Here is a 288,358-nt window from a genome sequence, read left to right on the forward strand (position 1 = left end):
CAATGGATCCGGGGCGCATTGACTTTCATTATGCACCATGCCGCACAGTGCCGCACCCATCGATGTACGTTTTTTTGCCTCAGGAAAAAAACGTTCCTCTCTGCGTCCTGTGCGGCCGCTGGAGTGCCGATTTTTTCCGAATCTGGCAAAAACCGGATTAAACGCAAGTACATGCGGCACAATCCGGCGTTAATAAAAGTCTATGAGGAAAAACCGCACCCGGCGGCAAAAAAAACGGTTGCATTTTTCCCGCAAATTGCCGGATTGTGCCACAGAGCAAAAACCTGATGTGTGAACATACCCTAAGGAGTCAAATACTAAGGAAATCCTGAAAACATGCACTGTTGGTGGCTTGAGGACTGGCGTTGGGGAGCCCTGCTGTAGGGTGAGTCATGTTATGCCACATAAGAAACAATAAGTAAAAAAAAATCAATCTAAGATCAATCTATAGTATAAATTAGTCCTTCTTAAACTATGTGACTGTCCTCACCAGCAAGATGTTGGTGATGAGTAGCTGGGAAAGCAAGTTTGGTAAAAGTATCACATTCTGCAAAGTCCTTTGTTTGACTGCAGCCAGGGGCGGGCATATCATTAGTGCAATCTGTACAGCCACACAGGAGCCCAAGAGTTAAAGGGAACCTGTCATGTACAATATGCACCAAGAACCACAGGCAGTTCTGGGTGCATATTGCTAATCCCTGCCGAACCGTCCCTGCATCTAGTAGCATAAATAAACAGATCTTTAGAAAAAGTATTTCTAAAGATCGTTTATTATATCCTAATGAGTCCAGCGACTAGTTACAAGGGCATTATTTCCCTTGGCTAGTCGGCCCCTTTAGCATGTTAGCACGCCCCTGTGGGCGTACTAACATGCTAATGAATGCGCAGTGACGCAGCACATACAGTTAGGTCCAGAAATATTTGGACAGTGACACAAGTTTTGTTATTTTAGCTGTTTACAAAAACATGTTCAGAAATACAATTATATATATAATATGGGCTGAAAGTGCACACTCCCAGCTGCAATATGAGAGTGTTCACATCCAAATCGGAAAAAGGGTTTAGGAATCATAGCTCTGTAATGCATAGCCTCCTCTTTTTCAAGGGAACAAAAGTAATTGGACAAGGGACTCTAAGGGCTGCAATTAACTCTGAAGGCATCTCCCTCGTTAACCTGTTATCAATGAAGTAGTTAAAAGGTCTGGGATTGATTACAGGTGTGTGGTTTTGAATTTGGAAGCTGTTGCTGTGACCAGACAACATGCGGTCTAAGGAACTCTCAATTGAGGTGAAGCAGAACATCCTGAGGCTGAAAAAAAAGAAAAAATCCATCAGAGAGATAGCAGACATGCTTGGAGTAGCAAAATCAACAGTCGGGTACATTCTGAGAAAAAAGGAATTGACTGGTGAGCTTGGGAACTCAAAAAGGCCTGGGCGTCCACGGATGACAACAGTGGTGGATGATCGCCGCATACTTTCTTTGGTGAAGAAGAACCCGTTCACAACATCAACTGAAGTCCAGAACACTCTCAGTGAAGTAGGTGTATCTGTCTCTAAGTCAACAGTAAAGAGAAGACTCCATGAAAGTAAATACAAAGGGTTCACATCTAGATACAAACCATTCATCAATTCCAAAAATAGACAGGCCAGAGTTAAATTTGCTGAAAAACACCTCATGAAGCCAGCTCAGTTCTGGAAAAGTATTCTATGGACAGATGAGACAAAGATCAACCTGTACCAGAATGATGGGAAGAAAAAAGTTTGGAGAAGAAAGGGAACGGCACATGATCCAAGGCACACCACATCCTCTGTAAAACATGGTGGAGGCAACGTGATGGCATGGGCATGCATGGCTTTCAATGGCACAGGGTCACTTGTGTTAATTGATGACATAACAGCAGACAAGAGTAGCCGGATGAATTCTGAAGTGTACCGGGATATACTTTCAGCCCAGATTCAGCCAAATGCCGCAAAGTTGATCGGACGGAGCTTCATAGTACAGAGGGACAATGACCCCAAGCATACAGCCAAAGCTACCCAGGAGTTCATGAGTGCAAAAAAGTGGAACATTCTGCAATGGCCAAGTCAATCACCAGATCTTAACCCAATTGAGCATGCATTTCACTTGCTCAAATCCAGACTTAAGACGGAAAGACCCACAAACAAGCAAGACCTGAAGGCTGCGGCTGTAAAGGCCTGGCAAAGCATTAAGAAGGAGGAAACCCAGCGTTTGGTGATGTCCATGGGTTCCAGACTTAAGGCAGTGATTGCCTCCAAAGGATTCGCAACAAAATATTGAAAATAAAAATATTTTGTTTGGGTTTGGTTTATTTGTCCAATTACTTTTGACCTCCTAAAATGTGGAGTGTTTGTAAAGAAATGTGTACAATTCCTACAATTTCTATCAGATATTTTTGTTCAAACCTTCAAATTAAACGTTACAATCTGCACTTGAATTCTGTTGTAGAGGTTTCATTTCAAATCCAATGTGGTGGCATGCATAGCCCAACTCGCGAAAATTGTGTCACTGTCCAAATATTTCTGGACCTAACTGTATTTCAGTTTTGATGGCAGCCAGCAGAGGATGGATGCACACTGTGCATGATCCGGACACCCCGGGACTTCCGGTCATGCATACTATACCTAATTGAAGCCGGGAAGCTTACACGGCATTTAGTGAGCATGATCGAAAGTCCAGGGGACTCCGGATAATACACAGTGCTCATCCATCCTCCGCCGGCCGCCATGAAGAGTGAGGTATGTGCAGCAAAGCTGCACATTCATTACCATGTTAGTATGCCCACAGAGACGTGCTACCATGCTATGTCGGCAGATTAGCCAAGGGGAGTAACGCCTTTGAGATTAGTTCCTGGCCTCATTAGCATATAAGAAACGATCTTTAGAAATACTTTTTCCAAAGATCTGTTTATCTATGCTAGTGTATACAGTGACTGCTAAGCAGGGATTAGCAATATGCACCCAGAACTGCTTGTGGTTCTGGGTGCATATTGCACCTGACAGGTTCCCTTTAAGGGGATCCTCCTCTGTCTCCATCATTTATACATTTTGATGACTTATTAGCCTGAAAAGGGCCCTTATAATGTTCTTGCAATGGGGCCCTTTTCCATTTGTGTCCACCAATGGCTGCACCAATATAATTGACTAATTTTGCACTTATTGTGATATTAAATTTAGTTCACAAACAAAAAAGAAGACTTGAGTAGTATTTTTTAGTATGGAAATCCACTAAAGATAGTGAGGCCCAAACATGAATCAGGGTCTGTTTGATGAGGCCTAAGGTAAAAAAGGTTTCAGAAACACTGTTATAAATACTCAACAAAGGCTACTAAATTAGGAAAAACTCATACATTCAGATGACAATATCTTTGTGCAAACGTTCTATATGCGTCCTGCACTTCAGTCCTTTTTATAGGTGTCTTATTCAGTGGTTGTAAAGTAGTCCATTCCCATTTCCACCATTCACCTCTGACAGATGATACCTGTTAGTATATGAAGGACAATGTGCAAATTCACCGTCTTAGGGTAAAAGTAAAATCTTTAAAAGGGAACCTGTCAGGTGCAATATATACCCACAATCACGAGCAATTCTGGGTGCATATATCTAATCCCTGCCTAACCGCCCTGTATCTAGTAGCATAGATAAAGAGATCTTTAGAAAAAGTATTTCTAAAGATCTTTTATCGTATGCTAATGAGTGAGGGGACTAGTTCCCTGGGCGTTATATCCCACCGACTAGCCACCCTCTTAGCATGTTAGCACGCCCATAGGGGTGTTCTAACATGCTATTCAATTCAGCATCACTAGCGGTGCCGCGTGTACCTGTGTTTGCTGTGATCGCACTTCTGAATGCCGGGCACTTCCAGTCATGCGCAGTAGACCTCTCTGAAGCCGGGACGCGCACACCCAGTTTCATGCTGCACATGACCGGAAGTGCCGGGTATTCAGAAGCGCGGTCACAGCAAACACAGGTACGTTCATCACCACTGGTGATGCTGAATTGAATAGCATGTTTGCACGACCCTGTGGGTGTGCTAACATGCTAAGAGAGCGGCTAATCGGTGAATATAACGCCCTTGGGACTAGTCCCCGCACTCAGTAGCATAAGATAAAAGGTCTTTAGAAATACTTTTTCTTAAGATCTCTTTATCTATGCTAGTGTATACAGGGACAGTTAGGCAGAGATTAGCAATATGCACTCAGAACCGCTCGTGGTTCTGGGTGCATATTGCACCTCATAGGTTCCCTTTAATTGTACTGAAACCATATACACACTGATCAGTAAAGCTTGACTCAGGGTTTCCCCCATATACTCATGCTCCTGAAGAAATCTGAGTGGGTGAAGCCATAGATCAGGATTCTTGATCAACATGCCATGCAGTTGTTTTACATTGATGACTGCTCCTTTATTACACAATTTATGAGCATGTGGAATAAAGGTTGTGAACATTTGGTGGATTTACACTATGTCCTTCTTTGGAGGTGTGTAGAGAACATGAGACCTGACTGCTTCACAGCGATTGATCAAGAGAACTATAGAAAAGATTGAACTGCAGAAAACTGGTTATTTTACACTGAATATCTCTCTTGGTCTTTAGAGGGAGGTGAGTAATGATGGGCGAATAGTAACTTCGTATTCGGATAATGCGTACCGAATACGGAGTACTATGCTAGTATTTGCTCGAGTTTCCCATTGACTTGCATTAGGTTTGTTATTTGTGATGAATACTGGAAAAGTACTTTGGGACTTGTTACGAATAATCCGAACACGAATAGTTGCTATTCACCAATCACTAGTGGTGTGTCATGTATGGTTCTTGCAAGATAGGATTATAAGGATGTCTGAGTTTTTAGAATCTAAAAGTATAGACTTAAAGTCTAAGCATACTGTCTTAAATAGGGACTTGTGCTACCGATGAACATTGGCTCCATTGAATTTACAGATCTATTCAACATATGTGAGAAGTTTGTTTCTAAAACTAATGCGGAAATAGTATGACCTGTAGTTGTTTTTCCTACTAAGTAGAAAGTAAAATAAATACATAAAAGAAGAGCTGAAACTAAATGACTGGGATACACCGTAAAATCTAAAAGCATGAATATGTGAACGAATACCACCTTGAATTGGGATATTTCTGGTATAAAAATGTTTCTTAGCGTCCAAGGACTTGGATCATTAGTACACATACATTGAGCTTAAAGTGAAACTCCACATAATCACAAATGAACTTCAGCAACATTAATGGGTTAATATTGTCAAAGAAGTCCACAAGTTAAGTCCCACCATAGAGGGAATCGATCTGGATGAAAGGTTACACAGAGTACATAGAGTGTGCGTAATATTATCACCAGAAAGATTGGGCTGTGATGGCCTTTACCATACTAGGCTTCTGTCATATTAAAACATGAGACAAGGGATAAAATGGAGAAAACAGTCAGCCATAGTATGTATAAAGCTTATATACAGCCACAAAAGTGCTTTACAGAGGAATGGCAGAGGGCTAAACCACTACCATATGTGGTGAGGATGAAGTGCTGGCAACAAGGTGGTGGTAGGAGGCTTGATTTATCATCCTCTAGGGGATCTGAAAGACGTTAAGCTTACTGGTGTTTTTCAGAGTCTGGCGCCTGTTACAAAACCACACCCTCACCACCTCACGGTCATAGTTTAATTCCTTAGCAATATCTGTGATCTCCTGGCCTGTTGGCAGCGCATTCTTCTCAAAGTAAATGTTAAGAGCCTCCACAGCTTGTGGAGTAAAAGATGTGCGCCTTTTTCTCTTCTTTGATGGCTCTCCACCTACAAATTCCATCAAATTTTGTTGTCCTTCCAGGTTTCTCATTTCGGCCTCATTTAACCATTTCTCCAAGACTGGCTTCAGCTTCTGTGCACTCTTCGGTGTTATGTCTAGCTTCTCAAACCTGTGGAAGGAATACAATGAATGAATAAATAAATAAATATGCAAACTACAGTGCAAATGTTTTAGGCAGGTGTTTAAAAAAATGCTACAAAAAATAAAAAATAGAAATAAACTATTTTCACTTCTATCAATTAGTAAAATGCAAACTGAATGAACCAAAGAAACATCTAAATTAAATCAGTATTTGTTGTGACCGCCTTTTTGCCTTACAAACAACATCAATTATTCCAGGCAGACTTGCATAAAAGGGTATTTTGTAGGACAAAAGTCAGGTGTATGAGTAACCAAACACATGATAATGAGCAATATTTTCATGTGTAGGCTGAAACAGTCATTAACTGGAACAGTTGAGTAGGAGGGTCAAAACTGTGTGAGGAGCCGCAAAATTTTGCTACAAAAGGTGAAATTGTGGAACTAACTTCATGTCATGGCATACACCATAGCAAGACTGAACTGAGCATCAATACACAAGGCAGTTATGCTGCATGGGCAATGTCTCACCCAAGCAAAGACTAAAACCCAATGTGAGGTTTCACAAGACAAGATGTGCTGTTCAAACTCTTTTGAAGAAGCACCAAGATATGGGCAATGTTGAGGACCATAGACGCAGTGCTCAGGCAGGGAAATTTTGTGTAGCTGATGAAAGACACATCACACTTATCACTTCAAATCAGAAGATGTCTAGCAGCACCATGACCATTAGCAGCAACCAGTGAGACCCAGTTCCCATCGACTGAAGGCTGGTCAAAAGTTGTCTTCGTCTTATATTGGGACATACTACACCTAGTGCTTCTGAACTACCCAGTAAACTCAAAGGAAAAATGGGAACGAGTTATAGGACCTATAAAGGACAATCAATGGGCAGAAATATTAGAAAGAATTCCTAGTCTATCATTGGTGGAGGCTCAGACTGTCACACCTGTATGTTATTCATCAAGTATATCGCATTCCCAGGTTTTTGTTTGACATTAGCGTTAGAACTGATCCTTTTTGTCCGCGATGCAAAACATGCTCAGCTGACCTATTACATATGATGTGGACGTATCCTAATCTTGAAACATTTTGAAGAGAGGTAACAGGGACAGGCAACAGAGTATATTCGATAGCGACGAGCCTAACCCCCTTTGTGTGTATTTTGGGATACGTAGAAGATTTACCCTTGGAAGAGGAGGGGAAAGTGGCCATATCTAGAATGTTATACATTGCTAGGAAATTAATTGCTCAGCACTGGATCTCAGATCAGACCTCTACGATTCCTAAATATGTCAATAAAGTCAACTGGTTGATAAATGCAGAGAAAAGTGTATGCTGGAAAAAGGAACGGCGTCAAGCTCTAAAAAATTTGGGCCCAGTGGATCGACGGGTCAGGGTTAGCTTCAAGGGAATTGGCTAGGTTCCAGTTGGGTCTATCTTAATATGACACCAGGGGGGAAAGCGTGAATCACCTACAGAACATATCAATAATATTGGTAGAGGTGCGGAGAGGTGCGAACAGCATGGGAAAAGGTTGTATTTATCCTTAAAAGTGGCTTATAATTGCGAACTTCATTACAACCTAATAGAGTAAACTGTTATTTGTATTTCTGTTATTCATGACCATGTGATTCCTAATGTACGAAGCTGCAAATATGGTATTCTCTTGTTATAAGACTGTTTGTTCAAGGTATGTTGGGAAGGGGTGGGTCGGGTGGGGGGGGGGGGTAGAGGCCTGGTTGCCTCCAATGTTTATATGGATGTAAACTGAAAATCTTAATAAAAATATTTAATTAAAAAAAGTTGTCTTCATAGAGGAATTGCAGCCAAAGTCATAATTTCGCCATGAAAACAAAGCTAAATACTCAACAATACATGAAATATAGGAACTTGGTTGCTGAAAAAAAGCGCAACACTTACTCTGGACGAATTAGTTAAAATATGAAATATTTGGCTGCAACAAAATGCAGCATGTTCACCAAAAGACTGGATAGCGGTACAATAATGCAAACAACAACGAAGCATGATGGAGGTTCCTTGCAAGTTTGGAATAAAGAAAATCCCGGCATTCACATAGATTTTGCTTGCTTGATCCTTTATTCACCAGTCTGAACATTTCAGCTCAATCCAAGATTTCAACAGCAGTCTGCTGAAAGCTCGGGATGAGCTGAAACATTTAGAATGGTGAATAAAGGATCAAGCAAACAAAAATCTATGTGAGTGCCGGGATTTTCTTTATTCTGAATTAGTTCTCCCATGTGCACCACGATTAGCAGTGTGGAGTGCTGATCACTCTGGACTACAGTTTTACAAGTTTGCGGCTGCATTTCAGAACATGGATTTGGGGATTCGGTCAAGAACAATTATGTCCTAAATACTGAGAAATAAATGCAGATACTTATCCTTCATGCATCACTATAAGGGTCTCATTGGCTCTAAATTTATACTGTAAAAGGAAAACTATAATGTCATGACCGTCTCCCTGTTGTTGGAGACTAGTGACAGCCTTTGGACTGGACCCTCTCATCCCCACCTGGGTCTCCACATTTAAATGTGTTTTGTTTCTTTTAGTACTGAAATGGTTAATGTCAGTTTGCTGCTGGCAGCTTCTCCTGCAGTTCCTAGCTAATAGTGTTTCAGCTGCAATTACTTGTGAACCTCACCTGCCTCTCACTAGTCAGGGCATCTATCCGGTCTTCCCAGGGTGCTGCTCGGCGACAGTTGCAGAGACTGTATAGAGACTGGCTAGGAGAGTAGTGACAGCTACAGGTGAGGAGGTGTCCCATCTACCCTCTCACTAGCACCAGGGTTCTCCGTTGTTATTGTGTTCCCGAGGTAACCCCTTGTTTGTGGTGTTGTTTTGGTGATTTTTATTCATTGTCCGTCAGACTTTTTTTGGTCTGAATGCGTTCGCCACGCTTATTGCATGACATATAACAAACATACAGACAATATATCATTAAAAATGATCTTCAGCATAAAAAAGAACAAGGAGTCCTGGGAACGATGACATGGCCCCACAGAGCAATGACCTCAATATTATTCAGCCTGTTTGCGATTATATGATGAAAGCGAAGGATTGCGAAAGTCTACAACCATAGATGTATCTGCAAGATGTTTGCAATGACCTCCCTGCCGAGTTCTTTCAAAAAACTGTGTGCCAGTGTACCTAGAAGAAGTGATGCTGTTCTGAAGGCAAAGGCTGGTCACGCCATATATTGGCAAGATTTAGATTTCTCTTTTGTTCATTCACTTTGCATTTTGTTTATTGATCAAATTAAACTAATCTGAAAACATTCTTATTTTATTGCATTTTTACACACCTGCATAAATCTTTTGCACAGTATTGTACTGAATATCTAGTGATCAAAACTGTACGTATACAATTCAAACAAAAAAGTGTAGGAAGGTACTATATACAAAGTATACAAGAGATATTAACAGCAATAGTGTAATATAATGTATTATGATTAGCTCCTTCACTTTAGTTCAGAAACTGTCAGAAGCCTAAATTCCATTTTGAACAACACTATCATATATTATATCAAATCATAATGTTTTCATTTTTCACTCAACATATGGAGGAGTCAATTTTTGAGGGACAAGTTGTAGTGATACCAAGCAGCATGATGTCCAGGTCAGTATGATCATGGTGATACCAAATATATATTTTCTTTTTATTTAAGTGGTGAAATAAAATAAGAAATAAAAAAAATAAAAAGAATTTGTGTCAACATTTTGTGAGACCTGTAGAGTTTTTATTTTTCTGTCAATTAAGCTTTGTGAGGGCCTATGTTGATTGGATTGCAAGCTGAACAGGAGGACAAAGATGGCACCCATGGAGACCTTCAATAGTAGCATGACTGCCATGAGAAGCCATCGGCTCCCTGCATTGGCGTTTATTAAATATTAATGTCAGTAATTAACAGCAACATATAAATGGTTAAACTCCAGAGAATGAAGCAAGCTCCGATCGCTGCAGTTAACCTGCAGATACTGACTGTGTGAATTAGCCTGTATGGTGTGGACTCAACTTTGACATAAATGTGGACACGATAAATAGTGGATATAAAAAGTCTACAAATCCCTGTTAAAATGTCAGGTTTTGGTCATGGAAAAAAAATCATACCAAGAAGAATCATTACTGACCTTTTATGTCACCCAAAAATCTGTACAAATCCATTGAGAAAAAACTGAAATCACTGAGGGCGAAAATCAAAATAACAAAACTAAAATAGTGTGTTTGCATAAGTGTGAACAGTCTCTCACAGTTAGGCGGGCATTGCACGTTGCGACATCGCAATCCGATGCTGCGATGTCGCACGTGATAGTCCCCGCCCCCGTCGCAGGAACGATATCTTGTGATAGCTGGCGTAGCGAAAATTATCACTACGCCAGCTTCACATGCACTCACCTGCCCTGCGACCGTCGCTCTGGCTGGCAACCTGCCTCCTTCCTAAGGGGGCGGGTCGTGCGGCATCATAGCGACGTCACACAGGAGGCGGCCAATAGCGGTGGAGGGGCAGAGATGAGCAGGATGTAAACATCCCGCCCACCTCCTTCCTTCCGTAGAGCCACCGGCGGCAGGTAAGGTGAAGTTCCTCGCTCCTGCGGCGTAACACACAGCGATGTGCGCTGCCGCAGGAACGAGGAACAGCATCGTACCTGTCGCGGCAGCATAATTATGGAAAAGTCGGAGCCTGCAGCGATGATACGATAACGACGCTTTTGCGCTCGTTCATCGTATCATCTAGAATCTACACACAACGATGTCGAAAGTGACGCCGGATGTGCGTCACTTTCGATTTGACCCCACCGACATCGCACGTGCGATGTTGCAACGTACAAAGCCGCCCTTAGGATGTGTTTGTAATTTTTGTACTTAGAATTTGCTAATCACATTTCAACTCATGTTAAGTAGGAGTCAGTACACAGCTGCCATTATTTACATTAATTCTGATTAACCCCGTATAACGTTTTGCTGTTCTAATAGGATTTTCCTGACATCATCTTAGTTGAATTTTCCAGTATCGGAGATCTAGGGAAAAGAATCTCCTTAATTGCCGATTTTCCTGATTTGCAAATAAAGGGGGCTTTATACGCTGCGACATTGCTAGTGATAGCTTGCGATGTTGTGCGCGATAGCATCCACCCCCGTCGTTCGTGCGACATTTGGTAATCGCTGCCGTAGCGAACATTATCGCTACGGCAGCGTCACACGCACATACCTTTTCAGCGACGTCGCTGTGACCGCCGAACAATCCCTTCTTCAAGGGGGATGTGCGTTCGGCGTAATAGTGACGTCACTGCGGCGTCACTAAGCTGCCGCCCAATAGCAGAGGAGGGGAGGAGATGAGCGGCCGGAACATGCCGCCCACCTTCTTCCTTCCTTATTGCCGGTGGACGCAGGTAAGGCTGCTTTCACACTACGTTTTTTAACATGCGTCATGAACTTTTTTTAACGCAAAAACGGATCCAGTGAAAATGCGTTTTCATTTCAATGCATTTGCAATGGACTTGCGTCAAAATGCGTTCACATACGTTTGCGTGCGTTATAGTGAGGAACCAGCGACTTTTTAACTTTTTTCAAAACTTGTAGCGTTTTTGAGCTGCATCCAAATACTGTTTTTCACTGGATCCTGATTATACTGCATGCAAACGCATGTGAACGTTGGCATGCTGATAGACAGGATCCTGTTTGCTCTACTGAGCATGCCCAGAAACCAGCCTGGCGTGATCAGTCTCTCTCTCCCCCTCCCTCTCTCTCTCCCCCCCGCCATAGAGCGGCGGACGCTCGTAACCAAGGTAAATATCGGGTAACCAAGTAAAGCACTTCGCTTAGTTACCCGATGTTTACCTTGGTTACGTGTGCAGGGAGCAGGCAGGCCGGCTCCTAGCAGCTGCGGGCGCTCATAACCAAGGTAAATATCAGGTATCCAAGCAAAGCACTTCACTTAGTTACCCTATGTTTACCTTGGTTACCAGCGTCCGCAGCTGTCAGATGCCGGCTCCCAGTCTATCACGTTCAGTTCCCCTCACTCCCGATCACATGACTTCAATGCCCGCCCATAAACTTCAAGTGACAGGATCCTGCAAAATAACACATGCGTTTGCATGCGTTTTTCTTTGTAAAAACAGGATCCACTTTTACAGCAAAAAAACGTTCATGACGCATCTTAAAAAAACGTAGTGTGAAAGCAGCCTTAGGAGATGTTCGTCGTTCCTGCGGTGTCACACATAGCGATGTGTGATGCCGCAGGAACGACGAACAACATCGTACCTGCAGCAGCAACGATATTATGAAAAAGAGCGACGTGTCAACGATCAACGATTTTTGACGCGTTTGCGATCGTTGATCGTCGCTCCTTGGTGTCACATGCTGCGATGTCGCTAACAGCGCTGGATGTGCGTCACTAATGACGTGACCCCGACGATATATCGTTAGCGATGTCGCAGTGTGTAAAGCACCCTTACGTCTATTTCTGGTTCCCCCAACCCAGACAGATTTGTTTGAACACCTCCCAGTTTAAAGTCCACTCGGTTTGTTGTAAGGTATGGCGACTGAGATAGTCGGCTATGATGTTGTCTGAGCCCTTCAGGTGGCGCCCCGTAAATTAACGCAATCTTTTTTCCGCTATACTGAAGATTTTTTCTGTCTCTTCCATCAGAGCTTTTGATCTGGTGCCTCCTTGGTGACTTAAGTAAGCTACTACCATACTGTTGTCTGAGAAGAGGACTAAGTTCTCCCCGGCGATCTTCTCTGCTAGTATCTGTAATGCCTCTGTCACTGCTGCTAGTTCTTTGACGTTCGACAAGTTGCTTTTGAAGGCTGGGACCCATTCCCCTTTAAACTACTGGTCCCCTAGGTGGGCTCCCCACCCCACTGGGCTGGCATTCGTAGTGATAACCACCAGATCCTCTGTGTTCCAGAGAACCCCACTTCTGAGGTTTTCTTCTTACTGTCACCAATCCAGTGATTTCAGGACCTCTCCTAATAGTTGGAGCATGTGTTTGAGATTTGTTCTAGCTGTCTGAAAACACAACCTTAGTTTAGGTTGATCCCCAAAAATATCTGATTTTGAACTTGGTATTTGCTTAATTTTTTCTTGTTCACCAACCATCCCAACTCTGAGATGACTGAGATGACCTGGCTGACAGCTGCTGAACAATCCCTTCTTGATTTTCCCACTATCAAAAGGTCATCCAGATAAGGGACTATCAAGAGGTCTTTCTTTCTTATATAAAGGTGGCTTTACACACTGCAACATCGCAAACGACATCGCTGTAACGTCACCGGTTTTGTGACCTTATAGCGACCTCCCCAGCGACATTGCAGTGTGTGAAACACATCAGCGACCTGGCCCCTGCTGTGAAGTTGTGATCGCTACAAATCATTCAGGACCATTCTTTGGTCCTTTGTTTCCCGCTGTGCAGCAAAGTTTTAGTGTGTAAAGGGGACTTTACAGCGACTTCGTTAGAGACTTCCCTTTCAAAAAGCTGCTTTACAACATCCCCAATAACTAGCTAGGTCGTTCTGCAGGTCCGGATCGCTGTTGCGTCGTTGGCCAGGTTTGCCTGTTTGACAGCTCACCAGAGACTTTGTAGCGATCCCGGCCAGGTTGGGATCGCTGGTGGGATCGCTAGAAAGTTTCAGTGTGTAAAGGGGCCTTAAGATACCATGTCTGCCACTATTTTGGTGAACACCCTCGGGGCTGCTGCGATGCCTAATGGAAGACACTGATACTGAAGGTGAATCAGCTCTCCTTTGATCATTACCACCAGCCTGAGGAATTTTCTATGGTCTTTGTGGATAGGGATGTGGTAATAAGCATCCGCAGGTCTATTACCGCCATGTAGCAGAAGGGGAATAGTAAGTGTACTGTTGATTTCAGGGTCTCCATCTTGAATCCCTCTACATTCAGGTAGCGATTCAGAGATCTCACATTGAAAATGGTCCTCAAGGCCAGGAGGGCGTCAACTGTTGGCAAAATTGTTTCAGCCTTCTCCCCACTCGAGGCCTGGTGTCAATGCTTTCTAGGGGCTCCTCTTTGGGAGAGTCTATTGAATAAAAATCCCTTAGACATTGCTCTCTCTTTTTCCCCACGAGCGCCCCCTGAAACTGGTTTCTTTCTGACCCTTTCTCCCCCCCTTCCTCCTGAGGTCCAAAAGGAACCTCTAAACCTTGATCCAGAGGGTGGAGGAAAACTTTTCTTTTTATTTGCCGCTTTCTCCAGGATGTTGTCTAGAGTAGACTCGAATAGATAGTCCCCCTGTCATGTAAGTGCGCATAACCTCTTTGATTGAAAATCTGAGCTCTAGTTTTTTTAGCCATAATGCTCTTCTGCTGGAATTGGAAAGGGCACAGGTGTGGTTGGCTAACCTACCCTATCTACTAAGGCATTGGCCAGAACGTTAGCTGCATTCTGAATGGTTGGTAGAGCTTCTTGCAACCGTTCCTTTGGACATTTGTCTCTAATCTGGACCTCCAGTTCTTGGAGCCATTTTGCCAGGGATCTTGCAGTGCAAGTAGCAGCAATGTTGGGCTTGAAGGTTCCGGTCGCTGCTTCCTAGGCTCCCTTAAAGAACGTGTCCACCTTCTTATCCAATGGGTCTTTGAGAGACCCTAGGTCTTCAAAGGGCAGGGCCACGCTGCGTCTATCTTGGGCACTTTCTCCGAAGATTGGCACAATTCTTCCGGAAAAGAATACTTCCTTTTTAGAAGTTGGGGGACAGACACCTTCCTGACTGGTTTCTTCCATTCCTTCATAATTAGATTCAGCAGGTTTTTATCCACCGGGAAGAACCTATGCCTGTCTTCTAGATGATGTGGATGAGCCCACACACAGTACAGTATATGTATGTGCATCTTTTTTTTTATGGAAAAACCATCTGGTCCGGCTATTACCTCGTCCTTGATTAAGGACCTAAGTTGTTGGAACATTGACGGGGACTCCTCTGCCGTCTTCTCTATACACGGGTGGCGGAGCTTTTTGTCGTATCCTGTGGGTAGGGTTTTTTGCATAGCACACATTCCCTATTTTTTGTTTTCACAGTTGCCTTTTTGGCATGCGCCGTCAATTCCGCTCCACTGAGCCTCTTTGGCCCTCACTTACTCTGGAAGTGGTAGCAGAGCTCGAGCTTGTGCACACAGCTGTGTGCAATTTAAAGCACCTGGCGTCACATATGGCACCGCCTTCCAAGGTCCGGAAGCGGCCGCGATGTCACTGCCCTAGCTGCAGCCTGTGGAGGAGCAAGCCTCGGCTGGCACCCAAGTCCCATAAGACAACCCATGAACCCGCCACCCGATGGTTGCCTTGAGAACCTCCAAACTCGTAAAATGCAGTGCATGGGGGAAAGGGACTGCGTCATGCGACCAGCGAGGCCCCTGTAACACCTGGATCCCGGAGACCTGATGTCCCGACCAGATCATCTGTTGAAATTTCCCCATGTAACCTTCGGTATCCTCTTCCAGGAACAAGAAACCACACTGGGGCTTTGGAGAGGTGCCGCCCCTTTTATTTTCAGAAAGGTTTCCTGTTCCTGGGGGCGGATACACCCTTTCATGTACAGTGCTGTCATGGGAAGGGAAAAATGGCAAAATGGATTTACCTCTATACTGCACGTTACTGGTATGATATAAGGGTATATTCTAAACATATCATAAGAGAAAAACATTGTCATCAGTCCTACTCCTGTAACAAAGCAATATTGAGCTTTATTGTATGGAGGGAAGTGTAGACACAAACTCATCTATGTGGGAGTAATTATACATAATCACATCTAGGAATGAGAAGGCAAATGAGTCAACAAATTATTATAGTGAAACCATAGTAACTGCTGACATTAGTGCTCACTGTACATTGTTCGATTTATGTGACATTTCAATTAATTGGCTGCTGTGAATTTCAGAACTGTGGCGCATAGTAAAGGGGTAACTTTACATTCAAGGATAAGTGCGCTTCATTTATCAAAACAGTTTTAAAGACGATCCATGTTGCCAATACTGAGCAGTCAATGTATTACTGTAGTTTTTTTTTTTTAAATTGTTAGAAAAAGAAAAAAGTTAAATAAAGATGAATGTCCTAACTATTTACATTATACAACTGCAGCCATGCCATATTCAATATACAACCCCTGGCAAACATCATGGAATCACCTGGCTCTGAGGATGTTAATTCAATTGTTTACTTTTGTGCCATGTCTGTGATCTGCTTTTTTGAAACAAAAGTAAAGTCATTTCAAATGTCAACTTTCTGGCTTTAACACTAAAAAAACTATCATGAAAACATAATGTGCTAGCCAGTAATGGATACTTTTCAAGACCAAACATTGGGAAATAATTATGGAATCACTCAATTATGAGGAAAAAATTATGGAATCATGAAAAACAAACAAACAAAAGAACCCTCCAATACATCACTAGTATTTTGTTGCACCACCTCTGACTTTTATAACAGCTTGCAGTCTTTTAGGCATGGACTTAATGAGTGCCAAACAGTACTCTTCATCAATCTGGCTCCAACTTTCTCTGATTGCTGTTGCCAGGTCAGCTTTGCAGGTTGGAGCCTTGTCATGGACCATTTTCTTCAACTTCCACCAAAGATTTTCAATTGGATTGAGATCCGGACTAGATGCAGGCCATGTCATTGACCTTATGTGTCTTCTTTCAAGGAATGTTTTCACAGTTTTTGCTCTATGGCAGGATGCATTATCATCTTGATAAATGATTTCATCATCCCCAAACATCCTTTGAATTGATGAAATAAGAACAGTGTCCAAAATTTCAATGTAAACTTGGGCATTTATTGAAGATGTAATGGCAGCCATCTCCCCAGTGCCTTTACCTGATATGCAGCCCTATATCATTAATGACTGTGGAAATTTACATGTTCTCTTCAAGGAGTCATCTTTTTATTGTTTAGCGTGTCTGTATGTAAATCCCATTTCCTTTAGGCGGTTTCTTACAGTTCAGTCACAGACATTGACTCCAGCTTTCTCCCATTCGTTTCTCATTTGTTTTGTTGTGCATTTCCTGTTTTGGAGACATATTGCTTTAAGTTTCCTGTCTTGACGCTTTGATGTCTTACTTGGTCTACCAATATGTTTGCCTTTAACAACCTTCCCATGTTGTTTGTATTTGGTCCATATTTTAGACACAGCTAACTGTGAACAACCAACATCTTTTGCAAGATTGCTTGATGATTTACCCTCTTTTAAGAGTTTGATAATCCTCTCCTTTGTTTCAATTGACATCTCTCGTGTTGGAGCCATGATTCATGTCAGTCCACTTGGTGCAACAGCTCTCCAAGGTGTGATCACTCCTTTTTAGATGCAGACTAATGAGCAGATCTTATTTGATGCAGATGTTAGTTTTTGAAATGAAAATTTACAGGGTGATTCCATAGTTTTTTCCTCATAATTGAGTGATTCCATAATTTTTTCCTCTGTTTGGTCTTGAAAAGTAACCATTACTGGCTAGCACATTATGTTTTCATGATTTTTTTTTGCGTTTGTTAAAGCCAGAAAGTTGCCATTTGAAATTTAGTTTTGTGCCATGTCTGTGATCTGCTTTTTTTTTAAACAAAAGTAAACAACTGAATGAACATCCTCAGAGCCAGGTGATTACATAATGTTTGTCATGGGTTGTATAAGCTGACCGCTTGTCAATTAATAACTTGTTTATCGTTATGTGCAAATGAAACAGACTGTCTAGTTAAACGGTTTTGACCGACTTTATACAAAAAGTCTGCAGCCACTATACAATAATGACCTAAAGTGTTGGAATCTTTTAAATTGTCCTGAAAATTAAGTATTTTTTCCGGAAAATTATTGCAATTACACATGTTTTGGTATGTTGATGTTTCTTTCCTTTATTATGTGTATTGGAACAACACACACACACACACACACACACAAAAACCCTGACGAAAAAGGCATATTGGACATAATTTCACACTACTCAAAAATGGGCCAGACATAATTGTTCACACCTTTGCAAAATTGTGACTAAACAAGTTTGTTTCAAGCATCTGATGCTTATTCAAACTCATCTGTGGCAAGTAACAGGTGTGGGCAATGAAAATCATACCTGAAACAAAATAAATAAAGATGTTAACTCAATCTTTGCATTGTGTGTGACACTTAACATGGAGAATAGAAAGAGAAGAGTCTGAAAACGTGAGAACCAAAATTGTTGAAAAATATCAATAATCACAAGATTACAAAACCAACTGCAGAGATCTTGATGTTCCTTTGTCCACGGTATGCAACAAAATCAAGGAGTTTACAACCCATGTCAATGTAGCTTATCTCCCTGAACATGGATGGCATAAAAAAATTAAATAAATATTCTAGCTAAATATAAGCAACCCTATAAGCCAATTATCAATATACAAAATCCTATAACGGGCTCCTTTATGACTGACCGTCCGGAGATTGCACAAGTCTTTAGCGACTACTACGAGGATATTTATATAGCCTTTCCCTCTAACCACTCGGCGATTAAGTCTTTCCTGACCTCAATTAATTTCCCATCCCTGACTAGTGAGCAACAGGAGATGCTAGACTGAAGGATAACAGAGGATGAAGTAAGACAAGCCATAGCAGGCGTGTAGAATGGCAAATCCAGGGTGCACTGATGGTTATACCAATGAATATTATAAGATTTTATCCCTTTACCTGATATCCATTCTGACTAATCTTTTTAATGTAGTTTTCCTCCAAGAGATCCCCATAGACCAGTATAATGATTGATGCACCATAGTTATCCCTAAACCAAATAAAGACCCACAACTGCCACAATCTTACAGCCCTATCTCACTTCTCAACCACGATTATAAACTGTTAGCGAAAATTTTGGCAAGCCGCTTACAGGTCCTACTGCTGGGCCTTCTCTGCGAAGCTCATACGGGTTTTACCCAAGGGCGAAGCGGCTACTGTCTTTGCCCAAGATCTATTCAAACCGGCGACGATGGTGACGAGTCTGGATGCCGAAAAGGCCTTTGGTATGAGGTTTTAGGTAGGGGAAAATTCGGCACGAAATTCCAACAATATATTCAATACCTACACACAAATGCAACCACCTGTATGACAGTAAAGAGTTATACCACACAACCAATAGACCTCTGCCGAGGAGTCCACTAGGGTTGCCCCTTGTTGCCTCTTATTTAACGTCTCTATTGACCCTTTACTGGTATCTGCTGCAGACACCTACCTTTAGGGGACTCAAGACTGGCTCTAGGGAGTTAAAAATTGCCGCATGACGTCTTACTGATCGTAGCCAACCCCAAACAAGTCCTAGGTTCACTTTTACAAGACATAGAAACAACGGGTGATTTATTGGGTTATACTATTAACTGGGAGAAAACAGGTAATGATGTTACGAGGCCCCCCCAAGCCATTATGGGCATCGAGTTCTCCCTGCCAGTGGACTACCTCATCTTTAAAATATCTGAGAGTGAAGGTGATGAGACACCCGGCTAGATTATATAAAACGAATATCAAACTATATATTGACAATTTAGAATCCACTCTGGTTAAATGGACAAAATTCAGCTTATCATATCTGGGTAGAGCTAACCTAATTAAAATGACAGAATTTCCACGTCTTCTCTATCTTTTTCACACTCTCCCAATCCATTTAGCTCCTAAGGAGGAAAAGCAAATCAACTACCTATATCCCTCATTTATTTGGGAGGGTAAAAAACCCCATATAGCTTTTAAATTACTCCAGCAGCTGAAGGGAAAGGGAGGGATAAACTTCCTCGATATTAAACATTACAATCTAGCATCTCTACTCCGGGTGGCGATGGATTGGTTGAGGGGGACGTCTTGCTACACCCAGTGCTGCCTTACACCAGGGCTAGCTCTCCTCACTCTCTTACACCTCCCATAGGCTGAGCTGTCAGTTGAAGGGAGAGCAAACCCTCTTCTGATTTCCACATGGAGGGCATGGCAGAAACTATGCCGACATTTTCAGCTCTCTCTTCAGATGTCACTCTTTATCCCACTCACTGGTAATCTGCATTTCCAACATGGTCACTCTCACCCTGTCTTCTATTGTTGGCATTCTCAGGGTATAACTTCTGTCAGACACTTGATCCATCTAGAACACTGTATGTACTGAATAGAAAAGCTGCAGTCTAAATATCCTACTGTCTCTTTTCCGTTGTTTCACTACCTACAGGCTAGAAGTTACGTAACAAAAGTACTGGCGCTCTCCCTGAATGGCAGTGGAGTCCTCAGTCCTCACCTGCTCAGATAGTTTCCTAAATCTAACTCCACATCTGGCCAAATAGCCACTAATTATACATGTATCCATGTTGCTCTGGATTATGAGCAGTCTCAGTTCTCGCTGACAAAATGGCAAACTGACGGCCCTGCCTTGTCCTTTGAGACTATCCTGAAAGCGCTAGATCAGGCTCACACATTTCTCCCATTTTTCTTGAAATGATATTGAAATTTGCTCACAGATCTTATTTAACCCCTCAGAAGGCACATAGAATGGGATTATACGCAACTTCCAAATGTTTCAAGTGCCGCTCCCCTGAAGCTAATTTTACCACTGCTTGTGGTCATGCCCAGTTATCCGACCCTTCTGGGCTAGAATACAGCAATATACTATCACATATTTGACAAATTTTACCCCTGAGGAACCTCTATGGACCATCTTTGGATACTTAGACCCGGAAAAATACAAATGCACTTTAGGGACATGTAAGTTATTGCATTTTATTGCGGCAGCTGGCATTAAGGCCATTTTGCAGGTGTGGATCCACGACCAAACTCCTCCATTCAAGATCTTCCTAGATAAACTGGCGTTTCTACATCAAATGGACTGGGCCGAGGCATCCTTACATGGGGAGGGAAACGTACAATCCTTTTTTTTTTTAAACCTGGGAAAGCTTTATCTCCCTGCTATCACAACGTGTCAGGTAAAGTATCAAAACTTGCTTTCAACCAACGGTGTGGTACCTGGAGCAACTGTTATTGGGAGAAGTGCCCATATAGAACTACCTTGACGTGAACCACTGTAGAGGGAGATCTCACTAAAATGTTGGAGGTCTATTTTGGTGTCGGTGGGTCCTGTACAACCCATAAACGGTGAAAACAGGGATTGTGCACCCATGTTAGGTGCTCGAAATATGAATCGTACCTACTGTCAATATGTTACCCCCCCCGGCTTTTTCCCTGATCCCAGTTCTCAATTTCCTTCTCCTTCAGAGTTGGGTTTCTCTACCTGGAACATATATCTTATTTAACCGTCCCTGTTAAAAAAGTGTACTGCTATCTCTCATTTATATATGTATGCTTCAAGTATAATCTGTATGTTTGTTTGGAAAAATTAATAAAAACAGTGTTTAAAAAAAGAAATGAAAAATTGAATAAAGACAAACAGAAAAAGGTTGAGTTCACCACGCCAGTTGAATGAAAATTTTCACAGCATCCTGCATTCACAGGGAGGGTGCCAAGTCCAGCTGTCCATGCACAGGAATAACTGGGGTGAGAGGAATCAGCGGCACATACATCTGAGTAAAAATATCAATTATTCAAAAGTCCACAAAAGGTAAAGGCCCCGTTACACGCAACGACGTTGTTGCGTGTGACACTTACGAGCGACCGCTAACTATCCCAAATATTCACCAAATCGTTGGTTGTTGACACGTCGTTCATTTTCAAAATATCGTTGCTCGTTTGGGACGCAGGTTGTTCGTCATTCCTGAGGCAGCACACATCGCTATGTGTGACACCCCGGGAACGACGAACAACAGCGTTCCTGCGTCCTCCGGCAACGAGGTGGGAGTGACCTTCATGCGGCGGCTCTCCGCCCCTCCGCTTTTATTGGTGGCCTGCTGTGTGACGTTGCTGTGACGCCGCACGCACCGCCCCCTTAAAAAAGAGGTTGCTCGCCGGCAACAGCGACGTTGTTAGGAAGGTAAGTTCGTGTGACGCGTACCTACGATATTGTTGGCCACGGGCAGCAATTTGCCCGTGACGCACAAACGACGGGGGCGGGTGTTGCAGCGTGTAAAGCGACCTTAACTCAATGTGGAGTAAAATTACAAAGCTTTGTAATTTTATTCCACATGGACTTACATTTTATGGACTTTTGAACAAATTATATTTTTACTTGGATGGATGTGCCGCTGATTGCTCTCATCCCTGTTCTTCCATAGAAAAATTGATTAATGGGGCAAGGCAGGATACTCTAGAGGGTTGATAAGCAGCCAAACCAAGTTCCAAAGAGATTTAAGCTGTCCTGCAGGCTCAGGGTGCATCAGTCAGCGCAAACTATCTATTGACATTTGAATTAAATGAGACAAAAAAGTTAGTGCAGTTTGTCAAAATGTACTTGAGGGAACTAAAATCTTTCTGTGAAAGAATCATGTAGATAGATGAGAATAAGACAGAGCTTTTTGATAAAGCACATAATTCTATGGTTTCTGAAAATGGAATGAGGCCTACAAAGAGGCCTACAGTCAAATATGGTAAAAGTTCATAAATGTTTTAAAGGGAACCTGTCACCAGTTTTTTTCCCTATAAGTTGTGACCACCACCAGTGGGCTCTTATAAACAGCATGTTAGAATGCTGTATATAAGAGCCCAGGCTGCTGTTTAGAACATAAAAAACACTTTATAATACTCACCTAAACTAGTTGCTGCGGTGGATGTGGCTCACATGGGCGTCCTCGTCCTCCAGTGCAAGCGCCTCCTCTTTCGGTCATCTTTGTCCTCCTTCAGAAGCCTGAGTGCATGACGTGTCTACGTCATACACACTTACTGATCCCGCACTTGCGCACTACAATACTTTAAACTGCCCTGCTCAGGGCAGATCAAAGTGCGCCTGCTCAGGACCTGAATGCCAGCGAGTGTGTATGACGTCGGATGTGTCATGCACCCCGGATACAGAAGATGGAGGATAAAGATGGCCAAAACAGGAGGCGCCGGCACCGAAGGACGAAGACGCCCATTTGAGCCACATCCACTGCAGCGACCGGTTTAGGTGAGTATTAGAAAGTGTTTTTTATCTTATGCACAGCAGCCTGGGCTCTTATATACAGCATGTTAGAATGTTGTATATAAGAGCCCACTGGTGGTGACCGCAGCTTATAGGGCAAAAAACTGGTGACAGGTTGGTGAGTCTGCCAACAATTTTGTCCTGCCTATTTTTGGGGTTTAGTGTGCCTATTTTTCTCAGATTTTTAGTGTTGTTCCAATACACACTATATACACACACTATAATACTATTTAATATATTTATTAATGATCTGGTGGATGGTTTACAGAGTAAAATATCAGTATTTGCAGATGATACAAAACTATGTAAGGTAGTTAACACAAAGGAGGACAGTTTGCAACTACAGATAAATTTGAGTAAATTGGAGAATTGGGCTGAAAAATGGCAAATGAGGTTTAACACAGATAAGTGTAAGGTTATGCACATGGGAAGGAGAAACAGATGCTAAGATTACTTACTAAATGGGAAACTGCTGGGGAAATCAGACATGGAAAAAGACTTAGGCATCTTAGTCAATAAGAAGCTAAATTGGAGTGCCCAGTGTCAGGCAGCAGCCACCAAAGCAAATAGGGTGATGGGATGCATAAGAAGAGGTCTGGGGGCACGAGATGAAAACATCATTCTCCCGCTGTACAAATCACTCGTCAGACCACACTTGGAGTATTGTGTGCAATTTTGGGCGCCGGTGCTTAAGAAAGACATTACTGAACTTGAAAGGGTTCAGAGGCGGGCTACTAAAATAATAAATGGAGTGGGTGCATTACAATACACGGAAAGGTTATCAAAATTAGGTCTATTTACTCTAGAAAAGAGAAGACTTAGGGGAGACCTAATAAATATGTACAAATATATCAGAGGGCCATATAGAGATCTCTCCCATGATCTGTTTGTACAAAGGTCTATGACAAGAACAAGGGGGCATTCTCTTCAATTGGAGGAAAGAAAATTCCTACATCAGCATAGAAGAGGGTTCTTCACAGTAAGAGCAGTGAGGCTCTGAAACTCTCTTCCTGAGGAAGTGGTGATGGCCAACTCACTGAATGAATTTAAGAGAGGAATGGATGCTTTTCTTGATGCAAAAGCATAGAAGGTTATAAATAGCATAATCTTACAGGTAGATAGAAGAGCAACCTAGATTATTAGAGGAATGGGTGGGTTGCAACACCAAGACAGGTTATTAAACTTGGGGTTATTTAGCTTGGAAAAACAAAGGCTTAGGGGGGATCAAATCACAATGTATAAACATATGAGGGGACAGTACAGAGACCTTTCCAAAGATCTCTTTACACCTAGGCCTGCGACTGGAACACGGGGGCATCCGCTACGTCTTGAGGGAAAAAAGGTTTAATCATAATCACAGACGAGGATTCTTTACTGTACGAGCAGTGAGACTATGGAACTCTCTGCCGCATGGTGTTGTAATGAGTGATTCACTACAAACATTTAAGCAGAGCCTGGATGCCTTTCTTGAAAAATATAATATTACCAGTTATGTATATTAGATTTTATGACAGGGTGTTGATCCAGGGAACTAGTCTGATTGCCGAATGTGGAGTCAGGAAGGAATTTTTTTCCCCATTGGAGCTGTTTGACACATTGGGGTTTTTTTGCCTTCCTCTGGATCAACATGTTAGGCTACGGGTTGAACTAGATGGACTTAGAGTCTCCCTTCAACCTTAAAAACTATGAAACTATGAAACACAAAAAGGAAATAAACGTGTAGAACAAAAGGTGTAATTGCAATACATTTCTCTAAGAAATACTTCATTTTCTGAAACAAATTTCAAGAGTGCCAACACTCCATGACTATGTGCATCTGCAAACTTTGGAATCCTTACAGCACACAAATCTCATGCGGTCAGGATTCTCAGTGAGAATCTCGGGGGTGATAGTGGGCGATCAGGTGACTGCAATTATGCAATATGCATACTTCTGGCTACATTCTCAGTAGATATACTTAGGCTACTTTTACACATCAGTTTTTTGGCCTCATCAACAATCCGGCGTGTGCCTAATGCAACGGATCCGGCGCAGAACAAGCAAAAATGGATGTGCCGGATCCTTTTTTCTTTTTTGACGGATCCGGTATACCGGATCCGTCAAAAAAGGACCCGGAGCATCCGTTTTTGCATCAGTTTTGTCCGTTTTTTTGCTGGATCCTTTTTTTTCAATACACTGGAGCATGCGCAGTTGAAAAAAACGGATTCGGCGGCCGCATCCGTTGTTTGCTGCATTACAGCGGATCCGGCGTCCATAGACCTCCATTGTAAATTACGCCGTATCGCATCAGAGACAAAAACGTTACAAGAGAGTTCCATCCGGCTGCCGCATTAGCCAATTACGACGGATCCGGCAAAAGCCGGATGCAACACAAGGCCATCAAGCATACTCCGGCGCTAATACAAATCAATGGGGATAAAACAGATCCGGCGCCAGATCCGTTTTATCGTTTTTTTTCCGGATTGTGCCTGATGGAAAAAAAACTGATGTGTGAAAGTAGTCTTAGGGGTACTTTGCACGCTGCGACATCGCAAGCCGATGCTGCGATGCCGAGCGCGATAGTTCCCGCCCCCGTCGCAGCTGCGATATCATTGTGATAGCTGCCGTAGCGAATATTATCGCTACGGCTGCTTCACATGCACTCACCTGCCGTGCGAGGTTGCTCTGGCCGGCGAACCGCCTCCTTATTAAGGGGGCGGGTCATGCGGCTTCACTGCGACGTCACACAGCAGGCAGCCAATAGGAGCGGAGGGGCGGAGATGAGCGGGATGTAAATATCCTGCCCACCTCCTTCATTCCGCGTAGCCGACGGGAGCCGCGGTGACGCAGGTAGAAGATGTTCCTCGCTCCTGCGACTTCACACACAGCGATGTGTGCTGCCGCAGGAGCAAGGAAAAACATCGGACCGTAATTATTACGTAATAATTATGGAATTCACCGACGCTACACCGATGATACGATTAATGAGCGCAAAAGCGTCGTAATCGTATCATCTAGGATTTACACACTACGATGTCGAGAGCGACGCAGGAAGTGCGTCACTTTCGACATGACCCCACATACATAGCACCTGCGATGTCGTAGTGTGTAAAGCCCGCCCTAGCCTCACTAAATTCATTTGTACTGAGAAATGCAAAACACGTCTAGTGGCATGTGACCTCATGTATGCAAATCACATACTTTGTGGTCACGTGAACACCCACTCTCATCAGCAATAAATGGAGAATCCTGGCAGTGTGGGGTGTACACGCTGTAAGAATTTCAAAGTCTACAGTCACATACAGCGACTGCACACTTGTTAGAAGACCAGATATTACCTTTAATACAATTGTTCTGTGAGGACGGAATATCTTGTTCTTTACAGCACATCCACTATTTACACAGGACAATGTGCTGCTGATAATTATGATTTTTAAAAGGTAGCTTAAAAGGGACTCTATCAGCACAGAATGACTGTTCAATCCAAGTACAGCTGCTTGGTGCTTCATGGAGTGTTCAATCATTTAAATACACCTTCCCACCTGCTTGTTTTCCGTCTAAAGGGGGCTTTACACGCTACGATATCGTTAATGTTTCATCGTCGGGGTCACGTTGTTAGTGACGCACATCCGGCATCATTAACGATATCGCAGCGTGTGACACTTACCAGCAACCTTAAGCGACCTCAAAAATGGTGAAAATCGGTCACCATGGAGAGGTCGTCCCAAAACCAAAAATCGGTAATGGTTGATTATCGATGTTGTTCGTCGCTCCTGCGGCAGCACACATCGCTGTGTGTGACACCGCAGGAACGAGGAACATCTCCTTACCTGCCGACGGCCGCAATGCGGAAGGAAGGAAGTGGGCGGGATGTTACGTCCCGCTCATCTCCGCCCCTCCGCTTTGATTGGCCGGCCGCTTAGTGACGTCGTGGTGACGTCGCTGTGATGCCGAATGTCCCTCCCCCTTGAGGGAGGGATTGTTCGGCAGTCACAGCGACGCTGCTGACCAGGTAAGTGCGTGTGACGCTGCCGTAGCGATAATGTTCGCTACGGCAGCGAACACACGATATCGCATGCACGACTGGGGCGGGTGTTTACATGCTCGAGATCGCTAGCAATTGCTAATATCGTAGCGTGTAAAGCCCGCTTAAGTCCACACTCCCCTCTTCTTTGATTGACAGCTCCGGCTTCATCTAGCCAGAAAATGGCGGAGATAAAGTGCTGCTCACCATTATTAGCACCCCTTAATTTTTTTCATACACTGTACAATATCTTCATACATAAATGGAAATATACCAAAGTTATATCCTCAGGATTTTTTAATTAGTGGTCCAAAGTAAAACAACAATTAAACATAGTTTGTCAACTTACATGTTGCAATTTCAAAGAATAAACATAATAAACAGTATGTGCAGCAAAAGACACCCCTAATTAATACTTGGTTGCACATCCTTTGGCATTAATGACAACCTCCAAACATTTCTTGTAGCCATCTATAAGCTTCTTGCACTTCTCAGCTGGTATTTTCACCCACTCTCCCTTTGCAGTTTGTTCGAGCTCTTGAATATTTGCAGGGTTCTTTTTCCCAATTGCAGATTTCAGCTTACTCCAAAGATTTTCAATGGGGTTGAGGTAAGGATTCATTGCTGGCCATTTTAAAACAGTCCATTTTTTCTTTTTCAACCATTCCAGTGTACGATTGGATGTGTGCTTTGGGTCATTGTCTTGCTGTAGGATCCATGATCTTTAACTCAAACCAAGTTTTCTTAGGACATTTCAGTCTAAAACCTCTTGATAATTCTCTGATTTTATCATTCCTGAGATACGGTCAAGGCGTCCAGTATCAGATGCAGCAAAGCAACCCCACAGCATTATGGATCCGCCACTATGCTTAACTGTTGGAAGGGTGTTCTTTTCCTTATAAGCTTCATTGCGCCATCTGTAAACAAACTGTTGCTTTGCATTGCCAAAAAGGTCTATTTTTGTTTTATCTGTCCACAGAACATTTTGCCAAAAGGATTGTGGTTTGTCAAGGTACTCTTTGGCAATGATCAGTTGTTCCTTTTTAGGTCTTTTCTTCAGAAATGTTATCTTCCTTGGCCTTCACCCATAAAGCGCTGCTTGGGGTTGTGTGCGGTGTATGGAACTTGTTGAAACCATGACCCCAGACTGTTCAAGTTTGGCCTTCAGGTCTCTGGATGTTTGACATGGTGTTTTTTCCAACATTCGCACCAACCTTCGAAGACATCTCTTGTTAATTTTCCTCTTTTTGTATATAACATGAGTGATCTATACAAAAAAAGCTGTTTCACTAGATTATTTTTTTTTCAGGAGATATTCAACATTATGTACTTAAATGTCACATAGATGGAATGACTGTAGACAGAAAACAAGAAAGTGGGAAGGAATATTTAAATGATTGGCCACGCCATGATGCATGATCGGGCAGTATGTGGATTGAAGTCATTCTGTGCTGACAAAGTCCCTTTCAGTATCATCTTACCCAACGATTGAGCTTTTTACTTGTTTAGTCGGATGATTGCTGGCCTGTTTAGACATGATGATAATATGGAAGCCTAAGATTTGTGTGAATGGAAGCAGCTTTTTCTATGATTTACTCCTGTCAGCCACTTTTTGCTTGTATATGTGTGAGATCCAGGACGTGCTCTCACTATTAAAATCAACCAGTGATGTATTCAGGTTTACTTTAAACACTATTCATACAAGACACTGGCACTCCTGAAAAATGGAGGGGGGAGGGGATACTGTGGTTGAACTAAGCTGCTGGTAGAAAGCTGGTTCGGTGTGTTACCAGCTAAGGCAAATTGAGAAAATCTGCATTCCTTTGAAACGCATTGGTATTGGCAACATGAGGACACCAAAGCATTCTGACATTACACGCCGACTGTGTGGTCTCTCTTTTTCTCTCTATTGATGTGTGTGCCCAAGTCAGGTACACTGCCGGCCAAAGCGCCCTGTTCGCAATAGCGCACTGTCAGCTGGTACTCGGTGAAGGGGAGGGAGGAGATGAAAATTAAAGCAAGCAAAGAATAGAGCATGAGGCCATAGTATACAATCAGGTCACTAAGTACCAAAACAAAAAAAAATTATATATCAAAACCTTTTCCAATGAACATTGAATCTTACCGACAGATGGCTGATTGACTGTATGCGGGTCCTTCTGTGGCTGTCAGAGCTTGACCCACCTGCGTTTGTGTCAGACCAAGAGATAAACGCCGGATCTTAAAATCCTTGGCAAATTCACGTATTTCTTCTAAGTTTATTCCATCCTCATCATAGTTTCCAGAGTGCGGCTCTGAACATAGAGAATATTTGTTTTAACCCTTTCTCTCACAAGAATATTTTAAGTAATAACAATTTAATAATCATTTTTATTTCTATACTGCCATCATGTTCCGCAGCACTTCACAATTCAGAGCGGACATGTACAGACCCTAAAGTTATTAGATAGTAACACATAATTCTACAGATATCAATAGGGCCTGCTCGTAAGCTTACAATCTCTGAGATTGTAGGGGAGACACACTGTAAATGGTAAAAGTGCTTGTCATGTATGGGTCAGCCATCAATATAATAAATAGACGTGACGCAAGATTAGACATGTGTAACTGAGCTGTCAGTCAGCACACCAACAGCTCAGCACACCTGGAATGTATAGTACAGCAGTCACCTATTGTGTCCAAATATACACTAGTATAAACACTAGTATATACACTAGTATATACACTCGCCTAAAACTGTGGGTATAGTATATACACTCGCCTAAAACTGTGGGTATTAAGAATTCATCGAATTGTCCTTGGTAGGGCATTCCATAGAATTAGCGCAACTCCTGCGAAGTCTTGGAGACAGGAGTGGGAGGTTCGGATTATTGTGGATATTAGTCTTAGGTCATTAGCAGACCAGAAGGCTCAGGTAGAGTGATAGAGATGAGGGAGGAGATGTAGAGCTGTGGAGAGCTTTGTGTGTGAGAATGATAAGTTTATATTGGACTCGGTAGCACATGGGCAACGAGTGCAATGATTGGCACATTGTAGAGGTATCGGTGTAGAAATTGGACAGATATATGATCCTGACTGCTACATTCAGGATGGATTGGAGAGCAGAGAGTTTACTAAGAGGGAAACAAATTGGTGGAGAGTTGCAATATTCCAGACAATGAATAAGAGTAAAGGCCGCTTTACACACTACGATTTATCTGACAATATGTCGTCGGGGTCATGGTTTTCGTGACGCACTTCCGTCATCGTTAGCGATGTTGTTGTGTGTGTGACACCTACGTGCGACTCCGAACGATCGCAAATAGGGTAAAAATCGTTGATCGTTGACACGTCGTTCAGTTTCAAATTATTGTTTGTCGTTTGGAATGCAGCAGACATATTGCTACGTTTGACACCCTGCCAATGACGAACAACATCCACACGACCTCCTTGGTAAAACAATATATCGCTGAACGATGTAGCGTCGTTTTGTGAGATGTGTATGTGTAACCGCTACAAAACAACCTATCAGCGATCTCGGCAAATCGTAACAACGATCTGGGCGTGTCACATCGCTAACGAGATCGTTAGCGATATCGTTGTGTGTAAAGCAGCCTTAAAGCCATGTGCACACGTTGCGGTTTTTCTTGCATTTTGGTTGTGTTTTAAACTGCACCGTGTCAATGACAAACTGCATGCGTTTTGCTTCCCCAGCAAAGTCTATGAAAAGACACAATTCTATGAGCACTTTGATTTTTTTTTCGTCAGTGTTTTTTTTTTACAAATCTTTGTCAAAATCGCTGCATAAAAAAAGCAACATGTCACTTCTTCATTGCGTTTTGGTTGCATTTTCCACCCATTGAAATGAATGAGGTGTGCCAAGTGCAACCAAAATGTTTAGCTGTCCATTTTGGTTGCATTTTGGTGCGTTCTTGTCAACAAAAACGCAGGTCTTTCGGTCGCTCTTTCTCTCGCTGTCGGTGTCGGTCTCTCTCTCTGTCAGTCGGTCTCTCCCTCCTTCATACTCACCGATCATCGGCGTGGCACGGCTGTCAACACTGCTCCCGTGGCTTCTCCTGCTTCTGAAAGTGCTGGCTTCTCATTAGGCTCATTTCATATTCACTGCTTCCCCGGCTAACCGGCGCCTATGATTGGTTGCAGTCAGACGTGCCCCCATGCTGAGTGACAGCTGTCTGACTACAACTAATCATAGCCGCCGGTGGGCGGGTCTATATCATACAGTACAATAAATAAATAATTTAAAAAAAAACAAACCAGTGTGCGGTTCCATTTAATTTTGATACCCAGCCAAGATAAAGTCTCACAGCTGGGGGCTGGTATTTTCAGGCTTGGGAGACCCATCGTTTTTAGGCTGCCCTCACCCTAAAAATATCCGCCAGCAGCCGTCTGGCAATCAATCACAGCTGCCGGTGGGCGGGTCTATATAGTGCAGTAAAATAAATAATTAAAAAAAAAACAAAGTGCGGTGCCCCCCCAATTGATACGCAGCCAAGATAAATCCTCACAGCTTCTGGCTGGTATTGTCAGACTGGGGAGGCCTATCGTTTTTAGGCTGCCCCCCAGGCATTCGGGGATTAGGATAAAATTTCTTGTCGGATATGGTCAATTTTTTCTTTTAAATAACTGGCGAAATAATCAGCGCTGAGATTGGAGGCTGGGGCCTGCACTATTGGACTGAGGAGGGTATGAAAAGTGTCAAAGAGTTTTTTAGGATTGTTGTATGTTGAAGTGATGAGGGTGGTGAAGTAGGCTTGTTTGGAGAGGTGAAGGGAAAATTTGTATGTTTTAAGCATAAACTTATAATGGATAAAATCTTCATTCAAATAGGATTCTCTCCACAGACATTCAGCACACCTGGAGCACCGCTGTCGAAGACATGTCTGCAGTGTGTCTGTGCTGAGTTGTTTTATGTGTAGGAGGCAGAGGTGTATCTAAGGAGGGGCTGGCGGGACATCTGCCCTAGGCAGCGCAACTGTCAGGTGGCGGTGTCGGACTGCCTGATGCGACGCAGTGAAAGTCTCCCTGGCAGATGCGTTTGCCACCCTGTAGTGGAAGCCACCATTCTCTGAGCGCAGCTGTCATGCTGACAGCCTCACTCATAGAAACTGCAGCGTGCCAGCTCCCACTGATCAATTGTCCTTGTATCTTTCAGACGCGAGGACAATTGAAGCGGTGAGTGCCGGCGTTGACTTCCGGGTCAGAGAGACGGCTGTAGTATGATCAGGTCAGCTGATCACACTGCTGACCCGGAAGTCAGGGCCACAGCGTAGAGGCTGCAGAGAGCGCTGGTGATAACTGCTCCAGTGTGGAGCTGAAGACAGTGACACCAAAGAGGAAAATTATGGGGTGAAGGGGGAGGTATCTATGTACATAGAATGGGGAGACAGAGGAAGGGGAGAGGGAACTATCCATGGACACAGTATGAGGGTACAGAGGGTGGGGAGGGGGCAGTATCTATAGACACAGTATGAGGGGACAGAGGGTGGGAAGAGGGCAGTATCTATAGACACAATATTGAGGAGAGAGGATGGGGTGGGGTCAGTATCTATAAACACAGTATGAGGGAACAAAGGGTGGGGAGGGGGCAGTGTCTATTGACACAGTATGGAGGAGAGAGGATGGGGAGGGGGCAGTATATATAGACACAGTATGAGTGGACAGAAGATGTGGAGGGGGCAGTATCTATAGACACAATATGGAGGAGAGAGGATGGGGAGAGGAAACTATCTTTTGACACAGTATGGGGTGAGAGGATGAGGGGTGATGTATGGGGAGAGAGGATGAGTGTTTATGTATGTGGAGAGAGAGGATGAGTGGTCATGTATGGAGAGAGAGAGGATGAGGGGTGATGTATGGGGGAAAGAGAGGATGAGGGGTTATGTATGGGGGAGAGAGGATGAGGGGTCATGTATGGGGGAGAGCGAGAATGAGGGGTGATGTATGAAGAAGAGAGAGGATGAGGGGTGATGTATTGGGGGAGAGAGGATGAGGGGGATGTATGGGGAGAGAGGATGAGGGGTGATGTATGGGACGAGAGAGGATGAGGAGTGATGTATGGGGAGAGAGAGAGTGAGGGTTGATGTATGGGGACAGAGAGGGTGAAGGGTGATGTATACAGACATAGTATGTGGAGCGATTGGGGGAATGTATACGAACATGGTATGGGGAGCAAACGGGAAAGAAATTTTGAGGACACAGAATAAAGAGTGACATGGTATGAGGAGCAAGTGGGCAGGATGGGGAGTAAGGTGGAAAAGTATATGGACACGGAGAAGGTAGTGAGGAGACATTAAGGGATGATAAAAATGAGAGAGGGCACAGAATAGAGACTGGGTAGTGGAGAGGGGCGGTATGGAGAGCGGGCAGAATGGGAGGACAGTTTGAGGCCATAGTGAGGAGGGGTATGATGAGACAGCACAGTATAAAAACTGGGTAGTATAAGGGGACACAGTGTAAAGGACAGTGTGAAGAAGCTCAGTATGGAAAGGAGAGGGCAATGTGGTGGGCATGTACCATAAGAGGGACAGTGTGGGGTCATATTTCGTGCAGAGAACACAGTGAGGGGTCATTATTATTTATTCTGGGGCACAGTGTAGGGCAGATATTTTTAAATAGGAATATTCTAATCATTCTGCTATTTTTAAGGGCATCATGTCAGAATGTGCTGCTGAAAATCGGAGAAGATGAAAATCTGCAGAGACGAGATGTGAATGTGAAAAGTCATCATGGCGTCAGGACAAGGTGAAGAATAGAAAGAATCGACAATGAGACAACATCTATAAAAGGTACCTGAATGTAAATATTTATTCGTGATACTGACTATGTCCCATCATTAGGCCTCGCTCCCACTTGCGCATTTCTTTAGATGTGAGCAAAATGGGACCCCCACTGATCAGCTGTTCTTGGTGCAGGTGGCTGGAAATGCATATTTCTGGATCTGCTCCCTCCACTGATACAGTCTGTGGGTGGGTACTGCACATCCGCCTCATTGATTTTAATGGGAGGCTGCTGCCACTATCAGATGACGGAGCAGATCCAGAACTAAGCACTTCCGGCCACCTGTCCCCTCCGACACGGCACCTAGAACAGGCGATTGGCTGGGGTACCAGATGAGGGACCCTGACCAATCGGACATTGGTGATCTATCCTAAGGGACCCTTTGCACACTACGACATCGCAGGTGCGACGTCGGTGGGGTCAAATCGAAAGTGACGCACTTCCGGCGTCGCTCTCGACATCGTAGTGTGTAAAGCATTTTTGATACGATTAACGAGCACAAAAGCGTCGTAATCGTATCATCGGTGTAGCATCGGTCATTTCCATGAATTGGGGAAGACCGATGTTACGATGTTGTTCCTCGTTCCTGCGGCAGCACACATTGCTGTGTGTGAAGCCGCAGGAGCGAGGAATATCTCCAACGTGCGTCCCGGCCGGCTATGCGGAAGGAAGGAGGTGGGCGGGATGTTTACGTCCCGCTCATCTCCACCCCTCCGCTTCTATTGGCCGCCTGCCGTGTGACGTTGCTATGACGCCGCACGACCCGTCCCCTAAGGAAGGAGGCGGTTCGCCGGCCAGAGCGACGTCGCAGGGCAGGTGAGTGCATGTGAAGCTGCCGTAGCGATAATGTTCGCTATGGCAGCTATCACCATGATATCGCAGCTGCGACGGGGGCGGGGAATATCGCGCTCGGCATCACAGCATCGGCTTGCGATGTCGTAGTGTGCATAGGGCCCCTAAGGAAAGACCATCAATGTTAAAGTAGTGGACAATCTTTTTAATAAAGTATTGTGCCATCTGACAAGTTAAGGGTTACTATGTTTTTATTTATGTTGTTAGGAGCATTAAAGGGATTGTCCAAGTTTGTGATGAGCCTGCAGTCACTCTATGTGTCACTTTATGTGACTGCAGACTTCTGAATTCTCACAGTGCGCGCACTGCACACTGTCAAGATTATCTGGTGCTGGCGGTAACAGTGGGAAGTTACGAAGCTGCAAGTATGCGATATACATAGATGTGGTCACGTGCTGAACAGATATGCTTAATGAAAATTAATTGACTGAGGCTGGACTCATCAAATCAGAATGTATACAAATCTCATACTTGTGCTCACATGATCGTCCACTCTCGTCACTGACACCGGAGAATTGTAAAAGTGTGCAGAGCATGCATTTAAAGAATTAAGAAGCTTGAAGTCACGAATAGTAACTGCATTCTTTAATCTCAAACCTGGACAACCCCTTTAATTACAAAATTTAAGGGAACCTGTCACCATTTTTTTGCCCTATAAGCTGCGGCCACCACCACTGAGCTCTTATATACAGCATTCTAATATGCTGTATATAAGAGCCCAGGCCGCTGTGTATAACATAAAAATGACTTTGCAATACAATTCTGAAGCCGCGCTGCATGAGGCGTCTATGTCATACACACGTGCCGGCATTGAGGTCCTGCGCAGGTGCCCTACAATACTTTGATCAGCCTTGAGCAGGGCAGACCAAAGTGCGCATGCGCAGGACCTCAATGCTGGCACGTGTGTATGACTTAGACGTGTCATGCACCGCAGCTTCAGAATAAGGAAGACCAAGATGGCCGAAAGAGGAGGCGCCGGTCCCGGAGAACGAAAAAGCCCATCTGAACAGTCTGCACCGAAGCGACCTTCTAGGTGAGTATTACAAAGTGTTTTTTATGTTCTACACAGCGGTCTGGGCTCTTATGTACAGCATGTTAGAATGCTGTATATAAAAGAGGTCAGTGGTGGTGGCCGCAGCTTATAGGGCAAAAAACTGGTGAAAGGTTCGCTTTAAGCAGTATATTATCCTCAGTTCTAACAGCGTGTAATATACCCACTGTCACAATTCATCTCTGCTTGCTGGTTCTAGCAGTCACCACATGGCCTCTCCACTCATATGTGATTTTCATACTTGCATGTGAAAATTAGCTTTTCATCCCATTGAACATTGAGAGAATTATGAAGTGATTGGTCACATGACGACCACCCAAACTGCCTGGTGGGCGGGGTGGGGATTTGGGGGGAGGGCGTCAAACTGAGTTCTTGCCCCGGGTGCTGGAAAGCCTAGAAGCACTTCCGGTAGGAGGTATAGCTTCATTCAGGGTATTTTGCGCAAAAATGTTTAATGAAATACTACAGAGCCATGAGAGTGAGGCAATTAGGTAAAATGATGACTGCAAATTCTTCATAAATTTTCTGGGTATTAATGGCACGTATATTCCTAGCAGTGTGGTAAGTGGGGTGTCATGAGTGGGGTGACAGTCTTGTCATGGTCTTCAGATGGTAGCTGTCAATCAGTCACTCCATAAGCAGTTGATTGCATGATTACATTGTTGATTACATATTTACAGCATAGGACAGGAAAGGGTTTAATATATAAGGCTGACTAGTCATAAATATGTCGCATGCACATTGGTAGGGAACGTGGTTTACTTACTTGACACAAGCTGGCTTACAGTTGGAGGCTCAGGACAGCTGACATGGACTTGGTTAGAAGTAGATGTGATTGCTGGAGATGGATTCGTGACAACCACTGATGGTTGTGTTATGGTAGGAGCAGGTTGGATTTGCTGAACAGGCTAAAATTGAGAAAAAAATCCCAGAGGAAAACATGTTAAAGAACAATAGAATTTTGAGACATTCTTCATCTAGTAATTCAAGATGAGAAAATTTATTTGAAAGAGTTGAATTCTCCTCAAATTTTACAATGAAATTGTATACGCATTTATGGTAATATGCTTTGTGCAAATTCAGCAAATTGGCCACCATTTTGCTTTACTCTTGGGGGCCGGCAAACAATTAAAACAAAAAACACAACCACACCTTACAGCTCTTCACGACTCTAATTTTCCCCTGTCACACATTTTGCTTGGCCTCTAGGCCAGCTCTTCTGTCTTAACTGGGCCTCAGATGTCACAAGCCTAGTCGAGTTCATGGCTTAGGGTGAAGAGTAGAGATGAGCAAACCGATCGTGCTTCGGCTCGAGGTCGGTTCGCCGAACGGAGCTCCCGTTCGAGTTCGGTTCGTCGAACCGAACTCGAACCACATAGGAAACAATGGCAGGCATTCACAAACACATAAAAACACCGAGAAAACACCCTCAAAGGTGTCCAAAAGGTGACAAACAACTCACAACAGAACACAAACACATGGGAAAGTGACAAGAACAAATTCTCATGCGAAAACAAAAGAGCGTAACGAAGAAAAAGAGGACGAGACACAGATATAGGCATGGGACGCCCTTCTAAAATCATGTAAAACACCGCAAGGTGACTCCAAGCGGAGTCTCCCTTTTTTCCAAAAATTGGGCCACACAGACACCCCATCAGTGGCAGCACTTGTGCCCTAGTTGTACACTTCACAGCTAGATTTGCATCAAGCACATTCAAAAATACGCCATTCTTAACCGTCCCCAGGATGACACCGGGGTAGGTAGCAAAGTCTTTCCTGATCCCAGCTCTGTTCATCTTGGATCATTTTTAAAAAACACAGCAAGGAAGGGTTACTCCAAGCGGAGTCTCCCTTTTTTCCAAAAATTGGGCCACACAGACACCCCATCAGTGGCAGCACTTGTGCCCTAGTTGCAAACAGGATGTTTTGATTTGCATCAAGCACATTCCAAATCCACAAGCATTTACTCTCCCCAGGATGACACAGGGGTAGTAAATTCCTTGTGGATCCATGACTTGTTCATTTTAATGAACATTAGTCTGTCCACATTGTCACTGGACAGACGTGTGCGCTTATCTGTCAGCACACACCCAGCAGCACTGAAGACACGTTCAGAGACAACGCTGGCAGCTGGACACGACAAAATCTCCAAGGCGTAAGTGGAGAGCTCTGGCCATTTTTCAAGATTTGAAGCCCAAAATGAGCAAGGCTCCATTTACAAAGTCATGGCATCGATGTTCATTTGGAGATACTCCTGTATCATCCTCTCCAGCCGTTGACTATGTGTTAGACTTGTTGTCTCTGGCGGCCTTGCAAAGGAGGGTCTAAAAAAATTATGAAAAGATTCCATAAAATTGCTGTTACCAGCACCAGATACAGTCCTACTGGTACGTGTAGACTGTTGAAGATGACGAGACCGTCCCATGTTTGTCAAGTTACAACTGGGAGATTCACTCCCTGCACCTGCACGGTTGTTTGGTGGAAAAGCCGAGCTAAGATCGAGTAACAGCTTCTGCTGATACTCCTGCATACGTGCGTCCCTTTCTATTGCTGGAATTATGTCACAAAATTTGGACTTGTACCGGGGATCTAATAGTGTGGCAAGAGGGGCGTGGCCTGGCTATGGAGGAGTGAGGACACACTTCATCTCGGCTCCCTAACCTGCCCTGGATAACAACCGACTATACAGCACCCCAGGTCCCTGGCCCTGGAATATGAGCCACAGAAAGAGAAAGAGATTGGTCAGGCATCGGTCCTCTGAGGCTCAGACAGCTAGCAGTGGCATACAACGTTTTTCCCCCAGGGCCTCAGAAGCTTCCTCCAGACAAGCTCCACCAAATATGGCTGCCAGCCTTCACAGCCACGAGGCAGCATACAGCCTAGGTGAGGCTCCACAGACCCGCAGCAGGTCCAGTGATTTCCACCTGCGGTCCCACAGCGAGGGAATTTCCACTAGGGGATCAGCTCGGTCGGGAGACACAGTAGGAGGTTCAGGTATACCCCAGTCTCTGCCCTCCTTGGACACCCAGCACGGGAATGCAGCCCTTGGAGAAGGTATAAACCTGTCAGCTCCAGTGATCCTCCTTGCCCCTCCTCCCCCTTGCAGTGAGGATAAGATCAGTACTCCAGGAGGGGGCCTCAGAGATCCACAGCCCCAGCAGACATGTAACAGCTCCCTGGGGAGCCTTGATAATGGACCGGACATTGCACAGCCTCGGGACAAACAGCAAACACCAGCTCCTGCTGCTGTTCCCCTCCTCCACCTCTCTCCTGGCCCTTTACTGTGTACTGCTATCCAGGCTCAAAGCAGTTTAGCAGCGTCTAACCCACTTATCCTGGACTCAGAAGCACAAGGTACCAGTGGGGGATGGGAGGGTGAGAGTCTTGGGGAAATGATTCTGATAAATAGCCCTGCTGTGCCCCCTCCCCCTCCAGTGCAGAGTCTCGGGAATCAGCAGCAGGGGGCAACCACTTACACCAGGCCTGCAGCCCTAGCAACCACAGCAAGCTGTACTGATGCTGATAATTCATGTGCCTCACCTGTCTTGACTTCCCAGGGGATGGAAGTCCTGTCCGAATTAAAAGACCTCCGAGCCCGCATCAATACCATCCCCTCTAGGGAAGACATGGACATGATTGTAGCAAGGCTTGAAAAAGCGTACCGCGCAGAACTCTCTACTTTACGCGCCAATGTGCAGAAAATTGATAGCCAGGTCCAGTCTCAAGCCAATAAAATACAATCCATCCAGAGCGACGTTTTCTCTCACCAGCAAAGTCTAGATGCGCATGCTCAGCAAATACACTATCTCACAGAAGCATTAGATGATGCCGAGAATCGAGGCCGCCGCAATAATCTCAGAATCCGAGGCCTTCCTGAGGAGGTAGACTCCAGAGATCTCCCACGGGTTCTACAACGAGTGTTTAACAAAATTCTGGATGCTCCCCCTGCTAATGAGATAGAGCTGGATAGGGCTCACAGAGCTTTGGGGCCCAGATCGTCTGACCCTAACCGTCCCCGGGACGTCATTTGCAGGATCCATCACTACGTGCAAAAAGAGGCCATCCAGCAAAAGCTCAGAGACGGTGCCTCAGCTCTCTTCCAAAAGGTCAAGCTCCAGATCCTGCCGGACCTATCCCGCCTCACCCTTCAGAGGAGACGAGCCCTAAGACCACTTCTGGATCTGCTTAGGGCACACAACCTCACTTACAGCTGGGGATTCCCGTTCCGCCTGCAGGTACGATATGACGGCCAAATGCATATTCTTCGTTCACCTTGGGACATTGATTCCTTCACAGCGGCCCTCCGCATCCCGCGGATTGAGATCATGGACTGGCCGGGCATCCCTCTGGAGCCCGAGGGAGGCCCGCCGCGACATCGTTCCAGAGACCACCGTCAATGAGATAGATGCACTTTCTTGATAAGAATCCCTGCTTCTCGGTTCCATATAAATCTGGTTGTTTTCCTGAGTTATAGGGGGGGGGGGGTTCTATCTCAGGGACTTTTCATTTTACAGTTTTGCCAATTGAGGTTGTGGCGTTCTACATTTGCCTGATTTTCACTGATGTCGATTAACTTTTTCTTTTAGGCTGTATGCTCTGCTGGTGTGTGGAGACTCTTATGCAGTATGAGCCCGGGGAGTCCACCTTGAGGTCCCCCTGGCCCATAAACTTGGGGACCCAGATTCGAATCTTGACAAGATGTCTTTCTCCTGATTCTCCCTTTCTCTATGCTTTCTCGCTCAATTCTGCTTCTGGGCCATGGCTAGTGGGCTTTCAGTTCTGTATTGAACACCTTAATCCGGGGCAGCAAGGGGGGCCCCTCTCCCCTTGGTAGAAAGCCTAGTCCCCCACAGGGGTCCAACGGCTTTAGGACGTTTAACTTCTTTATCCCAGCTAGTGGACTGAGCCCATTAGTCCACATCTTTTTAGTTTTCTACTCTATCTCTACCTCCTCGATCCTCCTCTCATTTAACCTCTAATCCTTCCTTCTTTCCCTTTGTTTGTTTCCTGCTCTCTCCTCCTCCTTTGAATCCAATCTCCCTCCCTTTCCTCTCTCATCCCTCTTTTCTCTCTCCCACCCTCCTTGCCTCCCCCGTCCCTAGACTAAATACCTCATATCGTGGAGCAATGGCGCAGATTAATGTTGCCTCTTACAACACCAGGGGTCTCAACTCGCCTCGGAAGAGATTGCAAATTTTATTTGAAATGCACAAAAAACGGATCCACATACTTATGTTGCAGGAGACTCACTTCAAGGAAGGCCATCTCCCTGCACTGAAGGACAGGAACTACACCTCCTGGTTCCACAGCCCCAACCCGGCTTCCAGGTCTGGGGGGGGTCTCTATTACCCTTCACAGGTCTTTGACCCACACGATTGTGGATTCCTTGGCCGACCCCGGAGGTAGGTTTCTTTTTCTGAAATTATGCATTGGCTCCACCGTATATACAATTGCCAACTGGTATCTCCCCAACAGGGATCCCTCTCGGGCCTGCGCCTCTATTCTGTCCCGTCTGGCTGAATTTTCTGAGGGCGTGTTAGTAGCTGGTGGAGACTTTAACCTCACACTGGACCCAGACAGACACCTCGTCAGGGCGTCATTTTATACCACGCAGAAAACCTAAGGCCCTTAAACGTGACATTCAAAATATGCAGTTGGTGGATGTATGGCGTGCCCTATACCCCACCACAAAACATTACTCCTACTACTCCCCAGCCCATTCATCATATAGCCGCCTCGACATGATCCTCCTGAGCCAACATGTTCTGACGTGGCAGGTTGGAGCGTCTATTGGGAACATTTCTCTCTCCGATCACGCCCCGGTCTTTGCTCACTTCACTCCTCCAAATAGCTCACAGCGCCCATGGACTTGGCGCCTCAATGAAAATTTGCTTAATAATCAATTGTGCTGTAGTGAAATACGGAGCCACATATCTGAATTCTTGGAAAATCATGCCAGCGACCCGACTCCTCTTCCGACACAATGGGAGGCGCTAAAGTGTGTAGTTCGAGGTTTATTAATTAAACATGGCTCTAGATTGAAGAAGGATAGGTCTTCCCTTTTCACAGAGCTCCTACAGCAAATTGCCTCTTTGGAAGCCGCACACAAGCAATCCCTTTCCGCCACGGTTTATGCGGACCTCACAAAGGCTAGGGAGGGGCTGAGGGACCTTCTCGATCAAAGGTACAGGAGACAAAGGGCCAAGTTAAGTCGATATTTATATGAGCATTCAGACAAGTGTGGGAGAGCCTTGGCTCGTTTTCTGCACCCCAGAAATGCTATTGGCCATGTTCCAAAAATCCAGACCAGTTGGACACTAGAGTGTGGGAGGGCACCAAATGTAATTTACATATATAAGTCAAAGCAGAGGGATCAAAACACCACTAGCACATTTTAGAGAACAATATCAGTAGAAAGAGAAAGAAAACGTGCAAAAAGTGGGATCACCAATATAGCAAAAAAATATATCATTTATTAATTTAGACACAAAACAAAACCATGGACAACATTTAAAAACAATTAAAAAGCGTAAGCTCATATATTAACACATATTTGGTGCCAAGGTATAAGGCACCAAACACACCCCACACTCTCAGTAGGCCAAAAAACACCAATGAATGTTGCTGGTGAAAGCGTACACTTGCAAGATGGAACCAAAGGATACAAAACAGGGGATTGAGACAGAAAGTGCAAATGCCCAGATATAGAAACCAACTGTCAATGCATAACAATACGACACCTGAGTGGCCTAGGCCACAACAATCACCTGGAATAAATTTTGTCAAGCCAGAAAAGTAAGTGCGGACGCCAGTATGAATAAAGGTTAAAGGCCATAAAATAGAAGAGGGGGTGGGGTGGTGATCCCACGCGTATCGCTACAGCAAGGTGTAGCTTCCTCAGGGAAAAGTGAGGAAAGCCATGGTGAGCGTGTCTTAAATACATATCCTAATCAGAACAAAGATTGCTTACCAGCATGTAATTAGAAGCCAGAGGAGATTTTTGCATACATGCCAGAGTATATCTATGGACGCCGCCATATTCGCCACCTGATCTAGTCAGGTGGACTCATGACGTGAGGGTACCCTCTACCGCGCATGCGCCGGAGCCATAGTAATCCAGACCAGGGGGGGGGGCCCCGACCCAAGATCCCATCCAAATTGCAAACCTGTTCCGTTCGTTCTATGATGACCTCTATAATTTGAAGGGGCAGTTTAGAGATATGCCGCCACAATCTTTCCAGCGTAAAGTTAACGAATATGTGCAGCAAACTGCACTTCCTCGGATCTCTGAAAGGGATGCGGTAGCCTTGGAAGAGGACTTTTCCACAGAAGAGATCCTCGCCATAATTAAAGCCTCCCCGAATGGTAAGAGTCCGGGTCCGGACGGATTTACCTCCAAATTTTATAAGATATTTGGTGACCAAATTGTCCCTTTCCTCACGAGGGTTTTTGGCTCTGTATCTGGAGACTCCCCCTTTGTCGCCCAGTCCCTAGAAGCACATATTAGTGTTCTACCCAAACCGGGGAAGGATCATTCATCTGTCTCTAACTACAGACCCATCTCCCTCATCAATGCTGACATCAAATTTTTTGCCAAGGCTCTCGCCAATAGACTGGCTCCACTTCTTCCCGGTATTATTCACACTGATCAGGTTGGCTTTGTATTGGGTCGTGAGGCCAGGGACAATACCAACAAAACCCTTATTCTTATGGCACGGGCTAAGGCCAGAGGTCTCCCTACGTGCCTTCTCTCCATTGATGCAGAGAAGGCCTTTGATAGAGTCAGCTGGGAGTTTGTGATGTCCTCTCTGCGGCAGGTGGGACTGGGAGACAAATTCATTGAAAGGGTCTCTTCCCTTTATAGGAATCCATCTGCCAGGGTCAAAGTCAATGGGTTTCTCTCATCACCAATTGCAATACATAATGGTACACGTCAGGGGTGCCCCCTTTCCCCCCTACTTTATGTCCTGGTTATGGAACACCTTGCCGTGGCCATCAGAAACAATTCCAGTATCCACGGGATAGGGGTGGGGGGTGGGGAATGCAAGGCAGCTCTTTACGCAGATGATCTACTTCTGTTCATTTCACAGCCTCGCCTTTCCTTCCCCTCACTTATTCAAGAGTTTGAAAAATTCAGTCACCTCAGCAACTTTAAGGTCAATTACTCCAAATCCGAGGCATCTCTCCCTGATGCTGAGGTGGATCATATCAAGAGAAATTTCCTCTTCAAGTGGCAGGACTCCGCCATTACTTACTTAGGGATAACAGTCCCCATGGATCTCTCAAAACTATATCAGCTTAACTACCTTCCCCTTCTCAACAGAACAAGAAAGGATCTTACCTCATACAATAGTAAAAGACTATCCTGGTTTGGACGAATAAATGTTATCAAAATGGACATTTTGCCTCGCTTTTTGTACTTGTTCCAGACGGTCCCCTTGGTTCCTCCTGCGGCCTTTTCCTCCAGCCTGCAGTCAGTTATCACGCGCTTCGTGTGGGGAGGTAAGCGCCAGAGGATAGGCTTCACCACCCTTTGCAGACTTAAAAGCCAGGGGGGGGCTGGATTGCCCAACCTTAAATTCTATCATAAAGCGGCTCTACTGATGCGATTACTAGATTGGCAATATCATGGGGCCACAAAGCCCCTAGAAGAAATGGACCACGAGATCCCCTTGCGTTACCTCCCTTGGATTAGCTCGGGCTCCAGGGGCCAGCCTCTCTCTGAGGCTGATCTCTTGAGGGTGACATTGAGGACGTGGGATTTAGAAACCAAAAGGGGTCGTCTGTCCAGGGGGCGCGGTCCCCTCTCCCCTATCTTTTCAAACCCAGATTTTGCCCCGGCAGTTGGGGCCGATGTTTTCCTGTGCCGGAGGAGGAGCGGGGACGAGCGCTTCTTTCACATACTCCAGGGATCCCCATTGCCCACATACGACTTGCTCTCTGCCTTGGGAGGGGCCATACCCTGGTTTGAATACTTCCAGATCAGGTCTTTCTTGACCGGATCAGGCCGGGAGGCACTTTATGCTACCCCCCCCTCCTCGTTTGAAAAGCTCTTTCTTTTAGAAGAGGCTCCGGGACATACCCTGTCCCTTATCTATAACCTTTTGATCCAGAAGGGGGATGTGGATGAGCTCAAATTTGTAAGGGGATGGAGTAGAGACTTGGGCGTGACTATCCGGGTTGAGGAATGGAGGACTGCTTTTCTTTTCACTCACAAATTTTCTAGGGCTTGTTCGGTCCAGGAAAAGGGTTATAAAATTCTCACCCGCTGGTACCGCTGCCCTCATGCCCTACACGCAATCTTCCCTTCAGTGTCAGACAGATGTTGGCGGTGTAATCACGAGAGGGGGGATATGTTGCATATATGGTGGAGCTGTAGCCTCATTAAGCCTTTTTGGAGTGGTGTCTTCTCGGCATACAATAGCATTAGTGGGGAGGCCCTCTCTGGTTCTCCACAAATCGCTCTCTTATCTATCCTACCGGGGTCTGTGAAATCTCAGAAAATGGGACTATTGCGGTTTTGCCTAGCGGCTGCCAGAGCCGTAATCCCCAGACACTGGAGGTCAACCCGTGCCCCCGCCTTGGATGAGTGGCTTGAGGAGATGGCCTCCCTTTACAGAATGGAGAGTCTCACTGCTGAAATTCAGGACGCTACTGAAAAATGTATTAAGATCTGGAGTCCCTGGGTCATGTTTTTGGATTCTCCGGACTTCAGGTCCCTCTTTGGGGCGAGTTGAGACTCTACCTAGATTTTCCCTGCTAGTTATTCCCGGCCCTTTCTTGCCCTTCCCCATGATCCTTTTCCCCGTCATCATTCACTTTGTCTACTTCCCTCTTTCTTTCTCTCTTTATTTCTTTTCCTTCGACTGACCATTATGTGCCTCTATGGTATGAATGGTAAATCTTTGCTGTTTATGGTATAGTTTATGGATTTTATAATGCTTAAAGACAGAATGATATAAATGTTGTTAAATGTTCTTTATTGTAACAAACTGTATATGGCTGCAACCATAGAAAGCCTTTCATGTTTCATTGCATTCTTGTTTTTTTTTTTTGTTTTGTCTCTATTTGGGGGTTTGCCTTGGTCTGCAGCCCTGCTTATTGTAACCAACCTTAATTTTTCAATAAAAAAGAGATTAAACATAATAGTGTGGCAAGCCAATAGTCATCATCACTTCTAATTTTGACAATACGAGGGTCATGTTGGAGGTAGTGCAACAAGAAGGCACTCATGTGTCTTGCACAGCCATGCGGACCAAGTCCACGCTGTGTTTGTGGCACAGAGGTGCTAACCGTTCTTTCTTCCTCTGACATCTCCCCCCAACCTCTTTCAACTGAAATTTGACCAAGGTCTCCCTCATCCGCTGAGTCTTCCATGTCCATGGACAGTTCGTCCTCCATTTCTTCATGTTCTCCTGCACCTTCCTAAACATTTCGCCTGCTACCATGCGCCCTTGTTGATCCCTGTCCCCCATGGTCCCATGCCTGCCGCGTTGGTGATTATGAACGTCTGGACCTTGGTGATGTTGTTGTGTCTTGCGCATATGAATCCTCCTGTAGTTCCTCCCCTTCCTGTTGTCCCACCCCCTGACTCCGAATAGTGTTTAGCGTGTGCTCCAGCATGTAAATGACTGGAATTGTCATGCTGATAATGGCATTGTCAGCGCTAAACATATTCGTCGCCATGTTGAAACTGTGCAGAAGGGTGCATAGGTCCTTGATCTGAGACCACTCCATCAGGGTGATCTGCCCCACCTCTGCATCTCGTTGGCCCAGGCTCAGGGCCGGATTATAGGCGGGGCAGACGGGGCTCCAGCCCAGGGGCCCCCACCAAAAGAGCTTTTAAGGGGGCCCCCACCATACTTGGCACCTGTCAGCATTTTTTTTTCTTCACACCCTCTCCCCCTCCGTAAAGACAGTCTAATAAATCAGCTGTGTTTTCGGGGGGGGGGAGGCGCGGGGTGTTGAAGCACCGCTATTTATTTGTATCTGCGTCTTTAAGACGCAAAAACAAACTGCGGGCACAGGACGCTGATTGACACCGGAAGTACCAGCGGCCGCTTGTACTTCCGGGGTCAGGTGTGCTAATGCTCCCTGCTATGTGCTGCGGCCGTACCCAGCGAGGGGCGGGCAGCTGCCCCCCCTCCCTAGAAGCAGGGGCACGGTGTAGTGCGCCGCTGTATCTGCTGTCCCCGCTGCGCTCCTCTACACTGTGTGCATGCCAGGCACACTAGCAGGAGGCAGCGCGCTGTGCTCTGTCGGCTCTGCTGTGTGCTGTGCTCTGTCGGCTCTGCTGTGTGCTGTGCTCGGCATGCACCCAGTGCAGAGGAGCGCAGCAGAGCCGGGGCTCGCAGCTTCCTCCTTCTTCCTATTCAAATGTATTTGCATCTTTCAGACGTAAATACATTTGAACAGCGCGCCGGGACCCGGCCCCGCCCCCGACGTGCAGCAACGTGATGAGATCAGCACCTTGCTGACGTCATCACAGTGCTGCAGGCGCCGGCACAGGGGACAAGAGGAAGCGAGCGCTCCATGAAGGAGCCGAAGAGACAGGCGTAATTAATGGGGATGAGTGAGGAGGGGCTGAGGACACAGAACGGGGAACATCTGTGAAGGTCGGAACACAGCTCTGTGACAGGCAGAGGAGGAGCACTGTATTCCGAGGAAGGGGGGAGGAGTGTGTAGTGATGGGGTAGTGTAATTTGTGTGTGTAGGGGGTGATGAGGGTTGTATTGTGTGTGGGGGGAGGGGTAATGGAGGGTGCATTGTATCGTGTGTGTGGGGAAGGGTAATGGAGGGTGCATTGTATTCTGTGTGGGGAAGGGTAATGAGGGGTGCATTGTATTGTGTGTGGGGGAGGGTTAATGGGGGGGTGCATTGTATTGTGTGTGGGGGAGGGTTAATGGGGGGGTGCATTGTATTGTATGTGGGGGGAGGGGTAATGGGGGGGTGCATTGTATTCTGTGTGTGTGTTTGTGAGGTGATGTGGGGTGCATTGTGTGTGTGTGTGTGAGGTGATGTGGGGTGCATTGTGTGTGTGTGTGAGGTGATGTGGGGTGCATTGTGTGTGTGTGTGAGATGATGTGGGGTGCATTGTGTGTGTGTGTGTGTGTGAGGTGATGTGGGGTGCATTGTGTGTGTGTGTGTGTGTGTGTGTGTGTGGGAGGTGATGTGGGGTGCAGTGTGTGTGTGTGGGGGGCTGCATTGTAGTGTGTGGTGATGTGGGGTGCATTGTGTGTGTGTAGGAGGTGATGTGGGGTGCATTGTGTGTGTGTGTGTGTGTGTGTGTGTAGGGGGTGCATTGTAGTGTGTGTGTGTGTGTGTGTGTGTGTGTGTGTAGAGGGTGCATTGTAGTGTGTGTGTGTCAGAGCTGTGTGTGTAAGAAGCAGTACTGTGTGTGTGTATATATGAATTAGAGCAGTCTGTGTGGCCCCCCCCAGAACTATATGGGTCCCCCAGAGCGCTATGTCACCCATCGCAGTAATGAGTACACCACCAGAGCTGTTTGCCACTCCAGTAACGTCTATGCCCCCTGCCCCTCCTGTGATGTATATACAGCAGTGCTGTCAGTGTGCAGTCATGTCTGTTAGTGACAGCCATCGTGAAACACAGCCACATGTCCTGAAGGAGCTGGACGGAAACAAGCGGGAGAGGTGAGTGAGGCTGCTGGCGACTTCCCCATATTAATACCTGTAAAGGCTCATGCACACGTAACTGCTGAATATTCTGCAGCGATTTGACAGCACATGTGCGCGTCAAATCGCTGCAGAAACACTGCATAATGGATGCAGTTTTTCTGTACAGAAAATCCGATTTCATGCGCTCTGGCTGCTTCCCCCACCATAGACAGAGCGGGAGCTGCATCCATAGTGCACGGAATAATTGACATGCTCATTTTATGAACGCACAGATTTGGGTCAACATTTTAGCACCCAAATCGCTGCGTTCATAAAAGCAACGTGCGCACGTCTCATGCACAATCTACATAGCTTGTATAGGGGACGCAGAACGCATGCATTTACACTGCAGTGCTATACGTAGTGTAAATGCATGGAATTACACAACGTGCGCACGACCCCTAATGCGTCTGTGTCTGCATGTATGTCAGTGTATATGACTGTGCATATATTTGTCTGTTTATATGTATTTTTCTGAATTTGTCTTCAAATATGTATATGTATGCCTGTATGTGTATGTGCGTGTCTGTGTGTGGATGGGGTCCACTGAGACTCTTTCACCCGGAGGCCACAAAAACCTGGAGCCGGTCCTGGCTGCCTTAACATTGGGATCAGTAAAAAATGTGAGTAAAGCTTTACACGCTACAATATATCTAACGATGTGTCACGTCGTAAGTGACGCACATCCGGCATCGTTAGTGATATTGTAGTGTGTGACAGCTACGTGCGACCCTGATTGTGCGTTAAAACGTTGATCGCTGACACGTCGTTCATATTCTAAAAATTGAACGTCTGGTTGTTCATCGTTCTTGAGGCAGCACACATCGCTCCGTGTGATACCCCGGGAACAATGAACTGCAGCTTACCTGCGTACTGCCGGCAATGCGGAAGGAAGGAGGTGGGCGGGATGTTTACGCCCCGCTCATCTCCGCCCCTCCGCTTCTATTGGCCGGCCGCTGTGTGACGTTGCTGTGACGCCGAATGTCCCTCCCACTCCAGGAAGTGGATGTTCGCTGCCCACAGCGAGGTCGTTTGGAAGGTACGTGTGATGGGGGTAATCGTTTGTGCGACACGGGCAACAAATTGCCTGTTCCGCACATATGATGGGGGCGTGTGTGATCGCATACGAGATCGAAATGTGTAAAGCAGCCTTAACTCTACTTTCCGTGTATAAGTGACGGCTGTGAGTGATCCTGGACTGTGTCTGTATTGTAGTACTGTAAATCTGAATGTGGCAGAACAGGATAAATGTTCATTGGATTTCTATCTAAATGCTACAGTTCGCGCTCTACTGTTATGGCTAAAAATGTTAACGTTATGGGGCCCCCACCAGATTTTCTGCCCAGGGGCCCCCACCAACCTTAATCTGGCCCTGCCCAGGCTATACGTCATGACGTATTGCACCAGGGCTCGGCGGTGCTGCCACAGTCGCTGTAACATGTGGAGAGTCGAATTCCAGCGTGTCGCCACATCGCATTTCAGGCGATGAACCGGCAGGCCAAAAGACTTCTGGAGCGATGCAAGTCGCTCAGCTGCGGCGCTTGAACGGCGGAAGTGAGCAGACAGTTTTCGTGCCCTGGTCAGAAGGCCATCTAGGCTGGGATAGTGTGTTAAAAATTGCTGGACAACAAGGTTCAACACGTGAGCCATACAAGGTACGTGTGTCACCTTGCCCAGGCGAAGGGCCGCACCCAGGTTTGCAGCAGTCGCACACGGCCTTACCAGGCTGCAGGTTGAGTGGAGACAACCATTTATTAAACTCGGACCGCAGAGCTGACCACAACTCCTCAGCTGTGTGACTCTTATTCCCAAGACATGTCAAGCTAAAGACCGCCTGATGACGTTGCGCTCTGCTGCCAGCATAGTAATGAGGGGTGCGTGATTCCTTCTGCGCAGTGAGAACGCTGGTGGCCTGACCAGGCAGGCTTGGGGCGGAGCTGATCTGTCACTGAGGTTACCCGCGGCCACCGCTGCATCCACCGCTGGATCCAGTGACAGCGGGTAACCTCACTGACAGATCAGCTGATAGCGCGGCTGTCTTCATTAGCTGCGTGGAGGTGACCGGAGCGGCTGTGTCTGCTGCAGCTCCGGTCACCTCCATGCAGCAGCGCTGGATGCGACGCTGGAGCATCCTGGATTCCGCCGGACATGGAGGGCTTTTTGGGGCTGATTAAAGTGGTGAACCAGGGAATGTGTGTGTGTTTTTTATTTCCAATAAAGGATTTTTTCGGGCGTGTGTGTTTATTTACTGTAATTTACAGATTAATCATGGAGGGTGTCTCATAGACGCCTGACATGATTAATCTAGGACTTATTGGCAGCTATGGGCTGCCAATAACTCCTTATTACCCCGATTTGCCAACGCACCAGGGTAAATCGGGAAGAGCCGGGTACTGTCCCAGAACTGTCGCATATAATGTATGCGGCAATTCTGGGCGGCTGTTGGCTGATATTGTTAGGCTGGGGGGCTCCCCATAACGTGGAGCTCCCCATCCTGAGAATACCAGCCTTCAGCCGTATGGCTTTATCTGGCTGGTTTTAAAATTGGGGGGGACCGCACGCCGTTTTTTTTAATTATTTAATTATTTATTTCACTACACAGTATAGACACGCCCACCGGCTGCTGTGATTGGGTGCAGTGTGACACCTGTCACTCAGCGTGGGGGGCGTGTCTCACTGTAACCAATCATAGGCGCCGGTGGGCGGGGTAAGCAGGGAATACGAGATTGTTTAATGGGCGGCCGGCTTTTTCAAAACAGTAAAAGCCGCCGGAGCAGTGTGAATGCCGTGCAGCGCCGGGGATCGGTGAGTATATGAGAGAGGGGGTAAGAGGGATAGACTGACATGGACAGAGAGAGAGGGACAGAGATAGTGACGGACTGACAGAGATTAGTGCATGACAGACATTGTGAGGCGCTTCAGAACGCAGCTTTTCAGCTGCGCTCTGAAGCGGACCTTTTTTAAGCTGCGGTGCAGAGCGCACACCTGTACACATAGCCTCAGACACCAAAATCGTATGAGGGATGTCACACGTTACAATTGACTAGTTTCGTACTACCAAACGTCCAATGTATGAGGAATAAACGACGTGTATGCGATCACCGTATTTTCGTTCAATATCGATCGCATGTAGGTTTCACACCCAGATACCTCACAAACGATGCCGGATGTGCGTCACTTACAACTTGACCCCGACGACGGATTGAAAGATCTATTGAAGTGTGTAAAGCAGGCTTTAGCTTTGTCATGGGTCGCAGGAAATGGCCTTTTATTTGTCCACATCTGAGGGACAGAGATCTGGCTGCTGTGTGTAGACGGTGTTGAGTAGGGTGTCCCTGGAAAAATGCAGGTTTGTGAGGAAAGTGCAGGCGGAGACATGATGTTGCCTTCATCCAACGTTGGTGCTATCGATGTCTGAGAGAGCTGTACACACGCACTTGTTTCCCCTTCCAAACCAACTGACGACCTACCAAGCAAACTGCCTGTTGCGGTTACAGTGGTGGAAGTTGTGCGTGGAAAACCAGGTGTGACAGCTGTCCCCACAGTCCTAGAAGATGAAGAGCGCGTGGATGCACTGGAAGGGGCAGGCGGTGGATGGTTCGCTCCGCTAGGCCGCATTGCAGCACGGTGAGCTTCCCACTAGGACATATGATATTTATTCATTTGACGATTCATGGAAGAAGTTGTCAAACTGCTGAGGTTTTGCCCTCTACTAACAGAATCACGACAAATTTTACAGATCACATAATTTGTGCGATCTTTTGCTATGTCAAAAAAGGACCAGGCTAGGCAAGGCTTAGAGGGCATGTGACCTGCTGAGCCCCCCCGACTAGTGCTCAGAGGCAGAGTGGTGGCTGAGGTTGCAGTTGTAGACATGCTACCAGTGCTGGACTCTGTCCAGGAAGGCGCAAGGTAACTTCGTCGTCGGTTGCATCCTCCTCCACCGCCTCTGTTGACCTCCTCGAGTGCCTGACTGTGGGTTGACAGTAGGTGGGATCTAGAACTTCCTCATCAATTGTTGTGTTTGCACTCCCCTCACCCTCAGACCGAGCCTCTTCTTGCCCTGACCGACTATTTAAAGTTGTCATCCCAATCTGGTATCTGCGTCTCATCGTCATCAGTATGTTCCTCATTGTCTATAACCACAGGTGTTCCAGTTTGTGACAAAGGGTCAACATTATGCTCTGAAACTTGGTCCTCACGGCCTGAATCAGAGTCACAAAGGTTCTGGGCATCACTGCAGACCATTTCCTGGTCTGTACTCACTGTAGCTTGGGAGCAGACCTCTGATTCCCAAGCTATAGTGTGACTGAACAGCTCTGCAGACTCAGCCATCTCTGTTCCACCATACTGTGCAGGCCTGATGGAGACTTCAGAGCTGGGAGAAAGCAAGTTTGATTGGGATGACAACTCAGAGGACTGGTGTTTTTTGGATGCGGTAGTTGAGGTGGCTGAGAGGGCACTTGTTGGACCACTTGAGATCCATTCAAGCATTTTCCTTTTTTGGCCATCATCTACCTTTGTTCCTGTTGTTCGTGTCCGTAAAAAAGGGAGCACATCGGATTGTCCACGGTAAGTAGTAGGCATCTTACTTTTGCTGGTAGATGGTCTATCTTCAGCAGATGTTAATGGAGCTTTGCCACCTTCCCCACGGACAAACCTTTTTTTTCCTTTTCCAAGACGCCTCTTCCCCTTTCCAGCAGCATCTGTCATTTTGCCACTCATGTTGATTGCGACAAGATTGTGCACTTAAAATGTGGTAGTAAAAATTGAGAGGTGGTGTAGATTGCAGCGGTGGTCTAGCTTTATTAACAGCAGAATAATAAAGAATAATTATTCCTGACAATGCAACTACGGCCCTTAAACTGGCAGCATAAATTGCTAGTATAATGGCTTAGTAACAATGAGTTTGAGTGTGCAATGCAGGCAGACATGCTGCAAATATCTTTGCACTAGTGGGATGATACAGAAGTCCAACAGCCACGTTTAGGATGCCACTAAGTTCACTCAGTGTTTGCTAGTATAATGGCTTAGTAACAATGAGTTGGAGTGTGCAAAGGGCAGGAGGGTACAGTGGCAGGGTTGTGGGTCTCTGGGTAGAGGAAAGGAAGCCTGCCTTTCTATCCCTACTAATGGGGAAATGCAGCGAGGAAATCCCTGACCTTAGCTACACAGACGCTGAGCCCTTAAAAAAGGACTGATAGAAAGTGCTATCCCTAAGCTGTCCAGCGCTGTGTATGGAGCGTATACAGCGGTAACGGCGATAGGAGCTGCGCCAGTGATGACTGACACCAAGGACGCAGAAGGCAGATAATGGCGTGCTGGAGGAAAATGTCCGGTTTTATAATGCAGGGACATGTGACATGGACATCCTATCACACATGCCGTTGCTTCTCTGGCTAAAAGTCCACTTAGCTGTGTGTGTGTCTGGGATTGGCTGACATGCTGGCCCGCCCCACAACACGTGCGCGCTTAGGGAAGGAAGACAAGGAAAAAAAAAAAAATTGGCGATCGCCATTATACATACAGCAGTGATCTGAATGCGCTGTTCCCGCACACTATACACTGAAATGTCATAATAGTGTGAGTCACAGAGTGACTTATACTATTACAGCGGAAAGCCAGCTAGGAATTAGCTGGTTTTTTTTGCTGCTAGAACCGTTCTCGAACGTATCTAGAACTATCGAGCTTTAGCAAAAAGCTCGAGTTCTAGTTCGATCTAGAACAGCCCCCAAAATCACTCGAGCCGCGAACTGGAGAACCTCGAACCACGAACCGCGCTCAACTCTAGTGAAGAGGTCAAAGTGCATGTATGAGACAGGGATGGGAAAAGAAAAGATGCGGAGTACCAGACAGCGAGATGTGGGGATAACAGAATAGTATTGCATTTTTTTTCTACATCTTTGTTCATTATGCTCTGGGGTCTGAAACTCCGAGCATAATTAGAAACATTCAATTTGCAGAGAATAACTTTGTTGTGAATTGAATATTCTTGTAAAATGTGTCAAAATTGAGTTGTTGCAAAATCGCTCTCCTATTTGTAATCCTTCCAATGTCTTACAAGTAATTACATTCTTCACGCAGTGTTTAGACTGTGTCTATAAGATCACCTGCTGTGAGTGACTAGGAACACAGAGCTAAAAACTAGAAACAGGTGAATGTTTGTGTTACCAGTACTAGGCTGGAGTCACATTAGCGTATGGCATCCGATGCGAGAGCAACGAATGCGATATGCTAATGACCCCCGGTTCAGACTCTGCTGCGAGCATGAGCCGAGTGTCATGCAACTGTGACTCGATCTTGCAATCAGATCACAGCTGTGAAGCTGAGTGCGGGCGCTGCAGATTAGAGGGAGAGGTAAATCCCCCCATCTCCTCCATTGTCAGCCTGAGCGTACATCGCACTGCATTGGATTACATCCGAGTGCAGTCTGTTGTTTTTCTCGCACCCATACACTTGAATGGGTGCGAGTGACATGGCTCTCGCAGACAATCACAGCACGCTGCTATTTTTTTCCTCAGTCTGTTTAGGGCTGAGGAAAAACACGCAGATCTGAGCTGCAGCATTGTCTTACATGGGGCCAAGAGCAATGCAAGATTATCTCACATTGCACTTGTGCGAGTCATACACAAGTGTGATTCCAGCCTGACTCTACCTTCTGTGTGCTAGCAGTACAATTCTCTTTTGTCCTGAAATCCAACAAGTACTTTGAATATACAATGCAACACTCAGGTGTATGAGCAGCAATTGCTAAGCATGGATTTCAGCCTTCCAATATTACATAAAGGTTTCCATTTACTGATAGTAAGCAGACACCATCCAATTAAAGGAAATTTCTATTTTATGTACATGATTATAGGGGCAGCCATTTGATCTAAGTAGTTCTTAAAATCATTCAGAGACATGCTTTACCGCAGTTTTCCAGTCATGTGATTATAAATTTATGGAGTGGTACTGATGTCTAACAGAATTAGGTCTGGTTTCCTAATGTCAGACATTGATGAGGACATTGAGGAGGATACAGAAGTGGTATATTACCACTTCGGTCTTCTATTTCACCAGCTATAGGTTGCTCAATGAGCACTATTTAGTGAACAGAAGCAGTACCGCCTTAGCATCTTAAGCACTTGGCAATCACATGATCGCTGGATGTCTGCAGGCCTAGTAAACCTAGATTAGCTCTACCAGCCATATATGTCATAAAGGGGCTGCTTTTCACTACAACGGGGGCACCTAAGGATGTCGCATTTACAATGGATAAGTAATGAATATATGGACAAAAATGTTCCCCTGAGAGCTTTTATGAAAAACAAAATCTACACATACAGATGGTGAAATAAGTATTGAATACATCAATAGTTGTAGTGGCTATTATGGGTTTTCAGCTAACACCTGTTCACACTTGTTGGATGTGCAGGTCAGTCTTTTTGATACAGTGCCTTGCGAAAGTATTCAGCCCCTTTGAATTTTTCAACCTTTTCCCATATTTCAGGCTTCAAGCATAAAGATAAAAAAATTTAAATTTTATGGTGAAGAATCAACAACGAGTGGGATACAATTGTGAAGTTGAACGAAATTTATTGCTTATTTTAAACTTTATAAAAAAAAAAAATAACTGAAAAGTGGGGAGTGCAATAATATTCGTCCCCTTTAAGTTAATACTTTGTAGCGCCAACTTTTGCTACGTTTACAGCTGCAAGTCGCTTGGGGTATGTCTCTATTAGTTTGGCACATCGAGAGACTGAAATTCTTGCCCATTCTTCCTTTGCAAACAGCTTGAGCTGAGTGGGGTTGGATGGAGAGCGTTTGTGAACAGCAGTTTTCAGCTCTTTCCACAGATTCTCGATTGGATTCACAGGTTTTCTTCAAGAATGGTCCTGTATTTGGCTCCATCCATCTTCCCATCAATTTTCACCATCTTCCCTGTCCCTGCTGAAGAAAAGCAGGCCCAAACCATGATGTTGCCACCACCATGTTTGACAGTGGGGATGGTGTGTTCAGGGTGATGAGCTGTGTTGCTTTTACGCCAAAACATATTGTTTGGCATTGTTCCTAAAAAGTTTGATTTTGGTTTCATCTGACCAAAGCACCTTCTTCCACATGTTTGGTGTGTCTCCCAGGTGGCTTGTGGCAAACTTTAAATGACACTTTTTATGGATATCTTTCAGAAATGGCTTTCTTCTTGCCACTCTTTCATAAAGGCCAGATTTGTGCAGTGTACGACTGATTGTTGTCCTATGGACAGACTCTGCCACTTCAGCTATAGATCTCTGCAGTTCATCCAGAGTGATCATGGGCCTTTTGGCTGCATCTCTGATGAGCCTTTTCCTTGTTTGAGATGAAAGTTTGGATGGATGGCCGGATCATGGTAAATTTGCAGGGGTATGATACGCTTTCCATTTCAATATGATCGCTTGCACAGTGCTCCTTGGGATGTTTAAAGTTTTAAAAATCTTTGTGTAACCAAATCCGGCTTTAAACTTTACAACAACAGTATCACGGACCTGCCTGTTGTGTTCCTTGTTCTTCATGCTGCTCTCTGTGCTTTAAATAGAACACTGAGACTACCACAGAGCAGGTGCATTTATACGGAGACTTGATTACACACAGGTGGCTTATATTTATCATAATCAGTCATTTAGGACAACATTGGATCATTCAGAGATCCTCAATGAACTTCTGGAGTGAGTCTGCTGCACTGAAAGTAAAGGGGACGAATAATATTGCACGCCCCAATTTTCAGTTTATTCTTTTTTTACAAAAGTTTAAAATAAGCAATAAATATCGTTCAACTTCACAATTGTGTCCCACTTGTTGTTGATTCTTCACCAGAACATTAAAAATTTTATCTATGTTTGAAGCCAGAGATGTGGGAAAAGGTTGAAAAATTCAAGGGGGCCGAATACTTTCGCAAGGCACAGTATATTTGTGTGACTTTACTGAGGTCAGGTTTTCTGTGATCACAGGTGGAAGACTGTAGGAACTTCCAGCTGTGACTGCAAATAACCTGAATGACGTCACCGCTGATCACGCAACTCATTCATTCTCTGCCTGAAGCTCACAGTGGAGCCCAATAAGCATGGATCTCCGCAGCCTGAAAATACCAGCCCCCAGCTGTCGGCTTTATTATGGCTGGGTATCAAAACTGGGGGGGACCACATGCCGTTTTTTAACCCCTTCAGCCCCCGGGCACTTTCCGTTTTTGTTTTTTGCTCCCCTTCTTCAAAGAGGCGTAACTTTTTTATTTTTCCATCAATCTTGCCATATGAGGGCTTGTTTTTTGCGGGACGAGTTGTACTTTTAAATGAAACCATAAGTTGTACCATATAGTGTACTGGAAAACAGCAAAAAAATTCCAAGTGCGGAAAAATTGCAAAAAAAGTGTGATCGTACAATAGTTTTTGGGATATTTTATTCACTGTGTTCACTATATGGTAAAACTGAGGTATCTATGTGATGCCTCAGGTCGGTGCGAGTTTGTAGACACCAAACATGTATAGGTTTACTTGTATCTAAGGGGTTAAAAAAAATTCACAAGCTTGTCCAAAAAAGTGGCGCACGTTTTGCGCCATTTTCCAAATCCCGTAGCGTTCTCATTTTTCAGGATCTGAGGCTCAGTGATGGCTTATTTTTTGCGTCTCGACCTGACGTTTTTAACGGTACCATTTTTGCGCAGATGCTACGTTTTGATCGCCTATTATTGCATTTTGCGCAAAATTTGCGGCGACCAAAAAACGTAATTTTGCCGTTTGGAATTTTTTTGCCGCTTACTGATCAGATTCATTGATTTTATATTTTGATAGATCGGGCATTTCTGAACGTGGCGATACCAAATATGTGTGTATTTTTTATTTTTTTAACCCTTTAATTTTCAATGGGGTGAAAGGGGGGTGATTTGAACTTTTAGGTTTTTTTATTTTTTTTTAATTTTTTAAAACTTTTTTTTTTTATTTTACTAGTCCCCCTAGGGGGCTATAGCGATCAGCATTCCGTTCGCTTTGCACTATCTGCAGATCTCAGCTACAGAGCTGAAAACTGCAGATTTGCTGCTTCACTTTCAATGCCGGCTGTATTCCAGCATTGAGAGGAAGTGAGTCATGTTAGCTACAGGCGTCATCACATGACCCTGTGCTACCATGGCAACCGCCGAAAGTCACGTGATCATGTCACGTGACCATATCACGTGACTTCCGGTGGGGGTGGGGTAAGTGACTGTCATGGCGGCGCCCATATACATATCGCTGCCAAGATTTTGGCAGTGAAATGTAAGGGGTTAATGGCTGCGGGTGGAAGCGATTCCACCCACGGCTAGCAGGCACACATGTCAGCTGTTGATAACAGCTGATATGTGCACGGATCGCCGCCGCCTGCCGGCGGCAGGGGGCGGGGCTTACCGGCACACGATCCATGACGTACCCAGTACATCATGGGTCGTTAAGGGGTTAAATTTAAATAGTTAAATAATAATAATAAAAATAATAATAAAAAAAGCTGCATGCAGTTCCTCTTATTTTGATATATATAACCAGGCTGCAGCCAATGAGAACTTATTTTGATACACATCCAAGATAAGCGCTATGGGTTTCAACTTGTAACTGTATGCTTTACCTGTGCTGGGTATCATAATAATAAGACTCTATGACAATTTATTCATTTAATTTATTTTTATACCACGATAGTGACCTGCAGATAGGGTCTGTGATTGCAAGTAGGTTGCGGGCATGTCTGACGGCAACCAATCACAGACACCAGGACTGCCGGTGAGCGGGGGAAGCAGCTACTGCCGCACTGGAGACTTACTGTATTTTTCGGACCATAAGACGCACTTTTTTTCCTCCAAATTTGGGAGGAAAGTGTGGGGTGCGTCTTATGGTCTGAAGCTGCGGGGTAAGGAGCTGTGGGGAGTCAGTGCTATGCAGTGGGATTACAGGAGGCAGGGAGGGTCGCAGCTACAGGAAGCCGGCGCTGGAGAAACCACGTGTGCCCGCTGCTTAAAGTAAGTGAATATTCATTAGCTGCTTACCGCCCACCTCTCTCTGCAGTCAGCGGGGGTGAGGAGCAGCTAATCAATAGTTTAATGTAAACAGCGGTCACACGTGGGTTCTCCAGACACCGGCTTCCTGCAGCGGCTGCGGAGACTGTGTTTCTGCTGTTTAGTAGGCAGGAGCAGGGTGCCGCGGCAGTTATGTCTCGCCCGGAGGAAGTGCAGATCAAAGCAATGTCCGGGCCAGAGCACAGCATATCTTCACAGCACAGCCGCAGTCTCTGTGCTGAGGGCTCAAATTACTGTCACTTTGCTCCTGCTGCCTTTACACTAGAAACAGTCTCACGTAGCTGAGAAGGACCTACAGTGATGTAATGCAGAGGGGTGGCCAGAGCAGCACAGAACAGCACAGTGCCCCGCCTCTTCATTACATCACTGTAGGTCCTTGAGTTATGGGAGACTTTGTCTCTAGTGCCAGGACCAAACTGAAGCATGGTGAGAAGCACATCAGTAAAAGTAAGGCCATAAATAATATAGTATATAAAGACATTACTGCACACCTGGATGGGGTTGGATCATATATATATATTACACACACACACAGACACACACTATATAACTCTATATACACACACACACACACACACAGTATATAACTCTATATATGCACACACACACACACACACACACACACACACACACACACAATATAACTATATACACACACACAGACACACACTATATAACTCTATATATACACACACACACACACACAGTATATAACTCTATACAGTGCCTACAAGTAGTATTCAACCCCCTGCAGATTTAGCAGGTTTGATAAGATGCAAATAAGTTAGAGCCTGCAAACTTCAAACAAGAGCAGGATTTATTAACAGATGCATAAATCTTACAAACAAAGTTATGTTGCTCAGTTAAATTTTAATAAATTTTCAACATAAAAGTGTGGGTCAATTATTATTCAACCCCTAGGTTTAATATTTTGTGGAATAACCCTTGTTTGCAATTACAGCTAATAATCGTCTTTTATAAGACCTGATCAGGCCGGCACAGGTCTCTGGAGTTATCTTGGCCCACTCCTCCATGCAGATCTTCTCCAAGTTATCTAGGTTCTTTGGGTGTCTCATGTGGACTTTAATCTTGAGCTCCTTCCACAAGTTTTCAATTGGGTTAAGGTCAGGAGACTGACTAGGCCACTGCAACACCTTGATTTTTTCCCTCTTGAACCAGGCCTTGGTTTTCTTGGCTGTGTGCTTTGGGTCGTTGTCTTGTTGTAAGATGAAATGACGACCCATCTTAAGATCCTTGATGGAGGAGCGGAGGTTCTTGGCCAAAATCTCCAGGTAGGCCGTGCTATCCATCTTCCCATGGATGCGGACCAGATGGCCAGGCCCCTTGGCTGAGAAACAGCCCCACAGCATAATGCTGCCACCACCATGCTTGACTGTAGGGATGGTATTCTTGGGGTCGTATGCAGTGCCATCCAGTCTCCAAACGTCACGTGTGTGGTTGGCACCAAAGATCTTGATCTTGGACTCATCAGACCAGAGAACCTTGAACCAGTCTGTCTCAGAGTCCTCAAAGTGATCATGAGCAAACTGTAGACGAGCCTTGACATGACGCTTTGAAAGCAAAGGTACCTTACGGGCTCGTCTGGAACGGAGACCATTGCGGTGGAGTATGTTACTTATGGTATTGACTGAAACCAATGTCCCCACTGCCATGAGATCTTCCCGGAGCTCCTTCCTTGTTGTCCTTGGGTTAGCCTTGAGTCTTCGGACAAGCCTGGCCTCGGCACGGGTGGAAACTTTCAAAGGCTGTCCAGGCCGTGGAAGGCTAACAGTAGTTCCATAAGCCTTCCACTTCCGGATGATGCTCCCAACAGTGGAGACAGGTAGGCCCAACTCCTTGGAAAGGGTTTTGTACCCCTTGCCAGCCTTGTGACCCTCCACGATCTTGTATCTGATGGCCTTGGAATGCTCCTTTGTCTTTCCCATGTTGACCAAGTATGAGTGCTGTTCACAAGTTTGGGGAGGGTCTTAATTAGTCAGAAAAGGCTGGAAAAAGATAATTAATCCAAACATGTGAAGCTCATTGTTCTTTGTGCCTGAAATACTTCTTAATACTTTAGGGGAACCAAACAGAATTCTTGTGGTTTGAGGGGTTGAATAATAAATGACCCTCTGAATAAACTTTTCACAATTTAAAAAAAAAATAAAAAAAGAAATAACATTCTTTTTTGCTGCAGTGCATTTCACACTTCCAGGCTGATCTACAGTCCAAATGTCACAATGCCAAGTTAATTCCGAATGTGTAAACCTGCTAAATCTGCAGGGGGTTGAATACTACTTGTAGGCACTGTATATGCACACACACACACACACACACACACACACACACACAATATAACTATATACACACACACACCAGATTGGAGGATCACACATATAATGATGGGGAACATACATATTCCACGATGGGGGCCATATATACCTGGGAGGTACCCAGAATGGGGGATATGAGGACAGAATTTGGAGATATTATTACCTCAGTAACACTGTCAGCAGTAAAATAACAGTGTGTCATGACCACATTCTTTTACTTTAATTTTATTTTTTTTCTATTTTTTCCTCCTCTAAAACAAGGGTGCGTCTTATAGTCCGGTGCGTCTTATAGTCCGAAAAATACGGTAATAAGTATAGCGCGCCTGCTCTAATCCTGTAACCCCTTCTACAACTATTTTTAAGTGCCGTATTCTGGTCCCCATAGACTTATATGTGGATCAGCTTCCAGCCCGATATCCGGGATGAATTCCGGGCTGGAGACTATTTTTTTTTACATCTGGTTAGTCCCGTCAGTCCTGGATATCTCAGAGTTCGCCCATCACTTGTCACCTCCCATCGCACCCCCATCTTGCTGCATCTCTGCCTACTTGGCACTGTGCAAAACTTTTACAAGCTTTTCAAACATATCTGCACTAGATTTCTGGAGTAATTGCTTTGGTAATTCGAGGTCTAGTTGTACTCAAATAAACTAAATAACCACAAGCTTTGCAGGTGATGCCAGGCTCTCTTTACTTCTATCAGTACATATAATTTTACCTGCTGCTCCGTTTTAGCTGGTAGGTCTTGTGAGGCTTGTTTCCGTATTGGTGTTGGCTGGATGGCTTGACTAGCCAGAGTGGCAATTATCTGTCCTTGGGCATTTAATAGAAGCTGCGGAGTTACAGCTTGCACAACATTCGGTGCTGACACAGCAGCCGTTGCAGCACCCGCAGTGATCCCTGGCGAGTTCAACAACCACGGTAGAGCGCCAATAACCTGCAAGGAAAATCAAAATATATTTGTAGGGCTTTGTGATATCACATTGAATTAATGTAATTTTCTGGCATAGTAAACTATTTGTAGGAGAGTAGTAGTACTTCTACAGTAGTTGCCTGTAATAAAATTCCAAATCAGGCATTTAAAGTGTACTCCCAAGTAATGAGATACAAGTACCATATTTTTCAGACTATATTAGACACCCCAAGTTTAGACATCAAGAGAAAGAAAAACAATACATTTCCTTCTCATTAAAATTTCTCTAGTGGTGTAAATAAGCAAAGGGATCAATATCAATAAGCAGAGGGTCAGTATCACCAGGAGTCAATAAAGTACCCTAAGGAGCTCTATAGGGAGGGAATAAAACAGTTATGCAGGTAAACAGCTTCTGTAAGTACTTCTCTGCATGAATAGTTTAGTACCAGGTAGACATTTATGTTTTTCCCCATAGTTTCCTGGGCGTGTGACTGATGACAGAACTATCATGGTATCTGGGCAACGGGCGGCCCGCGGGCCACATCCGGCCCGCCTGCTCTCTGTGACCGGCCCGCCCGTCTTCAGCCGGTGCAGTGGAGCCGGGCTGCAGCATGCCGAGTAGGGAGAGATCCTGTGCAGGTCCGCACAGTCAGTGCAGGAGAAGGAGCAGCACAGCAGAGCAGACGGAATAATTCATCTTCCAGGACCTGCGATGATGTCACGCCCATGTGACTGTGTGGGAGGAGACAGGATTGCCGGGGAGAAAGCAAGACATGCTGAATGCTGAAGGAGATGTGGACACATGATGACTGGTAATAAGAAAAGAGGGGACATGAGGGGGAGGGGGGCTGCAGGGTGAGTGGCATATGAGGGCTGCAGACTGACAAAAGGATGTGAAGGGGTGCAGAGTGTTTGAGAGGGGTAAGTTGGGGGTACAGGCAGGGTGAGATATGTGGGCAGGGTGTGTGACATATGGGGGTGTAGTGTGTGTGATATGGGGGTGCAGGCTGTATGGGGTGTAGTGTGTGTGATATGGGGGTGCAGGTGTAGTATATTACAGGTGTGCTATATGGAGGTGTATATAGTGGTGTAGTATATGGGGGTATAGTGATGTAGTATATTACAGGTGTGCTATATGGAGGTGTAGTATATTACAGGTGTGCTATATGGAGGTGTAGTATATTACAGGTGTGCTATATGGAGGTGTAGTATATTACAGGTGTGCTATATAGGGGTGTAGTATATTACAGGTGTGCTATATAGGGGTGTAGTATATTACAGGTGTGCTATATAGGGGTGTAGTGATGTAGTATATTACAGGTGTGCTATATGGAGGTGTAGTATATTACAGGTGTGCTATATAGGGGTGTAGTGATGTAGTATATTACAGGTGTGCTATATGGAGGTGTAGTATATTACAGGTGTGCTATATAGGGGTGTAGTGATGTAGTATATTACAGGTGTGCTATATGGAGGTGTAGTATATTACAGGTGTGCTATATGGAGGTGTAGTATATTACAGGTGTGCTATATTGAGGTGTAGTATATTACAGGTGTGCTATATTGAGGTGTAGTATATTACAGGTGTGCTATATGGAGGTGTAGTATATTACAGGTGTGCTATATAGGGGTGTAGTGATGTAGTATATTACAGGTGTGCTATATGGAGGTGTAGTATATTACAGGTGTGCTATATTGAGGTGTAGTATATTACAGGTGTATATAGGGGTGTAGTGATGTAGTATATTACAGGTGTATATAGGGGTGTAGTGATGTAGTATATTACAGGTGTACTATATGGAGTTGTAGTATATTACAGGTGTGCTATATGGAGGTGTAGTATATTACAGGTGTGCTATATGGAGGTGTATATTACAGGTGTGCTATATGGAGGTGTAGTATATTACAGGTGTGCTATATAGGGGTGTAGTGATGTAGTATATTACAGGTGTGCTATATGGAGGTGTAGTATATTACAGGTGTGCTATATTGAGGTGTAGTATATTACAGGTGTACTATATGGAGGTGTAGTATATTACAGGTGTGCTATATTGAGGTGTAGTATATTACAGGTGTAGTATATGGGGTGTAATGATGTAGTATATCGGAGGTGTATTATATAGTGGTGTAGTATAATACAGGTGTATATGGGGGTGTAGTATATTACAGGTATATGGAGGGAGTGTAGTATAATACAGGTATAGTATATAGGGGTGTAGTGATGTAGTTTATTACAGGTGTAGTATATGGAGGGGGTGTAGTGATGTAGTATAATACAGGTGTAGTATATGGGGGGTGTAGTGATGTAGTTTATTACAGGTGTAGTATATGGAGGGGGTGTAGTGATGTAGTATATGGGGGGTGTAGTGGTGTAGTTTATTACAGGTGTAGTATATGGAGGGGGTGTAGTGATGTAGTATAATACAGGTCTAGTATATGGGGGGTGTAGTGATGTAGTTTATTACAGGTGTAGTATATGGAGGGGGTGTAGTGATGTAGTATAATACAGGTGTAGTATATGGAGGGGGTGTAGTGATGTAGTATAATACAGGTGTAGTATATGGGGGGTGTAGTGATGTAGTTTATTACAGGTGTAGTATATGGAGGGGGTGTAGTGATGTAGTATATTGGGTAGAACTGAGGTAATTATATTAGTCCGGCCCTCTAAACCAATCCCAATTTCTCATGCGGCCCCATGGGAAAATTAATTGCCCACCCCTGTACTAGAAGTTCCTTCTGCTGCAGTGATCATTGGTGCGCTCTGCTGCTTCAGGATGTGCAGCATAGTGAAGACTATGCACTGTTCTCACAGCGATCATGAAGGTCGCTAAAGAGCGCTCTTCTGAATCACAAGGGAAGCCGCCTCCAGATTATAAAATGCAAAAACTAGTCAAGAATTTTTCATGCTAAAAAGTGTGTTGTTTCATAGCCAAAAAATATAGTACCGTATATACTGGCGTATAAGACGACTTTTTACCCCCTTAAAATAATGGCTACAGTGGGGGGTCGTCTTATACGCCGGATATACACCTGGGTGCTGTAGTGCGCCGCTCCACTCCGTCCACGCTTGGATTCTGCCTCCATAGCGACGAGGGAGGAACTTCCTGTCACCGCTGCTGAATGGCAGAGCGCTGGCCAATCAGAGGCAAGCAGCTCTGCCTTGACGTCAGCGCTCTAGCAGGGAAGTTCCTGCCTCGTCGTTATGGAAACGCGATACACAGCCCGGCCCCGTACTGGTATATCATACAGCATATACAGCGGATATATAGCGTATATATAGCAGGGGGCCGCACTGTGTGAGGAGGTGTTTTTTTTTTCACTGTCCAGTATAACCAATAGGATTAGTGCAGTAACGCCAGATTCCCCTCGCATCCATGCAGGGACATTAATGAAGAGCTTACATGCTGGCCCCTGCACTAATCCTATTGGTTATACTGGACAGTAAAAAAAACACCTCCTCACACAGTGCGGCCCCCTGCTCTTAGCATACTGAAGCATACTGAACGGGGGTAGTCTTATACAGTGAGTATATCCCAAATTCTATATTTTTAGGGCAGAAGTTGGGGGTCGTCTTATACGCCCAGTCGTCTTATACGCCGGCATATACGGTAATAAAATGCCATTCACTGTATTAGGCTGGTGTCACACTTGCATATAGCATTGGATGCAAGAGCCAAAGATGCGATATATTAATGACCCTCGGCTTAGGCTCTGCTGTGATCTTGAGATCGGATCACAGCTGCAGAGAAGAGGGAGAGAGTAATCTCTCCATCTCCTCCATTGTCGGTCTGTGTGTATATTTCACTACACTTGGATGTTATCCAAGTGCAGTCCAATATTTCACATGCACCCATAGACTTGTATCAGTGCGAGTGAACCGAGACTCATTGACAATTGCAGCATGCTGCAATACTTTTCCTTAGTTCGATTAGGGCCGGGGAAAAACTCACAGATATGAGCTGCCTGACTGATTAACAATGGGCTGAGTACAATGTAAGATTTTTTCACATTGCACTTGTGCGAGTCAAACACCAGTGTGACGCCAGCCTTTAAAAGAATCGTCTTAAATGGAACCTGTCATTTTGAAAATCACTAATAACCTGCAGATATAGTGGGTTAATCTGCAGGATACTAGCATTTTGAGGCTGTACAGCTACAGCACTGCAATGCTGGCTACCAGGAGGACATTATCTTTATTCCACCCAGCAACTTCCAGCTTTCAGTCATAGAGGCATGGCAGACGCAGCTTCAGTCACCGCTCAGTACATAGTGAGCGGCAGCTGTAAGCACAGTCCCAGCACTGACTGACAGACGGCTCAGCTCTAATACATTGAAGCAGCTGTCAGTAAATACCGGGGCATGTTTACAACCGCCGCTCACTATGCACTGAGCGATGACTTAAGTCGTGCCTGCTGCGCCACTATAAAAGCCCTAGGCCAGGAGCAATAAAGTTAATTTCCTCTCAGACAGGGTCTCACTTTGGTGGCTGAGTAGCTTCAAAATGTTATTAACCTGCAGATTAAACACATATTTGCGGTTAAAGGTTTATATTTCATATGACATGTTCCCTGCAAAGTTTTACATGTAAATTCAAATACATGAATCTGAAAAGTAAAGTCACTGTAGTACTTGCCTGGCCTTGAGCATTGGTTATAATCTGGCTAGTGATGCCCTGTACACCAGGGATAGCATTAGCAATAATAGGAGCAGCAGCCAGGGAGTTCAGCAGCTGGGTTTGCCCTCCTATAGATGCAGCACTGATCTAGAAAAGTAAAAGAAGAAAAGACAACAAGATTTAAAAAAAAAAAAAAAAAAAAAGGACAAAATTAATAAATATTTCTTTAGTATGGGAAAGAAGACAAAGGTGGATGGAAAGTTATTGAATTGGTCATTTGGTTCTGCACAGTGTGATTTGTAATAATTTATGTGGTGCTACAAGTGTGCTCAAACAAACTGGCCAATTGCTTTGCGTGCTCTTGAAAACAGTATTTCAGTTTGCTAGATAAGATAAGCATTCCATGTGGGCAAGCGTCAAAAAGATCCTACATAAACTGGGAAATCTAGCATAGTGGCCAATTTTGTCACCACTGGTCACTGGGTCCATACCATCAGTTCTAACATGGTAACAGGGAATTGGGGGACCTCTAATCTAGATCTACGCGCTGTCTCTGAGGAGGGACCCACAGATATTTCATGAATGTCTGTCATGAGACCTCTTTAAGGACCACGGGATACTGGAGATAGGTTGTTGGTCCAGGGACAATATTCATACTTGGAACCAGGATAGTGATGGGCGAACCCGAACTGTAAAGTTTCGGGTCCATCACAAACCTCGAACACTGGCCCTATGTAGCTTTTTTAAAATTATATAAAATAAAATTATTTTAAGAAAACGGTGTGCGGTACCCCCGATTTTGATGCTTAGCTATGATCATGCCGACAGCTAGGAGCTGGTATTTTCAGACCGGGGAGGCGCATAGTTATTGGGCCATCCAGGCTAAAAATATCAACCCGAAGCTACGCATAATTGTCACATCCATTAGATGTGACAATTCCGTCACTTTACCTGCTTCATCCCGATTGCCCTGGTTCGGTGGCAATTGGGTAATATAAGGGGTTAACGACAGCTCACAGTTGCCACCAAGCCCTAGATTAGTAATGAGTAGGGTTCTATAATACCACCCCATTACTAATCCTGTAAGTGAAAAGAAATAAACACAAACACCGAAAAAATCCTTTATTTGAAATAAAATACAAAAAAAAAAACAAACACCCTCTTTCTCCAATTAATTAAACCACCAAACACCCAGGTCTGACGTAATCCACACAAAGTCTCACGACGTTCCCAGCTCTGCTGCATACTGAAGTTGCAGAGTGCAAGCACATTATAGAAAATGACCGCCCACTGCAGCTTACGGCAGACACTGACTGAGCCGCAGCTGTGAGCAGTGACCTCACTGAGTTTACCTGCAGCCACAGCTGGAGATTCCCATGCTACCGCACCTGTGATCACAGGTAAACTCCCCTCAGATGATCCCATTGAACTCAGTGACCTCACCTCAGCTGAACTCATTCAGTTCAATGAGACCTGCGTCTCTTGGCAGAAAATGGTTTTCTTTTTGTCAAGAGATGCAGATTCGGTGCGGGATTTACACATCAAATCTGCATCTTCTGGCAAAAAAATGCATCTAAACGCGATGCCGTTCTAATGCGATGTTTATGTGTTTTTTTGCCAGGAGATGCAGATTTGGTGCAGAAATTTGGTGCAGAAATTCCAGCACCAAATCTATATCTCCTGGCAGAAAATCACAATCAGTTTTAGTGCAGTTTTCTGCCAGAAGATGCAAATTTGGTGCAGAAAACAGGTGCAGACATTTCTGCTTCAAATCTGCATCTCCTGGCAGAAAACTGCACCTAAATTGTGTTTGTTTTTGCCAAGAGATGCAGAATTGGTGCTAAAATTTATACCTTAAATTACAGCACCAAATCTGCATCTTCTGGCAAAAAAATGCATCAAAAATGCATCATCCTCGTGTGGATTACGTCGGATCTGAGTATTTGGTGGGTTAATAAATTGGAGAAAGACGGAGGGTTTTTAGTATTTTATTTCAAATAAAGGATTTTTTCGGTGTTTATGTTTATTAAGAGCCATAGAATAAATGGCGCTTTAATAATAAATAATAATAATAATAATAATAATAATAATAATCCTGTCAGTGAAAAGAAATTAAGGGGGGGGTCTCATAGACCCTTAGGTATTACTAATCTAAGGCTTAGCGGCAGCTGTTAGCTGTCATTAACTCCTTATATTACTTCAATTGCACCGCACCAGGGCAAGCGAGATGAGCCGGGTAAAGTGCTGGAATTGTCACATCTAGTGGATGCGACAATTCTGGGAGGTTTCGGGATGATAATTTTAGCCTGGGTGGGCCAAATAACCATGGGCCTCCCAGCCTGAGAATACCCTCTTATTTTGATACATAGCCAAAATAAGCACATGGCTGAGATCTGCATTCCATAGCAATCTGCTTTATATGCACTGGGTATCACAATATGGGGGGACCTTACACCATATATTTTTTTTTTATTTTTACACCACTGTAGGGACGCACACAGTGTGTGTGATTCCAACCAGTCACAGACGGTGTCACATTGGGTTGGGAAGAAGTCTGACTGAAACCAATCACGGACACCGAGACTGATGGTGGGTGGGGGAAGCAGTGAATATGTATGAGAGTTAATGAGAGTCAGTAAGCAGTGTGACATCCATGAAGGAGACTCTGTAAGTATAACTGTTCTGCCCTAATCCCCTAGCCCTTTTTACCACCATTTTACAACCCAATGTTAGGGTCCCCATAGACTTATATAGAATTTGGCATCCGAGCAGATGTTGGAGTTCAAGTCCAGTCCCGAACCAAACTTTTTTTTTTTAACCCACCGAACCCAAACATCTGCAGGTTCGCCCGTCTCTAGTCAGGAAGTAATTTGTTTTAACACAAGGCCTTTCTCTCTATCGGCAATGAAGGTGGATCAGTAGAACTATAGGGACCAGTTTTTTCTTAATTTCCAATTATATGAATATAAAAAAAATCTATATGTTTTAATAAATTGTTTTTATCTCCTGCTTGAAAATTATTGCAATTATATTAGTTCATGGTGCATCTTTTAAATTAGGAAAGCAGGTGGCAGAGGTCTCATATTTAGAATTTCATAATTTACATACTTACAATAGCTGGATTGAAAGTGAAACTTGCAGGCTGGACAGTAAGATGTGTTGGAGGATCTGCTTTGGCTACATTGCTGGACATCATGGCTGTTTGGGCCTGTATTGTTGTTGGGACTTGCAGTGCAGCCTGTGGCTGTACAGTGGCTTGCAGCGCAGCTTGGGCCTGGACCGCTGGCTGAGCCTGATAAAGAGTCTGGAGGGCGGGGGCTGCCTGGATGGGGGTTTGTAGGGCAGTATTCAGGACTGAAGCTGCTGGAAAAACATATGAAATTAAAATCAGTAACAAAATTGCAAGTTTTATAGGAAGGAACTTGTTACTATAAAAGAAAAAGACTAAAAATCACATGTATCCAAGACAAACAAACAATTCTACTAAATGTTGCTTATAATTTGCTGTACAATGTTCACCATTATATACGGTGTCATGTACACTATCCCGATAACAACCAAGGGCCATTGTAAATGTACAGAGCAGGATTAAAGGGAACCTGACAGTATTTCCAGACTCCCAAACCACCAACATGTATTTATTGCATACCCTTGTATACCCTTCTTAATAAGACAAGACATTTTATTTTCTTACAAATTACTGCATATTAAAAAAAAAATAATAATTATTTTATATATTTATATATATATATATTTTTTATATATATATATATATATATATATATATATATATATATATATATATATATATATATATATATATATATATATATATATATATATATATAAAAATATAACTCCGCTGCCGATATCCTAATTAGTTGGCGACTAGTTGTGGGAATAAATAATAGAACATTCAGCTCACCCACTTCAGATCTCCTCGCCTCTTCACCGCGTCACGGACCAAAACCAAGGCAGCCTCAAACAATCAAAGAATGGTGTCTAGCACAGGAAGAAAGGCATTCTCTGGGTAAGATTTCCATGTGATTTTATTCCATGGACTTAAGTTGGCTTTACACGCTACGATATCGTTAATGAATTATCGTCGGGGTCACGTTGTTTGTGACGCACATCCGGCTTCATTAACGAGATCACAGTGTGTGACACCTATGAGCGACCTTAAACGATCGCAAAAGCGGTCAAAATAGTTTGCCGCGGAGAAGTCGTCCTGAAACAAAAAATCGTTTTCTGCTTATTAGCGATGTCGTTCCTCGTTCCTGCGGCAGCACACATCGCTGTGTGTGACACCGCAGGAGCAACGAACATCTCCTTACCTGCCTCCACCGGCAATGCGGAAGAAAGGAGGTGGGCGGGATGTTACGTCCCGCTTATCTCCGCCCCTCTGTTTCTATTGGACGCCTGCCGTGTGACGTCGCACGAACCGCCCCCTTAGAAAGGAGGCGGATCGCCGGCCAGAGTGACGTCGCAGAGCAGGTTTGTGCGCGTGACGCTGCCGTAGCGATAATGTTCGCTACGGCAGCGATCACCACATATCGGCTGTACGACGGGGGCGGGTGCTATCGCGCTCGATATCACCAGCAAATGCTAGCGATTGTCACAGCGTGTAAAGCCCGCTTAAGACCGAGTGATTCGGTTGAAATGCATCGCAAGACGTATTTTTTTCAGCTGCTGTCTGTTATGCACTTTGTATATACTAAGTACACATGGAATAAAATCACATGGAAATCTTACCCGCAGAATGCCTTTCTTCCTGTGCTGGACACCATTCTATGACTAGTTGTGGTGGCATTATTTTACCCAGTCGTTAGCGACGTCGTTGTGTGTAACAGCTCCGAGTGAGTGTTAGGCCCCTTTCACACGTCAGTGATTCTGGTACGTTTGTGCTTTTTTTTCTACGTACCAGAATCACTAACATATGCAGACCCATTATAATGAATGGGTCTGCTCACACATCAGTGATTTTTCACTGCACGTGACTCCGTGCGGCGTACCCGCGCGTCCGTGATTGCCGCACGGAGACATGTACATTTTTTTCTGGCATCACTGATGTCCCACGGACCACGCAGTGGTGTGGTCCGTGAAACACGTGCCAGAAAAAAACGTGCTTTTAAAATAAAAATCATTTTTACTCACCCGGCTCCAGCGATGTCCTCTGCAGCCCGTCCTCCCTGCTGCTTCTGAGCCGGCTCATTACTGTCGCGCATATTCATGATGCACGACACAGCCGACCCGGAAGCAGCTGCTGCGGAGGTCAGCGCCGGCCGGATGCTGCACTGCGGGAGCGATCAGCACCATGGAGAGCGGGAGCGCGCACAGGTGAGTTAATCTCCAAGTGCAATCACGGGCCACGGAGAACGGAGCCCGGATTGCACTTAGACAACCCACGTGTGCCGTGATTCACGGCACACGGAGGGACATGTGCGTGTTTAACACGCCAGTGAAAAACGTCAGTGTTTTTCACTGACGTGTGAAACGGGCCTTAACAATCAAAAATACTCATCCTATCGTTGACACGTCGTTCATTTTCATAAAATCGTTGCTGTTGCAGGACGCAGGTTGTTCGTCGGTCCTGAGGCAGCACACATCGCTACGTGTGACAATGCAGGAACGAGGAACCTCACCTTACCTGCGGCGGCCCAGAATGAGGAAGGAAGGAGGTCGGTGGGATGTTCCGCGCACTCATCTCCGGCCCTCCGCTTCTATTGGGCGGCCGCTTAGTGACGCCGCACAAACCGCCCCCTTAGAAAGGAGGCGGTTCACCGGCCACAACGACGTACCTAGGCAGGTAAGTCCCGTGTGACGGGTCCTAACGATGTTGTGCGCCACGGGCAGCGATTTGCCCATGACGCACAACCGACAGGGGTGGGTGCTTTCACCAGCGACATCACCAGCGATGTCGCTGCGTCTAAAGCCCCCTTAAGACTATGTGCACACTATAACGTTTTTGCACTTCTCAAAACGCTGCGTTTTTGGCAGCAAAAACCGCACAAAAACGCAGCGGAAAATCGCATGTGTTTTTAGCACATTTCGGTGCATTATTGGCTGCATTTTGCTGCGTTTTTGATCACTTCGTTTTGCTGCGTTTTTCTAATGCATTGCATGGGTAAAAAACGCAGTAAAACGCAGGAAAGAATTGACAAAATGCAGCTAAAAAAAAAAAAAAGTGGTGTTCATAGACTTTGCTGGGGAAGCAAAGTCATGCAATTTGGAGCCCAAAAGCGCACCCAAAAAACGTGCAAAAATGCCATGAAAAACGGTTAGTGCGCATATATCCTAATCGCCCAACTAGTCATGTTATCAAAGCCTCTGTGAGTGTAAAGGGTGCTTTACACGCTGCGACATCGCTAACAATATATCGTCGGGGTCACGTCGTTAGTGACGCTCATCCAGCGCCGTTAGCGACATTGCAGCGTGTGACACCAAGGAGCGACGATCAACAAGCACAAAAATGTGAAAAATCGTTGCTCGTTGACACGTCGCTCCTTTTCCAAATATCGTTGTTGCTGCAGGTACAATGTTGTTAGTCGTTCCTGCGGCAGCACACATCGCTATGTGTGACACCACAGGAACGACGAACATCTCCTTACCTGCGTCTACCAGCAATGAGGAAGGAAGGAGGTGGGCGGCATGTTCCAGCCGCTCATCTCCGCCCCTCCTCTGCTATTGGACAGCTGCCATGTGACGTCGCACGAACCGCCCCCTTAGAAAGGAGGCGGATCGCCGGACAGAGCGATTTCGTAGGGAAGGTAAGTCCGTGTGACGGGTTTTAGCGATGTTGTGCGCCACGGGCAGCGATTTGCCCGTGACGCACAACCGACGGGGGCGGGTACACTCGCTAGCGATATCAGTACCGATATCGCAGAGTGTAAAGTACCATTAAGGCCGAGGTCACATGAGCATATAAAAAAAATCTGACCGATTTTCATCCAGCAGTGTAGGACGATTAAATCCGTTTGGTATTGCATGTCATGCGACTGCAATATGAGTGTGCAATTTTTTTTTATTGCCTAGCATCTGTATGACATCCGTATCCCATCTGTATGCAATGCATTTTTTTTCTCAGCAGCTATTATTCTACAATAAATTGCAAGACCATTTACAGTGTTCTATGCTACAGAATAGAAATGAATTAATTACAAAAAAACAGACGGCATATGAATGGTCTATGTGCCATCCATTTTTTTTTTTGTAGACTTGCATTGGTGAGTCTTGTTTTTTCTCACATTGCAATCATCCGACTAATATGCTCCTGTGAGTGAGGTCTAAGTAATAAATAAGAGCAATTTTGCAAGACCGGATGTCTAGTGAGCAAGTGGCTAACACCGTCTCTCATGGCTGGCTGTCTCCAGTGGCATAACTTGAAGCTAATGGGCCCGATAGCAAACGCTCCAACGGAGACCCTAATTATTGTAAATCTTATCTTGGTCTTTTCTTATGGGCCAAAGGGAATTTTGGCGTCTCTAAAGCCTGCTTTACACGTTGCAATTTCGCATACGATATCGTATGCGATTTGCAACGCCCCCATCGTATGTGTGGCACGTTCAATTTGTTGAACGTGCCGCACATACGAGTAACCCCCGTCACATGTACTTACCCGTCCATACGACCTCGATGTGGGCGGCGAACTTCCACTTCCTGGAGTGGGAGTGACGGTCGGCGTCACAGCGACGTCACACGGCAGCCAGCCAATAGAAGCGGAGGGGTGGAGCTAAGCGGGACGTAAACATCCCGCCCACCTCCTTCCTTCTGCATTGTGGGCCGGGAGCCGCAGGACGCTGATAAGATCTGTTCATCGTTCCCGGAGTGTCGCACACTGCGATGTGTGATATCCCGGGTACGATGAACAATCTAACGTGCAATTCTAGAGACAGGTACAATGTGTATGCGATGAACGTTTTAACGTTCAATCGCACGTACCTGTCACACACTGCAATGTACTTACAATGGCGGATGTGCGTCACTTTCGACGTGACCCCGCCGACACATTGTAAGATACATTGCAGCGTGTAAAGCGGGTTTTAGATTCCAGTGGGATTGCAACCACTGCACTGATTGTAGTTACGCCCCTGGCTGTGCCATCTTGCCTCATTGTGAACTCTTATTTAGGCAGAGATCTGCACATACGTAGCAATGACAACGCTCTTGCAAATCATGTTACTAAAAGGATAAAGGATAAAAGGATTAGTAGGATGACTACTCCTGGGTAAATAACGCCCCACTAATAAGTCACCCACTAATTACTTGTGGAGCCTTCTTCAATGGCAGCTTTATGGTATAGGAAAAAGAGTCACCTCTCTGAACAGTGTCTGGGAGGTTTTGGTTGGTGCTGCCCAAAATGTTGATCCTCAAGAAAGTGACAGACTCCATGGATAGAAAGAAGGCTTATGACTGTTATTGAAAAGAAATGAGGCTATATTGGTCACTGTTATTCTCTTTGAAATGTCAGAAATTTATTTTTGTACATTTTGAGTTTGGGTATTATTCTCACTGTAAAAGATCAAAATAAAATTTAAGTGCTTTATTTAATTGCATAATAATTCTGCACACTATTGGTTGCCGAATAAATCTGCACACAGATATTCTCATAGAAAGACAGAACCTCACTTTTACTTTCTAAAATTTAGGTTTCAAGCATTGTAGTTGTTCAATAATAACATTAATCATCAAAGATACATAGTGCACTATAATGAGAAGAATAACTTTGCATGGTGCACAATTCTTCCCATCAAATATTATGGAATTTGTATTGGATGCTCCCAGAGCCGACATTGGGGGGGAGGAAATGGAGACTGAATAATTGCACAGAGCCCATATTCACAAAGGGAGCCCCCTACTCCTGCATCCCCTCCATGTAGTGTATAGAGGATGTACATTGGTGCAACGTACCAACGTACATCCTCTGTAGTGCCGGGGCACTTTTTCCCGACGGTGTCGGCTCAGAAGTTGAGAGGGAGGTGTGAGGGGCTGTCTGACAGCACAGCAGTGTACAGACACCGGGGACAGGAAGCAGCCAGTAGCCCATGTTCCCCTCGTTCTCATCATGACTGACACCTCCATGACACTTCCTGGGACCTTATCAAACGAGGAAACAGTACCTGGCAAGATTTTATATTATACACATACACACACACACACTATATGCTGCATATGTAGAGATATATATATATATATATATATATATATATATATATATATATATATATATATACACACATGTGTGTGTGTGTGTGTGTGTGTGTGTGTGTGTGTGTGAACATATTCAGTATATAGTGTGTGTGTATATATGTGTATATATTATGTATGTGTTTGTATGCGTGTACATATATACAGCATATAGTATCTGTGTATATCTGTGTGTATAATATAAATTAAATATACATACACACACACACAAGGGCGTAATGATTGTGATCGCAGAGATCGTGACCGCTACCCCAAATTCGTGCTGCAGGGGGGGCTACCGACCCCAGTTCCTACTTCCAAGGATGAAAATTCAGCTAAAGTGTATTGTGGCGCAGAGACCTGTTGAGTCACTGCACAGCAATACATTCCGGAAGCCAATCAGAGGCCGGCAGCTGACATATGCATACCTGTGACTGGGGGAGTGCACACTGATGTAAGCTCCTGCACAGGCTATAGAAGGGGACGCCGTGGGAGCAGAGTAAGCAAAGTAGGATGTTTGTTTTTTATGCTTTATTGAACAGCGGCAGAAAGGGGGCGATACAGGAAGGGGTCCAAAATGGGGGACATATGTATGTAGCATGATTTAGAACATAAATACCAGGATGGGTAACACATATGCCTGGATCGACGCAGGATAGAGAATATATATACAAGGATAGGAGACATACAGTATATACCAGAATGAACCCAGGATGAGGGACATATATACCTGGATGGGTCCAGGATAGGAGACATATATACCAGGATGGGCCCAGGAAGGTGGGACATATATACAAGATCGGGGGACATATATACCTGGATGGCACACAGGATGGGGAATATTAGTACAGGATGAGGAACATTACTGCATAATAGCGGGGAGGGCAACCCGTATTCCTTTATAGGATTTAGATAAAGGAGAAGTGCTCACTAACACAATTTTAGACAAACTAGTGATCAATATTTCAGAAAAAAAGGCCTTTTGCATACATAGAAAAAGTCCTGGATCTTTGAATTCGGCCCATAAAAAATGGGAGCAAAAACAAGTGTTGATTTTCTATTTTTGTGCCAATAATTATATATATTATATATATATATATATATATATATATATATATATATATATATATATATATATATATATACACACAGTTAGGTCCAGAAATATTTGGACAGTGACACAATTTTCGCGAGTTGGGCTCTGCATGCCACCACATTGGATTTGAAATGAAACCTCTACAACAGAATTCAAGTGCAGATTGTAACGTTTAGTTTGAAGGTTTGAACAAAAATATCTGATAGAAATTGTAGGAATTGTACACATTTCTTTACAAACACTCCACATTTTAGGAGGTCAAAAGTAATTGGACAAATAAACCAAACCCAAACAAAATATTTTTATTTTCAATATTTTGTTGCGAATCCTTTGGAGGCAATCACTGCCTTAAGTCTGGAACCCATGGACATCACCAAACGCTGGGTTTCCTCCTTCTTAATGCTTTGCCAGGCCTTTACAGCCGCAGCCTTCAGGTCTTGCTTGTTTGTGGGTCTTTCCGTCTTAAGTCTGGATTTGAGCAAGTGAAATGCATGCTCAATTGGGTTAAGATCTGGTGATTGACTTGGCCATTGCAGAATGTTCCACTTTTTTGCACTCATGAACTCCTGGGTAGCTTTGGCTGTATGCTTGGGGTCATTGTCCATCTGTACTATGAAGCGCCGTCCGATCAACTTTGCGGCATTTGGCTGAATCTGGGCTGAAAGTATATCCCGGTACACTTCAGAATTCATCCGGCTACTCTTGTCTGCTGTTATGTCATCAATAAACACAAGTGACCCAGTGCCATTGAAAGCCATGCATGCCCATGCCATCACGTTGCCTCCACCATGTTTTACAGAGGATGTGGTGTGCCTTGGATCATGTGCCGTTCCCTTTCTTCTCCAAACTTTTTTCTTCCCATCATTCTGGTACAGGTTGATCTTTGTCTCATCTGTCCATAGAATACTTTTCCAGAACTGAGCTGGCTTCATGAGGTGTTTTTCAGCAAATTTAACTCTGGCCTGTCTATTTTTGGAATTGATGAATGGTTTGCATCTAGATGTGAACCCTTTGTATTTACTTTCATGGAGTCTTCTCTTTACTGTTGACTTAGAGACAGATACACCTACTTCACTGAGAGTGTTCTGGACTTCAGTTGATGTTGTGAACGGGTTCTTCTTCACCAAAGAAAGTATGCGGCGATCATCCACCACTGTTGTCATCCGTGGACGCCCAGGCCGTTTTGAGTTCACAAGCTCACCAGTCAATTCCTTTTTTCTCAGAATGTACCCGACTGTTGATTTTGCTACTCCAAGCATGTCTGCTATCTCTCTGATGGATTTTTACTTTTTTTTCAGCCTCAGGATGTTCTGCTTCACCTCAATTGAGAGTTCCTTAGACCGCATGTTGTCTGGTCACAGCAACAGCTTCCAAATGCAAAACCACACACCTGTAATCAACCCCAGACCTTTTAACTACTTCATTGATTACAGGTTAACGAAGGAGTCGCCTTCAGAGTTAATTGCAGCCCTTAGAGTCCCTTGTCCAATTACTTTTGGTCCCTTGAAAAAGAGGAGGCTATGCATTACAGAGCTATGATTCCTAAACCCTTTCTCCGATTTGGATGTGAAAACTCTCATATTGCAGCTGGGAGTGTGCACTTTCAGCCCATATTATATATATAATTGTATTTCTGAACATGTTTTTGTAAACAGCTAAAATAACAAAACTTGTGTTACTGTCCAAATATTTCTGGCCCTGACTGTATATACATACACATATATACAGTGCCTACAAGTAGTATTCAACCCCCTGCAGATTTAGCAGGTTTGATAAGATGCAAATAAGTTAGAGCCTGCAAACTTCAAACAAGAGCAGGATTTATTAACAGATGCATAAATCTTACAAACCAACAAGTTATGTTGCTCAGTTAAATTTTAATACATTTTCAACATAAAAGTGTGGGTCAATTATTATTCAACCCCTAGGTTTAATATTTTGTGGAATAACCCTTGTTTGCAATTACAGCTAATAATCGTCTTTTATAAGACCTGATCAGGCCGGCACAGGTCTCTGGAGTTATCTTGGTCCACTCCTCCATGCAGATCTTCTCCAAGTTATCTAGGTTCTTTGGGTGTCTCATGTGGACTTTAATCTTGAGCTCCTTCCACAAGTTTTCAATTGGGTTAAGGTCAGGAGACTGACTAGGCCACTGCAACACCTTGATTTTTTCCCTCTTGAACCAGGCCTTGGTTTTCTTGGCTGTGTGCTTTGGGTCGCTGTCTTGTTGGAAGATGAAATGACGACCCATCTTAAGATCCTTGATGGAGGAGCGGAGGTTCTTGCCCAAAATCTCCAGGTAGGCTGTGCTATCCATCTTCCCATGGATGCGGACCAGATGGCCAGGCCCCTTGGCTGAGAAACAGCCCCACAGCATGATGCTGCCACCACCGTGCTTGACTGTAGGGATGGTATTCTTGGGGTCGTATGCAGTGCCATCCAGTCTCCAAACGTCATGTGTGTGGTTGGCACCAAAGATCTCGATCTTGTTCTCATCAGACCAGAGAACCTTGAACCAGTCTGTCTCAGAGTCCTCCAAGTGATCATGAGCAAACTGTAGATGAGCCTTGACATGACGCTTTGAAAGTAAAGGTACCTTACGGGCTCGTCTGGAACGGAGACCATTGCGGTGGAGTACGTTACTTATGGTATTGACTGAAACCAATGTCCCCACTGCCATGAGATCTTCCCGGAGCTCCTTCCTTGTTGTCCTTGGGTTAGCCTTGACTCTTCGGACAAGCCTGGCCTCGGCACGGGTGGAAACTTTCAAAGGCTGTCCAGGCCGTGGAAGGCTAACAGTAGTTCCATAAGCCTTCCACTTCCGGATGATGCTCCCAACAGTGGAGACAGGTAGGCCCAACTCCTTGGAAAGGGTTTTGTACCCCTTGCCAGCCTTGTGACCCTCCACGATCTTGTCTCTGATGGCCTTGGAATGCTCCTTTGTCTTTCCCATGTTGACCAAGTATGAGTGCTGTTCACAAGTTTGGGGAGGGTCTTAATTAGTCAGAAAAGGCTGGAAAAAGAGATAATTAATCCAAACATGTGAAGCTCATTGTTCTTTGTGTCTGAAATACTTCTTAATACTTTAGGGGAAACAAAACAGAATTCTTGTGGTTTGAGGGGTTGAATAATAAATGACCCTCTGAATAAACTTTTCACAATTTAAAAACATAAATAAAAAAAGAAATAACAACATTCTTTTTTGCTGCAGTGCATTTCACACTTCCAGGCTGATCTACAGTCCAAATGTCACAATGCCAAGTTAATGCCGAATGTGTAAACCTGCTAAATCTGCAGGGGGTTGAATACTATTTGTAGGCACTGTATATATTATATATATATATACACACACATATATATAATATATATGTGTATATTATATATGTATACAGTGCCTTGTGAAAGTATTCGGCCCCTTTGAATTTTTCAACATTTTTTCCCAGATTTCAGGCTTCAAATATAAAGATAAAAATTTTAATGTTATGGTGAAGAATCAACAACAAGTGGGACACAATTGTGAAGTTGAATGAAATTTATTGCTTATTTTAAAACTTTTATAAAAAATAATAAAGTGAAAAGTGGTGCGTGCAATATTATTCGGCCCCTTTAAATTAATACTTTGTAGCGCCACATTTTGCTGTGATTACAGCTGCAAATCACTTGGGGTATGTGTCTATCAGTTTTGCACATCGAGAGACTGAAATTCTTGCCCATTCTTCCTTTGCAAACAGCTGGAGCTGAGTGAGGTTGGATGCAGAACAATTGTGAATAGCAGTTTTCAGCTCTTTCCACAGATTCTCGATTAGATTTAGGTCTGGACTTTGATTTGGTCATTCTAACACCTGGATACGTTTATTTGTGAACCATTCCATTTTAGATTTTGCTTTATGTTTTGGAGCATTGTCTTGTTGAAAGACAGATCTCCGTCCCAGTCTCAGGTATTTTGCAGACACCAACAGGTTTTCTTCAAGAATGGTCCTATACTTGGCTCCATCCATCTTCCCATAAATTTTAACCATCTTCCCTGTACCTGCTGAAGAAAAGCAGGTCCAAACCATGATTCTGCCACCACCATGTTTGACAGTGGGGATGGTGTGTTCAGCGTGATGAGCTGTGTTGCTTTTACGCCAAACATATCGTTTGGCATTGTGCCCAAAAAGTTCGATTTTGGTTTCATCTGATCAGAGCACCTTCTTCCATATGTTTGGTGTGTCTCCCAGGTACAGTACAGACCAAAAGTTTGGACACACCTCATTCAAAGAGTTTTCTTTATTTTCAGGACTCTAAAAATTGTAGATTCACATTGAAAACATCAACACTATGAATGAAAATATGTGGAATGAAATACTTAAAAAAGTGTGAAACAACTGAAAATATGTCTTATATTTTAGGTTCTTCAAAGTAGCCACCTTTTGCTTTGATTTCTGCTTTGCACAGTCTTGGCATTCTCTTGATGAGCTTCAAGAGGTAGTCACTGGAAATGGTCTTCCAACAGTCTTGAAGGAGTTCCCAGAGATGCTTAGCACTTGTTGGCCCTTTTGCCTTCACTCTGCGGTCCAGCTCACCCCAAACCATCTCGATTGGGTTCAGGTCTGGTGACTGTGGAGGCCAGGTCATCTGGCGTAGCACCCAATCACTCTCCTTCTTAGTCAAATAGCCCTTACACAGCCTGGAGGTGGTTTTGGGGTCATTGTCCTGTTGAAAAATAAATGATGGTCCAACTAAACGCACACCGGATGGAATAGCATGCCGCTGCAAGATGCTGTGGTAGCCATGCTGGTTTAGTATGCCTTCAATTTTGAATAAATCCCCAACAGTGTCACCAGCAAAGCACCCCCACACCATCACACCTCCTCCTCCATGCTTCACGGTAGGAACCAGGCATGTAGAGGAGAAGGTGTGTCCAAACTTTTGGTCTGTACTGTAGCTTATGGCAAACTTTAAACAACACTTTTTATGGATATCTTTAAGAAAATGGCTTTCTTCTTGCCACTCTGCCATAAAGGCCAGATTTGTGCAGTGAGCGATCGATTGTTGTCCTATGGACAGACTCTCCCACCTTAGCTGTAGATCTCTGCAGTTCATCCAGAGTGATCATGGGCCTCTTGGCTGCATTTCTGATCAGTCTTCTCCTTGTTTGAGATGACATTTTTTAGGGACGGCAAGGTCTTGGTAGATTTGCAGTGGTGTGATACTCCTTCCATTTCAATATGATCCCTTGCACAGTGCTTCTTGGGATGTTTAAAGTTGTGGAAATCTTTTTGTAAACAAATCCGGCTTTAAACTTCTCTACAACAGTATCACGGACCTGCCTGTTGTGTTCCTAGGTCTTCATGATGCTCTCTGTGCTTTAAGCAGAACACTGAGACTATCACAGAGCAGGTGCATTTATACGGAGACTTGATTACACACAGGTGGCTTATATTTATCATCATCAGTCATTTAGGACAACATTGGATCATTCAGAGATCCTCAAAGAACTTCTGGAGTGAGTTTTCTGCACTGAAAGTAAAGGGGCCGAATAATATTGCACGCTCCAATTTTCAGTTTATTCTTTTTCACAAAAGTTTAAAATAAGCAATACATTTCGTTCAACTTCACAATTGTGTCCCACTTGTTGATTCTTCACCATAACAGTAAAATATTTATCTTTATGCTTGAAGCCTGAAACGTGGGAAAAGGTTGAAAAATTCAAGGGGGCAGAATACTTTCGCAAGGCACTGTATATATTATATATATAATATATATATATATATATATATATATATATATATATATATATATATATATATATATACACATACATACATACATATATATACATATATACACACATATACACACACATATACACACACACACACACTCACACTGGAGATCAAAATTAGAGCATAACACACAGTTTCTTAAAAGTTAAAGTTATTGTGCAGTCATATGCGATTATATCTTAACATGAGTAGCCTAGCAGTGTTTTAAGCTTATTTCATAAATTTAAGTTTTTTAAAAGCACATAATAAAAATTGAAATGAGATAAATGAAAAAGACCACTGATCAAAATTAGAGAACACTTTCGGATACCTGCACATTTTTGGTGTTAATCTGGCACCTGGTGCTAATTTCCTTAATTATTTGACAAACTATTTAACTGGCACCTAATTTCAAGTTTGCACTGACTTTGCAAACATGGTGTGCCGTTCCTGAAATCCTTCGGCAGCAGGTTGTCCACATGAAAGCCAAAGGGGCGACCCTATCAGCCAAAGCAAGAGAAGTTGGTCGTTCCAGGTCTGTGATTTCGAGAATATTGCATCCTTACAACAACATTATAAACTCTTTCAAGTCCCCCAAGAAGGCTGGTCGCCCTCGAAAAACAAATGCAAAAAAGGACAGGGTAATGCAGAGAATCTCCATGGATAATTGTTTTAACACTGCAGCTGGAATTGCTCACCAGTTCAGTACTTAACAGGGTAAGGATCTGTCTCATCATACGTTTAAGAGTATTTGGACTAAAAGTCCACTCTGCAGTGACCAAACCTCTCATTAGCAGAAAGAAAGAATCCAGAGGCTAGACTCCCCTTTGGTGATGAGAATGATGTGTGGACACAGGAGAAGTGGTCCATAGTTCATTTTAGTGATGAAAGCAAGTTTAATTTATATGGGTCTGATGGGAAACATTATATTCGTTGACAAACTGGGGAAAGACTGAACCCAAAGTGTGTTAAGAAGTCAGTGAAAAGGTGGTGGCGGAAATGTCATTTTTTGCGGAATGTTTTCTGCAGCTGGAGTTGGACCTCTTAAATAGCTAACAGTGCATCTCAAATTAGAATATCATCAAAAAGTTTATTTATTTCAGTCAAGTGTTTATTTCTGTTAATGTTGATAATTACCTATAGAATGTAAGCCCGCAAGGGTAGGGCCCTCTTCCCGCTGTACTAGTCTGTCTACCGTAACTTGTATATGTATTCTGTATGTAACCCCCTTCTCATGTACAGCACCATGGAATTAATGGTGCTCTATAAATAAATAATAATAATAATTATGGCTTACAGCCAATGAAAACCCAAACGTTATCTCAGAAAATTAGAATAATTACCATAAAACACCTGCAAAGGCTTCCTAAGCATTTAAAATGTTCCCTTAGACTGCTGACTTGACAGGAGTCCAGAAGGCAGTAATGACTCTACATAATATATGTACAATATGCCTTTCCCTTCTTGTATTGAATTACTGAAATAAATTAACTTTTTGATGATATTTTAATTTATTGAGATGCACCTGTACATGGCAGAGTGAATACAAGTATGTATCAGAACCTTCTCCAACAACACGTGGTTCCTTATTTGTGTTCATCACTTCAGCAATTTTCATGCAGGACAATGGCCTCTGTCACACAGCAAAACAGCAGTTCCTTGAAACAGAAAACAATGAAACATTTAAATGGCCAGCCAAGAGTCCTGATCTTAACCCAATAGAAAACCTCTGGAAAATCCTTGGTGACAAAGTTATGGCCAAGAAACCCACAACAGTCAAAGAACTGTGGAAGAGACTGGAAGAAGAGTGGACCAAACTCATACCAGAGCAGTGGGAGAGACTAGTGATGTCCTGTGGCCGCAAATGTGCTGAAGTCATTCAAAGCAAAGCCCTGTACACTTCCTACTGATTGGTGACTGTTGTTACCTTCAGAAAATGTAGTTATAATCATTCTCTGTGCTACAGTCATGTTCTCTAATTATGATCATCAAGTTTTGGGCAAAATAAACAGGTGGTTCACCCTTTTTCATTACTGGCCACATCTATATTATGTTGAGATACAAGGTTTCTCTCAAATACCTTGTGTTGCCAATAGTGCCTGTGAGTGGCGCTACTGGGGTCCGCTCACCCCCTTCACATGACCATCGGGCTCTGTAACCTCTGATGTCCGGTGATGTTACGTCAACTGAGGCCGGTCCCAGTCTTCCTGAGAGACTGGGCAGTGGACGGCGCTTCACCGCTCATCACAGCACAGCATCACGTCCCAGCATCTTGCGTATGCTCTGCGGTGAAGGAGGGAGCACAGGCCTGGGCTGTGATGAGCGGTGAAACGCCGCCATCAGTACAGTCACTCAGGCAGACTGTGGCCCACCTCAGTTGACGTAACATCACTGAACATCAGAGGTCACAGAGCCCGGGGGATCACGCAAAGGGGGTGATCGGACCGCAATAGCGCCACTCACAGGCACTATTAGCAACACAAAGTATTTGAGAGAAACTTTGTTTCTCAACAAAATATCGATGTGGCCAGAAATGAAAAGGGGTGAACCACCCCCTTCAACGTTGATAAACCTTGGATCTTTAGTAAAACACTATTCTAGTGGCATGGTGTACCCCTTACAAAAAACCTTCAAATGTTGATTAAGGTAGATTAGATTACTTCTGAAAAAGTAAGTGATCATACATTGTTCTCTAACTTTTGATCTCCAGTGTATATACTATCCCAAACTATCCCAGTACACCAGACAGACATTGGCCAGAAGACACTTTTTTTCTTTCTTTTTTTAATCAGCAGCTTGTCAATACTTTAAGTGTTTGTGCAGCGTTTTTATTCCTATTCAAATCAATGGGAAACAAAAACACAGTTGACAAAGCTGCAAAAACACTTGTAAAAACAAGTAAAAAACATGCATATCGTGCACAACATTTTTGTTTTTTGCTACAGAACAATTCACAGCAAAACGGTGCATGAGAACATGCCTTGATAGAGGTTTTCTGACAATGTCATAAGTTTAGCATGGAATGATAAATCCCTTGCGGCTCCAGCACTGATGCTCAGGGGGTCTCTGCCATTCTTCGCACTTGGCTGCCTTGATCTTGTGGCTGCATCTTCTGTTATAGATGCAAATAGTAAATAATGATCGGCAGGGCGAGGCACCGGGGATAACGCCAGAGGGGATTTAGCAGGACAATTAAGAGGACATATGACTTTTTTTTAATCACTATTTATTCTGCTCTTTGTAAGGTAAGCTGTACAAAAAGATTGCATATTTATTCAGTGTGGAAGTGCAAACAAGTGATTTTTTTTTCCCATTGATACTGCAATTCTGTAATATAGGAAACTGTAAATGGTCCTGTAAATAAATAATAATAAATAATAATAAATAATTAATAGCGGCTGCTGTAAAAAAATAAAATAAAATGGATTGTATATGGACTGCACATTGCATACTGATGGCAAGTGGGAAAAAAAATATGCTACTTTCCTAGATGACACTCAACGATTTTTATACGCTCGTGTGACCGTACCCCTAACAGTGTTGTCATAGTAATATTTCTGAATTGGGGGCCACAGTTTGAATTTCACCAAGGGCTACAATTTGTTAAAGGGAACCCGACAGGCACAATATGCACCCAGGACCACGAACAGTTTTGGGTGCATTTTGCTAATCTCTGCCTAACCGTCCCTGTATACACTAGCATAGATAAAGAGATCTTTAGAAAAAGTATTTCTAAAGATCCGTTATGATACGCTAATGAGATCAGGGACTAGTCGCAAGAGCGTTAGTTCCCTTGGCTAGTCAGCCCTTGTGGGCGTGCTAACATACTAATGAATACGCAGCTCAGAGGCATGGCTGCTCTCACCTCTGCTGCCACCGCTGGTTTTCAGCTCAGTACGCACGATCAGAACGTCCCTGGACTTCTGGTAATGCGCACTACACCAGTTTGAAGCCAGGACGTGTACACCCAGCTTCATAGTGCACATAGTAGTCTGGGACTTCTGATCATGAGCCGAAATCCAACGTTGGGCGCGGAGGCAGCAGAGCGCGGTGAGATTGACAATGCCTCGGACGCTGCGCATTCATAAGCATGTTAGCACGCCCACAGAGGAGTGCTTACAGGCAAAGGGGGCCGACTAGCCAAGGGACCTTTATCAAAATATTTGGACTGGCTGCTACACCCATTGCTGGTTTGCATTCCATCATACATAAAGGAAACGGCAGATTTAGTGCAACATCTTGATAATTTTGAATGGTAAACATCTTTTAAGTGGGTATCCCTTGACATTAAAAGTCTTTTTACCAGAATACCACAACATCTAGCAGTAGAAATTATAGTAGATAGACTGGTAAAAATAGGAGAAAATCCAGCTCAGGTCAAATTTATAGAGGAAGCGTTAGATTTTGTATTCACACATAATGCCTTCAAGTTTGGCAATACATGGTACTTGCAACAAAGTGGAGTAGCCATGGGGACCCCGGTTGCATGCACTTCAGCTAATTTGTTTTTGGCAACAGTTAAGGAGGATTTAATTTATGACATCAAAAACATTAAAAAATATCTGCGCTTTGTAGATGACGCTTTAATTATATGGGATGGGGATGACAGCAGCCTGGAATCATTTGTCTCTTACTTGAACTCCACAAATAAATACAATATGTATTTCACCTATTTATTTGGGGGTCAAAGCATTGAATTCCTTGATGTTAAACTGTCCGTGATCGATGGCAAAAATCACACGCGAGTTATATAGGAAACCCACAGCGGTTAACATGCTGTTGCACCACAATAGTGCACATCCAGCGCACGTTTTCAAATCCATACCATATAGCCAATTTCTAAGAGTGCATAGGATCAATAATGATCCAGCTAAGCTAACTGAACAAATAAATGAGCTAAAACAAAGATTTCAGGAACGGAGTTACCCCCCTTCTGAAATAAATAAAGTGCAAATACGAGATGAGGAAAAAATTCTCCAAAATAAATCTAGACAATCACTCTTGACAATGATAGTGTCCAAAAAATTGGCAAAAAACCCCAAGAGCGTTTTGTGTTCAGTTTTAAATACGGTCCGATGGATAAAACAATTAGGTCTATTATTAATAAAAACTGGCCCATCATAGAAAAAGAATTGTCTGATATAGCGAAAAATAGACCTTTGATCACATATAGACGCAGTAAAAACATAGGTGATTTGCTTGTTAAAAAACGCTATATTCCTCCTGGAACTTGGCTACACCATATGGGACCAGTGGGTAGTCATAAATGTGGTAGTTGCTCATTTTGCCAATATCATATCACGGACAAAGCTTTCAGGATAGGTGATGGACACTACCAAGCAGCTAATTATATCACGGACAAATATCACGGACAAAGCTTTCAGGATAGGTGATGCACACTACCAAGCAGCTAATTACTTGCAGAACGAAAATGGTGGTCTATGTTGTCTATTGTCCATGTGGATTTTTTTACATTGGAAAGACTATTAGACCACTATTCGTTCGCTTAAGAGAACATCGTAACTCGATCGCATCAGGGATAGGTGCCACTAAATTAATAAATCACATGAAAGAAATACATAATGCAGATTGCAATTTGCTTAGGTTTGCTGGTTTGGAGCTGGTTGAATCTCCAGCAAAGGGTGGAGACACCCATAAAATACTCCTCCAAAGGGAGGCACAATATATTATTAAGTATCACGCTATGGGCCCTTTGGGTTTAACGATAAAAATGATTTGATTGTTTTCTTGGGATGAATTTCATTGTGAAAATTGCTGTTCTGATAATACATGTTTATTTTTGTACATCATATGTTGATTTGTTTTTACAATTGTTTTTAATCATCACTGACATCTGATAGCGTGAACCGCTGATTTAAATATCTAGGATATGATGTCACAATTTGTCAGACCCGTCGAAGCACCAGTATAGGGTGCGAAACGGCCGTCGTCTGACGTGATGTTCCGTCTCACTCCCTACCTGCTTTGCCTACAGCATGTTAACCTGTACATGTGAATAAAATATCCACCTCTTGCACAGCAACTATCGGTGAGTGCTCTTCATTTTCTACTATTATATATCGTGGATTTTGTTGCTCTGTCATGAATAAGCACCCTGTAGCTGTTGAAGAATTTTTTCTAGTGGTTCTGTTGCCACTAGAGGTTGCTGCGAACAACCAGGGGTAAAAAGCTGTGTATGTACAAGGATTAAAATCTAAGCATCTCTATACATGGAGTAGTGCCCTGTCCTTCTTGCCTTCATTGTAGCCAAGGGAACTAATGCCCTTGCGACTAGTCGCAGGCCTCATTAGCATATTATAAAGGATCTTTAGAATGACTTTTTATAAAGATGTCTATCTATGCTAGTGTATACAGGGACGGTTAGGCAGGGATTAGCAATATGCACCTAGAACTGCTCGTGGTTCTGGGTGCATATTGCACTTGACAGGTTCACTTTAAAAACTGACCCTGGATGCTCCTATTGCAGAAGTGAGCATAGTTTTTGTAATTAAACCCTCCTTGCTTTTTTCCCCTGTAGATAGTTTTCTGTACCTGCACTAATCTTTGTTTACATCGCTGCACTGATGATGTGTCAGATGGGGCAACAGTAATGTATTTAGCTTACCGCTACAACCAGTGGAGTAAAAAGATCTTGCTGGATTAGGGAACCATTTACCGTATTTTTCGCTTTATAATACGCACTTTTGTTCCCCCAAATTTTGGGGGAAAGTAGGGGGTGCGTCTTATAAGCCGAATATAGGGGGGTGTATATTATATATATATATATTATAATATATATATATATATATATATATATATATATATATATATATATATATATATATATATATATATAATATATACACAACACACACACTGCAGGGTCCAGGGGAGGTGGGAGCGCTGTGCTGGGGGCAGGTGAACGCTGCGGCGGCAGCGTTTGATCTCTTGCTCCCGCTGATATAATATGCACAGCCGCTGTCCATCTCCGGTGGTGCTGAAATCGCACGCAGTGATGGGTTGGGGGAGCGGTGCATATTATTTGTCCCTGCGCCCCCCTGTGATGGCACATGCCCCCCCTGTGTTAGATTTGGCCCCCAGACTGCTGCTGTGGCCCATTTGCGGCAGATTGACTAAAACACTGCCGGGTGCAGGGACCACTCGCCGCCGTCCACGTTTTGACGGATGAGATAATCTGCCTCCCAGTTTTCCACGCCTGGGATGTGGACTGCGGATATGGTGGACTTGGAGTCCTCCGTCCACTGAAGGATGCGTTGCACCTCCAACATTGCCAGGCGGCTGCGTGTCCCGCCTTGGTGATTGATGTAGGCAACCGCTGTCGCGTTGTCTGACTGGACTCGAATGTGCTTGCCCGCCAACAGGTGGTGAAAAGCTAGAAGAGCTAGAAGCACGGCTCTGGTTTCCAGCACATTGATTGAAAGGGCTGACTCGGACGGAGTCCAAGTGCCCTGCGCTCTGTGGTGGAGACATACCGCTCCCCAGCCGGATAGACTGGCATCCGTGGTGAGGATCACCCAGGACTGGGCCAGGAAGGAGCGCCCCTGGGACAGAGAGAGGGGCCGAAGCCACCACTGAAGAGAGCTCCTGGTCTGTGGCAACAGAGCCACCAGCCTGTGTAAGGAGGAAGGCCGCTTGTCCCAACAGCGGAGAATGTCCAGCTGCAGGGGGCGCAGATGGAACCGGGCAAAGGGGACAGCTTCCATTGACGCCACCATTTGACCCAGCACCTGCATCAGACGCCTGAGGGTATAACGGCGGGGCCCTCAGCAGAGAGCGCACTGCCAGTTCGAGGGACTGCTGTTTGACTAAGGGCAACTTCACAAGTGCCGGCAAAGTCTCGAACTGCATCCCTAGGTACGCGAGACTCTGGGTCGGAGTCAGAGTGGATTTGGGAAGATTGACCAGCCACCCGAATTGGGCTATAATGGCGAGAGTGAGCGAGACACTCCGCTGACAGTCTGCGCTGGATGAAGCCTTGCTCATTCTAAAATAAAAAATAGAGAATTTTGTTTACTTACCGTAAATTCTTTTTCTTATAGTTCCGTATTGGGAGACCCAGACCATGGGTGTTTAGCTTCTGCCTCCGGAGGACACACAAAGTACTACACTTAAAAGTGTAGCTCCTCCCTCTGAGCTTATACACCCCCTGGTGAGCAGACCCAGCCAGATTAGTGCAAAAGCTGAAGGAGAATAGCCACCCACAAGTAGAACAGAGCAAGAGCCGGAACAACCGGAGACTCTGTCCACCACAACAGCCGGTGAGAACACGCGGAACAAGAAAAAATTGCCAACAGGCAACAGGTAGGGTGCTGGGTCTCCCAATACGGAACTATAAGAAAAAGAATTTATGGTAAGTAAACAAAATTCTCTTTTTCTTTATCGTTCCTTTGGGAGACCCAGACCATGGGACGTTCCAAAGCAGTCCCTGGGTGGGAAATAAACAGAATAAACTAAGAAGTAGGCAGAACCTAACTTCACAAATGGGCGACAGCCGCTTGAAGGATGCGTCTGCCCAAGCTCGCATCTGCCGAAGCATGAGCATGCACTTGGTAGTACTTCGAAAAGGTATGCAGGCTAGTCCAAGTGGCAGCCTGACAGACTTGTTGAGCCGTAGCCTGGTGCCTAAAAGCCCAAGAGGCACCGACAGCTCTGGTCGAATGTGCCTTGATCCCCGGCGGGGGAGGCACCTGAGTACTCAGGTAGGCGTCTGAAATGGTCGATCTAATCCAACGGGCTAAGGTCGGCTTAGAAGCAGAGAGACCCTTGCGCCGACCTGTGGTTAGCACAAAAAGAGAAGTGCACCGCCTAAGTGCAGCGGTGCGAGACACATAGATCCGGAGAGCACGCACCAGATCCAGAGTATGCAGCGCTTTTTCAAAGCGATGAACAGGAGCCGGACAAAAGGAAGGTAGGGTAATGTCCTGGTTAAGGTGGAAAGGAGAGACCACCTTAGGAAGAAAGTCCGGAGTCGGACGGAGAACCACCTTGTCTTGATGAAAAACCAAAAAAGGTGACTCCGAAGAGAGCGCAGCCAAATCAGAGACTCTCCTGAGGGAAGTAATGGCCACCAGAAAGGCCATTTTCTGTGAAAGACGATACAAGGAAACTTCCCTAAGAGGCTCAAAGGGGGGTTTCTGCAAAACCGTGAGGACCAAATTAAGGTCCCAGGGATCCAAGGGCCGCCGGTAAGGCGGAATGATGTGAGACGCGCCCTGCATGAAGGTGCGGACCTGAGCCAGCCAAGCGAGACGCCGCTGGAACAGAACAGACAGAGCTGAGACTTGTCCCTTGAGAGAGTTGAGGGACAGACCTAGCCGCAGACCGGACTGTAGAAAAGACAGAAGGGTCGGCAAGGAGAAAGGCCAAGGAGGATGGTCGGTAGAGCGACACCAGGATAGGAAAATTCTCCAAGTCCGGTGATAGATCTTAGCGGAGGAAGACTTACGGGCCCGAGTCATAGTGGAGATGACTTCAGGAGGAATACCAGAAGCCGTCAAAATCCAGGACTCAAGAGCCATGCCGTCAATTTTAGAGCCGCAGAATTTAGGCGGAAAAACGGACCTTGCGAGAGAAGGTCTGGACGGTCCGGGAGATGCCACGGCATCTCTACGGACAGATGGAGCAGGTCTGGATACCAAGCTCGCCTGGGCCAGTCCGGTGCAATGAGGATGACTCGACGGCCCTCCATTCTGATCTTGCGCAGGACTCTGGGCAAGAGAGCTAGAGGGGGAAACACGTAGGACAGACGAAACCTTGACTGATTCCTAGCCTGGGCAGGTTTCCTGGCTTTGGTTTGTGGCATGGAAGTACTCTTCCTGCCAGTAGCTTCCTTAATAATTTCATCCAGCTGTTCTCCGAACAGCCGGGACCCAGCAAAAGGGAGCCCAGCAAGGTACTTCTTAGAAGAAGCATCTTCCTTCCACTCTCGAAGCCACAAGATCCTGCGGATAGCGAGGGAATTAGCCAAAGCCACCGCAGTGCGGTGAGAAGCCTCCAGCATGGCAGACATGGCATAGGATGAAAAAGCTGAAGCTTGGGAAGTCAAGGCAACCATTTCGGGCATAGATTCCCTGGAGAGGGAATGCATCTCCTCTAGAGAAGCAGATATGGCTTTGAGAGTCCACACTGCTGCAAAAGTCGGGGAAAACGAGGCCCCTGCCGCTTCATATACGGATTTGGCCAGAAGGTCAATCTGGCGGTCAGTGGAATCCTTAACGGAGGTGCCATCAGCCACCGACACAACAGTCCGGGCTGAGAGCCTAGACACCGGGGGGTCTACCTTTGGGGACTGAGCCCACTCCTTGACCACCTCAGGTGGAAAGGGAAAACGGTCATCAGAACCACGCTTCGGGAAGCGTTTGTCAGGGCAGGCCCTGGGCTTGGACACAGCGGCCTGAAAACTGGAGTGGTTAAAGAACACACTCTTTGCCCTCTTAGGCAAGGTAAACTGGTGCTTTTCTGCCAGAGATGGTTGCTCCTTTGATACTGGCGGATTAAGATCCAGAACAGAATTAATGGAAGCAATCAAGTCACTAACATCTGAGTCACTTTCGGACAGATCAATGGGGTACATGGAGTTAGCCTCCGAGCCCCCTGTAAAGGCATCCTCCTCATCCTGCGAGTCCGCTCTTGAATCAGAGCCGCGGGAGGAGGAGGGAGAGGGATCCCTACGTCTCTTCTTAGGACGACGGGGTCTGGGGCCTGATGATGAATCCTCTGTGAGCTCCGGTCCTGAGAGAGCCCTAGCAGCAGAGGCACCCTGTGAGAGGGGCTGATGCATATTCAGCAAAGTCCTGGACAGAAGTCCCATGGACTCAGCAAAAGACTGGGAGATAGACCTAGAAAAGGATTCTACCCAGGCCGGGGGTTCAGCCACAGGAGCAGGAGCAGCCTGAGCGACCACTGGGGGTGAGACTCCAGGCTGTGGCACCGCCAAGGTAGAGCAGGCATCACAATGTGGATAGGTGCTCGGTTCAGGCAGCAGGAGCTTACATGCAGCGCATACAGAGTAAAGCTTTGGAGCCTTGCTCCTCGTGTGAGACATGCTGCTGGAGTGGGGGCTCTGCAAGAGAATGAACCCCAGAGAGTATATCAGAGGTCCACAACCAGAGCCGGTTGTGGCTTACCAGACCGCTGTGCTGTGCAGAGCGGTGTTGTGTGCCCTCCAGATCCCGAAGCCCGGACCCCCCAAACACAGCACCTCAGCAGGGATGCAGAACGCAGACCAACGCTGAGAGAACTCTGAGAAAATGGCCGCCGGAGCGAAGAGAGGGGGCGGGACTTGCATAAAGAGCGGGATCTGGAGAGCCATAGAGACCTACAGGGGAGGAGACACGCACAGCAGTGGGGAGTGTCCCTCCCCTGTGCAGAACGGCCGCCGGGAGGAGCCGCGCTGTCCCTCTGCATGAGTGACATGCTAGGGCAGTGAAACGAAACTAGGCCTCCGGCGAAGCCGGGACCTAAATTTGAGCGGCGAGGCCGACGCGCAGGCACCATCGGCGCGGTTCTCGGGCGACAGCTAGAGAACCCGCCGGAAATGTCAGAAAATACAATAAGCACACTCTCCCCCAACAATAAAGCACAGGGACCCCCAAATATAAACGTCTCAGGTACTTAGCTGCTGAGACGCAGGGCCATGTCCCTGGGGATGAGTGCTCCAGTCCAGCAGGGTCCTGAAGGGCTGTGGATGGAGACCGTCTCCTGCCAGGCATGGAGACTGTGCTGGCTCCCACTTCAAGCCAGAGCCCAGGAGGGATGGTGAAGGAGCACGGCATGTAAGGCTCCAGCCTAGGAAATCAACCTTACAACACCGCCGACACAGTGGGGTGAGAAGGGACATGCCGGGGGTCCCAGACGTGGACCCACAGTTCTTCAAACTCATTCCAAAAGGGAAAAATCATATGAGAATGCATGTGTGGATGTATGGCTCCTGAACACAAAGCGATAAACTGGCTGGGTCTGCTCACCAGGGGGTGTATAAGCTCAGAGGGAGGAGCTACACTTTTTAGTGTAGTACTTTGTGTGTCCTCCGGAGGCAGAAGCTAAACAACCATGGTCTGGGTCTCCCAAAGGAACGATAAAGAAATCTCTACTTTCCTCCTCCAGCGTTTCTCCCCGATGCCCTGCTTCCACTGTGATCAGGCAGGCAGAGATCTCAGGCTGCTGTGCCGATCACATGACCGCACTGAGAACCAGGAAGTAAGGAAGAGAAGCACGGAGGGATACAGGAGGGAGATAAACGCTGGAGGAGGTAAGAAAAGAGGGTTTTATTTTACTATGGGCAGCAGCCTGGGGGCGATATCTAACACAGGGGGACTTGTGCGATCTATAGGGGCCATGGGCAGCACCATGGGGGGCGATATCTAACACAGGGGGATTTGTGCGATCTATATAGGGGCCATGGGCAGCACTATGGGGGCGATATCTAACACAGGGGGACTTGTGCGATCTATATAGGGGCCATGGGCAGCACTATGGGGGCGATATCTAACACAGGGGGACTTGTGCGATCTATAGGGGCCATGGGCAGCATCATGGGGGCGATATCTAACACAGGGGGACTTGTGCGATCTATAGGGGCCATGGGCAGCACAGGGGAACATGTGCCATCACAAGGGGGCTATATTCAATATAAGGGGGCCATATCCAGATTAAGGGGGGCTAATTTTAGGATGGGGGGCTATGAGGGACATATACCCTATATGATATGTTAGAGGGACGACACTGGAATTATAAGATGGACCCCATTTAACATTAAAGAAGTTGTCCAGTTACCAAAACCGATTTTTTTTTTTCTGATAAATCTTGCTAATATGTGCCCCTCAACACATCGATTATGTTTTTTTAGCAAAATTACCTTTTATTGTGCACTAGCAGCACACGGTCATTGCTGGCTCCAGCTCTGATGGGGTTAATCTCTCCTCTGACTTCCTGTGTTCAGTTCCTACAAGTCCCAGAATTCTTTGTGGCTCTAGGGCGGAGTCTGGCTTATCTAACACACCCATTGTGTCTAATACACCCACTCTGCTCCCACCCAAACCCTCCTCCCTGCCTCTTCCCTGTGGATGCACTGAGATCAATCATACAGACAGCAGCAGCTCTACACAGCCAGGGGAAGAAAGTGTGTGTGCGCGTATATACAGTGTGTGTGCGTATATACAGTGTGTGTGTATATACAGTGTGTGTGCGTATATACAGTGTATGTGTGTATATATACAGTGTGAATGTGTGTGTATGTCATACTCACCTGTCTGCAGGGTCCGGGTGCCATGCCTGCTTCCAGCCCCTGTCTCGGTACCGCCGCTCTGGCTGTGTGCAGTCTCCCCGGGGCACGTACGAAGCTTGCAGGACCTGGCGGTGGATCACCTGATGCAGTCACCTGACGCATCAGCTGATCGATGGTGTCGCCGGCTTCTTCGCGCTCGGCCGGCTATCAGCTGATCCTGCCGTCAGGGGACTTCATCAGCTGATTACTGGCAGCTCCTGCAGTGATGGGCCAGGATCAGACTCCGCTGCAGGAGCTACCGGTAATCAGCACAGACGTGAGTATTTTTTTTTTTTTTTTTGCACTGATGCTTCAGCTGATTGTATAAAAGCCGATTATACAATCAGCTGATGTGTCATGTGATTCACGTAGTTTAACCTGACACATCATCTGATCGCTTTGCCTTCCAGCAAACCGATCAGATGATATTGGATCCTGATTGGACGGCGCGGGACCCTAACCCAGGATTACTGCTGAGGGGGGTTTATTTCAATAAAGATGGAGTCACTAATTGTGTTGTGTTTTATTTCTAATAAAAATATTTTTCTTTGTGTTGTTTTTTTTTTTTATCGTTACTAGAAATTCATGGTGGCCATGTCTAATATTGGCGTGACACCATGAATTTCGGGCTTAGGGCTAGCTGATAATATACAGCTAGGCCTAACTCCATTATTACCTAGCTAGCCACCCGGCATCAGGGCAGCTGGAAGAGTTGGATACAGCTCCAGAAGATGGCGCTTCTATGAAAGCGCCATTTTCTGGGGTGGCTGCGGACTGCAATTCGCAGTGGGGGTGCCCAGAAAGCTTGGGCACTCTTCACTGTGGATTCCAATCCCCAGCTGCCTAGTTGTACCCGGCTGGACACTAAAATTAGGCGAAGCTCACGTCATTTTTTTTTTAAGAGAGAGAGGGGTGAGAAGAGAGCGAGGGGGGGAGAAGAGAGCGAGGGGGGGGAGAAGAGAGCGAGAGGGGGGGAGAAGAGAGCGAGAGGGGGGGAGAAGAGAGAGAGGGGGGGGGAGAGAGAGAGAGGGGGGGGGAGAGAGAGAGAGGGGGGGGAGAAGAGAGAGAGAGGGGGGGAGAAGAGAGAGAGAGGGGGGGAGAAGAGAGAGAGGGGGGGAGAAGAGAGAGAGGGGGGGAGAAGAGAGAGAGAGGGGGGGAGAAGAGAGAGAGGGGGGGAGAAGAGAGAGAGAGGGGGGAGAAGAGAGAGCGAGGGGGGAGAAGAGAGAGCGAGGGGGGGAGAAGAGAGAGAGAGGGGGGAGAAGAGAGAGAGAGGGGGGGAGAAGAGAGAGAGAGGGGGGGAGAAGAGAGAGAGAGGGGGGGGAGAAGAGAGAGAGAGGGGGGAGAAGAGAGAGAGAGGGGGGAGAAGAGAGAGAGAGGGGGGAGGAGAGAGGGGGGGAGAAGAGAGAGAGGGGGGAGAAGAGAGAGAGGGGGGAGAAGAGAGAGAGGGGGGGAGAAGAGAGTGGGGAAAGAAGAGGGGGGGGCAGAGGTGCTCTGTCACCAACTGTCTCCACTCTGTGACTTGTGGTGAAGGTGACAGAGTGCAGACAGTTGGTCCCATGCAGCAGGACAGATGGCAGAGCACAGCGGTGACATGCCTGTCAGTGTCTTGCTGCTGGGAGGAGCAGATGATCACACTGCCCGACACCGGCCGCTCTCCTGACATCGCAGCAGAGCGGGCGGGTGGACAGTGTGATCACATACTTACGTGCAGGGGGGGATTCAGCTGAAGAACCCCCCCCTGTACTGCACACTGGCGCCCCGTTCCTCTCCATCTGCAGGACGCTTCCGGCTCCACACTGACTTCCTCCGGATCCTCCCCTCGATGCTGAGCTGTGACGTGCGGTAGTCACCGCCCACAGCCCTGTCACTCAATCTGAGTGGCGCCGGCATCCTGTGACGTACCCGTCTTGTTTGAGAGCCCGGAAATGCCGGGACGTCAGAGGATGCCGGCGGCCACAGCTCCAGGGGGTCATGTGACAGGCACTGAGCGTGCAGCATAGCGCCGCTCAGTGCCAGAAATGGAAATACAAGCCAATGGAGAAGACGCCTAGAAAGGTAAGTATAACTCCTACAGAAAATAAAAAAAATGGGTGAACCACCCCTTTAAAAAAAAAAAAAATTCTCTTTTCCTTCACCAAATTTGGGGGTGCGTCTTATAATCAGGTGCGTCTTATAAAGCGAAAAATACGGTACTTAGATTTGAGTATTTATCTTGAATACTTTTTACACCTCTTTAGCTTATTCAGACACCTGTAAAACCCCTTTAGGGTTTGTCCGCACTGGGAAAATGTGTTTCTTATTTAATATCCGCACCCTCTGGCAGAATTCCGCATCCATGGTAAAAAATCGCGCCAAAAACGATCCAAAATCCGCATGCGATTTTACCGCAGTTTGTTGCGGTGTTAGTGCATTTTTTCCATAGGTTGGTCTCTGCGGTTTTTAACCATTATCTATGGCAAAACCGCAGGTACCTGAGGAAAAGAAGTGACATGCTACTTCTTTTTGCTGCAGAAATTCTCCAGCAAAACCTGTAGGGAAAAAAAACGCAGTGTGCGCACAACATTTTGGATTTCTCATAGATTTTGCTGGGGAAGGACTGCAGAAAGGTTATGAACAAAAACTGCACCTTTTCTGCAGGAAAAACTGTGGCAAATCTGCAGCAAAAAACGCAGCGTGCACAGGGCCTTAAAGGGATGTTCTCATCCCAGCAGTTTGTGGCAGACAAAAGAATATAACGTCCAAGCGCCGGACGCAGAACGTGGGGTTGCAGAAACAGCTGACTGTCTATATTTGTCTATCATATACATATATGTATATACAAAAAAATATTATTTATCTATTTTTTTAAATATGTTCTACCCCATTACTCATCTTGCATATCAGTAAGGCATGGAGCCTGAGACCCCCATAATTTTTTCAACAGCCATATCTGAAGGTAGAATCACTCATCTTCTACATGAGTGAGTGCATATAGCAGAGTATGAGCTAGCTGACTTTCTACAGTGAAATTTACAAGGAATAAAAGTCAAAATGAGAAGCAATAGGCCTCCAAGTTGTTTTACCTTGCAAGTTTGCTAGAGGCAGTTTGAACAGTCCACCAGCAGGGGGAGCAGCTGCTAATCCAGGAATAGTGGCTAGAGTTGTAGTGGGGAAGTTCCATAGAGCGAGACCCTGCTGGCCGGTCATTTGACCAGGAATAGAGATAGGGATAAGAACTGGTTGACTGACCGCCCCGGTGGGAGCCATCACGCCTGTGAAAAGTGTTGCTAAGTTTTCCTGAGTCAAGACCTTGAAAGAGAAAAAATAGTTTAGTTTTACATTTTATTAAGAGATCTTTGCTGAATCTGACATTTATGCTAAACAAAACGGTCATTAAATTTCATGGTTTAAAGAAACGGATCCTCATAAAAATGTCGCCTATAAATATAAATAATGGCTCGAAAGTCTGTTGTCCTATTCATGTGAAGATAGTAAAAAGAAATCAGGATCCAAAATGAACCGAATCAATTTAAAGATGAAGTAGCACATAATGCATTGCTAAAGAATTCCCTCACTGACCACTACAACCTTTTATGCTTATATTTCCCTTGGGCATAAACAGTATATGGGAATCTTTAAGACCTCATTCACACATAGCATTTAGCATTTTTCCATCAGCGTTTGTATACCAAAGCCAGAAGAATTTACAGAGATACAGTATAATTAAAAGAGTGACCCCGTTTTTGTGTTTTGAAGACATCAAAAATACTGATGTGTGAATGAGGTCTTAAAAATGTGCATATACTGTGTATGGTCAAGGGACAAATAAGCATAAATAGGCTGTAGTGGCCAGTGACAGAATTAGTTAGAAATGCTAAAATGTTGGACATGACAATGTTTGAAAAAGGCTAAAGGCATAAAGCCCCCGTCACACATAGGGAGATTGCTGAAACGTCACAGGTTATGTGACGTATCAGCGACCTCACCAGCGATATCGCTGTGTGTGACAAACAGCAGCGAGTGGGCCCATGCTGTGAGGTCGCTGATCGTGACAAAACGATCAGGACCATTTTTTGCTCGTTAGACTCCCGCTGAGCAGCACGCATCGGCGTGTGTGATGGCGGGAGACGAACGAGCGCCAGTTCTGAGTCTGTAGGGAACCGTTGTTACACGGGTCGCTGGTGGCTGATCGCTGGTCGCTGTGCAGATCTGTCTGATTGACACCTCAACAGCGACCATGTAGCGACGTACCAGCGATCCCTGCCAGGTCGGATCGCTGGTGGGATCGCTGGTACGTCGCTATATGTAACGGGACCCTAAGGGATCCCATTTATACATGCTTACCAGTTACCACTGAGTTTTACAATGACGTTACTCAAAGGTCAAGGATGTTTTCTGATTTTAGTAAAAAAATAAAAATTCAATGCCTTATAAAGAAAGGAAAAAAAAAAACATACAAAAAAACCTGGCTAAACAAAATTGAAATGCTATTTAACAGTAAGATACCCAGGTAAATAACGTTTTTGGACATAACTAGAGATGAGCGAACCCGATGTTCGGTTTTCAGGTTAAACACCGACTTTTTTTTCTATTTAAAGAAACATAGTTCGGGTGCTTTACTTATGCTGATCTCACGCGTGAGCATCGCTGTGCTTAGGTACACTCGGTGCTCAGCCCAGTGCGAGCCGCTTTCAATTGTTTGATGGGCTCGCATTCGGGGTATCAAGAGTGTGATCGAATGTAGTGTGCACCAAAAGGAAAAACCCTGCCGACAACCCCCCCCCCCCCCCCGAAGTGTTCTGTTTATGGCTGGCTGTACGTGGGCAGAGACCCAAACTGCCAATCAGTGATTTCCATTGGGATTCGGGCTAAGTCCGAACACGTGCCGGTATCGTTCACGTGTTCGTTCATCTCTAGATGTGACAGGTTTTCTTTACATGGTTATTCCGATTATAGACATTCATGTCATATACACAAGATATCACAAAAAAGTATGATCAGTTACTTCTATAACTCTGGTACGATAAAAAGCCCCACAGATTATTGATGGGCTGCAGTAATGACAAGATTAGTTACAGGCCATCAAGTGTGTGGGAATATTTATACACATCAAAATATTTATAATGCATGGAAAGCTCCATACATCACATATAAATATGTCCTATTTACTCATAGAAAAATCCCCAATTGTGAAAATATTTAATTTTTATTCAAGTAGAAAAATAACACCAAAATGTGCACATAGATATACAATTCAATTGTCTTCTGCCAATTAAATGGCAACCCCTGATCTTGAATATCAAGACCAGGGTTTACAATAAACAAAAAAGACAAATTGATACAATTTAAAATACATAACCAAAATGCTGGTTCACAACAGGACAATAACTATGACCAAACTTAACTTGGTATCTCCTAATGAGACTATGCTGGCACAGCGTGCTTATCTGTAGTCCCAATCAAGGATAAACATCCAGGAGTATCCACATGACGTTTGGAAGATTAGTCCCTTTAGTCAGTATAGTGAACCGCCAACTATATCACAATCAAGACGTCTCCACCTCGACGCGTTTCCCCACGTTGGAACACGTGGTTCATCAGGAGGTTGTCAGATAGTATAGTTTAAGGTATGCAGGTCCATGGCGCCAGATAGCAGATCAGCAGCACTACAGTAAACACTGATGACGCCTGGAGGACGGGAGCATGCTATCAAGACAGTGTTTACTGTAGTGCTGCTGATTTTTTGTTTATTGTAAACCCTGGTCTTGATATTCAAGATCAGGGGTTGCCATTTAATTGGCAGAAGACAATTGAATTGTATATCTATGTGCACATTTTGGTGTTATTTTTCTACTTGAATAAAAATTAAATATTTTCACAATTGGGGATTTTTCTATGAGTAAATCAGAGTAATATCCCCTGGACCTTAGAGGTACTTAAAATTTGATATAAATATGTCCTACTATAAACTACGGGGGAAATATCAATATCTCACCTGGGGGGCAGTCTGTAAAGCAAAAGATGCAAGGGTCGCCTGAGGATGGTTTGCGGCATGAGTGAAAAACGTTGGTAGAGTAGGAGCAACCAGTCCAGCTGAAGATTTACCTTCACATCCAATGGAAAAAACATAATAGAAGCAAACATTAATAATCTAATGACAGATTTATGCTTAAAAAAAGTGGACAAGAAGTAAAAAGTAAAAGCAAGACAAAAACTGTTGAATCTGTCACCAGGTTTTTGCCACCTAATTCGAGAGCTTCATAATGTAGACACAGAGACCCTGATTCCAGCGATGTGTACACAGTGTAGTATTGATAAAATCACTGGTTAATCAGCAGTAGATTATCATTAGAGGACTACGTGGTGTGCTGCCAGGTAGCCCAGCATATTCATGAGCTCTACATAACCCCTCCCCACCACTGATTGGCAGCTTTCTCTGTACACTTGACATGGAAAAAAAGCTGCCAATCGTTGTGGGCAGGGATATAAAGCTCCACATTCAATAACTGCTAGACCTGCAGCAAAGAAAACAGTGTTTTTAGCAAAATGACAGCAAGCAGCCACACAAGTGACATCACTGAAATCAGGGTCTCTGTCTCTACATTATGCTGCTCTCAGATGGGGTAGCAAAAACCTGGTGATAGCTTCCCTTTAATTGAACAATGTCAGATCAGAAAACGTATAGAATCATTTGGAAATGTATATCCTGAAATGAAGAGGCTTACTGGAGCTAAAATCTTATCACAAACCTGAAAGAAGATTTGTGCTGCCCGAACCAAGAGCAACATGAATCAGACACTGAGTTATTGCAGCCATGTATATTTTACTTTGAAAAGCTGTGGGATTTCAGATAAAACATAGTTTGCAAAGCCGACCAGAGACTGTGTCTTGGTTGACTAGAGCAAGACTGGTCTCTGGGGGCTTCTCACCTCCCTGCTTCCTAACACTGACAGGTCTCTAACTATACACACACATCAAGAGAGGCCTGTCAGTCTACGTGAGCGGGTGCTGTAGAAACAATCAGGGACCGGCTTCTTGGACTAGTCATCAGAAATAAGCACCAGAGAAGAATATGCAGGCCATATTGTATAATGCAAAACACTTCATCTTTATTGACAAGGTAATATTAAAACACGTAACAATCATGGATCAGCCCAGGAAGGACGGATGGAATAATGGGGAACACCAGGCACTTATTGTTCTATCATTAATGGATAACCATATATGGGTAGTATGAAATGTTACTCTGTATCAAAAATCCTTCATAACTGCCAACCTTTCCCAATAGTAAACATTAAGTAATGTATAAATTGTAACAAGGATACAGTTTGCAGTATCAGTATATTACTCCATGTAACATAACATTACCAATAGTCCAAAAGCGTAATGCTGCCACGGCCTCCCACAGACACACTGACGCGCGTTTCGCACCTAAACGTGCTTCGTCCATGGAGCAATATACTGATACTGCAAACTGTATCCTTGTTACAATTTATCCATTACTTAATGTTTACTATTGGGAAAGGTTGGCAGTTATGAAGGATTTTTGATACAGAGTAACATTTCATACTACCCATATATGGTTATCCATTAATGATAGAACAATAAGTGTCTGGTGTTCCCCATTATTCCATCCGTCCCTCCTGGGCTGATCCATTATTGTTACGTGTTTTAATATTACCTTGTCAATAAAGATGAAGTGTTTTGCATTATACAATATGGCCTGCATATTCTTCTTTGGTGTTTATATTGATTTCATGCAATAGAGGCCTTATATGGTTGTTGTGGTTTTTGGTGTGTTTAGTCATCAGAAATGTATAGTCCCTGTATGGCAGCTTGACTGAGATTCATGCTGCCAATGGTTCAGGCAACATGAATCTCCTGACAGTTCTCCTTTAACATTCAAGTGAAACTACAGTTTCCTGCAATATTATATGGTTACAGTTAGTGACATATGTTTTAGCATTTTAGCTGTTTGCCAAAACATTCAAGATACAGTTATATAATCAATATGGACTTAAAGTTCAGACTCTCAGCTTTAATTTGAGGGTATTCACATCCTAATTAGAGTAAGGGTTTAGGAATTACAGCTGTATGGGCTGTTTTCTCTTTGATCCATCATTAGTTAAGCAGCTGCAAGGTCTGGAGCTGAATCTAGGTGTGGCATTTGCATTTAGAAGCTGATACTGTGGACCCACAACATGCGGTCAAAGGAAGAGAAACAGACCATCATTAGGATGAAAAAAAGAAGAAATCCATCAGAGAAATAGCAAAAAGGATAGGAGTGGCCAAATCAGTTTGGTAGATTCTGCAAAGAAAAAAAAAAAAAAAAAATAGAGCACTGATGAGCTTCTGAACTCAAGTCCTGGACGTCTATGTAAAACAAGAATGGTGGATGATAGCAGAATCCTTTTCATGGTGAAGAAAAATCCCTTCACTATATTCACTATCCACCCAAGTAAAGAACTGTTACGGTTCCCGTTTCTGGGGATCTGCGTGTCTCCTTATCCTTTGCTGTGGTCTGGCTATGTTATTTCTTGGTCCCAGGTCTGTGTGGCGCTGGAGACTGTTCTGATTCCATGCTACTGAGCATGTGCGAGCGCTGGAGACTAAGTCCTATCTTGGAGCCACTGCACATGTGCGGGTGACATCATCGCTGACACAAGGTCACATGTCCCTGACACATTCTAAGCAGATTGGCTGCTGGAATGTGATAGGCCAGCGTGACGTCATTGCTGACATTCTCGCAGCGGATTGGCTGGTGTCCTCCATCTTGGATGAGGCACAGAGTCTATATAAGACCCTGACGCACGCCGCCCGGCGCTCAGTCCTCTTGGTTCCTGCATAGGAGTAGACGCTCTGTGCATGTCCCTTGCGGCACCTATTATCTATCTAGGTGAGCATTAGGGTAACGCTCTTGTACCTTGCAGCTTATGCTGTGGTCCGTATCCTCGCACTTTAGTGGAGCGGACATAGGCAGGTGCTTGCTGCACATGGTCTGACTGGGCCTTGTGGTTCTACTCTGAGGTGAGCGCTATCGGTAGGGTAGCGCTCCTGTACCTTTCAGCCATACTGTTGTCCGTGTCCTCGCACCTTAGTGGAGCGGACATAGGTAGGTCAGGTGGTCGTTGCCTTCTAGGGTAACGCTCCACTACGCTGCCTCCTGCAGCAGTCCGTATCCTTGCACACTAGGGGAGCGGTCATAAGCAGAAGTTTCAAGCTAGCAGCATTGCTGCTGTCCATATCCTTACAGCACAAGTGGAGCGGACATAGGTAGGTGCCATATTGCACACACTACACCTAGTCTCTGTGACTGTTAACTGAGACAGGTGCTTTCACGCTCACAGATTGTGAGACTTCTTTGCACTTTTATGTTGTATTCATCACTCTTTTGCATTTCCACTCCTATGTTATGCTAAGAGGTAGTCGCTGTGACTTAAACAGTATACGCCGCTATTGGCCTTGGTGACACTGTGATGTAACAGTGTCAGTACCGCTTTGGTGGTACAGGTTTCCCCTATCCTCTGCAGCAGAGCTCTGCACGGTGGACCCTGACTGTCGGATAGCCTTCCATTCCCTTATTATCCGACAGCCCCCGTAACAAGAACACTCTCCAGGAAGTATGTTTTCAGTATGAAAGTCTACCATAAAGAGGAGACTTCATCATAGAAAATACAGAGAGTTCACCACAAAGTGAATTAAACCATTAATCAACCTTAAAAAAATAGAAAAAAACAGATTAGACTTTGCAAAAAAAAAGCCGCTCAGCTCTGGTAAAGCATTCTATAGACAGATGAAACTAAGATCAACCTCTACTAGATGATGAGAAGAAAAAAGTATGGAGTGGGCTTGGAACAGTTTATGATCCATAGCACACCACATCCTCTGTAACATATGGTAAAAAAGCAAAATTCTCAACATTGGATCCAATAAAAATTATGCTGGGAGATGGTCACAATGAACCATCTACTCAGACAGCACTACTCCTATGAACATATCAAAAATAGGAGACCAAAGAGTATATATGTGCAAAATAGACAAATTTTTATTTATGAAAAAACCACAATAGACAATTAAAAACACAAATAAGACATCACCACAATGAATCATCTGAGAGGAATATAAAGATTGTTACACTGACAGGGCTTTTTTTCCTCAGAAAAACACCAAGGTCATTCCAGATATCCAGGATCCAAATGGATCTTAGAAGTAGTTAAAAATTCAAAGTTCAAGGTATCACAAAAATATATTTGGAATTCAGTTGGGTAGATCTGAGACTCCCAGTTATATGTAAAAATTGCTTTACAAACTGAAGGATGGGAAAAAGTGTCAGGAAGCACCACCCAGGACCATAAGAAAAATGTATAGCTATAAACTATAGACTAAAAGGTCCATTGCAGAGGTGTACTATAAGGATTGTTACACTGACAGGGCTTTGTTAGGGAGCACCACCCAGGACCATAGGATAAATATAAAGCTATAAGATATAGACTAAAAGGTCCATGGCAGACGTGTACTAATCACATATAAGTTATATGTATACATCAACCATCCTCTGAAGCTCCCAAGCATGGACAAGATATTACCTAGGGATGCAGGTGCATAACAGGGTAAAGCCTTCAGTTTGGAAATCCCCCAGTGAGGAACCGGGACTTCGACGCACGTTTCGCATGGTGAGACAGCTTTTTCAAGATGGAGAGGCACTAGTGCAGGGTCTGTCACTCTCTCTCTTCCCTGTATGTCTAGTGCAGGGTCTGTCAGTTTCTCCCTACCCTTGATGTGCAGTGTAGGGTCTATCTCACTCTACCTGCCCTTTTAGTCAGCAAATTGCAAACAAAGTTCTGCGGCTATGACTTTTTCCCCTTTATTGTTATGATAGTGCTTTGGCCTTTGTTAGTAGTATTTTTTTTACTTTATTCTTTTTAACTCCTCAAGGGTAATGGCTATTTCTTACAGGGTCAGAAAGCGACACTGTTAAACCGGATGAGTAAACATCTATACTTGTGGTCTTTTACAAATTTAAAAAATGGTTATCTACTGGCTGGACCATCATTGTAAATCAGCACCTGTACTTTGTGCCACCTTCACCTTATTGTAGATTGTAAGCTCTTATGAGCAGGGTTGTCATTATATTATTGTACTTTCTATAACCATGTTACTTATGATTGTTTGCATATGAACCTCAGAACTGTAAAGCGCTGCGGAATATATTGCCGCTATATAAATAAAGATTATTATTATTATTTTGATTATTATTAATACTGTAGCAGTGATGTGCTTAGGATTGACAACATTTTATTGTGTTTCCCTAGATCCATACCCACAGCCTCCGCACTTGAATTCTCTGCTTGGCACAGCACCGTCTCCCTTGGCAAAATATTAGTTACTGAAGGTTCGGTTACTGGAGGGTCCAAGGCCTGTCCCGATTCTTCAGGTTGAGTTGAGGTATCCACGCCTACTTCTAACACCCGAATTGTTTCATGACCGGACATCACAATCACCTGCAAGTTAAAGAGAAGCTTGTGGACATATTTCCAGACATAACCAAAAGTAACCAACTATTAGGAATACTTCTCATACATCATGCAGGCAGCCTTCCTGACATCTAGTATCTTGTGCATTCATAAGCAATAAAAGTATTGTTCCAAGCTATCTTTAAATATATTGGATGATTAAAATTTGGATTTGAAATGTCGTAAACTGAAATGATATTGCTGTTGACTGCATTTGCTAGTTCTTAATAACAGACCAACAGGTATACAATGGTACTTGTGTGTGAATAACGAACGTATAATCATGGAGCTCAGGCTAAAGCTAGAATCACACGTAGCGACACAGCAGAAATCACGATGACGACCTGACCTTATCAGGATCGCTGCTGCGTCGTTACATGGTCGCTGGTGAGCTGTCAAACAGGCAGATTTCACCAGTGACCAGTGATCAGCCCCCAGCCAGCAGCGACGCGTGGAAGCGATGCTGCGCTTGGTAACTAAGGTAAATATCGGGTAACCAAGCAAAGCCCTTTGCTGGTTACCCGATATTTACCTTGGTTACCAGCGCAGACCGCTTAGCGCTAGCTCCCTGCACTCCTAGCCAGAGTACACATCGGGTTAATAAGCAAACCTTTGCTTATTTACCCGATGTGTACTCTGGCTACGCGTGCAGGGAGCCGGCACTGGCAGCCTGAGAGCGGCGGGCGCTAGTAACAAAGGTAAATATCGGGTAACCAGCGAAGCACTTCGCTTGGTTACTCGATGTTTACCTTGGTTACAGCTTACCGCAGGCTGCCAAAAGCCGTCTCCCTGCTCCCTGCTCGCTTCAGTTCGTCGCTTTCTCGCTGTCACACACACAGCGATGTGTGCTTCGCAGCGGGAGAGCAACGTCCAAAAAATGAAGCAGGACATTCAGCAACGACCGGCGACCTCACAGCAGGGGCCAGGTTGTTGCTGGATGTCACACACAGCGACAGCGATGGGACGTCGCTGCTACGTCACAGAAAATGGTGACTTAGCAGCGACGTCGTTGTCGCCGTCGCTGTGTGTGACACCACCTTTAGACTAGGCAGAGATTATATAAAGGCAGGGTACAACAAGGAGGAGTAGCGGTGTCTGTGTCAGATGCACTGTGTATGGTACTATTATGGTGGTTATGGCACTGTGGCATCACAGGAATAAAACGATGCAGTGATCCTCATGCAAATGGTTCATATAATACAAAATGAAATACATTGAAAACCTCAATAAAACAAATGTTTTTCATTTTTAGCTAGACAATACCTGACACTAGAATAAAGGGATCCTAGCAGCACCAGAATTGGTGGAAATCGATTCCACAGGCCATGACAGTGGTCTTTGGCTGCTTCTTGTTTTTATTAGCCACAGCCTGATGTGATGTATAGTGCCTTTGTGAAAGTATTCACCTCATGGCATTTTTCATGGTTTGCTACCTCATAAGTTGGAATTTCACTGGTTTTCTTTGGAGGATTTGCATTAATTCATGTAAAGAACATGTCTACAGCTGTGAACATTTGGTTTTCTTTTTATTGTTAAGCAAACAACAAATAGGACAAAATAACTGAAAACTTCAGTGTGCATAACTATTCACCCCCCTAAAGTCAGTCATTTGTAGAATATCTCTTTGCGGTAAGTACAACTGCAAGTCGCTTTTGTTAAGTCTCCATGAGCTTTCCACATCTTGCCACTGGGACTTTTGCCCATAACTTGAGGTAAAACTGTTCCAGCTCCTTCAAGTTAGATGGTTTTCTCTGCTGAACAGCAATCTTAAAGTCTGACCACAAATTCTCAATTGGATTAAGGTCTGGGCTTTGACTAGGCCACTGCAATACATTTACACTGTTCCCCTGAAACCCTTCACGACTAAGGATGTATACATACGTCCTTGGCCGTATTTGTTTGTATAATGTGGGCTTGCATGGCGAGCCCGCATTAGTCCCTGCACATGTCTGCTGATATGATCAGCAGACATGCAGGTAACAGGTGCAGGTGGATTGGGGATCCTTCCGCGCCTCTTAACCAATTAAATTGTGCTGTCAAAGTCCGAAAGGGCAATCTAAAGTCCTCCAGGGGTATCATGTGGTTCCGAGCTGCCATCGGTGGCCCCGTGACACCATCACGGGTCACCAAAAGGGTTGCCATGACAGCGTAAAGTCAGATGATGACCTCTGTCGCTGACATGACGTGTTTCCTGTGAATGACAGCAGAGTGGCGGCACTCACAGAAGAACAGAATTTCTCCAGATCAAAGCGATGCTGAAGCATTGCTCTGATTAGGGAGAAGCGATCGGAGTGTATAGATATAAAGTCCCCTAGGGAGACTATTAAAATCCTTAAAAAAGGTTTAAAAAAAAAAATATGAAAAAAACCAAAACCCTAAAATGTTCACCCCCCTATAAAATAAATAAAAATAAAAAAATGACACATATTTGTTATCACTGCATTCAGAAATGCCCGCTCTATTAAAATATATAATCAATTAATCTGATCGGTAAAAGGCGTAGTGAGAAAAAAACCCTCAAACAGCCAGAATACATTTTTTTTTTGGTTGCTGCAGCATTGCATTAAAATGCAATTACTAACAATGAAAACATCGCATTGACCCAAAAATGTTATAATTAAAAACGTTAGCTCAAGATACAAATAATAAGCCGTCACTGAGTCACAGATCCAAAAAAATTAGAACGCTACGGGCCTCAGAAAATGGCGACATAAGCGCAACTTTTTTTTTTTTTTTTTTTTACAGAACCTTTTTTTATCACTACTTTGATAAAAGCAAAACTATACATATTTGGTATCTACATACCCAAAAACAATCATTTGCACTTTTTTGCAGTTTCACCGCAATTGGAATTTTTTTCCCCCATTTTCCAATACAAGATGTGGCAGAATGAAAGCTGTCATTCAAAAGTGTAACTTGTCCCACAAAAAAACAAGCCTCCATATGGCTATAGTGATGGGAAAAAAAAAAGAAAAAGTTATGGTTCTTGATACAAGGGGAAAAAAAAAGTGAAAATGAAAAATTGTCCAGAGGTGAAAGGGTTAAAACCACTAGAGTGTTGCTTTGGCAGTATGCTTTGTCTCATTGGCTTCTTGGAAGGTAAACCTCCAAAATCAAGAACAGACTGAAACAGGTTTTGCTGAAGTCTATCCCTGCCTTTTACACCATTCAACTTCCCCTCAACTTGGATCATTTCCTTTGTCCCTGCTGCTGGAAAACATTCCACAGCATGATGCTGCCACCACCACCATGTTTCACTGTCAGGATAGTGTTCTTGGGGTGATGAGCTGTCTTGGTTTGGCGCCAGATATAATGTTTACCTTGGAGGACAAAAAATTATATTTTGGTACGCACAGTAAAATCTGTTTCTCGTAGTCTTCATTGGTGGACACAGAACTCTGGGATAGTCTGCTGCCATCTGGAGGCTGACACAGATATGAAATAGAACAAAAAGTTAGCTCCTCCCCAGCAGGCTATACCTCACCTGTTGGAACCTTACCTCAATTTAATGATAAAGCAATAGGAGAAGCAAAAAAGCAATATATAAAAAAACATAACTTAACTATACGCCCACCGAGCAAAAAAATGGGTTGGAGCTGTGTCCCCCAATGAAGACTACGAAAAACAGATTTTACGGTGATTACCAAAAATCTATTTTTCTTGGTTGCTTCATTGGGGAACACAGAACCCTGGAAGTTCAAAAGCTGTCCCTGGGGCAGCAAAGCACACACAAAAGTAACATCACAGAACTTAGTGTATTTCAAACTAAAGGTTAGTTAACTGCTACTTGTAAATATCTTCCTGCCCAAGCTAGCATCAGCCGAAGTAAAGGTAACCTGCAGAATTTAGAAAAAGTACATACGGCTGCCCAGGTAGCAGCCTTATAGAGCCTGATTATGAACCGCCCAGGAAGTGCCAACCGCCCTAGTGGAGTGTGCCCTTATGTTGAAAGGAGGAACCCTGTAGACCTGAATGATAATCACTTTAATTCAGCAAACTATAGTCTATTTGAAAGTGACCTGGCCCTTATGAGGTCCATTTGGTAGAACAAATAAGGAATCAGACCACCTAAAGGAGGCATTGGCTGACAAATAATATCGTACTGCCCTAATCACATCCAGATGGTGTAATCGCTTTTGCAAAGGATGAAGTGAAGAAAGACAAAAAGAAGGAAACACAATGTCCTCATTAAGCTAGAAAGCAGAAACCTTAGGAAGGAAAGTCGGAACCGGCCTCAACATCACCTTGTCATGATGAAAAATGAGATAAGGTGCGCGGCAAAAAAGCGCCACAGATTCAGACGCCCTTCTAATTGATCGCTATAAGAAATTCCACCTTCTGCGGTGGTAGAGCCGGAATTTCCCAGATAGGCTTGACATGTGAACCCTGAAAAGCCTCCTAAACTAGGTTAAGATTCCAGGACTCAACGGATGGCTAATAAATAGGCCTGATATGTGCTACTCCCTAGAAAAAGTTCATCTGTAGTTCCACAGCCAAATTCCTCTGGAAAAAAAAATAGCAAGGGCGGAGTCCTTGCCTTTGGCTGGAAACACATGTATGCGAGTAAAATCGGTCCAACTGGGCTGAAAAAAACTCGGCTGATTTTAGTTCACGTTAGGTGCGAGTGCAACGCAAGTGCGATGATATTTCTGAATAAATTAATGATTTTACTAGCGTGTGTAATGCGTGTGTAATGCGTGTGTAATGCGTATTTTTTACTATGTCATCTGCCATTCAGCGCTGCTACATGGCCGCTGACAGCAGACACAGACAGCCATGTAGCAGAGCTGAATGGCAGATGACAGCAGACACAGACAGAGCCGCACAATCAGAATGAACTCAGGTGAACTTAACCCGACTTCATTGTCATGCTGCGGCTCTGTCTGTGCCGCGTCCTGATTAGCGGTCACCAGTGAAGGGCTCACCGGTGACCACTAATCCCCCGAGTGACTGAAGTTAGCAGCCCTCTCTCATACTCACCGATCCCCGGCGCCGCGCTGCACGGCATTCACACTGCTCCGGCGGCTTTTACTATTTTGAAAAAGCCGGCCGCTCATTAAACAATATCGTATTCCCTGCTTTCCCCGCCCACAGGCGCCTATGATTGGTTGCAGTGAGACACGCCCCCACGCTGAGTGACAGGTGTCACACTGCACCCAATCACAGCAGCCGGTGGGCGGGTCTATACTGTGCAGTGAAATAAATAATTAAATAATTAAAAAAAATGCAGTGCGGTCCCCCCCCAATTTTAATACCAGCCAGATAAAGCCATACGGCTGAAGGCTGGTATTCTCAGGATGGGGAGCTCCACATTATGGGGAGCCCCCCAGCCTAACAATATCAGCCAGCAGCCGCCCAGAATTGCCGCATACATTATATGCGACAGTTCCGGGACTGTACCCGGCTCTTCCCGATTTGCCCTGGTGCGTTGGCAAATCGGGGTAATAAGGAGTTAATGGCAGCCCATAGCTGCCACTAAATCCTAGATTAATCATGTCAGGCGTCTATGAGACACCCTCCTTGATTTATTTGTAAGTGACAGTAAATAAACACACACACATGAAAAAATCCTTTATTAGAAATAAAAAACACAAACACATTCCCTCATTACCAATTTAATAAGCCCCAAAAAGCCCTCCATATCCGGCGTACTCCACGGACCTCCAGCGTCGCTTCCAGCATGAAGGTGACAGGAGCTGCAGAAGACACCGCCGCTCCGGTCACCTCCAAGCAGCAACTGAGGTGAGTAGCGCGATCAGCTGAGCTGTCACTGAGGTTAATCGCGGCCACCGCTGGATCCTCCAACAGTGACAGCTCAGCCGATCGCGCTACTCACCTCAGTTGCTGCTTGGAGGTGACCGGAGCGGCGGTGTCTTCTGCAGCTCCTGTCACCTTCATGCTGGAAGCGACGCTGGTGGTCCGTGGAGTACGCCGGATATGGAGGGCTTTTTGGGGCTTATTAAATTGGTAATGAGGGAATGTGTTTGTGTTTTTTATTTCTAATAAAGGATTTTTTCATGTGTGTGTGTTTATTTACTGTAACTTACAGATTAATCATGGAGGGTGTCTCATAGACGCCTGACATGATTAATCTAGGATTTAGTGGCAGCTATGGGCTGCCATTAACTCCTTATTACCCCGATTTGCCAACGCACCAGGGCAAATCGGGAAGAGCCGGGTACAGTCCCAGAACTGTCGCATATAATGTATGCGGCAATTCTGGGCGGCTGCTGACTGATATTGTTAGGCTGGGGGGCTCCCCATAACGTGGAGCTCCCCATCCTGAGAATACCAGCCTTCAGCCGTATGGCTTTATCTGGCTGGTATTAAAATTGGGGGGGACCGCACGCCATTTTTTTTAATTATTTATTTATTTATTTATTTCACTGCACAGTATAGACCCGCCCACCGGCTGCTGTGATTGGGTGTAGTGAGACACCTGTCACTCAGCGTGGGGGCGTGTCTCACTGCAACCAATCATAGGCGCCTGTGGGCGGAGAAAGCAGGGAATACGATATTGTTTAGTGAGCGGCCGGCTTTTTCAAAATAGTAAAAGCCGCGGCAGCAGTGAGAAAGCCGTGCAGCGCCGCGCCGGGGATCGGGGAACGGTGAGTATGAGAGAGGAGGGGAAAATGACCGACAGACTGTGAGAGAGGGACAGAGATAGTGACGGACCGACAGAGAGAGAATAGAGACCGAGAGGGAGAGACCGACTGACAGAGAATAGTGATTGACAGACATTGGGAGACATCGCTCGTTTCCAGTGTTTTAGGAAACATGCGAGAAATGTATTTAGAAAATCGGATGTCACTAGGATGGTGTGAGTGCCGTCCCGTGACATCCGATTTTTTACACGCTCCCATAGACTTGCATTGGAGAAACTCGCAGTAGAAACTCGCAAAAAAGCAGCATGCTGCGATTTTTTTCTCAGTCCGATTTGGACTGAGAAAAAAAAGAAAAAAAAAAAAAAAAAAAAAAAAAATCGCAGATGAGAGCTGAATCATTGACTAACATGTGGCCGATTCCAATGCGAGATTTTCTCGCATTGCTCTACTGCGAGAAACTCGCAAGTGAGAAGCAGCCCTTTAAGAGAATTAAGCACCAGGTCAGTCTCAAGTCCAGACTGCAAAAAAGAAAGCAGGGATGGTAAAGAAAGAGACATTGGGGAAATCAACTTGGATTTGTACCAGTGAAAAAAAGTCTTACAAATGCGATGGTAAATTTGCCGTGAAGAGGGCTTCCTTGCCTTGATCATGGTCTGGATAACGGTTTCAGAAAAGCTGAACTTCCTTAGAACAGAGGCTTCAAACAGCCATGCCATTAGGCAAGCGGCTGTAAATTCTGGTGATAAAATGGACCCTGAGACAATAGCTCCAAGCGGTTCGAAAGAGGCACAGGAAATCGCCTAATAGACAGATTATGTCTGAGAATCCTACCCTTTGGGCCAGTCCGGAGTTACCAGGATCGCCGAGAACCCCTTCTACCCTGATCTTGTTGAGATGTCTGGGAAGATGAGGAATAGTCAAAAAGAGATAAGACAGAAAAAAACGGGACCAAGAAAATGCCAGAGTGTGAACCCCAACAGCTTGGGGGTCCCGAGCTCTTGCGATAAACTTTTAACCTGGATGCCATCAGATCGACATCCGGAGTGGTCCAGCAAAGTGAAGGTTCTATTTACCCTGGGAATGTAAACCTTCTGCCCATCATAGAATTTTTGACACCTCCAACAAGGCAGAACGGCTTCTTGTTCCCCTCTACCGGTTGATATATGCTACCTGTGTAGAGCTGTCTGACTGAATTCTGACTTGCAGCCCCACAAGTAGGTGTCACCAATAAAGGGGAGCTAAATGGATTGCCCTGACCTCAAGAATATTGATTGGGAGAGGTTTCTCCTGATCGGCCCAAGTTCAATCTGAAGGTCTCATCTGAAAACCGTGAAAATACTGTCCCCCAACCGGAGAGGCTGGCATATGTGGACAATATCTGCCATGTTATAGGGTGGAATGAGCACCCCTGGGACAGAGGAAACTGGGTCAACCATCACCTCAGGAGCATGCAGCATAGGAGAGGAAAGTGAACAGGCCAATACAGGGACTGCAATGACCTGTCCCAAAGTGGTAAAGCATGCTCTGTAACTGCCTTGAATGGAAATGACCAAATGGAACCACTTCAAAAGCTACTACCGTCTAGTTCAACAATCTCATGCAAAACTGGAGAGGATATATCCCTGAACGTCTCAGAACCCGAATGGAGGCCTGTGGAATCTTGTTCTTTTTCTTTTCTTCTTTAAGAAAAAACGATCCCCGAGCTCTGTCGAAGATCATCGCCAGAAAGCAGAGAGGCTAAGTAGGAACTAACGTAGCTTTTGCCCATTTGACAAATCAACCAGAATTGGTTCATGGTGTATAAAACTATCTCCAGGCTCTCCAAATTTTGAGCCTGCTAAAAGCCTTGACTGGAATGTCATCTAGATTAGATATTACGACTATACCCCTGGAGCAGAGATGCCCCATAATTAGTACCAAGACCTTTGGAAACACTCTGGGTGCAGAGGCCAAACCGAAAGGTAGAGCCCTGAATTGACAATGATCCTGGCCTACGGCAAACCGTAGGTAACGCTGATGAGTAAACGTCCTAAATATCCATCGATGATAGAAACTCACTGACTATCATGGACGCGATTTAAGAAAGCAAGGACACCATTCTGAAATGCTTTATGTGCACCCACTTGTTTAAATCTCTCATATCCAGAATGGGTCGCACGGAGCTGCCCCTCTTTGGGATAATGAAAAGGTTAGAATAAAAACCCTGGAACTTCTCTGAAAGAGAAAGCTTCACAACTACCCCTGCACAAAGCAGGGAGGCGATAACCTGAAAACAAAAACTACAAAAAAAACCCTGAACTTAGGCTGGGAGAAGTTCGTGGAAGGGACTTGAAAAAAAAAACAGTCTGGAGGCACAGGCAAAAAAACCTCTATTTTGTAACTTGAGGAAACGACCTCCCTGACTCAAAGATCACTGATGGCCCCCAAAAATACTCCCAAAAAATGGAGGTGGTGGCCGCTCTCCCGTGGAAAATCTCATAGTGGGGGGAGGCCCATCATGCTTCAGACGCTCTACTGCGATGTCTGAGGACCAGAGTGCTTGCTGCCAGTCCCAGAAGTGACAGCGAAAGCCAGGCAAAGGGAAGACCCTGCGGCGCAAAATCAGACTTTGCTACTGACGCAATAAGCCTGCCTACAGCCACCTCACACAACGATAATGTGGTGGTTCTAAAAAGGCGTGAAGCAGAGAGGATCCCCCATAGGTGGCGAGGACCCATATGACAAAGTCTGTTGGAAAATGATACAATACTTCCATGCGACAGTGGAATACTTCTGACAGCATTTGTCCGGGTACTCCAAGGCCTTCTGTAATACCTCAGTGAACTACTCATGGTCCGCACAAGATCTCCGTGCCTGCTTACCTCTTCTGAAGACCCCAGCTTCATTAGGTGGACGGGTATCTGCCAGTCTGACTGTGTGGAAAGAATCAACACCAGTAATCAAACTTTCAACTATATCACTCATCCTTCCCACTTGAAACGGGTCTAAAGGCCCTGTCACACAGAGATAAATCTGCGGCAGATCTGTGGTTGGGCCTTAAGACAGTCTCCGCATTAGAGCTAGTGTCAGAGTGCTTGGAGACAGTAGTCTCTGCGGGAATGGAGAAGCCGCAGGTCACTCTCTCAGTGAAGGAAATCTGGAGGGAGAGGATACTCAAAGGCATTTAGAATGCAGCAGAGGTCTTGGATATTGATAGTCACAGAAGGGTCTGACTCGTTATGCGAGTCGGCCAGAGCTCCCCGGGAGGTAGAAATCACAGGCAGTCGATCCACAGCCATAGCGAGAATCCTGGACACCCTAGTTAGTTCAGTAACAACCATAGTGAGCAGTCAAGGCTAGGGTGGAGGAGGCACACTTTATGATACCACTGAGGTCCCCAAAGCAGGCATCTGCAAGATGGAGGAGTACAGGCAGAACAATAGGGTACAGATTGCACACAAAAGAAAACTTATTACTATAGACCGCACTCGTTCTGGTAGGCCCGCAGGACGACTGATCTTCCCTGGGCTCAGACATAGTGCAGAAAGAAAACAGAAAGAGAGGCGTGCAGGAGTGCTGCTGGGGACTGTAACAATATCATTCACTAATAACCAACAGTCCTACCCAAAAAGATGATCCACACAGACAAGAGCACGGAGGAGAGAGCATGTGGGGCAGGCATAGAGAGACAATGATCCAGTGACGTGCCTGCCGAAAAATGGCGTTGCTGCCAGAAAAGGAAGTGGTGGCGCAAGAAGGAGCAAACCATTAGCACAGAGCACCAGCCACAGCATTGCTGATTGGCCAGCCATTGCTGGATAATAGACAAGCCGAAACCATGCCCTCGGACAAGGGCACAATCTCAGGTACCAACCAGGGTTAACTCGAAACAGGGATGCCATGGCCCATGTGTCTGAAGCCACATGACCCCTGCTCCTGAGACACCCAGCATGCCACAGCAGCGAGCACAAGTACCCAAGCCACATGCCACCCGTCCATTCCTTTGCATGAACACCACAGTGAGGAAGAACAGCAATATACACTATTCAACATTGAAATTGACACATGAAGAAGAAAAGTCGTGGAAGTACGCAAATCCACAGGCAGCACAGTGGGTCAGTGGTTAGCACTGTTGTTTTGCAGCACTGGAATCCTGGCTTCAAGTCCCACCAAGGACAACATCTGCAAGGAGTTTGTATGTTCTCCCTGTCTTTCCGTTAATTTCCTCTGGGTTCTCTAGTTTCCTCCCACACTCCAAAGACTGATAGGGAATTTAGATTGTGAGTCCCAATGGGGACAGTGATTGTTATGTCTGTAAAGCGCTCTGGCATTAATGGTGCCATTTAAGTGATTAAATAAATAAATATATAAATAAATTACTGGATGGATAGATATGTTAATAATATGCAAATGATGAAAAAAATAGAAATAACATTTTCAAAACATTTTGATCTATGCGGTATGAAGTATGAGCAAGATATGTAAAAATACACAAATGTACACACCTTAGCTGTTATCAATGAGGTTAATGTTTTGCCATGCAGAATGCACTTGGGCACACAAATCATTAAGGTCCACAACTGGCAGCTCCTTTTGCAATTGATGACCAATGATGTCCCAGATGTGCTCAATAAGAAACAAGTCCAAAGATGCGGCAGCCATGGTAGTTTGTTTTAGTCACTCAGACTGCTCATAGTAGCACAAGCACACTGTAGACTAATGTGTTGAAAAATGGCTCCTGGGACATGGTGTTACGTATCAGTCCAGGAGTGGACCCACTGGGCCGTGCACCGGACTCCCCCAGGGAGGCCACCAGGAGCGAACCCCTATACAGAGACTGTCTGGTGACCACCCCAGAGGGCCTAGATGCACAGTGGCCGGAACACAGGCGGGCTACCGGGAGCATACTCGGAAAGTCCGGAGGGAATCGAAACGGATGACCGCAGGCGGGGTACGGGACCAGTGACGAGGGCACACTGGAGACTTCAGATGGAATCCAGAACCGGTGGTGAAGTGAAGCAGGGGGACGATGAAGAGATCCACTGCAAATGGACACCAGGGAATCTCCAGGGAGCCGGACCAGCTGAGGCAAACCGGGCGTCAGGTTCTGAGGATAGAGACAGGGTTAATGACCGAACACAAAGGGCTTGAACACTATCACAAGATACTAGCTGAGAGAACTTGTTGAACAAGCACCGCCCGTAAGTAACAGGAAGTCTTTTATACCCTACACCTGCAATCAGCCACATCCTGTTCCAGGGATGCTGGCCCTATAAGACAAGGTGACTAAGCGCCCGCGCCCTAATGCGCATGCGTGAAGCCCGGGAGTCAGAGGCAAGCACAGGAGGCCAGGGACAGGGCGCAGAGGAAACGGGGGCAAAGTCCCGAGTCGCAGTAAGCCGGAGGGTCCGCCGAGCAGGAAGCACAGGGGACGCAGGGGAGCAGGAGCGGGAGCAGCGGCTGCGATCGGTGAGCACGTGGACCGGATCAGTGGGTACGGAGCGGCGCCGTGACACAGAGACCGGATCAGTGGGTACGGAGCGGTGCCGGGACACCGAGACCGGATCAGTGGGTACGGAGCGGTGCCGGGACACCGGGAGCGTGACAGTACCCCCCCCCTCACGCCCCCCCCCTCCCCACAGCCTGGGCAGGAACCGGCGCAGCAGAGGAATAGCAACGTTCTCCCGCGGTACCCAGGATCGTACTTCAGAACTGAAGCCCTCCCAATCAATGAGAAAATACGACCTACCTCTCACCCTCTTCATGGCCAAGATGTCTCTTACCTCGCACACATTGGCATCATCTGCAAGAGGAGGAGGAGAACTACCGGTATCAGGGAAGTCGGGCGAGAAGACGACCGGTTTGAGCAAGGATACATGGAAGACGTTCGGGAGACGCATCGTGGACGGAAGTTGCAGTGTGTACGAGACTTCATCGATGCGTTTTAGAACCGGGAAGGGACCGATATTCCAGGGGCCCGACTTGCACGATGGAATCTTCAGCCGGACGACTTTGGAGGACAGCCACACCTCATCCCCCGGGGAGAAGTAAGGAGGATCAAGGCGTCGTTTGTCGGCATGTTTTTCCATCCGAAGAGAGGCACGTTCCAAGGATGTCTCGACGCCACTCCGTATGTTGGAAAAGCCTGTGGAGAGTGCATCGGCAGCAGGGACACCAGAACTAGAGGGTAGCTGCCGGGGTTTCTTGTTGTGGGCACAGGACGGACATGCTGACACAAAAGAGATGACGTCTTTATGGAGAGATGGCCACCAATAGTGACGAGCGATCAGGCACCGAGTCTTCTTCTGACCCACATGTCCGGCCTCCTTTGAGGAATGGCCCCGAAGAAGAACTCTCCGCCTGTCATTCGCTGCAACGAAGGTCCTCCCCGGGGGAAGTTGTGACAGGGTGACCGAAGATATCGATATGACCTTACAAGGACAGACGATGGGCTGGTCCTTCTCTTCCACCTGCTCTGCAGCTACAAAAGGACCAGGACAGGGCATCCGGTGACGGAGGCAGATGGAATGGACGAACTGGCTGCAGACAAGGCTCACGGCAGGCCTGGCCCCATTTGATGATCTCCCCAGAACGCCAACTGACGACGGGTTCATGTGCTTGCAGCCAGGGTAGGCCCAACAGAATTGGGTGAGCCAACTTCGGCAGCACGTAGAAGGCAATCTGTTCCGTGTGCCATGCGCCCATATGGAGTTCCACGGGAGTTGTGATGAAGAACACGGACTCAGAGGGGTTTCCCGTCCACGGAAGTGATTACCAGGGGATCCGAAAATGGCGTGATCAGTATGTGATATCTGTCCACTGTGGCCTGTTGAATAAAATTGCCCGCTGAGCCGGAATCCAAACATGCCTCCGCAGTGAACAGGTACTCCTCCACTGTCACTTGGACGGTCAGCATGACCGGGGGCGAGAGGGACTTGGTGCCTAGAGTGATCTCTTCTACCAACCCTAGGCCTTGGGGTTCCGGCCTCTCAGCGCAGAAACGGATCAGATGTGTGTTCTCTCCACAATATAGGCATAGACCCTTAGCGAGCTGCTCTGACCGGCACAATGCAGCTTGACCCATGTGGAAGCAACTTAAAATGCAGGGAGCATTGGTTCAGGAAGCCTCTGCAGGTCTTGGGATCCCCAGCATAGCAAGGCAGAGTTGCGACGCCGAGGAGAAACCAGGTGCGGACGCAGTCGCTGTTTGTTGCGTCGACGGGGACGTGGCTGCGGTCTGTAGCGTGTACAGACGGTGGTCCATGGACGACAGGAAATTCAGCATGCGGGTTAGGGTCTCACGCTGTCGCACCAGTTCCTGTTGCAGTACAGCCAGCTGAGACACCTGTGTCTCGGCGGGGTCCATGGCTTGTTCAATCTGTTACGTATCAGTCCAGGAGTGAACCCACTGGGCCGTGCACCGGACTCCCCCAGAGAGGCCACCAGGAGCGAACCCCTATACAGGGACTGTCTGGCGACCACCCCAGAGGGCCTAGATGCACAGTGGCCGGAACACAGGCGGGGTACCGGGAGCGTCCTCGGAAAGTCCGGAGGGAATCGGAACGGATGACCGGAGCCGGGTGAGGATGTGTGTGCACAAGTGCATTCAGCATGGCAGAATGTAAGACAACCATTAATAACCTCATTAATTGCAGCCAAGGCATATGGTGGATCCTCAAAGGTGTGAAATTAATATTTTTTTATGAATGTAATATTAATACCTGTTCATTGACTGTAGGTGGCGAATCATGTTTTTTGACAGTAGCAGTATCCATAGTGTTTATTGGTGTCCCTCACGCCTCCTGCATGCTGAGAAACAAAAGTGTGTATTAATCTGTGTACCAGGATATATTAACAAAGAACAGTAATTGTCAACAGCAAATAAAAAGACAAATATCCTACTGTTGGGGGAGACCTCCAGGTCTCTCAGGGTCTCGGAGGAGGATTCCAGATCAGAACTGCGCAGATGTATATGAATCAGGAATATGACCACACAGAGACGTATCTTTATTTGGGAATAGCACAGTAGAGGTGTTCTGACCCTTGTATTCAAAGCATAGCAGTCTTATACAGTTTTTCTGCATTGTCTCTTAACCAACCAATTAGCTTGGGTCTAGTAGCTCATTCCCTTATTTGGACAGTATTTTCTGTACAGCAACATTCCTTAGTAAAGCATTCAGGTGTGTCTGGGCATAGACGAGAGTCTATGGATAGAACAATGTCAGTTACTTATTCATGAAACTACAGATGAGTATCTGTTCTATTCAAGAATGTCACTTACTTATTCATGAAACTAAAAACGTATTCTACTTTGCCCTAAGCATAATTTGTTTTGGTTATTCATTCCGTTAATATTTCAATTAGGTATATGTGGAGAAGCAATACATAAAGCATTCAAAAGGACAGATTATCTTATTATATTACACTGGACAAATGATTCATAGGCTAGGCCTTCACACTACTTGTTTCCCACTACGGGATGTACATTCCTGTGTTAAACAGATTAAACTGCAATGATGGACTTATGAATTCTGTGAATTTCTACAAAATAAAAAAGAGCAAAACATTTCAGTAGCTGATATCAAACAACTAGGGTATGTGCACACGCTGAGTTTTTTTTGCTGAATTTTCAGAGCAGAATCTCCAACCAAGAATTGTGGTTTTTGAGCTCCACATGCTTTTTAGAGTTTCTGCTCCAAAAACTGGGTAAAAAAAAAAACAAACTTAGGGTGAACACATCCTTACTATTAAATGCATATAGAAAAACCCTGTAACTTGAGGTTTAGGCCCCATGCTTACTCTTTGGTTATGTTCCCTTACACTAGATTTTAAGAAGTATTGTGTGGATGCGCACTCAAGTCCTCATCAAATTACCTGACATTTCCTTTACAGAAGAAAAGAATCTGCGCACCGTGAATTTTATAATCTGCAGAATTCTCATGAAAGACTACGCTAATCTACAAGAGGATCCACCTTCACATATCTGGCACAGTGTCCTCTTTGCATTTCTACCACAGATTAATTGAAAAGTACGTGTTGGATTTTGTCACAGAAAAATCCTGAACACATAACCAAAGTCTGACAATGAGAAAAGTCTCACTTGCAGTGACGAGTATTTTAAAGATGGATACACAGTTATCCGCTTAGTATGGACTCATGTTATTTTGCATCACTTTTCGATTACTTTTTAAAGTGAATCTGTCATTTGGATTAGCCCTCCTAAGCCATCTATATGGGCATGTACTGTAGGTTATAGGAGGCTGAATAAATAATACTTTGATATCTGTGATCCGATGTCTTATTCCATAGAAATCCAAATTATTCTTACATGCAAATAAGCAGTTCCAGGTTATGGGCTGGACATTGATCTGCATGAGAATCTGTCTCCACTCTCCAGAGACCATTATTAATAAAAGGGGGGAGTTACTAGTGTGAGACATGTAGTATGACACAGAATATTTGCTGCAGCTCTCACAGCTGTGCTGTACTGCAATAATGGCTGAGATATAGAGACTGAAGCTGAGAAGCTCCTCTCTGTCTATCATCCCACCCGTTCTCTACGCTCTGCAAATGACTTTCGACTAACATCCACACTAATTCGAACCTCCCACTCCCGAATCCAAGACTTCTTCCGAGCTGCACCAAACCTCTGGAACGCTCTACCCCAAGAAGTTAGGACAAATCACAACTTACTCAGCTTCAGACGCTCCCTAAAAACGCATCTTTTTAGGGTGGCCTATCACACTCCCTAGCCAAACTAATTTCACCTAATCCCTCTACAACTTCTCAGAACATAACCCCACGTCAAACTCCATGGCACCCAAATGCGTCTCAAGGCTCTGGCCAACTTGTCCAGGAAGCCATTATCTATCCCCCATGAGCTGGCTGGATTGTCATTTTAAATAAACACTTGTACCTTGCCCCTCCCCCCATCTCATTGTAGATTGTAAGCTCTCACGAGCAGGGTTGCCATTTTTCCTTTTAAATATTGTATCCTCTATAATTGTTACTTGTTTGTATATGTTTATGTATATGATATGTATATGTTCCTCCTGAATTGTAAAGCGCTGCGGAATATGTTGGCGCTATAGAAATAAAGATTATTATTATTATTATTAGAGAAACCTGCAGATGTATCAGTTATAATCACAAACAGCTCTGCAGTGAGATCAGGACATCACACTGTTAACTTCCCCTCACATCTAAAATTAGCCCTGGAAGCAGAATTGTGATACAGATCAGTGTATGACCCATAGATCGTAACAGTTCATTTACATATAAGAAAAATGTGGACATCAGTATCATTTTATTCAGCTTCATATGACCTACATGCCCATATAGAAGGCTTAGGAGGGTTACTCCTACTGACAGATTCCCTTTAAAAGTTAGACTAATATAAAGTGCTGCACTCTTCTACCAGTAAAGAAAGGATCAGTAAAGGACACATTATAAGTCAATAGAAGTAAAAGAAACATTAGAATCTCTCAATAAGTCAGTAAAAAAGAAGATCTGACACCAATCTGAACCTGACTTAAAGGGGTTCTTTACTTCTACAATATCTGACTGCCAGAGCGTTCACCTATTAGCAGCTCAAGTGGCTGGATGTAAAAGATGGAGCAGCACAGCTCCATACAATATGTAGTAGCCGTTCTAAAGTCCTGCAACTCAGCTCCTTTTAACCCCTTCACGACCGGCCGATTTTTCGCTTTCCGTTTTTTTTTTTTTTGCCATTCTTCTTCTGAGACGTAAGTTTTTTATTTTTCAGTCAATATGGTCATGTGAGGGCTCATTTTTTGCGGAACGAGCTGTACTTTTAAATGAAACCATCAGTTTTACCATATAGTGTACTGGAAAACGGCAACAAAAAATTCCAAATGCAGAAAAATTGCAAAAAAAGTGCGATAGCACTATGGTTTTTGAGCTATTTTATTCACTGTGTTCACTATATGGTAAAACTGATGTGTGGGTGTGATGCCTCAGGTCAGTGCGAGTTCGTAGACACCAAACATGTATAGGTTTACTTTTATATAAAGGGTTAAAAAAAATCGGAAGTATGTCCGAAAAAAGTGGCGCACGTTTTACGCCATATTCCGTGACCCGTAGCGTTCTCATTTTTCGGGATGTATGGCTCAGTGACGGCTTATTTTTTGCGTCTCGAGCTGACGTTTTTAACGGTACCATTTTTGCACAGATGCTACGTTTTGATCGCCTCTTACTGCATTTTGCGCAAACGTTGTGGTGACAAAAAAAGTTGTTTTGGCGTTTGGAATTTTTTTGGCGCTACGCCGTATACTGATCAGATTAATTGATTTTATATTTTGATAGATCGGGCGTTTCTGAATGCGGCGATACCAAATGTGTGTAAATTTTTTATTTTTTTAACCCTTTTATTTTCAATGGGGCGAATGGGGGGTGATTTGAACTTTTAGGTTTTTTTGTTTTTTTTTTAATTTTTTAAAACTTAACTTTTTTTTTTTTATTTTACCAGTCCCCCTAGGGGGCTATTGCGATCAGCAATCCGATCGCTCTGCAGTATCTGCTGATCACAGCTACAAGGCTGTAAACAGCAGATACGCTCTCTTTCTCTTTTGCTGTGCCGCTGGCACAGCGAAAGTGAAAGCAAGTCAGGTGTAGTACAGGAGTCATCACATGACCCTGTGCCACAATGACAACTATCGGAAGTCACGTGATCGCGTCACGTGACTTCCGGTATCCGGCGGTAAGTAAAACTTTACCGCAATTGCGCTTATTATGGCGCCGTCACATATTGACAGAGCCATATAAGGGGTTAAACGGCACGATCAGATAACGATTCTGCTCGTGCCTAGCAGGCACACATCTCAGCTGTGAAAATTAGCTGAGATGTGTGCCGATCGCAGCATGATGCTGTCGGCAGACCGCGGGCAGTAACGTTATGACCGCAAGGACGTAATTTTACGGCCCGTGGTCGTTAAGGGGTTAAAGTGAATGGGATGGAGCTGCATTGCCTGGCAATTACATAGTGTGTGAAGCTGTACACTCCCTGACAGAAGTTCTGTCGCTTATCCATGTTATGTAAACTAAAGCTTATAACCTGACTTTAAATTCATCCATTGGTTTCATAAATTACTCTTTTGAAAGCTGAAAAACTCCCAAATTTGGTTTAGGTTATGAAAATAAAGTTGCTGCTAAGCTGAAATATTGATCATTTAGTGAACACAGATTCACTAAATCAGATTTTGGCAAGACAAAAGTTTTGTCGCCTTGTTATATAATGCACCCAATCTTCGTTTACATCCTCACCTGTGCTCACTAAATGATCAGTTAATTAGTGGGTGTGTATAAAAAGAAACCCAGCACCCCAGACCTTCACTTGAACTGCAACTTGACCTCCGACAACATGCCAAAAATCCACCCTGCGACCAAAGCCTTGATTATCAAGAGGCTGAAGACCAGATCCACTGCAGAGGTGGCTGGCACCTTTAATGTATCTCAGCGTCAAATACAAAGAATTAAAAAAGTTTTGAAGAGACTGGAGATATTTTTGACAAGCCCAGTTCCAGCAGACCCCGCAAGAGAACTGCTCAGGAGGAACGTTTGTTGGTTAGAAAATCCAAAGCCAGCCCCTCTTCCACTGCAGCAGAGCACCAACAGGTCTGGACACCTCAAGTCCCTGTGTCAACTAGATAAATTTGTAGGATTATGTCTCGAAATGGCCTCCATGGTCAAATCAATGCCCAGAAGCCAGCACTAAACAAAAGGAAATTAAAAAACCGTATGGCATTTGCCAAATCCCACAGCCTGCTAAACAGATGGACGCTGGAAAAGTGTCAGAATCTAGATTTCTCTGATGAATCTTCAATTGAATTACACCACAGCCGCCGCAAATACTGCAGGAGACCTACTGGAGCCCGTATGGATCCAGAGAACAGTTAAGTTTGGTGGTGGAAAGATCATGGTCTGCGATTACATTCAGTATGGGGGTGTGCGAAACATTTGCAAGGTGGAAGGCAATATCAATAGCCTAAAATATCAATAAGTATTAGCTACCTCTTACATTTCCCAATCATAAAAGGGATCAAAAATCTGCAGCAGGATGGTGCTCCATCTCATACATCCTTCTCTACAACAAAGTTCCTCCTGGCAAAGAATATCAAGGTGCTCAAGGACTGGCCCGCCCAGTCACCAGACATGAACATCATTGAGCATGTTTGGGGTAGGATGAAAGAGGAAGCTTGGAAAACAAAACTAAAGAATCTAGATGAACTCTGGTAGGCATGTAAGACTGCATTCTTTGCTATTTCTGATGACTTCATCAATAGATTGTATGAATCATTGTTGAACCGCATGGATGTAGTCCTTCAAGCGCATGGAAGTCACACAAAATATTAAATATGCCTCTAATAGCACCACAACTTCATTCACCAATGTTTTGCAACATATCTTTTTATTAGAAGTTAATTACTTGTTTGAATTTCACATTACTTTCTGTGGGCGATAAAACTTTTGTCTTGCCAAAATCAGACTTTTCTGTGTTCACTAAATGATCAATATTTCAGCTTTGCAGCGACTTTATTTTCATAACCTAAACCAAATTTGGGAGGGTTTCAGCTTTCAAAAAGGACATTTTTGTGTACTCACCGTAAAATGTCTTTCTTGGAGCCTTTCATTGGGGGACACAGACATTGGGTTATATGGTGTCTCCAGGGGAGGAGTGACACTAGGTTTGGAAAAAAAAAAAAAAGTGTTAGCTCCTCCTCCCACAGCATATAACCCCAGCTAGGCGGGAACTAGCTCAGTTTGTTGTAACAGCAGTAGGAGAAGGACAACCAAAACCACAAGGGCGGGAGCTGTGTCCCCCAATGAAAGGCTCCAAGAAAGACATTTTAAGTACACAAAAATGTCCTTTCCTTTCTCGCCTTTTCATTGGGGGACACAGACATTGGGACGTCCCAAAGCAGTCCCTGGGTGGGAACTGAACTATTAACAGTGTATAACATCAGACTAAAGAGCTGACTAACGACTGCAACTGCAGGGAACACATAACAAACACTGTCAAAAAAACGAGCAGTGGCCACTTATAAATGGGCCACTGCCACCTGAAGGACTTGTCTTCCAAGAGCAGCATCCGCGGAGGCATGCGTATGCACTCTGTAGAATTTTGTAAACGTGTTCACACTGGACTAGGTAGCGGCCTTGCAAAGTTGGGCCGCCGAAGCCTGATGGAGGATAGCCCAGGAGGCACCCACTTCTCGTGTAGAGTGGGCCTGCACAGATTGAGGGGGAACGACACCTCGTGCTTTGTAAGTTTTACAGATGGCAGTCCTGATCCATCGAAAAATCGTGGATTTGGAAGCCTGGTCACCCTTTGTGTCCTTCTGAGAGGACGAAAAGGGCATCGGACTTGCGCAACGGCGCTGTTCTGGAGATTTAGATCTGCAGAGCCCTGACAAGATCGAGAGTGTTAAGGGCTTTCTCAAAAGGAGTGGACTGGGGCCGGGCAGAATGACGTCAACACAATGTCCTCTTTCAGGTGAAAAGAGGATACGACCTTCGGAAGGAAGGCGGGGGAAAGCCGAAGGACCACCTTATGATGGAATATCAGGTAAGGTGAGCGACAGGAAAGGGCCGCCAGTTTGGACACTCGCCTGATACAGGTAATAGCGACTAAAAAGGCAACTTTCCAAGACAGCCGTTGAAGAGAGATTTCTCTCAAGGGTTCGAAAGGAGGAAGCTGAAGAGCTCCGAGAACCAAATTCAGATCCCAGGGATCTAAGAGGTGACGATAAGGGAGGACCAAATGCGCCACCCCTTGAAGAAAGGTACGGACCTGAGGGCGAGAAGCCAGCTGCTTCTGGAAAAAAATTGACAAGGCAGAAACTTGTCCTTTAAGGGTATTGAGAGCAAGACCCGAGTCCATACCGTCTTGCAAAAACATTAGGGATTGAAAAGGTAAGGGGCGACCGATTATGACGGTCACACCAGGACAGATAGGTCTTCCAGGTCCTGTGATAAATGCTGGCGGAGGAAGGCTTGCGAGCATTAAGCATGGTATGAACTACCCTGGAAGAAAGACGCGACTTGGCTAGAATCAAGGATTCAAGCACCACGCCGTCAAATGCAGCTGTGCTGTATTCTGGTGGAATATATTACCTTGCGACAGAAGATCCGGGCAGTCGGGAAGATGCCAGGGAGTGTCGCCGAGAAGGTGGAGGAGCTCTAGAAACCAGGCTCTTCTGGGCCAGTTCGGGGCCATGAGGATCACCGGGATTCCCTCCGTTTTGATTTTCTTGATTACTCTCGGAATGAGAGGGAACGGAAGGAAAACGTATGGCAGGCGAAACTGCGACCACGGGAGGACTAGAGCGTCGGAGCCGAGCGCTAGTGGGTCTCTCGACCGGGATACGAAGGGATGTACTTTGGCGTTTAGCCGAGACGCCATGAGGTCCACATCTGGGAGCCCCCAACGAAGAGTGATCTGATGGAACACCTCGTCGTGGAGGGACCATTCCCCTGCCGCTAGACCTTGCCTGGTGAGAAAGTCTGCGGCCCAGTTGTCTATCCCCGGAATATGGACAGCTGAAATAATGGGAATGTGCATCTCTGCCCAAAGAAGAATCCTGGAGACTTCTTTCATCGCTGCCCTGCTGCGAGTTCCTCCCTGACGGTTGACGTAAGCCACACCCATGGCATTGTCTGACTGGATCCGAACCGGGAGACCCAGAAGCAAGGGTTGAGAGGTCTGAAGGGACAGAAATATGGCCCTGATCTCCAGAACGTTGATATCTAATGATCGCTCGGTGTGAGACCAGCGTCAATGAGCAGTGTGGTGGAGAAACACCACCCCCCAGGCTAACATGCTGGCATCTGTCGTGACTACGTGCCAGTGGACAGGGCGGAAGGACTTCCCTGAGATAGGGATGAGACCTGAGTCCACCAGACGAGGGAGCTGAGGGCAGTCCGAGATAAGCGGACTGACCGGTCTTGAGAGGCTGGATTCTTGTCCCAAGAGGACAGAAGATCCAATTGCAGAGGGCGCAAATGGAATTGGGCAAACGACACGGCTTCCATGACTGCTACCATCTTGCCTAACACTCTCATCCCACTCCGGAGGGATGTGTAACGGCGGGAGCAGAGGGATTGGGCGGCTAGGATCAGGGAAGACCTCTTGTCTTCTGGAAGAAAAACCCCGAGCCTGAACCGTGTCTATCAGCATACCTAAAAAGGTGATGCACTGATGAGGAATGAGGGATGACTTGTTGAAGTTGAGAAGCCACCCTGGCCTTGAGAGCGTGTCTGGGCAAATTTGCACGCTTTCTGAGCAAACTTGAAGAGAGCTCCCTTTGATAAGTAGATCGTCCAAATAGGAAACAACCAGGACGCCTCTGTAAAATGGACAGGACAGCTGCCATGATCTTTGTGAAGACCCGAGGCGCAGTAGCCAGTCCAAAGGGAAGGGCCCTGAATTGGAAATGACGGTGTCCTACGGCACAACGAAGGAACCGTTGATGCGATACACATATAGGAATGTGTAAATAAGCATCTTGAATGTCTATGGAAGCTAGGAATTCTCCAGGTTCCATAGCAGCTAGTACGGCTTGCAATGATTCCATTCGGAAGGTCCGAATCCGTACGGACCTGTTTAGCCTTTTGAGGTCCAGGATAGGACGGACAGAGCCATCTTTTTTGGGGACGACAAAGAGGTTTGAATAGAAACCTTTGCCGCGCTGTTCCAGGGGCACTGGAATGATAACGTTTGCTTTTTGCACAGAGGCTATGGCCTGACATAAGGCCTGGCTTTGCGTTGTGGACTTTGGAAGCAGAGAACGGAGAAACCTCTTGGCCAGTAGGGAATGGAAATCGATCTTGTAACCTGAGGTGACGATTTCTCGAACCCAAGCATCGTGAGTATGGTCTAGCCAGATATCCCGAAAAAGCAGAAGCCGCCCTCCAACAGGAGTCAGCTCTGAGGGGTACCCGGCGTCATGCTGAAGGGGCCTTCGCGGGGCGAGGTTCCTTGGGTTTAGATTGCCTGGAGTGGGAACGCCAGGAAGAGTCCTTTGACGGACCGGATCCCCGATCTGAGCGTTGCGACGACCCCTGTGATGGTTTTTGGGGGGCGGGCCGAAAGGACTGCCTGCGCCAAGACTTTTTAAAATTTTTGGATACAGGCCGCTTTTATGGTAGAATGGTACTTTTACCACCAGTCGTCTCAGATATAACCTTGTCCAGGGATTCTCCAAACAGACGAAGACCCTGGAAGGGGAGTGTGGACAGAGACTTCTTGGAGGCACTGTCCGCGTTCCATATCTTTAGCCACAGGACTCTGTGGGCAAAAACAGCGTTGGCTGCCGTTAGGGCTGACAAACTAGCTGCATCTAGGGAGCCGTGAAGAAAATAATTAGAGGCTAGAGAGAACAAATCAAGGATCTCAAGAGCCTCTGAAGTAATATTGCAAGAGCGAAGCAACTTGCGCAAGTTCCTACTCCACACACTCATAGCTCTCGCCACCCATGTCAAGGCAAACAGGGGGCGGAGAGAGGAGCCCGAAGCCTGGAAAATAGATTTGACCGCAGCATCAACTGCGCGGTCGAACGAGTCCTTGAGAGACGCGGTGTTTGCGACATACATAACCGTGTGTTTAGCCAGCCTGGATACTGGCGGATCCACAACGGGGGGCACTGACCAGAGCTTAACCAGTTCCGATGGAAAGGGATAAGCGAATGAAGGAGGATTTCTTATTAAACCCCCTATCAGGGTGATCCCACCGTTTAGATATGATTTGATGAAAAATTGGATCCTGGGCAAAGGACTTAGGAGGCTTCTTGGCCTGCTTGATTGCCGACTGAGAAGTCGGGTCCGAAGGCTGATCAGAAATCGACAGAGTGATTGACAGCCGAAATTAATGTGTCTTCCATATGTCTAGACTCAGAAGGGACATCTGAACCAGAGTCAGAGTCTTGGGACTCGTGACTACTAAAGGTTACGGAGCCTGAGTCAGACGGATCATCGTCCGAGTCGGACGAGACGCAACGGTCGCAATGGCGCCTTTTGGAGACAGCCTTTTTACGTACTGGGAACGAGACACCAGACGAAGGTGGGCTCCCCTGGGGAAGCTGAGCCGGGGGGAGGCTGTGAGAGCCTGTGGAAGGCTGGGATATCTGAGCGGCCAGGTCATCTAACCTCTTAGACATTAGAAGAGCCCAGGTAGGAATAACGTCATCAGACTGGGGTACTGCCTGGATAGTGGCCGCAGCCAAATCCACAGACTGCACAACCTCTTGGTCCGGCAGCGGAGGCTGTTGTGACACGGTAGTAGGGGCATCGCAGCCCCGGCATAGTGGATAGCTTCGGCCATTAGTAAACGAGCGTCCACAGGTGGTATAAGCATAGTACAGGTCCGTAGAGGACGCCTGGGAGGCTTTATCACCCTTGCGGTTACGCATGTCAGCAACAGTTCCACAATAAGTACAGTGAGCCTCTAGCAGTATTATAAAGGGACTGCTGTGGGTGAGGAGCTGCTAGCAGTATTATAAATTACTGCTATGCAGAGCCGGTATATACCGAGTAAAGTAGCACACCCTGTCAAACAGTCGGTATATACCTACAGGCACAGTTAGTATATACTGCTAAAAGCGATAAAGCGATAGTGCTGCAGAATCGCAGAGCCAAGGAGTCGATCTCACTCGTGTCTGCTCCCCACATGTAATTGCGTCCAGTGTTCTCTGGGAGCATGGAGGGAAGAGACAGCCCACTTGAGGGAGCGGCTTCTAGAGCAGTGGAGGGGGCGTTGCTAGAATGCAGGCCGAAGCCAGGAGCTAAATTAATGATGCTTCCCCGAGATCACGGCCTGCATCGCCCCACCTGCGCCTTTTCAGGCGGCAGTTTGGATGCAGGGGACTGACTAGTCGTCTCCCTACCTGCTCCTGGCTCCGTCTGAAGACGCGTCAGTCCTGGGATGCGGGGATCTCGGGGACGCATCTTCGGCTCAAGGCTGAAGCAGGTCCTCGGCTCTGCTTAGCCCTCTGGAGCTACCTTGGTGTGAGGTGCTTCCAGGGAGCCTGGAGTGGTACGCAGACCCGACCACTTGGGCGCGAGGGAAGACTGACGCTTGTGCACGCCAGGTTTCCTCTGCCCGTACACGGGGGGGGAACGGGGGAGGCAAGGCACCCTGGTATTGCCCCTATCAAAAATAGAATGAATAAGAAAAGAAAAACAAAATAAAAAGTAAAAATAAGCTAGCCTGAGGCACCTCTGGTGGAGCTCAGTCCAGACATGTCAGCCTACCTGCTGACAGTAGGAAAAAACTGAGCTAGTTCCCGCCTAGCTGGGGTTATATGCTGTGGGAGGAGGAGTTAACACTTTTTTTCAAACCTAGTGTCACACCTCCCCTGGAGACACCATATAACCCAATGTCTGTGTCCCCCAATGAAAAGGCGAGAAAGGAAGAGTAATTAAATTCATCCATTGGTTTCATAAAAGTCAGGTTCTAAGCTTTTATTTACATAACATGGATAAGCGACAGAACTTCTGTCAGGGACTGTATACTCTTTTGCGTCCTCCCCTGTCCAGGAGCTGTGGTATGATCAGACCATGTCCCTGTACGGTCAGACACAGCCATTACACAGTACATAGCAGGGACACATATATACGATTATCTCAGCACAGTAACATATGTTTAAACACATCCAATTGTGGAACTTATTATTCCAAGATCTATTGATTAGAATGTACTTTAAAATTAACTTTGATTCTGTCAAATTTCTGGGTTGTTTAAAAGGAGTTTTCCCATGACCAATCAACAGAATCGGTTAGAAAATCACTACATCGAATCCATGGAATCCTTTGAAGATTACATTTGTGACCTATATAAGTGTGAACAAAGCACACGATGGAAGTCATAAAAGGATCATGGTATTTAAGGAAATTCGACATTAGCATGATCTTTCATGAGATGTGTATTTCTTGGCTAAAAAGAGAACACGACTTACCTAGTGATTTTCAGTGCTTGATGTAACATGTGCAGTTTCCTGTTGATGATAAGATTCTGTAATATCCATTTCACCACAATGAATCGAATTTCACTACTGCAAATATACAAATAAGTAAAAAAAGATAGTAAAATATCTCCAGAACCAATGGTTAGGGATCGCTGGGTATACTTTCAGTCAAGTTATAATTTGATGCTGAGAAAAGCCCTTCTATTTGACCCCATCACTCAATCCTGAAGCACTTTCCCACTGTTACAATGCTACTTAGTACTGTATTAAGTAATATGGTAATAAACATCTAGAGCTGCCTAAGTACTGATTGTGACTATTACATGTAGAGTATACATAATGCGTCAAACTTTTGTAAATTTCTGTAAATGCAGATGGTTGAGATTTTACCGATGTAAGAACACTTTTGTATACTTTAATCCAATTTAGTGCCTGACTCCTACAGAATGTCATCTTACTCACCCTTAAAGGGGTATTCCGATCTCCAAGATCCTACTGACAACATGTCTCCAAATTTCCAAGCAATAAATTTTGTATTTACTTTTTGAAAATGAGAACTGGTCAAAATAACAAAACAATGCATTGCTTTCGGAGCTCCAAATAATGCAAAGAAAACAAGTTCATAATCATTTAGAAACAACAATACTAATAATGTTTTAACTCAGGAAGAGTTCAGAAATCAATATTTTGTGAAATAACCATGATTTTTAAATCACAGCTTTCATGTGTCTTGGCATGCTTTCAACCAGTCTTTCACAATGCTTTTGGGTGACCTTATCCCACTCCTGGTGCAAAAATGTAAGCAGTTCTTCTTTGTTTGATGGTTTGTGACTATCCATCTTACTCTTGATTACATTCCAGAGGTTTTCAATGGGGTTCAGGTCTGCAGATTGAGCTGGTCATGGCAGGGTATTGATGTGGTGGTCCTTCATCCACACATTGATTGACCTTGCTGTGTGGCATGGCACATTGTCCTGCTGGAAAAACAAACAGTCCTCAGAGTTGGGGAACATTGCCTGAGCAGAAGGAAGTAACTGTTTTTCCAGGATAACCTTGTATGTGTTTGATTCATATGTCCTTTGCAAAGTCTAATCTATCCAATTCCTGACCAATTTCTAGAGTAGGGTAATCTTCTCTGATGAGTCTAATTTTCAGCTTTGTCCAACAGCTGGTCATCTAATGCTTAGACAGATACTTGGAGAGGCGTACAAGCCACAGTGTCCTACACCCACTCTGAAATTTGGTGGCGGATCAGTGATGATATGGGGATGTTTCAGTGAGGCTGGAATTGGGCAGACAACCATTAATAACCACCTGATTTATAGTATGTAAATGCGTGTCTTTCTTTGTGTGGTACTCTTACTCAATACCAAACAAATATTCAAAAGTACATCTTGTCCTGCAAAAAAACAAGCCCTCGAACAGCTAGATAGACGGAAAAAAAATAGTTATGGCTCTTGGAAAACGGGGAGGAAAAATAGGCACATTCATGGAAAGAAAAAAAAAAAAAAAAAAAACCAGCTGGTCGCAAAGGGCTTAAATCGAATTAAGAAACTAAATTTAAAAACCAGTAGGTCAAAAGAATCCGGCCTTCAGAGTAAAATAAAATGAATCTAATTGTGATTAATTGATAACTGTGTATTCTTTTGATCTACTATATATGGAGTGGGACTCTATTTGACACCTTTTCCCTTCTAGAATGCCGCATTTCCTTTTTGCTAATTACATTTGAAAACAAGCAACATTGCTATTAAGAGTTTTTTGTAATTTTACCCTGATGCCTTGTTATGCCACAGCCCGATTCTTGCACCATCTGACACTAAAGTCCGCTTTACACGCTGCGACGTTGCTAGCGATCGCACCCGCCCCCGTCGTGCGTGCGTCACGGGCTAATCGCTGCCCGTGGCGAACAATATTGCTAGTACGCGTCACACGCACATACCTTCCTAACGACGTCTCTGTGGCCGCGAACAAACTCTTTTTTAAGGGGGAGGTTCGTGCGGTGTCACAGCAACGTCACACAGCGGGCCACCAATAGAAGCGGAGGGGCGGAGAGCAGCCGCATTAACGTCACTCCAACCTCGTTGCCGGAGGACACAGGAACGCTGTTGTTCGTTGTTCCTGGGGTGTCACACGTAGCGATGTGTGCTGCCTGAGGAACGACGAACAACCGGCGTCCAAAATGAGCAATAATATTTGGGAAAGGAACGACGTGTCAAAAATCAACGATTTTTGCCGTTTTTTCAGATCCTTAGCGGTCGCTTGTAGGTGTCACACGCAAAGACGTCGCTAACGAGGCCGGATGTGCGTCACGAATTCCATGACCACAGCGATATCTCGTTAGCGATGTCGCTGCGTGTAACGGGGCTTTAAGACGTCCATAAACATGTGACTGTGTCTAGTAATGCAGAGGAGCCTGATCCAGTACCGGGGACAACCATATGCTCGTGGTCCTCACCGTGTACACACATCCAAGGAATAGAAGTTATTATGTAAATAATAACTTTTGGTTTCCATTGTTTTTCTATCAGGAGACACCCCTTAAAAACCAGCCCCTCCCTTGCCCCCCAAGAAAACAAAAATCAGCAGTTAAAAATATATGTAAGTATTCACATATTTATCAAAGCGTCTCAAGAAAGTTTCTAAGGCAGCAATTAGCTGTCTCTGCTGTCCTCACAGCATCAATATCCAGGGTCATTTGTCATTTCTGTTTATTAATGAGAATAATTATTCTAAATACTTCAAAGTATAAGTATTGATTGTTGGAGATTTGCTCATCTTCTATGTTTCTGAAGCTGTTAATTCCATTAGTGCTGCCCTTGTGTTATTTTTACTTCATTGGCATCCTGAATCACCAGCTTGGATGACATTCAGATCCTAATTATTACATGAATACATTTCACCTATTGTATATTTTAGCAGCACATGTACGACGTTACCTAGGGAACTGCTCTAAAGGATGTTACATTTCCCTAGCATATATTAGAGAAAGGGGTGTTTATCTTCTGTCTTACTGGCAGTGCAGAAAACAGAAATATGCCATCTGTTAATATCTGCCAAAAAAACATTTATGAAGGATAATTATTTCTTATATACATGTAAGGCCTTGTTTACATTGCGTTTTTACAGTGCTTTTGGCGTTTACGCTCAAATCCTCCTAAAATTGGGATGCAGGTAACTCCTCCAATGGGTCCAAAGACTGCAATCACTCGAACAGAGTTTTAATGAACTATGTTCTTTTTTTATCTACAAGTGTCGTCTTAGCTGACAGGCACAGATACATTGGCCTAAAAAGTTTATGTGCTTGTCTGAAAACATGGAAACCTTCAGTAAGCACAAGACGGAGATGATTTGAAATGCGTTTTCGTTATTGCAGGTTATGCCTATGGCCCTGTTGAGCGTCCGTCTGAATCCTGTTTTTAGGAGAATTCAGTTGCAACCCACTGAACAGAGAAACGCAGCGTGACCAAGGTCTTAACAGGGAAACGATCATCAGAAAATTACCTATTGTTTCAATCAGGTTTTTGTGTTCCATGTATTTTTTGTACGTGTTTTGTCAACATATTTTTCTCTTTCATATCACATTAATTCATAAAAGACAAAATTAGTAATGTTGCAATTTCGACACCAGCCACTGGGGCTTTTTAGACTTAAGGCCTCTTTACACGCTACAACATCGCTCAAGCGATCTCATTGGGGTCACGGAATTTGTGACGCACATCCGGCCTCGTTAGCGAGGTCGTTGCGTGTGACATCTATGAGCGATTTTGAATCGTCGCAAAAACGTTCAAAATTGCTCATCGGTGACATGCCCGCCTATTCTCGATTATCGCTGCTGCTGCAGCTAGCGATGTAGTTCCTCGTTGCTGCGGCAGCACACATCGCTATATGTGACACCGCAGGAATGAGGAACCTCACCTTACCTGCGCCCGCCGGCAATGAGGAAGGAAGAAGGTGGGCGGGATGTTACGTCCCGCTCATCTCCGCCCCTCCGCTTCTATTGGGCGGTGGTTCAGTGACGCTGCTGTGATGTCGCTGAATGAACCGCCCCCTTAGAAAGGAGGCAGTTCGCCGGTCACAGCGACGTCGCTAGGCAGGTAAGTAGTGTTACGGGTCCGCACGATGTTGTACGCCACGGGCAGCGATTTGCCCGTGTCGCACAACCGATGGGGGTGGGTACCCACGCTAGCTATATCGGTCACGATATTGCAGTGTGTAAAGCGGCCTTTAGGCTATGTGCCCACGGGAGCTCGTACCTTCGGATATATCCGCAGGTTTACGGCAGCTTCCCGCCGGCACGCGCAGTTATTTTTAGCTGCGGTAGTACAGCGGAATAGCTGCGGTAAACCTGCGGACTTTCATTCGATTTACCTGCGGACGTCCCGCCTCTATCTTTATAGTGGAGGGCCAGGATTTCCGCAGGTAATTCCGCAGGAATAATTGACATGCAGTTATGTGCAGCTGCGGGACATCCGCAGCATCTTCCACAGCCGCACATTCCGCAGCGTGGACACAGACACTCCCCATGTCCCATGGGATAACATGGGGAGTGTCTGTACTTGCTGAAACCTGCGGATTTATCTGGAAAATCCAGATAAATCCGCAGGTTTTCCGTAGCAAAATCCGCAGAAGCAAGCTCCCGTGGGCACATAGCCTTAACTCTGTCCTTTCGGAAAGTGTCATAAAGCGTGTTAGGCCCTGTGCGCACTAGAAAAAGGATTTTTCTCAAGAAATTTCTTGAGTCGGAAAGATTAGCGCAAACTTTGAAAAACTTTGCTGGGAAGTCAGATGTCAGAAAGTTCTGACAACAAAACTGCAGCCAAAAACGCAGCAAAAACGCATAAAAAAAACTTAGTGTGCGCATGTAATATGTGTTAAAAACATACTATGTACTCAAAGTGGTAGAAATAAAGATGCAAGGTCACCATGCTCAAAAGAAACAACTGATTTTTTTAAAGCAGTAAGGCCCTTTTCACACGTCTGTTTTTTGCCATCAATCACAATCCGTTGAAATGTGAAAAAAACGGATCCAGCGCTGGATCTGTTTTTTTCTCATTGACTTGTATTAGCGACAGATTGTGACAGATGGCCTCACGTTACATCCGTCGTACGACGGATCTGTCGACAAATGTGATGGAGACAATGTCCATAGGAACTTTTTTTGTGTGCGTTGAAAAAACGGACAGCGACGGATCCGTCGCCATCTGTCGTTTGTTGTAATGGAAGCCTATGGGCGTAGGATCCGTTGTCATCCGTCAAATGACGGATCCATCGTCTGATTCAGTTTTTTATATCCGAGCATGCCCAGAAGTGTTGTAAATTCACTTCTGGCCTCTCTCTCTCTCTCTCTCTCTCTCTCTCTCTCTCTCTCTCTCTCTCTCTCTCTCTTCATATAGCTTTCCAATAGCAAAATAGCAAATTACCTTTGCCATGAAAAAATAATGGCACGACAGATCTGTTTTTTTTACAGGATCCGTCAGATCAGTTTTACCACAATCTGCGACGGATCCGTCGCATCTGTCGCAAAACGGATTGTGACTGATGCAAAAAAACGATGTGTGAAAAGAGGCCTAAAATGGAAAAAAAAGCTGGTGATCATAACAATCATACTGACGTTGAGAATCATGTTGTCAGATCATTTTTACTGCACAATTAACACAGTAAAAATATTTTTTTTTCACAATTTCAGAGAAATTTTTTTTTAGAATTGTTTTACCATTTTTGCTTATTCTATGTTACAATGTCAATGCAATATCTCAATACAACTTGTCCAGCAAACAAAAAAAAAAATCTCATATGTCTACAGTCATGGCCAAACGTTTTGAGAATGACACCAAAATTATATTTTCACATGACCTGTTGCCCTCTGGTTTTCAATTGTGTTTGTCTGATGTTTACATCACATACAGAAATATAATTGCAATCATATTAGGAGTACCAAAAGGTTATATTGACAGTTAGAATGAGTTAATGCAGCAAGTCAATATTTGCAGTGTTGACCCTTCTTCAGGACCTCTGCTATTCTCCCTGGCATGCTCTCAATCAACTTCTGGATCAAATCCTGACTGATAGCTGTCCATTCTTGCATAAGCAATGCTTGCATTTTGCCAGAATTTGTTGTTTTTTGTATGTCCACCCGTCTCTTGATGATTGCCCACAAGTTCTCAATGGGATTAAGATCTGGGGAGTTTCCAGGCCATGGACCCAAAATCTTTGTTTTGTTCCATGAGCCATTTAGTGATCACCTTTGCTTTATGGCAAGGTGCTCCATCATGCTGGAAAAGGCATTGTTGGGCGCCAAACTGCTCTTGGACAGTTGGGAGAAGTTGCTCTTGGAGGACATTCTGGTACCATTTTTTATTCATGGCTGTGTTTTTAGGCAAGACTGTGAGTGAGCCGATTCCCTTGGCTGAGAAGCAACCCCACACATGAATCGTTTCAGGATGCTTAACAGTTAGCATGAGACAAGACTGGTGGTAGCGCTCACCTCTTCTTCTCCTAATAAGCTGTTTTCCAGATGTCCCAAACAATCGAAAAGGGGATTCATCTGAGAAAATGACTTTACCCCAGTCCTCAGCAGTCCACTCCCTGTACCTTTTGCAGAATATCAGTCGGTCCCTGATGTTTTTTCTGGAGAGAAGTGGCTTCTTTGCTGCCCTCCTTGAAACCAGGCCTTGCTCAAGCAGTCTCCGCCTCACAGTGCATGCAGAAGCACTCACACCAGCCTGCTGCCATTGCTGAGCTAGCTCGGCACTGCTGGTAGTCCGATCCCGCAGCTGAAACAGTTTTAAGATACGGTCCTGGCGTTTGCTGGTCCTTCTTGGGCGCCCTGGAGCCTTTTTGGCAACAATGGATGCTCTCTCCTTGAAGTTCTTGATGATGCGATAGAGTGTTGACTGAGGTGCAATCTTTGTAGCTGCGATACTCTTCCCAGTTAGGCCATTTTTGTGCAGAGCAATGATGGCTGCACGTGTTTCTTTAGAGATAACCATGGTTAACTGAAGAGAAACAATGATACCAAACACCAGCCTCCTTTTAAAGTGTCCAGTGGTGTCATTCTTACTTAATCATGACAGATTGTTCGCCAGTCCTGTCCTCATCAACACCCACACCTGTGTTAATGGAACAATCACTAAAACAATGTTAGCTGCTCCTTTTAAGGCAGGAATGCAATGATGTTGAAATGTGTTTTGGGGGTTGAAGTTAATTTTCTTAGCCAATATTGACTTTGCAAGTAATTGCTGTTAAGCTGATCACTCTTTATGACATTCTGGAGTATATGCAAATTGCCATTAGAAAAACTTAAGCAGTAGACTTTGTAAAAATTAATATTTGTAGCATTCTCAAAACTTTTGGACATGACTGTACGTTGAGGGAAAATGAAAAGAGTTATGGTTATTTGAAATAGGGGAGGAAAAAATAAGGACGCAGCCAATTTTCATTTTTATGTTTTCAGGGAATTGAGTATTACAACTTTGCAATTTTACTCTGGACATAAAGTGACACTTTGGAATGCTGAGCAGTTCACTTGCTCATTGTTCGCTGCACTTCTGGATGTATGAGGGTCTATGCACAGGATAAGGAGTGCCAGCGTTCTTGGACGCAACGAGTTTTCTCTTCCAAGGACTCTAGTGTCCTGTGCCGGGGAAGGCGCTGTCCGTGCACATGATCAGACCCAGAGTAGATTTAATGTGTTCTCCTACTCAGAGCACTAGCGTCTCCGCAAGAATAAGTTGACATACTGCAGATAGAAAACCCGTTCCGCAGGTAAGTTTACAGCGTGTCTAAAAGAAGCACAGAGTGTAGGAGATTTTCTTTTAACTTCCATCCACTGTGCTTGTACTGTATAAGGCATTCTTCACACTTTCGTGAAAATCACGCACGTTTTTCACGGACGTGTCAAAGGAGCGTATTGTCCTCCGTGTGCCGTGTTTATGGCATACGTGTGTTCTCCGTGTGTTATCCGTGATAACACATGGAGAACGGGAACTTTCTGCTCACCTGTCTCTGGCATTGCTGTCCGTGGTGCTGATCTTTGGTCTCCGGTCCTGCTGACTCTCCGCTGCTGCTGCTTCTGGCCCACAGTGGAGTGAATATGCAATGATCAGAATGAGCGGGGGTCGGAAGCAAGTAACAGCAGCGGCAGAGACAGCAGCGCTGGAGAATGTGAGTACAGAAATTCTTTTTATTTCACAGGCACGTGTGTTTTCTCCGCTGTGTGTTACACGATCAAATCCGTGCAGTCCGTGTGCGGTCCGTGTGACACCCGTAATTCTGGAGAAAAACGGACATGTCTAAGTGTGGAGCACACGGGCACAAGTATGCTCCACACGTACACAAATTCAAGGCAAAACACGCACATGAACGCAGACCCATTGATTTTAATGGATCTACGCGTGCGTGCGTCTCCGGCACGTGAGGAAACGGACTAAACACGTACCAGAGACACGGACGTGTGAAGGGGGCCTAACACAGCATCAGGTCCAGATCGGGTCCCAGAACTGTAAAAAAAAAAAAAGCACATTATTAAAAAAACATTATGATGATACTTACAGGTCCCGCAACGCGTCCTGCAGAGTCTGCCTTCCGGCGCTTCTGCTTCTGTGTCCGTCCGATCACTGCTGTGCCCCCCGGTAAGCACCACTGCCTACAGGACCTTACGTGATGTCATACCCATGTGACCAGTTATGTGTGAATGTTGTATTACCTCATTGGCTACACACTGGTCACATGACTATGACGTCATCAAAGGTCCTGGACGGTAACTGACTTTTGTTTGTTACTGTGCGAGTGTCACGTCGCATCATGGCGCACCGCACAATCTCCTGATAGCAGCGGGTCAGCTGCGTCTGTTATTTTCATGCAGCTGAGGCGCTCCTGTCCTGAGAGCATCAGGTGCAGTGATGTAGCAGAGCTGACATGGGTCTCTTTGCTTCTCACTGTATAGACTGTGTCTGTACAGAATGATGAAGCAGAGCTGAGAATGCGGTCCCAGTGGATTACGTCGGACTAAGGATTATTTAGAATTAAGATGGAGTCTCTAAATGTTTTTTCTTGTTTTATTTCGAATAAAAAAAAAAATCTCTGTGTTGTATTTTTTTTCTGTTTCCTAGAAATTCATGGTGGCCATGTTTAATTTAGCGTGACACCATGAATTTCGGGCTAAGTACCATCTAAGAATACAAAGCTGGTATTAACCCCTTTATTACCCAGCATGCCACCGCCATCAGGGCCACTGGACGAGCTGGTAAGGTGCCTGGTAATGGCGCTAAGAAACAATGCGCAATTTCAGAGGGCGGCTGCGGGCTTCGGAGAATCCCACCCCCAGCTGCCTGGCTTTACCTGACTGGTGATCAAAATCTGGCGGGAGCCCACGCATTTTTTTAAATTAGTTTTTTTAACTAATTTAAAAAAAAAATTAATGGGCTTCCCTGTATTTTGATTGCCAGCTAAGGTAAAGCCAGGCAGATGTGGGTGGCAGCCCCTAGCCGTCTGCATTAGCCGTCTGCGTTATGTGCACTAAGGATCAAAAATACCGTGGAGCGCTACGTCATTTTTTTAAAAAATTTATTTATTTACTTTATACAACTATATATTTTGTGTGTGTGTGTGTAATGTGTTATATATTTTTCTGATTTTTCTCTTTATAGGTATATTTTTGAGTAAAATGTAAATTGTTCTTTTATTTTATAAACTACTGACAACATGTCTCTGAATTTCCAATCAATACATTTTGTATTTATTTTCTGAAAATTAATAGTTTATAAAATAAAGGAGCAATTTACATTTTACTCAAAAATATACCTATAAAGAGAAAAATCAGAAAAACTGAACATTTTGCAGTGGTCTCTTAAAGGGGTTATCCGGCTTATTTTGCCTTTTTTTTGTAATTTCACTATGGGGCTACATTCGGGCAGGTAAGTAGATAGTGACTACTTACCTGCCCTGCTGTTAGCCCCTCTCCCCAGGCTCATAGTGGTCTTGTGACCGCTCCTGTCGTGATTTTGCTGCTTCCTGTGATTTCATGTCAACAGGGGCAGGACCATATTGACATGCAAAATAGCCACTGCATGTTGCTGCCCTGCTGGGCGGGTAACGTGCGTGGAGTCCCCGCCCCCCTTCCCCGTACCCTCCCACATATCAGAGGCAGCAGCAGATGCATCTAAGGAAGCTGGAGAGCTGCATACAGAGCTCGCGCCTGAGCAGTGCCCGGGAATCTGTTCTTTGTCAGCTGCGGCCCCTGCATCGGCAGCGTTCATCAAAGGGGTTGCAGTTGACAGCGCTTTATATCAGGGGACCGTTTCCCTGGCGCTGCTCAGATGGGAGCTCTGTATACAGCTAGTGCAGTGATCAGCCGCTGGCCAATCAAAGGCAGCAGCTGATCACTGGAGAAGCTGCATAGAGAACTCGTTCTGCACAGCGCCGCCCGGGAATCTGTCCTCTGATATAAAGCGCTGTCAGAAGCAGGACCCAGAGGGAACGTGGACAGGTGAGAAGGATGTCTTTTTTTTTTTTTTTTTTTTGCGTGTGTGAAGTATGGCAGAATAGGGGACAATACTACATGACGAAAGAGGAGCAGGAAAGGGGCCATTACTATAAGATGAGCAGGACGGGCACAAGGATGGGGCACAGTACTATAGAATGGGCACAAGGATGGGGCACAGTACTATAGCATGGGCACAAGAATGAGGCACAGTACTATAACATGGCGGAGATATGTCAATACTATTGTCAGTTGAATTCAGTGAAGTTGCGGTTTGGTGGGACTTAAAGAACAGCCACATAGGTATTTTTTCGTAAATAATTTTTTTTTTTTTTTAGTACTTGTACTAGTGCATGGACTATTGGGTATGGGATATCTATTATATATGTTATGCTATCATATCTGTGAACAGAGCAACTATGAAAATGCATCTATATTGTGACACACTCTCTTTGGTAATAGTTCACATCACTCTGATTGTTATACATTTGCATATATCTTTTAGGTAATTTTTATCATGGGATTATTATAATGTAACATTCAAGCAGTGTCTGTTGATACGAGAGAATTGTTATACAATAGTAGTTTCAGCTCCGGAGACATAGAAAAGGTTTATAAACCCATCAAAACCTTTCCCTTTTTTTTTTTTTCTCTGAATTCAATTGTATTTGTGCATTGATCGTTGGGTATCGAATATTTATTACATATGCTATTCCATCATTTCTAAGGAACAGGGCAATTAGAACAATGCATCTGTATTGTGATACACTCTCTTTGGTAATGATTCATATCACTCTGAGGCTGGGGCCACACGGGCACTACTGCGATCCCCTTGCATGAGACTCGGCTCGTGCTGGCAGTACAGCAGAGCCGAGTCTCATGCTTGTGTCCTTGCAACGGAGGTCCGTTCGTGCGAGCAGACCTCAGCTGCGGGGGGCGGGCCGGCACTCAGGAGGGGAGGGAGGGATTTCTCTCCCTCTCTCCTGCGTAGTCAGCTATAGCCATTCTCGCACTGCACTAGCAGTACTGCGAGTGCAGTGCGATTTTTCTCTCGCCCCATTCACTTGAATGGGTGCGAGAGAAAGAGTCTCGGATTACAATCGCAGCATGCTGCGATTGTTTTCTCGGTCCGATTAGGGCTGAGAAAATAATCGCCCATGTGTGCTGACACACAGGCTAGAATTGGTCCGAGTGGAATGCGATGTTTTATCGCACTCCACTCGCACCGATTTTCTCGCCGTGTGGCTTAGCCCTGATTGTTATATATTCATGTATTTTTCATGTAACTTTTATTATATGAATACTATGATGTAACCCTCAAGTAGTGTCTTTTGATATGAGAGTACTGTTATATAATGTGCATATCTCTTGTTTTCTTTATATTGTATTTGAACCCATGTACCTGTAATGTGCTGTGATACATCTGGAGCCAGTGGATCATGGGTTAATTCTGAGGATTTCAGCAAGAATCTACACCTGTTTGTTTGGAGAACTTTCCCATGTATGGGTATAAAGAGGACTCCGTTCACATAGTAAAGCCACTTGACAAAGGCTACACTCCTGTAGCCGAAACGCGTCGCTGTTGTGTCATTATCCATGGAGGACTATGTCTTAACTGTTCATATGTTTATATGACCGTTTTTATTGGAAACCAAGCAGAATAAAGCACCTGGAAATTTACTGACAATTCTCTCCTTCTTGCGCTGGGCAGAACTCTTCCCTCTTCTGTACTATAACATGGGAACAAGGATGGGGCACAGTACTACATTATATGTGCCCATATTGTGCTGTCCTTGAGGTCTGTGCTGAGCAGAATACTGACAGCCAATGGCTGGGCAGAGGGCGGGGCTAGACACAGAGGCCGGGAGGGAAACCAGCTCTGACTGAGGTTTGGCAACCAAGGATAGCAACAAGTCAAGTTTGCTTGAGCTGCAGATAAACAAAGAGGCTGCAGAGATAAAGGGATAATTCAAGAGCAACAAAAGTTAGAAAACAAAAAAAAATATATAATGTAGGGGTGATTTATATGACAATACAGTACAGATTAGCTTAAAACAATTTTTGGAGTGTATGTCGGACAACTCCTTTAATTTTGGCCAGAGCTGTATACATACACATACACACAATATATAGTTGTATAGAAATAAATAAATAATTTTAAAAAATGACGTAGCGCTCAGCGGTATTTTTGATTCTCAGCGCAGATAAAGCACACGGCTACGGGCTGCCACCCCCATCTGCCTGGCTTTACCTTGGCTGGCAATCAACATACAGGGAAACCCCTTTTTTTTTTAGTTATTTAAAAAAAAGAATTAAAACAAAAACGAATGCGTGGGCTACCGCTGCATTTTCTATTGCTAGCTAAGGGTAATCCAAGCAGCTACTGCTGGCTGCTAACCCCCATTCCTTCGTGTTAAGTTTTTTGCCAAAAAAACTAAAAAAATTAAAAAAAATATGACGTCGGCTTCGTCATATTTTTGTATGCTAGCCAGGTACAGCAGGCAGCTACGGGCTGCCCCCAGCTGCCTATTTGTACCCGGCTGGGAACTAAAAATATAGGGAAGCCCTTCATTTCATGAATTTCATTAAATAATTTAAAAAAAAAAAAAACACGTGGGCTTCGCCCAATTTTTGTGTCTTGCCAGGTACAACTAGGCAGCTGGGGACTGGAATCTTTAGCGTAGAGTGACCCAAGCTTTCTGCCCCCCCCCCCTCCTCTGCGACTTGCAGTCCACAGCCGCGCCAGAAAATGGCACTTTCATAGAAGCACCATCTTCTGGCACTGTATCCAACGCTTCACCAGCCCTGGTTAATAAGGGGTTAATACCAGCTTTGTTTTACCAGCTGGTATTAAGCCCAAAATTCTTAATGTCAGGCCACGTTTGACCCGGCCATTAAGAATCACCAATAAAGAGTTAAAAAAAAAAAAAAAAAAAAAAAAAAAGACATCACACAGAGAAAAAATACTTTATTAGAAATAAATACACACACAGACACCTTTGGGACTTCATCTTTATTACTCCCTCTCACCCCTCCACGATCCTGGTCTCTGTCTTCTTCAACCGATCTAGCTCTGCTATATCAGAAAGCAAGGGGGAGGAAGAACGCTTCTGCTCCCCGTGCAGTCTATTCACTCAATGAGTGAGCAGAGGCTGCGGTTGGTAAGCAGTGACGTCTCCGCCATAGTAACCTAACGAGCGGGTTACTATAGCAACGGTGATCTCCGATCACCTGATTCCCAGCGCCGCTATTCACCAGCTGTGGCATTACAGTGTGTGGCAGCCAATCCCTGCATGTGGGCTAACTCTGTAAAGAGTGCTGATATGCAGGGAGGGGGAGCCAAGCAGGTGCGAGCACAGAGTACCGGCGAGCATGCTGACACTACAGGACATTGCATGACGTCATAGTCATGTGACCAGTCTGTAGCCAATGAGATAATGCAACATTGACAAGTGACTGGGTATGACGTCACGGAAGCTCCTTTGGTTACCGGGGGGCACAGCGATGATCGGACACGGAAGCAGAAGCGGCAGGAGACAGCGCTGGAGGATGCGTCGCAGGACCTGTAAGTCTAATGACAATGTTTATTATTTACTATATTCTTTACCATATACCATAACTGTAAAGCTCGAGATCAGTGATCTGATGCAAGATCGTGTTCTCTCGATCCCGATCTTTACAAAACGATCAGGCGAGGCTCCCTGATACTGACCATCGGGGGGTGGGGGGGAGGGGGGAAAATCGCCCATCACTAATCTTCAGTGATCTTCATCTGGCAGCGCAGAATAACCCCTTTCATCCATCTCCTCCAACGCTATCTTCCTGAGTTCTACAGCAGCCATCCTCAACACGTGGTTATAGTAGTTGTGTCTACAACACAATCGCACCAGGTTAGTGTACCTAATTAAATTCTTTCTGGTACCACCGGGTAAGACAGCATGTATGCCCCCATTCTGTGTCATTTCAGTTTCACGACACAAGGTGTTTATTAGTAACCTATGGAGACATGCTTTTTTTGCATTAAAAATCTGAGTATTTCTACTAAATTTCATTTCAGAGCAGGGCAGGGCAACATCATGATTTTGTCGTTCACTGACTGCTAAATATTTTCCTTCCAAAACTTGTTACATATAATATTGTTTCTAGAAAAACACTATAAGTGATGCATAAAGAACTTGTTCAAAAGAAAAATGACCCCCCTTCCTCCCCCAGAATTCAGCCTAAACCTTGTACATTGGGTGGTATTGCCAGGGAAAAGCTGTGGGTGACCACACATGAGGCATCACAGCTTACCCCTTCAAATAGACGGCAACTTTTTAATACATTACAGCGCGACGTCCTCCACACTTGAAGATGACCTTCTATTTTTTAGAGCATATGGGCGCCAGTGCCAACTCTAATCCATCGTGCAGCCGGACGAAGAATGTTTCTAGTCTAAAACATTGCTCTCATTAATTGTACTAGAGCAGCATAGACTAATAAAGCTCTTAGAAGATTAAATACCTAAAGTGTGTCCCAATACCTTTACTTAATGTTAAAGGGAACCTGTCATCAGAAATTTCGCCCAAAAGCTAGAAGATTCCCCCTCTGCAGCTCCTGGGCTGCATTCTAGGAAGGTCCCTGTTATTATTGTGCCCCATGTGAGACCAAAATAAAGCCTTTATAAAGTGCTACCTTTTTGTATTCAGATACTGTAAATGTGACACGGGGGCGGGCTCTCTGCCGTCCGTTATTCTGCCCCCTGGTCCTGTATGCCGCCCCCATCGCTCCTTTCCATAGCTGATGCACCGCCCACTGCTCCAGCCATCCCCGCGCATGCCCAGTGCCAGTCTCACAGGACTGAGCAGTGTGACCGCTGGTGACGTGTGCGCAGGCAAGTGATTATGGACGGGACTGTGACTGTTATCAGCAAGTACCCGCCCATAATCTCGTGAGCGCGCAAACCTCTCCAGCGGTCACACTGAGCTCAGTGTAGATGCTAGACTGTATGGGCTGCTTCCAGGGATGACGTCCCTTTGTCACGTGATAGGGGCGTGTTCAAAATACTATCACGTGACAAAGGGACGTCATCCCTGGAAGCAGCCCATACAGTCTAGCATCTACACTGAGCTCAGTGTGACCGCTGGAGAGGTTTGCGCGCTCACGAGATTATGGGCGGGTACTTGCTGATAACAGTCACAGTCCCGCCCATAATCACTTGCCTGCGCACACGTCACCAGCGGTCACACTGCTCAGTCCTGTGAGACTGGCACTGGGCATGCGCGGGGATGGCTGGAGCAGTGGGCGGTGCATCAGATATGGAAGGAGCGATGGGGGCGGCATACAGGACCAGGGGGCAGAATAACGGACGGCAGAAGGCCCGCCCCCGTGTCACATTTACAGAAGCTGCATACAAAAAGGTAGCACTTTATAAAGGCTTTATTTTGGTCTCACATGGGGCACAATAATAACAGGGACCTTCCTAGAATGCAGCCCAGGAGCTGCAGAAGGGGAATCTTTTAGCTTTTGGGCGAAATTTCTGATGACAGGTTCCCTTTAAACAGTAACGGACCTTTTCATTTTTATTTCATAAATCAAGATTACACATGAAAATAAGCAACTTTGTAATATATCGCTTCAGAGGAAAATCTTCTCTTTCCTTCTGGACTGATCATTCGCTTTCAAATGATGGGTAAAATCTATATTCATTGAAAACAGATTTTACGATTACTGAGATACAAAATAACAGTTAGTGCTTTTAAAGTTCTATGGAGAAAAGAAGGGGGAGGAGATATAGGCGGAGACCGACATTCTAGTGCAAGTTCTCCTATAACAGTGATGTCGAACCTATGGCACGAGTGCCACCAGGGGCACGCAGAGCCCATTCTGCTGGCACGCGTGCTGTCGCCTGATCCTGCCGCTTTGATCTGCTGGTGCAGTCACGCCGGCAGATCAAAGCTGTGTTGGAGCAGAAGAGACATTTCTCCTGGCTCGGACACTCCAATGCATGCCAGGATGGGGAAACATGCATGCCAGGATGGGGAAAACATAGATGCCAAGATGGAGGAAACATGCATGGCAGGATGGAGGAAACATGCATGGCAGGATGGAGGAAACATGCATGCCAGGATGGGGAAACATGCATGTCAGGATGGAGGAAACATGCATGCCAGGATGGAGGAAACATGCATGCCAGGATGGAAAAAACATGCATGCCATGATGCAGGAAATATGCATGCCAGGATGGAGGAAACATGCATGCCAGGATGGAGGAAACATGCATGCCAGGATGGGGAAAACATGCATGCCAGGATGGGGAAAACATGCATGCCAGGATGGGGAAAACATGCATGCCAGGATGGGGAAAACATGCATGCCAGGATGGGGAAACATGCATGCCAGGATGGAGGAAACATGCATGCCAGGATGGAGGAAACATGCATGCCAGGATGGAGGAAACATGCATGCCAGGATGGAGGAAACATGCATGCCAGGATGGAGGAAACATACATGCCAGGATGGAGGAAACATGCATGCCAGGATGGAGGAAACATGCATGCCAGGATGGGGAAACATGCATGCCAGGATGGAGGAAACATGCATGCCAGGATGGAGGAAACATACATGCCAGGATGGAGGAAACATGCATGGCAGGATGGAGGAAACATGCATGGCAGGATGGAGGAAACATGCATGCCAGGATGGGGAAAACATGCATGCCAGGATGGAGGAAGCATGCATGCCAGGATGGAGGAAACATGCATGCCAGGATGGGGAAACATGCATGCCAGGATGGGAAAACATGCATGCCAGGATGGGAAAACATGCATGCCAGGATGGGAAAACATGCATGCCAGAATGGGGAAACATGCATGCCAGGATGGAGGAAACATGCATGGCAGGATGGAGAAAACATGCATGCCAGGATGGGGAAACATGCATGCCAGGATGGGGAAAACATACATGCCAAGATGGAGGAAACATGTATGCCAGGATGGAGGAAACATGCCACGATAGGGTACATTTACCAGGCAGGGGAACATTTACTAGGAAGGGGAACATTTACCAGGAAGGGGTACATGCTAGGAAGGGGTACATTTACCTGGATGGGGGTAAATTAACCAGGATTGGGAACATTTACCAGGATGGAGGACATTTACCAGGAATGGGGTACATGGCGGGATTGGGGAACATTTACAAGGATGGGCAATATGTCAGGATGGGGTACATTTACCAGCATGGGGGAACATGCCAGAATAAGGTAGATTTACCAGGATGGAGGACATTTACCAGGATGAGGTATATTTACCAGGATGGGGCCATGATGGGGACAAATATACCAGAATGTAGGAAATAAATATCAGGATGGGGGACATGTTTACCAACAAGTGGCCCATGAAGGGGGACAGAACTGCAGAATGAAAGGGGAGGGGAGCAACTCGTACGTCTTTATGGGATTTCAAGATGTTCAGACTTTGAAATGTAGATGTGGATTACAGCGTGAAATCTGATTGCATTTCATGCTAAATCTCTGTCTAATATGCTGCAATTTTTTCCAGAAAGATCAACTGCTGTGTCTGGAAAGGGCTCAGCTTCAATGTGTGGTAAGCATGCATGAGCGTGATGCCCCCTGCTGAGGAGAAGAGAAGACGGCAAAGGTAAGGTTACAATCAATTATTTACATAATAGGATTGGTTGGCACTTCGGAAAAAAAATTGGGTTTAGGGCTACAGTTTGGGCACTCGGCCTGTAAAAGGTTCGCCATGACTGTCCTATAAGGACAGTTTGAGTTCTCCATAAAACTTTATCAGCACTAACTGCCATCTCTTATTTCAGTAACGGGAAAGAGGGGGAGAAGCAAGTGGAGTTCTTTATTAGATATATTACAAAAGGTTATTATTTTCACATGTACTATTCATTTATAGAAGAAAATAAAAAGAACAATTACTTTTTTAAAAGGAATTCAAATCTCAAACAGTGAAGACATATGGATAGTATGCAATACTGGTATGACCTCTGGGACACCCCTTCACGCCTGAGAAAGAAGGAGCTACAGTGTCATGAGAAAGAATTCAGCTGCCTGTGAATTTTTCAACCTTTTCCCACATTTCAGACTTCAAACATAAAGATACAAATTTTAATGTTATGGTGAAAAAAAAAAATCAACAAGTGGGACACAATTGTGAAGTTGGACGAAATGTATTGCTTATTTTAAACTTTTTTTAAAAAATAAATAACTGAAAATTGGGGCGTGCAATATTATTCGTTCCCTTTAAGTTAATACTTTGTAGCGCCACCTTTTGCTGCGATTACAGCTGCAAGTCACTTGGGGTATGTCGATCAGTTTTGCACATCGAGAGACTGAAATTCTTGCCCATTCTTCCTTTGCAAACAGCTGGAGCTGAGTGAGGTTGGATGGAGGCGTTTGTGAACAGCAGTTTTCAGCTCTTTCCACAAATTCTCGATTGGATTCAGGTCTGGACTTTGACTTGGCCATTCTAACACCTGGATACATTTATTTGTGAACCATTCCATTGTAGATTTTGCTTTATGTTTGGGATCATTGTCTTGTTGGAAGACAAATGTCCGTCCCAGTCTCAGGTCTTTTGCAGACTCCAACAGGTTTTCTTCCTGTATTTGGCTCCATCCATCTTCCCATCAATTTTAACCATCTTCCCTGTCCCTGCTGAAGAAAAGAAGGCCCAAACCATGATGCTGCCACCACCATGTTTGACAGTGGGGATGGTGTGTTCAGGGTGATGAGCTGTGTAGCTTTTACACCAAGCATATCGTTTGGTATTGTGCCCAAACAGTTTGATTTTGTTTAATCACACCAGAGCACCTTCTTCCACATGTTTGGTGTGTCTCCCAGGTGGCTTGAGGCAAACTTTAAATGACACTTTTTATTAATATCTTTGACAAATGTCTTTCTTCTTGCCACTCTTCCATGAAGGCCAGATTTGTGCAGTGTATGACTGATTGTTGTCCTATGTACAGACTCTCCCACCTCAGCTGTAGATCTCTGCAGTTCATCCAGAGTGATCACGGGCCTCTTGGCTGCATCTCTGATCAGTCTTCTCCTTGTTTTAGATGAAAGTTTGGATGGACAGCCGGGTCTTGGTAGATTTGCAGTGGTATGATACTCCTTCCATTTCAATATGATCGCTTGCACAGTGCTTCTTGGGATGTTTAAAGTTTTGGAAATCGTTTTGTAACCAAATCCGGCTTTACACTTCTCCACAACAGTATCACGGACCTGCCTGTTGTGTTCCTTGGTCTTCATGATGCTATCTGCGCTTTAAACAGAACACTGAGACTATCACAGAGCAGGTGCATTTATACGGAGACTTGATTACACACAGGTGGCTTATATTTATCATCATCGGTCATTTAAGACAACATTGGATCATTCAGAGATCCTGAATAAAATAAGCAAAAAATTTCATTCAACTTCACAATTGTGTCCCACTTGTTGTTGATTCTTCACCATAACATTAAAATGTTTATCTTTATGTTTGAAGCCTGAAATGTGGGAAGAGGTTGAAAAATTCAAGGGGGACGAATACTTTCGCAAGGCACTGTATGATACTGAAAACCACATCTTCTAATGGGTTGTGCAATAGGGACAGAATACAGTGAAACGAGGAGACCTAGAACTGAACCCTGAGGAACTCCAACAGAAAGGGGAGGAGGAGGGATACATTGAAGAACCAGTTAGAGACTTAGGCCGGGGCCATACGGGGCACTAGCCTAGTGCAATTCTCGCATGACACTCGACTCGCGCTGGCAGCACAGTAGGAGCAGAGTGTCATGCTAGTATCCCTGCGACTGAGGTCCGACTGTGCGAGCAGACCTCAGCTGCGGGGGAAGGCCAGCGCTGTGGAGTGGCGGGCCGGCACGGAGGAGGGGAGGGAGGGATTTCTTTCTCTCTCTCCTCCGTTGCCGGCTATTGCGATTCTCGCTCTCCCCGCGCGGTACACCTAGGTGTATGTAGCCGGTGTACCGCGAGTGCAGTGCAATTTTTCTCTCGCCCCATCCACTTGAATGGGTGCGAGAGAAAAGAGTCTCACATTACAATCGCAGCATGCTGCGATTGTTTTCTCGGTCCGATTAGGGCTAAGAAAATAATCGCTCATGTGCGCTGACACACAGACTAAAATTGGTCCGAGGGGAATGCAATGTTTTATCGAACTCCACTCGCACCGATTTTCTCGCCGTGTGGCTTAGGCCTTAGGAGAAGAACCAAGAGAGAATGGTGTCCATGAGGCTGATAAAGCGGGATTTATTAAGGAGGAACTATTAGTCCACAATGTCAAATGATGCAGAGAGATCCAGAAAATTCCGCAGACAGCAGAGATATTAAATTTTGCGATTAGTAGACATATAAAGACTTTAGTAAGGACAGTTTCTGTACAATATAAAGAACGAAAGCGATATTGTAATGACTTAAGAACAGTTATCTGAAAGATAGCGGATTAGATAAAAGTGTACCAAGGGTTCCTGGAGTTTAGAGATAAAAACATTAGAAACAGGTCTGTAGTTAGCCTGTTTGAAGGAGGAGCAAAAGGTACCCAATGCAAGAGAAAGGTTTAATATATTAGTTACGTTGGTAGTGACATCTGGGGAGAGAACTGAAAAAGGTGAAAAGGGAACATGGTCATTGATGCAGATGAGAAGAAATGAGGAGCCTGGCAACCTCTTCTATGACCAGTTGAAAGAGAGGGAAGAGGGTGCATGATATAAGGAGACGCTTTCCTGTCAGATATGGTTAAAGAAAACCTGTCACCACTTTTTTTGGCTATAAGCTGCGGCCACCACCACAGGGATCTTATATACTGCATTCTAACATGCTGTATATAAGAGCCCAGGCCGCTGTGAGAACATAAAAAACACTTTATAATACTTACCTAGGAGGTGGCGCTGCGGTGAAGTTGGGTCACTGAGGAGTCTTCGTTCTCCGGTGCCGACGCGGCCTCTTTCAGCCATCTTCATCCTCTTTCTGAAGCCTGTGTGCATGACGCGTTTACGTCATATACACTCGCCGGTCCTGTGCAGGCGCACTAAAATACTTTGATCTGCCCTGCTCAGGGCAGATCAAAGTGCGCCTGCTCAGGACCTGAATGCCGGCAAGTGTGGATGACGTCGGACGCATCATGCACCGCGGCTTCAGAAGAAGGAGGACGAAGATGGCCGAAAGAGGCGGCGCCGGCACCGGACAACGGAGACGCCTCCGTGACCCAACTCCACCGCAGCGCGACCGTTAAGTAAGTATTATAAAGTGTTTTTTATGTTCTCACAGCGGCCTGGGCTCTTATATACAGCATGTTAGAATGCTGTATATAAGAGCCCGGTGGTGGTGGCCGCACCTTATAGTGAAAAAAAGTAGCGACAGGTTCCCTTTAATGTTTTACTTTGAAATAATTGGCCAGATTGCCTGTGTGGAGGTTGGTGATTGGGCCTCCACTGAAGAAGGAATGAAAATTATCAAAAAGTCGTTTTGAATTGTTGGATAGTGAAATGAAAAAGGTGTTAAAGTAGGCCTGTTTAGAGAGGTGAAAGGCTGAGTTATAGGTCTTAAAGACCAATTCTGGTGTTTTTTAGTTTTGTTTTATTTTACCATTGAAGTGGCACTTCTAATCTAAAATCCTTGACCCTACTCTTATATTTACCTGCCGCCCTCTTCATCGTCTGTCACCGCTGCTCCTGTCAGTATCTGGCAGTTTGTGACTTGCCGGCTCGCTCTAGTGTTTCATGGAGCGAGCCAGAGGTCACTCTTCAATGCAAGTCTATGAGAGCCTCATTCTGGTTCTCATAGACCTGAACTGAGAGCTTATTACATAGCTTCTGACTTCCAGTCAGTCAGAAGTTATGATTACACAATGGCGCTGCAGGACTGGAGCGGCATCAATAAAACGTGAAGACGCCAGAGGGTGAATGTAAGAGTAGGGCCGGGACCGGGATATTAAAAGCACAACTGCAGTGGTGAAGAAAAACAAACGCTGGAGTGGTGCTTTAAGAATAAAGTTATAATGGATGAAATCTTCTTTCGGCACACCTGCAGCACCGCAGTAGAAAATGCGTCTGTAACTTGTGCCAGGGTTGCCTCCATCTGTGTTATGGTGTTCTGTTTGTAGGAGGTAGGCTTCATCAAGGAAAATTTCAAGTGTTTTATTACCGTATATACTATAAAGCAGAGTTAGGACATGAGAGGAAGGAATTTGGGGCCAACAATGACTGCAAATTCTTGATAAGTTGCTGGGTATTCATGGAACATAGATTTCTGTAAGTGTGGCAAGTATGGGTTTCCTGAGTGACAGTTTTTAAAAAGGTATATCTGATACTTAAAAAAATAAAATAAATAATAATAAAAATAATAATAAAAAAATGTGCCTAAGTACTAATGGATAGGTAGTTGCTACCTACCTGCCTGTTGTGCCCAGCACTGTTCTTCACCAGGCACAGAGCAATCACAGACCACTCCTGCCAGCGATACAGTGGCTTCTTTATCAGAGTGGAAGCTTCTTTTCTGCTCTGCTCCGAAGACGGGGTGGGACAGCCAACATCATGCTGATTGACAGCCAGCTACCCGCTGCCTAACTGAGGGAGCCGGCTGTTAATCGGCATAACGTCAGCAGTCCCACCCCATCTACTGAGCAGAGCGAATGAGAAGCTGTCACTGTTGTAGCGACATCAGCGGAAGCAGCTGAATCACCAGCAGGAGCTGGTACTCTGTGCCAGCAAAGAACGGCGCAAGGCACAACAGACAGGTAGGTAGTAACTACTTGCCTGTTAGTACTTAGGCACATTTTTTTTTTTTTTTTTTTTTTTAATCCCAGATATACTTTTTAAGACAGAAGGAAAGAAGATTGTGGCCAAAGAGAGAGAGGACTGCTAATAAGATCATGCAATGAGCAGTGCCGGAAGAAGACGAGGTCCAATGTATTCCTGTCTTTATGTGAAGGAGAATTTGAAAGCTATGAAAGGCCTAGACAGAATTTAGAGAGATAAAAGGCAGCTATGGAGAGGGGATTATCAGTTGGGATATTAAAGTCTCCCATGATGAGAGTGGGAATGTCACATAAGAGAAAGTGAGGAAAGCAGCAACGTGATTCAGCAACCGGTGGTATCATCCTGGAGCAGGGGTCCCCAACCCGTCGCTTGCGAGCCACATGTGGCTCGCCTGCTCCTGACATGTGGTTCGCCATCGGTTGCCAGAAATGTAGCTGTACAGGGCCGTGGGGCCATCTGTTTCTCAGGGCCGGCGTTTATTGGTGGGCAGACTGAGCAGCTGATCCAGGGCCCCCACACTCTGATGGGCCCCCAGCCGTTCAATCATAAACTTCAGCGATAGTACAAGTTCTGTTCTATCACTGAAGCTTCCGTAGTTGCAGAATGACCTTTGGTGATATCACAGTCATGTGACTCACCTAACGCCCTAGCGCTGCACTCTGGGAGTCTCCAGGCCTGCACATATGCGGTGTCAAGGATCTGGAGACCCCGCCTCTATTCAAATGTATGCGCATCATTAAGGCGCGCATACATTTAAACAGTGCGGCAAGCGACAGGACTGAGGCAGAGGAGCTCCACAGGCCCACACTGACATGCTGTCATCACCGGGGCCGCAGCTGCAGAGAAGAGCAGGAAGACGTGCAGGCACAGGTAAGAGATCCACAAAAAGCCGAAGAGGTCATGTAGGCGGGGCGTAACTACCGTGGTAGCAGAGATCGCCACTGCGACCGAGTCCGGGTCTGCCCCAGCCCGATTCAGATGGATGTGTGTCCGAGGGCACGCATCCAGCTGAAATAGATCGGAGAACAGAGACCTGTCGGGTCCCTGCACTGCGAGGTGCTGGCTGCCAATTAAGGCCAAGAATATTCATTGCTCCCCATGCACACAATCATGGGCATGGGGAGCAGAAAATATGATGACAGCTGCCAGTGCTGTAAGTGTGGCCGACAGCACTGACGTCATGGGCTGTGCCGCTTACACACTGGCCAGTTGCCATGCCAGTGTCGCAGGAGGATGCCGGGGGAGAACAGGGTAGGTGAGTACAATTGATTATTATTTTATTTATTACTGTTTGCTGGGGTGGGATTGTATACCAGGAGAATGGGGAGGCGATACACCAGGAGGATGCGGAGGCGATACACCAGGAGGATGGGGAGGCGATACACCAGGAGGATGGGGAGGCGATACACCAGGAGGATGGGGAGGCGATACACCAGGAGGATGGGGAGGCGATACACCAGGAGGATGGGGAGGCGATACACCAGGAGGATGGGGAGGCGATACACCAGGAGGATGGGGAGGCGATACACCAGGAGGATGGGGAGGCAATACAACAGGAGGATGGGGAGGCGATACAACAGGAGGATGGGGAGGCGATACAACAGGAGGATGGGGAGGCTATATACCAGGAAGATGGGGAGGCTATACACCAGGAGGATGAGGAGGCTATATATCAGGAGGATGAGATTATATACTAGGAGAATGGGGAGGCTATATACCAGGAGAATGGGGAGGCTATATACCAGGAGAATGGGGAGGCTATATACCAGGAGGATGGGGAGGCTATATACCAGGAGGATGGGGAGGCTATATACCAGGAGGATGGGGAGGCTATATACCAGGAGGATGGGGAGGCTATATACCAGCAGGATGGGGAGGCTATATACCAGCAGGATGGGGAGGCTATATACCAGGATGGAGGGCTATATATTAGGATTGGGACATATACCAGGATGGGGACATGATTGAACCATATAAACTAGGATGGGGACATGATGGGAACATATATACCAGGATGGGGCCATATACTGTATACCAGGATGAGGCCTATATATCAGAAAGGGCACTATATCCATGATCGGGGATATATGTGGCCTGGTCATAGTGTCGCAGTATTTCTCCCTTGTATGTGGTAATATTCGGTTATTACATGGTCTAATTATGGTGTGGTGTATTACTCTCTTGTATGTGGTTGTAGTCGATCACTGTGCGTTGGTAAAATCTTATCTGGCTATAGTGTCGCAGTATTTCTCCCTTGTATATGCCTGTATTCGGTCACTCTGTGGTGGTAATATGTTGTCTGGTCATGGTGTGGTGGTATTTCTCCCTTGTATGTGGTATTATTGGTCTTGGTATAGTGGATTGTGTTTTGTATAGAGGTCACTTTTTCTCTCTGATATCAATATGGGGAAGATTCTTTATGTTCAATTGTTGTTTCCTATTTTCTACTGCTAAATTGGCTTTGACTATGTCTTCATCTCTACAATGTGGCTCTCGACCAACTTTCAAAGTCGAATGTGGCTCTCAAGGTATAAAAGGCTGGGGACCCCTGTCCTGGAGGGTGGTACAACTGCCTCTCAAGTGGAAAAGTGGTGCAAAAGTCTGAAGGTGTGGACCTCAAAAGAAGGAAAGATAAATGAGGTCATTGGGTGATACTTGAAAGGCACATTTTGATGAAAAAAGGAGATTAACGCCTTAATCTTGTCTGTTGTCAGGTCTAGAGGTAAGCCATTATAGAAAAGAGCAGTAAAAGAGGTGGTGTCTGACTGCTGGATCCAGGTGTAGGTAAGAGCCAGAAGGTTAAGAGAATGTTAATGGAAAAAGTAATGGATGTAAGCGAGTTTGTTACTCACTGATCGGGCATCATGGTGATGGCTGGACTTGACAACAGTAGGAAGAAATGGAGTATAGCTTTATTTTCCAGAAAACAAGCACCATCAGAGAAGATGTATACATACAGTGGGGAAAATAAGTATTTGATACACTGTCGATTTTGCAAGTTTTTCCAACTACAAAGAATGGAAAGGTCTGTAATTTTTATTGTACATACACAACTGGGGCAGACAATTAAAAAAATATCCAGAAAATCACGTTGGATGATTTTTAAATAATATGCATTTTATTGCATGAAATAAGTATTTGATCACCTACCAACCAGCAAGAATTCTGACTCTCACAGACCTGTTATTTTTTCTTTAAGAAGTCCTCCTACTCTGCACTGAGTACCTGTACTTGTCCTGTTTGAACTCATTACTTGTACAAAAGACACCTGTCTGCTCACTCAATCAATCACACTACAACCTCTCCACTATGGCCAAGACCAAAGAGATGTCTAAGGACACCAGGGACAAAATTGTAGACCTGCACAAGGCTGGGATGGACAATAGTCTAGCAGCTTGGTGAGAAGGCAACAACTGTTGGCTCAATTATTAGAAAAAGGAACACACCCCTTATGACTGTCAATCTTACTTGGTCTAGTGCTCCACGGGAGATCTTCCCTCGTGGGGAAAGGATGATTGTGAGAAAGGCCGGGAATCAGTCCAGAAATACATGGGAGGACCTAGTCAATGACCTGCAGAGAGCTGTGACCACAGTCTCATAGATTACCGTTCGTAACATACTACGTCGTCATGGATTAAAATGCTGTAGAGCATGCAAGGTCTAATGTCTCCCTACTCATGTCAGCTCATGTTTAGGCCCATTTGAAGTTCGCCAATGACCATCTAGATAACCCAGAGGAGGCATGGGAGAAGGTCATGTCATCAGATGAGACCAAAATAGAACTTTTTAGTATTAGCTCCCATTGCACTGTTCGGATGGGAAAAAAAAAAAAAAAATGATGAGTACAACCCCGAGAACACTGTCCCAACCATGAAGTGGAAACATCATACTTTGAGGGTGCTTTTCTGAAAAGGGCACAGGATGACTGCACCGTATTGAAGGGAGGATGGATTGGGTCATGTATCGCAAGATTTTGGCCAACAACCTCCTTCCCTCAGTAAGAGCATTGTAGATGGGTTTAGGATGGGGCTTTTAGCACGACAATGACCTGAAACACACAGCCAGAGCAACTAAGGAGTGGCTCTGTAAGAAGCATTTCAAGGTCCTGGAGTGGCCTAGCCAGTCTCCAGACCTGAACCCAATAGAACATTTTTTGGAGGGAGCTGAAAGTCAATGTTACCCAGCAGCAGCACTAAAACCTAAAAGATTTGTTGAAGATCTATATGGAGTAGTGTGTGCAAATTGGTCAAGAACTACAGGAAACATCTGACCTCTATAATTGCAAACAAAGGTTTCTGTACCAAATATTAAGTTCTGTTTTTCTATTGTATCAAATACTTATTTCATGCAATAAATACAAATTAATTATTTAAAAATCAAGCAATGTGATTTTCTGGATTTTTTCTTATTCTGTCTGTCGCAGTTGAAGTTTACCTATGAAAACTTGCAAGATCGGCAGTGTATCAAAATACTTATTTTTTTCCACTGTAGCGTTATCGAACTACACTACCGTTCACAAGTTTAGCATCACTTAGATATTTCCTTATTTTTGAAAGAAAAGCACATTTTTTTAATGAAGCTAACAATAAATTAAAAAAAAAAATACACTATCCATTGTTAATGTGGTAAATGACTATTCACCACTCCAGTGTTCTAATGTTACCTTGTGTTTGCTGACTGTGTTAGAAGGCTAATGGATGTTTAGAAATCCCTTGAAAACCCTTGTGCAAGTATGTTAGCACAGCTCAAAACAGTTTTGCTGATTAGAGAAGCTATAAAACTGACCTGCCTTTGAGCTAGTTGAGAATCTGGAGCATTACATTTGTTGGTTCCATTAAACTCTCAAAATGGCCAGAAAAGGAGAACTTTCATGTGAAACTCGACAGTCTATTCTTGTTCTTAGAAATGAAGGATATTTGATGCGAGAAATTGCCAAGAAACTGAAGATTTCCTACATCGGTGTGTACTACTGCCTTCAGAGGAGAGCACATACAGGCTCTAACCAGAGTAGAAAGAGAAGTGGCAGGCCCCGCAGCACAACTGAGCAACAAGACAAGTACATTAGAGTTTCTAGTTTGAGAAATCGACACCTCACAGGTCCTCAACTGGCAGCTTCATTAAATAGTACCCGCAAAACGCCAGTGTCAACGTCTACAGTGAAGAGGCGACTCCGGGATGCTGGCCTTCAGGGCAGAGTGGCAATGAAAAAGCCATATCTGAGACTGGCTAATAAAAGATAAAGATTAATATGGGCAAAAGAACACAGACAATGGACAGAGGAAGATTGGAAAAAAGTGTTATGGACAGACGAATCGAAGTTTGAGGTGTTTGGATCACACAGAAGAACATTTGTGAGTTGCATAACTACTGAAAAGATGCTGGAAGAGTGCCTGACGCCATCTGTCAAGTATGGTGGGGGTAATGTGATGGTCTGGGGTTGCTTTGGTGCTGGTAAAGTGGGAGATTTGTACAATGCAAAAGGGATTTTGAATAAGGAAGGTTATCACTCCATTTTGCAACGCCATGCCATACCCTGTGGGCAGCGCTTGATTGGATCCAATTTCATCCTCCAACAAGACAATGACCCAAAGCACACCTCCAAATTATGCATGAACTATTTAGGGAAGAAGCAGGCAGCCGGAATTCTATTTGTAATGGAGTGGTCAGCCCAGTCACCAGATCTCAACCCTATTGAGCTGTTATGGGAGCAGCTTTACCGTATGGTATGCAAAAAGTGCCCATGAAGCCAATCCAACTTGTGGGAAGGGGGGGGGGGAGCATGGGGTGAAATATCACCAGATTATCTACGCAAATTAAAAGCTAGAACGCTAAAGGTCTGCAAAGCTGGAATTGCTGCAAAGGGAGCATTCTTTGACGAAAGCAAGGCTTAAAGGAGAAAATTATTAGTTCTAACCTAGTCAATGTCTGGACTATATTTTCTATTCATTAAGCAACTCATTTGATAAATAAAAGTATGATTTTTCATGGATATGACAAAATTGCCTGGGTGACAATATTCTCACAGTAATTATAGGGGAAGGTGACTCTGATGACTCTGTCTCAAGGCACACAACAAAGCTGACAAGTGAGCTGCAGAAGAAAAAGGAAATACCCTACAAGAAAGGTTGAAAATGAAAACAGCTCAGTATTTTTACGTGTACAGTCACATAAAAAAAAAGAAAAATGCTAAAAAATTATATATGTTCCCTACAATATCAAACGTGAACCACATCTCACTTCACTGTATTTTTAAATAATAATCTGACTGCAAAGTAATAAAAGGTCCATAGACAAAGAAAACCTGGTTTGCTATTTACCACAAACCTTTAGGGTTTTAATAATAATAAGAGAGACTCCAGCCTGCTTTATTACATCCTATAAAAGCTACACTTAATCCAGAGCTCACACGCAGACATCATCTAGTAAAATACGAAATGCAGTGACTTTAATTAATTGAAATGGGGCTTGTAAACATCTTTTTAATATTGTTTCAGAAAATCCCATCATCTGTTTAGAGAAAAGCCTACATTAAAGATGTGTTGTAAAGGCAGTATAGGCATGCACAGCGCCAGTGCACATCAGCATTTCATACAGCAGACTCCAAGTTGTCTGTCAAGCATGGTTACAGTGTGAGACTTGTAAGTAGCATGCTAATGATAGCTCAGCCCTTCAGGAATACATAATCAGACCTCAGACATGCAGCAGAGGACTCCTCTCACCCTCCCAACCGCCCAAGAGCACATAATTTATAGCTCACTTTGCAGACCTCTCCCCGCATCCTCTACCACCACTCCCCCTCAGTGTTAACTCCTGCTTCCCTGCATAATGCTCCACATGTAAGCGTGCCAAGAAGGGCTCACCTGGACATCCTTAATCTCAGGTTATGGAGAGACTTCCGGAATCGGACGCCCAGTGTATAAATCACTGGAGAATATTTCATTATGTACACTGGAGACTTAGTATTTACAGTTTTGCTACAAGGGCAATGTAACAAAGATTGTGTGCTCAGTGATGTGGTCATATATCATCCCATATTCCAAAAGCAAATGGGGAGGATATGAAAATATTTTCTCTAGCACAGGGGCACGGCTTGGGAAGAGTACCCGGGGCACCTGCCCCCGAGATGTCGCCAGCAAAGCGGTTTGCCTAGGCCAGACTATTTAGGGGCCCTTCCTTCTGCATTCAGCAAAGCATTCATGTGTCTGAGACTTCCATCTGAATCCCTGGAAAATATAGTCTGCCATGCGTTTGTACACATCTGAACAAACAAACCATGCCAAAAAGATGTTAAGAGAGCAAAGTTTTATCCCTTGGACCCAGTTTGCCTTCGGCTAGGTTCACATTTGTGTTGTTTTGCATCAGTCACGTGCGTTGCTTAACGCTTGTGACTGATGCGTTGTACAACGGATGACAAGAATTGGAATTCATTGTCATGAGAAAGCGGATTCCGTTGTAAAACAAGAGAGAGAATGATCAGCTGATCGTTCACAATAGCCGGCCACCGGCTTTTGAGAGCGATCAGTTGATCTCCCGGCCGCCGGCTATTGTGAACGATCAGCTGATCACTCTTATAGGCTGGCCACCGGGAGATCAGCTGATCGCTCACAGAAGCCGGCTGCTGGGTGATCAGCTGATCGCTCTCAAAAGCCGGCGGCCGCGAGATCAACTGATAGCTCTCAACAGCCGGCGGCCGGGAGATCAGCTGATCGCTCACAGAAGCCGGCGGCCGGGAGATCAGCTGATCGCTCACAGAAGGCGGCTGCGGGCGATCAACTGATCGTTCAGCCACCGAGAGCGAGCATGCGCAGCGAAATCAAGAGGATTCCGCTGCTCAAAAAACGTTACACTCTGCGTTCCTGCCGCCCGATGGTCAGTCGTTCCATGACTGATCAGTCGGGCGGCGGATGCAACACAAGGGCATCAGTCACAATCCGCTGCTCATATAAGTCTATGGGAAACAACGGAATCCGCCAAGCAGATTGCGTTGTTTATCAGAGCGGCGGATTGTGACTGATCATAAACAACGGAAATGTGAACCTAGCCTTATTCAATTCTATGGTGATTAAGTGCGGGGCTCGTGTGACATCACAACCTCACATGAGCCCTGTGAACACGAGCACCGAGAACGCTGGAACCGTGTCGGCACCGGAGGGGAGTAGTAGCTTTTTATTTTAATGGGGCCAAACATGGAAATGAGAAAGGGTTGGCCTAGTAGTAGACAACCCCTTTAATCACAAGCTGCACGCAGATACAAGTCTGAAAATCACAGATAGTATGTGTAATTTAGATCAAGGACTCAAATCAAAAATTGATTGTGATTTTTTGCATACCACTCGGTCCAAAATTAAAAGTGAGATAGATTCTGAACATGACTCATTTATGTCTGTATAAGACATCATATCTGCTCCCCTCCTATTTAGCATGGTGGCATCATTCTACCCATGCCAGCAGTAGTTTATTCAATGTTTGTCTGTAAGGTGTGGTGTCCCAGACTCTCTGGTGAAAGTTGTTTAAAGGGGTATTGCCATCTTTAGGCTATGTGCGCACGTTGCGGAATTTCATGCGTTTATGCCACATATTGCATTGCAATGTAAATGCATGCATCCTGCGTCCCCAGCACAATCTATGAAGATTGTGCATAATCCATCCACACGTTGCGTTTGAGAGCGCAGCAATTTGCTTGCTGAAAGTTTGATCCAAATCGCTGCACTCAAAAGAGCAACATGTCACTTATTTGGTGAGCTTTGGATGCTGCTCCCACTCTGTCTATGGGAGAGCCAGCATCCAGGGCGCATGAAATCAGCATTTATTCTGCAGACACACTGCATCCATTCCGCAGTTTCCGCAGCGATTTGAAGCGCACATGCACTGCCAAATCACTGCAGACTTTTCAGCTACGCAATGTGAGTACATATCATGGTGCCTCTCCATCTTGAAAAAGCTCTTATACCATGCGAAACACGTGTCGAAGTCCAGGTTCCTCACTGGGGGGTCTCTCAAACTGAAGGTTTAACCTTTGTCCCTCTGACTTCCAGGTAATTAACTCTTTACTTGTTAGGTATTATATTGAATGGTTGATCTGCTTATACACATGCCACATGGGATTACTCCTATATTGGGCCTTATAGCTTTCCTCTGCCATTCACATGTATAGTCCTGCTTAGTCATTATACCCTCAGTTTGTGACACTTCAACACTGACCGGGGGTCTCAGGATTCACCTGATTAAGATTTAATGTAATTAATCACACTGTGACCGATTTATTCACAGGATTTATGGGTAATCCTGAGTATCTTTGGTGGTTTTCCTGAGACCATCCCTGTCTGTGTAACAATCTGTATATTCCCCCAGATGATTCATTTTGGTGATGTCTTATTTGTGTGTTTTTAATTGTCTATTGTGGTTTTTTCATATCCAATAAAATTGTCCATTTTTTGCACATATACTCCTTGTCCTCTTCTGTATAAACATGAGTACATAGCCTAAGGATCCTATCCCAATATTTAGTAGGTCTAATAATAATAATAATAATATTAGCAAATACCTCCAATTAGAAATGTAGTATAGTTCTCCTGATATAGCCATATCTCTTACCTCATATGCAGGGCATTGCAGCTTAGGTCATATAGTGACATTTGGTCATGGTCGTAAGTTCGTAACCATCCTAAGCTGCAATGCCCTGCACATGATGTAAGAGACATCGCTATCTCAGGAGAACTATACTATATTTCTAATAGGAGGTATTTGCTAACATTACACATAATGTGATAGGATCTTGGAGACGGGAATACCCCTTTAATAAAACCTCTGTTTAATGGATCTCTTTTTAATGGACCCAATGGGATAAAAAAAAAACAAGTATAGTCTATTATGTGATTCCCATACTTTTTTAGTAATAGTTTCAAAAAGCCAAAAAGGCATCTTTGGCCTCTATCAGAAGAGCCTTTGGACACGTTTTTTTGTATATTGGGAGTTTTGTAGTTTACGTAGTAAATGTAGGGGAAAAAAAAACATATTGTGGACATAGACTGTGGAAGTCACAGTCACCCACACTATTCTGACGCACTCACGGGCGGACACAGACAGAAAAGGGCCCCTGTGCAAGAACAATATAGGGGCCCTTTGGGGTCCATTAGCTCATCATAATGCACAATTTCCCCTGCTCTGGAGGTAGAAATGGGCCCCCCAACCTCTCATGCCTCGGTGCGGTGCAACATGTCCGCTCCTGGATGCACTAATCGATGTGTAACTAACTACGATGGTCCGCCACTTCAGAGGTCACGTATGACCACCCACATCGCTAGGGGGGGCATTATCACAGTTATAGGGCGCCAACCTCCGCGGTCAGGAAGGTCACAGTATAGAAAAGCAACATAAGGTGAAGCCATTTCCCTTTCTTTTCTGAGCACCTCAGTGTTTTTCACTACATTTTTGCTTTTATTTTTAAAGTCCAATTTTAGTGTATCTCTAATAAAAGGATTGTTTTATGTTAGGCCACATTGCTATGCAAACTAAAAAAAAGGTTAACTATAATGAATATTTCAACCAAAAAGAAGAGCCTCACTGAGGCGCCCCCCATACACCTGCCTGCAGCTCTGGGCGCTGCTAGTAATGCCAGCATTACCCTGCTCCTTGCTTAGGTGGGAGAGAAAATAGTCCGCCTCATGACATGGGTATCCCTCCGCACCTCGGCTGCCGGGCGCTCTTTCTCCCTATGTTCTAGCCCCCGCCCCTCCCTCATCACTTCTCCCCCGTGTCCTGCAGTCACAACACGACCCATGCAAAACGGCGGCCTGTGCTCCCCGCCCCTCCCTTATCATAAATATATAAATTATGTTAATTAACAACATTGCATATTAATAATAAAAAAAACAACTAAAAAACCCCAATTTCCGAATACAACGTTTGCTGTGCGCTGGTAATAAGCCGCGAACCCGTGTGTGATAGGTAATGACTCACCCGTCAGGCGGCTCCGGGCGGAGGGATTCGTACTCGTCTGGCTTTGTGGCGGTCTCACAGCTCCGGTGACCCGGGACGGCTCATTATAAATTCCCGTCACAGCGGCGCACTTGTAGCCGGGGCTCCGCACAATGGGGCATTTGCATGAATAACGAGGGCTCGGTGCAGGGACACCTCTTATTAATATGTAATCATCCCGGTCTGTGCGGGCACCGGCGGCGGGAGGCTCCTGCGCTCTAATGTTACACACGGAAATACACAAATCCGCCGTCTCCTCTTATAAAGTTGAATGCAGTTTTTACATGAACATTTTTTTGCAGCTGCGTCATGAACATAATATATGCAGGACGAGCGCTGCATACTGAGGCTGAATATGGAGCTGGGGGAGTGCTGCTCCTCTTAAAGAGCCACTGCTCCTTTTCTAATGCGGTTTCTGCACCAGTCACTGACTGACAGAAAACACTAATTTGCCAGTGTTTAGAGGGGTCTTCAAAAGACGCCTGAAAATAGCTCAAAGGTGCATTCACACAGCGTCTTTATCAAGCGGGTGAACCCACTCAGTTTTTTAAAGGGAATCTGTCAGGTGCAATATGCACCCAGACCGACGAGCATTTCTGGGTGCATATCAGTAATCCCTGCCTAACCGTCCCTGTATACACTAGCATAGATAAAGAGATCTTTAGAAAAAGTATTACTAAAGATCCTTTATGATATCCTAATGAGTGTAGGGACTAGTCACAACGGCGTGATTTTCCACCGACTAGTCCGCTTTTTTAGCGTATTAGCACGTCCACAGGGGCATACTAACATGCTATTCAATGCCCATTCATCATCGACAGTGACGCGCGTACCTGTGTCTCTTGTCACCGCCTCAGACGCCGAGTTTAAGGTCAGTGCGCATGATCAGAATACCCCACACTTCCGGTCATGCGCAGTATGAAGCCGGATGTATGCGTCCCAGCTTCAGAGAGGTCTAGTGACGGGACTTCTGATCATGCGCACTGCCCGGCGTCTGAGGTGGTGACAAGGGACACAGGTATACGCATAACCGCCCATGACGCTGGGCAATGGGCATTGAATAGCATGTTAGCATACCCCTGTGGGTGTGCTAACATGCTAAGAGGGCAGACTAGTCGGGGGAAAATCACGCCCTTGCGACTAGTCCCTGCGCTCATTAGCATATCATACAGGATCTTTGGAAATACTTTTTCTAAAGATCCCTTTATCTATGCTACTAGTTGCAGGCAGGGCTGTATTTTGCCTTCATGTTGCCCTAGGCACTTTAAGTGATCGCGCCCCTTAGTGACAACGTAAAACTGAGTTTTCGCACACGACATCTGTTTAAGGCAGATCTACTCTGTAAAACACTTGAAAAAGTATCAATGAGAAACGAAGGGCACTAACCCCCCCCCCCCCCACTGGGGATCACCACAGGCATCAAAACATAGCATGAGTATAAAATATTCCCACCACACCGTCCCCACTTATATACTATGACTGTGACACTGCCCCTAATAAACTAAAACACCACACTAGCCTCACTTATAAACTACTGTATACCCACCACACCTTCCTCGATTATGAAATATGATCTGTACATTGTGAGGAGGGAGCAGCATGATGTGAGGACAATGTCCCATGCATGCTGCCCCTTCCTCACAATGTCCCATACATGCTTCCCCTTCCTCACAATGTCCCATGCATGCTGCCCCCTCCTCACAATGTGCCATGAATGCTGCCCCCTCCTCACAATGTCCCATGCATGCTGCCCCCTCCTCAGTGTCCCATGCATGCTGCCCCCTCTTCACAATGTCCCATGCATGCTTCCCCCTCCTTACAATGTCCCATGCATGCTGCCCCCTCCTCACAATGCGCCATGCATGCTGCCCCCTCCTCACAATGTCCCATGCATGCTGCCCCCTCCTCACAGTGTCCCATGCATGCTGCCCCCTCCTCACAATGTCCCATGCATGCTGCCCCTCCTCACAATGTCCCATGCATGCTGCCCCCTCCTCACAATTTCCCATGCATGCTGCCCCCTCCTCACAATGTCCCATGCATGCTGCCCCCTCCTCACAGTGCCCCATGCATGCTGCCCCCTCCTCACAGTGTCCCATGCATGCTGCCCCCTCCTCACAATGTCCCATGCATGCTTCCCCCTCCTCACAATGTCCCATGCATGCGGCCCCTCCTCAGAATGTGCCATGCATGCTGCCCCCTCCTCACAGTGTCCTATGCATGCTGCCCCCTCCTCACAGTGTCCCATGCATGCTGCCCCCTCCTCACAATGTCCCATGCATGCTGCTCCCTCCTCACAATGTCCCATGAATGCTGCCCCCTCCTCACAGTGTCCCATGCATGCTGCCCCCTCCTCACAATGTCCCATGCATGCTGCCCCTCTCCATGAGCTCCTAATGCTGCCTTCCTCTTTTCCATAATGACACCTCCATGTTGCCCCACTCATGCTAAGACCACCACACTAACGCTTATGCTGAGACACCTCCCCCCCACACACACACACAATACTCCACTCTTGATATTGACTCCCCTACATTGCTCCACTCCATACTGAGCCCACACATGCTGCCCCTTCTCCATAATGAGCTCCCAATGCTGCCCCCCTCTTATTCTGAGTCCTTACAATCCCCCCACCCAATCGATTTTGTCATTGCACTCTCCCTCAACCGTTGTCCTCTGTCTCTAGCATCAGTCTCTCTCCCCCATCATCAGCCTCTATCTTCCCTCAGCATCAACTTTTATCTTCCCTCAGCATCAGCCTCTATCTTCCCTCAGCATCAGCTTTTATCTGCCCTCAGCATCAGCCTCTATCTTCTCTCAGCATCAGCCTCAATCTTCCCTCACCATCAGCCTCAGCCTGCCCCAGTCTCCACCTCAGCCTCCCTCCAGCCTCCCCCCAGTCTCCGCCTCAGCCTCCCTTCAGCCTCCCCCCAGTCTCAGCCTCAGCCTCCCTCCAGCCTCACCTCAGCCTCCCTCCAGCCTCCCCCCAGTCTCAGCCTCCCTCCAGCCTCCCCCCAGTCTCAGCCTCTGCCTCCCTCCTGCCTCCCCCCAGTCTCAGCCTCTGCCTCCCTCCAGCCTCCCCCCAGTCTCAGCCTCTGCCTCCCTCCAGCCTCCCCCCAGTCTCAGCCTCTGCCTCCCTCCAGCCTCACCCCAGTCTCAGCTTCTGCCTCCCTCCAGCCTCCCCCCAGTCTCAGCCTCTGCCTCCCTCCAGCCTCCCCCCAGTCTCAGCCTCTGCCTCCCTCCAGCCTCCTCCCAGTATCAGCCTCTGCCTCCCCCCCGCATGCGCAGATCTCCGGTCTGCATTAGAGACACCCCCACGCTCCTTATGAATCTTCAGCTCTGCGAGCACTTACCTGATCCAGTGCCCGCCGTCATCTTCCTGGCTCACGTGAGTATCCTCTTCTGACACCGGCTTCCATCGTGGCGTCCTCCGCGGCGTCCTGCTATGAGGTCAGCATGTGTTGTCCACACAGCAGTGGACGCAGCACAGAGGAAGGAGCTGATTGGCGCGCGCCTGTGACCCCGGAAGTGCAGGAGCCGGCAGTTCCGGGGACAATCAGCTCCATGTGCTCGGTGGCCGCAGTTTGTTTGCATTCGCGTCTTAATTGACGCGGACACAAATAAATGGAGGTGCACCTCTCCCCCCCTCCCCCCTCCGGAAAAAAAAATATTTTTTTTTGCTGCCAGAAGGTGCCGCCCCCCCGCAACCTGCCGCCCCAGGCACCGGACCACGGGTGCCTAATGGTAATTACGGCCCTGGTTGCAGGGACAGTTAGGCAGGGATTAGAAATATGCACCCAGAACTTGTGGTTATGGGTGTATAGGGGACCTGACAGGGCCCCTTTAACAGTAAAATGCTTTAGGAAGTGCCAGCGCTTTATTTTCCTGAGGAATTTTTTGGTCATGTCCTGAGCGCTCTTTGATCCCTTGGTAATATTTCTTTATTGTTTTTTTTCTAGCGTTTTTGTGGCTGAGGCTTTGTGTACACATCGCGGTTTTGCTGCGCTTTTTTTCTGCAGCAAAACCTGCTCTCTTGGTAGTAAAAAAGCTACATTTTTTGCTGCGTTTTTGCTGCGTCACTTGTCTACACTACATGCTTAAATAAAGTTAGTTTCATTCACCATAAAAGTAGCAAAAACCGCAGCCTTGTTTTTGCACTTTCTCATTTCTCATTCATTTCACTTTCAATGGTGAAAAAAAGCTGCAAAAACGCTGAAAGGCTATGTTCACACTTTGCGTTTTCACCTGCGTTTCCGCTGCTTTTAGAGTCAGTTTTGAACTGCAGCGTTTTTGTGCCCAAATGCATGCGTTTTGATTTTCCATTAAAGTCAATGAGAAATCTTGAATTCTTGTACACACTTTGCGTTTACAAACGCATGTCAAAATTTGCATAAGTTTGGTCAAAAACCATGCGTTCAGAAAAGGACCCTGTCAATTGTTTTTGCCTTTTTAGTTACGTTTTCATCACATTGAAGTCAATGAGAAACGTACTAAATGAACTTTTGTCAAAATTTCATCCGTCTCATATGCGTTTCATAGTCATATGAATTGCGTTTTGAACATCATGAACACAACTATGTAAATTCACCAATGACCACCCAAATAGTTAATTTTGCGTCACATCCGCTTAACAATAAATTGATCCATGTGCAAACAAGTTTGCTGCACAGATCAGAAACATTGTGTGGTTGCTCCATCAAAGCAGACTATAATATACAACATGACTTGGTATAAGCGCTTGAGATTGGATGTCTCCAAACTTATTAGTCTGGTAAGTTGTTTTATTTATTTATGATATTAAATGTGTAATCTCCTAAAATTGGAAGATTTTGATAATATACACGATATTATATTTATTTTTAAAATATCAAATAGAATAATATTATATTTATTTTTAAATTTTTTCGCTAACTTAAGGTTGAATCAATGCCATGTTTATGGGATCCCACGTCGCCTGAGTACATGCAAAAAAACAAACGTGACGAAAGCTGGTTATTGATCTGTCAAGAATTATATCCCCAATGGCATGAGGCAAATAAAAGCCTCCAAACTAAGATTGGTATGTGTTTAATTGCAATTTGAATCCTAATCTTCATTAAATATGTTACATTTTAGCAAAAAAGTTTTAAATTAAATTTTCTTTAAATACATAGAAAATGATGTACGGAAGCGATGGAGATCAGTCCGTGACAGATTCAATAAAATCAGATTTGAACCTGGTAAAAGTGGATCCTCGCCAGTTAAACCAAATTTTATTTATTATAATGATTTGAAATTCTTAAGTTCTGGCCGCGTTTTAAGACCGTAAGTGTTAATTTTTTTCAAAATTTTATATATATTAAATGAAGAACAAAAACAAAAATTTAGAAAATACATTTTTTAGTAAAATGCACTAATTTAAAAAAAATATTATTTTTTTTTTTTAATACAAAATAAAGGACCGACGGAAATATCGCTCCGAAAAAGAACATGGATAGATCACAAGATAATATCAATCCTGCACAAATACAACCAGCCATTGAGGAAGAAATTAATACCGAACAAACACATCTGGAGTCTGATGTTGAAACCAGATCATTGGAACCATCTGTTTCCAATACAAATCAAGATCCCCAACCTGTGAGTTATCAGAAAGCAAAAGGAAAAAAAAAAAAAATTCCAAGCAATAAAGAAATAAACCAAGATCAATTAACAAATCAAACTATTGAAATATTAAAAACAGCAACCCAAGATGATGAGTTTGACAATTTTGCCATTAGTGTCGCTTTTCGTTTAAGAAAATTACCTGAAAAAAAAAAAACCTCTGCATGTATGACTGCTATCTGTGGTTTATTGGCCTGTTTTGAGGATGAAGGTAAATTTCCAACAGGTGGTGAAATAGTTCATCTTTGTGAAAAAACATTTGAACAGAAAAACAACCCATTAGTTCTAACTCAGTCACAACCACATTTCCAAACAAACAAACAAAGAGTTGGTTTGTATTCTGAATGTCCGGATACATATTCTGCCCAAAATATACAACCTTATAACCCTATGAAACAAAGCAAAGAATATTCTCAATCTATTAGTGAGAATTATCACACAACTAATATTGTGAGAAATAGACCAAACGAACAAATGTCTGGTTTTTACACAAATGAATTATTTTCACAGCCATGATTTAGTCATTTTTGTTTTTATTTTTTTGCAAAATGGTTTTTTTCTCAAAACAAAAATTTAAAAAAAAAAAATGCATGTGCAAAATGTAAATTTAATTATGATGTTAAAGCATTTTCATTTGAATTAAAGATAGGATGATTTTGGTTTAGTATTTTGCAAACAAAAATACATAAACCATACTTATTATTAATACAACAATGGAAAAAAAGTATACTCTTTGTTGGCTTTGCTTTTTCGTGCATTTGTTTGTTGATATTGAAAAAATAAATGTCATCCCTTTAAACAAAAAAACTTTTGAAACATTTAATTGTTATTTTGCGGTTCAGCACCAACTGCACGGTATTGCCAAGTTAAGGCACCAACATCACTCATGAAATAATCTGTGAATTGATCTCTCACTGATACTCCTAAATTATTTAATCGACCAGATATTGAAGGACAAGGATGAAAGTTTAATGGTATTTCTTCCTCGTTAAATTCAAATCTGTATTTTCGCAAAAAATTATGTAGAACACAACAACTTTTAATAACAAAATCAACTGTTGATACATTTAATTGTATTGGGGTATGTAGAATTCGCCATTGGCTACTCATTATTCCAAATGTGCATTCTACATATCTCCTTGCCCGGCTCAATCTGTAATTGAATATGCGGCGGGGAACATCTAATCCTCGTCTTGGAAATGGACGTAGGAGATTTGGTAAAAGTGGAAAAGCTTCATCTGCCACAAAAACATAAGGGAAAGTAATTTCTGAGCCTGGTATTGGTGCAGGGGCAGGTATGATTTCAGAGTTATAAATTAATTGTATTCCGATTTGCGAATTTCGCAGTACACGTGAATCACCTGTACTTCCATGGGCACCCACATCAATTGCTATAAAATTATATTTTGAATCAGCAACTGCCATTAAATTTATCGAAAAAAATTTTTTATAATTAAAAAAATTAGAGCCAGAACGTGGAGGCTGCTGGATTCTGATGTGCTTGCCATCAATTGCTCCAATACAATTTGGAAAATTTGCTATATTAGAAAAATCATCAGCAATCTGGATTAAACTTTCTTCTGTAGGGGTAGGCATTACAATAGGTTGTAGGGTTTCCCATATTGCTTGACATGTTTCTTTAATTATTCCAGAAATTGTGCTTTTGCCAAGTCGGAATTGTAAATGTAGTGAAGAGAAATTTTCACCTGTAGCCAGGAATCTGTAATGTCAAATAATAATATTTTATTTTTTGCAAGATAAATATGTGATTAAATATTGTTATCAAATCAAATTTTTAGCAAAAATATATACCTCAAAGTAACAAGAAGTCTCTGTTCTGCAGATATTGCTTGACGCATATATGTGTCAGCGTGGGTAATTTTCGGTCTTAATAATGTCAGTAATTCATCAAAACCTTGTTGAGGGAGCCGGCAAAATGCTATGAATTTGTCATCAAATCTGAGTATAATAAGGTATATGAAATATTAATTAATTTTACTGTTCTAATTATGTTAAAAATTTAAGAGTAAAAAAAACAAAAAATATTAAAAAAAATAAAAAAAAAAATGAAAATATACTTTCGTAAATCCGCATATAAGAGAGCAAAATGCCCTTTGACATCACGATCCTGTAACAGGGGATGTACCCACATTCCTCTTGTCGTCTGCTGCTGTTGGTACTAAAATAAATATATTATGGGTTATATTTTAGAATTTAGGAAAAAATTATTTTAATAAATTAAAACAAATACCTGTAGGCTTCGTCTACGATTTAATAGCATCAAAATTAGTAATAAGCGATGCCTTTGCGACCTCCTTAAACGCAAATTCTGTAAAGTATTTGGCATATTCCAAACGAAGTAAAATAGCAGAGAAGCAGACTTTATGATCAAAGTCGGAAATGACATCAGTAGATCTCTATTTTGGCTTTTTTTTATTCTAAATAGACCCAAAACAACAATCAACTTTATTGCCAATAGTTAAGATGTGACAAACGCAGCAAGATTTTAGGTTCGGAAACGCAGGATAGTACATATATAAACGCTTGGTAAACGTAAGTTCTGAGCTTCGGAAACGTTAGGCAAACTGATGCGTTTAGGATGCATGTTGTGGCAAAAAGCCAAAAAGGCAAAAACATTATTGTTCTAAAACTTACGTTTTGAAACGCAAGTAGGACGACGCAAAGTGCGCACATAGCCTAAGAATTGACATGCCATGGAATAAATGGCACTATAATAGCAATGCTGCTAATTTAAAAAACGCATCAAAAACCCAGCAGTTTTCCATTTCAGTCCGGTGTCTGTGTGCATATGAGATTTCTTGAATCTCATAGGTTTTGCTGGTACTGTAAAAATTTGCATAAAACTGATAAAAAAAAAAGACGTAGCAAAAACGCAAGGTGTGCGCATAGCCTTAGGGTACGTGCCCACGATCCAGACATGCTGTGTCCTGGACCCAGCATGTCCTCTCCTGTGGGGCCGCAAGTTCTGTCCGCAGGACACCGCTGCTGCCAATGCCCAAGATCAGGGTTCGGGGTACTGCAGTCTTTATCTCTGTTCTCCCTGCAGAGAACACTCGTGTATCCTCAGCAATAAATTGACATGCTGCGGCTAGGGAAGCTACGCTGCATGTCAGTTTATGCTGCGGGAAAAGCAATCACAGTGAGCACGGGATTTCTGTAAATCCATTCACTGAGCTTATACTATACAACGCGGTGCTTTGAATGCACTGAAAACTCGCTACATCCAAAACACTGTGAATCCTGATCGTGGGCACGCAGCTTTAAGATGTGTCCTCATGTGCCATTTTTGTGGTGATCACAAAAATGTACCCTGTGTCTAAAAAAAAAATGCATCTTGTGGCAAAAAAAACCCGCATCAAAATTGCATGAGTTTTTTTTTTTTATCACCAATGGGTCAAAAACGCAGGGAAAAGCGCAAGAAGAATTGGCATGCTGCATTTTTGTGGTACCCACAAAAATGCAGCCCCAAAAAAAGCAACATACGAACAGCAAATCTGAAATCTCAGACTTTGCTGGGGAAGGAAAAGCATGTTAGTTTTTCACCAAAAAAGCATCAAAAACAGCAGCGTGTGCATGGGGCCTTAAACTCCATACAACAGTAAAGACACCTTTAGCAGTTTTTCAAAGCAAAAATGCTCAAAAAGACGTCTGGACTTGCAATTGAACCTCATGTGCCCCATTGCAAAAGCTCCAACAGGGCCCCCAATTATTACAAGTCTTTATTAGCATTGGTCTTTTCAGATTGGCCAAAGAGACTTTTCAGACCCCCTAGGCTTCAGGGCCCAGGTGCGAATGCACCTCTTGTACTTATGCCCCTTTCGGGCACCTTATGAGCTTCCCAATGACTTGAATTGTAAAGTGCAAAGTATCTGCAGAGCGGAAAGCTCCTGAAAAAGTGTCAGATCACTTCTTTTTAGTGCTTGGCATCTTTGAAACAGTTAAAAGTCTCTCCAAAGACTGAATATACAGTATGAACAACTTGTTTTTACATAGAAATGTATATGTTCATTCTTTCTGTGGGCACTCTGCAGCCAGCCTGAAAAAAGATATTGTGAGCACAAACCCCCAAAAAATTCATGAAATTCCAAGTCATTTCTTTTGTAAACCACTTTGGTGGACACGTGGTTAATCTTTTGAGTGTTTTTTCCACTTCAGGTTCTGAAAATCAGCCTGGTGGGAAAAGAAAAAGTTTGTCACTTCTTTTAAGCGGCTACTGATCAAAAATACTCAAAACTAGGTACTGTTTAAACAAAAGGCAGCAAAAAAAAAAAAATGCTCCCGAAAAATAAAAACTCTCCAAAACCACGTCAGGAAACAAAAACAGCTTCTTAAAAAAAATCCCCAATAAAGGATATGTGCACAAAGAGTCTTTATTTTTGCTGAGATTTCAGAGCAGAAACTGAGCAGAAATTTAAAGTTTTTAAGAAGTTTTGAGATTGTGAGTTTTCTCTCTGTTTCTGGTCCTAAAGCACCTCGAAAAAACTCAGTGGACAGATACGAGAACATTCCAGCTGAAAAATTATATGTAGAGTAATGCATCAATTATTCTTTGGAATATATAGCTTTATCTAGCAGCTAAAGATCGCAATATAGTGATGCTTCACTGCATCAGTGCTACAACATGGAAGTCACCAGTAATTGTAGCACCCCTGAGCCATCAGGAGCTACAAGGAACTGCATCCTGTCAGAGATGCAGGGCCTACCCCCAGGGACCCAGAAGACCAGTGCCGGTAACACCAAAACACTCACACAACACCTGTTTTCTCTCCCCCAAAACTGGTGACGGGCTAGGGTTGGACCCAATGGATGGTCACCTAGGGGTGGAACCGATCCAGTCCACTAGATAACAACCAAGGAGGAGGGGCCAGACAGTCAGTAAGTGGAAGTGAACGGAGACGGATGTAACGGTACTGATGGGAGAGTGTAGCAGTGACCTGTCAGGCTCAGGCGTGTGGTTGCTGAGGGAGTACAGGGGAGTACTCTCGGAACCATAGCACCGACGGGGTGCAGAGCCCTAGGTCAGGAAAACGCTCCAGGCAGACCTGATAAAATCTGTACGGTGAGGGGACTATCCAGGAACTCACCGGGGCATAACAGTGACGGGGAAAATCTGGGACTGGGAACAGAGAACCGACCCAACAAGGTTCAAACTGCCTGCTGTACGGACTAAGACTGAAAGACTACCAGGAGGGGACCCTCAGAAGCTCCAAGCCACGGGGACCCACCAACCAGAGACAGGTGCAGGGGAAGTAAGCCACCGGGTCACCACACCGGCACTGGAACTAAGGGGACCAGTGGTGAGGACCAGCCTCCATCAGGTTGCAAGCAACATCTGTGAGTAAAGAACCAGTTACACTGCAATCCCTTGTGTGGCCTACCTTCTTTCCGCTCCCCAATATTATCAATGGACATAAACAACAAACACCATCATCTATCCCCTAGGGCAGTGATGGCGAACCTATGGCACGCGTGCCACCAGGGGCACGCTGAGCCCATTCTGTTGGCACGCGTGCTGTCGCCCGATCCTGCAGTTTTGGTCTGCTAGTGCAGTCGCGCCGGCAGATCAAATCTGTGTTGGAGCGGAGGAGACATTTCTCCTCCGCTCTGACACTCCTCCTCCCCCAGGCTGCAGGTGTGTTGCCTAGGAGACGGAGGAGCGTCAGAGAGCGGCGCCAGCACCGTCTGCTGGCCGCGTGGGAACTGAGCAGCGTGCAGCGGTGGAGCGGGTGCAGGAAGGTAAGTTGTGTGTTGCTTTTTTTTTTTTAGAACTCGTGTGCGGCAGCGCCAGCATGGGGTGGGGGAACGCACATGGCAGCGTGGGGTGGGAGAGTGGGAACGCACATGGCAGCGTGGGGTGGGAGAGGGGGAACGCACATGCCAGCGTGGGGTGGGAGAGGGGGAACGCACATGCCAGCGTGGGGTGGGAGAGGGGGAACGCACATGGCAGCGTGGGGTGGGAGAGGGGGAACGCACATGGCAGCGTGGGGTGGGAGAGGGGGAACGCACATGGCAGCGTGGGGTGGGGGCGGGGGAACGCACATGGCAGCGTGGGGTGGGGGAACGCACATGGCAGCGTGGGGTGGGGGTGGGGGAACGCACATGGCAGCGTGGGGTGGGGGAACGCACATGGCAGCGTGGGGTGGGGGAACGCACATGGCAGCGTGGGGTGGGGGTGGGGGAACGCACATGGCAGCGTGGGGTGGGGGAACGCACATGGCAGCGTGGGGTGGGGGAACGCACATGGCAGCGTGGGGTGGGGGAACGCACATGGCAGCGTGGGGTGGGGGTGGGGGAACGCACATGGCAGCGTGGGGTGGGGGAACGCACATGGCAGCGTGGGGTGGGGGAACGCACATGGCAGCGTGGGGTGGGGGAACGCACATGGCAGCGTGGGGTGGGGGAACGCACATGGCAGCGTGGGGTGGGGGAACGCACATGGCAGCGTGGGGTGGGGGAACGCACATGGCAGCATGGGGTGGGGGAATGCACATGGCAGCGTGGGGTGGGGGAACGCACATGCCAGCATGGGGGGGGGTGGACATGCATGCCAGGATGGGGAAACATGCATGCCAGGATGGGGAAACATGCATGGCAGGATGGGGAAAACATGCATGCCAGGATGGGGGGGAAACATGCATGCCAGGATGGGGGAAACATGCATGGCAGGATGGGGAAACATGCATGCCAGGATGGAGGAAACATGCATGCCAGGATGGAGGAAACATGCATGCCAGGATGGAGGAAACATACAGTTAGGTCCAGAAATATTTGGACAGTGACACAAGTTTTGTTATTTTAGCTGTTTACAAAAACATGTTCAGAAATACAATTATATATATATAATATGGGCTGAAAGTGCACACTGCCAGCTGCAATATGAGAGTTTTCACATCCAAATCGGAGAAAGGGTTTAGGAATCATAGCTCTGTAATGCATAGCCTCCTCTTTTTCAAGGGACCAAAAGTAATTGGACAAGGGACTCTAAGGGCTGCAATTAACTCTGAAGGCATCTCCCTAGTTAACCTGTAATCAATGAAGTAGTTAAAAGGTCTGGGGTTGATTACAGGTGTGTGGTTTTGCATTTGGAAGCTCTTGCTGTGACCAGACAACATGCGGTCTAAGGAACTCTCAATTGAGGTGAAGCAGAACACCCTGAGGCTGAAAAAAAAGAAAAAATCCATCAGAGAGATAGCAGACATGCTTGGAGTAGCAAAATCAACAGTCGGGTACATTCTGAGAAAAAAGGAATTGACTGGTGAGCTTGGGAACTCAAAAAGGCCTGGGCGTCCACGGATGATAACAGTGGTGGATGATCGCCGCATACTTTCTTTGGGGAAGAAGAACCCGTTCACAACATCAACTGAAATCCAGAACACTCTCAGTGAAGTAGGTGTATCTGTCTCTAAGTCAACAGTAAAGAGAAGACTCCATGAAAGTAAATACAAAGGGTTCACATCTAGATGCAAACCATTCATCAATTCCAAAAATAGACAGGCCAGAGTTAAATTTGCTGAAAAACACCTCATGAAGCCAGCTCAGTTCTGGAAAAGTATTCTATGGACAGATGAGACAAAGATCAACCTGTACCAGAATGATGGGAAGAAAAAAGTTTGGAGAAGAAAGGGAATGGCACATGATCCAAGGCACACCACATCCTCTGTAAAACATGGTGGAGGCAACGTGATGGCATGGGCATGCATGGCTTTCAATGGCACTGCGTCACTTGTGTTTATTGATGACATAACAGCAGACAAGAGTAGCCAGATGAATTCTGAAGTGTACCGGGATATACTTTCAGCCCAGATTCAGCCAAATGCCGCAAAGTTGATCGGACGGCGCTTCATAGTACAGATGGACAATGACCCCAAGCATACAGCCAAAGATACCCAGGAGTTCATGAGTGCAAAAAAGTGGAACATTCTGCAATGGCCAAGTCAATCACCAGATCTTAACCCAATTGAGCATGCATTTCACTTGCTCAAATCCATACTTAAGACGGAAAGACCCACAAACAAGCAAGACCTGAAGGCTGCGGCTGTAAAGGCCTGGCAAAGCATTAAGAAGGAGGAAACCCAGCGTTTGGTGATGTCCATGGGTTCCAGACTTAAGGCAGTGATTGCCTCCAAAGGATTCGCAACAAAATATTGAAAATAAAAATATTTTGTTTGGGTTTGGTTTATTTGTCCAATTACTTTTGACCTACTAAAATGTGGAGTGTTTGTAAAGAAATGTGTACAATTCCTACAATTTCTATCAGATATTTTTGTTCAAACCTTCAAATTAAACGTTACAATCTGCACTTGAATTCTGTTGTAGAGATTTCATTTCAAATCCAATGTGGTGGCATGCAGAGCCCAACTCGCGAAAATTGTGTCACTGTCCAAATATTTCTGGACCTAACTGTACATGCCGGGATAGAGGAAACATACATGCCAGGATGGGGAAAACATGCATGCCAGGATGGGGGAAACATACATACCAGGATGGAGGAAACATGCATGCCAGGATGGAGGAAACATGCATGCCAGGATGGAGGAAACATGCATGCCAGGATGGGGGAAACATGCATGCCAGGATGGAGGAAACATACATACCAGGATGGAGGAAACATGCATGCCAGGATGGAGGAAACATGCATGCCAGGATGGGGAAAACATGCATGCCAGGATGGGGGAAACATACATGCCAGGATGGAGGAAACATACATACCAGGATGGAGGAAACATGCATGCCAGGATGGAGGAAACATGCATGCCAGGATGGGGGAAACATGCATGCCAGGATGGGGGAAACATGCATGCCAGGATGGGGGAAACATACATGCCAGGATGGAGGAAACATACATACCAGGATGGAGGAAACATGCATGCCAGGATGGAGGAAACATGCATGCCAGGATGGAGGAAACATGAATGCCAGGATGGAGGAAACATGCATGCCAGGATGGAGGAAACATACATACCAGGATGGAGGAAACATGCATGCCAGGATGGAGGAAACATGCATGCCAGGATGGGGAAAACATGCATGCCAGGATGGGGGAAACATACATGCCAGGATGGAGGAAACATACATACCAGGATGGAGGAAACATGCATGCCAGGATGGAGGAAACATGCATGCCAGGATGGGGGAAACATGCATGCCAGGATGGAGGAAACATACATACCAGGATGGAGGAAACATGCATATGCCAGGATGGAGGAAACATGCATGCCAGAATGGAGGAAACATGCATGCCAGGATGGGGGAAACATGCATGCCAGGATGGGGGAAACATGCATGCCAGGATGGAGGAAACATACATACCAGGATGGAGGAAACATGCATGCCAGGATGGAGGAAACATACATACCAGGATGGAGGAAACATACATACCAGGATGGAGGAAACATGCATGCCAAGATGGAGGAAACATGCATGCCAGGATGGAGGAAAACATGCATGCCAGGATGGCGGAAACATGCATGCCAGGATGGAGGAAACATGAATGCCAGGATGGAGGAAACATGCATGCCAGGATGGAGGAAACATGCATGCCAGGATGGGGAAACATGCATGCCAGGATGGAGGAAGCATGCATGCCAGGATGGAGGAAACATGCATGCCAGGATGGAGGAAACATGCATGCCAGGATGGAGGAAACATGCATGCCAGGATGGAGGAAACATGCATGCCAGGATGGAGGAAACATGCCACGATAGGGTACATTTACCAGGAAGGGGTACATTTACTTGGATGGGGTACATGCCGGGATGGGGGAACATTTACAAGGATGGGCAATATGTCAGGATGGGGTACATTTACCAGCATGGGGGAACATGCCAGAATGGGTAACATTTACCAGGATGGAGGACATTTACCAGGATAGGGCCGTGATGGGGACAAATATACCAGAATGTAGGAAATATATATCAGGATGGGGGACATGTTTACCAGGAAGTGGCCGAGGAAGGGGGACAGAACTACACAATGATGGGGAGGGGAGCCACTCGTACGTCTTTATGGGATTTCAAGATGTTCAGACTTTGAAATGTAGATGTGGATTACAGGGTGACATCTGATTGCATTCCGGGCTAAAAACTCTGTCTAATATGCTGCAATTTTTTTCCCAGAAAGATCAATCCAACTGCTGTGTCTGGAAAGGGCAGGGCCTCAGCTCCAATGTGTTGTAAGCATGCATGAGCGTGATGCCCCCTGCTGAAGAGAAGACGGCAAAGGTAAGATTAAAATCAATTCTTTATATAATAGGATTGGTTGGCACTTCGGAAAAAAAATTGGGTTTAGGGCTACAGTTTGGGCACTCGGCCTGTAAAAGGTTCGCCATGACTGCCCTAGGGCCTGGCCCTACTTGCAGATGGCCCCAACATCCAGGCTGCATTAACATCAGCCCCAGCAGTGAGAGACTCTGCAGCGGCGGCTCCATCTATATAGCCGCAACCCGCAAGTGGCGTCATGACAAAAACTTTGTTAATAATCCCTGTAAATATTCCCCTTTTAAAAGCGACCCCCCCAGAGGGTCATGGAACCGGGCACCGGGCCATTACACCCGTGACACTTCCCAGTGAAACCAGGCCTGGGACTGAGTACCCCATAGACCTGTAGTGCGACATAATCCAAACCTGCTTGCATTTCTGGTGATAAAACTATTACAGTAAGGCTTCATTCAGACATTCATTATTTTCTCATAGGTGAAAAAAAGAACCATTTCAGTCGGTGTTTGCTCTGTCAATTTCAGGGTCCATTTTTACAATTAGAATTTTATCAGTTTTTCTCATATACAAAAATAAAGGAAAATAGTAGATTCTCAAGTTCTGGCAATCTGTCAGTGAAAGACGGACAACATGTGGATGTTACTAGGATGCCGTCAATGTGCTGTTCATTTTTTCATGCTCAAAAAGACTTGCATTGATAGTTTTGGTTTGTGTCTTGCATCAAAATGGACACGCTTCCTATTTTCCTTTGCAGGCACTTGATGTGCAAAAATATGGAGACATGCAAAAAGCCATATATACTATATTTGAATGATCTGTACAAAACAGATGTGCAACATGGACATGTGAATGCTGCCTTATTTGCTGAATGTAACAAACACATTAACTTTTATTAATTTAATTCTGTAAATTATGGCAACATAAAAAGTCCCAAAAAGTTGACATTTTGCACTAGCCTCACGCAGTTGGTAAATTGCTGCTGAAAATGTTTTGGTTTTTTTTTAATAAATCTGGATATTTTTGTGGGGGGTTTTTTAAAGTAAAACTCTGGTTTAAAGGCAAAAAGTGTGTTTCTGTATGTGTGCTACTAAAATTGTTAGTGTTATTTTTGTTCAGGGTAGAGAAGGAGCATTAAAGGAGTTGTCTACTAAAAGGACAACCCCTTCTCATTCCACGTTTGCCCACCCATTACAATAAAAAGGCTTATACTCACCTCCCGTGCCAGGGTCATTCCAGCGGTGCTGGCTTTCTTCCGAGATTCACGTGAAGTTGTTACGTCACAACGTGAGGTTGTTACGTCACGCAAGCCCGGGGCCCAATCAGAGTGGCTTCTCTCTCCACACCTTTGGACTTGTAAGTAATGAAGAGGAAGTGAGCACTTCGGCTGCCACTCACCTCTTCTTGATTACGTATACGTCCAAAGGTGAGTACAATGAAGGCGGCACAGATGGGGCGTCGGGCTCGAGTGATGAGTGAACTTGTTAAAAATTTAAATTTCACTCCTTGTAACTGCAGTGAACTTCCCAACATTGTGTAAATACCTGCACTCTACGTTCTAGGAATAGGCATACGTCTTTGATTGTAAATACACTGCAGATTTAATGCAAAATGAAATTGGAAAAGTATGAGTATAAAGATTTTTTTCAGATTTTTCCTACCTTTAGGAATAACTTCTGATTGTAGTTAGAAAAACAAAGAAATACAGTAAATGAATAACTTCATGGTTTTAAGGTTGAAAGAAGATATAAGTTCAAAAAGGCACCCTACACTCCTATCAGGATGATCCAAATGAAGAAAAAAAACTCACAGTGCAAATGCTAAGTAGGGGAAATATATTCCTTCCTAACTTGAGATATGGAAATCAGACTAGTTTGCTGGCTCACCGTTCTAAGCCTCGCATCTAGTAAAAATAAACTGTAACCTCTCTGAACTTGTTTAGTGAATTGACCATTACATTATTTGGCAGAGAGTCTCATAGTTTCATTACTTTTAATTATGCATTAATTTATAGTAAGTATGTGTGTGATGATGGAGAAACCTTTGCTCTACATATAGAGGATGACTCCTTTTCGTCAGTGGAGGCCTACGTGTAAAAATATTATTAGAAAGGTCTCTGTAAATGTGCGGCAGATGTGCTGGAAGAGAGTTCCCGCTTCTTATCCTATTACATCCTAAACCACCAGGTAAAATCTGGCACAGGCCACCACTTACAGCGTTGCTATCGGTTGGGAACAACGGGGCACTACCTGGAGGAACTGCAAGAAAAGAGGAGTGAGGAAGTCACAGGGCCGTGAGGCACTCCCATCCAATATGGCATCGGCGCTCGGCACTGCTGGACGGAGCAGAGCGTATGGCGCTGCAGTGAGACTTGGAAGATTTGTGCATTCCCCCTGAGCACTCCCTTTTCTTGGACTCTAGTGATGAAGAGCAATCAGGACTGGACTTGGGGATGTGGAGAGATGCTTCAGCCCAGAACACTGAGTAAAAAGGCAGATGCCAGTCCCAGGGCCCTGTGTCGGTACACGGGAGTGATGGCTGCTGGAGGTGGCGTGCCGAGCTGGACCGGGGGACAATGGTGTACTCACAGTTCAGTAATTTCACACAAGTCCAGTAGTAAACCAAGTTGCCAGTGGCCAGCTGCCTTAGGAGGGTGCATTCGGGTCCCACACCCAGGTTAGTGAACAGGTGTCCCTTCCTCCTGCAATCTGTGTTTTTCTTTCCTTTTGGACGACTTCGCATGGAACGGAGAAGTCTACTCCCGGTTCTGTGTGTGTTGGGAGCTGTGGCCCGCGAAAGCTGACCCTTGGGATCTCAGTGGGCTCTGACGGACACCCTATACCCCGCGTTGGGCTTCCGTTTCGCTCTATCTATTATAATTATTATTATTATTTATTATTATAGCGCCATTTATTCCATGGCACTTTACAAGTGAGAGAGGGTATACGTACAACAATCATTAACAGTACAAGACAGACTGGTATCTGGGCAGTTAATGGGACAAAGTCTGGAACCTTGTCTCCGGCTGGTTAATTGGAGAGGGGCTTGCAACCTTCCTCACCCTAGGGTCCAGGCACCCCAACTGTGCACGGCCTCCGGACCGGATTCCCGCTGTCAGCACCGGCGGGCTAGAACCCTGCCCCGGTCCACTTTAGGTCTCCCGCAACCGGATCTCCATCGCCTGTGGCCCTGTTCACTGTCTGCCACCTAGCCGGGTAGTCCAAGGGCTACTACCCCTGACTACACTGCACACTTTGCTCCTTTCACTATAACTCAAAACTCGACTCTCCACTGAACTCAAACTGTCTGGTTCCCGCGCCTGACACCTCAGGACTCCTAAGTGGGCGTTGTCATCCGCCTGATCCCGCCCACTGCTGTGTCCTTATTATCATGAGGGGGTGACTAGGGTTTTAATGGCTGTGTGTTATGCCTAAGTGTTGGTTTTTGGCGGTGACAAGGAGGAGGTACACTTTTGTGACTACCTGGTTTTGCCAGGGCGTCACACTCCCCCTTGGTTGAATACAGCCCATCCGCTGGCTGTCTGGCCACTGACGTTTATTTTTGCAGCAACTGGAAATAGAAAAAGTAACAAGAATATAAAACATTATAAAACTTTCATCCCTTACAGGAGGCATATCACTTGAATGTTGCAATAAACAAAAACATACATCTACTTTTCCCACTTTCACCCGCCACCCAAAACACCTGAACCCACCCTTGGTGCCACCGCTAGCCTCAAGTGCACACCGTCCCGGGTTCCTGGGGGCGTTCACAATGTTCGGGCAAAGTTCCTCACCCGCCAGTCCACCCCAAGAGTTCCATAGTCTGGGAACCCTTGGCCTGGAGGTTAGCCACCGGTTTTGTTAGTGACTGGGCCTCAGCCAACTCTACCGCAGGCCCTTCCTCCAACCAACCTCTCCAGAGGCATTGCAGTCCTGGTGGTGAGGAAACAAGAAAGTAGATGGGGGTTATTTACAAGACCCAAGAAAGTTTTTGGGGCGGCTTTGCCAGTCCAAAAGCTATGGTCCATTTTGTTTTAACTTTAAAATGGGGGGGTTAAAGTTAAACTGTAGAAGGGTAGCCGGAATACGCTACCTACTCCTTATTCTCATACAGGTGACCGTGGGAGGCGAGGCAGGGTGTTTCATTCACGACCACCCACTTTTTGATATCTAGGGCGAACCACCCTTGCTCTCCACAGTGCCGGGTGTAACTCACCATATCTCCGGGTTCCAGATTACGGTCTGGGTGGCCGCTTGGTAAGTGTGGGGCTACATATCTCCGGGACACAAATATCTCGGCTTCCAGTCCCGGTTCATAGATGAACCACCACCCTTTCTGGGGGTCAAAATGGCAAACCTGTCCTCTGTAGGTCGGGCCCCGGACCCGGAAAGTGGCTTGACGCAGGTCGTCCTTCTCTTTAAAAGTGCAGGCAAGCACATCCGCTTTTCGCTTTTCTCGGGCAGCGATCTCCCTGCGCAGATGCTGTTGCTGCCGCTCCCAGTACGGGGCACGGGTTCCGTGCTCTGCCTCCTGCTCGGGAGCCAGGCCCACACGGATGCCCTCAGCACCAGCGACGACCGGACTCGCTCTCTGCCGTGGGCCCCATCGCTCAGTGGCTGCTCCTCCTCTCTGCAGGTACACCCCGGTGGCTCCACAGCCGGGATGGGGTACTTGGGAGAGGCTGGCGCCGCCATCGGGGTAGGTTTCCGGTCGGGTGCCGCCTTTGTTGCGGCCAGGCGGACTGCCGGAGCCGTCGTCATTTCAGTTGCGGCCGGGCGAACTGCCGGTGCCGTCGTCATCACTGTTGCGGCCGGGCGGCCTGCCGAGGCCGGGAAAGACGTCCTCGGGGGTTGGGGTCTGGCTTGGTGCCGGATGGGATGCCGTCAGGGTTGCGGCCTGGCTCGGGGCCGAGATGGGTACCGGATCGGTGGTGCAGGTGAGGCCCGAGGTCCCTGTGGCTGGGTCCTCTTTTTTAGATGGGACGGGTTCCGCTGCCGCAGCTTGGAGTAGCGGGTCGATCGGGGCACTGGCCGCGGACACAGGTGGCGAGGGAGGCGACGTGGCAGATGGGGGCAGGCCGGACTCCTCAGCCGGGACAGCCGGTTCCTGGGGAACATAGGGGCATGGGTCACTGCTTACCCGCTACTCCGAGGTCATCTCCATCTTGCGTGCCCGGACAGCTGCAGCCAGGCCCTTCATCTCGGTCGTCCACCTTGTCAGGATGAAGTGAGCCTGGGCCTGGACTCGTCGGCACATCTTCTCCGTCTGCTCCTTAATCCAGTCTGCGGTCCCGGAAACGGGAGCCTCCACACGCTGGTTGCCGGACCACTGAGACATCATGTCGCTCTTGTGTCCAGGAACGGGATTTGGCAAAGTCCTGGTGTCCCTGCCCTTTATCTTCTCGGATCACATGCCGCGCCATCCTCTCCTCCACCTTGGTTTTTCGATAGTAGTTTCGCGGGACCCACTGTCCTTTGCGCTTCCTGTCTTGGGAGTCACCGGCTTCTGTCCGCTTTCCCAGGGGGCGGGGCTTCAACTTCGCACCTCTTTCGGGGACGGAGTTGTTGTTTTTGGCACTAAAGATGGCGGTCAAGATGGCGGCGGTTAAAAATTTTCCAAAAGTTCACAAAATTTAAAGCAAGGCGCATGTCATCTACAGGTGGGGTAGTAATCCTGTTCGTGATGCCAGGTTCAGGTTGTTGCGGGCAGGGGCCGCTGCCGCTTCTCTCGGAGGCCTGCTCGGATCCGGGTTTGCTGCTGCGGCTCGAGTGGTGACCGGACTCGGGCTTGCACGGCCGCCCGTCCTCACAACTGTCGGAAAGGGGGGTATCTACAGGGGATTTTGTCTGTGACGCCACCCATGGGTTGCGGTGAGGGATGGTGACACCGCCGCTGCCTGGTGATGGGGCGCCCGGGGCTGGTGGAGCGGGGCAGCAAGATGGGATCCCCTCCACGGGTAGGGGAGGTGTAGTCCTGGGGCCCTGTGTCGGTACATGGGAGTGATGGCTGCTGGAGGTGGTGCGCCGGGCTGGAACGGGGGACAATGGTGTACTCACAGTTCAGTAATTTCACACAAGTCCAGTGGTAAACCAAGTTGCCAGTGGCCGGCTGCCTTAGGAGGGTGCATTCGGGTCCCGCACCCAGGTTAGTGAACAGGGTCCGTTCCTCCTGCACTTTGTGTTTTTCTTTCCTTTTGGATGACTTCGCATGGAACGGAGAAGGCCACTCCCAGTTCTGTGTGTGTTGGGAGCTTTGGCCCACGAAAGCTGACCCTTGGGATCTGGGCAGTTAATGGGACAAAGTCTGGAACCTTGTCCCCGGCTGGTTAATTGGAGAGGGGCTGGCAACCTTCTTTGCCCTAGGGTCCAGGCACGGTCCGGATTTCCGCTGTCGTCACCGGCAGGCTACAACCTTGCCCGGTCCACTTTAGGTCTCCCGCGACCGGATGTCTGTCGCCTGTGGCCCTGTTCTCTGTCTGCCACCTAGCCGGGTAGTCCAAGGGCTACTACCCCTGATTACACTGCACACTTCGCTCCTTTCACTTCAACTCAAAACTCAACTCTCCACTGAACTCAAACTGTCTGGTTCCCGCCCCTGACACCTGAGGACCCCTAGGTGGGCGTTCTCATCTGCCTGATCCCGCCCACTGGTGTGTCCTTATCATGAGGGGGTGACTAGGGTTTTAATGGCTGTGTGTTATGCCTAAGTGTGGGTTTTTGGTGGTGATAAGGAAAAGGTACACTTTTGTGACTACCTGGTTTTGCCAGGGGGTCACACCCATAGCAGTGGATTAATGGCAGTAAATACTAGTAATGCCATGCTGGCTATGCAGAGTGTGCAAATAGGAGGTATAAAGACAGATATGTCCTTTATTAATTAAGAATTGCAGGCGATTAATGTACAAATACATAAGCAGGCCAGAACTAATTACAGACAGGACTGGTGCTGGATACGGGGAGACCAGAGCAACCTGGCAGGACCAACATAAGGCTAGGTTATGGAACCTAAGGCAGTTGCTCGGCCCCGCCCATCAGGGAAGAGGAATCTTTATACCACATATTTCAAAGATAAGATCGACCAAACCAGACAAGTCTTTTCTGCTGAACCACCACAACCCCTTCATATAACTGACCACTGCTCCTCCCCCGTAAACTTCCTCCCCACCATCACCGAAGGAGAGCTTTCACATCTCCTCTCTAAAGCACACCTCACCACATGCGCACTTGACCCCATCCCATCCCACCTCCTCCCCAACCTCACCACTATCCTTATTCCAGCCTTAACCCATCTCTTCAACCTATCTTTAACAACTGGTACCTTCCCTTCTGCCTTTAAGCATGCAACAGTCACACCTATCCTAAAGAAACCTTCCCTCGACCCAACCTCTACTACCAGCTATCGACCCATATCACTACTCCCACTTGCCTCAAAACTCCTGGAACAGCACGTCCATGCTGAACTTTCCTCCCACCTCTCCTCTAACTCTCTCTTTGACAACCTACAGTCCGGCTTCCGTCCACATCATTCCACTGAAACTGCCCTGACTAAGCTCACAAATGACTTACTTACTGCCAAAGCTAACAACCACTTCTCTGTACTCCTACTTCTAGACCTATCCTCAGCCTTCGACACTGTTGACCACTCCCTGCTACTACAGATCCTCTCTTCCCTTGGCGTCAGAGACCTCGCCCTCTCTTGGATCTCTTCATACCTCTCCAACCGCACTTTTAGTGTCTCCCATTCCTACACAACCTCTTCATCCCGTTCTCTCTCTGTTGGTGTCCCTCAAGGCTCTGTCCTGGGACCCTTACTTTTTTCTATCTATACATTTGGCCTGGGACAACTCATAAAGTCCCATGGCTTTCAGTACCACCTATACGCCGATGACACTCAGATCTACCTCTCTGGTCCAGATGTCACATCTCTGCTGTCCAGAATCCCGGAGTGCCTATCGACTATATCTTCCTTCTTTTCCTCTCGCTTCCTAAAGCTTAATGTGGCCAAAACTGAACTGATCATCTTTCCTCCATCTCACCTGCACTCTCCACCTGACCTATCCATTACAATTAATAACATGACGCTCTCCCCAGCACCCAAAGTTCGGTGCCTCGGAGTGACCTTTGACTCTGCCCTGTCCTTCATACCACACATCCAATCCCTCTCCACCTCCTGCCGTTTTCAACTCAAAAATATTTCCAGAATCCGCCCTTTCCTCAATACCCAATCTACAAAAATGCTAGTGCACGCCCTCATAATCTCCCGCGTCGACTACTGCAACATCCTCCTCTGTGGTCTCCCTGCTAACACACTCGCCCCTCTCCAGTCCATCCTTAATTCTGCTGCCCGAATGATCCACCTCTCTCCTCAATACCACCCCGCTTCTCCTCTCTGCAAGTCCCTCCACTGGCTCCCAATCTTCTATCGTATCCAATTCAAACTACTAACCCTGACCTACAAAGCCATCCATAATCTGTCTCCTCCGTATATCTCTGAACTAATCTCTCGCTACACTCCAAAACGTAACCTCCGGTCCTCCCAAGATCTCCTTCTCTCCTCCTCTCTCATTCGCTCCTCATGCAACCGACTCCAAGACTTCTCCCGAGCATCCCCAGTCTCCTGGAACTCGCTGCCTCAACACGTCAGACTATCTACTACACTTGCAAACTTCAAACGAACCCTGAAAACTCATCTGATCAGAAATGCCTATAATCTACAATGACCTCACTGCCCCACCACCGTGCGGAGCTGCCGCCCCACCACCGTGCGGAGCTGCCGCCCCACCACCGTGCGGAGCTGCCGCCCCACCACCGTGCGGAGCTGCCGCCCCACCTACACCCCACCTACTGTCTCCTCCCCAAAATCCTTTAGGATGTAAGCCCACAAGGGCAGGGCCCTCTTCCCTCTGTGATAGTCTGTCTATTGTAACGTGTATATGTATTCTGTATGTAACCCCCTCATGTACAGCACCATGGAATCAATGGTGCTCTATAAATAAACAATAATAATAATAATAATAATACCAGATGTCTCCCAGTCATAGGCTGGGGACGCCAATTCAAGGTGCGCACACAGCCCTAATATAAGCAGGAAAGGTGAGCATGCACACTCCGTAGGCTTTCACCAGGAACCCAGCAGGACAAGCTCTGAACACACATGGATGGCCATACGGGACAGCAGAGCACCACTCAACATGTGAGTGGCAGTGCAGCAGAGCAGGAAACCGTGGAAGTAACCAAAAGGAAACAGCAACAGTATCCCAGCTGGGTAGGGGAAGGATAGTAGAGGGACATCGGTTCTAGGACGCACCGGTACGCTGGCGTAAATACGGAACCAGAACACCGACGTTATAATACTATTATGCACCCCATATAGCACTATGCACTCAATATAGTATTATGCAGCATCATATACTGTAGAAGTATGCAGCCCCATATAGTATTATGCACCCCATATAATATTATGCAGCCCCATATAGTTGTCATGCCGGCATACTAGAGATGCCGGCATTTCCCTGTACCTTGTGCAATGTACCTGCTTATACTTGTTTCCCTTGTTTTGTTGTTTTATTATGTCCTCCTTCATTTTTGGGGATTTCTTTTGGGGGGCCTTCAGTAGACGAGAGGGTAAAAGGGGGGATAATGTCATGCCAGCATACTAGGGATGCCGGCGTTTCCCTGTACCTCGTGCAGTGTACCGGCTTCCTTTCTCTCTGCCGGCCACGTAGAGGGACAGTCCCCGGCTTCGGTTTTAGCTGTAGTCCCACGTGGTTGTCGGCTCAGCTTCTACCTAGGCTGCAGGCTCTGCACATGCTGTGTGGGGTTTCCTGCTCTCCAGCCTAGGGGGTGCGTGCGCACACTTCCTAGTCTTTTATAGGATGGTGTGTGCATCCTGCTTAGGTGTCCCCAGCCTATTGCTGGAAGGCATTAGTTATTTCCCTCCCCCCCAATAGGAGGTGCAGAGTATTTTGTATCATTTTGTATGTGTCTGGAGATGTGATTCCTGAAGGGCTGGTGTCTTCTGGCTCTGAGTCCAGTATACTGGCAATCCCCCTGGACTACAGCCTGGTCCTGCGTCCTGTATTTGTGTTCCTGTCGTGTGATGTACCCTGATATCCTGCCATGTGATGTATCTGAAGTCCTTCTGTGTCCAGTGAATAAAGTAATGTTTTCTGTAACCTGAAGTCTGGATGTACCTGCTGTGCTGACATCGCTCTGCTGTGGTCCATGCCTGTGCCTGCACTGCCCTGTTGCTGTCTGTGCATACTGTACCCGATGTCCAGTGTCTGATGATCTCTTCTTGATGTCTGGAGCCTGATGACTTCTGCCTGATGTCTGTAGCCTGACCCGATGCCCATGACCTATGCCTGAGGGCCCGTGCCTGAGGTCCTACTCCTAGTGTCTCGTGCCTCTCTGCTGGTGCTTACCCCACCGTTCCTGTTCAGGCCCTGCTCTGAGCTTCTGCTTCCCCAATCCAGCTGTCACCTTGGCCTGCTCAGCTGCCACAGTCCCGGTCGCTTGCCCTGGGAGTGACACCTGGCGATCCTCCTTGTGGTGGGTGCTTAGTCAAGCCCATTCCTCTGCTAAGGGGTATATCCTGGTTCCCCCTGTGGTCCAGTGTGTCCACTCCTACAATGTAGACGCTCTCCACCTTCCTGGATCTGCTGGCGGTGAGATTGTGACAATAGTATTATGCACCCCCATATATTATGCATCCCCCTATAGCATTATGCCCCCACTGTGTACTCATTGTTTCAATATATAAATTCTCACCTCTCCTCGGTGCCCCTGCTGTATCCTGCGCTCTGCACATCTCAGCGCAGCGGTGCACAGTAGGGATGTTATTGTGTACCGGGGTGCTGAACTGTCAGAGTGAAGAAGACACAGCAAATGAGGAGAGAGGTAGCGCTCTCCTCATTGCTTTCAATTCTATCGGTATCTGTGATACTGATACAACTGAAAGCATGATGCTAGGCGGGGGGCACGCGGGAGGAGGTGGGGGCCAGGTGCTGATAACGGGCTGAATAGCGGTCGCATTGTCTACCGCCATGGGTGCTATGCCAGTGGGTCGCCAGGCCATGCCTTCAGCTCATGGAGCACTTAACATTCCCGCCGCGTCCTCGTCACCTCCGTGGCTCTGCGTTGCCAGTTCTGATATTGGGCCGAATACTGGCCGCATGGTCTACTGCCATGGGCGCTATGTCAGTGGGTCTCCAGGCCATGCCTTCAGCTCATGGATTGCTTAACATCCCTTCCCCATCCTCGTCACCTCCGTGGATCTGCGTTACCTGCAGCTGTGTGATGAGGTCATGGCTTGATGACTTCATCATGCTAATGCACGTTGGGTCGCATTATGATGCACCTGCTCCCTGCTCTGCTCCACTGACCCTGGTGGCAGCACATGGCTAATTTGCATGCAAAGCGCATTGCGTGCAAATGAGCCAAGGCAACAAATGCCTTTACAACTAGTCCCTGTGCTCATTAGCATATTATAAAGGATCTTTAGAAATACTTTTTCTAAAGATCCCTTTATCTATGCTACTGTAGCACCCAGCGATATGGGGTACTCTGTCCCGGGCAGTACCAAATAGGAATGTCATTCTGCTGGCCGTTGCCCGGTTACGTGCCCTGGGCCCCTTTTTTAATGGGGGGTATTTACAGGGGAGATAAGAATTTTTGTCATGTGATGCCGCCTGCGGGTTGCGGTTAAGGATGGAGAACCGCCGCTGCTGAATGTGGGTACTCCCAGGGCTGGTGGAAGTGGCAGCTGTGATGGTAGGCCGTCCGCAGGTAGGGCTGTGCCTGGGAGATGTAACGGGGGCAATAACGGAGACCACACCAGGTTTTCTTTAACAGTCTCTACTCACTGTGGACCCAGGGATTGCTGGTTCAGGTCCCTTGGAGGACAAGTGCCAATGTAGTGACCCAGGTTGCTCTCTCCCCGGCACTCTCAGTTGATTGGGTCCCCGTAGCGTGGAGTGTTTGAGGGCCCTGACTGTCCTTTTGGGGTACAGTCTCCTTCTCCGTATGGAGGGCAGTGCAAACCCTGTGGGGAGGTAAGTGTCCAAACCCGATCCTAGTTTACTGCTGATGCCCCTGGATTATTTGTTTCGGTGAAGTCCATGAAGGTGTCCTGTCCAGGCAGGTACAGTATTTGCCAATCTGTCTAAAACTTGCGCTTGATCTAGGGCCCTGTGCCCCGTGCGTGCTCCGGTCTCAGCGGTATCTTTGGTTCCCGTCCTGGAGACCTCTCTCCTGTGCCCCCGGGATCACTGTTACATGGACCCAGCTCAGGCACATCTGCAAACCTCTCCTGTGTGCTACTCGACTCTCTCCTCACTACTGACTGACTGACCCCTCCCACCACTCTCGCGGGGACTGGGACACTCTGGAAGCTTACGGGTCCGGTTACTGCCGACTTCCGCCCGCGCTCTCAGGGCTCATGGGCGGGACTTCTATTCACACGCTTTTGCAGTTTCGCGCTCTTTGTCACACAGTGATGTCACAGCAAATGTTTAAGCATTAAAGATGGCGGCAGTCTTTACACAAACAGTCAATTAAATACAGTTCTAAAGGCACACGTCACCCGCCATTGACTATTCCGCGCGGGAGAAGAAAGGGGTGTGCCGTCAAGAGCGGCACCCCGAAAAACGTGCAAAAAAGAGATCCATTACCGGAGGTGGAGTCCACAACCTCGGGTGACCAGACGGGGGCTGAAGGAAAGGACCTTGAGATTAATGAAGAGGACCAGGTTGTCCCAGTCCTTGCAACTTTCCCACCTGAGACACCGGACTCCATGCCGCACACGCCGGACGCGGCATGGGTGGCGAACATTTTGGTGAACCTGCCCCGCCGAGTGTTGGTGAGAAGAGGCTGGGTGCAGTGCATAAACCCCATGCTGTGCTTAAACCCTACTTAATGACTGAGACTCTTCTGCTGTCGCTTAAGGTCGGCCCGGGTCCTCGGAGGGTAATGTGTTGGCAGTTTGAATCTCTGGAGTCCCGCATTGGAGGAAAAACGGAGGTAATCGCAATCTGACCTCTGTAGAGTATTTTACCGGAAGAATGCTCTAGAGCTGTCCCTGGGGTGGGACCTGCTCTTGACACCGTGGACCTTCTAATACCGATTTGTCACTGTTGTAAACAGGCGGGACACTTTGCCCAGGGATGTCCCTTGAGTGCCCAGAGCCAGGGGGCTGGGACCAGCCCTCTGGTACCACCAGCAGCCAAGAAAGAGTAAATGTTTTCATATGCAAATGTTGATGTTTTGTTGCATTTGATCACTCTGATGACTGGTAACTGTTTAATGTTTGCAACTGTTGTTTGATACTGCCTCCCATAAAGGGAAGATTGTCTACCTGTTTATTTTGCATAACAAAACTGTGGTGAACCATTGTTAATTTATTGCAGCCCGGGAGTGCTGTGATTTGCTGTGGGGGAATGTGGCACACCTGACGTTTTAGTCGCCACAGGGTACTGCACCTCACTTAAGGTGCAGTATTCATCTCGGTTAAGGAGGGGGTTAATCACGGTGTTTCCACATTTCACCTTACATACAGCTTAGGTACTTTCTCACTGGGGACTGGACTATGGTAGGCTTGGGGGTGGCCATCATGAGGCATGTGACTTTCCCGATCACTAGGACAACCACCTGGGGGGCGGGCACCACTTAGGGTAGAAGTAGGAGTAACCTTTACACAATCTTCAGTCAAGTTGGGACTACAGTTCTGGCAACACGACACCACCTTCTTCCTTCTTTCTTCACTGAGCCTGAGGCTTGGAGCGGGAAGCTCAGCCCGGGTTCCTCACTTCTGAAGGGGCATCCGTTGGGAAAGGGCACTTTCAAACACCGGTGGCTAACTCTAACTTATCCGGAGCAGCTGAGGCCCATCATGACAGAGACCGACACCTCCAGACAGCCCACGGACAGTGAGTAAAGACCTAGAACCGCAACTACTGTGTCATTCCTTCATTGCCGTCACCGTTGCTCTGTGCTTTGGTGCCGACGGCCACTATTACCTCCATCATCTTCCCTGGGGCCTAGCTTCACCTGCGGGAAGCTGAACTATCGTAGCTGCGACACCACCCGCCCCAGAGGACAACGACCACAGCGGAGGCTAATCCCTGGCCGCTTACCGCAGGTGGCGTCATGAGACAACTACTACTCCCAACATCCTCATCCCCTTTTTGGTGTACACCTCGGGGCCACAAAGTCGGGCAGGGCCATCCGTGACATCCCAGACTCGACATCATCGGCCTGGCGACGAGTATTTTAACCCCTGCCCCGCGGGTGCTACACATACATCACTGGTCAGACTATTATGCTGTTGTGATGCCCCTGCGGTAACCAGGTGTCACAAAAATAAGATAACAACAAGGTAACAGCTTGGGTCCAACATGACTGTGCCAGTCACTACACACACTAGCACACCAGGACATTTACACTCACAACCAGGGTGGGAGACTCCCCCCTTAGAGCCAGGTGACAGGGCTGGGCACTGTGAGCTTACAGGCAGTCAACTGGGAAGGGAGGGACCAGACCTGAGGGAGGAGAGACTGACCTGGGAAGTGTGGGTAGATAGTGGGAGGAGTTAGTTAGTTAGTTGGTAGGAGTGAGAGAGAAAGGAGGGAGAAGTGAGCGATAGTAAAAGGAAAGGTGTCAAGACAGACAACAGACTCTTGAGACAAATTGAAAGTAGCAAAGAATCAGCAAAGACCTGAGTAGAAAGATCAGCCACTCAGAGGAGGAAAGTAGCTGCAGAGCGAGAGAGAGCAAGCTCCAAGGACAGAGGGATCCTATGGGGTGGACATCCAGGGCTCACAGTACTTTGCACGCATGGGGTGCAGATCTCATAACAGACCAGGACTTCAAGCCATCTGTTAACTCTGCCAGTTGGGTGGTTTCCAGGACTCATCTGCTACCACTAATGTCCGAGGCATCAGCAGCAAAGAGGGGACCAGGTGAGATTCCCTTAAATAGTCCAAGCTGCCTGCGGCAGGACCCAGACACCAGGAGGACCTCCAAGTGCTCCACACCAGGGAGGACTGACAAATACACCAGAGTGCAAGGGTGGAGAGTGGCACCAGGTTGGCAGGCACAGCTGTGGAGCACACGGGCACACCTGGGATCCAGCACGTCCCCAGGGCGCGAATCCAGTAAGTAAAGACAATGAAACTGCACTTGCTGTCTGGACTGACTTATTGCTGTGCGCCTCCACGTTAACCCTTCACCTACCCCTGGGGAAAAGCCCTGCACGCAGAGAGCTCCCCATCCACGCTACCCCCATCCATCAATCCTAGCGGGAACCCGCAGCGGCGGCTCTACCATCCCTGACCACAAACCGCGAGTAGTGTAGTCGGACTTTTTATTTTATTTTTCTTTTCATTTAAAACTGGTCGACGGTGCCCCCGGATCCGGAACCTCTCGAGCCACCGACCGTCCAGATCCGAGTAGCTCAGCTGCCCCAGGGTGCGACACTGTATCTGAAGAATCTGTGGGAAATATAATCATGTTATAGATACTAAACCAATAAATATCTTATGTGGAGAAATATTTATTAACAAAAGGAAAACAAGCATTTTTTTTTACACTATTTGGAAGTGTCCAACTTTATCTTCTGGATTTTTACATTTTAATGTTCCATTCAGCCTTTCCACCTTTTCACTGCTCTGTTGATGGTAATGAGTGTGGAAAGCTGCTAATTCCCAGATATTATAAAATCTCTCTAATGACTTTTCCTATAAAATATGCACTGTTACCACTTCATGAACCCCATTTTTACATACCACCTCCATCACAAGTATTTCAGCACTAACGTAGTTTTCTGCACTGGATATGCCTAAGATCAATCCTGAAAAGAAATTCACACAACACACACAAATTCATATAAACCTACTCATGATAGATGTATATGATCAATCTGCAATCTCTGGAACGGTAGAGCGGATGAGGTGTGTGTCTCTGCAAGGTCTTTACAGTTTTTTCTACATTGTATTAGGCACATGTCTTACAAGACTTGGTGTGTTTGGCCACCTGGGTACTGAATCCTGGTGCCACCAATACCTTGTCCACCACCACATTGGTCACAAGAGCATAATATGTAAGGCATGTGCATTCATACTTGCTTCAGTCTGTAGCTGACTTTATAAATATCATTTAAATAATATGGACAGATATATGGTAGTGTTGATTCTTAATGGTGATTTATTCATTTTCTACTTAGATGGCTTTTATGCTGTTTGGATCTATTATTAAATCCACTGAATTTCCCCTGATGAACCCCTAAGTAAAAATAGGGGGGGCAATGCGTCGGAATTCTTCCCTGGATGATCCCAGCAGAAAAGTTATCCCTTGCTGGGATCTTTATTTATCTATTTAAACCTTCAGTTTTGGTGGTACTGATAATTGTGCTTTAACCTTGTTTTTTCCTACCCAGCCCCTAGGTTATATTTATCCTGGGTGGGTGGCTAGTGGTCACCATTTATTGTATAGAAACCATCTTTTTATAAAACTGACCTGAGACGATTTGGCAGTATCTTTATTTCTTTCTTGGTGGCGGGTGCCTATCTTGGCAACAACAGCAACTGAGGGATAGAACAGGGACAGCCGACGAGGAGCGGAGGGTACCCAAAACAGCATGGTGAACCTCTGCTGGTAGGTAGTAGATATTTACTAAGCTACATGTTTTGGTAATTATATTTTAATCATTAAAGTAATAAAAATAGTTTTTAGGAGTTCTTTCTTTGGTCTCCAGTAGATTAGGTATCCATCCTTAAGATCATTAGCAACTATCTGTTCCTATAAGTGTTACCATAACCTTGGATACCTAAGCTACTGTAATGCCCTGCACATGAGGTAAATGACATGGCTTTTAGAAGAACTATAATACATTTCTAATTGGAGGTATTTGCTAATATTCTTATTATTACACCTACTACATAGTGGAATATGATCTTGGAGATAGGAATACCCCTTTAAGCACAACTTTCACCAGAGAGTCTGAGACACCACACCTCACAGACCAACATTGAATAAACTATAGCTGGCATAGTTAAAATGATTCCACCAGCATAAACAGGAGGGGAGTAGATATGATAAATCTCCCCACAACATGTGATTAAAAGAGCAAGCAGAGCAACAGAGATTAACTCTTGCTATTCTGCCTATGAATCAACATACAGCAGACAGTTGTCCAAGTCTGCTTGTGTTGTTCACAGACACCAGACAAACCATCGGGAGGAGTGTCAGAATCTGCAATCTGAACAGAATCCAATGCCACCATGACAGTTGGCGAAATTTATGCAAAACTCTGTGTGACAGGGAACAGGAGTTTCTGTATTCTACAAGACATGGTCAGCTCTGCTATGTAGGCAGAATGCTGAATTTCCCCAGTAACTGGGGCTAGAATACTAGTCCTAGTAACAAGGGAAATCAACAATAAAAATAATTCAATAATATGTGAAATGCCCTCCAAATGTCATCTAAGACATTGCATGGGACAAAAATAAATAGATAAAAAAACAAACAAAAATAAAATAGATAAAAGCATAAATAAATAAATATAAATAAATATAGTAACAAAAAAAAAGATACTGCCAGTATGAGTGACTGTTTCGAGTCACGCTCCCATCTAAGATAATATGGCCAGCATATAAAAATATTTTTTACAGAAATGGGAACGATATTTGAAATATTTTTTTATCAAACGTTTTTAGCTTTTAAAATTTTGAAAAATATACCTGTATTTCCTATATTACTTTACATTTTTCAGCAATATCAGCTTAATATTAATGAATAATATAATATGAAAATCACATAAAAATTAAGCTCCCTGTATTTTTAAAAAAAAACGTGCAAAAAATATTTGCATATGTAAGTGAGAAATTTTTGGGGGAGGATGTACCATAAGACCCAAAATTGTGTTTGGTCAGGAAACTAGATAACTTAAGTTTATAAAGCTCTCTTTCAACTCACATTACCTTATGAGAGACCTGGAGCAGTTAGCAATAGTAGAGTGGTTCAAAATTCCAGGTGAGAGGTGTAAAGGGTGCTTTACACGCTGCGACATCGCTAGTGATAGCTAGCAATGTCGAGCGCGATAGCACCCGCCCATGTCGCTGTTCGTCATGGAGGTGATTGCTGCCGTAGCGAACAATATCGCTATGGCAGCGCCACACGCACATACCTGCTTAGCAACATCGCTGGAGACACCGAACAATCTTTCCTTTAAGGGGGCGGTTCGTTCGGCGTCACAGCGGCGTCACTAAGCGGCCGCCCAATAGCAGAGGAGGGGCGGAGATGAGCGGCCGGAACATGATGCCCACCTCCTTCCTTCCTCATTGCCGGTGGACGCAGGCAAGGAGATGTTTGTCGTTCCTGTGGTGTCACACATAGCGATAGGTGGTGCAGCAGGAACGACAAACAACCAGCGGCATGCACCACCAACGATATTATGAAAAGGAGCGACGTGTCAACGATCAACGATTTTTGACGTTTTTCCAATCGTTGATCATCGCTCCTTTTAGTCACACACAACGATATCGCTAACGGCGCCGCATGTGCGTCACGATATATCATCATGTCATGTGACCCCGACGATATATTGTTAGCGATATCGTTGTGTGTAAAGTACCCTTTTGACTCTTGTGAATGGTTATAGGAAGCGATTGATTGCAGTTATTTATATAAAAGGGAGTGCAACCAAATATAAAGTTGAGGGTGCCAACAATTTTTTCTGGCTCATTTTTGGATTTTTGTGTGAAATTATGTTCAATTTGCATTTTTTCTGTTTTTTTTTTTTTTTTTTTTTTTTGTTTGGTTTTTTTTGTGTTGTTTCAATACCCACATAGAAAATAAACATGTGTGTGACAAAATGTGTAATTGCAATAATTTTGTGGGAGAAATACTTTATTTTCTGGAACAATTTTAAGGGTGCCAACTCTTTCGGCCATGACTGTATTTTATTTATTATAGTGAAGTATTAATTATATTAATTAACGAGAAATTGTCTCTTAGAGCTGGACTGCATTAACACTGGTGCTGTTGGATCTTCAATTCTGAGTCCTTCATGGGATCCATTACCTGCTTACTAAAAATTATTCACTGCAAATTGAGTTTCAAGTGATAAAAAACAACATAATGCAAGATACATAATACTGTCTAGTATTGTGCTCTAAGGCCTGTTTCACATGTCAGTGATTCTGGTACATATTTTCTAGTTTTTATACGTACCAGAATCACTGACATACGCAGACCCATTAAAATCAATGGGTCTGCACACGCATCAGTGATTTTTCACTTACCGTGTCTCCTTGCGGCGTACATGCGTGTTCGTGATTGCCACACGGAGACATGTCCGTCTTTTTCTGGCATCACTGAAGTCCCACGGACCACACTATGGTGTAATCTGTGAAACATGCACCAGAAAAACACGGACATTGAAAATAAAAAGCATTTTCAACTTACCTTCTCCAGCAGCAACGCTGTGTTCTGCCTCTGCTCTCTGCTTCTTCCTGGCCGGCTCATTATGGCATGCATATTCATGTATGCAGCCAGAGCCAACCCGGAAGTAGCTGCAGAGGTGAAAGACAGCGGTGGCCAGATACAGCAGAGCCGGAGATTCAACACCACGGACAGCAGGAACAGGGACAAGTGAGTATATCGCCATGTGCAATAGCGGAGTACGGATCACATATCACGGATTGCACATGGACAACCTATGTGTGCCATGAATCACGGCACATGGAGGGACATAGGCGTTTTTAACACGTCAGTGAAAAACATCTGTGTTTTTCACTGACGTGTGAAACAGGCCTAAGACTGTGGTGGGCAGACACAATACCAGGGTGAAATCTGTTCTCTTTGTCCAATGCACTGCCTGCATTTTTTGTTAATCAGAATGAATTGCTAAAGCCCCTGTGATTGCTGGTGGTATTGGAGCTGACAATATCAAAGAGTAACTAGAAGAGAGTGTAGGCCTCCTGCGTTTCTGCACTGGATGAGAAGATGCTTTGGGCAATACTTTTCTTTTGGGTGGGGCTATCACTACCTCAGTGACTTTACCACTCATACAGGCATGTCAGGAACACGGGTGGTCTTTTGTAGTGTATGTGAATTGAATGTTGTCATAAGGACGTTGACGTTATAAATGTTACTGTGACATTCTTTGATTTATGACCTATTTGGTATTAAAAAAGATGATGATGTGACAAATGAGGTTATGGTGGGTAGGGACATTATAAAGATTACCATCCCTTTAAACTATGCTTCAGGACCCTAACTACAATTTGATGATGATCAGTTGGTCGCTTAATGAAAACTTCACATTGTGAAGAAAACCAGGATAGACTGGATCTGTAATGGCCAGTTAGGGCACTGTATGTGGACAGAGAAAGCTGAGGCAGTTATTGGCTCATCAGAAACTTAGGTACTCTTGGAGCTTCTTTTGCTGCTACACAGTGTTAGGAATTCACAGAACATGCCCCTTATAAAAGTACTAAAAGGTGGCCCGATTCTAACGTATCAGGTTGTCTAGAATGTGTATGTAGGTTAGCAGATTGAATAATAAGGTAAAGAATCGATTGGATGGTTTAGATTTAATGTAGTATTCTTATAAGTGTTTATTGGTTTTAAAATTACAAACAACAGAAGGAACAGTTTTAATAGATGAGTCTAAAGTTTAATGATGTCCATGACTTGTAATGAAAGAAGGCCATGAACAGTGTAAAGTTAAGTAAAAATATGCTGATGCTGTGATGTGACCCAATGCTGGTATGTGCCCCCATCGTGGTGCAGCCACCATCCCGACATGTGCCCCCATCCTGCGGGGTAATGTCTGCGGGGGGTGGAGCCGAGCGAGGCCATGGCGCTGAGGACGTCAGTGCTGGGGACTGCATTGCTGGGGACAGGTGACTATTCGTGTGTGTGTTTGTTCAGTGTATACATACGGAGGGCGGGGGGAATTGGGAGCCGAGTGGGGTAATGTGTGCGGGGGGCGGAGGCGAGTGGTGGGTATGTGTCGGCTGGGTTGCCGGTGTGGGCTCCCGGGGGTGCAGCACTCACCAGGGAGTCGGGGCTCCGTGTGGGTGTGGGGAAAAGTGTCGGGCGTTCTTCTGTCGGCCTGTAGTTCGGGCTGTTCAGTTAGCTGAGCCATTGGTCGCAGGCTCTTTAGCGCGCTCGGTGTGGCGACGGTTGTTAGCAAGCCAGACAGACAGAATAAGGCAATTATATATATAGATGTGTAGCACCCCATGGGGCAAGAGGTTAACCTACTCGTCGCCAGGCAGTCCTGGGTCGGGTCAGGCGATGTCACGGATGGCCTTGCTCGGTTCCGTTGCCCCCAGGCGTACAGAAAAAAGGATGGGAAGCGGGGTATTTGGGGAAAGTTTGTCGTGATGCCACTTGTGATATCAGCCAGGGGTAGCCATCGCTGCAGAGTTCCTCGCCGGGGAAGTTGTTATGGCAGCCGGGATAGTGCTAAGGGAGCACCACCGGTGTTTGAAGACAGAGAGAGAGAATGTCTTTTTTCTAGGATGTCCCCCTCAGTGGTTAGGTACCCGGGCTGAGCTCCCGCTCCAACCCTCGGGCCTAGTGAAGTTCAAGAGTCCCAGGAGTGTCTTGTCAGAACGCTGGTCATGACTTGTCTGTTTTTTATGTGAGTGTGTTGCGCCTATTTCTACCCCAAGTGGAACCCGCCCCCAGGTGGCTGGCTTCAGTGACCGGGGAAGTCCCATGCATCGTGATGGCCACCTCCCTGCCTACCCTGAGCCATCCCACCCTGTGTGAAGGCTCCTAAGCTGTATGTAAAGGGTGAATGTGGAACACCGGTGATTAACCCCCCTTCTTACTATTCAGGTCGTCCCAGGTAGTCACACATAACACCACACCCCCCTCCCAGTTAGGTAACACCAGCAAACTAAAAACCTTGTCACCACCCTCCAGGTTTGATGTCCACACCAGGGGGGCCGAGCCAGGCGGTTGGCTCCGCCCACCGAGGAGTTCACAGGCCTGGAGGCGGGAAAACAGTTAGTCTAGTTAAGTTCAAGTACAAGTGTAGAGCAGTCAAGTTCACGGGCAGTCCTGTGTCCAGGCCTGCCAAGAGACTACCAGGTGGCTGGGTCGGAGCCCAGTCACCATTGGCAAGGAGGCAGACGGTGGTGGCCGCCTGCAGGAGACCGGGAAGACGACCGGTGGAACCGTAAGGGACCGGGACAGGGTAGTGGCCCGCCGGAACTGAACCAGGGAGCCAACTGGATACCGGAGCACCAGGCAGGGTACTCAGACCCAGTACAAAGCTCTGAACCGACAGAGCCGAGTCGAATCAACTGATTGCGTACTGGACTTAAGGACCTATCCCACACAAGCCCCGTTAGAAGACAACAGCCCAACCATACCGGGTAAAGCCACCGCCAAGGCATAGAGACCCAAAGGGCTAGCGTCTGTGGGCAAACGGGCTCCTACGGCATATACAAGTCGGGGAGCGGACTACCGGTGTCTAGGCATAGGAGTCAAACATTTACACACAGAGGTGCAGGAGAAAGGTGGAAACCACCAACCTATTCTGGAAGAAGCTGCAGCCGGCTGCGAGCCCCGTTCATCACTCTGTTTGGTTTACCAGAGACTCCAGTGTCTTGTGTCAGAGTGAGTACACCAGTGCCATCAGGTACCGCACCGCACTGCACCGCAACACTTCACCCTGCACCCCGTCCCTTGCCTACCGGGCCCCGGGACCAACACCCCCTAGGGGTCAACACCTAGCTGCGCCATTACACCGCTCCCGGGAACCCCCCATACCTTCACCGCAGCGGTGGTGTCTAAAATCACCACAACCCGTGGGTGGCGTCATGAACTAACATCCAAAACCAAACCACCGCAGCCCCGGCCGTGGAAATCATCACCCAAATCCCCGCGTGTAGCGCCAACTCCCTTTCAGAGCGACGTGACCCCAGGTCTGTGAGAGGCTCGAGCCACCACCCGCAGTACGAGCACGGATCCGAGCGGCTCGGCGGTCGCAGCCGAGCCCGCGGGGCGGTACAGATACCGCACCTTAACTGAGGCGCAGTACCCTGTGGCTACCAGAGCCTCAGGGGCGCCACATATGTATTAGATTCATTTTTATGATGTCAAAGAATGACTACAAGCCTACAAGCAGAACAAAATATTTATATAAAAAATCAAAATGTTAATGAAAGAAAAGAAATAACATGATACTTAGGCGGGCTTTGCACGTTGCGACATCGCAAGCCGATGCTGCGATGTCGCACGCGATAGTCCCCGCCCCCGTCGCAGGTACAATATCTTGTGATAGCTGGCGTAGCGAAAATTATCGCTTACCCAGCTTCACATGCACTCACCTGCCCTGCGACCGTCGCTCTGGCCGGCGACCCGCCTCCTTCCTAAGGAGTTACAGTTATTCGCCAAGAAACCTGCCTCCATTAAAGCGAATGGAGCTCGGAGCCACAGTGCAGCCAGAACTTCAGAAGAATGCGCAGCCACGCCCTTATATGGAATATTGGCGTGTCACAATGCAGCCAGGGAAAGAGACAGACACAGACAGGGAAAGAGGCAGACATAGACAAGGTAAGAGACAGACACAAAGAGATAATAATAAGGAATAACTTTTGGAACACCATTCTAAGTCTGAACTGGGTGCAAAAACCTAAAAAAACATCACTATGGGGAGATAAGGTATGCACACCAGTGACTATGTAAGGGGAATACATGAAATAGCAGAAACTGCTGTGTGAATACTGACTTGAAAAATCCAATAGCTATATGTAAGAGTGAAAATGTGAAAAATGGAATCTGCATTACTGCCATGAACATATGAATCAAGAGAAATTTAGCTACTGAATTGAACAATGCAATAGAGCCCCAACACTACGCCAAAGTATTTCTCTACGTTGGGGTCCCTAGCTTGTGTGTGTCCTCTCATGCAGTTAAAAAACTTACCGTGTATGGGAAGCTGAGACCCAGGCTATTTATGCATATGATATGGATTGGCAATAGGTGTGGTTGGGGAGGGTTCACAAACGAAAAACTACTAACAATAAGGAATAACGTTTGGAACATCATTCTAAGTCTGAACTGGGTGCAGAAACCTAAAAAAACATCACTATGGGGAGATAAGGTATGCACACCAGTGACTATGTAAGGGGAATACATGAAATAGCAGAAACTGCTGTGTGAATACTGACTTGAAAAATCCAATAGCTATATGTAAGAGTGAAAATGTGAAAAATGGAATCTGCATTACTGCCATGAACATATGAATCAAGAGAAATTTAGCTACTGAATTGATCAATGCAATAGAGCCCCAACACTACGCCAAAGTATTTCTCTACGTTGGGGTCCCTAGCTTGTGTGTGTCCTCTCATGCAGTTAAAAAACTTACCGTGTATGGGAAGCTGAGACCCAGGCTATTTATGCATATGATATGGATTGGCAATAGGTGTGGTTGGGGAGGGTTCACAAACGAAAAACTACTAACAATAAGGAATAACGTTTGGAACATCATTCTAAGTCTGAACTGGGTGCAAAAACCTAAAAAAACATCACTATGGGGAGATAAGGTATGCACACCAGTGACTATGTAAGGGGAATACATGAAATAGCAGAAACGTGTGAATACTGACTTGAAAAATCCAATAGCTATATGTAAGAGTGAAAATGTGAAAAATGGAATCTGCATTACTGCCATGAACATATGAATCAAGAGAAATTTAGCTACTGAATTGATCAATGCAATAGAGCCCCAACACTACGCCAAAGTATTTCTCTACGTTGGGGTCCCTAGCTTGTGTGTGTCCTCTCATGCAGTTAAAAAACTTACCGTGTATGTGTTACTTTCACTTTCAGTTTAATCATGAAAGGTGTCTCGGGGAGACGCCTGGCATGATTAAACTCATTATTACCCCGATTGCCACCGCACCAGGGCAATTCGGGATGAGCTGGGTAGAGTTCCAGGACTGTTGCATCTAATGGATATAACACAGAGGAAGAGTAGGCGATCATATGGTTCAAAGATATTTTTTATTAATTAGTGCAGAGAGGTGAAAAGGGTTAAGGCAAAAAACGGATTACATCACCACAGTCGTGGGGTAAGAGGCATACTTAGATGTACATACAGTAGCTGGCAAAACAGTGCATTATAGATGTAAAAATTACACTGCATTACTATATGGAGTATTCAAAGCTGTGTAACAAAATAACCACAGACACGGATATTTCAATGGCACATACAATAGCTCCATAAGCCTACCCATAGACTGCACATCATAGATGATCCATTACCCCTTGGGCAAGAGGATCATACATACAAAGTACTATGACATGTGCCTATGTCGGTAACACAGATCAGCACAATCACAAAAGGAGCACATAACAAGGCATAATATATAACAGTGGAGACTGAACCGTCACAGAATTCCCACTGAGAGGATAAATAGAACCCAAAAAGTGCTCCAGCTGATTAATGCGATCAGAAAAACCGACAGAGGCACCCGTCCCTGCATATCCGCCCACAGGGATAAGGCAGTCAGAGTACAGCAAATAGAATACCGATGTACCATGCAAAAACCGCTTCCACAGAGAATTATTTGAAAATAGTACAAAATACAAAAAACACTGTAGGTCAATATAGGCCAGCAACAATGGACATTACCTAGACAGATATCGCTGTGGTGGTGTGGTGTGGTGGCCATGTCTAATATTGGCGTGACACCATGAATTTCGGGCTTAGGGCCAGTTGATAATATACAGCTAGCCCCAACCCCATTATTACCCAGCGAGCCACCCATCACCAGGGCAACTGGAGGAGTTGGATACAGCGCCAGAAGATGGCGCCTCTATGAAAGCGCCCTTTTCTGGGGCGGCTGCGGACTGCAATTCGCAGCAGAGGGGCCCAGAAAGCTCAGGCCAACCTGTGCTGTGGATTCCAATCCCCAGCTGCCTAGTTGTACCTGGCTGGACACAAAAATATGGCGAAGCCCACGTCATTTGTTTTTTAATTATTTCATGTAATAAGTGAAATAATTAAAAAAAAGGGCTTCCCTATATTTTTGGTTCCCAGCCGGGTGCAAATAGGCAGCTGGGGGTTGAGGGCAGCCCGTAGGTGCCTGCTGTACCTGGCTAGCATACAAAAATATGGCGAAGCCCACGTCATTTGTTTTTTAATTATTTCATGAAATTCATGAAATAATTAATGAAAAAAGGGCTTCCCTATATTTTTTGTTCCCAGCCGGGTACAAATAGGTAGCTGTGGGTTGGAGGCAGCTCGTAGCTGCCTGCTGTACCTGGCTAGCATACAAAAACATGGCGAAGCCCACATAATTTTTTTGGGGGGCAAAAAACTCCTGCATACAGTCCTGGATGGAGTATGCTGAGCCTTGTAGTTCTGCAGCTGCTGTCTGTCTGTATGGAGGAGAGCAGAGAGCAGCTGCAGAACTACAAGGCTCAGCATACTCCATCCAGGACTGTATGCAGGAGTTTTTTGCCCACCAAAAAAATGACATGAGCTTCGCCATATTTTTGTATGCTAGCCAGGTACAGCAGGCAGATACGGCTGCCCCCAATCCCCAGCTGTACCCGGCTGGGAACAAAAAATATAGGGAAGCCCGTTTTTTTTAATTATTTCACAAATTTCATGAAATAATTAAAAAACAAATGACGTGGGCTTCGCCGGGTAATTATGAGTTAATACTAGCTTTGTTTTACTGGCTACTATTAAGTCAGAGATTCTTAATGTCAGGCAAGTTTGACCCAGCCATTAAGAATCTCCAATAAAGGGTTAAAAAAAGACACCACACAGAGAAAAAATACTTTAATAGAAATAAATACACAGACACACTTAGAGACTCCATGTTTATTACTCCCTCTTATCCCTCCACGATCCTGCTCTTCTGTCTTCTTTCTCCTTCAACCCATGCAGCTCTGCTACATCAGCAGCACTGCATGGGAGGAAGACGCTGCTGTTCCCGTGCAGTCTCTTCACTTCGTGAGTGACCAGAAGCTGCTGCCTGTAAGCGGTGACATCACCGCTGACAGGCACGTTGCTATATCAACGGTGATCTCCGTTATTGACCGGCTGTGGCAGCCGGTGAATAACGGAACGGGGAAGCAGAACGGGGAGTCGACTGTGTGCCAGAGCATGTCAGCGACACATGGAGATGCACAAACGATCACCGCGTACTGGAGATATGCACTGACAGGACCTAACATGACGTCAAAGCCATGTGACCAGTCTGTAGCCAATGAGATAATAGACACGTGACTGGTCACATGCTTTTTTTGAAAAAAGAGAGAGAGGGCGCTCCTGTGTGGGATCTTAATGTACCGAGGTATGTACAATGTGAGGTGCACACTCACCTGATAGTGTTGTACGTCAGGTACAACACTGATAATGGTATTGAAGGGGGATCGCAAGTTCACCGCTCCTTGTCAGCAGGGATCCAGTCCTCCTGACTCCGCAGGACTCTGCTCACACGATCGGGGTTTCCACGTGCAGTGTGCAGCCGCCGGACCGGCGTCTGATAGCAGCTCCTCCTCCGGGTCGGATGGTCCCGTGATCACAGATGCGGTGATTCCCCAGCCCCTGGTGTTAGATTCAAACGGATAGTATGATCCTGGTTCTGGCTGCAGCAGCCCCGTGAGCTCCCAAAGGGAGCGCAGCGAAACCGTGCATTTTTTTTTTTCCCTTGCACATGCTTTTTTTGACATCACGGAAGGTCCTATCATCAGCGCTGGTTACCGGGAGGATGCAGCGATTATTGGAAGGAAAAGCGGCGGGAGACAGAGTGCAGGACGCATCGCGGGGACAGGTAAGTGTTATGGCAATGTTTATTAACTGTATGTGTACATTTATAATGTGTTTTTACGTGTTTGTGTTTGCCTGCCATTGGTTTCAATGGGGCTCGAGAGGTTCGTCGAACGGCTCGCCGAACCGAACTCGAACGCGGCCTGTTTGACGAACCGAACCGAACTCGAGCCTCGAGGGTGGCTTATCTCTACTACCAACCAGCAAGAATTCTGGCTCTCACAGACCTGTGATTTTTTTCTTTAAGAAGCCCTCCTACTTTGTACTCATTACTTGTATTAATTGCACCTGTTTGAACTTGTTACCTGTATAAAAAACCTGTCCACACACTCAATCAATCACACCCCATCCTCGCCACCATGGCCAAGACCAAAGAGCTGTCTAAGGACACCAGGGCCAAAATTGTAGACCTACACAAGGCTCGGATTGGCTACAGGAAAATAGGCAAGCAGCTTGGTGAGAAGGCAACAACTGTTGGTGCAATTATTAGAAATTGAAAGAAACACAAGATGAGACTGTCAGTCATACTTAAGGGTGCTTTATACGCTGCGACATCGCTAACGATATATCGTTGGGGTCACGTCGTTAGTGACGTACATCCGGTATTGTTAGCGACATCACAGCATGTGACACCTAGGAGCGTCGATCAACGATCGCAAAAACGTCAAAAAACATTGATCGTTGACACAGCGCTCTTTTTCATAAATTCGTTGGTGGTGCATGCCGCTGGTTGTTCGGCGTTCCTGCGGCATCACACATCGCTACTGGTGACACCGCAGGAATGAGGAACATCTCCTTACCTGCATCCACCGGCAATGAGGAAGAAAGGAGGTGGGCGGGATATTCCGCCCGCTCGTCTCTGCCCCTCCGCTTCTATTGGACGGCGATGTGATGTCGCTGTGATGCCGCACGATCCGCCCCCTTAGAAAGGAGGCGGTTATCGGCAACAGCGAGTAAGTGCTGTTGTGCACCACGGGCAGCGATTTGCCCGTGACGCACAACCGACGGGGGCGGGTACGCTCGCTAGAGATATCGATACCAATATCACAGTGTGTAAAGTGCCCTTTTGTCTAGGGCTCCATGCAAGATCTCGCCTCCTTGGGTAAGCATGATTCTTAGAAAGGTCAGGAATCAACCTGAACTACACAGGAGGACCTGGTCAATGAAGAGAGCTGAAACCATAGTCTCAAGATTTCAGTTAGTAACACACTATGCCGTCATGGATTAAAATCCTGCAGGGCATGCAAGGTTCCCCTGCTCATGCCAGCACATGTACGAGCCCATTTGAAGCTCACCAGTGATTATCTAGAGGAGGCATGGGAGAAGATCATGTGGTCAGATGAAACCAAAATAGAATGTTTTGGTATCAACTCCACTCACCGTGTTTGGAGGAAGAAGGATGAGTACAACCCCGAGAACACCATCTCAACCGTGAAAGATGGGGGTGGATACATCATACTTTGAGGTTGCTTTTCTGCAAAGGGGACAGGACGACTGCACTGTATTGAAGGAAGGGTGTATGAGGTCATGTGTCGCTAGATTTTGGCCAAAAACCTCCTTCCCTCAGTAAGAGCATTGAAAATGGGTCGTGACTGGGTCTTCCAGAATTACAATGATACAAAACAAACAGCCAGGGCAACTAAAGAGTGGCTCTGTAAGAAGCATTTCAAGGTCCTCTTTTTGCCAGCCAGTCTCCAGACCTAAATCCAGTGGAAAATCTTTGGAGGGAGCTGAAACTCAATGTTGCCCAGCGACAGCCCCAAAACCTGAAAGATCTGGAGAAGATCTGTATGGAGAAGTGGGACAAAATCCCTGCTGCAGTGTATTTAAACCTGGTCAAGAACTACAGGAAACGTCTGACCTTTGTAATTGCAAACAAAGGTTTCTGTACAAAATATTACATTCTGTTTTTCTATTGTATGAAATACTTATTTCAATAAAATGCAAATTAATTTTTTAAAAATCATACAATGTGATTTTCTGGATTTTATTGGGATTCTGTCTTTCACAGTTGAAGTGTACCTACTATAAAAAAATATAGGCATCTACATTTTTGTGGGTGGGAAAACTTGCAAAATCGTTAGTATATCAAATACTTATTTTCCCCCTGTATAATGCGTTATTATAACTTACTTTCAAAATACCCATGGCTTTGCTCATGGAAAATGATATGTTAAATTGTTGGTTACGCTTTCTAAGGTTAAATTTTCAAAAACACTGAGGCGTACAACAACTACTTTTTGAACAAATTTGTATTAATTATTAAAATTTACTCTCCTTTCACAAACACATAAAAAATTAAGTGGGGGACAGCATAGTGCAACCCATCACCCCCTCCCTCCTGTGTAACCTATGAGTGGTTAACCGACAAAGAAGTAAGATTGATTAACAAATACACATCTGTCTACTATAGTCCCGAATTGAGTCTGAGGCTGGAGTCACACTTGCGTGTGACTCGTGCAAGTATCGGATCGCACTGCCCGGACCTGCTGCGGCTCTCCTGAAAGGATCGGGTCAGCTTCATAGAAATACATACAGCGGAGACACTCCTGGCAGAAGAGAAGCCAGCCGGTCCGGGCAGTGCAATCCGATACTCGCATGAGTCACACGCAAGTGTGACTCCAGCCTTAGTGAAAAGCTTCCAAACTCACATCAGCCTGCCTATGTGTTTTCATAAGTTGCATGTTGTATGTGGTAATTTTGACGACATTCATCCATGTATTCAGATGTTTCCGCATCCCTTGATTCAGCCTGTCTCATCCGTTTCCTTTCAAGCCGGGACATTGTTCACTTGTCTCAGCTGTTTGAGACAGTTTTGCTTTCTTAGTGTGGCACCATTGGGCTTCAGGCGCCACAGTGTATTACACCACTTTCATGGGGTAATATCTATCCTGGGTCAGGAGGGGGTTAACCTGCTGGTGCCTTCACAAAACACACACAAACAACAGCAGGTGCTTACTCACTCGGGACTAGGGCAGACAGGGGAGCCAGCCATCACGAAGCATGGGACTTCCCAGTCGCTAGGACAACCACTGGGGGCAGGCACCACATGGGGTAGAAGTAGGCGCAACCATCACACTTTAGAGAGAACCTTCCTGGGCACAGCTTGAGATAACATCTAGCACTGACACAGGAGTTAGTATTTTCCTCTTTCCTCGTGGACCCGTGGCTTGGAGCAGGAGGCTTTGTCCAGGTTCCGAATAGCTACAGAGGGACACTTCACTAAACTTTCACGGGCATCGGCGGTGACCGCCGATGAATCCGGGATCGGCTGTAGCCCATCGTGGCAGAGAACGGACCTTGGGCAGCGCTTAACAGGGCTTGTGAGTAAAAACACTTGGAACCACAGCCCCTGCCTATGCCTCTCCTTTAACCGGCGGCGACGCCCAGCGCTGAGGCGCCATCGGGGACTACCACCAAACCCTCACCATCCTCTCGGCCATCCTCTTGATCAAACCCCTGCCATCCTGACATCTGCCCTGGTGAGAGACCCTGCAGCGGTGGCCCCCATCCCTGGCCGCATACCACAGGTGGCGTCACAATCCTAATAGACTGTCCTAAGCCCCTGACTACTACCTCCATCCTCCCTGCCTCTCTCCAATCCTCCTTCTTGTATGCCTCGGGGCAACGTAACTGGGCCAGGCCACCCCGTGACGACGCAGAAGAATCTGCACCCCGGCCCGACAACAAGTAGGTTAAACCACCTGCCCCATGGGGCGCTACATTAGCATTAGGATTACCTTGACCAACAGATGGTCGTTTTTTGGGGGGCATTTTAAAAATTAGTCCTTCCTATTATGACGCTTAGTAATCACCTCACACTGACTAGATATTTAGTAGGTGAATCAGAGAAGCAGCCGGCTCCTCTCTGTGAGAGAGGAACTGTGCTGTAACAGCAGACCACACAACCGAAATGGGGCCCCCCTCACCTGCGGGCCTTCACCCGTCATTGCACACAGCAATAATGAAGAATGGAGCTGAGTGCTCCGCTCCATCCTTTACCATTCTCCACCTGTGCCTGCGCTCAATGTTTCAGTGCAGCAAAGTGCGGTGATGTCTCTACTGCATGTCTGCTGTACTGAAACTGCAGAGCGCGGAACACTGACCGGAGCAGCGGGGAAATGAGGAGAGGTGAGTACTTGTTTATTTTATTAAATTAGTGAGTACACGGTGGCCAGAGGCCTATGGGGGTGCATTAAACGGTATGGGGGCTGCATAATACAATATGGACTATGGAGCTGCATTATACAATATGGACTATGGGGCTGCATAATGCAATATGGACTATGGGGCTGCATAATGCAATATGGACTATGGGGCTGCATTATACAGTATGGACTATGGGTCTGCATTATACAATATGAGTTATGGGGCTGCATTATACAATATGAACTAAGGGGCTGTATAATGTAATATGAACTATGGAGCTGCATAATGCAATATGGACTATAGGGCTACATAATTAATATGGATTATGGGGCTGCATTATACAGTATGGACTATGGGTCTGCATTATAAAATATGGACTATGATGCTACATAATACAATATGGACTATGGGGCTGTATAATGTAATATGAACTATGGAGCTGCATAATGCAATATGGACTATAGGGCTACATAATCAATATGGATTATGGGGCTGCATAATACAATATGAACTATGGAGCTGCATTAAATTATATGAAGGACTAATGGGATTACCTTATACATGGACTATGGGGGTGCATTATAATTTATGGGGACTATGGGGTGCAGTATAATATATGGAGGACTATGGGGTGCAGTTTAATATATTGAGAACTATGGGGTGAATTATAATACATGGAGGACTATGGAAGGTGCTTTATAATAATTGGAGAGCTATGAGGGCTACGTTATACATGGAGGACAATGGGAAATGTGTGAAACCCACCTGCAGTAGTCGCCCCAGGGACATCATTCCACCTTCAGGGACGCCACAGGGTTTTCTTTCGGGATATTTGTCAACAGGTAAATTAGTTTTTATTATCGTGACGCCACTCACGGTTTACAGTCAGGGTTATGGGTGACTGCCACTGCAGGTTTAACGAGCGTCTGGGGCTGATGGGATCTGCAGTCGGATGGTGTGGCCTCCAGTGAGTGAGGCTGGCCCCAGGGGCTCGGGTATGTAGAACAACAGGTCCCAGAATAACTCAGTCTCAGTCCAAAATGTCTTTCAACGGATCTTACTCACTATTAGGTGTTTTGTGAGGTACCCGGGCGATGCTGAGATTAAACCAGGTGAAACCAGGTATCCTTTAGGCCGGTCTAAGGGTAACCATTAACTTGTCTTCCTAGCACTTCTTGTTTCGGATAACCCTTGACTTGAAGTACCGTGGGATTCATCCAGGTAAGTCGCTACTGCCTTTTTTCCCCTTTTTGGCCCATTTGCCGGCAGCGTGGACCAAGTGAGATGGCTCCAGGCTCGATCCCCCTTACGGGCCCCCTCGTTGCTGCTGAGACTCGGACTCTAGATGGTTGGTGAGGGACTTGTAGTTCCCCTCACCGGCAGGTTTAGCAGATCAATAAATGGACGTCTACTCTAGGGACCTGTTCCCCGTGTGTGCCTAGTCACCAGGAGTCCCTGTACTCGACCAATTGACTCCCTCAGCGTCTTTTTGACTGACTGACTGGTAACCGTTCTCCCCCGCTAACGGCTAGTTCACGTGCAGGGTCTGACTAGAGTGTGCGCACGCCTGCGTCTCCTAGCAACCGGCGCTCACTGCTACCAGACTGGCTCACTCCCCTTCTTTCCTGACAGCCTCTGCAACTTTAGCTCCCAGCCCCTCCACTACACCCCTTGATGAGATGTGGAGGCAAGCCCCCTCTTAAGTCTACCCAAGGGTCCCCTCTCAAGGTGTGGGAGACCTGGTTGCTATGTGTCTGTGCGTACACACCCCATTCCAGCCTTTAGGATTACCTGGAAGTACTGCCCCAGCATGGGTGCAGTACTCAGTGGTGCCTGACCAGGTCAGGGGTGCCACAAATGCATGATAATACAGGGAGGACTATGGGGGTGCATTTTAATAAATGAAGGGTTATGTGGTGCCCATTATACTATATGGAATTCTATGTGGGGGCCATTATATATATTTGGAGAGCTTTATACGAGGGGGACAAAGATACAAGGATGGGAAAGTTTTGTACTGAGGTAAAGAGGCTCTTTCCCTCAGCACCCAGCTTTCCCATGCGGTGCTATACATCTTCCCTCAGCACCCAGCTTTCGCATGCTCTGATATTATGGGAAAGCTGGGTGCTGATGGAAAGATGTATAGCAGAGCATAGGGAAGATGGGTGCTGAGGACAAGATGGATGTCAGAACATAAGAAAGCTGGGTGCTGATAGAAAAAGGGATTTAAGATCATGGGAAACCTGGGTGCTGAGAGAAAGAGCGAAGTGTTAGCGTCTTTATCCTGTACCCCTAGTGTCAGCATCATTATCCCATATCCTAAGTGTCATCGTCATTATCCCATAACCCGTGTGTTGGTGTACGTGGGGGGCCCAGGTACAAACGTTGAATCGGGCCCATCAAACTCTAGTTACACCACTGGTTGCTGCACCTTTTAGAGTGACTCTTTGGGTGCTGTGGCTTTAGTTCTTTACGACCCTCTGGACAAAAACTGAGTTTGCATTCAACACACAGACATCCCTTTTCTTCTTTATTGCTATGCAAAATTTCACTCAAACCGGGTGAAAACTGTGCTTTTTTTTTATTCAATGGGCTACCACACACAGAAATTGTGCTTTATACTGTATATACACTACAGTTCAAAAGTTTGTGGTCACCCAAACAATTTTGTCTTTTCTATGAAAAATCATACTTTTATTTATCAAATGAGTTGCATAATGAATAGAGAATATAGTCCAGACATTGACGAGGTTAGAAATAATGATTTTTACTTGAAATAATAATTTTTTCCTTCAAACTTTGCTTTAGTCACAGAATGCTCCTTTGCAGCAATTCCAGCTTTGCTGACCTTTGGCATTCTAGCTGTTAATTTGCTGAGGTAATCTGGAGATATTTCGCCCCATGCTTACTTTTTGCATACCATACGGTCAATCTGCTCCCACAACAGCTCAGTAGGGTTGAGATCTGGTGACTGGGCTGGCCACTCCATTACAGAGAGAATACCAGCTGCCTGCTTCTTCCCTAAATAGTTCATGCATAATTTGGAGGTGTTCTTTGGGTCATTGTCCTGTTGTAGGATGAAATTGGCTCCAATCAAGCGTTGTCCACAGGGTATGGCATGGCGTTGCAAAATGGAGTGATAGCCTTCCTTATTCAAAATCCCTTTTACCTTGTACAAATCTCCCACTTTACCTGCACCAAAGCAACCCCAGACCATCACATTACCTCCACCATGCTTGACAGATGGCATCAGGCACTCCTACAGCATCTTTTCAGTTGTTCTGCGTCTCATAAATGTTCTGTGTGATCCAAACACCTCAAACTTCGATTTGTCTTATCCATAACACTTTTTCCTCTCTCCAATGTCTGTGTTCTTTTGCCCATATTAATCTTTTCCTTTAAATAGCCAGTCTCATATATGGCTTTTTCTTTGCCACTCTGCTTTGAAGGCCAGCATCCCGGAGTTGCCTCTTCACTGTAGATGTTGACACTGGTGTTTTGCAGGTACTATTTAATGAAGCTGCCAGTTGAGGACCTGTGAGGCATTGATTTCTCAAACTAGAGACTCTAATGTACTTGTCTTGTTGCTCAGTTGTGCTGCGGGGCCTCACACTTCTTTCTACTCTGATTAGAGCCTTTTTGTGCTCTCCTCTGAAGGGAGTAGTACACATCATTGTAGGCAATCTTCAGTTTCTTGGCAATTTCTCGCATGGAATATCCTTAATTTCTAAGAACAAGAATAGATTGTCGAGTTTGACAAGAAAGCTCTCTTTTTCTGGCCATTTTGAGAGTTTAATGGAACCAACAAATGTACTGCTCCAGATTCTCAACTAGCTCAAAGGAAGGTCAGTTTTATAGCTTCTCTAATCAGCAAAACTGTTTTTGGCTGTGCTAACATACCTGCACAAGGGTTTTCAAGGAATTTCTAAACATCCATTAGCCTTCTAACACAGTTAGAAAACACAATGTACCATTAGAACACTGGAGTGGTAGTTGTTGGAAATGGGCCTCTATACACCTATGTAGATATTGCTTTAAAAACCAGACGTTTGCAGCTAGAATAGTCCTTTACCACATTAACAATGTATAGAGTGTATTTCTGTTTAATTTAACGTTAGCTTCATTGAAAAAAAAAGTGCCTTTCTTTCAAAAATAAGGAAATATCTAAGTGACCCTAAAGATTTGAATTGTAGTGTATAGATATGAAAAAATGTCACATATATTAAGATAAAATAAAAATATTTTTCCAATCTACTGTGCCTATCTGATCCAATAATATCACTGATGACAACAGTTCAAAAAGCCAAACTAAATTAAAAAATGATCTAGTTATCAATGCAACAAAATGAGCTTTCTTTTTCAGTAAAATATATCAAATGTAGCAGTCTGTGCTTAATTGGGTACAATCATGATATTAATAGCAATCTTTGAAATAATATTACCATAATTTAAATGAGAATTGGGACAAATAATTAATTCCATTCAAAATGAACTGTGCTTCTTAAAAGGTTTACTGTCGCTACATATCAACACAGAAAAAAAAACCAATGCATAAATAAAGGAAGGTATACTTTACCTGTGTCTCTTGAAAATGATGGCTGTTCAAGTCTGTGCCCCTGATCCCAAATATAAGAATCTGGACATTGCTACCTTACCTACCACGTTCACCTTTGTATGCCTATTCTGTATGCCATTGTTGGTGGTTACAATGGACAGCATTTTGACTTTCAGGCTCCACATCTCACCATCCACTACAGCTTTGAGCGTGAGACTACATTCATTTTATAGACAATCATCTTGGCTATCTCATACATAAATTTAAATGAAGAAAATTTCGCTGCACACTCCTTGTTTTGCCTATTAATAAGAAATTTTCATTTTTCATACAATACAGGTGCATATGTGAGTCCGTAGGCACATGCGAAGGCGCGGGAGCGTTTAATTTCCTCTCAACATCATTTAACCCTTGGTGAGCCATGCGTCACCTTTCAAGGCCCTTCATGTTTCCATGATATATTCATGTGATTCAGCAAACACAGCGACACAGTGAATAAGACCTTGGGTTGAGGTCGAAACGTCAATTTCTGTCGCATTTTCCTCTTGTATATATTATCCTCAAGATCTCTACGGACTCACGTGTGCACCTGCATTGTGTGAATAATAAAAACCTCTTGTTAATAAGCAAAACAAGAAGTGTGCAGCAAAATTTTCTTCATTTGGACATAGTAGGGGCCTATAGGAACCCCCTTCCACTTGCACCCCGTTCAACAACTGTGTGCACGTCATATTGCTCTACTTCATATATAAATTTGCAAATCAAAAAAGTCCATGGAGCCTCTGTAAGGAGTCTCAACACAGAAACTAGCCAAATATCCCTCCGAGAAGGACCTAGCCAAGGAGTGGCTCTTTTTAGGAGACCACCATAACCACCATATTAAGTGGCCCTTTTAGTCAATATCCAACTCTTTCACAAGTTTAAAGATATGACAAGGGAAATACCAAGGCCAGGTACCATCCACAGACAGCTGTTTCGGGGTATTGCCCCTCATCAGTGTGGAGTATGATTCTGGCCAGGTGGGAGCAATGCCTAGTAGACCAACAAGACAAAAACAATCACTGATCTTGGGGAGACCAGCCAGAGAAAACACTGCTGGTAGCCAATGAGGGCGCCCAATACAGTGAAATTGGCAGACCTCGTTGGCTGCCGGCAGTGTTTTCTCTGGCTGGTCTCCCCGAGATCAGTGATTGCTTTGTCTTGTTGGTCTACTAGGCATTGCTCCCACCTGGCTAGAATCCTACTCCACACTGATGAGGGGCAATACCCCGAAACAGCTGTCTGTGGATGGATACCTGGCCTTGGTATTTCCCTTGTCATATCTTTAAACTAGTCAAAGAGTTGGATATTGACTAAAAGGGCCACTTAATATTGTGGTTATGGTGGTCTCCTAAAAAGAGCCACTCCTTGGCTAGGTCCTTCCCGGAGGGATATCTGGCTAGTTTCTGTGTTGAGACTCCTAACAGAGGCGCCACGGACTTTTTTAATTTGCATATTTCCTAGGGGGCAATGCACCTAGGATTTCACTGCATTGGGCACCCTCGTTGGCTGCCGGCAGTGTTTTCTCTGGCTGGTCTCCCCGAGATCAGTGATTGTTTTGTCTCATATATAAATTTGACTTGCAAATATTTATCATATGATTAATTATACAGACTCTTGTCATGTCACTGCAATGTTACCAAAAGTTTGGACACACCTTCTCATTCAAAGAGTTTTCTTTATTTTCATGACTCTGAAAATTGTAGATTCACATTGAAGGCATCAAAACTATGAATTAACACTTGTGGAATGAAATACTTAACAAAAAAGTGTGAAACAACTGAAAATATGTCTTATATTCTAGGTTCTTCAAAGTAGCCACCTTTTGGTGACAGGGCACACCTGTGAAGTGAGAACAATTTCCGGTGACTACCTCTTGAAGCTCATCAAGAGAATGCCAAGAGTGTGCAAAGCAGTAATCAAAGCAAAAGGTCGCTACTTTGAAGAACCTAGAATATAAGACATATTATCAGTTGTTTCACACTTTTTTCTTAAGTATTTGATTCCACATGTGTTAATTCAAAGTTTTGATGCCTTCAATGTGAATCTAAAGAAAACTCTTTGAATGAGAAGGTGTGTCCAAACTTTTGGTCTGTACTATAAAAATATATATATATCTTTTTCATGCACATATATATATATATATAATGCCCTCTTTTGTTATGTACACCACAGTCCACATATTGGAAACTCTTGTTATTTTTGCTATTTATTGCGCTATGACTTTATTTCATAGTATCCGCTCTTGTTAGGTATAAAATGACATGGCTGCTAATGGAACATGGTAAGGCTTATTACTAATGGAGAAGCTAATAGACTAGTCTTCTGGTTAGATCCCGCTCCATGAGCAGTCATTTTATATCTAACACGATATGTAACAGACAGTGCTATACATAACAAGAGAGGACGCTATATATTAAGGGATGGCGGTATCATAACTAGAGAGGATGCTAATAAGGGACAGTGTTATATGTAGCACGCAGGGATATGGGGTACTCAGTTCCGGGCTGTGTCTCTCTTGGGGATGTCACGGTGGTGGCCGTTACCCGGTTCCGTGCCCTGGGCCCTTTTTGTAATTGGGATATATATAGGGGAAAATATGATAATGTTCACTTGTGATGCCACTTGCGGTGTTGCGGCTAAGTGTAGGGAGCCACAGTTGCAGAATGTCTCTACTGGGGCTGGTGATATTGGCAGCTAGTATGGTAGTCCCTCCACAAGTAAGGTTTTGCCCCAGAAGGTGTATGGTGCAGTGGGCATTGGAAGAAGGTAGGCCACACAGGTATTCAGTGCAACTGGTTTACTCACTGCTGAAGATGTTAACTGGTTGCCTGTGGCCGGCTGGTTTTGCCTCCAGGTCCCCTTCGTCCCAGTGCCAGTTTGGTTCTCTGGTACTTTCTTCCCCTGCACCTGTCTCTGGCAAGTGGGTCCATGTGTGGCGCCCTGGACAAGCCAGGTCGTCACAGGTACTACACCAACACACCCCCCACCCCGGTCAGGCACACCTAAGTCAAACAAAAATCCTTGTTGCCTTCCTCCAGGGGCTGATGTCCACACCAGGGGGTGGGCCAGGCGGTTGGTCCCGCCCACCGAGGAGTTCACAGTCCTGGAGGCGGGAAAAAGAGAGAGAGATTAGAGTTTGAAGGGGAAGTGAGAGGAGTGAAGTGGTAAAGGAGCGGACAGAAAGAGGTCCGGGTGTGTGGCCCGGACGGAACAGCAAGGTTGGCAAACGGTGGTGACCGTCTGCAGGAGAGGCCTATTGAAGCTAGCCATAAGGACCATGGACGGGCGGTGGCCCGGCGGTACCGGACCGGTACGCAAAGAGAAGCCAGCACCAACCGGCAGGGCTTACGGACCCCGACAAGGCTAGGAGTCGCCGCTGAAATTGTCAAATCCGTTAGCGAAGGGAACCTCCGGGGTTTCCCAGCAGCCAAGTCCCGATAGAAGACAACAGTCCAACCGTTGGAGGGAAACACAGTCACCGCCAAGGCTACAGTTCCTAGGGCCAGAGCCTGCGGGCAAAAGGGGCTCCTTCAGCACCCATCCAAGCTGGGGAGCGGGTTACCAGTGGGAACCCATTGGAACCGTACACACTACATAGCTGCAGGGAAAGGCAGTCACCATCAACCTGCCGGGAGGAAAAACACCGCAGCCGTCTGTGGGACCCGTCCATCCAGCCGTTTGTTTTACCAGAGACTGTGTATTCGTTACTGGCTGAGTGAGTACCACCGTGCCGTGCGGCACAGCGCTGCCCCCGCGACCCTGCACCTCACCAGGCCCTGTAACCCGCCTGCCATCCATCCCTACCCCTCACCGGGCCCCGGGACAACCAATCCCCCTACCCACGGAGGGGAGAAAACAACATCCAAGCTGCTCCCTGTCACTGCTCCCGGGATCCCTGTCCAGAGCAGCGGTGGTGTCACAATCTCACCACAACCGTGGGTGGCGTCACGGACAATAAATCCCCAAAACCAAACCCCTTTTCACTCATGGGCGAGGAACGCCGCTCGAGTCCCCGGGATCCGGCCCACCGCTCGAGCCACCACCGAGCAGCAGCAGCAGCAGCCGTACCCGAGCAGTGGGTGAGCGCAGCGTCCCCTCCTCCGCCCACGACAACTTGGCATCACGAACAGGATCTTACCGCTCTGCCGTCTGGTAGAGGTGCGCCTTGTGACCGCCGGAGGTGTCCGGCCGAAAATTTGGAAAAGCCGCCATCTTGGGCGCGAAAAATCCCCGCTCGAGCGTCTCCTCGAGCAGTGGAGGCGCGAAGGCCTAAACCCTGCCCCTGTAGAGGAGGAGCCGGAAAAAGACTAAGGGGGACTGATGGCGTCTGGCCGCATGTAGCCCGCGGCTATAAAAGCAGGGACGCCAGGACTCTGCAGCAATACTGGGTTCCTGGAAAAACCTCATTGCCGAGATGCACAGTCCAACCGCCAACAGTGAAGCCCCCGCACCTGGCACGGCGACGTGGCTGAGAGACCAGACCGCCCCGCTGAGTAACCGTCTGCAGGCAAACATGCAGCTCCTCCTGGAGGAGTGGGAGACCGACATGGCGGACGTGGTGGCTGCTATGTGGAGACGCGAGGTGGAGGAGGACTCGGAGGAGCGGGTAAGAGACCCACGCCCCTGTATTCCCGAGGGATCGGCCACTGCGGCTGGGGGGCCCGGCCTGCGCCCGCTCACCCTGCCTCCTCCCCCGCTACCCGTGTTAGTGGCTGCCGCCCCGCCACTAGGCCCGCTACCCGTCCAACCGATAGCGACACCCTGCCAATCCGCCCCGGCGGACCGACTGGCTGCAGACGCGCGGGGCCGTCCTGAATCGCCCCTGTGGGAACCGCCGAGATCGCGGCCCCTTAATGAAGATGTACCAGAGGCCCCGGCCAGGATGGCACCAGGCGCTGTGCCCGAGACCGGGACCGTGGCGTGGATGAAGGCCAGAGTAGTCGAGTTCAATCAGCGCCAGCAACATCAGATATATCTCATGATGGAGCAGTGGACCCATGAGGTGGAAATGCTGGTTGCAGCTGCCCCAATGTATGGGATGGGAACAGATGTGACGGAGCCGACGGGTAACCCACATCCCCATGTCCTACCAGGACCGGCCACTGCGGCTGGGGGGCCCGGTCCTGCCTCGGCCCTCGCGTCGTCCCTGCCGTTACTCATGAGGCACCTCAGTGTTGACCAACCAGATCTGCTACCCCGTGTTACTACAGCTGAATCTGATGTGCTGGATGTCGGTGGCCTGGAAACTGCGGCAGCTGGCGGCAACCCGCCTGGAGCGGGGATGCAGGATAACGACTCTGGCTCCGGCGCCGAGCCCACACCTGAACCCGAGGAGGCGAACGAGCGTCTCCGCTACGTGGGAGAGCCGGTGGTTTATTACACCCTGTACACTGGTGGAAACGGATAACGGGCACCCCTCTCCCAACAGGCCTGTCACTGCATGTTCGATATGTTGGTGGCGGAAGATGAGGCCACCTCACCGGAAGATGAGCAGTGAAGTCGGCGGTCCTCCGCCTAAAAGTTGTCCCCGTTGGGACCACCAGAATACCGTTTGAAAGTTTTGAAAATGATAAGAAAGAATGATCCACTGAAAATGTCACCTGATTAACAACCCTGATTAGAACCGGTCGTTGCCGGCAACTGTTGTCCCCGTGGGGACTGTTTGCAAGTTATGCGTAGAAACTGCTACGGACAAGCCCGAGAACTGGCAGGGCAACCACGAACTTGTGGTATGTAAATAAAATATGTTTTTATGGCTTGAAACCGTTACCGCCTCCGGAGAGGCTGATTTGGAGGATGGGCCTGGAGGAAAGAGATGGCCCAGGCCCGCCACTACCGTAACCGGTGGCGATCCTCCGGGGGTTTCAGGGGTTCCCCATGGACGTGGGTCCCCTGAAAAGGACAGAACCCGCTCGGGTAACTTGTGCTGGACTGGGGTCAAGGGGTGCTGCCCATTTCCTTAGGGCCAGCATCAGGGCCAGGTTGCTTGGGTGGGAGAGAGCGGAAACCCTTACCATTAGCAACGTTTAAGAAATGTGCCTCCCGATGTGGGAAGAGTTAATATACTTGTATTATATGTTACCGTTTTACATCTTTTCAGTTGTGAAAATAAAACCGGTGATGGACGGGCAGCCCGAGGACGGTCTTCATTTTACTAAGGGGGAATGTGGTGCCCTGGACAAGCCAGGTGGTCACAGGTACTACACCAACACACCCCACACCCCGGTCAGGCACATCTAAGTCAAACAAAAATCCTTGTTGCCTTCCTCCAGGGGCTGATGTCCACACCAGGGGCTGGGCCAGGCGGTTGGTTCCGCCCACCGAGGAGTTCACAGTCCTGGAGGCGGGAAAAAGAGAGAGAGATTAGAGTTTGAAGGGGAAGTGAGAGGAGTGAAGTGGTAAAGGAGCGGACAGAAAGAGGTCCGGGTGTGTGGCCCGGACGGAACAGCAAGGTTGGCAAACGGTGGTGACCGTCTGCAGGAGAGGCCTATTGGAGCTAGCCGCAAGGACCGTGGACGGGCGGTGGCCCGGCGGTACCGGACCGGTACGCAAAGAGAAGCCAGCACCAACCGGCAGGGCTTACGGACCCCGACAAGGCTAGGAGTCGGCGCTGAAATTGTCAAATCCGTTAGCGAAGGGAACCTCCGGGGTTTCCCAGCAGCCAAGTCCCGATAGAAGACAACAGTCCAACCGTTGGAGGGAAACACAGTCACCGCCAAGGCTACAGTTCCTAGGGCCAGAGCCTGTGGGCAAAAGGGGCTCCTTCAGCACCCATGCAAGCTGGGGAGCGGGTTACCGGTGGGAACCCATTGGAACCGTACACACTACATAGGTGCAGGGAAAGGCAGTCACCATCAACCTGCTGGGAGGAGAAACACCACAGCCGTCTGTGGGACCCGTCCATCCAGCCGTTTGTTTTACCGGAGACTGTGTATTCATTACTGGCTGAGTGAGTACCACCGTGCCGTGTGGCCCAGCGCTGCCCCCGCGCCCCTGCACCTCACCAGGCCCCGTAACCCGCCTGCCATCCATCCCTACCCCTCACCGGGCCCCGGGACAACCAATCCCCCTACCCACGGAGGGGAGAAAACAACATCTAAGCTGCTCCCTGTCACCGCTCCCGAGATCCCTGTCCAGAGCAGCGGTGGTGTTACAATCTCACCACAACCGTGGGTGGCATCACGGACAATCAATCCCCAAAACCAAACCCCTTTTCACTCACGGGCGAGGAACGCCGCTCGAGTCCCCGGGATCCGGCCCACCGCTCGAGCCACCGCCGAGCAGCAGCAGCAGCCAGACCCGAGCAGTGGGTGAGCGCAGCGTCCCCTCCTCCGCCCGCGACACATGTGGTAAAGAACACTGGAGGTCCCTGTTCTGTGGTTTGTCCACTTCAGTCCGCCTGTCAATGGCGTGAACCCTGTGGGGTTGGAGTCTCTGGTCCTGTCCCCGGTTCTCCCTTTGCTACTGAGTCTTCGGATTCTTTAGAGTCAGCAAGGTCCTTGATGGTCCCCTTTGCTGTGCAGGTGTTAACAGGTCGGCTTAAAGCTCTTTCCTGTCCTAGGGTCCGGTACCCCGTCGGAGAATAGTTCTGAGAGTACTCCACTGTACTCCACCGGCAACCACTTCTCCTGGGTACCAGGTCACCGTTAACTCGAGTCAGGACGTCACTTTACTTCCACCTTCACACTCCTGCTGCAAACTCTCAACTCACTACACTCCACAGTCTGCCCCTTCCACCTGGTCAACTAGTGGACTGCATTGGCTCCAGCTCTAGGCGGCCATCCATTAGTCCCACCCTAGCTAGGTACCATCGTATGGGAGATTGTTGTGGAAAACTGGGATTAGCTGAGTTTTTGGTGTTACCGGCACTGGAGTTCTGGGTCCCTAAGGGGGTAGGCCCTGCATCCTGGTGGGGATGCAGAAACTTGTAGCACCCTGATGGTTTCAGGGGCGCTACAATATAATAAAATAGGAAACTATGTACAGTAATTATCAAACGTGCTTTACATAGTAAGTGAGTACACTAGCTACTAATAGACTGTGCTATAAATACAGTAATAAGACTACATTAATGTATCTGTGTGAAGTGTCGTTGTGTTGCCTAATTTTTTTCTTGGACAGCACATAGATCCATGGGTATATCCTATTCCTCATAATTAGATCAGAACAGCACATGCTCTGAGTCCATGTGCCATCCGATAAAAAAAGTCTGGCAGCACACGGACAATCCCACAAATGTGAGAATGGGGCCTAAAGGCCACTTTACACGCTGCGATATCAGTACCGATATCGCTAGCGTGGGTACCCGCCCCCATAGGTTGTGCGACATGGGCAAATCGCTGCCCGTGGCGCACAACATAGCCCAGACTCGTCACACTACTTACCTGCCCTGCGACGTCACTGTGACCGGCGAACTGCCTCCTTTCTAAGGGGGCGGTTCGTTCAGTGTCACAGCGACGTCACAGCTGCGTCACTGAACCGCCGCCCAATAGAAGCGGAGGGGTGGAGATGAGCGGGACGAACATCCCGCCCACCTCCTTGCATTGCTGGCGTGTGGCAGGTTAGGAGACCCCCATGTCACCGATGAGCGATTTTGCACATTTTTGCAACGATGCAAAATCGCTCATAGGTGTCACACGCAACGGCATCGCTACAGCGACCGGATGTGCGTCACAAATTCCGTGACCCTAACGAGATCGCTTGAGCGATGTCGCAGCGTGTAAAGCGGTCTTAAGGGATTTAACAAATAATAGCATTACTCCAAGTCAAACAGAAGAGAATAAATATTTCCATTTAGTGACTTTCCATTGATGTCTCATCTGATTAGTTTTCTGTTGATTCTTCTCCATCTGGTCAGACCTTCATACCGACATCTTCCAGCCACGACTCATATTGTCACATTGATCATAGCAGCCCTGAAAATAACAAGATCACATATATTGTATATGTCAACTAAATAAGGAATCCCCCACACTGCTCCCCTGAAGATAAATATGTAACAGACTAAATAAAATATATAATTAACCACACAACATTCACAATATAAAGTGATAAATAAGCCAGCATTGTTCCCCCCATTCCCCCATTGACTATAATCTCTGCCACCCTATAAGTAAAAATTAGGCTGTCTCTGTGACTCTTCCTCACAATTAATTTTAAGGCTAAGTGCACGTTATGATTTTGTAGCTGAAAATACACAGCGTTGTTTTACAGTACAAGCAAAGGGAGTGATATAGAAAAATAGGCAACAAAAATGCATGTAAAAACATGTATTTTACTCAATGCTCTTTCTGCAAACAGATCAGGATTTGCAGCACAATTTATCATAAGTTTATGATTGCTTCATAAACAATTGTTGGGTGGGGAGACAAGACACAACCAGGGCCTTATAATGCATTGTCCGGTAGGGAAGGACTCTATGAGAGCCATACAATGAATTGTGGGTTGGGGAGAATGCTATGAGGGCAATATAATTAATTTTGGGGTGAAGAAGAGGTTATCAGGGCCATATAATGAATTGTGGGGTGGGGGAGGCCTTTCTGAGTGCCATATAATGAATTGTGGGGTGAGGCGGAGGCTATGATGCCATTGTCACCATGTTCCTTTGGCTCTTTTCCTTGCAGAGCCATTAGGTTTTGTCGATTGCTCCGTTGTTTGTATTTCCCAGGTCTTTGCCGGTGGGTGGGACTTGTTTGATACCTCATTCTGGTAATCGCTTTGCTTTATCTGTGAGCTGTTTCCACTGGAACTTCGCCAATGATAATTCCTGCTCTGCAGTATGCACTTCTGGTTTCCGTGAGTTCGTTCTGATCCTCGTCCTGCTACCCTGACTCCTCCCCCTGTCATCTATTCCATCTGTCCTGTCTGTGCTTCCTGACTTCCTGACCCTCCGTTTGTCTGGTTCCGTCAGCCCTGCTTACCACCCATTTGTACTTACGTTCTTCTTTGACTTCTGACCCAGGATTGCTCTTGGACTACGGTTCTGCTCCTCATCTGTACCTGAGGTTACCTCTCGGCTACCGACCTTAGACTTCCACGTGACTTCGGCTCCTCTTCCTCCTTTGCACTGACGTGACCTCTCCACATGACCTTTGACTCTAGGCTGGTATGACCATTTTGCTACCTCCCCATCTAGATACTGGTGACATCTAGTGGGCAGATGCAGCATTATACATAGGAGTTCTACATCTTTCCTGTGTACCTCCGCCTCCTGGTAGTAGCATTACAGCCATAAAATCAATTGGGGGAGGATGCTATGAGGACCTTAACATCCTCTATTTTGTCCTTTTCATATTCATAGTACCGGAGTGTACGATGTAACTAATCTTGTAGGATACTCACAAATAGCTCAGTATTGAGATGACCATCAATCTTGGTCAAGTATCCATCATTTTTGGCTATAAAACAATCCCATATCATCAGGCCTCCTTAACAGAACTTGACAGCTCCTTCAATTTTTTGATCCGTTAGCTCCTTTTCCCTTTGTTTCTTCAAGAACTACATGCACCCCTCAGAGCCTAGTCTACTGACTTTCATCTGATCGCTCCAATTTCACATGTTTAAAATTTTCTGCTGTCCACTTTTCGTACTTTTTTTGCAAACTTGAGCTGACACTTCTGACAATAGTGAAGTCAAGGCTTTGCCACTTTTTTTTGGACCACCATTCCAGACTTGTGTAACATGCGTCGCACGGTGCCTGCATGAACATCTGTGATCTCACTATTATGAAAAATATGAGGCGCCTCCACTGTCGTGTTTGTCACACCAACGCTGATAGAGGTCACGGGTCCTGTTGTGTCCGGCTATAGAAGATCACAGAGTTTGGCTGCGCAAACTGTTGCCGAACCTTCTATTATTCCTGCTTGGTGTATTTGGTATCCTATGTATCTTCTGTGCATGGTTTCCATCCCTTTCCCTTTAGGACCCTGCGGAATCCCTCAGCCTTTTAGCTGTTTTTCATTAACACTTCCCTTGGTGAACTTATATACTTTCATTTCCCCTTACTCTGTGCTGATGATAGGTCTAATACCATTATCAAGTCTTCAGTGCAAGCAGTCGGCTTGTATACATCTGGAGAAACTTTGTTGTTGCAGTTCCTCTCCCTGAGTCATCTGAAGATAAGTTATTTGTTTTCTTTCCCCCTGTTTGTTATCCCTGTAACTAAGCGCTCATCCCATTCACTCCCTACCTAGGGCCTAATTTAGGGTCGGCCAGGGTCAGGTATGCTGCTTGGCACATGGGTGCGAAACCAATCTAGGGTAGTAAGGGAAGCCAGAGCCGAGCGGTAGGCTTGGTCAGGAGTCACCATCTCACCTTTCCCTAGACACATGGTTTCCCTTCCCTTTCGACATTCGCTGGGTACTTCCCTGTACCTAGAGTGACAATAGAGCTTGTGATGAGCCAATTTGTTCACTTCTATATTTTGCCTGGACATCTATCTCCTGGCTTTTGAATGGATAGATAGCTTTTATTTTATATTCGTCCATTTGTCATGGCACTCACAGGATGTAGTTTGGCACTTATCTTGACTGATGAGCTGGATGATGCGGTTTCTTTTTTCTTGGGAAATCTTTTTTATGGCTGCTCTTTGATTCCAGCCTGTGATCTTTCACTTGGGGATCAACCTAATAACATACTAAGCTATTAGGGAATGTGAGATCAGTTTGTAATATGTGGTATACAGGAAGAAAAAGATATTATCATCACCTGGAGCAAAAACGTAACAATGCAGTGACATGACACAAATCATAACTAAACAGTTGCAAGTCAAATTTATGTATAACATAGCCAAAATATCTATAAAATGATGGTAGGCTCACTCTTAAAGCTGTAGTGGATGATGAAATATGGAGCCTGAAAGTCAAAGTTCAAAACATTGTTACCCTTTTGCTTGGCATTGTAGCTCAATGGACAGCTAAACTGCTAGCAACAAAATTGAGTACACTCCTAAGTGAAAATGGCCAAATTGTGCCCAATTAGCCATTTTCCTTCCCTGATTTTATGTGACTTATTAGTGTTACAAGGTCTCAGATGTGAATGTGGAGCAGGTGTGTTTAATTTGGTGTTATTGGAGACATGTCCTGGATGCGGAGCTGAAAGGATGCGTATATGTGGAGCTCCTGCTCCTGCTACTAAAACAACGGCTTCCTCAACAGAGCACCGGCCAACAATGCTCCCAGCATGGCACTGCTGGGGAGTGAAGTCCACGGCATCTGCAGGTTCCTCCACGGCTATAGATGCCTTTTTTATGAAGAAACCAGCACGAGTCAGCATCATGGCACCATCTTGCAATCGGTCTCAGAAAGCTCCAGTATCCTCACTGCAGATAATTCAGCCAACATGCACAAGGTAGAGAGACTCAGGTCCAGCGGCCCCCCCTGTTCTGTGCCCTGAATTTGACCCTTTGCAGGTTCTGCCTGAATTGGGGCTTGGGGTGTCTAGGCCTGCCTCACACTGTGGTGGTACCTCAATGCGCACTGAAATGAGACAGGAGGCTTGTGGGGATCTCCCTTGGCCTACCCCACAGGTCTCTGCTACTATGTTTCCTCTCCCCCAAGATTGGGGAGAATGTACCACCCCAGAAATCCTGCGCAGAGGGGATTCATGGAGATATGCCACATATGGTGGATGCTCCCCTGAATTCAAGCTACTTTACCGATATAGGGGGATGGACCATGTCCTCTTTTCAATCAGATGGGGAAACAATTGAGCATGAGTCTCCTTATTCTTCCAATGTCTGGGAAAGATTTCTTAGCTCTCTACCATTTAAAAAGGATTTTAAAATGTTAATCAGAGAAGTTAAGGAAACTTGTAGGTCTGTGAGTGATTCTGTATGACAAAACGTGCAACACATTGCAGGCAGGATGGACACCTTTGCAGAGGGCCATGATACTACTAGATTGCATGGGGCAGGCAGACCTCCAATAGCTGGTGTCTTGTCAAAGGAGAGTTGTGAATGATCTATATTCTCACACTGAAGACGTTAACAATAGGAGTAAAAGGCGTAATATTGTTGAGGATAAAGAATTGAGTATCCAAAAATACTTAATTCAGCCATTTCATAGACTCAGTTATATAGTTCAGTAGATGTGAACTAACACACATATTTGTGAATGCTTTTGTTTCTTACTAACATGTATATATGTATATTGCATATTCAGTGTATTTTCCTTAGACTCAGTATATAGTAGGATATATATATATAGTTTGAAGATGGCTGCTATTTCCTGTCCTACACCCAAGACAGATGGACAAAGGAAATTCCTGGAGTCTGGACTGACCAATCCAAGGAGGATATGCAGATCTCTCTATGTCATGAAGCCCTGACCTACGATACTTGATTGGACTAAAACTTTTGTTTACACCCCCTTACTGCTCGGTCTAGAGTTTCTTTCAAACAATAAAAACCACACTTGGTTAAGAGCCAGTCATGGAGATAGATGTAACTGACTTGCTATCTAGTTATTTAATCTCTAAGTGCACTCATGACATTTTAATTAGAAACAGCAGCCGGATCTCGAGAGATCCTTTGAGTCTCATCATCATCGTCATTTTTAACCTTGACAGTTGGCGCGCCAAGTGTGGGGCCACCGAGAAGAGTGAGTCAGAGCTTCCACTTTGCGGACGTCTGGGGCTACTCCACAAGTATCCAGGTGTTGCTCGATATCGAGGTTTGATCGCCCTCCGTTTCACGGTAAGCATCATATACATTGTGTGTGCTGTTTTACCTGTGGATCGAGAGACACCTGGCGAAAGGGGGTGGTCACTAGTCCGGAGAATGGTAGTGCACCGGAGACCTAACGGTGTGACTGTCGCTCGCCGGTGACCGAGAGAAAAACCCAGACCCTATAGGTGCTGGCTTTTAGGTCTTTTGTAAAGTATCCGGCTGTCTGTATTTCTGAGCTGTAAGTAAGGTAGAAATGGGGGGCTTTTTGAGTAGCTGTTTATTTGTATATAGTGTATGGTTAATCAAGCTTGTGATTTCTCTGTTTGGTTCTCGGAGAGTTAATTGTCTGAGCAGACAGCTATAGAAATGGTGGAGAGAAGCCCGGCGTGCCTGCAGTCTCTTACACAAAGAAAGCAGGGGGGGAAGTTATCAATCACCCACTGCCTGCAGTTTTTTTCTTCTTCACTGAAAGCGAAGAGGCAGACTGCGTGGGTCTGGTAGAGCCCAGGGACATCCATGACAGTCTTTCTATTGAGAACAAAGAATGCGAGAGGGGGGAGCAGAAGCCCACAGAAGCAGCTACATCCTTACATTCTTACACTCAGAGGAAGCAAAAAGGTGGGGGCCATATGTCCACCAGCTGCTTGAGAAAGAGCAGAGATCGAATTACACAGCTACATCCCTGCTGTCTTTTAGCTGAGAAACAAGGGGGGTGGAGGAGTGAAGAGGAAGACACCGGTGGTCAAAACAGCGCAGCTCTTTGCAGTGAAGAGAAAGGAGGGGTCAGTGGGGTAACATACAGGAGATGGCTGCAGCCTTTGTATAGTAAAGCAAACAGAGTTGTAATGATTTGAAAGAAAAACAAGTGTTATTTTGGTTTGGATTAGAGAGAAATTAACGGGTTCATGCATTTTTCAGTTTTTTTAAATTGTTTGTTTTTGAACAGAAGTATGAGAACTAGCGATTCCCCTGTGTTGCGGATAACACAGCCACTGTTTGTTAGATATTAGATATTAAATATTAAATATTGAATATTGAATGTTGGATAGATAATAAACGAGGCGGGAAGGGTTCTGTTAACTTAAAGTGGATTTATCGTATTCCCCTGTGGTTCAGGCGCATGTCACTGTCTGCGTGGGAGACGAGGCGGGAAAGGAACTCACTTTAGTTAAGTTAAGGGTGCTGGAGTTAGCGGATTCTCCTGCGTATTAGACGCGAGTCACTGTCAGTGCGTTACAAACGCGGACGAGGCAAGAAAGGACTCCGTTGGAACGGCCGTTCCAATTAAGCACTGTATACTCTGTTCAAAAGATAAATATGTTGTTTTTAGTAGGAGCTGAGAACGCTGTCGCGGAAAAAATATAAAAGATTGCAAAAAGTTGTGTAAAATCGTTGGACTACCACTAGATGGCGGGCTGCAACCCATGTATTGAAGTTCAGATTAATCTCCAGTGAGAGTATACTGGAGGACAAAGACCCCATTCACTGTCTGTTGCTGTTTGTAGAATCACTACATGGTTTTCTCTAGCTGTGTCTCATTGTTTTTCTCTAGAAGTCATTATATCTGGTGCTAATCAAATCTCTCCTTTGTATGCTGAAATGCAAATTTACAGGCACTAAAAGTATCCCTGGTTTACTACGTAGTTCCAGCCACTCCCAGTACACCCAGGGAGTCACAACATGGATGCTACACCCGGAAGTCAGGTGCCTGGAACTTCCTGTGGCAGCCGTCTTGCTACACCCACTGATGGCAGTACACCTCATAAGCCACACCCCTCGCAATGGCTCTTTGTTCAAAGCTCTCCACCCATCCCCCGGTGGGAGGTGTTCTGTGGTATAAATGACTAACACATTTGAATAAGTATAAATTGTATATTTGTTTACTCAGCTATCCCATAAATGCAAGTCAAAGATAAGTAAGTGAAACTTTTACAGAATTGATGTGGAAAGATATCTGTTCACATAAAATCAATTGGTATTTTAGAAGTCCTGCAGCATTATATTATAAAATAAAATAGAGGAAGGTAAATATATATATCTTTGTACTGTGTTAGTTAATTTAAAACAAAAATTGTAAATGACTTACCCCTACTGATGTCAAAATGTATCAAATCCATTTGTAAAAAGGAATTAGGAAAAATGTATAATGCATCCAATGTAGATATGGGAAATGGATGTGTTCACTGCTATGTCTTTGTTATAACAAAGGATGAGGTTTTTTTTTCTTCTTCCTCTCTCGCTTTTAAGAGATAAGGATGGAATGTGTCTTGATGGAATGTGTCTTTCCTCAATAGTGACGTAAGTTTGGTTTAACCCTTAGAGTTCAGGATTTCACATTTTTAGTTTGCTGTTTATACTGGAATAGGGAATATTAGATTTCATGGGATGTGCAATATAATTTGTGTTGTTTTGTTTTTAATGGCGATTTATTTGAACAATATATTTTTATTTTGTGACTATCACCTTTTCTGTTTTTACGATTATTTCTAAACAATTCATATATTTTTGCAGGTTAGTCGCCTAGTCACAGCTGTCATTTAATCATGTCTCAGTTGTTTCTACTATGAAAGGTTTTTCTTTTCTTTATGGATACAGTGTTTATTGTAAGGTTTTAAAATTTCCCAGTAAGGTATATTGTTGTGAGATATACGTTATTTTCAGTGTTTATTCTTTTTAAGTTTTAGTATGTGGCTAATTTATTACCTGCTGTTTTCTTTTTTTTTTTTCTTTTAGGGAATATCAGTATAAAAACGCTGAATTTTGCCATATTGGTAAATAAACAATTAAACAAGGGGGGAATAAGGTATTAATTATATTCTCCAGTTTCTTCGAGGGTGCAGTAGGTATATTAGATAGGTTTTGAAGTTGACCTTTTTTCCCATAGGTTATGTTTATTAGATTACTATGAGGTATATCTGTTAACTGAAATGGGAAAGTCTTGTCTTATATGTTTATTTGTTTATTTATTTGTTTATTTATTTAGTATTCTCAGTCATGTGAAGTATAGATGACCACTAACTGTATTATGATCAGAGATAAAGTTATAAGAATGATCTAATGTATATTTTTTAGTTTTTTTTTTATAGATGAAACCAGATGGTGGTCGATTCTGCACTGGATATGCTGCTGTTTACACCACATGAGGTAGTCTAAATTCGATCACTCCCTCCAATCCTATTGATACAGGAGACAGTGATGCATTAATGCCTCTCTTGATGGGTAGAACAGGAGTGGGTAAGAGTCTTTAGAGGTGTATGTAGGTTGTAGATTTTTTCCTGTTGTCAAATGAATTAGGTATGCCGAAAAGAAAGTCTAGATCTGAGCTGATGGATTCGGATGGAGATCCTCGCACAGGTGCAGCTGACCAAGAAGCAGTGAACGGGCCTAGAGTTGAGAGTCTTTCACCAATACCGACCATGCCTTGGTGACACCGGTCACGTCAGTGACTTCTGTCACTCCTTGTGTTCTTAAATCCCTACAGGAACAAGAAAATCAACAAGGAATGGAGTGTGACATGCAGGGAGCCAGCTGACTGAGGAAGGTCTGTGGATAAAGGGTGGTAAGCTTTCTCTGCCATGAGAGCTCTTCTTAATGATGGCCCAGGTAACATCTGTGAAAGACAATTGTCAGTGTGTGCTTTGGTGACACCGGGTTCAGTACCCAGGTTTCATAGTTTCATAGTCTTTAAGGTTGAAGGGAGACTCTAAGTCTATCTAGTTCAACCCGTAGCCTAACATGTTGATCCAGAGGAAGGCAAAAAAAACCCAATGTGTCAAATAAGCTCCAATGGGGAAAAAAAATCCTTCCTGACTCCACATATGGCAATCAGACTAGTTCCCTGGATCAACACCCTGTCATAAAATCTAATATACATAACTGGTAATATTATATTTTTCAAGAAATGCGTTCAGGCTCTGCTTAAATTTTACTAGTGAATCCCTCATTACAACATCATACGGCAGAGAGCTCCATAGTCTCACTGCTCGTACAGTAAAGAATCCTCATCTGTGATTATGAATAAACATTCTTTCCTCAAGACGTAGCGGATGCCCCCGTGTTCCAGTCGCAGGCCTAGGTGGGCAGATTCACCCAGTCTCATGAGACAAGTGCCTAGAACGAAGTGAGAAAAAACTGTAAAGAGTCCGTAGAAACACCCTGCACCTACTCTACCCATTCTTAGAGACTGCAAACTGATTATAGATGTATATCATGAGCACGTTGTATGCAAGTCTGTGCGTGTTGTGTAAATTTCTTTCCAGGTTTGGTCAGAGGCATTCCAGTGCAGAAAACGACATTATTGTTGAGAAGCACATGAAGGTGGTATGTAAAGAAAAATGCGTTTACAAAAAGTGTATATTTTATAGAAAAGTGAAAACTAGTAAATCGTGTATAAAATGTATATGTTTTGTTTTCTTTTCGTAATAAACAGGTTTTTATGTACGATGTTTTTTGGTTTAGCATAGACATGTATATTTTTATATAATTGACTAAATAGTGTGATAAACAGGTGTATTTTCCAATTCCAGATCTTAAATCAGAGCTATTAGCATATGGTCTCCAGTCAGGAGACTGATTGATCCTAAAGGACAAGCGAGAAAGAGCCATGAGTCAACACTAGAGGAGCTGATCCAACCACAGAAACATCTATGGATCCACACCTCGCATTGCAGAAGGGTTAATCAACCAGAGCTGCACTGAGCGTTCTGCTCATACTTATCCTTTTCAGAAAACCCTGTACAGTTTTAGACCAGCATTGCCAGAACAGTTAGAAGAGAGGACTTAGAGAACCTTGAGACATGGGAAAGTCCAACTACAAAGGGTGAGAACTCGCCTAGGAGTCCTTGGTCTCAAACCGGTGAAGAAAACCCCTTTCCCCTTTCCGCCCATGTTTCAACGTTCAGTTAGGCAGGTTTTTCAACAGATCTTTCTACCTCTCTTCCTAAGGGAACACAGTACCCTTAGAATTTAGAAATGGCAGAAGTAAGTCTTTAGGGGGGACTGTTGAGGATAAAGAATTGAGTATCCAAAAATACTTAATTCAGCCATTTCATAGACTCAGTTATATAGTTCAGTAGATGTGAACTAACACACATATTTGTGAATGCTTTTGTTTCTTACTAACATGTATATATGTATATTGCATATTCAGTGTATTTTCCCTAGACTCAGTATATACTAGGATATATATATATAGTTTGAAGATGGCTGCTATTTCCTGTCCTACACCCAAGACAGATGGACAAAGGAAATTCCTGGAGTCTGGACTGACCAATCCAAGGAGGATATGCAGATCTCTCTACGTCATGAAGCCCTGACCTACGATACTTGATTGGACTAAAACTTTTGTTTACACCCCCTTACTGCTCGGTCTAGAGTTTCTTTCAAACAATAAAAAACACACTTGGTTAAGAGCCAGTCATGGAGATAGATGTAACTGACTTGCTGTCTAGTTATTTAATCTCTAAGTGCACTCATGACATTTTAATTAGAAACAGCAGCCGGATCTCGAGAGATCCTTTGAGTCTCATCATCATCGTCATTTTTAACCTTGACAATATAAGGGTCTGGGGTATCCCTGAAATGGAAGGTCAAAAGGATTCTAAGGTCCTGCTCCAAACAATCTCTAACTCCATCTTGGGAGATACTCTGTCTTCAGCTATTAAGTTTGACAGAGCTAACATGTGTCACGCTCCCCGGGTCCTCACCCCCGTTCCCCGGCTCACCTGCCACGCTCTCCGCTCCCCAGTCACCGGATTCCGTCCGTCCCAGGGCTCCAGGCCCCCGATCCCGGCGCCCGACAGCTTCCCTGGACCTGGCCGGCTCCCCTGCGTCCTCCTCGCAGCCTCCTTCCCTGGCTTCTGGCACCCGGGCGGCGCGCATGCGCATTAGGGCGCGCGCGCGGTCACTGACCCTTTCTTAAAGGGCCAGCGTCCATTAACAGGAAATGAGGTTGCACAGGTACAGGGTATATAGGGGGTCATTGTCCAAGGGGGCGGGGCCTGATCTTCGTGTTCCCTGAGCTAGGAGTCAGGTCTCTTGGTGTTTATGTGCCTGTACTCACCTATCTGTCTTTGTAGAGCCGTACCTGCCTCGCCATCCAGTCTGCCGTGTCCTGATCCCCGCACGCTGTCCGTCTGCCATCTGACAGTCCGTACCATCCCGGATCCCTGCGGTGACCCGTCATCTTGCTCCAGAGGTTCCGGACCCCGCCTGATATCACCTCGGCCTCCGAACCTGAGCTACGTCACCAAGACCACCTTCTGTGACTCCGTGGTCCCTGGGACTCCTCCGCTGCCTTCTCTTGCACGGACTGTTCTACTGCCCATCAGTGCTTCAGCTGCCGGACTCCCTACCACCATCTCAGAGAGTTCGGTCCAGTGGATCCACCTCCTGGGTCTGCCCGACCGCCCGGCCGTGACAGTAAGATCAGGCCATGGATCCCGCTGCAGCACTAATGGCTCTGCAAGAGGAACTCCAACGCCAGCGTGAAGTCCAGACCCGCATGCTGCAATTCATGACCTCCGTGGACACCCGCCTGTACACATTACAAGCATCAATGACGCCTGCGGCACCCAGGTCCCCCGCCAGGCAAGCCATGGCCCCCGCACCAGTGGCAACCTCGTCAGATGCTTCCCGACTCCGTTTGGCGTCACCTCCTCGTTATGCTGGAGATCCCAAGACCTGCAGGGGCTTCATAAATCAATGTTCCCTTCATTTCACGCAGCTGCCACATCTGTTCGCCTCCGACCAAGCCAAGGTCGCCTTTATAATGTCCCACCTAGAGGGCGAGGCGCTGGCGTGGATGAACCCCTTGTGGGAGAAGGAGGACCCCATGACCAAGGATCTTCAACAGTTCCTGCAGGCATTCCGCAGCACCTTTGACGAGCCGGGACGCGCTTCTGCCTCTGCTTCATCACTCCTCCGCCTACGTCAAGGAACACTGACGGTGGGCCAATACGCCATCCGTTTTCGCACTTTGGCTTCAGAACTCGGGTGGAATAATGAGGCCCTAACAGCCGCCTTCTGGGAGGGACTCTCGAGTCGCATCAAGGATGAGTTGGCGGGTCGGGACGTGCCCTCCACCCTAGATGCCCTGATTGCCCTAGCAACTCGTGTGGACATACGTTTTCAGGAGCGCTCCAAAGAGCTATCTCGTGAGAGACGCCCGTTACGGCATTCATCTCCTCCTCAGAAGCCCTCCGTACCTCAGTCATCAACAGCTGGGAGTCCCGTCCACGAGCCCATGCAGATTGACCGAGTGCGTCAGTCTGCACAACGTAGAGCAGAGCGGCTTGCCCAGGGTCTCTGCTTTTACTGCGGTGAGGGCACACACCTCCTCCGTTCCTGTCCGGAAAGGCCGGGAAACTCCAAAGCCTAGGGTTGGTAGGAGAGGCCACCCTAGGTGCTGGGACTCTCTCAGACCCGGTTACATGGACCGTGCAAGTGACAACGGGAGAGACGCGGTTCACGGCTGAGGCCTATCTTGATTCCGGGGCAGCAGGCAATTTCATCCAGCAAGCCACCGTGGACAAATACCAGGTGCCTGTTATCCCACTCAACAAGCCCCTGGTGATTGCCTCTGTGGATGGGAGACCCCTTTCTGACACCATCTCCTGGACCACCAGGCCGGTTGAACTGCGCATCGGTGCTCTTCACACCGAGAACATCGCCTTCTACGTCCTACCGCACATGTCCCATCAGATCCTGCTGGGCCTTCCATGGTTACGGACTCACGAACCATCAGTCAGCTGGGGCACTGGCGAAATCACCCGCTGGGGTGCTTCGTGTCATGAGAGATGCCTAAAATCCACACAACCCATCCGACGACCTCCGGTTCCTGAGAACCTACCGGGGCTGCCCTCGGCTTATTGGTCCTTTGCTGATGTCTTTGATAAAAAAGAATCCGAGGTACTGCCGCCACATCGCCCCTACGATTGTGCCATCGACCTGCTCCCTGGAACAACGCCACCACGAGGACGGATATATCCTTTATCTCCAGCCGAAACAAGGGCTATGTCGACTTACATCTCAGAGAGCCTGGCTAGGGGATTCATTCGGAGATCCTCCTCTCCTGCTGGAGCAGGTTTCTTCTTTGTCAAGAAAAAAGAGGGCGATTTACGTCCCTGCATCGACTACCGGGGTCTGAATCAGATCACTGTTAAGAACAAGTACCCTCTGCCGCTCATCCCCGAATTGTTTGACCGGCTTAGAGGAGCTCGTCTGTTCACCAAGCTGGATCTTCGGGGTGCTTACAATCTGGTGCGCATCCGCTCTGGTGACGAATGGAAGACCGCGTTTAATACGCGTGATGGACATTATGAGTACTGCGTGATGCCCTTCGGCCTGTGTAACGCCCCTGCCGTCTTCCAAGAACTGGTGAACGACGTGTTCCGAGACCTCCTCTACACCTGTGTGGTAGTATATCTAGATGACATCCTTGTCTTCTCTCCGGACCTCCCAACCCACAGAGAGCACGTACAGCTGGTTCTACGTCGACTAAGAGAGAACCGTCTGTACGCAAAGTATGAGAAGTGTGTCTTTGAGCAGTCTTCTCTCCCCTTTCTGGGGTACATCATCTCTGAGACTGGACTGCAGATGGATCCCAAGAAGGTCTCCGCCATTCTCAACTGGCCTCCCCCTTCTGGACTGAAGGCAATCCAACGCTTCCTGGGATTCGCCAACTACTACCGCCAATTCGTCCCTCACTTCTCTGCTCTGACTGCTCCACTTTCCGCTTTGACTAAGAAAGAGGCAAATCCAAAGGACTGGTCGCCTGCGGCCGACGCCGCGTTTGGCTCTTTGAAGCGGGCTTTTGCTTCCTCGCCTGTACTTCACCGTCCGGAGTTGAACCGCCAGTTCACCTTGGAGGTGGATGCCTCCTCCTCAGGAGCCGGAGCAGTGCTCATGCAGAAGTCCTCCTCCGGGAAGATGGTGACTTGCGGATTCTTCTCCAAGGGCTTCTCAGCGCCTGAACGCAACTATACCATCGGGGACCGAGAGCTCTTGGCAGTCAAACTGGCACTGGAGGAATGGCGCTACCTCCTGGAAGGTGCAGTGTATCCCGTGATCATCTACACGGACCACAAGAACCTAGAATACCTGCGGTCCGCTCAGCGACTGAACCCACGGCAAGCCAGGTGGTCCTTATTCTTTGCCAGGTTCGACTTTCAGCTTCACTTCCGACCCGCGGACAAGAATGTACGCGCTGATGCCTTGTCCAGGTCTTTCATGCCCATGGAGCAGGAGGAAGAGACTACCCAACCCATCATCTGTCCTAGCAACATCATTCCGGTGGCCCCTGTTACCCTAGCCCAGATACCGCCCGGGAAGACCTATGTCTCCGATACCGACAGGCAAAAAGTGTTACACTGGGGTCATGCCTCAAAAACAGCCGGGCATGCTGGTCAGAAGAGAACATGGGGTGCGATTGTACGCCATTACTGGTGGCCATCCCTTCGCACGGACGTCGCTGCTTTTGTCTCTGCCTGCTCCTCCTGTGCCAGGAACAAGACGCCCAAACACTTGCCCCATGGCCGTCTTCTGCCTTTACCGATACCCTCAGTCCCGTGGCAACACATAGCAATGGACTTTATTACGGACTTGCCATTATCCTCCGGGCACACAGTCATATGGGTCGTGGTTGATCGATTCTCCAAAATGGCCCACTTCGTTCCTATGGCCGGACTGCCCTCTGCTCAGGAACTCGCGGAAGCCTATATACATCACATCTTCCGCTTGCATGGCTTTCCATCCCACATAGTGTCCGACAGAGGAACTCAGTTCACCTCCCGCTTCTGGAGGGCTCTATGCAAACATCTGGGAGTGACTCTGGACTTTTCTTCTTCTTACCATCCTCAGTCTAACGGCCAAGTGGAGAGGGTCAATCAAATCGTGACCTCATACCTACGTCACTATGTCAACGCCCATCACGACGACTGGTCCTCGCTTCTGCCTTGGGCTGAATTCTCCCATAACCACCACGTCAGTGAGTCATCCTCCGAATCTCCCTTCCATGTTGTTTATGGACTCCAGCCCGCCGTCCCATTGCCTATATCCCCTTCATCGGATGTTCCGGCTGCTGATACTGCAGTTCGTGACTTTGCTACCATTTGGGACTCTGTCAAAGCGTCCCTTGGGCGCGCTTCCCAGCGGATGAAGAAACACGCTGACAAGAGACGTCTGGATCCTCCGTGTTTCTCTCCTGGTGACCTGGTCTGGCTTGCTTCCCAGTACATCCGATTGAAGATACCTTCCTACAAGCTGGGTCCTCGCTACATCGGGCCGTTTAAGGTCCTCAGCAAGATCAATGAGGTATCCTACAAGCTACAGCTCCCGGCCACGATGAGGATACCCAACTCCTTCCACGTCTCTCTGCTCAAGCCGGTTGTCCTTGGTCCCTTCTCCGCTGCTGCCAGTCCGGCCCCTCCTCCTATTGCCGATGATGACATCTATGCGGTAAGGGATATCGTGGCCATGAAGACCGTACGAGGTCGACAGTTCTTCCTGGTGGACTGGGAAGGGTATGGTCCTGAGGATAGGTCTTGGGAGCCCAGGGAGAACGTGGGCACTCCTCTTATCCGTGCCTTCATGTCCCGGTTGCGGGGAGGGGGGCGTGGGGGGGGGGGGGTACTGTCACGCTCCCCGGGTCCTCACCCCCGTTCCCCGGCTCACCTGCCACGCTCTCCGCTCCCCAGTCACCGGATTCCGTCCGTCCCAGGGCTCCAGGCCCCCGATCCCGGCGCCCGACAGCTTCCCTGGACCTGGCCGGCTCCCCTGCGTCCTCCTCGCAGCCTCCTTCCCTGGCTTCTGGCACCCGGGCGGCGCGCATGCGCATTAGGGCGCGCGCGCGGTCACTGACCCTTTCTTAAAGGGCCAGCGTCCATTAACAGGAAATGAGGTTGCACAGGTACAGGGTATATAGGGGGTCATTGTCCAAGGGGGCGGGGCCTGATCTTCGTGTTCCCTGAGCTAGGAGTCAGGTCTCTTGGTGTTTATGTGCCTGTACTCACCTATCTGTCTTTGTAGAGCCGTACCTGCCTCGCCATCCAGTCTGCCGTGTCCTGATCCCCGCACGCTGTCCGTCTGCCATCTGACAGTCCGTACCATCCCGGATCCCTGCGGTGACCCGTCATCTTGCTCCAGAGGTTCCGGACCCCGCCTGATATCACCTCGGCCTCCGAACCTGAGCTACGTCACCAAGACCACCTTCTGTGACTCCGTGGTCCCTGGGACTCCTCCGCTGCCTTCTCTTGCACGGACTGTTCTACTGCCCATCAGTGCTTCAGCTGCCGGACTCCCTACCACCATCTCAGAGAGTTCAGTCCAGTGGATCCACCTCCTGGGTCTGCCCGACCGCCCGGCCGTGACAACATGTCCCTGAAACCGAAGGGCTCCACTCTACTCCTTTATTAATTAATTTGTTGCCTGCATTATTATGAAGCCAAAGAAAGAATTATGATGATGGCCAGATCTCACAAGTCTATTACTAATATGGGTCACGAGTTATAGCTTTTTCCGGACGTCTCCCACATAACCCTCCAAAAGAAAAGGCATCTTAAAACATTTTGGAAGTTTTTTTCAGGACTGGAGGATCTCCTATAGGTTGGGCTTTCTCTTTTTGCATTGATAGCTCAGAGTTATGGGACCTCAGCAACCCATGGGTTCTTTGGAAGATTTGCCATGTTTCTGTGAAAAACTGAATTGGACACTACCAAAAATCTCAGAGTGGGACCTCTCATTACCTCTAGAGGTGCCCCCCTAGTGTGGAATCAGAGTGGAAAAAGAGGAAAGAAAAGTCCTGCAAAGAATGGGACTTCGGGGAACTTTACCTTCCTCTCCAGAGCTGGCATATCCAAAACCTGTCTGAGATGGGGATTCTGGGTGTTTTCTTGGACTTCTGCAAGGATTGTTTAAATTGACCTAGCCAGTGCTGTTGTACTTCTTCCTAGTCAGCAATCCGTCATCTCTAAGTTGTACGGATGTCGTACAATGTCTAATTGGTCGTTTTGATGGCTACCTTGTTATTCCTCTCTTCTGGGTGATTTTGTCCTGGGTTCTTCCAACAGATAAGATTGATCTGGGGTTCAGTGTTTAGTTCTACTTTTTAATTTGTATTTAATCTAGATCACACATTCTTCTACAATCTTAATGTGGACTCACTTAGTGCTACGGTAGTAACCCCACTCCAGGATTTATCTTGGGAATATTGTTAAACGTATATGAGTTTATATATATTTTTTTGTTCATTGTTGTCTGTGTCTCACCTTTGCCCTTGTGTGTCCTTCCTTTTTCTACTTGCCAGATTGGCTCCCTAAAGGTGGCTTTACACACTGCAACATCGCAAATGACATCGCTGTAACGTCACCAGTTTTGTGACGTTATAGCGACCTCCCCAGCGACATTGCAGTGTGTGAAACACATCAGCGACCTGGCCCCTGCTGTGAAGTTGTGATCGCTACAAATCGTTCAGGACCATTCTTTGGTCCTTTGTTTCCCGCTGTGAAGCAAAGTTTTAGTGTGTAAAGGGGACTTTACAGCGACTTCGTTAGCGACTTCCCTTTCAAAAAGCTGCTTTACAACGTCCCCAATGACTAGCTAGGTCGTTCTGCAGGTCCGGATCGCTGTTGCGTCATTGGCCAGGTTTGCCTGTTTGCCAGCTCACCAGAGACTTTGTAGCGATCCCGGCCAGGTTGGGATCGCTGGTGGGATCGCTAGAAAGTTTCAGTGTGTCAAGGGGCCTTTACAGATGGTGTATTTATTGAGCTAATGAGTAAACAAAGCCTTACTGAAGGTGCTCTTGGGTATGCCTCAGCGATCCAATTCAAGTATGTGAGTTCAATTTGTATTGTTCCCCCCTCCCTTATATTGCAACCATAGTGTGTGTAATATCTCTTAGGGTAAGTTCACACAGTGCGTTTTTCACGGCGTTTTTGCGCAGTTTTCGGGTGCGTTTTTGCTCAGAAAACTGCATGACTTTGCTTCCCCAGCAAAGTCTATGAGTTTTCATTTTTGCTGTCTGCACACAGCGTTTTTTTTTCAGCTGCGTTTTTGTGGTGCCAAAAAAACGCAGCATGTCAATTATTCCCGCGTTTTTCACTGCGCTTTTCATCCATTGAGTGCAATGGGATGTTGAAAGACGCAATGAGAAACGCAAATAGCTGCGTTTTGGTGCGTTTTGGTGCATTTCTAAGACCAAAAACGCAGCTATAGACGCAGGAGGTGGGTAGTAAAGTGACGTGTACAGGAAGAGGATTCCTTCTGTCAGTAAACACAGAAGCGTGAATCCTCCCGGTACCGTCACCGCCGCTTCCACCTCCCGTCCTGGGCATGTATGCTGCCGTGCGGCGCCATGTCTGGGTGGGAGGTGGAAGCGGCTGCGAAAACAAAAGTGAACAGTAGAAAAAAAAAAAAAGTTATACTCACCTGTCTGCAGCCTCCCGGTGCCATGCCCGCTCCCATTTCCTCTCACGATATCGCCGCTCCGGGTGTGTGCAGCCTCCCCGGGCAGTACGATAGATGCAGGACCTGGCGATGGATCACCTGATGCAGTCACCTGACGCATCAGGTGATCATAAGTCTCGGGCTGACGCCAGCGGCCGGCAGGCTTCACCTATCAGCGGATGCGTCAGGAGACTTCATCCCTGATTACCGGCAGCTGCTGCAGCGATCGGACAGGATCAGACTCCCGCCCCATCGCTCCAGGAGCTGCCGGTAATCAGCACATAAGTGAGTATTTTTTTTTTTTTGCACCGATGCATCAGCTGATTGTATAATCGGCTTTTATACAATCAGCTGATGTGTGATGTGCTTCAGCCCCTAGAACCTGACACATCATCTGATAGCTTTGCCTTCCAGCAAACCGATCAGATGATATTGGATCCGGATTGGACGGCGCGGGACCCTTGACCCAGGATTACTGCGGAGGGGGGATCTTTATTTCAATAAAGATGGAGTCACTAATTGTGTTGTGTTTTATTTCTACTAAAAATATTTTTCTGTGTGTTGTGTTTTTTTTATCTTTACTAGAAATTCATGGTGGCCATGTCTAATATTGGCGTGACACCATGAATTTCGGGCTTAGGGCCAGCTATACAGCTAGCCCTAACCCCATTATCACCCAGCGAGCCACCCGGCATCAGGGCAGCTGGAAGAGTTGGATACAGCGCCAGAAGAGGACGCTTCTATGAAAGCGCCATTTTCTGCGGTGGCTGCGGGACTGCAATTCACAGCGGGGGTGCCCAGAAAGCATGGGCACCCTGCACTGTGGATTCCAATCTCCAGCTGCCTAGTTGTACCCGGCTGGACACAAAAATTAGGCGAAGCTCACGTCATTTTTTTTTTAAATTATTTCATGAAATTCATTAAATAATTAAAAAAAAAGGGCTTCCCTATATTTTTGGTTCCCGGCTAGCATACAAAAATATGGCGAAGCCCACGTCATTTTTTTTGTTTGGGGGAGGCAAAGAAATCCTGCATACAGTCCTGGAAGGAGGATGCTGAGCCTTGTAGTTCGACAGCTGCTGTCTGTTCTCCTGCATACACTATTGGATGGAGGATGCTGAGCCTTGTAGTTCTGCTCCCCCTGACTCTCCCTCAAGCATACAGTCCTGGATGGAGCATGCTGAGCCTTGTAGTTCTGCAGCTGCTGTCTGCTCTCCTGCATACACTATTGGATGGAGCATGCTGAGCCTTGTAGTTCTGCAGCTGTCTGCTCTTCTGCATACACTAGTGGAGAATGAAGAACACATTGAACAAGGAAATGACATCAGACCTTTTTTTTTCTTCACTGATAAAAAACGCATAAAGACGCAGTGAGCAAAAACGCAGCAAAACGCAGCAAAAAGCGCACCAAATCGTTTTTGTGCAGTTTTTGCCGCAAAAAACGCACAAAAACGCAGCGTCAAAACAACGCAGTGTGTGAACCTAGCCTAAATGTAAAGGGTTTTAACTCCCCCTGGGAAAACTAGTTACTCTTCGAGAGTAAGAAATCTCAAAAAGCAGCTATCTTTCTCAGGAGATCCATTATGATAAATTGGGAACTTTTCATTTTGCAATTAGCCACTTTCCTATCACTTATTCAGCTATTAGTAAGACTGCCGAGAGTTGGCGATCGAGATATTGCTTAAGGATAGAAGAGCCAGTTCCGGCGTCGGCTCAAACCTAGTGGATGACACTTTATTCAGAAGGGCAAACACGTCTAGCCAAAAATATTGTATGAGAGGACAAGACCACCACATGTGGATGTATGAGCCTCTATCGTTTGAGCATCTCCAGCATTCTTCAGAGACAGATGGGAACATGGAATGAATTCTGGAGGGGCAGTGATACCACCTAGAAACTATTTTGCAGCCCCGTTCCCCTGACGCTACATCCAGCGACGACTTGTGGGTAAAGAGTAATATTTTTGAGCTTTCCTCATGCGTGAGGGGTCTCCCCAAATCCACCTCCCATTTCAAGAAGAAAGGGGCATCATCCTCCCATCCAGACAACTCAATCTGGAACATTTTGTATAGCAGGCAATGGTGTGTTCCAGAGGCTCTCCCCCCAGACACAGAGACTCAAAGGCCGTCAAGGGCCTATAAAAGTTAGTTTGTGGTGAAAGGGAATTAATAAAGCTCTTCAATTGCTCATAACCAAGCCAAGCTCCTGCGGAAGTGCGGTTGTCAGGAAAGAAAGAATGAAGGGGCCTCATACCCACATTGGACACTAGATCCCTCATTATGGACACCATGCCTCTGGACATGTGAAGAAATATGTTGCCTGTTAAATCTGTTGGGAGTAGAGAATTATTGTGTAAAGGTGTCAGTGGTCCAGGTATAGTAGAAATACCCAGCAGTGCGTTCAAACTCCTGAGAAATGAGGACAAGCTCTTTACAAGGAATTGCCTGGCCTGAGTGCACGGAATGCGAAGGGGCTGGCGACCACAACGCTACGAGAGGGGCGCAGTCTGTCTGAGACAAGACATCTCCACCTCCACCCAGCGCTTAGAGGTTTTGTTATGGTAGAGATCCAGAAGGCATGTTCCCAATGAAGCAAGGGGATATTTTTTGAGGTCTGGAAGGCCTGCCCCCCCCCCCCCCCCCCACAAGTCTAGGCTTGTTCAGGACTCTATAGGCCAGCCGAGGGCGTGTGTGTGCCCAGACAAATCTGGTTATGGCCGTATTTAATTGTGAAAAAAGGGAAGCTGGCAAGGGTATGGGAATTGTCTGAAAAAAATATAACAGGTGAGGCAGAATATCCATCTTTACAGCATTTATCCTGCCTAACCAGGATATTGCAGCTTATTCCATTTCAGGAGATCCGCCTCTATCTTCCCCAAAACTTTAAGGATATTAGCTCTGTACAAGGACGAGACATCAGTAGTCAAGTCAATGCCAAGATATGACAATGATTTCCCTTGCCACCTAAAGGGGAACGACGCTTGAAGCTGATCAATCACCTGGTGCGTGAGGGAAATATTAAGCGCCTCCGACTTGTGCATGTTCATTTTAAAATTGCTCAGAGAGCCAAATCTGTGAAGTTCCAACATAATGTTCAGTAGGCTCGTCACTGGATTTGTTATGAACAGCATCAAGTCGTCTGCGAAGAGAGCTAGTTTATCCTCCCTGCGCAGAGTCGGGACCCCTGTAATTGATTGGTTGGACCTTATTGCCGCAGCCAAGTGTTCCATTGTGAGAACATAGAGCAGGGGGGACAACGGGCAGCCCTGACGCGTTCCATTCTTGATGTCAAAGGAAAGGGAAATACCCCCGTTAACCTTAATCTGAGCAGAGGGGTTTGTATATAAAGCTGAGATCCTATGTAGCATTTTTTGCTGCAGACCTGCCGCCTCAAGGACCTGGAACATGAACTTCCAGTGCACCCTGTCAAAGGCCTTTTCTGCATCCACCGACAGGATGTACCTTGGGTAATCCAGTCCTCCGCACTCTATCAACAGGGATATTGCACGAATTGTGTTATCTCTTGATTCTCGTCCTCTAACAAATCCTACTTGATCAGTGCTAATCAGACAGGGAAGAAGCGGCTGCAGTCTATTTGAAATGAGCTTGGCATACATTTTAATATATATATATTGCTCAATGATATTGGTCTATAGCTCCCACACTGGGAGGGGTCCTTACCTGGCTTGGGGAAGACAATTATGTCGGCTGCCAGCGCCTGTTTCGGGAAGGATCAGCCATTGGATACGTAATTACAAGTGGACAAAAATTGGGGGCTCAATTGGTCAATAAAGCGCTTATAGAAACCCGCTCTAAACCCATCAGGCCCTAGGCTTTTCCCAATCTCTAAATCTTTAATGACGTCTGTTACCTCCTCTAATGAGAAATCCTCCTCTAGGCCCGTGGTTATTATTGGGTCCAGCTCTGGTAATTTGGTAGAGCGAATATACGTTTTTATTTTCTCTACTAATTGTTGTTTAGGGAGGTCAGAAAAATGACCCTTAATATTGTATAAATTTTGATAATATTTCCTAAAGCATTGTAATATCCCCTTTATGTTCTGGATTTTTTTCCCCTGTTTATCATTTATGAATGGTACGTGAGTAGCCAAGTTGCGTGGGTGTAGTGCTCTGGACAGAAACCTGCCTCTCCTATTCCCATACTGGTAGAACCTGCCCTTAAGTCTTTCCCTTCAGCATTGTGTTCTCTGGTCTAAGATGGACAGCAGTTTCTGCCTGGCTGTAGATAATTGACCAAATATGTCCTGCTCATTTGTGCGTTTGTGGGCGGACTCTAGGTCAGAGATCTGGGAAGAAAGCGTTTTGATCTCCTCCATTCTTTCCTTTTTAAGCCGACTGCCATGTTTTATGTGGACTCCTCTCAGGACACATTTTAATGCCTCCCACTTCATGGATGGGGCAGATTGGTCAGCCATGTGATCCAGTGTGAAGTTTGAGATTGTCTGGGTCACGTCTGCCAAGCATAACGTATCCTGCAATAAGTTCTCATTGAGGCGCCATATTAATCCTGACCTTTCTGCTTTGCCAAGTTGTATGGAAAGATATATAGGGGCGTGGTCAGACCAAAGGATGGAGCTTATCTTTGTGTTTAAGTGGAAATCTAGGAGCGTCTGGGATATGAAGAAATAGTCAATCCTGCTGTAAAGTCGGTGTGGCATGGAGTAGTAGGTGTAGTCTCTCGTGTCTGGGTGAAGAACCCTCCAGGCGTCCACCAGCTTCAGGCCCTGCAGCTGTCTTTTAACTTTATGTATAGAGGAGTGAGGATATGAGGACTTGCCCGAGGAGACATCCATGGACGGATCCATTGGCAAATTGAAGTCGCCACCGTGTATCACAGGAAGGGGACCTGTGAAGTCCTCCAGTAATGTCCGACATCTGGCTCCGAACCCCTGCTGGTCCTTGTTGGGAAAGTACACATTAGCGATCACAAAATTGTGGGAGGCCCAAGAAACTCTCAGAAAGACGTATCTGCCCAATGGGTCGATGAGCGAGCCTAAAACCTCAGGAGTGAAAGACTTGTGGAAGGCTATGGACGTCCCGCGGGACTTGGAGTCTGGGCAAGTGCTTGATACCAGACTGGATAGAATGTAGATGAGCACCGAGGCACTGAATCTTGCCTAAAGTGTGTCTCTTGAAGTAGTAATATGGAGACACGCTGTTTATGGTTATTATAACTTATTTTACTTCTTTTGTGAGGGATGTTAAGCCTCTTTACGTTCAGAGAGCAAAACTTGAGACTATTCATTGTGTCTGAGTAGGGTAAACAAACTTATATTTGGGACTGCTACTACTGCCCAGACAAGAAAGAGAGGGAAAAAGTGAGAAAGCATAGACAAAGGTAGAAGACATAAGATAAAAACCATTAATAGTAGACCTTGCGCAAAAGCGCTTGTCTCGACCTGAATGTGCCTAAGGAGAACAGTAATGTCTGTTCTGCGCACTGTGAAGGGGGAGAAGAAGCCGAAAACAGTGCTCACTCCCTCACCGACCCTCCCAGCCATTCAAACATAGTATAATAACATTGGGGTATTGGGGTAGTGCAACTTGAACCATTATGGCAATGAAGCCATTCAACATATACTTTAACAGTAACTTAAAGTGAACCTGTCATCAGAAATTTAGCTATAAAGCTAAAAGTTCCCCCCTCTGCAGCTCCTGGGCTGCATTCTAGGAAGCTTCCTATAGTTCTTGTGGCCCCTTTTATTCCAAAATAAATACTTTACAAACTTGTACCTTTTCGTATGCAAATTTCTTAAATCTTCCATGGGGGCGGGCTGCCTGATGTACGTTGCTGTCCTCCTGCAAATTTACGCCGCCCCCGAACGCTGAATTTCAAACCTCAGGACGCCGCCCCTGGGCGTCCGTGGTCCCGCGCATGCGCTGTGCTACTGTAGCGGTGCCGTGCACTGCGTGCACGTGTGACCGCTGGTGACGCTTTTGCGCGGGCACCGACTGCTCCGTCCGCTCCTCCCATCTATTTCCTGCTACTGAGCAGGATGGGAAGGAGGTGACGTCCGGTTATCTGGCCAGCGAGCGCTTGCGCAGGACGCTGGAGGAAGAGGGGAAAGTGCGGTCACGAGGTTTTGGGCGGCACTTGCTGATAACACTCACAGCACCGCCCATAACCTCGTGCCCGCGCAAAGTGTCACTAGCGGTCACACGTGCACACAGTGCACGGCACCGCTACAGTAGCACAGCGCATGCGCGGGACCACGGGCGCCCAGGGGCGGCGTCCTGAGGTTTGAAATTCAGCATTCGGGGGCGGCGTAGATCGGCAGAAGGACGGCAACGTGCATCAGGCAGCCCGCCCCCATGGAAGATTTAAGAAATTTGCATACGAAAAGGAACAAGTTTGTAAAGTATTTATTTTGGAATAAAAGGGGCCACAAAAACTATAGGAAGCTTCCTAGAATGCAGCCCAGGAGCTGCAGAGGGGGGAACTTTTAGCTTTATAGCTAAATTTCTGATGACAGGTTCCCTTTAATTTTAAACCTTAAACATTAGCAGAGATTGTGCAGCGGACTGCAAAGGAGAGTAGGAGGGGAGGGTGAAGTGGGGGATTGGAGAAGGTGAATTGGTGAGTGAGGAGGAAGAAATGGAAGGAAGGGGGGGCAGAGGGGAGAGAAGAGAGGAGGAAGGGGCAGAGGGGGGAAAGAGGGTGGGAGAGGGAGGGGGGAAGAGGGGAGAGAACAAAACGTATTTTAATGATCAGGTAAATAAAAAAAAATCTGTCATCTTTTGTAGATGGGTTGGACACAACTTGAAACATAAGGTACAACTGGAATGGTAAACATTAAGGCCTTGTGCGCACTAGGCGTTTTTGCCGCGTTTTTAGCGGCGTTTTTTACCGCGTTTTTGTGCTGAAAACGCAGTGACATTGCTTCCCCAGCAATGTCAATGGGTTTTCATAAGTGCTGTCCGCACACAGCGTTTTTTTTTTGGCTGCGTTTTTGTGGTGACCACAAAAACGCAGCATGTCAATTATTTCTGCGTTTTTCACTGCGTTTTTCACCCATTGAATTCAATGAGATGTTAAAAACGCAATGAAAAATGCATATAGCCGCGTTTCTATGACTAAAAACGCAGCTATAAACGCAAGGGGTGGGTACTACAGTGACGTGTACAGGAAGAGGATTCCTTCTGTTGGTAAACACAGAAGCATGAATCCTCCCGGTACCGTCACCGCTGCCTCCACCTCCCGTCCGGTGCATGTCAGCTCCGTGCGGCGCCATGTCTGGGCGGGAGGTGGAGGCAGCGGCGAAAATCAAAGTGAACAGTAGAAAAAAAAAAATGTCATATATACTCACCTGTCCGCAGGGTCCCGGTGCCATGCCCGCTCCCATCTCCTCCCGGTCCCGCCGCTCTGGCTGTGTGCATTCTCCCCGGGGCAGGACCTTGCTTGCAGGACCTGGCGGTGGAACACCTGATGCAGTCACCTGACGCATCAGCTGATCGTAGTCTCGCCGGCTTTTTCGCGCCCGGCCGGCTATCAGCTGATCCTGCCGTCAGGGGACTTCATCAGCTGATTACCGGCAGCTGCTGAAGCGATCGGACGGGATCAGACTCCTGTCCAATCGATCGCTCCAGGAGCTGCCGGTAATCAGCACAGCACATACGTGAGTATTATTTTTATTTTTTTTTTTTCTACTGATGCATCAGCTGATTGTATAATCGGCTTTTATACAATCAGCTGATGTGTGATGTGATTCACATCCTTGAACCTGACACATCATCTGATCGCTTTGCCTTCCAGCAAACCGATCAGATGATATTGGATCCTGATTGGACGGCGCGGGACCCTGACCCAGGATTACTGCGGAGGGGGGTTCTTTATTTCAATAAAGATGGAGTCACTAATTGTGTTGTGTTTTATTTCTAATAAAAATATTTTTCTGTGTGTTGTGGGTTTTTTTTATCATTACTAGAAATTCATGGTGGCCATGTCTAATATTGGCGTGACACCATGAATTTCGGGCTTAGGGCTAGCTGATAATATACAGCTAGCCCTAACTCCATTATTACCCGGCTAGCCACCCGGCTTCAGGGCAGCTGGAAGAGTTGGATACAGCGCCAGAAGATGGCGCTTCTATGAAAGCGCCCTTTTCTGGGGCGGCTGCGGACTGCAATTCGCAGCAGAGGGGCCCAGAAAGCATGGGCACCCTGCACTGTGGATTCCAATCCCCAGCTGCCTAGTTGTACCCGGCTGGACTCAAAAATGCGATCAGAAAAACCGACAGAGGCACCCGTCCCTGCATATCCGCCCACAGGGATAAGGCAGTCAGAGTACAGCAAATAGAATACCGATGTACCATGCAAAAACCGCTTCCACAGAGAATTATTTGAAAATAGTACAAAATACAAAAAACACTGTAGGTCAATATAGGCCAGCAACAATGGACATTACCTAGACAGATATCGCTGTGGTGGTGTGGTGTGGTGGCCATGTCTAATATTGGCGTGACACCATGAATTTCGGGCTTAGGGCCAGTTGATAATATACAGCTAGCCCCAACCCCATTATTACCCAGCGAGCCACCCATCACCAGGGCAACTGGAGGAGTTGGATACAGCGCCAGAAGATGGCGCTTCTATGAAAGCGCCCTTTTCTGGGGCGGCTGCGGACTGCAATTCGCAGCAGAGGGGCCCAGAAAGCTCAGGCCAACCTGTGCTGTGGATTCCAATCCCCAGCTGCCTAGTTGTACCTGGCTGGACACAAAAATATGGCGAAGCCCACGTCATTTTTTTTTTTAATTATTTCATGAAATAATTAAAAAAAAGGGCTTCTCTATATTTTTGGTTCCCAGCCGGGTACAAATAGGCAGCTGGGGGTTGGGGGCAGCCCGTACCTGCCTGCTGTACCCGGCTAGCATACAAAAATATGGCGAAGCCCATGTCATTTTTTTTTTCTTTTTGGGCAAAAAACTGCATACAGTCCTGGATGGAGGATGCTGAGCCTTGTAGTTCTGCAGCTGCTGTCTGCTCTCCTGCATACACTAGTGAATGGAGGATGCTGAGACTTGTAGTTCTGCAGCTGCTGTCTGCTCTCCTGCATACACTAGTGAATGGAGGATGCTGAGACTTGTAGTTCTGCAGCTGCTGTCTGCTCTCCTGCATACACTAGTGAATGGAGGATGCTGAGACTTGTAGTTCTGCAGCTGCTGTCTGCTCTCCTGCATACACTAGTGAATGGAGGATGCTGAGACTTGTAGTTCTGCAGCTGCTGTCTGCTCTCCTGCATACACTAGTGAATGGAGGATGCTGAGACTTGTAGTTCTGCAGCTGCTGTCTGCTCTCCTGCATACACTAGTTCTGCAGCTGTCTGCTCTCCTGCATACAATGAACATTTTGAAGAAGGAAATGACATCAGACCTTTTTTTTTTTTTTTTTCATCAACAATCTTTAATGGCATTGTGCACTGATTAAAAACGCAGTGAGCAAAAACGCACATAAAAACGCAGCGTGAAAAAAACGCCTAGTGCGCACATACCCTAATATTGAAGTGATGTGCCTCAACCAGACTCCCAGTGCACATCTGCCTTCATACTATAACCTTAACCACTGAGCCTTGATAAAATAACGATAGTGATGTAACAAAAAGGCTGGTGGGAAAGTGGGAGACATTTTTTGTGTCCCACAAGGAGGAGAGGCCAGTATGAACATAGCAGGGGTTTATAAAGGGAAAGGAAGTAGGAGGAGAAGAACAAACCCATAAGAAGTAGGGGAAATTACATGGGACAACCATTTGTACGAAGCTGTGGAAAAGAAGCGCAGATAGGGTATTACCCCAATAATGTGGGGTGAGGAGGGGGGAGTAAATACTCACCAGATATAGTTGTACAAGTCACAACCCCTTTATTCGCATGTATAGCAATGATCCCGGCGGCAGCCACCCAATGGCAGATAACAGAGGAAAATAGAGAAGGGTGATAATGCCGCGCCAATGATCACTTATGGAACCGTAAGATTAACGTATCTTTATTGGCATAGGTCTACGCATTTCAGGAGCTCTGCTCCCTTCCTCAGGACCGTAAAGAACCAACAAACATCAAATCTCATTTGATTTGATGTTTCTTGGTTCTTTACGGTCCTGAGGAAGGGAGCAGAGCTCCTGAAACGCGTAGACCTATGCCAATAAAGATACGTTAATCTTACGGTTCCATAAGTGATCATTGGCGCGGCATTATCACCCTTCTCTATTTTCCTCTGTTATGGGACAACCATTAACGCTTTTACCAGGGCACGGCAGTCAGGGGGTATACAGGCTAAAGACCTGGAGTAAGACTGCCGAGACCCCATCAGCCCAACTGGAAGTCCCATGTATTGACACCCAAACACACATTTCCTTAACAAAACTATTTTAATGTAGAGGTAAACACAAAAACAATCTCTCATCTTTTCGGGATAGGGTAAGTCACAACTTGAAACATAAGGCACAACTGTCCTGGTAAACATTAGTATCGAAGCAATGTGCCTCAACCAGCCTCCCAAGGCACATTAGCCTTTGTAGTAAAACCTTAAAGAGAACCAACCAGCAGGATTTTTCTTTATGACAACAGCAGTTCCATACTGGCACTAGGATGTTGCATTCAAGCATACTTTTTGTTGAAAGATGGGATGCTTGGTTGCTGAAATATATTTAATCAAATTTGTAGAAATGCACTGCACTTTGACTGATGTGTACAGCAGGGGCGTGCATTTGTGGGTTGGCTCCTCGGCATATATTCGTCCTCCTGCGACTTGTATTGCATGCGATTATTTCTATTTAAATTCTGCACTACGCCGCCATTGCTGCTGTTGGCGGCCCCTGCGCATTGGCACAATAATCCTGTCTTCATCAAAATGGCGCCAGAGTCGGCACATGTGCATACCGAGGACTCCGGTGCAATTTTAATGAAGCCATAATTACTGTGGCAATGTGCACGTGGCACCAATAGCATCAATGGTGGCATGGTGCGATATTTAAAAAAAGAAAAGGGAGCATGCAATACAAGAAGCAGGAGGAGGAATATATGCCAAGGACCTGACCCACAAAGGCATGCTCTCCCGCTACACACGTCAATCAAAGTGCAGTGCATTTCTACAACTTTGATTAAAGATATTTCAGTAACCAAGCATCCCATCTTTCAACAAAAGGTAAACTTGGATACAGCATCCTAATGCCAGTATGTAGTGCCTTTACTTCATATAGCAAAATTCTCGTGGTTGGCTCCGTTTAAATAACTGCCAAGGATCAGCAAGGACACTAGACCCTGCTCTGACCCTTACCCATGAAGAACAGAACCTGTTCCATACCATCCTGAGGCCGGACAGGAATATTTCCAAGCCTCTGTTTGTTAGGTGAACTCCGTCATGCTGCATGAGACGGCAATGGTCTCCCTCCAACTGATGGTGACGGATGATCACTCCAGCCTTGTATTGAATGAAACGAGAGTTCAGCGTGCGTTGTGAACACTCAACCACTGCCACCTCCCTAACACCATGCCGAATGACCCAAAGAATGACCTCCGACCAAACCAGTACAAGCTTCGGAAAAAAGTCATGGAATTTATCCAAGTCAGACCGCATAAGGGTAAGTAGCTTGGTGAGCTGGAATCAGGGCCGTATTTACCATTAGGCACCCGTGGTCCCGTGCCTAGGGTGGCAGGATGCAGGGGGTGGCACCTTCTAGCAGTAAAAAAAAAAAAAAAAAAAAAAAATTTTTTTTCACACATTCATTAAATCCGCTGTATTTTCGGAGGGGGGAGGGGGGAGAGGCGCACCTTTATTTATTTGTATCCGTGTCAATTAAGACGCGAATGCAGACAAACTGCGGCGGCCGGGCACAGAGAGCTGCCGGCGCCTGCACTTCCGGGGTCACAGGCGCGCCAATCAGCTCCTTCCTCTGTGCTGCGTCCAATGCTGTGTGGATTTCACATGCAGAGCTTACAGCAGGATGCCGCAGAGGACGCCGCGATGGAAGCCGGTGTCAGAAGAGGATACTCACGTGAGCCAGGAAGATGACGGCGGGCCCTGGAGCAGGTAAGTGCTCGCAGAGCTGAAGATTCATAAGGAGCGTGGGGGTGTCTCTAATGCAGACTGGAGATCTGCGTATGGGGTGGGAGGAGAGAGGCTGATACTGGGGGAGACTTGGGGGAAGAGAAGCTGATACTGGGGGAGGCTGGGAGGAGAGAGTATGATGCTGGGGGAGGCTGGGAGGGGGGAGGCTGATGTTGCGGAAGGCTGGGATGGGGGGAGGCTGACGCTGGGGGAGGCTGGGAGGAGGGAGGCTGATGCTGAGGGAGGCTGATGCTGGGGGAGGCTGGGAAGAGAGAGGCTGATGCTGGGGGAGGCTGGGAGGAGAGAGGCTGATGCTGGGGGAGGCTGATGCTGGGGGAGGCTGGGAGGAGGGAGGCTGATGCTGGGGGAGGCTGGGAAGAGAGAGGCTGATGCTGGGGGAGGCTGGGAGGAGAGAGGCTGATGCTGGGGGAGGCTGGGAGGAGAGAGGCTGATGCTGGGGGAGGCTGATGCTGGGGGAGGCTGGGAGGAGGGAGGCTGATGCTGAGGGAGGCTGATGCTGGGGGAGGCTGGGAGGAGAGAGACTGATGCTGAGGGAGGCTGGGGGAGGCTGGGAGGAGAGAGGCTGATGCTGGGGGAGGCTGGTGCTGGGGGAGGATGATGCTGGGGGAGGCTGGGAGGAGGGAGGCTGATGCTGGGGGAGGCTGGGAGGAGGGAGGCTGATGCTGAGGAAGGCTGGGAGGAGAAAGGCTGATGCTGGGGGAGGCTGATGCTGGGAGAGTTTGGGAGGAGAGAGGCTGATGCTGGGGGAGGCTGGGAGGAGAGAGGCTGGTGCTGGGGAGGCTGATGCTGGGGGAGGCTGGGAGGAGGAGGCTGATGCTGAGGGAGGCTGGAGGGGGGGAGGCTGGGAGGAGAGAGGCTGATGCTGGGGGAGGCTGGGAGGAGGGAGGCTGATGCTGAGGGAGGCTGATGCTGGGGGAGGCTGGGAGGAAAGAGGCTGATGCTGAGGGAGGCTGATGCTGGGAGAGGCTGATGCTGCGGAGGCTCGGAGGAGAGAGGCTGATACTGGGGGAGGCTAGGAGGGGGAGGCTGATGTTGAGGGAGGCTGATGCTGGGGGAGGCTGGGAGGAGAGAGGCTGATACTGGGGGAGGCTAGGAGGGGGAGGCTGATGCTGGGGAGGCTGGGAGGAGGGAGGCTGATGCTGAGGGAGGCTGATGCTGGGGGAGGCTGGGAGGAGAAGAGGCTGATGCTGGGGGAGGGCTGGTGCTTGCTGGGGGAGGATGATGCCTGGGGGAGGCTCTGGGAGGAGGGAGGCTGATGCTGGGGAGGCTGGGAGGAGGGAGGCTGATGCTGAGGGAGGCTGGGAGGGGGGAGGCTGGGAGGAGAGAGGCTGATGCTGGGGGAGGCTGGGAGGGGGGAGGCTGATGCTGAGGGAGGCTGATGCTGGGGGAGGCTGGGAGGAGAGAGGCTGATGCTGGGGGAGGCTGGGAGGAAAGAGGCTGATGTTGAGGGAGGCTGATGCTGGGAGAGGCTGATGCTGCGGGAGGCTCGGAGGAGAGAGGCTGATGCTGAGGGAGGCTGATGCTGGGGGAGGCTTGGAGGAAAGAGGCTGATGCTGAGGGAGGCTGATGCTGGGAGAGGCTGATGCTGCGGGAGGCTCGGAGGAGAGAGGCTGATACTGGGGGAGGCTAGGAGGGGGGGAGGCTGATGTTGAGGAAGGCTGATGCTGGGGGAGGCTGGGAGGAGAGAGGCTGATACTGGGGGAGGCTAGGAGGGGAAGGCTGATGCTGGGGGAGGCTGGGAGGAGGGAGGCTGATGCTGAGGGAGGCTGATGCTGGGGGAGGCTGGGAGGAGAGAGGCTGATGCTGGGGGAGGCTGGTGCTGGGGGAGGATGATGCTGGGGGAGGCTGGGAGGAGGGAGGCTGATGCTGAGGGAGGCTGATGCTGGGGGAGGCTGGGAGGAGAGAGGCTGATGCTGAGGGAGGCTGATGCTGGGGGAGGCTGGGAGGAAAGAGGCTGATGTTGAGGGAGGCTGATGCTGGGAGAGGCTGATGCTGCGGGAGGCTCGGAGGAGAGAGGCTGATGCTGAGGGAGGCTGATGCTGAGGGAGGCTGATGCTGGGGGAGGCTGGGAGGAGAGAGGCTGATGCTGGGGGAGGCTAGGAGGGGGGAGGCTTTTGCTGGGGGAGGCTGGGAGGAGAGAGACTGATGCTGGGGGAGGCTGATACTGGGAGAGGCTGTGAGGGGGGAGGCTGGGAGGGGGGAGGCTGATGCTGGAGGAGGCTGGGAGGGTGGAGGCTGATGCTGGGGGGGCTGATGCTGGGGGAGGCTGGGAAGAGAGAGGCTGATGCTGGGGGAGGCTGGGAGGAGAGAGGCTGATGCTGGGGGAGGCTGATGCTGGGGGAGGCTGGGAGGAGGGAGGCTGATGCTGGGGGAGGCTGGGAAGAGAGAGGCTGATGCTTGGGGGAGGCTGGGAGGAGAGAGGCTGATGCTGGGGAGGCTGGGAGGAGAGAGGCTGATGCTGGGGGAGGCTGATGCTGGGGGAGGCTGGGAGGAGGGAGGCTGATGCTGAGGGAGGCTGATGCTGGGGGAGGCTGGGAGGAGAGAGACTGATGCTGAGGGAGGCTGGGGGAGGCTGGGAGGAGAGAGGCTGATGCTGGGGGAGGCTGGTGCTGGGGGAGGATGATGCTGGGGGAGGCTGGGAGGAGGGAGGCTGATGCTGGGGGAGGCTGGGAGGAGGGAGGCTGATGCTGAGGAAGGCTGGGAGGAGAAAGGCTGATGCTGGGGGAGGCTGATGCTGGGAGAGTTTGGGAGGAGAGAGGCTGATACTGGGGGAGGCTGGGAGGAGAGAGGCTGGTGCTCGGGGAGGCTGATGCTGGGGGAGGCTGGGAGGAGGGAGGCTGATGCTGAGGGAGGCTGGGAGGGGGGAGGCTGGGAGGAGAGAGGCTGATGCTGGGGGAGGCTGGGAGGAGGGAGGCTGATGCTGAGGGAGGCTGATGCTGGGGGAGGCTGGGAGGAAAGAGGCTGATGCTGAGGGAGGCTGATGCTGGGAGAGGCTGATGCTGCGGGAGGCTCGGAGGAGAGAGGCTGATACTGGGGGAGGCTAGGAGGGGGGAGGCTGATGTTGAGGGAGGCTGATGCTGGGGGAGGCTGGGAGGAGAGAGGCTGATACTGGGGGAGGCTATGAGGGGGAGGCTGATGCTGGGGGAGGCTGGGAGGAGGGAGGCTGATGCTGAGGGAGGCTGATGCTGGGGGAGGCTGGGAGGAGAGAGGCTGATGCTGGGGGAGGCTGGTGCTGGGGGAGGATGATGCTGGGGGAGGCTGGGAGGAGGGAGGCTGATGCTGGGGGAGGCTGGGAGGAGGGAGGCTGATGCTGAGGGAGGCTGGGAGGAGAGAGGCTGATGCTGGGGGAGGCTGGGAGGGGGGAAGCTGATGCTGAGGGAGGCTGATGCTGGGGGAGGCTGGGAGGAGAGAGGCTGATGCTGGGGGAGGCTGGGAGGAAAGAGGCTGATGTTGAGGGAGGCTGATGCTGGGAGAGGCTGATGCTGCGGGAGGCTCGGAGGAGAGAGGCTGATGCTGAGGGAGGCTGATGCTGGGGGAGGCTTGGAGGAAAGAGGCTGATGCTGAGGGAGGCTGATGCTGGGAGAGGCTGATGCTGCGGGAGGCTCGGAGGAGAGAGGCTGATACTGGGGGAGGCTAGGAGGGGGGAGGCTGATGTTGAGGGAGGCTGATGCTGGGGGAGGCTGGGAGGAGAGAGGCTGATACTGGGGGAGGCTAGGAGGGGAAGGCTGATGCTGGGGGAGGCTGGGAGGAGGGAGGCTGATGCTGAGGGAGGCTGATGCTGGGGGAGGCTGGGAGGAGAGAGGCTGATGCTGGGGGAGGCTGGTGCTGGGGGAGGATGATGCTGGGGGAGGCTGGGAGGAGGGAGGCTGATGCTGAGGGAGGCTGATGCTGGGGGAGGCTGGGAGGAGAGAGGCTGATGCTGAGGGAGGCTGATGCTGGGGGAGGCTGGGAGGAAAGAGGCTGATGTTGAGGGAGGCTGATGCTGGGAGAGGCTGATGCTGCGGGAGGCTCGGAGGAGAGAGGCTGATGCTGAGGGAGGCTGATGCTGAGGGAGGCTGATGCTGGGGGAGGCTGGGAGGAGAGAGGCTGATGCTGGGGGAGGCTAGGAGGGGGGAGGCTTTTGCTGGGGGAGGCTGGGAGGAGAGAGACTGATGCTGGGGGAGGCTGATACTGGGAGAGGCTGTGAGGGGGGAGGCTGGGAGGGGGGAGGCTGATGCTGGAGGAGGCTGGGAGGGTGGAGGCTGATGCTGGGGGGGCTGATGCTGGGGGAGGCTGGGAGGAGTGAGGCTGATGCTGGGGGAGGCTGGGAGAAGAGAGGCTGATGCTGGGGGCAGAGAGGCTGATGCTGGGGGAAGCTGGGAGGGTGGAGGCTGATGCTGGGGGGGCTGATGCTGGGGGAGGCTGGGAGGAGAGAGGCTGGTGCTGGGGGAGGCTGATGCTGGGGGAGGCTGGGAGGAGGGAGGCTGATGCTGAGGGAGGCTGGGAGGGGGGAGGCTGGGAGAAGAAAGGCTGATGCTGGGGGAGGCTGGGAGGAGGGAGGCTGATGCTGAGGGAGGCTGATGCTGGGGGAGGCTGATTCTGGGAGAGGCTGATGCTGCGGGAGGCTCGGAGGAGAGAGGCTGATACTGGGGGAGGCTAGGAGGGGGGAGGCTGATGTTGAGGGAGGCTGATGCTGGGGGAGGCTGGGAGGAGAGAGGCTGATACTGGGGGAGGCTAGGAGGGGGAGGCTGATGCTGGGGGAGGCTTGGAGGAGGGAGGCTGATGCTGAGGGAGGCTGATGCTGGGGGAGGCTGGGAGGAAAGAGGCTGATGTTGAGGGAGGCTGATGCTGGGAGAGGCTGATGCTGCGGGAGGCTCGGAGGAGAGAGGCTGATGCTGAGGGAGGCTGATGCTGGGGGAGGCTTGGAGGAAAGAGGCTGATGCTGAGGGAGGCTGATGCTGGGAGAGGCTGATGCTGCGGGAGGCTCGGAGGAGAGAGGCTGATACTGGGGGAGGCTAGGAGGGGGGAGGCTGATGTTGAGGGAGGCTGATGCTGGGGGAGGCTGGGAGGAGAGAGGCTGATACTGGGGGAGGCTAGGAGGGGAAGGCTGATGCTGGGGGAGGCTGGGAGGAGGGAGGCTGATGCTGAGGGAGGCTGATGCTGGGGGAGGCTGGGAGGAGAGAGGCTGATGCTGGGGGAGGCTGGTGCTGGGGGAGGATGATGCTGGGGAGGCTGGGAGGAGGGAGGCTGATGCTGAGGGAGGCTGATGCTGGGGGAGGCTGGGAGGAGAGAGGCTGATGCTGAGGGAGGCTGATGCTGGGGGAGGCTGGGAGGAAAGAGGCTGATGTTGAGGGAGGCTGATGCTGGGAGAGGCTGATGCTGCGGGAGGCTCGGAGGAGAGAGGCTGATGCTGAGGGAGGCTGATGCTGAGGGAGGCTGATGCTGGGGGAGGCTGGGAGGAGAGAGGCTGATGCTGGAGGAGGCTAGGAGGGGGGAGGCTTTTGCTGGGGGAGGCTGGGAGGAGAGAGACTGATGCTGGGGGAGGCTGATACTGGGAGAGGCTGTGAGGGGGGAGGCTGGGAGGGGGGAGGCTGATGCTGGAGGAGGCTGGGAGGGTGGAGGCTGATGCTGGGGGGGCTGATGCTGGGGGAGGCTGGGAGGAGTGAGGCTGATGCTGGGGGAGGCTGGGAGAAGAGAGGCTGATGCTGGGGGCAGAGAGGCTGATGCTGGGGGAAGCTGGGAGGGTGGAGGCTGATGCTGGGGGGGCTGATGCTGGGGGAGGCTGGGAGGAGAGAGGCTGGTGCTGGGGGAGGCTGATGCTGGGGGAGGCTGGGAGGAGGGAGGCTGATGCTGAGGGAGGCTGGGAGGGGGGAGGCTGGGAGAAGAAAGGCTGATGCTGGGGGAGGCTGGGAGGAGGGAGGCTGATTCTGAGGGAGGCTGATGCTGGGGGAGGCTGATTCTGGGAGAGGCTGATGCTGCGGGAGGCTCGGAGGAGAGAGACTGATACTGGGGGAGGCTAGGAGGGGGGAGGCTGATGTTGAGGGAGGCTGATGCTGGGGGAGGCTGGGAGGAGAGAGGCTGATACTGGGGGAGGCTAGGAGGGGGAGGCTGATGCTGGGGGAGGCTTGGAGGAGGGAGGCTGATGCTGAGGGAGGCTGATGCTGGGGGAGGCTGGGAGGAGAGAGGCTGATGCTGGGGGAGGCTGATGCTGGGGGAGGCTGATGCTGGGGGAGGCTGGCAGGAGAGAGGCTGATGCTGGGGGGAGGCTGGGAGAAGAGAGGCTGATGCTGTGGGAGGCTGATGCTGGGGGAGGCTGGGAGGAGAGAGGCTGATGCTGGGGGAGGCTGATACTGGGAGAGGCTGTGAGGGGGGAGGCTGGTTGGGGGAGGCTGATGCTGGGGGAGGCTGGGAGGGTGGAGGCTGATGCTGGGAAGGCTGATGCTGGGGGAGGCTGGGAGGAGTGAGGCTGATGCTGGGGGAGGCTGGGAGAAGAGAGGCTGATGCTGGGGGCAGAGAGGCTGATGCTGGGGGCAGAGAGGCTGATGCTGGGGGAAGCTGGGGGAGAGAGGCTGATGCTGGGGGAAGCTGGGGGAGAGGGGCTGATGCTGGGGGAAGCTGGGGGAGAGAGGCTGAAGCTGGGGGAGGCTGGGGGGAGAGAGGCTGATGCTGGGAGAGGCTGATGCTGGGAGAGGCTGATGCTGTGGGAGGCTGATACTGGGAGAGGCTGTGAGGGGGTAGGCTGGGAGGGGGGAGGCTGATGCTGGGGGAGGCTGTGAGTGTGGAGGCTGATGCTGGGGGGGCTGATGCTGGGGGAGGCTGGGAGGAGTGAGGCTGATGCTGGGGGAGGCTGGGAGAAGAGAGGCTGATGCTGGGGGCAGAGAGGCTGATGCTGGGGGCAGAGAGGCTGATGCTGGGGGAAGCTGGGGGAGAGAGGCTGATGCTGGGGGAAGCTGGGGGAGAGAGGCTGATGCTGGGGGAAGCTGGGGGATAGAGGCTGATGCTGGGGGAAGCTGGGGGAGAGAGGCTGAAGCTGGGGGAGGCTGGGGGGAGAGAGGCTGAAGCTGGGGGACGCTGGAGGGAGAGAGGTTGATGCTGGGGGGGCTGGGGGGAGAGAGTCTGATGCTGGGGGAGAGGCTGCTGGTGAAGGCGGGGGAGAGCGGCTGCTGCTGGGGGAATTGGAGAGAGGGGCCAATCCTAGAGACAGAGGACAAGGGTTGAGGGATAGTGCAATGACAAAATCGATGGCGGGAGAGTGTAAGGACTCAGAATGAGAGGGTGGCAGCATTGGGAGCTCATTATGGAGAAGGGGCAGCATGTGTGGGCTCAGTATGGAGTGGAGCAATGTAGGGGAGTCAATATCAAGAGTGGGGTAGTGTGTGTGTGTGTGTGTGTGTGTGTGTGTGGGTCTCAGCATAAGCGTTAGTGTGGTGGTCTTAGTATGATGAATGGGCCAGCATGGAGGTGTCATTATGAAAAAGAGGAAGGCAGCATTAGGAGCTCATGGAGAGGGGCAGCATGCACGGGAAACTGTGAGGAGGGAGCAGCATGCATGGGAAATTGTGAGGAGGGGGCAGCATGCATGGGACATTGTGAGGAGGGGGCAGCATGCATGGGACATTGTGAGGACGGGGAAGCATGCATGGGACATTGTGAGGAGGGGGAAGCATGCATGGGACATTGTGAGGAGGGGGCAGCATGCATGGGACATTGGGAGGAGGGGGCAGCATGCATGGGAAACTGTGAGGAGGGAGCAGCATGCATGGGACATTGGGAGAAAGGGCAACATGCATGGGAGATTGTGAGGGGGGACAGCATGCATGGGACATTGTGAGGAGGGAGCAGCATGCATGGGACACTGTGAGGAGGGGGCAGCATGCATGGGACATTGTGAGGAGGGGGCAGCATGCATGGGACATTGTGAGGACGGGGAAGCATGCATGGGACATTGTGAGGAGGGGGAAGCATGCATGGGACATTGTGAGGAGGTGGCAGCATGCATTGGACATTGTGAGGAGGGGGCAGCATGCATGGGAAACTGTGAGGAGGGAGCAGCATGCATGGGACATTGGGAGAAAGGGCAACATGCATGGGACATTGTGAGGGGGGACAGCATGCATGGGACATTGTGAGGAGGGAGCAGCATGCATGGGACACTGTGAGGAGGGGGCAGCATGCATGGGACATTGTGAGGAGGGAGCAGCATGCATGGGACATTGTGAGGACGGGGAAGCATGCATGGGACATTGGGAGGAGGGGGCAGAATGCATGGGACATTGTGAGGAGGGGGCAGCATGTATGGGACATTGTGAGGAGGGGGCAACATGCATGGGACACTGTGAGGAGGGGGCAGCATGCATGGGACATTGTGAGTAGGGGGCAGCATGCATGGGACACTGTGAGGAAGGGGCAGCATGCATGGGACATTGGGAGGAGGAGGCAGCATGCATGGGACATTGTGAGGAGGGGGCAGCATGCATGGGACATTGTGAGAAGGGGGCAGAATGCATGGGACATTGTGAGGATGGGGCAGCATGCATGGGAAACTGTGAGGAGGGAGCAGCATGCATGGGACATTGGGAGAAAGGGCAACATGCATGGGACATTGTGAGGGGGGACAGCATGCATGGGACATTGTGAGGAGTGGGCAGCATGCATGGGACACTGTGAGGAGGGGGCAGCATGCATGGGACATTGTGAGGAGGGGGCAGCATGCATGGGACACTGTGAGGAAGGGACAGCATGCATGGGACATTGGGAGGAGGGGGCAGCATGCATGGGACATTGTGAGGAGGGGGCAGCATGCATGGGACATTGTGAGGAGGGGGCAGCATGCATGGGACATTATGAGGAGGGGGCAGCATGCATGGGAAACTGTGAGGAGGGAGCAGCATGCATGGGACATTGGGAGAAAGGGCAACATGCATGGGACATTGTGAGGGGGGACAGCATGCATGGGACATTGTGAGGAGGGAGCAGCATGCATGGGACACTGTGAGGAGGGGGCAGCATGCATGGGACATTGTGAGGAGGGAGCAGCATGCATGGGACACTGTGAGGAGGGGGCAGCATGCATGTGACATTGGGAGGAGGGGGCAGAATGCATGGGACATTGTGAGGAGGGGGCAGCATGTATGGGACATTGTGAGGAGGGGGCAGCATGCATGGGACACTGTGAGGAGGGGGCAGCATGCATGGGACATTGTGAGGAGGGGGCAGCATGCATAGGACACTGTGAGGAAGGGGCAGCATGCATGGGACATTGGGAGGAGGGGGCAGCATGCATGGGACATTGTGAGGAGGGGGCAGCATGCATGGGACATTGTGAGAAGGGGGAAGCATGCATGGGACATTGTGAGGAGGGGGCAGCAAGCATGGGACATTGTGAGTAGGGGGCAGCAAGCATGGGACATTGTGAGGAGGGGGCAGCATGCATGGGACATTGTGAGGAGGGGGAAGCATGCATGGGACACTGTGAGGAGGGGGCAGCATGCATGGGACATTGTGAGGAGGGGGCAGCATGCATGGGACACTGTGAGGAAGGGGCAGCATGCATGGGACATTGGGAGGAGGGAACAGCATGCATGGGACATTGTGAGGAGGGGGCAGCATGCATGGGACATTGTAAGAAGGGGGCAGCATGCATGGGACATTGTGAGGAGGGGGCAGCAAGCATGGGACTTTGTGAGGAGGGGGCAGCAAGCATGGGACATTGTGAGGAGGGGGCAGCATGCATGGGACATTGTGAGGAGGGGGCAGCATGCATGGGACATTGTGAGGAGGGGGCAGCATGATGTGAGGACAATGTGCAGATCAGATTTCATAATTGAGGAAGGTGTGGTGGGTATAATTTATAAGGGAGGGCAGTGTGTAGTTTATTAGGGGCAGTGTGACAGTCACAGTATATAAGTGGGGACGGTGTGGTGGGAATATTTTATACTCATGCTATGTTTTGATGTGCCCGTGGTGATCCCCATTGGGGGGGGGTAGTGCCCTTCGTTTCTCATTGATATGTCGCGGGTTGGGTGGAGGGTGTCAGCACACCGCGCTCACCCCCTTCTGCTCGGGTCCGGCGGCCGCTGCTCAGTGGTGGCTCGAGCCGTAGGCCGGATCCCGGGGGTTTCTCGAGCGGCACTCCTCGCCCGTGAGTGAAAGGGGTTTGTTGGGTGTGGGGATGATTATTGTCCGTGACGCCACCCACGGTTGTGGTGATTTCACCACCGCTGCTCTATACGGAGCTCCCGGGGATGGTGATGCGGAGCAGCCAGGTGTTGTGTTGCCCCTCCGTGGGTAGGGGTTGGTGATCCCGGGGCCTGGTGGAGGTTTGTGAGGTGCGGGACCTGGTGGGCGCAGGGACGCGGGGGCAGCGCTGTGCCTTGCGGCACTGTGGTACTCACTCAGCCTGAGACGTGGACACAGTTTGTACGGTAAACCAAACGGCTGGTAGGACGGTCCCACAGACGGCTGCACCTGCACTCCCGGTAGGTGACGGTGATGTCCCTCTTCCTTGCACCTATGGTTGACTTGTGGTAGCGGTGGATTCCCTCCGGTTACCCGCTCCCCGACTACAATCTGGGCCGGAGGAGCTCTACACTTTGCCCGCAGGCGCTGGCCCTGAGAAACTGGTGCCGTGGCGGTGGCAGTGTCTCTCTGCTTCAGGTTGGGCTGTTGCCTTCAATCGGGACTTGGTTGTTGGGGGATCTGCGTCCCCGTCACTGACGGATTCGGCAAATTTGGCGACTCCTAGCCTTGCCGGGGTCCGAGAGGCCCCTGCCCTGGTGCTGACTGTCCTTCGGAACACTGCTCCAGACCACCGGGCACACAGCCAACGGGGTCCTTCCAGGAACTTCCAAACGGTCCCCCTCCAGACAGTCACCGCCGTCGCTGACCTTGCTGATCTGGCCCTCCACAAAGCTGGACCCTTCAGGCTTTCTTTCTTTGCTCTCACTTCACTTGCTTTCCTCCTTTTTCCACTTTTCTACTTTCACTACTTTCACTTAGTTGTTTACTCAAGCTCGTCCCTGAGCTGACTGCCTGGTTTTCCCGCCTCCAGAGCTGTGACCTCCTCGGTGGGCGGAGCCAACCGCCTGGCCCACCCCCTGGTGTGAATCATCAGCCTCTGGAGGAAGGCAACAAGGATTTCTGGTTAGCTGTGGTGTTCCTACCTGGGATGTGGGGTGTGGTGGTGTGTGATCTGTGTCCCCTGGCTTGCCCAGGGCGACACATTCCCCCTTAGCAAAATGCAGACCGTCCGCGGGCTGCCGTCCTACACCGGTTTTATTTTTCTGAAAAAGATAACATTTGAAATTAACATATTTACATTTTTAATCATAACTCTTCCCAAGACGGGAGGCACATTTCTTTTAACGTTACAAACGATTCACGGTTACGGTTTCCGCTCTCTCCCACCCAAGCAACCTGGCCCTGATGCTGCCCCTAAAACCCAGGCAGTACCCCTTGACCCACAGTCCAGCACAAGTTACCCGAGCGGGATCTGTCCTTCCCTCCAGAGGGTAGCCACCGGTTCTTTTGGTGGCTGGGCCCTAGCCTGCTCTGCTGAGGGCCCTCCCTCCAACCTGCCTCTCCGGAGGCGGCATGCGGAAAACGGTAACGGTAAACAACATATTTACAAGCCACTTAACGTTTGTGGTGCCCTGCAAGTTCACGGGCTTGTCCATGGATAGTTCCCATGCCAATAAACTTTAAACAGTCCCCACGGGGACAACGGTGCCGGCTCCAGCCGGTTGCAATCACAAAAGCAAATCAGGTAACTGTTCGGTAATTATCATTTTTCTTATCATTTTCAAAACTTTTCAACAAACAAAAGAATGGTGGTCCCAACGGGGACGGTGCAACGGGCATCCGCTGCCCTACTCCGGTTCCTCTGCTGCTTCATCCGAGGGAGGGGGTGCAGAGCTCACCCTGCTCTCATTGCTGCCCCTGAGCTTCACATCCAGGGCAAACCACCCCCTCTCTCCGCAGTGTCGGGTATACCGCACCATGTCTCCCGGCATGAGGTTACGGCCAGGATGCTCCTCGGGCAGGTGGGCATTCACATCCCGCCGGGCTACAAACTCTTCGGCCTCCAGGCCCGGCTCATATATAAACCCGTAGCCCTGGCGGACATCAAACCGCCTCACCTGCCCTTCATACAACGGGCCCCGGACACGGAAGGTCGCTTGCCGCAGATTTTCCTTCTCCCGAATGGCTCGGGCCACCAGCTCGGCTTTCCTTCTCTCCCTCTCCGCGATCTCCAGGCCCAGCTTGGTCGGCTCCCTATCCCAATATGGCGCTGCTGCCAGCGCCGGCGCACGGGTCGGGCCCCGCGGGACATCCAGAACGTTACCCACTGTCAGGAAGGTGGGCGGCGTATCCCACGGTGTCATGGCCTTGGGCGCTGCCTTGCAGCAACAACCCGGCGCCACCTCAGCCGAGGTGTGGGGGATGGGCATAGGGGCTTTCCGCTGCTGGGCCTTCGGCTTGGAGCGGGCCATCAGCTCCGGCTCGGGAAACTGCTCGGGGACTGTCTCTGGCACAATCTTCGGGGCCTTCCATGGCAACACCTCCGGTTTGCTACGGGCTCCGGCTACAGGTCGGTCCGCTGGGGCGGACGGGCTGGGTATCGCTACCGGTTGCGGTGGTAGCGGGCCTAGTGGCGGGGTCACAGCCCCCGAGACGGGTGGCGAGGGAGGCAACGGGGGGAGAGGGCTTGGACCGGGTCCCTCAGCCGCAGCGACCGGTCCCTCCGGGACATAGGGGCGTGGGTCACTCACCCTCCCTTCCTCCGCTTCCTCCTCGCGTCTCCGCACGGTGGCTATAACGTCCGCCATGTCGGTCTCCCACTCCTCCAAGAGGAGCTGCATTTTGACCTGCAGCCTTAGATGGAGCTGCGCGGTCCGGATTTCCACCCACGCTGCGGTTCCCGGTACGGGGGCCACGGTGCTTCGGGACGGCATCCACATGGTGTCTTTCTCTCTTTCTTCCAGGAACGGTATGTTTGCAGGGTCCTGGCGTCCCTGCTTTTATAGCTGCAGCTACATGCGTCCAGCCGCCATCGCGTCCCCCTTAGCTCTTTTCGGCCCCTCCTCTCTCGGGGCGGGGTTTTGGCCTTCGCGCCTCTACTGCTCGAGAAGACGCTCGAGCGGGAACTTTTCGCGCCAAAGATGGCGGCTTCTGAAATTTTTCTGCCGGATACCTCCGGCGGTAACAAGGCGCACCTCTACCAGATGGCAGAGCGGTAAGATCCTGTTCGTGACGCCAAGTTGTCGCGGGCGGGGAGGAGGGTGTCAGCACACCGCGCTCACCCCCTTCTGCTCGGGTCCGGCGGCCGCTGCTCAGTGGTGGCTCGAGCCGTAGGCCGGATCCCGGGGGTTTCTCGAGCGACACTCCTCGCCCGTGAGTGAAAGGGGGATTGTTGGGTGTGGGGATGATTATTGTCCGTGACGCCACCCACGGTTGTGGTGATTTCACCACCGCTGCTCTATATGGGGCTCCCGGGGATGGTGATGCGGAGCAGCCAGGTGTTGTGTTGCCCCTCCGTGGGTAGGGGTTGGTGATCCCGGGGCCCGGTGGAGGTTTGTGAGGTGCGGGACCTGGTGGGCGCAGGGACGCGGGGGCAGCGCTGTGCCTTGCGGCACTGTGGTACTCACTCAGCCTGAGACGTGGACACAGTTTGTACGGTAAACCAAACGGCTGGTAGGACGGTCCCACAGACGGCTGCACCTGCACTCCCGGTAGGTGACGGTGATGTCCCTCTTCCTTGCACCTATGGTTGACTTGTGGTAGCGGTGGATTCCCTCCGGTTACCCGCTCCCCGACTACAATCTGGGCCGGAGGAGCTCTACACTTTGCCCGCAGGCGCTGGCCCTGAGAAACTGGTGCCGTGGCGGTGGCGGTGTCTCTCTGCTTCAGGTTGGGCTGTTGCCTTCAATCGGGACTTGGTTGTTGGGGGATCTGCGTCCCCGTCACTGACGGATTCGGCAAATTTGGCGACTCCTAGCCTTGCCGGGGTCCGAGAGGCCCCTGCCCTGGTGCTGACTGTCCTTCGGAACACTGCTCCAGACCACCGGGCACACAGCCAACGGGGTCCTTCCAGGAACTTCCAAACGGTCCCCCTCCAGACAGTCACCGCCGTCGCTGACCTTGCTGATCTGGCCCTACACAAAGCTGGACCCTTCAGGCTTTCTTTCTCCTCTGTCACTTCACTTGCTTTCCTCCTTTTTCCACTTTTCTACTTTCACTACTTTCACTTAGTTGTTTACTCAAGCTCGTCCCTGAGCTGACTGCCTGGTTTTCCCGCCTCCAGAGCTGTGACCTCCTCGGTGGGCGGAGCCAACTGCCTGGCCCACCCCCTGGTGTGAATCATCAGCCTCTGGAGGAAGGCAACAAGGATTTCTGGTTAGCTGTGGTGTTCCTACCTGGGATGTGGGGTGTGGTGGTGTGTGACCTGTGTCCCTTGGCTTGCCCAGGGCGACACAGATACTTTTTCAAGTGTTTTACAGAGTAGATCTGCCTTAAACAGGTGTCGTGTGCGAAAACTCAGTGTTACGTTGTCACTAAGGGGCGCGACCACTTAAAGTGCCTAGGGCAGCATGAAGGCAAAATACAGCCCTGGCCGGAATGAACAGAGGTCATTCCCCTAGCGTGGATAATCAAAATGTCAGGGGAGGAGGCGGCACGACTAATCTTAACAACCTCTGGTAGCACCTGAGGCCAGGTGAGAACTGATTCCTCTCCAGTATACGTCAAGTCCATGGAATCCTAGGCCTCTCCATCCTGGACGACTTTCAGCTCTCTGAGCAGCCCAAAAAATATACGAATGGTCCAGTATCCATATCACCAGCTTGTCACCTTTGTCACCTCCTGCAATGACAAATATGTTAGTGAGGTAATAAGTCTGGTCTAATATACCTGATAAAACAAGAAGAACGCCACCTGCCAATCCATTGTATTTTCAAGTTAGGTAGACCTGCCCCAGCGGGCTGAGTAGCCACACCGATCCTGAATGAGTGAGTACCAAATTTGCTGTGATTTAAACCTAAGAAGAATAAGCATTTTCAGAGTAATAAAAGAGACTGGAATCTCATCAATGGTGAGCTATACTCATGGGAGAAAAAGGAATGACCTGAACAGCGAAATGATAGATAGGTACTGACTAAGTTGATGGAGCACACCGGACCAGGTATTGGAAAAAGTGGTACCCATAAACCTCTACCCGACAGATCGATTTTTGACCTATGGATGAGTATACGCAGACCGCCGTTGCAAAATGTGATGTCATCATAGTGCAGGTCAAAAACATTGCTGAAAGGTGAGACCAATTCACTTACACGTAGGTCACCAAAAAAAGCTAAGCAAAACGCAGCAGAAAAAAGCCAACTTGAAAGGAGAGGAGCAAATGGAAGAATTATTATCAATCAGACGGTTTAACAACTGGAAAGAAATAGGGAGCCTGGTCACCTTGTGAGTGTGCTTCCGTTTACAGCCCTCTAACACCTGGAAGAGGATGAAAACTTTAGTACTATCTGTCCATCCACAGAGTTTAAAGTGAAAGGCCAGGCCGGTTAATCGGTTCTGGGCAACCATGCCTGAAAAACCCATTTGATGTAAATGAAGCAAATATTGAATGGTGGTTTCAAGACGCATGGCATTGGAGGACTACACAAGTTTTTCTCTCACAAAAACATAGCACTCCACCCTTACTGTATGCTTGCCAAGTAGATGGAGCAACTGAGGACCTCACCAGCGGCAATAGTTGTTCTCCAAAACCTCCCACATGGTTACACTGGGCCTAGGTGGCCATCTGCTCGGGCCTGGGGCAGATCTCTTAAAATGTTGGAACATCAAATTAGGAAAGGGAATCAGCCATGGTATTGTTAACACCTGTGACATAACGGGCCAGGAAACAAATGTTAAATCTTAAGCATTTCAAAACTAGGAACCTTTTTAACTTTATAACCAGAGGGGATATATATATATATATATATATATATATATATATATATATATATATATATATATACAGTTAGGTCCAGAAATATTTGGACAGTGACACAATTTTCGCGAGTTGGGCTCTGCATGCCACCACATTGGATTTGAAATGAAACCTCTACAACAGAATTCAAGTGCAGATTGTAACGTTTATTTTGAAGGTTTGAACAAAAATATCTGATAGAAATTGTAGGAATTGTACACATTTCTTTACAAACACTCCACATTTTAGGAGGTCAAAAGTAATTGGACAAATAAACCAAACCCAAACAAAATATTTTTATTTTCAATATTTTGTTGCGAATCCTTTGGAGGCAATCACTGCCTTAAGTCTGGAACCCATGGACATCACCAAACGCTGGGTTTCCTCCTTCTTAATGCTTTACCAGGCCTTTACAGCCGCAGCCTTCAGGTCTTGCTTGTTTGTGGGTCTTTCCGTCTTAAGTCTGGATTTGAGCAAGTGAAATGCATGCTCAATTGGGTTAAGATCTGGTGATTGACTTGGCCATTGCAGAAGGTTCCACTTTTTTGCACTTATGAACTCCTGGGTAGCTTTGGCTGTATGCTTGGGGTCATTGTCCATCTGTACTATGAAGCGCCGTCCGATCAACTTTGCGGCATTTGGCTGAATCTGGGCTGAAAGTATATCCCGGTACACTTCAGAATTCATCCGGCTACTCTTGTCTGCTGTTATGTCATCAATAAACACAAGTGACCCAGTGCCATTGAAAGCCATGCATGCCCATGCCATCACGTTGCCTCCACCATGTTTTACAGAGGATGTGGTGTGCCTTGGATCATGTGCCGTTCCCTTTCTTCTCCAAACTTTTTTCTTCCCATCATTCTGGTACAGGTTGATCTTTGTCTCATCTGTCCATAGAATACTTTTCCAGAACTGAGCTGGCTTCATGAGGTGTGTTTCAGCAAATTTAACTCTGGCCTGTCTATTTTTGGAATTGATGAATGGTTTGCATCTAGATGTGAACCCTTTGTATTTACTTTCATGGAGTCTTCTCTTTACTGTTGACTTAGAGACAGATACACCTACTTCACTGAGAGTGTTCTGGACTTCAGTTGATGTTGTGAACGGGTTCTTCTTCACCAAAGAAAGTATGCGGCGATCATCCACCACTGTTGTCATCCGTGGACGCCCAGGCCTTTTTGAGTTCCCAAGCTCACCAGTCAATTACTTTTTTCTCAGAATGTACCCGACTGTTGATTTTGCTACTCCAAGCATGTCTGCTATCTCTCTGATGGATTTTTTCTTTTTTTTCAGCCTCAGGATGTTCTGCTTCACCTCAATTGAGAGTTCCTTAGACCGCATGTTGTCTGGTCACAGCAACAGCTTCCAAATACAAAACCACACACCTGTAATCAACCCCAGACCTTTTAACTACTTCATTGATTACAGGTTAATGAGGGAGACGCCTTCAGAGTTAATTGCAGCCCTTAGAGTCCCTTGTCCAATTACTTTTGGTCCCTTGAAAAAGAGGAGGCTATGCATTACAGAGCTATGATTCCTAAACCCTTTCTCCGATTTGGATGTGAAAACTCTCATATTGTAGCTGGGAGTGTGCACTTTCAGCCCATATTATATATATAAAATTGTATTTCTGAACATGTTTTTGTAAACAGCTAAAATAACAAAACTTGTGTCACTGTCCAAATATTTCTGGACCTAACTGTATATATAAAAGGTTAAATGATTTATTGAATGCATGTGTGGCACCCCTGAGGAGGCTCCAGTTGCCACAGAGGTACTGCACCTCAGGCAGAGGTGTGGTATCCCATTCCCGGGTAAGGAGGAGGTCACAAATTGGTATACACACAAACACAGACGCTTTATTTAGCGACACTTCATCAGGCCATGATTCTGTCGACTAGCTTGGAGGTGGGGTTTTGTTAGTCGGAGCACACTGTACAACATTAGTCAGTCAGGAAGTGGACACAGAGGAGAAAGGTCCTGAGGTATGAAGCTGGACTAGGTCGTTCCAGGATCAGGGAAACAAGAGTCTCAGAACCATGGGAGGTGCGCCATACACCCGTGGGCTCTTATCCACAGCCGATATACCGGTGTGGAGGGTCTAGGCCGGAAAGGGGAACGGCCCCTGAACTAGTGGAGAACTACAAGGCTGAGCTAGCAAACCGGAGGCTAAGGTTACTGCAAGTACCAAAGCCACATCCATACACATCCAGTGATAAGGTGACCACATAGGACCAAGGGACAAGGCAGGAAAGCCACCCATACAAAGGATCCGCAGACACTGGCTTGGGGCTCTGTGTGTAAGGCGCAGGGCAGACGGGAGAGGCCAATTGAGGAAGATGACCAGGGAAGGAACACAGAGGGGTGAACCGGTTTGTGCCTCCGAGCTATCTGGGGATCGGCTGGGGCCCATCACAGCAGGACTCACCATTCCAAGGGCAGTACTTGACCAGCCGTGCTAACCTGGACCTCTTAACTGGGAGTAAAGACCTTGTGACTGCATTCCTGTGTTGCCCAGTTATTGTCTGCGCCTCCAGCCCTGCACCTCGCCATTGATTCTCAACACCATAGACTCCTATTTCCCATCGACAGCCCTGGGGCTCAGCTCTACCTGTGGAGAGCTATACCAACTCAGCTGCATCACCACCGGACCTAAGGGAACGGAATAGTAGCGGTGGCTATGTGGCTATCTTGCCACATACCACAGGTGGCATCACAAACTATTACCCCCTGTAAATAATCCCCAAGTCATTTAAATAACAATACCGCCGGGATTACGAAGCCGGGCCCTGTCGCCGTGACATCCTCCAAGCAGAATAGAGCCGGCCCGGTAACGAGTGCTCCCAGACCCTGGTGGGGCGTGTCACATGACACTTTAGTTATTTGTCCAAAAATAAATGCGCTTCTTGCTGAGAAAGAACTCCATATGGCTATAGCAGCAACCTTGTGAAATAGCTCAAGTAAGGTTTTTAACCCAACCCTTGTGATGCCAAGACTTTGGACAGCGCTTTGTGCACCACTTATCCTGCAGAATAACACCGAATACATGACGAACCACCGGCATCCTAAACTAAGGATATGTCCTTGTTGGTTAACTAAGGGGACTGAAAGCATGTATGACCATTTACTATGTCAGAAAGCTTTTCCAAACTAAGGCTATGTGCGCACACTGCGTTTTTTTGACGCTGCGTTTTTGTGCGTTTTTGGCCGCTAAAACCGCACAAAAACGCACCCGTGTCAAAAAAACGCGGCAAAACACGCACGCGTTTTGCCGCGATTTGGTGCGTTTTTTTTGCTGCGTTTTGCTGCGTTTTTGCTCACTGCGTCTTTATGCGTTTTTTATCAGTGAACAAAAAAAAAAGGTCTGATGTCATTTCCTTCTTCAATGTGTTCTTCATTCTCCACTAGTGTATGCAGAAGAGCAGACAGCTGCAGAACTACAAGGCTCAGCATACTCCATCCAATAGTGTATGCAGGAGAGCAGACAGCAGCTGTCGAACTACAAGGCTCAGCATCCTCCTTCCAGTACTGTATGCAGGATTTCTTTGCCCCCCCAAACAAAAAAAATGACATAGGCTTCGCCATATTTTTGTATGCTAGCTGGGTACAGCAGGCAGGTACGGGCTGCCCCCAACCCCCAACTGCCTATTTGTACCCGGCTGGGAACCAAAAATATAGGGAAGCCCTTTTTTTTTAAATTATTTCATGAATTTCATGAAATAATTTAAAAAAAAAAATGACGTGAGCTTCGCCCAATTTTTGAGTCCAGCTGGGTACAACTAGGTAGCTGGGGATTGGAATCCACAGTGCAGGGTGCCCATGCTTTCTGGGCACCCCCGCTGTGAATTGCAGTCCCGCAGCCACCCCAGAAAATGGCGCTTTCATAGAAGCGCCATCTTCTGGCGCTGTATCCAACTCTTCCAGCTGCCCTGAAGCCGGGTGGCTCGCTGGGTAATAATGGGGTTAGGGATAGCTGTATAGCTGGCCCTAAGCCCGAAATTCATGGTGTCACGCCAATATTAGACATGGCCACCATGAATTTCTAGTAAAGATAAAAAAAAACCACAACACACAGAAAAATATTTTTATTAGAAATAAAACACAACACAATTAGTGACTCCATCTTTATTGAAATAAAGAACCCCCCTCCGCAGTAATCCTGGGTCAGGGTCCCGCGCCGTCCAATCCGGATCCAATATCATCTGATCGGTTTGCTGGAAGGCAAAGCGATCAGATGATGTGTCAGGATCAAGTGCCTGAATCCCATCACACATCAGCTGATTGTATAAAAGCCGATTATACAATCAGCTGATGCATCGGTGCAAAAAAAAATAAAAAAAATAATACTCACTTATGTGCTGATTACCGGCAGCTCCTGCAGCGATGGGGCGGGAGTCTGATCCTGTCCGATCGCTGCAGCAGCTGCCGGTAATCAGGGATGAAGTCTCCTGACGCATACGCTGATACCGGCCGGGCGCCCGCGTCACCGCGATACTTACGATCACCTGATGCGTCAGGTGACTGCATCAGGTGATCCATCGCCAGGTCCTGCATCCATCGGAGGTTTCCCGGCCGTCTGCACACAGCCGGAGCGGGGGTGGCGATACCGTGAGAGGAGATGGGAGCGGGCATGGCACCGGGAGTCTGCAGACAGGTGAGTATAACTTTTTTTTTTTTTTTTCTACTGTTAACTTTTGTTTTCGCAGCCGCTTCCACCTCCTGCCTGTACATGGCGCCGCACGGCAGCAGACATGCACAGGACGGGAGGTGGACGCAGCGGTGACGGTACCGGGAGGATTCACGCTTCTGTATATACTGACAGAAGGAATCCTCTTCCTGTACACGTCACTTTACTACCCACCTCCTGCCTTTATAGCTGCGTTTTTGGTCTTCAAAACGCAGCTATTTGCGTTTCTCATTGCGTCTTTCAACATCCCATTGAACTCAATGGATGAAAAGCACAGTGAAAAACGCGGGAATAATTGACATGCTGCGTTTTTGTGGCACCACAAAAACGCAGCTGAAAAAAAACAGATGTGTGCGGACAGCAAAAATTAAAACTCATAGACTTTGCTGGGGAAGCAAAGTCCTGCAGTTTTGAGGCGAAAAAACGCACCCGAAAAACGCCGCGAAAAACGCACTGTGCGCACATAGCCTAACAGTAGAAAAAAAAAAAGTTATACTCACCTGTCTGCAGACTCCCGGTGCCATGCCCGCTCCCATCTCCTCTCACGGTATCGCCACCCCCGCTCCGGCTGTGTGCAGACGGCCGGGAAACCTCCGATGGATGCAGGACCTGGCGATGGATCACCTGATGCAGTCACCTGACGCATCAGGTGATCGTAAGTATTGCGGTGACGCGGGCGCCCGGCCGGTATCAGCGGATGCGTCAGGAGACTTCATCCCTGATTACCGGCAGCTGCTGCAGCGATCGGACAGGATCAGACTCCCGCCCCATCGCTGCAGGAGCTGCCGGTAATCAGCACATAAGTGAGTATTATTTTTTTATTTTTTTTTGCACCGATGCATCAGCTGATTGTATAACCGGCTTTTATACAATCAGCTGATGTGTGATGGGATTCAGGCACTTGATCCTGACACATCATCTGATCGCTTTGCCTTCCAGCAAACCGATCAGATGATATTGGATCCGGATTGGACGGCGCGGGACCCTGACCCAGGATTACTGCGGAGGGGGGGTTCTTTATTTCAATAAAGATGGAGTCACTAATTGTGTTGTGTTTTATTTCTAATAAAAATATTTTTCTGTGTGTTGTGGTTTTTTTTTATCTTTACTAGAAATTCATGGTGGCCATGTCTAATATTGGCGTGACACCATGAATTTCGGGCTTAGGGCCAGCTATACAGCTAGCCCTAACCCCATTATTACCCAGCGAGCCACCCGGCTTCAGGGCAGCTGGAGGAGTTGGATACAGCGCCAGAAGATGGCGCTTCTATGAAAGCGCCATTTTCTGGGGTGGCTGCGGGACTGCAATTCACAGCGGGGGTGCCCAGAAAGCATGGGCACCCTGCACTGTGGATTCCAATCCCCAGCTGCCTAGTTGTACCCGGCTGGACTCAAAAATTGGGCGAAGCTCACGTCATTTTTTTTTTTTAAATTATTTCATGAAATTCATGAAATAATTTAAAAAAAAAGGGCTTCCCTATATTTTTGGTTCCCAGCCGGGTACAAATAGGCAGCTGGGGGTTGGGGGCAGCCCGTACCTGCCTGCTGTACACGGCTAGCATACAGAAATATGGCGAAGCCTACGTCATTTTTTTTGTTTGGGGGGGCAAAGAAATCCTGCATACAGTCCTGGAAGGAGGATGCTGAGCCTTGGAGTTCGACAGATGCTGTCTGCTCTCCTGCATACACTATTGGATGGAGTATGCTGAGCCTTGTAGTTCTGCAGCTGTCTGCTCTTCTGCATACACTAGTGGAGAATGAAGAACACATTGAAGAAGGAAATTACATCAGACCTTTTTTTTTTGTTCACTGATAAAAAACGCATAAAGACGCAGTGAGCAAAAACGCAGCAAAACGCAGCAAAAAAACGCATCAAATCGCGGCAAAACGCGTGCGTTTTTTGCCGCGTTTTTTTGACGCGGGTGCGTTTTTGTGCGGTTTTAGCTGCCAAAAACGCACAAAAACGCAGCGTCAAAAAAACGCAGTGTGCGCACATAGCCTTAACTTTTGTTTTCGCAGCCGCTTCCACCTCCTGCCTGTACATGGCGCCGCACGGCAGCATACATGCACAGGACGGGAGGTGGACGCAGCGGTGACGGTACCGGGAGGATTCACGCTTCTGTATATACTGACAGAAGGAATCCTCTTCCTGTACACGTCACTTTACTACCCACCTCCTGCGTTTATAGCTGCATTTTTGGTCTTCAAAACGCACCTATTTGCGTTTCTCATTGCGTCTTTCAACATCCCATTGAACTCAATGGATGAAAAGCGCAGTGAAAAACGCGGGAATAATTGACATGCTGCGTTTTTGTGGCACCACAAAAACGCAGCTGAAAAAAAACAGATGTGTGCGGACAGCAAAAATTAAAACTCATAGACTTTGCTGGGGAAGCAAAGTCCTGCAGTTTTGAGGCCAAAAACGCACCCGAAAAACGCGCAAAAACGCCGCGAAAAACGCACTGTGCGCACATAGCCTAATAGGTCAGCTTGCAGGGCCTATGTGATCCTTAATCTGTGGTGAGGGAGCTTAATTCCCCTGGTGGAAAGGGATAGATGCCGAGAAATAATTCTGCCCATGGGCATGACTTGGCAGACAATGGTGAGTAAGTCCAGGAGGGACTGCATTTGGTGAAGGATAGCAAGTTTGAAATCTTATCAGAGGGAAGGCAAAAATCATATTGACAAAATCAATTTCTATGCCTAAAAAGGAAAGGTTGTAACGGGACCAAGTGTCTTTTCAGGGGATAGGGGAACCCCAAAAATTAATATGAAATGGGAAGATTTATATAACAATAATTGACAGACGTTTGAACCTGGGGGGCCGACGAAAAATAAATCATCCAGGTAGTTAGTGATGGAACAGGAACCTGTATCAGGGCTAACCTCCCATTCAAGGAAGGAGCTGAAAAGCTCAAAGTATTGGCAGGAAATAGAGCAGCCCATAGGAAGGCATGTATGCTTTTTTATTGAGATAATGGTCGAGGCATGGCCCCATCGCGTTTACACTCACCGGGGTCTTTAGGTTCCGAATGGTTAGTGGCTTTTGTTGCTAGAAGTTTTAATGAAGGGCGAAAACATTTTGATGCTGCAAGGGGGCCTCCACAGGCTTATATTTGCGAGTCTGTAGGAACTGCAGTGACTTTCATTGAAAAGCCAGCATGTACCTGGTCTGCGGATGGCCACTGCCCCTGTGCCAGCATTGTGGGCAGCTGCAGCGGGGTGAAAGAGGTTTGTGGGCTTCTGGGACAACATGAGGCAAAGCTAAGAATCGATAGCTTTGACACCTCAGCCTAGGTGTACTTGGATAGCTAGACGCTGCCATAAATCCTCGTCATACCGCCACCATACATTACCGCCAAAGGATTTGTTTGAATTGTAAATTGAGTCTAGGTAAATTAACATTTCCGAATATTGGTCTGGATGTTTATGACCTATGACGCATCCCAGGTAAATTAACATTTCCGAATATTGGTGTGGATGTTGTTGACCTATGACGCATCCCATAACAAAGAATGCTTGTAATCAGTTGTTAATTGTTTTTAGCTACTTTGGGTTTCCGATCGAAACACCTGTCTGTGGTGCAGCATTCCCTGTCAATGGTATATTGGTCTGTGGATATTGTGACGCCCTGGGCAAGCCAGGGGTCACAGGTCATGCACCAACACACCCTACATCCCAGTTAGGAACACCAAAGCTAAACAAAAATCCTTGTTGCCTTCCTCCAGAGGCTGATGATTCACACCAGGGGGTGGGCCAGGCGGTTGGCTCCGCCTACCGAGGAGTTCACAGCTCTGGAGGCGGGAAGAACCAGGCAGAAAGCTCAGTGAAGAGCTAGAGTGTGGAGCTGAGATTAGCCCAGGCAGGGCTCAAGTAAAGTTCAGTTTAGGAGGAGGAAGTGGAAGGAGAAAACAGCTAAGAGGAGTTAAGGAAGTAAAGTGGAAAAGGAGGAAAGTAAGAGCGGTGACAGTAAGAAAGCCTGAAGTAGTCCAGCTAAGTGCAGGACAGGGTCAGCAAGGTCAGCAACGGCGGTGACTGTCTGGAGGGGGACCGTTTGGAAGTTCCTGGAAGGACCGCGGACGGGTAGTGGCCCGGCGGTCTGGAGCAGTGTACCAAAGGACAGTCAGCACCAGGGCAGGGGCCTCTCGGACCCCGGCAAGGCTTGGAGTCGCCAGAATTTGCCAAATCCGTCAGTGAAGGGGACGCAGATCCCCCAACAACCAAGTCCCGATAGAAGGCAACAGCCCAACCATTGTAGCAGAAACACCGCCACCGCCAGGGCACCAGTTTCTCAGGGCCAGCGCCTGCGGGCAAAGAGTAGAGCTCCTCCGGTCCAGCTTGAAGCCGGGGAGCGGGTTACCGGTGGGGACCCATCGCTACCAACTTAGAAACATCAGGTGCAGATCAGAGGGGCATCACCGTTACCTACTGGGAGAGCAAGTGCAGCCGTCCGTGGGAACCGTCTTTCCAGCCGTGTGGTTTACCGAAAACTGTGTCAACGTCTCAGGCTGAGTGAGTACCACAGTGCCGCAAGGCACAGCGCTGCCCCCGCGTCCCCGCGCCCACCAGGCCCTGCATCTCCCATCTCATCACCGGGCCCCGGGATCACCAACCCCTACCCACGGAGGGGCAACGCAACACCTGGCTGCTCCGCATCACCATCCCCGGGATCCCCATATTGAGCAGCGGTGGTGAAATCACCACAACCGTGGGTGGCGTCACGGACAATAAACTATCCCCACACCCAACAACCCCCCTTTCACTCACGGGCAAGGAGTGCCGCTCGAGAACCCTCGGGATCCGGCCCACAGCTCGAGCCACCACTGAGCAGCAGCCGCCGGACCCGAGCAGAAGGGGTGAGCGTAGTGTGCTGACACCCTCCTCCCCGCCCGCGACAATTTGGCGTCACGAACAGGATCTTCGCTCTGCCGTTTGGTAGAGGTGCGCCTTGTTACCGCCGGAGGTATCTGGCTGAAAAATTTCAGAAGTCGCCATCTTTGGCGCGAAAAGTTCCCTCTCGAGCGTCTTCTCGAGTAGCAGAGGCGCGAAGGCCAAAACCCCGCCCCGAGAGAGGAGGGGCCGGAAAGAGCTAAGGGGGACGCGATGGCGGCTGGCTGCATGTGAAAGCAGCTATAGAAGCAGGGACGCCAGGACCCTGCGGCCATTGACTGGTTCATGGAAGGGGCCGCTGCTAAAGATGCTGAGTCCGACCGACAACACCGTGGTCCCCGCGTCTGGCCCCGCAGCGTGGGTGGAAGTCCGGACCGTCCAGCAAAGCAGCCGTCTGCAGGTCAAGATGCAGCTCCTCATGGAGGAGTGGGAGGCCGACATGGCGGAAGTGGTGGCGGCCATATGGAGACGCGAGGTGGAGGGAGTCTTGGAAGGGAGGGTAAGTGACCGACGCCCCTGTGCCCCTAGCGGAACGGTCATCGCGGCTGAGGGACCCGGTCCATACCCGCTCACCCTGCTACCTCCCCCGCTACCCGTGTTGGCTGCTGCTGCCCCGCCACTAGGCCTGCTACCACCACCACCGGTAGCGGTACCCTGCCAATCCGCCCCGGCAGGCCGACCTGCAGCAGAAGCTCGTGACCGCCCTGATCCGCTTCCATGGAAGGAGCCGAAGGCTGAAGCCGTCAGCAAAGATGCACCGGAGGCACGGCGGGGATGCAGCTGCCAGGAGGCAGAGCAGGCCATGTCACAGCGGGGTCCCTCATTGCTGAAGGTGCCGGTCGTAGCGGACACGGAGGGACTCTGGCTGAGCCCGTTCCCCGCACACGCTGCACCGGAGCAAACAGAAAGTGCTCCCGGCTGGGAGCAACGGCAACAGCAGCTGCGCAGGGAGATCGATGCCCAAGAGGGGTGTAGAGCGGATGTGCATGCCCGCATGAATATGGAAGAAGATCGCCTGCAGCGAGCTACCATTGGGGTCCAGAGCGGTGCACCATGTGAAGGTGACACTAGGGTCCCACGAGTGAGAATGGACTGTTGAGCCGCAAAAGGGCAGCGGATGCCCGCTGCAGCAGTCCCCGTTGGGACCACCTTTGTTTGTTTGTTTGAAAGTCGGAAAAGTTTACAGAAAATGATAAGATGATTACCGAACAGTAACCTGATTGTCTGCTTGATTTGCAACCGGCCGGAGCCGGCACCGTTGTCCCAGTGGGGACCGTTTAAAAAGTTTGCATGGGAACTATCCATGGACAAGCCCGTGAACTTGCAGGGCAACCACAAACGTTAGTGGCTTGTAAATAAGTTGTTTGCCGTTACCGTTTTCCGCAATGCCGCCTCCGGAGAGGCAGGTTGGAGGGAGGGCCCTCAGCAGAGCAGGCTGGGGTCCAGCCACCAAAGGAACCGGTGGCTACCCTCTGGAGGGAAAGGACAGATCCCGCTCGGGTAACTTGTGCTAGACTGTGGGTCAAGGGGTGCTGCCTGGGCTTTAGAGGCAGCATCAGGGCCAGGTTGCTTGGGTGGGAGAGAGTGAAAACCGTAACCGTAAACCGTTTGCAACGTTTAAGAAATGTGCCTCCCGTTATGGGAAGAGTTATTAAAATGTATATATGTTACCGTTTACAATGTTATATTTTGCAGAAAAATAAAACCGGTGTTGGACGGGCAGCCCGCAGACGGTCTGCATTTTGCTAAGGGGGAATGTGACGCCCTGGGCAAGCCAGGGGTCACAGGTCATGCACCAACACACCCTACATCCCAGTTAGGAACACCAAAGCTAAACAAAAATCCTTGTTGCCTTCCTCCAGAGGCTGATGATTCACACCAGGGGGTGGGCCAGGCGGTTGGCTCCGCCCACCGAGGAGTTCACAGCTCTGGAGGCGGGAAGAACCAGGCAGAAAGCTCAGTGAAGAGCTAGAGTGTGGAGCTGAGATTAGCCCAGGCAGGGCTCAAGTAAAGTTCAGTTTAGGAGGAGGAAGTAGAAGGAGAAAACAGCTAAGAGGAGTTAAGGAAGTAAAGTGGAAAAGGAGGAAAGTAAGAGCGGTGACAGTAAGAAAGCCTGAAGTAGTCCAGCTAAGTGCAGGACAGGGTCAGCAAGGTCAGCAACGGCGGTGACTGTCTGGAGGGGGACCGTTTGGAAGTTCCTGGAAGGACCGCGGACGGGTAGTGGCCCGGCGGTCTGGAGCAGTGTACCAAAGGACAGTCAGCACCAGGGCAGGGGCCTCTCGGACCCCGGCAAGGCTTGGAGTCACCAGAATTTGCCAAATCCGTCAGTGAAGGGGACGCAGATCCCCCAACAACCAAGTCCCGATAGAAGGCAACAGCCCAACCATTGTAGCAGAAACACCGCCACCGCCAGGGCACCAGTT

At 47.0% G+C, this 288,358-nt stretch overlaps 2 protein-coding genes across 4 annotated transcripts; one reads left to right on the forward strand and one right to left on the reverse strand.

Annotated features, from left to right (window-relative positions):
* Window positions 1–4,255: 4,255 nt before the first annotated feature.
* On the reverse strand, window positions 4,256–169,100 carry POU6F1 (POU class 6 homeobox 1). Of its 3 annotated transcripts, XM_075337129.1 has the most exons (13): window positions 168,779–169,100; window positions 134,560–134,655; window positions 128,210–128,288; window positions 122,311–122,398; window positions 107,813–107,993; window positions 102,488–102,597; window positions 99,576–99,801; window positions 70,315–70,565; window positions 67,221–67,349; window positions 62,393–62,611; window positions 36,379–36,520; window positions 29,058–29,226; window positions 4,256–5,940 (listed from the first exon to the last, which is right to left on the reverse strand). In XM_075337129.1, exons 4-13 carry the CDS (start codon window positions 122,362–122,364, stop codon window positions 5,595–5,597), a joined length of 1,827 nt encoding a protein of 608 aa, XP_075193244.1. In that variant the 5' UTR covers window positions 122,365–122,398; window positions 128,210–128,288; window positions 134,560–134,655; window positions 168,779–169,100; the 3' UTR covers window positions 4,256–5,594. The 3 variants fall into 3 exon arrangements, with proteins under 3 accessions (XP_075193244.1, XP_075193245.1, XP_075193243.1); XM_075337130.1 differs by lacking the exon at window positions 128,210–128,288 and having other exon boundaries at window positions 70,315–70,562; XM_075337128.1 differs by lacking the exon at window positions 128,210–128,288.
* Window positions 169,101–173,719: 4,619 nt separating this feature from the next.
* LOC142290531 (uncharacterized) lies at window positions 173,720–175,110 on the forward strand. Its single transcript, XM_075334487.1, has 3 exons — window positions 173,720–173,855; window positions 173,950–174,100; window positions 174,235–175,110. Exons 1-3 carry the CDS (start codon window positions 173,723–173,725, stop codon window positions 174,953–174,955), a joined length of 1,005 nt encoding a protein of 334 aa, XP_075190602.1. The 5' UTR covers window positions 173,720–173,722; the 3' UTR covers window positions 174,956–175,110.
* The last annotated feature ends 113,248 nt before the right edge of the window (window positions 175,111–288,358 follow it).

Source organism: Anomaloglossus baeobatrachus, chromosome 2 (genome assembly GCF_048569485.1).
Source record: "Anomaloglossus baeobatrachus isolate aAnoBae1 chromosome 2, aAnoBae1.hap1, whole genome shotgun sequence".
Taxonomy (NCBI): Eukaryota; Metazoa; Chordata; class Amphibia; order Anura; family Aromobatidae; genus Anomaloglossus; species Anomaloglossus baeobatrachus.

What these genes read in the sequence shown, in the direction of transcription:
- LOC142290531 (XM_075334487.1), top strand. Translation starts at nt 173,723, where the DNA reads ATGCCATGTTTATGGGATCCCACGTCGCCTGAGTACATGCAAAAAAAC. An exon ending in AAGCCTCCAAACTAAGATTG is followed by an intron (nt 173,856 to 173,949) that starts GTATGTGTTTAA and finishes TTAAATACATAG; the next exon opens with AAAATGATGTACGGAAGCGA. An exon ending in TCTGGCCGCGTTTTAAGACC is followed by an intron (nt 174,101 to 174,234) that starts GTAAGTGTTAAT and finishes TACAAAATAAAG; the next exon opens with GACCGACGGAAATATCGCTC.
- POU6F1 (XM_075337128.1), bottom strand. Translation starts at nt 122,364, where the DNA reads ATGGATACTGCTACTGTCAAAAAACATGATTCGCCACCTACAGTCAAT. An exon ending in GCCTCTAGCAAACTTGCAAG is followed by an intron (nt 70,566 to 99,575) that starts GTAAAACAACTT and finishes ATGTTTTTCCAG; the next exon opens with CAGCTTCAGTCCTGAATACT. An exon ending in TAACCAATGCTCAAGGCCAG is followed by an intron (nt 62,612 to 67,220) that starts GCAAGTACTACA and finishes TTTTCCTTGCAG; the next exon opens with GTTATTGGCGCTCTACCGTG.